This window comes from Myotis nattereri (genome assembly GCF_964212035.1).
Source record: "Myotis nattereri genome assembly, chromosome: 17".
Taxonomy (NCBI): Eukaryota; Metazoa; Chordata; class Mammalia; order Chiroptera; family Vespertilionidae; genus Myotis; species Myotis nattereri.
The window spans coordinates 6,978,950-7,260,315 of NC_138092.1; the positions used below are offsets into that span (position 1 = coordinate 6,978,950).

General features: G+C 39.0%; 5 protein-coding genes across 10 annotated transcripts; 4 read left to right on the forward strand and 1 right to left on the reverse strand.

The window, feature by feature from the left end:
• The first annotated feature begins 35,851 nt into the window (after positions 1-35,851).
• PPDPFL (pancreatic progenitor cell differentiation and proliferation factor like) lies at positions 35,852-39,441 on the forward strand. Its single transcript, XM_081111638.1, has 5 exons — positions 35,852-35,988; positions 36,303-36,403; positions 37,751-37,816; positions 38,147-38,246; positions 39,002-39,441. Exons 2-5 carry the CDS (start codon positions 36,349-36,351, stop codon positions 39,012-39,014), a joined length of 234 nt encoding a protein of 77 aa, XP_080967764.1. The 5' UTR covers positions 35,852-35,988; positions 36,303-36,348; the 3' UTR covers positions 39,015-39,441.
• Positions 39,442-51,191: 11,750 nt separating this feature from the next.
• PCMTD1 (protein-L-isoaspartate (D-aspartate) O-methyltransferase domain containing 1) lies at positions 51,192-98,370 on the forward strand. Of its 4 annotated transcripts, none has more exons than XM_081110876.1 (6): positions 51,192-51,492; positions 68,271-68,703; positions 76,268-76,370; positions 87,071-87,242; positions 90,251-90,374; positions 95,913-98,370. In XM_081110876.1, the coding sequence occupies exons 2-6, from the start codon at positions 68,397-68,399 to the stop codon at positions 96,275-96,277; spliced, it is 1,071 nt and encodes a 356-aa protein (XP_080967002.1). In that variant the 5' UTR covers positions 51,192-51,492; positions 68,271-68,396; the 3' UTR covers positions 96,278-98,370. The 4 variants fall into 4 exon arrangements, with proteins under 4 accessions (XP_080967002.1, XP_080967004.1, XP_080967005.1 ...); XM_081110878.1 differs by lacking the exon at positions 51,192-51,492 and adding an exon at positions 81,986-82,177 and having other exon boundaries at positions 68,322-68,703; XM_081110879.1 differs by lacking the exon at positions 51,192-51,492 and adding an exon at positions 81,986-82,177 and having other exon boundaries at positions 68,433-68,687.
• An 11,081-nt stretch (positions 98,371-109,451) lies between these two features.
• SNTG1 (syntrophin gamma 1) lies at positions 109,452-217,234 on the reverse strand. 2 transcript variants are annotated; one of them, XM_081110881.1, is made up of 22 exons: positions 217,032-217,133; positions 216,006-216,164; positions 214,825-215,597; positions 184,476-184,551; positions 177,742-177,852; positions 167,944-167,997; positions 164,096-164,230; positions 159,333-159,389; positions 158,791-158,848; positions 157,936-157,979; positions 157,804-157,845; positions 148,530-148,632; positions 144,041-144,123; positions 141,083-141,213; positions 135,785-135,914; positions 124,623-124,661; positions 120,831-120,947; positions 119,163-119,234; positions 116,516-116,668; positions 114,933-115,025; positions 113,056-113,166; positions 109,452-111,019 (listed from the first exon to the last, which is right to left on the reverse strand). In XM_081110881.1, the coding sequence occupies exons 6-22, from the start codon at positions 167,968-167,970 to the stop codon at positions 110,861-110,863; spliced, it is 1,554 nt and encodes a 517-aa protein (XP_080967007.1). In that variant the 5' UTR covers positions 167,971-167,997; positions 177,742-177,852; positions 184,476-184,551; positions 214,825-215,597; positions 216,006-216,164; positions 217,032-217,133; the 3' UTR covers positions 109,452-110,860. The 2 variants fall into 2 exon arrangements, with proteins under 2 accessions (XP_080967007.1, XP_080967006.1); XM_081110880.1 differs by lacking the exon at positions 177,742-177,852 and having other exon boundaries at positions 217,032-217,234.
• Positions 217,235-223,988: 6,754 nt separating this feature from the next.
• On the forward strand, positions 223,989-234,362 carry OTUD6B (OTU deubiquitinase 6B). 2 transcript variants are annotated; one of them, XM_081110886.1, is made up of 7 exons: positions 223,989-224,513; positions 225,117-225,268; positions 227,713-227,793; positions 229,479-229,791; positions 230,577-230,638; positions 232,448-232,554; positions 233,320-234,362. In XM_081110886.1, exons 1-7 carry the CDS (start codon positions 224,432-224,434, stop codon positions 233,402-233,404), a joined length of 882 nt encoding a protein of 293 aa, XP_080967012.1. In that variant the 5' UTR covers positions 223,989-224,431; the 3' UTR covers positions 233,405-234,362. The 2 variants fall into 2 exon arrangements, with proteins under 2 accessions (XP_080967012.1, XP_080967013.1); XM_081110887.1 differs by lacking the exon at positions 227,713-227,793 and having other exon boundaries at positions 224,413-224,513.
• A 5,745-nt stretch (positions 234,363-240,107) lies between these two features.
• Positions 240,108-268,993, forward strand: LRRC69 (leucine rich repeat containing 69; the record flags this gene model as incomplete). Its single annotated transcript, XM_081111089.1, has 8 exons — positions 240,108-240,329; positions 248,336-248,462; positions 251,084-251,156; positions 256,459-256,654; positions 259,881-259,952; positions 261,158-261,259; positions 265,906-266,085; positions 268,862-268,993. The coding sequence occupies 8 exons, from the start codon at positions 240,108-240,110 to the stop codon at positions 268,991-268,993; spliced, it is 1,104 nt and encodes a 367-aa protein (XP_080967215.1).
• Positions 268,994-281,366: the final 12,373 nt, after the last annotated feature.

Sequence of the window (281,366 nt, forward strand, 5' to 3'; positions counted from 1 at the left end):
GGAGCAGATGCATCCCCCAGTGAGACAAGGATGTGGTCGAGACAAGTGGACACTGTGTGAGGGTGATGCATCACACTGTCCCTTCGTCCTCAGGGGATTTTTGTCCTCCCTCAGCTCATTGCTAGAAAGATGTGTGATTACTCTTATGAATGTGTGTGCATGTGTGTATGTGCATGCACATGTGTGTAAGTGACTGTGTAAGTGCACAGTCACCCTGCCCTGGAGCTCGGCCAGAAGCCAAGGAGGTTGCGGACCTGAGTTGAGAAGAGGGACTGAGGATTTCAGAAGGAAGCATCTCAGACACATCCATCCCATTCTTCTCCCCTGTCCTCAAGCGACAACCCAGGCAAACACTTCAGGCAGGCTTTCCAAAGAAGACAAAGTTCTCCCTGTCCCGGAACCAGGAGCTTATGCCCTGAATAAAGACTCTGCTTCATGCAGCACCACCTTCACCCGCCTCCCTCCTGACACACAAATGCTGTTTGTTTGAAAGTCTATCTCAGCGGGACGTTCCAAGGAAGGGCCCCTGACATCGCCGCCTCCATAGATCCTGTGTTATGCTTCAGCTGTTTGGTGATGTTTGTCTGTTCGCACAGACGAAGTTATGAAGATCACAATCTAGGGAAAGACGATACTTTTCTGCGGTAATTATTGTTCTTGGAAACAGGGGAGCGCAGTCTGAGGGACTGTGAGGGAAGGAAGGGATGCGGGCGGCCATCCAACACGCCACCGCATTAACCCCTGAGGGAGAGGGACCAGACAGGTGGCAGGACTGGACCACATTACACAGCTCATCCACTCTGCAGAGATGTAGCTAAAGAAAACTTTTCTAGGAATGTTTCCTCATCACCTCATTATGCAATTAAGTCAAGATCTCCTTTGGATGGAACCCACCCCTTCTTTTCTACCCAAATATCAAGGTCATGTTTATTTACCATTTTTTGTAGGTGAGAGTTTGCAAATATAAGATTCCATGCAAGAATTTATAATATATAGAGGCCCAGTGCACAAAAATTTGTGCACTTGGGGGGGTTCCTCAGCCTGGCCTGTGCCCTCTCGCAGTCTAGGACCCCTCGGGGGATGACCACCTGCTGGCTTAGGCCCGCCCCCCAGGGGATTGGGCCTAAGCTGGCAGTCAGACATCCCTCTGGCAGCCAGGGAGCCTTTGGGGGATGTCCACTTGCCAGTGGGGAGCAGGCCTAAGCTGCAGTCGGACATCCTTAGCACTGCTGAGGAAGCAGGAGAGGCTCCCACCACCACCGCTGTACTGGCAGCCGTCAGCCTGGCTTGTGGCTGAGCAGAGCTCCCCCATGGGAGTGCACTGACCACCAGGGGGCAGCTCCTGCATTGAGCATCTGCCCCCTGGTGGTCAGTGTGAGTCATAGTGACCAGTCATTCCCATTCTGCTGTTAGGGTCAATTTGCATATTACCCTTGTATTATATAGGATAGAGGCCTGGTGCATGGGTGGGGGCCGGCTGGTTTGCCCTGAAGGGTGTCCTGAATCAGGGTGGAGGTCCCGCTGGGGTGCCTAGCCATCCTGGGTGAGGGACTGATGGCTGTTCGCAGGCTGGCCATGGCCCTCAGCCACCTGAGCTCCCAGTGGAGGCTGGCTGGAAGCAGGTATCTGGAATTTATTTATCTTCTATAATTGAAACTTTGTGGCCTTGAGTGGAGCCACAGACGGCCAGGGCAGGCGGGAAGCTTGGCTTCCTCCATTGTCAGGGCAACCAAGCCTCCTGCTTGCTCCAGCTCCGTGGCTGCTGGCCGCCATCTTGGTTGGGTTAATTTGCATATAGTCACTCTGATTGGCTGGTGGGTGTGGCTTGGGCGTAGCAGAGGTGCAGTCAATTTGCATGTTTCTCTTTTATTAGATTATATATATGTATACGTATATGTATGTATATATATATATATGTGTGTGTGTGTGTGTGTGTGTATATTTTCACCACCCCCAGATAAAATTTTCCCTGAAGACAAATTTCCCTAAACTCTCCTGTCCTTCCAGCTACTGTCCCCCACAGCCTCAAAATCAACATCTGGGAGAGTTTGAGACAAAGCAGGGGCTAACAGCACTGCTTTCCGCTTCCTTTGCCCAGCCCACAACTGCGCGTAGAGGCTGTCCTGTCATCTGCCACGAAGAATATGGTCTTACTCTCAAAAGAAAAATGTCTTTTTTTTTTTTTTAGCCCAGTCGGTGGCCGAGTATAAAAGGCAGCCTAATTCTGGGGGACACGCTTAGAAAGCTCACTGCCGCCTTTATATCCAGGATTCCCTCTGTTAGTGAGGAAGCTGGCATTTCGTTCTCCCTCCCTCAACCCCCGGGGTCTCCCTCTGATTCCGAGCGGTCAGGGAGAGGGGGCGTGCCAAGCGCCCTCCATCAGAGCAGGTCAATATGCCTTAGCAGGAGCCGATTCAAGGACTAGAGCAGCCTCCTCACGGCTTCTACAAATGTCACACGGATCCACAATTTCCTGGGAATTTCTTCGGATGAAAGCAGAGCAGGAAGTCTGAGTGATGAGCACTTAACTCGGCCATCAGAAGCAGCCACTCCAAAGAGAATAGTCTGAGTGATGAGCACACAACCTACAAGGGCCAGGGAATCTCCTGGGCTCCCCTGCCAGACACCCGATTGCCTCCTCTGTCCTCGCGTCTCACAGAACCTCTGAGTCAGGAAGGTAAGGCCCTCCAAGGTCATTTCATGCACACCACTCTGCAGACTCTGACATCCTGCTACGCTACCCCCAGGAAGCATTCACCCAGGCTCGGCGTCCCCACTGCCAGAGCACTGACATCGGTTCAAACCCAAGGTAGCCCACCCCATCTTTAACAAACCTACTCGTGGGGAAGTTCTCTTTTGGGGGGTTTTCTCACAGCATCCTGAGAGTGGCCTCCCCGAACTCCATGTAAAGTCTTCTCTTTATGGGCCAGGCCAGCATGGCTCAATGGTTGAGCGTTGACCTATGAACAAGGAGGTCACAGTTCGATTCCTGGTCAGGGCACATGCCTGGGTTGTGGGCTCGATCCCTAGTGTCGGACTTGTAGGAGCAGCCGATTAATGATTCTCTATCATCATGGATGTGTGTCTCTCTCTCCCCCTCTCCCTCCCTCTCTGAAATCAATAAAAATATATTTTAAAAAATAAAATAAATTCTCTTCATGGGATAATAGTGCCATTCTTCAGTCCTAAGATGCCTATTTATTAACATTTTCTCTCTGAACTTGGAGTCGGCCTTCACCCTTGGAGTTATCTTATAACTGTGCTTGCCCTGCCCTGGAGGTGACTTGTTGCTTGTGCAGGTGTGAGCGTGGCTGTCCCGGTGATGTGGTGTCAGAGGCCACCTCTCAACATGTCAGTCACCCAACCATTTAGGTGCCTTTGGAATAAGAAACATAACTTCTCCTGAGGACCTAAAAAGTCTGAACAGTGAGAACTTTCTGGAAATCCAAAAAACACCAGCATAAAAATGTTCAGAGGGCACCTCAGGGGGAAAAGGCCCTGGAGATAATAGTTTGGGCGCTATTGAACAAGGTTGTATTACTATGTTCTTATGAAGAGAATGAAATGGATGGCACACTGCAACTAATGTGCCTAATGCAACGCGTGCAGTAATTATTTAGGAAATGAACTATTCGTTGTTGATTTACGACATGCTAGGAACTTGGCTAAACCCTTCCCATATTTTATTCCACTTAATCCACCGAGAAACCTAATGAGGTAGTTAGCACAGCTACACCACCCCTGACCCAAAACTCTCGAGGCAAGATGCGTTTTGAAATTCATAACTATTTTTCTACTTTTAGAAAGGTAATATGGTATGTGTACTGTACTTAACCTGATACCATCAGCAGGGCTGCGACCATGTGGTTTAATCAAACACATGACTATTTTGTAGCAAATCATAGCGAATCGTATGCGCATTCACCCAGAGCTGGGTCAAGAGACCATAGCCAGCCTTGCACCAGCTCAGGTTGGGTTTAGCTGACAAACCAGTTTGCCACGGGCTCATGAAAATGGGTTCCCTTTTCAGATAGATTTGGATTTTAGCAATGCAGATGAGGCGCTTTGGGTGGGTGTTACCATTTCCACTTTGCAAATACAGAGAGGTGGGTTTTCTAAGTCCCTCCCTTGGGGTACCAGCTCAGAAGCAGGGAGCTGGGTGTGAGACTCAGGTCATCCTCACTCCCCAGCACACCAGCACCAGGACCAGAGCCATGGTGCTCAGCGGCCTCATGGGACATCCGTCCGTCAGGTGGTTGAGGGCCCAACCCCAGGCCCTGGTCTTCCCTTCTGCACACTAACCACCCACCTGTGTAGAACCGCTGTGGTGGCCACTGTCCTTTGACTGCACAGCAGGAACCTTCATCCCTGACCACAGCCTCACAACACACAGAGGGAGACGTGTCTGCACAGAGAGGGATGGAAAGGTGTGATGAGGAATTCCACTCCCAGCAACACCAGCCACCTGCTCAGTGGACTTTTTTTAAGAATCAGAAAGAATTCAATAGCAGATGAAGTGGCTCATAATTTCAGTAGAAGACAAAAGCAGAGCCATCCTGGGTTCCAAACTCAGCTGTGAGCAACTCCCATCCTAATTATACTGAAAGGACAAGTCTTCATATAAGCCCCCCAAGGAAGTCACAAATATCGAAGGAACTTTAATAACAATAAAGCACAGGCTCGGTAGCCTGCTCATCGGATTTGAATCACTTGCTGGCTGTGCGACCTTGAGAACATGCCTTAACCTCTCTGTGCCTCCGTTTTCCCATCTAACCAATGAGGGTCATGAGGATACAGAGCTTTGAGAGCTGGTGTGAGAATGAAATGATCTGACACCTATAAGTTCTAGAATGAGCATCTGGCCATAGTGGGGACTCAAGGAATGTAAATCTCTCATCATTACCATCATAAGCATCATCATTCCTGTGATGGGTATATTTTAACCTGGGAACCATGGTCTCGCAGAAAGGAAAAGTGGCCGAAGCCAACTGAGGCGCCAGACCGCTCCCTGCCTCTGAAGCTCAGGATCTTAAACATTAGTCCGGGAAGAAGGGGGAGGGACGGAATCAGCCAAGGACCTTGTATGCATATTTGCATAACCCATGGTTGCAGACAGTGGGGGGGGGGGCCTGGGGGGCGGCTAGATGGGGTCAATGGGGGGGGGGGAGGGGACATATGTAATACTTTCACCAATAAAGATTTAAAAATAAATAAACAAACATTAGTCTATCCTACTCCCCATGCCCAGGAGCTGTGATGGCTGGAAACCAAGCTACCCCTGAAATCCTAGGGCCCCTCAAAAGCCACACCAACAAGCAACTCTAGACTTTTCCCGTCTCAGAATTACGACTCCCGTGCAAAGCAAAACAAATACGCACAGCCATCCCCGCAGGGTCTCCCTGGTGGGTTACAGCGGCTCCCACCTGCCCCCACTCTCATTATTCGGCTCCACTGGGGGTAAGAATTAATGGGGTGCTTCCCAAGCAAAGGTGGTCCTAACAGTCCTTGTCTTCTCATCTCAGGAGAAGGTGCAACATATGTACAAATACATTAGAAAACAGTGCTACTCTACAGACAGACTCCTGCCTCTCTGTGCTTAATGTTCATTGACTGCACCTGAGTCTGGATTTGTGTGTTCAGAAGGAATGATGTTTATTTATTTTCTCCTCTGGATTCTTAGATCTTTAAAAGAAGGAGCCATGACTTGCTCGCTTTTTATATACAGGGTGTCCCCCAAAAAATGTATACACACTTTAACAGCTGATAACTGACTTAATTATGAAAATGAACTATAAGTTAATAAACACTGACTTCATAGCCATTCAACGTGTGTATACATTTTGGGGAGACACCCTGTACACATCCCCCCTTATCCCCCCCCCCTGCCACACACACACACAAATGCTAGGTAAGGAGCAAATGAATGAGTAAATAAATGACTTATGTGGTCTGCCAAGTCCCTACTGGGATACAAGTCATCTCCACCTCTTAGCCAGTTGCCCCCCTTATCAAAAGGGGATACGGTCCATGACCCCCAGTGGATGCCTGAACCCACAGATAGTGCACAACCCCATATACAGTTTTTCCCAATACATCCATACCTATGGTGATGTTTAATTTATAAATTAGGCACAATAAGAGATTAACAACAATAACTAAAGATAAAATAGTACAATTATGACAAGATACTGCTACAAACGTTGTGTGAATGTGGCCTCCTCTCTCAAAATACCTAATTGTACTGTACTCACTTTTCACCTCAGGGGAATCCTCTCCGGCATCTCTTCGACATGTCGAATTGCCAGCATCACTACGCTTGCGCTTTGGGGCCATTAGTAAGTAAACTAGGGTCCCTTGAACGCAGGACAGTCCGTGTTCTAAAGGAGCTGGCTGCTGGCTGAGGGCAGGAGCGTGGGCCGCGTGGAGACGCAGGGGCAGGTTTAAGGGCCAATTCACCTTCCAGTGGGTGCAGGTGAAACAGCCCGAGGCTGCATCACCAGGCTCAGCAAGGCGTGCTCATTGTAACACTAATGAGTTGTTTATCTCTGACACTTCCCTTTTACTCTTTCCACTTTGGTTGAGGGTGGGTGACTGAAAGCCCCAGAAGCGAAACCACGGACAAGTGGACTCCTGCACTGACCCCTGCTCCCTAAAGTGGCCTTGCGAGCCCACAGGGAGCAGAGTCCAGACTCTGGAACCCCCTCCTGCACCCCCATCCTTCCCAGGCCAATCTAAGACCTAGAGCAGTGGTTCTCAACCTTGGCTGCCCATTGGAATCACCTGGGAATCTTTTTAAAATCCTGATTTCTGGGCCTCATCCTCCAGAAATTCTGTTTCTCTGTTATGGGGTGGGGCCACGACATTAGTAACAAAGAAACAAAATTTCCGGAGGATGAGGCCCAGAAATCAGGACTTTAAAAAGATTCCCAGGTGATCCCAATGTGCAGCCAAGGTTGAGAACCACTGAAAGAAAACAAGGGTGTTTTTGACGTTAACTGCCTGGCCCAGGTGGGAATGGGAAGTTGGAATAAAAATAAGGTTCACAAACACACATTGTTGCACCGGGAGCTCAGGCAAGCCCTGGGGGCGAATATGTTTTGACAGCTGAATTTTTAAGGGATTCCCACTGAGCACCTTTGATTGATTGATTGATGTGAAAGTTTATTTTAATGATAGAAAGTGGGGCTTAAGCCAAACTCTTTTTCATTGAATTTATTGGGGTGACATTGGTTAATAGAAGTGTATGGGTTTCGAGTGTACCATCCTACCATCCATCATCTGTATACCGTATAGTGTGTGCACCAGCCCATCTCCTTCCGTCACCTTTCATCCCCCTTTACCTTCTCATCGAGCAACGTTTTAAATGTGTGTTCACATATCATCCCCTCTGAGAAGTACCTCTTAGCTATGTCATGCCTCACTCTAAATTGGCCCCTCCTCTGAACTCCCTGGTGGTTGAGTTAGAGCAGTGGCATCCAACCCAGGTTCAAATCCCTCCACTCCATGTACTCTCTGTGTGCACTTTTGCAATGCATACACCTCTTTCAGCCCCCTATTTCCACTGGAAATGAGAATAGCAATAACACCACCTCGTAGAGCTGTTTTGGAAATTAAGAGAGCCTGCAAGGAGAGCACTTGGCTTATTGTTTGACACGGTTGTCTTCAAAATATTTAACATCATTTATTATTATTTATTGCACTGATGCCATGCTGTATTTAATAATAGTTCCTCCTTGTGCTGTAATTTAAATTTGTAATGCATGTTTGTTCTGTCTTTTCGATGGCACTAGCTACATATTAAATTTTGGTTGTAGTCTCACAGTGATGAATATGTTTACAGCAAGATATGATGATTCTTGGCAAAATTGTGATGTAGGTGAAAGCAAACCACGCAGTTTTATGGCAAGAATGTGTCTTAAGCCTTGTGTGTCTTCTCTAAACAATTACCTGCCCAAGATACCTCCTGTCCGTCTCTGGGAAGAACCTTCTCCGAGGGCCGGGAACAAATTGAGTCCTGTGAGTCGGGTGTATTGTGTGGAACTGAGGTTGCAGATGAAGTAAAGGTTGCTAACCAGCTGTATTTATGACAGGGAGGTTCTCCTGGAACACCTGGCGGCCCAGTGGAATCACAGGGTCCTGAAGTGGGGAAGAGGGAGGCAGAAGCAGAGAAATGGCCCAGCCTGCATGGCTCAGTGGTTGAGAGTCAATCTAGGAACGAGGAGATCATGGTTCAATTCCCGGTCAGGGCACATGCCTGGGTTGCAGGCTTGACCCCAGCAGGAGGCAGCTGATCTATGACCCTCTCTCATCATTGATGATTGAATCTCTCTCTACCTCTCCCTTTTTCTCTGAAATCAATGATAGAGCGCAGCCTGCAGACTGAAGGGTCCCAAGTTCGATTCCAGTCAAGAGCACATGCCCGGGTTGCAGGCTCAATCCCCAGTGGGAGACATGCAAGAAGAAGCCAATCAATGATTCTCTCTCATCATTGATAATTCAATCTCTCCCTCTCCCTTCCTCTCTGAAATCAATAAAAATATTTTTTAAAAAGAAAAAGGGAGCCACGAGTCAAGGAGCACAGCCAGCCTCTAGAAGCTGGAAAAGGCGAGAAAACAGAATCTCCCCTCGAGCCTTCCGAAGCAACCCAGCCCTGTTGACACCTTGACTGGAGCCCAATGAGATCCACTTGGACTTCGGGTCTCCACACTGTAAGGTGATTAACTTGTGTTGGAAGCCACTGAGTTGGTGGCCATTGGTTCTAACGGCCGTAAGAAATAGATACACTGGCCCACCAGGTTATACAACGTGGGAGCTCCTGGGGACAATGTTGATTTGTAGTTTATTCAGATGACCCGGAGTCGTGCAGCCAGAAGGAGAATGTGACCTGACATGTCAAGGAGAAAGACGAGAAGAGCCTGAACAGTTGCCCTCGGCACTAAGATGAATGCCAGGATGAAGCCAACAGCAGGGTAAGGAGCTAGGAGGGGCAGAGGCAGGGTGAGATCCAATGTAAGGAGAGAGGATTCTGAGGGCCAGGAGGGGTGGGAGGGGGATATGCCTGGCTGCACAGGGACAAGGCAAGGAGATGCCTGATGTTTATAGTGCTGGCAGCTCTCTCATAGGAGACAATTCGCCATGCTCGGAGCCAGGGTTCCATGTTCACTGTGCATGTGTACCTCCTATGACAACCTCTATGCCCCCTGATACCACATCAGCTCTGAGGAGTATATGCTGACCCACAGTCCATCCAGAGAAGCCAACGACGGTAGTCAATGTGACCATCTCACCAGGAGACGTGGACTCTAGAGGAGAAGGCACACCTTTCTGTTCAGATTACCGTCATACCCCACTCCATGGGAAGAAGCCCAACGCCAGTCATAGTCTACGATAATGCATGTGTTCATAACGTTTTCACAAGCACAGAGAAACAGTAAGCTTTTCTTCTTTCCTTCCTCAGACTCTTCCCCCTCCCTCCCTCCTTCCTTCTCTCTTTCTTAAGGTTCGTAATAATATTCTCAAAGCTCTGGATGTGGCAGAGAATGCAAACTCCCTGCAAAGTGTGGGACCCAGGAAGATGGGAAGCATGAATGATCATGAGTGTATTTTAGAGTCCTCCATGATGCCAAGAGCTGTGGTAGAGTCTCTCTCTCTTTGTGTGTTTTTGTCTTCTTTTCTGTCTCTCCTTGATCTCACCTGGCTGGCTAGCACTTCTCAATGTTCAGTGTCCTTGGAGTAAATGACAGCCCTGGTCCCTGGGAACCAGGCCTAATTCTCCCCCCAGATGATTGGAGAAGGAAGGCAGCTCTCCAAGCCAGGGTCGTCATTGACGCCAACATTCCACCCTGCGATAGGTATTAGGGAGTTTATTTTTAAACTGCATGGCCTGAATAAACAAATAAACTAACACCTTCAGGAGCAGCTGGAATATGCAGATAGTGTTTCTCACGCTGGAGTATCATTTTACTTTATGGCAGGCACCTAAGGGCAACCAGGGCATATTATAAAAACCTGCAGGTTGCACTAATTTCACTGCCAGGAAAACACAGGGCTGGCAGTAGGCCAACTCTGGGCCCAAATCTCTTTCCAGCTGACTGTTTGTCCTTGGATAAGTCTCCTCCTCTCTCTGAAATAAGGACTTTCGACTCTATGGCATTCAAACTTCATTCCAGCTCTGAAAGTTCATGACCATATCGCTCTTGCTAAAGGTCACTGTCATTTTTCCAAGGTTGCCTTCACGGTCAGGAAATTTTAGGACCAAATACCAGTGGATCATGGTGGCGAAATGCTCTTGGCTACCTGCTGGAGTGGTCACTGACCACAGAGGAGCAGAAAGGGGCAAACAAGTTGCATCATGGACAGGGGTCTCAGTGGCAATGACCTGTGGCATTGACCGGCGCCCCAAGGCTACTGCTTAGAAGTCTCTTTTGCAAGATTCCAAGCGTCAAACCCCTCTTCCCCCAACTCTCTTCTTTAAAAAAAAAAAATGTCAACTTCAATGCGGGCATTGGAATGAGTCAGGCAGTGATGCAATCTTAGAACTGAAAGGAGGCCTGGAGATCATTTGCATCAGCCCATTGTTCCTTCCCCAGGCTCAGCACACCCATTTACATGTGAGGACACCCAAATTTGGCCCCCGGGTCCGCTCCCACTAAGTGGCAGAGCTGGAGCTGAATACAAGCGACTCCCCAAGCAGACGCCTGCTCTTGCTGTGATTGCAAAAGCCATCCTTTCACTGGAGTCCCTGTGTTTGGCTAGAACACAGCCCATCGAAGTCCCAGAAACCTTGCTTCTCCAAGGGCGGCCGGCCATCCTGCGGGATCCACTGGAAACTCATTAGAAATGCAGAAGCTCAGGCCCCTCCCCAGATCTACATAACTGGAATCTGCCTTGTGATAAGGAATCCCGCCCCCTCCCCCCCCCCCCGCCCCCGCAGGTGATTTATGTGCATATTAATGTCTGAGAAGCACCAGCATAAACAGTCCTTAATTTAGTACAAAGAGTCATGTTCCCCAACAGTCTTCCAGCTTAGCAGTCCCACACCGGAAATTATTGCAGGCCGCAGTGGCCCCAGTGGACCATAATGGTCACTTATAAATCAGCATTAGCAAGTGGTTCTTTAGTCCTCTATAAAGAAATCTGTGACCTCCGTGGAAAAGCCTTAATGATTTTCCATCTCCACTCAGGAATCAACATGAATCTGGGTATCTAGGAAAAAAGGAGATGTCTTTAAAAAAAAAAAAAAAAAAAAAAAGATCAGATGACTATGACTCTTTTATTAACTTCTGCTTACTTTGCTTTGGCATGGCTTCATGAAACCAGAACCTCCTATTTCCATGCGGTTTATATGAGGTTCATTGTTCTTTTGTGCCACAACGAGGCAGCCTGGGGAAGAGAAAGGAGCAAGGGGAGTGGGTCCAGAGGCCCCCCAGAGCTGGGTTCCATTACTGCCTCAACTCTTTACCAAGGCAGGGCAGGTCACCTCTCTGAACCTTATTTTAAACATTGGTTAAAAAAAAAAAAAAAAGTTATGCCAATAATAACTTACAAGAGTCAGGCGAGATTATACATATGAAAATTCCCAGCACCCAGCAGGTATTCAATAGAATCAGAGCTGAGTCACTCAGAAAGGGAGTAATTAGACTACCCAGCAAGCACTTCTTGAGTATCGACAAGGTGGGAACACAAGAGTAAATGAGACAGATATAGTGTCTGTTCCAATAGGACTACTGTCTGTTGAGAAAGGAAGACAAGGTAATGATCGCTAGCAATGACTGAGTGCTTGCTACATTCTGTTCTAAGGATTTTACGTGGATTCACTGATTTAATCATTACTGCTATCCAGTGAATACTAGGTACTATCATGAGCCCATTTTACAGATGAGGAAACTGAAGCATGCAGAGGTTAAGCAACCTGGCCGAGAGCTATACTGCTGGTAAATAGGAGAACCTAGGTGATGAACCCAGACAAGTTGGCTCTATAGTCCACTAACTTAAACTCCACGCTACCCTGCCTCACCAATTGCAGCAACTAAATATATATAAGTACATGTTCAAAAGGGAGTTATCCTGAAAGCTAGCAGAGTATACCAGGGAGCCTGACCTGGGCTGAGGAGGCAGAGAAGGCTCCGTGAGGAGGTGACGAGAAGGAGGTGATCAGATCCCAGATTAAGAAGAGGAAGAGTCTTTGCAGCCAGGCAAGGATAGGAGTGAAGACCTGGAATGAACTGAGAGCTTGGATAACTTAATGCTAAGTGACAGAATCATGCTTGATTCCCGAAGAAGATTGCAGCAAAAAAAAATAAACAAACCAATAAATACACTCACAAATAAAACCTCTGGGCTGCTACTTCTGTCATAGGCACATTCCCAATTTTTAGTCTTGGCCATTCTTAACACCTATCATTTTAGGGCTAACGATGAAGGACGGGTGAGCTGGCAATGAGGAGGAAAAGTGAGGGCTTCCGCATCAAGTCTGGCCACGGACCTACTGGTTTCTCCTTTTGGTGTGATCTTGAGAAGACATTTTAAACCTGTTTTCTAAACCTCCGTTTTCTTATCTGGAAAATGGGAATAATAATACTTCTTATAGTTGTGAAGATGAAATAAAGCTATGCATTCATGGTGCCTGGCCCATGGCCCTTCCCCTTCTAGTGATCAAAGTTAGAAGCTGGCATTTGTGTAGGAAAAGAGAACCAATATCCAAACACCCAGGTCCCTTCCATCTTTGAAGGCATTTGGTTTTTCTGATATCTTAACCGATATCAAGTAATCACAGGGCATCCATAAGACACTTTTTGAATGTGTTAGTTTGTTTCAGATTCATTAGAGGAAGCAAAACTCCAATTTGGATGAAGTCACTAAAATACCCTACTGATAATCTCTCTTATATACAAAAAAAAGAAAATGAGCAATAAAATCACAATATAAAAAGACAGCTACTCGAATTAATGGGATTTTTTTCACCTAGCAGTGTGCACTAAAGGAATATGTATGACCTCAATCCCTATCAAATGCCAGAGAAAGAGATTTGGAATCAACAATGTCAGATTTTTTCATGGCTACTTGGACTTCAGAACCAGAAAACATTTCAAAGACTATCTGGGCAAACCCAGCCATTTTTCAGCAAGTATGTATGATTATTTTTTTCAATACATTTTTATTGATTTCAGAGAGCAAGGGAGAGGAAGAGAGATATAAACATCCATGATGAGAGAGAATCATTGATCAGCTGCCTGCTGCACATACCACTCTGTGGATTGAGCCCAAAATCCATGCATGTGTCCTGCCTGGGAACTGAACCGTGACCTTCTGGTTCATAGGTGGACGCTCAACCACTGAGCCACACCGGCCAGCCTATGATTATTTTTAACACTCACATGGAATTATTGGCAGAATTAGGATTTGAACTTGGGACTTCTGGGACAATCGAGGGGCAGCATACACACTGATTGGCTAAGGAGATTTGCTGCTCAACACAAATAATGTCAGTTTTAACATTTAAGCAAAAAGCTGTGGATAAGTGGCTAAAATCCTTTTGTGGAGAGGGAAAATAGAGTTAAAACTGTGATAAGCCACCAAAGCCTCGATCCAACACATTTAAGAACATATTCTCTTTTCTGAGAGATGATCTAATCCCCATGCTTGTCACTTCTCATTGAGGCCTTTGTGGGAAGTTAGTAAAGTCTGCTGAGATTTGCATGTGATTTCCATACTGGTCCCCTACCCCGAACTCACGTCAATGAGGAATCACAGGATTGTTTCTGTTCTGGTCTTGGTCATTTAGCAAGAATGCTGAGGGCCTTGGCCTCTGTCAGGCAACGCCGTCACCCAAGGGAAGCAAGGCCGAGGGTAGGCAGCCCTCCTGAGTCCGATGCCCTTCAGATGCCTTTCAAAAAGCCACAGAGACGCCCAGTGCAGTGTTGCTGTGTATGGTCTGAGCAAATCAGCTATGAAAGAAATGTCTGGGGCAGTTGAGGACATCTGAGTTTGGACTGGGCATACACGGCACTAGAAAATCACAATTATTTTGGATGGGTAAGATAATTCTATTATTGTTATGTTAGATAATAGTCTCACTTTTTAGAGATGCATTCTGGAATATTTGGCAGTAAAATGTCAAGACATCTGTAATTTCCTGTAAAATATAAACTACCTTAAAATACTAAGCAAAAAAAAAAAAGTAAAGGATAAAACAAATACAGCAAACATGAATATTCATTATAATATTCTGTCTACTTTCAAGTATGTAAAAGTTACATACTAAACATTTTAAAAAGGAAATAAAGTTATTCTGTTAGAATTAGAGGAAGAGCTATGAAACATCATCTCTTGATACTCTGTTTGACCAGCCAAATCTCAACCAATATGGATAGACGCTATAATGAAGAAAACAGAACTTCCTTTTTTTTATGTAAAAAGTGCACACAGGTAACAAATACAGAAATGCTTTTTACTCATTGCAAGAAATTCCAACTATCAAAAAATGTGAGGAGTAAAAAGTGAACACCCCTCTCTGTGGATTGCCTTTTCCCTGTCAAATCCCCCAATAGCTCCTGCCCTCATTCGTCCCCCGTCATTAACAGCTTAGTGTGAGTGGGAGAATAGATTTGTGTTCTTGGGCCAAACTCAATGCTCAAATCACTCAGTAAAAAAATAATAAAAACAGACTAGGGGCGGGGGCGGGGGGGGAGGGGTAGAATGAGAGGAAAGCAGCTTTCTGAATTGCTGGAAAGGTGGTTGCAGGTATATTATTTTTGGAAAGACACCTAGATGTTCACTCTTATTCTCCCCATGAGGAGAATATGACCTTGACACTGAGTTCAGCTTATCATCCAGCAGAACCTAAAGTTTGCAAACGGACCCTTAAACCCCAACCCAGGTTGGTAAAGGTAGTCTTGCCCAGGAGTGTAATGTTGTATATACTTTCCCCCACAGCCCACATTCTGGAAACTGCTTCCTCAACATGGCAGGGCTCAACCTGGGGAGAGAATGCCGCCATCAGCTCTGAGCCCTGACGACTTCCCAGGGCTTCAGGGTGACAGCCATGGCAAGGCGAGCTGCATGGGGTCATGCTGCCTCCCTTTCATTGCATATCCTTAGTTATATGAAACAGGAGCTCATGATCAATGAGTAGGTGTCATCTCTTTTGACTATTCAGCAAGAATGGGCAGCGTGTTACACCAAATACAAGGTGGTTTTATAAAAATACACAATGTTGGTATGACTCATACCCTTTACTCCCTAAAACTTGATAGAAGCCAGCTGTGCAGTAATAGCCATGTACAACAGGGCGCACATATGGCAGCCTGGACCGGAAGGGGCCAAGCAGCCCCCATCTACTCAGAGTGTTATGAAGTCACGTTAAAGGATCGTCCTACCAAGGGTAAGACCTCACTCTACGTGCAAGGATGACATGTTCCCAAGGCACAGTCAACAGTGACCTTCCAGGCAGTGTGACACAGTGGGCTAACTTTGGACCTCAGAGCCTAACAGAGTTGGCATGTCAGCTCCAACAACTGTGCGTAGGAGCCCATAAGCTAATGCCTTTAACTACCTGAGCCTCAATACCCTCAATTACAAGAAGAATAAATTAAAACCATCTGCTTCAAATGGCCAAGATGACAACATGGTAGCCCGCAAATAACTGTCAACAACCACCTAGCCCTGTGTGTTCCCTGAGCAAAAGCCACTCAGTCCAACCATCTAAGGGTTAAGAAAGCCAGCTTGAGTGCAATCAGGGATGGAAATATTTTATTTCTCAACAAAGGTTCTGTCATTTCAGCCTCGCTATGCCTCCCCCCAGGTCCTCGCCCGGCCCAATCCCTGCAGCTGCCAGTGGGACTTGTAAGCAGGCCCAGGGCTCTGCAGTAATGCTCTTTGAAAAAGCATTGTGCTTTCATAAGTCACTTTTCTCTCCTCGGGCTAAGTTCACATGAATTAGATTGCAAGGCACTTTATGCAAAACGCCTGACCTTCACTGGCTCTGATTTGCATTGTCATCGTTTCTTTATTCTTCTAAAGTGCCTTCATTTTGCATAATGTTATTCAGACTCTGCAGTTAGCACTATCTCATTTCTCTAATTATAACCATTTTAGGCAAAGCTATAGATAACCTTCAGGAACCCGTGCCTGTGTGATATTTCATTCACAAGGAAGAAGCAATGGAACCGGACTTAAAGGAAATAAAACTTAAGAAGCTCATTTAGGGTGGAAATTTAAAACCCTAAGACTAGATTTTCTTTCCCTTTTTGGCAATTAAGAGAGTATTGTCTGTGTCCCCCATGAAAATTTCTGCATACAGGCAATGCTTACTGAAGCAGGGACACTCATCTAAGCAGGACACTGGACATCAACCCATGCCATTGATGTCTAATTTGAAGTCTCTCTTTCAACTGTCCCCAGGGGTCCCACCCCACTGCAGGAATGACATCCCAGGCCATGGCCTGGAATCATTTAAGGAATCAATGTCTACAAGAGACATGACATATGGCATCTTTATCTGCCATCTATTAGTCTAGATGAGATTCTGATCCTTCCTTCCATTTTAAAGTTGGTTGGAAAAGACCCAGAAAAAGATTCTGAGAGATGGGAGTGGAGACGGGAGCGAGGCGATGACCCCAAACCAAATGTCAGCCCTTTCACTCTTTTGCAAAGACCCCTGATTACCATGTGGATGTGCTAAACAGTAGAAAGGAACATGCATTTTTCATACTAATTAAATACCTACTATTCCCCAGACATCAAGTGACAGGCCCTCATTACCTCTCTGGGGTCCTGCCATCGGGATAAGGATATGGGCTCACCTCTCATCTTAATATCCTGGCATCCTAGATGCTTCCATACTTGGCCCCATAGCTCTTCCTCCATCCCCTGCTCTCCTACACATTCTCCACAGACCTGCTGAAGCCGCCGGCAGCTCATTCTCCTTGAACATGGGCCTCCCTGTCACTGTATGGCAGCTAACCTTTTTATTCTGTCTTGAATGAGCTTACTAAGTCACTCGACTTATTGCAACTTCCTATAATTGTCAAGGTCCGTTTTACTTTTTATTTTTTGCATTTTCTTTTTCAGTTACAGTTCACTTTCACGCCCCCATACTGGGGATCAAGCCCACAACCAGGGCATGTGCCCTGACCCGGATTGGAACTGTGACCTCCTGGTTCATAGGTTGATGCCCAACCACTGAGCCATGCCAGCCAGGCTACTTTCAATTATTTTGTGTTGGTTTTCAGCTGTATAGCATAGTGGTTAGACAGTCATACTATACTTTACAAAGGGTTCTCCTTGGTATTTCCAATCTCCACCTGCACCATACACAGTTATTACAATATTATTGACTATATTCCCTATGCTGTATTTTACATCCCCATGACTATGTTGTAACTACCAATTAGTACTTCTTAACCCCTTCGCCAAAGTTCCTTTCAGACACTACGTCTTTGTGAATCATTCTTAGTGGCTGTCTTTCCTGCAACCCGGTAACACCCCGTTTTCTCACCTATACAGCTCCTCCTCGAGCTGTGGGAATGGAGAAACTTTCTTTGACCCTCCAGTCCAGTTTAGGTTAGGCTTTCTTTGTGGGTTAGCCCACAGTTTTAGAGAAGAACCTTCATCTGTATCTGGCTCCGTCCTTCCTATGAAGACACCAGTGGGAAGGAAAGACAACTGGCTTCTCTCTCTCAGTTCCTCACTCATTTCATCTCCTGGAAGGAAGAGTGAGGTATGGGATTCCTGGGTTTGGGAGGGGGGGCTGAGGAAATGTGTCATGACGTCCTGGTTTGTTCTCTCCCTCCCTGTTCTTCTACCCCCGGAAGCTGGACAGTCGGCAGGATACTTGCATTCTGGCCTGTTCGCCACCAGGGGGTAAGAGCTTCTTTCTATGGGGGAAGCTTTGCTGTCCCATTACACCAATGTGGGTGGGTAAGTTCAGCTCTGGCCTGAAGTGTTCTTAGTGAGACCTCTGGGTGACACATCTGGTACCACATCCTTCAATCAGTTTTTTGTTGTTTTTTTTAAAATATATTTTTATTGATTTCAGAGATAGAAACATCAATGATGAGAGAGAATCATTGATCAGCTGCCTTCTGCACACCCCACACTGGGGATCTAGCCCACAACCCGGCATGTGTCCTGACTGGGAATGGAACTGTGACCTCCTGGTTCATAGGCTGACACTCAACCACTGAGCCAAGCCGGCTGGGCCCTTCAATACAGTTTTTATCACAAATAGCACCCACCTGTTGCTGTGTGTTTCTCCCCTGTGACTCTCAGCTGACTCAGAACTAGACAGAGCAAAAGGCCATGCTTCAAACCTCCTTCAATATGGTTTTCAGTATAGTCAGAACCAGTTTCTTGCTCTGTCTCTTCTCCTTCGCCTGTAAATTCCTAGAAGACAGGGACCATATTCTTTTCCATGTTTGTATCTTGAGTTTATCACGTTATCTGGTTCAATATCTTCTGTGAACAGATGGATGAATGGAAACTTTATACCACATTCATGGCTTGTAATATGTCTGAGAACAGAACTGCATGCGTAAATAGAGAATGATGCATTCGTGTATAACGAAGGATGCACACGTGTGTGCTCTCTGTAACTAACTCTGACTCAGTGTCACAGGTTGCCTGCCCATTTGCACAACCTGCACCTCACGATGGTGCTGCAGGCCCGCGGCTGAGGAGCACTTTCTTCGCTGCTTGGATTTGCCAACGCTGAGGACATTGCTAAGGGATTAGCATTTCCAGTGTTCTGGCCTGGGAGGTGCAGAGCTGTTCAACCCTATCACCCAGAGTTGAATCATCCACAAAGCACAGCATCAAAGCTAGGTGATAGCTTCACGCTCGCCCATGATCTTCTCTTTATGTGTTTCCACGCTGCCCTTTATAAACCAATTCTGGCCCTTGACGTACTTTAAACCATAACAGCATCTTCCTCAGCCTTCCTTATCGCAAACGAGCTGACACCGGCATCCAGGAAGCCTGGGATGGCTCTAGAGAAAGAAAACCAATTTTTTTTTAATAGTTTTTCCTCTGAATTCTTATGCTCCTTCCCAGAAATGTGGCTGTGTTATTTTTATTCTGAATTACCAGTAGGTGTGTCTCTTTCCAGGAGACTTCCTCTGAAAGCAGGGGGAAATACGTCAGAATGCATCCTAAATTTCGACACATTAAAAATCATTTTTATTTATTTATTTACTTATTTTAATCCTCGCCAAGGGTATGTGTTTGATTTTTAGAGAGAGAGGAAGGGAGAGAGAGAGAGAGTGACATCTACCAGTTGCCTCCTGTAACCACCCCAACTGAGGATTGAACCCACAACCTGGGTATGTGCTCTGACCAGGAATCGAACCTGTAACCTTTTTGGTGTAGGACTACATTTCAACCAGCTGAGCCATCCGGGCAGGACAAAAACATGTTATTTATTAATTAGCCATCTCTATAGTCTTCACAAAGGAAACAGACACTAATTTGAAGATGATCCCTTACTAGGGTGCTGTCCTCAGAAGCCTAGTGTCCACACGAGGGCACTCTTGAGACTCATCCCTTCCCAGGGTGCTGTTCTCAGAATGTCCACACGATGGCACTATTGCTGTTTCTGAGCAATAATGTGAGAGGAGCAAGAGAGATTCCAATGGCCTAAGTTCTTGGCACAAAATGATTTGTGAGCCATTATTGAGAAATGACCCTTGAGTTATATTTTTCATTGCACCTTTAAATTTTATACATGCTTGTATATTCACACACTCTTTGGCCATTTAAATAATTTGTAATATAAGGAGGGATGTGGTGCATAAACTTTCAACAAAAAGTTTTTACAGGGAGACGAGGACAACGTACAACAAAAGGCCATCATCATGATAGGTGTTCCTATCGGAGACATAAATTCAAACCTTCTTTTACAGGAAGACTGGCCTCACGCTTAAGCTTACAGGGTTTGGAGTTAAAAGACCTGGCTTGAAATAATAATAGCATCTACTTTATATGGTTGTTCTATGAATTAAATAAGAATATTTATTAACCCAGAAATTGACCCAAGCCATTATGCCCAATTAATATTTGACAAAGGAGGCAAGAGCATACAATGGAGTCAAGACAGTCTCTTCAATAAATGGTGTTGGGAAAATTGGACAGGTATATGCAAAAAAAAAAAAATGAAACTAGACCACCAACTTATACTACACACAAAAATAAACTCAAAATGGATAAAAGACTTAAAACGTAAGATGGAAAATCATAAAAATCTTAGAAGAATCCATAGGCAGCAAAATATCAGACGTATCTCATAGCAATATGTTTACGGATATGTCTCCTAGGACAGTGATGGTTAACCTATGACACGCGAACTCATTTTTTTGGTTGATTTTTCTTTGTTAAATGGCATTTAAATATATAAAATAAATATCAAAAATATAAATCTTTGTTTTACTATGGTTGCAAATATCAAAAAATTTCTATATGTGACACGGCACCAGAGTTAAGTTAGGGTTTTTAAAAATGCTGACACGCTGAGCTCAAAAGGTTCTCCATCACTGTCCTAGGACAATGGAAACTAAGGAGAAAATAAACAAATGGGACTACATCAAAATAAAAAGCTTCTGCACAGCAAAAGAAACCATCAACAAAACAACAAGAGAGCCCACTATATGGGAGAACATATTTGCCAATGTTACATCCCATAAGGGTTTAATCTCCAAAATTTATAGGGAACTCATACAATTTAACAAAAAGAAGATAAACAATCCAATCAAAAAATGGGCAAAGGACCTAAATATACTTTTTGAAGGTGGACATACAGAAGGACAAGAGACATATGAAAATGCTCAAAGTCACTAATTATCCAAGAGATGCAAATCAAAATGACAATGAGGTGCCATCTCACACCTGTCAGAATGGCTATCATCAACAAATCAACAAACAATAAGTGCTGGTGAGGATGTGGAGAAAAAAGAACCCCCGTACACTGCTAGTGGGAATGCAGACTGGTGCAGCCACTGTGGAAACCAGTATGGAGTTTCCTCAAAAAATTAAAAACAGAACTCCCATTTGACCCAGTAATCCCGCTTCTAGAAATGTGTCCCAAGAAGTCAGAAACCTCAATCAGAAGGAATATATGCACCCCTATGTTTATTGCAGCACAATTTACCATAGCTAAGATTTAAAAACAGCCTAAGTGCCCACCAGGAGATGAGTGGATTAGAAAACTGTGGTACATCTACACAATGGAATACTACATTGCTGTAAAAAGGAAGAACTCTTACCATTTGCAACAGCATGGATGGACCTGGAGAGCATTATGCTAGGAGAAATAAGCCAGCCGGAGAAAGATAAATATCACATGATCTCACTCATTTGTGGAATATAATGAACAACATAAACTGATGAACAAAAATAGATCCAAAGTCATAGAAGCATCAAAGGGACCATCAAACCTCACAGGGAAGGCAAGGGAGGGTAGGGGAGGCAGGGTAAGGAGGGGTGGGGAGACGGGGGTAAGTGATCAACCAAAGGACCTGGATGCATGCATATAAGCATAACCAATGGACACAGACAAAGCGGGGCAGGTGAGGGCCTGTGCTGGGGAACAGGAGCGGGTGAGGAGAGGTTAATGGGGAAAAATGAGACATATGCAATACTTTCAACAATAAGGAACTGTTTTTAAAAAAGAAGTTATTTATAGGCTAAGCACAGTGGTTGGTGGTCTATGAAGCCTATTTGTTGTAGTCATTGATGTTGTCGTTGACAATGATGTCATTTCCATCAGTGATTAAATTAGGTAGGGTGTACACAGTCAGAAGGAGAGTTTGGAAAACGATAAGCCAGTATTGCATTGATGGACCCGCTTAATGGGTTCTCCTTCTTCATGCCCTTATCCTGTAACTTGAAGCCCCTTCCCCATCTCTGACTTTGGACGAAGAGTGTATTTTGCTTTGGCCATTAGGATGTTAGCAAACATGCCACAAGTAGAGGCTTAAAAAGTCCGTGAGTATCTCTACTTATCTTGCATGATTGAGTTTTCTTGAACATGAAATCCTACCAGCTCCATGGAAGCAAGCCTGACTTAGCCTGCTGGAGGCTGAGAGATTGGGCAGAGCTGAGTTGTCACAGCCAAAGTCTTCTTGGACCAGGCCACACTCTAACATGTGATATCGAAGCTCACCCAAGATCAGCAGAGCTGTCACCTAACTCAGCTGACCACAAAAGCATAAGTGAGCCCAGTCACGATTCACCAAGCTCAGCCAGGATCAGCTAGAATTTAAAACTAAACTTAATCAAAGTTATAAGGACCCTGGGTTTTATTACCAAAAAGTTATAGGCCTCGGACAGTGACTACCTACCATGACCTGCCCAGTTAGAAATTTATGATCAGAACACCCTGTAGGTTTACTAAGATCAAATACCTGGAGATGATGGTTCTCCTTGTAACAGGGCACATTTGGAAACCTTGGCTATTACTATGGTTCAGACAGAAATGTGATATTTGAGAGAGAGACGCATAGACTCAGACAGCTTTAAGGGACTGATGGAAACCACCTGGTTTCCTGACCCCTGACCCCAGAGACACCCAAGAGTGCCATCTGAGATTCCTTACAAAAAGTTCCAGCAAAGCAGTCTTAAAAATAGTTTGCAGGGTCAAACACTATTCTCGCTACACTTATGTAAATAATCAGGCCAAGTTTAATGCAAACACATTAGTTTTACTGTGATTATCTTTGATACAATGTGGGGTAATTATAGAGAGGAAAATCATGTTTGAACCTTTTAATATAACAAATTCTAATCATGTTCATTCTCTTCGAGGTTTTAATGAATTTGAATGTGAACTATAGCCTCGATGCTAGTTTCCTCAAATACCTGACTTTAATTCTGCTAATGAACGTGTCCAATTTTCTCCCACTCTTCTGATTTGGAATCATTAGGAACAAAGAATGTCCTTGAATCTCCTTGGAAGGGACTCTCCAGGTCCTACTCAGTCCCCAGATGGCAGCCAAACCAGTAACCTGAACCTGGGATATACATCTCATGATGAAAAAAGGCTCCGTCTGCCATCTGGTTCTGTTCAAATTAAATGGAGTAGGAAGAAAGTCACCAGCACCAAGACAGACTGCTTCTTCCCGGGACGCCACGTCAAGACTTCACACTTGAACTTAACATGAATCCTTTTTCAAAAAATTTCTGTTACTCTTGGATTGGCCTGGAAATATAATACCACCAACCATATCTCCTAGGCCAGTGGTCGGCAAACTCATTAGTCAACAGAGCCAAATATCAAAATAGACTCGCCCAGGCCGAAAACGACTTCTGAGCATAGGCCACGAAGTTTCAATAGTACTGTATGTGTGCCCGCACGTGGTATTTTGTGGAAGAGCCACACTCAAGGGGCCAAAGAGCCACATGTGGCTCACGAGCCGAAGTTTGCCGACCACGGTCCTAGGCCATTGTTAAAGGGGGTAAACTCTAAAATTTAGAACAACTTATTTCAGGATAGGAGAAAATCTAACAGGCCCCTTTCTTGAGTGGGCAAATGCAGCAATCCCTGCAGATGAAAACATTAACAGTGCCGCCTTAGTGGAAGTGGTTTGTGACGGATAGGATTTATCTTTGTCTGTGGTGGTTACCATTTTCCTTGAATTTATAAATGCCTAGATGGCTAGGCTATCTAACTGAGCCACCAACTGTTCACAAACAAACGGGGATGCCTCATTGGTCAGCTGCCCTGAGTTTACATTGTTGAGGTAGAAAGTACCTACCAGGAGGCTTTCATGACTTAGGATTAATCCATTTTGTTGGGCAGGTTTCTATTCCCCTGGTTAGGAGTAAGTACAAATGCGGCTACAATCCAGAACATCTCCTTAATTCATTAAAATATTGCAGAATTTGACTTGTATGCATGCTTACAAGCATAACCAACGGGCACAGACAGTAGAGAGTTAAGAGCCTGTACTGGGGGGGGGGGGGGGGGGGCAGGTGGTGAGAGTGGGCTGGGAGAGATCAATGGGAGAAAAAGGAGACATATGTAATACTTTCAACAATAAAGAATTAAGAAAGAAATATTGCAGAATTTGATGTTAAAGCAATAACAGCTACACAACAAAAGTTCTTAGACAGGCTGCCCATAGTCTCAGCAGTTCTGGAAATGGTCTCAGTCCTACAGAAAATACAGCAGGCGAAAGGGGGCTGGCACTCAGGGACCGACCTGGCGGATGCTTTCTTCTCTATCTCAATCTCAGAAAAGAGCCGACCGACTGTAGTTTTCCTTCACATGGAAAGGATTCCCATTTAGGTTTACTGCTCGGCCAAAGGTTATCTGAACTCACTGGCCTATTGTCCTAATTTAGTCCAAAGGAATGTGGACACTGATGACATTATGGGGCCACTGGAAGCCTAAAAGCAGGCTGGCGCTGGTTGGAATGCAGTGGTAATGCGCACGACCACCTAGGCCTGTGTAGTAAATCCAGCGAAGATCCCAGGGCCTGCCAGTCAGGAAAGTTCTTAGGAAGAGCCTGGGCAGGCGCCACTCGGGATATCCCACCAGTGACCAAACTAAGCTGCTGTCATTACACACCCAGAGGACGAAGCCAGAGGCCAATGTTTGGTGGGTTATGTATCTGGATTTTGGAGAACACGAATTCCACCTTAGGGAACATTGCTAACTCCTACCCATAAGGCTACCTACACATCTAGATAGACATTTCAAAATTTTCCAAACTAGGACCTCCTAACACACAAGTTACCAAACTCATTTTGTTGTCAGTCTGGTCCATTTTAGTCAATGACGTTAGCAGCTGCTCAGATGGAAAGCCTTGCAGTCATGCTTGTTTTTTAAATCTTCTCCCAATGCTAATAAGCATATTTTATCAGTTCTTCCTTTTAAATATGAAATTTTTCACTATCCTTCTTTTCCAAGCTCCTATTGTCTTTCTCTAAGAGATTTGCCATTACCTCCTAACTTATCAACTTGCTTCTACTTTGCTAATTTTACTCTTTAGTGTATTGAACAGCTACAGACATTTTTCAAACATGAAAATCAGATATTTCATGCTTCCATTGAAAGTATAAATAGCCTATCTATAAATAAAATATCGATAAATAGGTCCTCATTATGCTCAAAATAAAACATCAAAGCTCTTACAAGACCTACAAGTGCACATATAAACTGACCTCCCCTCACGTCTCTGACTGTACTTCCCATCGCCCCTTCCCTTTCTCCATCTCATTCACCTGGCTGAGAGAATCCACAAATGGCTTTTTTTTTTTCTGTAGCCAAGCTTTGGCCTACCTCAGAGCATTCATACTTGCTGCTCTTGTCTGGAATTTTTCTCACACTGATCTGATGTAAGTTTGCTCCTTCATGCCAGACTCTGCCCAAATGGACCCTTCTCAGAGAAGCTGTTTTTATGACCGTATCTAATTTAGATTCCCAGCCCTAACCCTCTTTCTGCTTAGTTATCTTTATTCTATTTGTAGCGTGTTTCCCTACTGGAAATTACGTTATTAATGTATTTGCTCACTCGAGTCCACTAGATCAAGGATAATATAGGCCTGGGTATATAGTACACATTCAAAAAACCCTCTTTGTCTGAATAAATTGATTGAGGATCACTACTATCTGTGTGTGAGCAACCCAACTATTCAATAGAACTGAGAATTTAGAGATACAATATTGGTTTTCACCATACTTGTAGAACAACATCCATAAAAAACTAATACTCATGAATGATAAACAACATTTGAAAATGAACTTATGATTTCAATCCTTACCTTTCCATTCTATGTACATAGAGATAGTGCACTCAGTGAAACTTTAGTATTCTTCATTAGAGTCCACATGATTCTTGGTAATAAAAATAGCAGCATAGCACCTGAAACATAGTCACCACTCTATAAATAACTATTATGTCAATACATGTTGAAACATTTGTTTTCATCTAACGTAGTCTGTCAGCTGATGATGCATGGATCTTTGATTTTTAGATAATAAAATTAGTTCCCCAATATTGTTTCCGGATATGGTAATGATTAACTATAAACTTGATATTAGAAGTTTGTATTTTTCCCTCAACTTTTTAAAAAATATACTTTTATTGATTTCAGAGAGAAAGAGAGATAAAAACATAAATGATGACAGAGACTCATTGATCGGCTGCCTCCTGCATGCCGCCCTGGGGATCAAGTCTGCAATGCGGGCAGGTGCCCTTGATCAGAATCAAACCGGGGACCCTTCAGTCCGCAGGCCAATGCTCTATCCAATGAGCCAAACCAACAAGGGTGCCTTCAACTTTTTGAAGGATTTTTTCATATGTGTAAATTACCAGGAAATTAATACTGCTCCCCAAAATGACAGGTGATATTTAAAGTATTGTTGATTCTTTTTTTTTTTTTAAATATATTTTATTGAGTTTCCACAGAGAGGAAAAGAGAGAGACAGAGAGTTAGAAACATCGATGAGAGAGAAACATCGACCAGCTGCCTCCTGCACACTCCCCACTGGGGATGTGCCCGCAACCAAGGCACACGCCCCTGACCGGAATCAAACCCGGGACCCTTGAGTCCGCAGGCCGACGCTCCATCCACTGAGCCAAACCGGTTTCGGCAGTATTGTTGATTCTAAGTAAGCATTTGTAATATATGTTTTGAAGGAAAAAATACTAATGTTTACCAACATTTATACGTGGTTTTAATTCATGGACATTCTTTACGGTATGTAGCTCTAGAAAGAATTATAAAGTGTTTCATTTTATGATCTCAGTTTTTGATGAAATATTTATATTTCATGAATCTTAATGAAGGCTTTTGAATTTTGAACAATAAACTTTCATAAATATTCATTGAAATAAAATAAACACTTCATGTCTTGTATGGAAAATTTAATTAACTAAAAGTTAAAACAAACTCTTTAGAGTATTCTCATTAGATATGAAAGAGTGGATTCTGTTGTATTTACTTTAAACCCGCTACAGGCTATATCTCATAAAATAATATCAGTGAATTTATAGTCATAGCATGTGCTAATAGCATAAACACTGCTAATTTTGTTAGCAATTCTAAATAAAATCTGAAATCAAATATATCATAGTGTAGGACACTTCACAAAAGGTCTATATTTGCCAGAAAAAGCTGCTACAAAGGCGAACTATATTTTAATAATCAAGGGGAGTTAGTTTTAATGAAGTTCGCTGAAGAAAGCCCTTCAGATCCTCTGCTATTATTATATACTCCAGTAACCCAGCTCCAGTAGACTTATTCCCCTGGGGATCTGCTGAAAAGGTTGCAAATGGTTCATGATCTTACACAGATGCCTAATGTACAACAAGAGATTAATTTTAAAGTAAAAGGAAACCATTAATTGGATTACATTGGTAACAAGTGGTATGATGTGCCATGTTTTTCAAGTGCACACAAGAATGTAAAGATTCCTATATATAATATTTTGGAGAATGCTTACATTTTAAAGGCCCTGTTTGCATAATATAAAATTAAGACATCAAGGAGATACATGACATCTTACTTACCTCGGCACATTTAGACAAAATCCGGACCTAAATGGATGGCCCCTGAATGTTATTATCAACAGATGCAAGTGAAAAGTATGCATGTGGAAAATAAATACAAGGAAATCTGTAGCCCTAGCTGGTTTGGCTTAGTGGATAGAGCATCAGCCTGCGGACTGAAGGGTCCCAAGTTCGATTCTGGTCAAGGGCACATGGCTAGGTTGCAGGCTTGATCCCCAGCAGGGGGCATGCAGGAGGCAGCCAATCAATGATTCTCTCTCATCATTGATGTTTCTCTCTTTCCCTCTCCCTTCCTCTCTGAAATAAAAAAAAAGTTTAAAAAATTTAAAAAAAGAGAAATCTGTAGTGGTTTGTGTGATTAACTCAAACTCATGTATAACTTGGGACCTCTGATATCCAATTTTCAATTCAGAAATCTGGATTACATCTAGTTCTAATTCTGTGAAATAAAGTCTTATTAAAAAGACTGACAATTTATAATTAAATTACATAAGATATTAAAATTTGCGATTCTATGATCTATTGTTCAAATTCTGTGTTCAGACATTCTTTGGTTGCTTGGCATCCTCATCTGGAATATGTGAGAGATGAGGACAGTGAAAGATTCCCATGTTAATCAATGCCTATGTCATCTTGGAAAATAAAAGGTAAAAGATCAGCTTCTGAAGGTATTTCATCAATCTTACGGAGCATATTAAATGTGCATTTAAACAAAACTGTGTTTTAATTACTGCCTTAATGCATTCAGAATACCAAAGACAAAGATTGAAGAATTTTATCTCCCTTAGCTTCATTTTTTACACTTAGCACATTGCTTACAACGGGATATCTAAAAAAAAAATTACCTAACTTAGAAAGGTTTTTTCCTCTCTTCATAACAGAAGGGGCCAGAAAAGAAAGACAATGGGTTAATTTCTGTAACAGAGAGCCTTAAAGAAATCTTAACCTCACAAATCATCTTACTCCAGAACACTCGCCTGATCCGCTCCAGATCACCATCAATCACATTGTCAGGATAAACCATCTAGACGGCTGGGACAGATTTGACTCCAGAACTCTGGGACGCAAAACACTGATGGGACAGAACACTCCAGGAGCTCAGTTCCCAGGAGCCAGCCAAGGTGCAGAGATAAACATAGGCCTTCCTGAGAATGTGCCTTTCCCACACAAACACCCTCAAGTGTAAGAAGGGCATAATGATCACTGGCTCAAAAAAAATCAAGATGAAGATTCAGGTCAGTCCTTCGGATAAAGCACTGGGCCAGCAGTGGTGTGAGCCAAGGGTAAGGGAAAGAGAAGATGCACAGTCAAGGGTGGAGAGGATGGCTATCTGATGTGACTCAAGTCCAGCTGCAGTGGCAGGAATTACACTTCATCTCTGGTACCTTCTTCTTGTAAGTTTCCCATGGAAAGAAACTTACTTGAGTCTCCACAGAAGTTTCCCAAAACAGGATGGACTTACTATTCAAAGCATTTGATTTTAGTAATTGCAAGGGATGGGCTGTGGGGACCTGACTGTGCTGCCAAGATTCCCCTTTGGACAAAGGTGCTCATCCCTGACTATGAGGAATGTTCACTCTTAAAAGGTTGTAGCTGACGTCTAAGAACAAAGGTGCTCATCCCTGACTATGAGGAATGTTCACTCTTAAAAGGTTGTAGCTGACGTCTAAGAACAAAGGTGCTCATCCCTGACTATGAGGAATGTTCACTCTTAAAAGGTTGTAGCTGATGTCTAAGAAATCTGTCAGAAGGGGAAGTAGTTGATTTAAGTGACAATGGCCTGATCCCTTGCCTCCTTTCAGACAACTCAGAGGACCATTTTATTTTCAGAGCTCTTTATATAATCCGCGGAGGCAAGTTCATCGCAGTTCAATCTGTCTCAAATTCTTCCCTCACTCTTTTTCTATTTGCCCTTTCCCCCCCACCTCCAGAGAGAAACCTAACAACTATGAAAATGTATCTGTTTCCTAGATAACAGAGAGCCAAGACACCTGCAATCAGATGATCAGATACACTATGAATTTCAGATTAAGATCTTGAGGAATATCAAAATAAGCAACCATTTCATATTTAGACTGAGAATTTATGGGGAAATGGATCTGATTAGATTAAGGGAAAGAAAAATGTTTGGGAGTTTGACCTGACATTTAAAAGCAATCTGAAATTTTTAAAATGAAAATAATTCCATGAATTTTTCTTTGCTTTTATAGGTACTATGGAAGACACGAAGGACAAAATGCATCCATGTTTCCAAACGTTTTCACAGGTCTCCAAATGGTCACTGATCATTGTCAAAAGTAAGTATCTAACTCAGCAGGCGTAAGATTAACAGGCCAGAAAGACTATCGTTGATAATTATGAATACTTACCTATGTTTAAAATCATAAAACCAAGAGGAAATTTGTAGTGAAATCATTTTGGCTCTAGCATCTTTATTACTTTCAGTGCATTTGCTTACCTAAATATCTCAGCATTTAAGAAAGAAAATTTATTTGGTGAAATAATTGTTGGGGGTTCCTCACAAGCTCTCCAGACTCTGCCCTGCAGGACCTAGAAAATGTAGGATGTCAACTTCATGAGGCGTTCCGCCAGTTACGATGCTAATATAGATGCTTTGCCAAAAGTAGGAAAACATTAACAGTAACTTAAAAAATGGCAACTGAGAGACTCCTGAAAGGAGAACCTTCTGAGAAATGGTCTTTGCACAGGGAGGGAACCCGTCTTCTCCCCAGTCTATAAATTAGCATTGTTACTGTTCTTATAGATTTGGCTACCAAAGTTGTTACTCCCCTTCATGATGGCTTTCCAGATGGTGTGGAGGTGACCTGTGGGTAAAACTGCAAGAATCAAGACCAGTGCTTGCTACTAGTGATCAAACAATGTTTTATATTGTGATTAATGTTTGGAGAAACTGGTGAGGGAAGATGTGGGTCAGAGGAGAGAAGATAAAAACTGGGGCTGATTTTTATAATGTTTGACTATTTGCATAGTGGGCAGCTGTCTCATTTTTTTTTATTCAAGAGTAATACAGAAATGAGGAAGGCACTGAGCTTAGTTCTTTGCTTCAAAGGGATCAAGAAAGAGAGCAGAAGAGAAAGACGTGCAAGTCAGGTAAACAATATCAGTACGGGCACCTGGCGGTAGTGACTAAGGGCACGAGTTGAAGAAAATGGCTAGACTGTTCACTAAAGCAAAAGGTACATGTCAGAAATCAGGACGCTGGAACATGACGGTGGCATCAGCTTTTGCTCCTAGCAATCCAGCATCTGGTGATCCATTTTCTTTGGGGGATCCCACAATTTGCACCTCTCATTATGGAAGTCAGAGTGATTTTCATGGTCAGAGTGCAGGCTAGGCTGTGTAACCAGACTAGAACACAATGTCTCAAAAGGGAACTTTATTTCATTCTTATGTAAGAACAGCTGTCCCACCCATGAGCTTTGACCACTTACCTCTGGCAGGAAGTTCAGGCAAGTGGATTGGTCTTTAAATATACATGACCTTAAAGATGAACCACGTACTTCACACATTTCACTGGCCCTCACCAATCCCTAGCTAGAAGGGAGGCTGAGACATGTAGTCTCTGGTTGAATGGACTCTGCTCATCGAATTCAAAAGAAAAGGGAAGAATTGATCCTGAAGAACAATTAGCAATAGTTGCTACAGGAAGTGCCCTCTAACTATGTAGGTACATATAAGCTGACCGAGGGTTAGCCAAAGAGATCGGTTCCACTGGGTGCTTTGGACTGGAAGATCGGTCATAGCTAACAGCAGCATCTTCCTCATATTCTCCCTGGGTGTGTCCTGAGTAGGTGCCTACCTGCTCGAGTGTACTTGGTTCCTGCCATATTCTAACTCTGGTTCCTCTAGGGTAGCTCCCCAGAAGTGCAGCAGCTTTCAGGACGGCAAGCATAGTACTTCATAGTATCTGTTGAAACACAGGATTTATTGGGAAAGCTTATGAGCCAGAGTTCAACAAGAGAAGGCACTCTAAACCCCAGATTCCCATTATTCCCCCAGGAGGCACACAGGGCAGGCTTTTCTGGCAAATGTGCTGTAATACTTCATTCTTATGATTCTCCCTTCTTATAGGGAGATACAACTTTCAGAGTGGAGAACTAAACAGACTGCATGTTAGAAGGCAAAGTAGCCCTGGCTGGGGTGGCTCAGTTGGTTGAGCCTCACCGCATGCACCGAGTAGTCTGGTTCAATTCCTGGTCAGGGCACATGCCTGGGTTACAGGCTTAATCCCCGGTAGGGGGTGTGCAAGAAGCAGCACAGATGTTTCTTTCCCCCACCCCCAACCCGCCCCCCCACCTCTCTAAAATCAATAAGAAGCTGGGTTTTTTTTTAAAGGCAGACTATATTTGGGGTACCCACTTTTTAGAGGAATTGTCCCGGGAAGCCTGTAGCCCAGCTCGTGGAATGTGAGGTTGTGGCAATTTCAGCTCCTTGTGCCACAGGGAAGCTCAGTTTGACTGCACCTCCCCCCAATCACCACTCAAGTGACTGACCAGACAACTGCACATAGGCTCTTGGGGTCTCATTGGATGATTTTGCTTTTCAGATCAAGCTGTGTTTCCTATTGATTTTATGAATTGTCTGTCCACTCTTCTCTCTCTTTCTAGAGGGAATTGGTTTCTGTTGTATACAACCATGACAATTGACTAATAGAGTATTTGTAACCCAAAGAAATTTAAAACTTAAACAAGCAATTGAATTATATATTTTGGGACTGGACTGGATCCCAAATAAAGTAAGATATTATTATTTGCATGTTATATATTGGGTGTAGAGGCCCAGAGATATTCATTGGTAATTTTACCTAAAACAATTATTAAATGAAAGTGGTTTAATGCAGACTGCCATGCCTTTAAAAGCACCTGGTACACATGTTCATTTGCAGTGTTAGTTACTACAGGTGACCGATCGATACTTAACATGATACTTTTACTGGTCTGGATATTACTACATATTTCAAATACCTGACATCTTGTACTTATAACTACAGATTGAAATTAGATCTAGACAGTTTAAGCCTTCCAGGACAGTAAGAAATTCATCTTCTTATACTGCTCAATCGGCGAATTGTCTATGACAATACAAGGTCATGATGAATTATCTCGAGCTTAACCATTTTTCTTGCCATGAATTTCCATGCTCTACAAAACAGCAACCTGATATGTACTTACTATTTCATTCAATGTCAATAAAATTAAAAAGAGCAACAGTATCTTATATGTGATAAAGAGATCAGCTGCCATAAAAGTTGCAGTTGGTTTTACTTAGTACTCACTCCTTCAGTCTAATGTTCTCTCTTGAAGCTCCGTGCATACAGGTAATGAGGTGTCATTTGGGAGCATCTTGCAACTTGTCTGATGAGACCTGTGAATGGTAGCTCCATCTCCCATCATGGCTTGAAGTATGTCATCACAGCTGAGCATTCACTCTCTTCTTGTTATAATCAAACAGAAATGTTAGCATAACTCAAGTCTAGGACAAAAGACAATAAAGATGTGGTTGCAACCGATTCTAACAGTTAGATATTGAATAAAAAACATAAATCAGAAAACAATCAGGTAAACATTAACCTCTTCAACTAATCTGCAAATGTGTAAGCACATTCACGGTTTGTACCAACTGATATAAATGTGTGTTTGTAATGAATTAGTGTAGGAAAATCTAATTAATACTGTGTAAAAGCAACATTTGAAGGAAAAATAACTGAGAATTCTCCAAAGTGAAAAGGAAGATGAGCCTGTGGGTGAAATGTACATTCTGAGTATAATACAGGATTAATAAAGCAAATTCTATACTTAGGCAAATCCAGTACAACTGCAGAATAGACTTATTAAAAGACTTAAAGTTGAGTATCTATGGTAATAAAAATAAAAATACCCAAAGAATAAAAAAACTAAAAGAAGAAAATCCAATATATTATTTCTAGAAGGGAGGAGAAAGGTCTACATAAAAAGAAATGTGGTTACATTGAAACCACAAAATAAGATGATAGAAAAAATTCAAATATATGATTAATTCCAGTAAATGCTAATGGATTAAACCCATATTTTTAAAAAGTGTGTGTTTGCAAGTAACATTAGGAAATATAATACAGATAAGGTTACTTATAAGTAATTTCTAAAATGAAATAATACAGTGAATTATAAATAAAGAGATGCAAAATTGTATACCATGTCAGTGCTTTAAAAAAAAACTTGTGCACCAATATTAATATTAAATCTATTAGAATCTAGGGCAAAAGTGTTAATGCTGATAAAAACCTACAGAGAAGGTATTACAATCACATAGCTTCAAATATAAGATAAAAATTAATAGAATTAGATGATACAATCACACTAGAAACTGGTGGATTAAGCAGTAACATTATTTAACAAAATTAAGTAATAAGATCTAATGGACCCACATAATGATTGTATGTAATAAATAAAAGAGTATTTATTATTCTCAAACTAGAGGCCCAATGCATAAAATTCGTGGAAGAGTAGGCCTTCCTCCCCCTGGCTGCCTGCACCGGCTTCCCTCTGGCACCTGGGAACCGGGCTTCCCTCGCAGCCCCGGCTTCGTTCGGAAGGACGTCTGGAAGGACATCCAGTCTAATGAGCATATTATGCTTTTATTATAATAGAAGATAAACAGAAAGCCATCGAGGAGGATGTGACCATTGTCTGTCCCAGGAGCTGAACCCGAGACAGAATGAGGTTGCTTTCTGCAAACCCCTTTAGAGATTGTCTGATCATACTTAATGATCATCCTGACAGAAATCAAAACCACTCTTTCGCCTCCTGCTGTGTGCTGGTTCCTGGAATAGGTTATTGTCCTGACCTGGGCAAGCACGTAAAGTACTTTCCATACCTGATAGCATTCATGTACTCATACCCATGACTACCACCCCCAATGACCCTTTACACAGTATAATTCTCTGGTGCCTGCCAAGCGGTGTGGGATCCATTTCATCTTGTAGCTGCCCAAGACATGCCTCAGATGTAAGCTTTCCTTAATAAACCCTATTAATTGCCAGACTAGAGTGACCAGTCTCTTTCTTAAAGAGGTAGATGTTTAGTCTAGGGGCTTTTCCCTGGTTTAAGTGTACTAACATCCATTTAAAAAAACTATTTCAAAGAATGAATCACAATTAAATATTCTCTCTTAACAACACAGAACAATTAATTTGTTAATTATCAATGAAAAGATAGTTCAAACATTTATACATTTTGAAAAAGAAAAGCATGCCTAAATAATACAAATGTTTAAGAGATGTCATAATGGCAGTTACAGATTATTTTAAAACAAATAACAGTAAGAATAACTCTAAAGGAAGTAAAAGGAAGAATAAAATCAAGACAGAAAATAATGAAATATACAATCAAGAAACAAAAGAAAGGACTAACTAATTCTTAAAAAGAATTTAATGGGGGGGGGTGGAGGGGGAAACTCTTGCTAAACTAATTAAGAAAAAAAAGGGCAGAAGTAAATAACACTGGCAACATAAAGGAGTCATACCAGGTGGAGTAGATGTTTAATGGCATACTGAAAGAAATGTTTTGAATAAATTTGAACTAGCTGACATGGGTAATTTTATAGTAATGCTGCATTACCAGTATTAATTTAAGCTTGGTGAAACTGAGCCACCAAATAAACTGAAAGAACAATTGAGAATCCCCTCAATGTAAAGAGGAGCCACATTTGGTCCACAGGTAAACTAAGTCTATAAAATGGCAGAATAGTTTATATAAGGAAATTAGTAAAATTGGAACATTAGCTTTTGTATCAATAAGTAACATTGATATGTGATAAAGCCATGCAATTTCCCTATACCCATGATGGCCATTTCTTGTATCATCCCCACTAGAATTCTTAACTCATGGTCCGTCAAGTTCTACAGTACATGTCCCTTCCCACAAACACTTCCGTGTTTCATGTTCCTCACTGTTTTCGGTGATCCTGTGGCTCTGTCTTGCATCATGTGTTTGTGGGCATGCCCAATCCCCCAGGTGGCCTGCAGCCTGCCTGTGGTGCCCCACATGGAGCCCAGCAGAATGTGTGATTGTATCTAATGCTGAGAGGATATGTGGCTACTACCTCCTTCCCTATAGAAAGCAGCAATCATAGCTGTGACCTGACAGAGGGCAAGTGCAAAACAATGTCTGAGCCAAGTCTGTCCATGCTGCAGGCAGCCCCACTTGGCACATTGACATGATCAAGAGCAAACAGGACGAGAGCTTCCCCACGCTGCCTCTGGCTGGCTGTGTGCCCACCTTGCCTCTCTTCACCCACAGCTCAGGTTTCACCCTTCTAAATATAAGGTGTGCTCAGGGGTCCCAGACACTGCACAGTGCCCCAGGTCCTTCTGGGGCAACACAGTCTATCATGGATCACTACAAATTGTTTTAAATTATGCATTTTCTGAGAAAACATTAGAATCACATCTATTTTAAAAGGATAAATTGGATAAAAGAAATAGGTAAGTGACTATATCATGGCTGTGTTCGTATTTTTTCTTTTACCTTTAGGTTAGGTTTATTTCAGACAAAATTAGTTGTGGGCATTGCTTGTAGTTGGATGCAAACTTTTCTCTTACTTTTCCAAATAAATACCTGCATTGATTAAATTTTTTTATTACAGTATATTTGATTATAATTTTGTGTGAACTTTCCATTTTTTTAATCAGATATTTATTACATGGTATTAAGTTGTTTTGCAAAAAATATTCATGTGGAAAAAAGAAAAAAGAATGTTATTGATGTCAACCTCTCTTTCCCTGTCTCTGTTACTCAGACTGCTGCTCATACATAGTGTCTGGCGCTTGCTCACGGGGATAGCAATGGCATCGGTACCTTCAGTTGGTTGCCTTCTGGCCAAAAATCAGTATTATCGAAGTAAGTAGTATCATCACTAGAGGACCCCTAGAGAAAATGGTATGAAGTGATGTCTGAAGGGCATTAGTAACCTGGTCATTTTAAGGAGAAGGAAGACTGATGTGACAGTGAAGGACATAGGCACAGAATTCATTGGAGACTTCTCCAAATCAGTATTATCAAGGAAGGCTCATTTCTTTAACTATGTTATATGGTATCGATAAGGCCACTAACACATAAATAAGTGATCAGCTTATATTTCAAAATAATGTTTAATTTCAATACTTTAAAAACTGATAATTTTTTAAAAATAAAATATTCATTTTTTAGAAGAGAAGGGATATCATAACTATGCTTCGTGGATTTTCTAATTTCTACTTTGCTGCCATGGATAATAGGTTAGCATCTATCATGACAGTTTTATTTTTATCCATCTGCATTTATAGCTCAATAGAAAATTGTAGCTTCTTAAATTCAGAAATTTCATTAAATAAAATGATTACTTTAAAACCAACGTATCACCCTGGCTGGTTTGGCTCAATGGATAGAGCATCAGCCTGTGGACTGAGGGGTCCCAGGTTCGATTCCAGTCAAGGGCACATGCCTGGGTTGTGCGTTCGATCCCCAGCAGGGAGCGTGCAGGAGGCAGCCAATCAATGATTCTCTCTCATCACTGATGTTTCTCTCTCTCTCTCTCTCTCACTTTCCCTTCCTCTCTGAAATCAATAAAAATATATTTAATAAAAAACTTATCATTTATTGAAAAGATGCCAGCAACATGCAAAAAAACACACTCTTATTTCAAGATGCTTTTAACTCTGTTGGAAACATCTATTGATTTATCCTTTTTATAACAAGATTAAGCTATGCCCATTTACTTTTTGTTATTACAGCCACAGAAGTTATTTTTATATTCTGATATTTTAAAAGACTTATATGTTTCAAATGCAAATACTGTTTATTTTTTTAAAAAATAACTCCTTTGTTTCTAAATATGATAGCCTTTGTATGCTATTTAAATATATACACATGTAATATTTCTAATGCAATAAAATAACATTCATTCTTGATTTTATATTTCCTAAAATTTTAAATTTTATAGCACTTATAAAACATTTTAAATTTTATATTTATATCTGTGGAAAGAGAATGTTCACCACTGAAAGGAATATACCATATTAGTAAAAAATGTAATAAGCCTTATTATTCTGGAAGACTTTGTAATTGATTGATAATTTACTTAATTTTTAAATTCTTAAATGTATGAGCTAGAAGTAAATAATTTCAAACCATACTACTTGAGAGTTTAGAGATAAATATGTATTTGCTTGTTATGTATTTGTTCATTCATTATTGTTTCTTTTGTAGAGGCCAGTATTTCTTCAGTTAGCTCTGACTCTGTTAATTTCATAGATGAAGACAAACCCCTTCAAGGTACTTAGTTTATTCCTTATCAGCATCACTCTCATTATTTTTCTGTTTTTAATCTCTCAAAATTTTGATAAGGTCCTAGCCAGTTTGGCTCAATGGATATAGCGTTGGACTGAGGACTGAAGGGTCCTGGGTTCAATTCCCAACAAGGGTACACACCCGGGTTGTGGGCTCAATCCCCAGTAGGGGGTGTGCAGGAGGCAGCCCATCAATGACACTCTTATTGATATTTCTATCTCTCTCCCTCTCCTTTCCTCTATGTCTGAAATCAATAAAAAAAATAATATATAAAAATTTTGTTGATAAGGAAGTAATATGTATTTTATTTGATAGGGTTACCTGAAATGGCAGAATCCACCTGGTGGTTGAAATCCTTTTTTCATTCTGAACCTGTGCTTTCAAGCGAAATAAGAAAAGAACTGTCTGTTAGTGGGTAAGTTACAGCCTTTTGTGATAAGGGTATCTCTTACTAGCAGTGAATGAAACAATGCAGCTAGTAATTCTTAACCAATAAGATAAAATCGTTTCTTGAAGATAGTGTAGGTTTTGATATAAAGCATAATTATGGGATAGAGAGGGACAATTGCTCCCTATTCTAGTTAATTAACCATAAGTCAGATCATGAGCACTTTCTCTCATTCTATCACTAAAGTGTGATTGAAAAGTCATATGTCAATTTTTATTAATGTTTAGGAGGGATAGATTGGGAATCAGAGGCAAGGTTCTAAATGATTTTTTTATTAATACCTTGAGGAAACAGATCACAGTTATCTAGTTGCTGTCTTAAACAACCTAGGTTAGTCCCACTAGTTTTTTTAAAAGTATCTGTCTTTAGACAATGGCTGATACTAACACTGATGACCAGCCACTAAACTGAATAAAAATAAATAATGATGGCGTTCATAGATTCTGATATTAAAACTGAAGTTTTGATCAATTTTCTAATATGAGTTTAAAATAGAATCAAGTATTGATACTTTTTAAAATCAAAGGAAGACAATTTTCAAAAAGATGTATTCTTTACTCTCTTTATCAAGTACATTGATTTGAATGATCTAGGTGTTTTACTTATTTTCTACTGTATTTGGGCTATAAAGACAGCTTAACATATAGATAAGCATTTCTCAACTAACCATCTTCGTATTGTAATCTAATGACATAGTTGTAACAACTGTCTCTTTTATACAGCACTAACTGTTGATTCTGGCAATCAAAATGACTCCACCTGCTGAGGTGCTACAAATGTGAACAAGACCCGTCAGCTCTCAAGTTATTCTAGACAACGCTTCTCCATTGCAAAAAGACAACAACCGGCCAGAGATCTCATTTATTAGGCAAGATCACAGCAGCCACCCATACAAGTTCAGGCATTTTCTTCAATACTAAAATTACTGTTGTGAGTAGCATCAGCTTCTCAGAGAATATTAGAAAAGCATGGTTTAAAAAATATGTGCCCCTTTAAAGCAGTTAGTCTTTAACTGTAGCAGTCTTTTCATTATCCATATTATGTTTCCAAAAATTTAATTATTTTCAATTAAAAAAAATTTTAGACTCTCTTTATGTTTGTTGAATTATTCATTATACCTTAAAACAGAAGCATTGATACCTAATAAAATGGTTTAAAGATCACTGGATTCAAATGTGTAGAAGAGTTGCAAAAATTTTATTTTTAATCATGAACACTGAAAATAGCGAACACACCCATAAATACATTACCTGTTTGACACATTGCTATACATCTAACCAATTGTTCATTGTGTAGACTTTAAAATTTATAATTTTAGCAATATTTAACAACACAGAAAATTATGATACTATGTTAAGTGAAAACTGTAGAATAATCTATATATGGATGATTTTAGTTGTATTAAAAATATATATGGGCCGAACCAGTTTGGCTCAGTGGATAGAGCGTCGGCCTGCGGACTGAGGGGTCCCAGGTTCGATTCTGGTCAAGGGCATGTACCTTGGTTGCGGGCATGTCCCCACTGGGGGGCATGCAGGAGGCAGCTGATCGATCTCTCTCATCGATGTTTCTGACTCTCTATCCCTCTCCCTTCTTCTCTGTAAAAAATCAATAAAATATATTAAAAATATATATACATGGGTAAGATTGAAAGGCAACATAACAAAACTAGAGGCCCAGTGCAAGAAATTCATGCATGGGTAGGATCCATAGGCCTGGCTAGTGATCAGGGAAGATCAGGTTCCCTCGCCTCCCTGTGCGCCGCCACCATGCGGTTACCCCTCCCCCCCCCCGCCTCCCCGCCTCCTTCCCTTGCCACCCATGCACCACCACCTCGCGGTTCCTCCCACCTCCCTGCCTCCCCACTTCCCCACCTCCTCCTTCCCTCGCTCCCTCAGCTCCCTGCTGCCACTGCTGGTTGCCCACCGTGTTCTGCGCCACCCCTGGTGGTCAGCACATGTTATAGCGAGCAATCAAACTCCTGTTCTCCTTGTTGAACTCCTGAAGGGACACTTTGCATATTAGCCTTTTATATATATAGATAGTAACAGTGGCTATTTTTGGAGGTAGGATTATGGGTGGTTTTCATTTCCTTATTCATATATTTCTGTAACTCTAATTTTCTAATGCAACCAAATTTTGTGTATAATTAGAAAGCAATGAAATGTATTTTAAAAGGAGCACTGGAATGAATTTTCTGAATGTGAATATATCCTACATTAGTTTGAGTATTTCCTACTTTCCTCAATATTGGGTGGATAATACTTAATGAGTTTCAATTTAAAAGTTTCTGTATACTGTTTGCAAATATTTTTCAATGTAAGATGATAAATGCTTAGAAATTAGGGATGATGAACTCACTCAGAGGTAGATAATCACTATGGTGTTTCAGGGCTGATGTTGCATTAAACATCCTGTAGAGTATACATGATTGTTTATTGTCCAACTGTCTTCTTATCCCATCACATAACCATGATAAATATCAAGACTGTTTTCAGCAATGGGCACTCCTGACCACTTACTTCTCTTTCTTTTCTTTTTTTTTTTAAATATATATTTTATTGATTTTTTACAGAGAAGAAGGGAGAGGGATAGAGAGTTAGAAACATCGATGAGAGAGGTCGATCAGCTGCCTCCTGCACGCCCCCCACTGGGGATGTGCCCGCAACCAAGGTACATGCCCCTGACCGGAATCGAACCTGGGACCCTTCAGTCCGCAGGCCGACGCTCTATCCACTGAGCCAAACGGGTTCGGCAACTTCTCTTTCTTAATGGGAAATACATTAAGAAATACATTCCTTTAATTTTGTAACCATCTATCACTTTGCTGTCAATGAAGGAGACTCAAATATCATTTGGCCCAAGAGCATATCATTGTTTACACATCATTTTTTTGTTTTTGGTTGTTTGCATTTATAAATTTTATATATTTGTAGAGGTCAGTTAAAGTTTTGGACTATATATTTCACTTGGCTTTAGTCTAACATTAAATTATATTAATTGAAGATTGACTTTTTCTAAATTTAGAGAAAAATATGGTGAAGCAAAATGGTAAATTTTAGTATTATTTGTTTTTGCTTTAAGATTATAAACAAACTCATTTTTATTTAACAACTAGGGGCCCAGGGCACGAATTCGTGCACCTTGAAAGGAACTGTGGGCCGCGAAGCTGCGGTGGGCACAGGGGTGGGTCTTGGCCCATTCTCCACACCCCCACCAGGCCCTCCTCCTGCTGCGCCCCGAGTCCCCTCTCTGCCGGCAGCACCGCTCCCTGCCACCGCTCCCACACGCTGACAGTGCTGAGCGATTGGAACCGGTACCAGGAACTGGCAGCGGGTGCAAGCGGCGGTTTCGGCACCGGCTGTGGGTGCAAGCACGGCTGTTACTGGCAGCGGGTGCGAGAGGCAGCTGCCGGCCCCAATCACCCCTCAGGAGCAGGGCAAGGTAGAGAAGCTCTGAGGGGGCGATCGGGGCCAGCAGCTGCCTCTTGCACCCGCAGATGGCGCCAAGCAATCATGGCCTGTGCCGGGCACTGGCAGTGGGTATGAGCTGTGGCTTCAGTGCTAACAGCAGGTATGAGCCCCCGGTGGGACTGTGGTGCACGGGAGCAAAGAATTTGCAGTAACCACCAGAGACTCGCCCCGATGACAGCGACTGGAGCCCTGCCTTGGTCTGGCAACCCCGCCACAGCTGATGCCTGCCATGTTCTGTGCTCTGCTGCTTGCTGCCAACTCCTGCCAGGTTCCGCGCACGCCCCCCTGATAGTCAGCGCACGTCATAGCAACTGGTTGGTTGTTCTGCCGTTTGGTCTATTTGCATATTAGGATTTTATATATAGAGAAGATTTGGTGTATGTGGGAATAGGTTGCTTGTTTAGGTTATTTGATAAATTTCCCAAAAGTATCAAAATTGTTGCTTTTACCTTTTACAGTTTAGAATAGTGTTACTTTTGCTAAAAGTTACTGGGTAAAGCTGATGAATTTTACAAAGCCTTTGAATTAATATATTATCATGACCATATATAGTTATTAAGCATTTTATGGTGATTAATACATACACACATAGACATATGAGGATAGATCAATAGATGGGAATATAAGGAATCTTCCTGAAAAGTAATGTTAATGTGAACTCATACAATGCTTTAAAAATTGAAAGTATTCCTATGTGCTATACTAGAGTTTCTATAGAATGGAGATGATTTAAATAAAGAAAACAATATTTTCTAGGTAAAGTCTAGTTGATTGCTTCTAATGCGATTTTCCTATAGTCTTGACACTTTAGCACTGTCTTTAAAAAGTACCTCACACAGAGGTCTCACCGTAACTAAACATTGTAACTAAAATAACCTAACTGTGTTACTTTAGTTACAATGTCTCCTGAGGTATATTGCTATGACATCTATATAGCCTTTTTCTGTTGCCTTATTGGGTAGACAATAAACAGTGAAGGCCAAATATGTTAGAGGGATGTCATAACTCTGAATGACTTGAGATGACCATTCTAAACTGACTAGAGGCCTGGTGCACAAAATTCATGCACGGGTAGGGGCCCTAGGCCTGGCCAGTGATCAGGGCCAATCTGTGGGATGACCAGCAGGGCGATCAGGGGATCCCGGCTGGCACCCGCCTTGGCTGGCCTGGGATCTGTGGGCTGGGGGCAACTCCTGTGCTGAGCGTCTGCCCCCTGGTGGTCAGTGCACGTCATAGTGACTGGTCATTCTGCCTTTTGGTCGAGTTGCATATTAGGCTTTTATTATATAGGATATCATAGAATGTTATTTAACTTGGCCAGGATGTCCATATTAAATGTAAAAGGTTTTGACAATTTCTGCTTGGGTTATGTGAAACTACATATTGAGATTTCACCCATTTTTTGAGATATGGTTTTGATAGCAGGTTCTGAGTTACTGGCCCTATATCCTTTATCTATAAAACCAGCAACAGTCAATTCATTGATTTTCACTAGAGTAAAATTCCTCTAGCTAGAATTTAGGGCTACTTGTTGCTTCATACATAATGTATAAGTCAGGGTTATAGGAAACAAAACTGCAGAATTCTATTTTGGTATTAAAAATAAATGATGGAAAATAATTGTTCAGATTGAATGGAGTACAGATAAACTTCTAACTTATAGAAATTCAAGAAATATAAAGAGTCATAGTTTATACAACCTCCCAATGACATCTTTCAACTGAATATGTCAAAGACAAGCTCATCATCTACTACCTCACAATATCTCCTTGTAATTCCTCCTCTCTCAGAGAATGGCTACACCATTTATCAGCTCACAAAGTAGCCATTTCAACATGAAGTCCTTTCAATTTTAGTTTTTTATACTTCTTGGATCTGTATTTTCTTTCCCACCAGCCACCAGCACTACCTGAAACAAAACTTTCATATTTTCTCCTAAGGGATACTGCTATGGCATCTACATAGACTTTTTCTGAACTCCTTGTTTGAATGTCCTCTGCAGATTAGTCACGATCATCCCTACTAACCACAAATCTGATTACTCTCCTATGAACACACTCACAAACACACTCATACACCCATGTTATTCAATGATTTTATTTTGCTCAGCATAAAGTCATAACCCTCCAACCCTCACATATTCTAGCCCATGCAGATCTCAATAACTGTTCTTATATCTTGCTACCCCCAGATCCTGTGTTTCAGCGACACAGACTTCTTTCCGTCCCTCCTCTACATCATCTTCCCTCTTGCCACATGGTCTTTCTACAGAGCTGTTCTCTCAGCTTAGACTCTTCCCTTACTATCTACTCTAGTTTTAAATCTTAGCTCAAGTCTCTTCCTCAGAGGTTTCAATCTGCTTAACTAAATTAGATTTTTCATTACAAGCTCTCATCGCCCATGTTTCTCTCCTTTCTAGCATTTATCACAGTTGTAATTTTACATCTCTTTGTCTAACTAGTTGTTTTCCCCACTGCACCATAAAATACCTGAGGATAAGGGTCTTATCTGTTCTACCCAACAGTTAATACCCAGATTCAGACACATCAGCAGGTATTTGTCACATGAAGGACAATGGTTCTTTAGGAAGAGCTGGCTCCTCTCTTAAGAAGTAAAAAAGAGTAAATACTAAATTAATAAAGAAAATATGTTTCAAGTAGTGATAATGCTGTAAAGCAAACAAAAGGTATTCTGTTGAAGAGTGATTGTGATAGGACAGAGCTTGAGGGAAGGCTGCTTTACTTGGTGTAGTTAGGAAAGAAATCATTGAGAAGATGACAGGGGGACTGAGTCCTAAAGAAGGGCTAACAGCCAATTTTGTGAAAAGTACTGTAGGCAGATAAAATAGCCAGTGCAATTTACCATCACTGTTGTCAAGTGACAGCTGCTTTGAAAGAATTTGGCAGTCTGATCCGACTAAAGGCATTTTAGAGACAAAACAGGCAGGTTTTAGGGAATAAAGAGGGTCCAAGCTGCCAAAATGCTTAACATATTTTCACAGAAGATAGAGAAATGTCAACAGATACCTGGAAGAGGGAGACGTATTTTCACAGGAGATAGAGGAATGTTGCAAGATACGGGGGAGATAAAGAAGGGAGCACCGTGTGGGTTTTCGACTTTGAAACTGGCGTCCTGCAAAAGAGTGGCCAATCAGGAAAGCACAGGGTCATAAAATGGGGAAGGGGTCCAATTAGAAGGAAGCATAGATAGACAAAAAACTTCCAGCCTTTAAAACCTTAAAAAAGGGGGCTTAGTTGGTTACCCCCTTAGGAACCCCTCCCTACGCGGGAGTTAGTATTTGCTTCCAATAAATGTCCACCCTTTTACTAACAAGTCCTTTTAGTCTGAAAATTTTATTCTTCAAACTTTGTGAGGCAAGAACCTGCAAGGGGGGAGATCCGCTCCCCAAACCCCATGTTTCACAACTACTTACGCTTTTTGGACTGCCTCTATCATTTAGCCATGACCTTCAAATTAGGCAACAGGGAACACTTTTCCAGAGTGTTTGGCGTGAATCAGGCTCTGTAAATATCTCTTTGAAAAGACATAGAATTTAAATCACACTTATCCAGCATTTCTGCTAAAAGGAATTGTGTTGATTATTTAGGCCAAGGTTTTGTTTTAGGATTTTTCATTTAAAAGTCTCTGCCCTAATGGATTTGTTGTCAGAGTTTTTAATATTTTAATATTTTCAGCAAGCTATTCATGTTAGTGGGATTTTTAAAAACTCTCTATTTGAAAACCAGTTGGTTCTAGCCAATTTCTCATAATTACTGTGTTCAAGATTATCAACCTATTTAGAGCATGAAGAATCTATAAATACTATAGTTGTTACTTCAATGCCTGGTTACATCCACAATCGTGACTAGCATCTTCGAACAAGAACAATGACAGCAAGAAAACATCACTTTATAGATCAAAGGACTGAGAAAGGTTCATAGAGGAATAAATATCAAGGTAGGTTCATGAACAATGAGTATAATTTTTCTTGATTGGACATATTACAGAAATTGGAAATACCAGGAATGGAGTATTTTCTCCAAAAGAAGCCTATTTTCTACCCAATGTCGTATCTACAAATTACACGTATTTTGGGAAAAGAAATTATTTCGTGATTTAAACCAAACCTTAGCATTCATCAGAATTGCCCAGAGGACTTATTAATTTGGGGTGAGGCCTCACGAGTTTGCACTTCTAGTAAGTTTGATGCCTCTGGTCCCAGAAAATTTTTTTTAGAACAATTGGTTTAAACAGAGTCTTTTGTACTTTTCTCTAGAGCCGTGGTCGGCAAACTGCGGCTCGCGAGCCACATGCGGCCCCTTGGCCCCTTGAGTGTGGCTCTTCTTAAGCCTTAGGAGTACCCAAATTAAGTTAATAACAATGTACCTACCTATATAGTTTAAGTTTAAAAAATTTGGCTCTCAAAAGAAATTTCAGTCGTTGTACTGTTGATATTTGGCTCTGTTGACTGAGTTTGCCGACCACTGCTCTAGAGGATACTTTAATGTTATCATAGAGCTCTTGATCCTTAATTTTGACAATACTGTTTAATATGCAAAGTAATCATAAGTGGCAACGGAGGAACACAATACAAGGAGATATCTTGTAAAAAAAACAACTGCTAATGGCTTTGGACAAAGGTTGTAAGTTAGAAGGTTCCCTTTCATCTCTGTCATCTCTAAGACTGCTCTATATTTTCTCAATTTGTAAATTATATAGATATCACTTCTCTGGAATCTAGGGTCTTAAGCTTTCTCCTTCATTTTCAAATTCCAGTCCTATTCCAGAAAACATTTCCATATTCCTAACAAACTAAGTTTGTTTTTTAAAGTCAATAAGGAAATGCTGATGTGTTGTTTCTGTTTTTCAAACAGAGAAAAGTAAGTACAGTGAAACGAATTCACTTTGAGAAAGGAAGTATTTGTTTTTTTCATGGGGGAGGGCAGGAGGTGATGGTCTTATAGCTGTACTGACAATAGCATAAGGAAATAAAATTGCAGAACAAAACTGCTCCATATTGACTAGAATTTAGTTCTGAGTTTCCCCTAGACATTGCAGGTCAAATGAAAGATATAAAGAAATTCTCTCAGGCCTCACAGACCAGACCTGGCACTATAAACCATAATCAAGGCCTACTATGCAACACACTTGTTTTCAGATAACTAGATAATTTAAGATTAATCTGGGTAATACATGCAGACTTACAATTCTGAGGCTGAAGAAAACATGCAACAACTCTAGCCTGCTTCTGGGAAATGTGAACTCCAAGGACGGTGAGAGTAGTTTGTATGCTGAATTTGATTTACTTTCATCAGCATGTGTTGAATGTGTTATGTATTAAAATAATAGAACATTTCCACTTTACAAGGCTCCTGCCTACACAGTTTTCTATATTCACGAAGTATTCACTTTGGGTATTTTCTGATTAATATTAAAATTAAGGAAATTTGGTAATGAAGAAGTTATTATAGCAAGTTGTATTATTGCTGTTGCAAGGACCAGACTTGCTGCAACAAGTGACCAATAATTACAGGAATAAATTGTCTGTGGGCTATCTAAATTAATCAAAGTCTAAATAAATCTCTAAGTAATTCTCGGTTATGGAATAATTTCCATTCAACAAATGCAAAGTAACAACATTGTGGCAGACACTGTACTACGCACTGGAGAGCATCAGTGAACACAATGGGCACGGCCAGACTTTGTGGGTTACAAATTGGTAGGATATACACACTCACCAGAAGTAAATTATACATGAAAGATGCTAACTGGAAGCATAATCATAAATGGTCAGAAGGTGGAGATGGGGTGGCACCATGGGGGGTGTGGTCACTGGAAGATACATGGTCAATGGCTTTTTTGCTATTCAACTACTTCCACACAAGAACAGTACTTGGTCCTGTTTATTAACAAAGTATTTATTAAAAGTCTTATTAAAAATGATCTGTGGTCAACTTTAATGCTATAGAGGAAGAAGAAGAAAAAAAAGTCTTAGAACTCTGGAAAATTCCTATAGCAGAATGGGGAAATTAAATACATGAAGAAATGAAGAAAACTGGGACAAGGCTGTAGCAGTTCAGTTTAGCTATTTTCCCCATTCAACCATTTCTACTCATTGTGCTTATGGCAAGCTATTTTCATGTGCTAAAATTTCTGCTTGGAATAGCAGAAAGCTAATCCTATAAAATTGTTATATGACCCCATCAGTTAGGAGTGCCCTGGGACCAGGCCAAGGGACAAAGAATCCATGACCACCAGCTCTAATCCACAAGATTTTGCAGTTAGCAGCAACTCTGTCTTGTTTGCAAGTTATTCTGTGATTTCAGCTTTGATGTAGCTTGCATGTGCTTTTATGAATATACTAATTAAACACTTGCAAATAACCAACTATGGTGGGAAACAGTAACCTGGGCATCGAGGATGTGGTTACCAATTCTAATTTACCTGACATAACCTTTTAAGTGCAGCTAGCCTACAATCACTGCTAACACATCTGAAAATCAAAACCAAATACTATTCAAGTAATGCAACCCTACTAGTGGGCTGGAGAGGCACACACACAGGAAGACTAGTGAACAGGAGAGCCAGAATACTGGCCCCCAAGACATAGTACTTACGGGAAGACACGCTGCTTTTTATGCATACTACCACTCACTCTTAAAAGGATGAACAGCCTGTTTACCGAATAGGTCGGGGTGGGCAACCTTTTTGTGAGTGCGTGCCAAAACCAACAAAATCTCTGACTCAAAATTCTTCTGCGTGCCAACCCTAATTTTTTGAGAACATGTTACGCCTACTTGATATCTCTTAAGGTGTACGTATGTGAAGAACCTTGAAGAAATAATAAAATTCATTCGAGCGACAAAAACACAGTATATGATGATGAAAAATACATTTATTTTTTAATGTATACATGTACACTGATAGTCCGACAGAAAACTTTATGACTCCGTTTGATATTATCAATGGGACTTTTGCTGCTGCATCACTGATGACAGATATTTTATATCAGGTTTATATTTCGTGACCTTCAGAGATATGCACGAGCTACTACTTTCATCCATCAGGCTACTCCTATTACGAGACTTAACAAAATTCATCAATGAGAACAAAGATTCACAAGCGTGTGTGGATGAAACCAAAACACTGGTCGGATCTAGGAAGGCAGGGAGAGTTAAGGCAGAGGCATAGAAATTGCTCTTCCCCTCTCTCGTCAATCCATGTCTATGGTCTTTAAGATAACTTGTTATGTACAATAATTTATCTAAGATACACCAACACTGAATTTATCTGAAAAATAAAAAAGTCGATATTAAGAAAAAAATTGTAAATGGAAGATTATAAGAGAGGGTTTCGCGTGCCAGCTAAAGTTACTGGCGTGCCATGTTTGGCACACGTGCCAGGGGTTGCCCATCCGTGGACTAGGTTCATTGGCGCAGCATTTTCCCAGCTCTCCTGACCCCATGTCTCCATTCCTCTTCTCACCTTTCTATCCCTTTTCTTCAAAAATCTTTCCTTCTGGTCACGGTCTATGGGATGTTTAAGCAAGCCAAGAGAAACTCACTCGGTACACACCACCTTCATGGATCATAAGTACTCAATTAATTGAATGCAGAACACACATTAGCCCCGGACCAAAAGGGCCAAGTCCCAAGTCAGAACATGGGCTCGGTAGCTATTCAGAGAGGCTGTGAAGAAGCTGAGGCCATGCAGGAAGATATGCAGGCCCCACTGACAACAGGCGGCGGTGGGGACACTTGCTCAAGATAAAATTTTGAGAAAAATCCTTGGCTGTCCTCCTATATAATAACAGGGTAATATGCAAATTGACCCTAATGGCAGAGCAACCAGGAACAACCGGTCGCTATGATGCACACAGACCACCAGGGGCAGATGCTCAAAGCAGGAGCTGCCCCCTGGTGGTCAGTGCGCTCCCACAGGGGGAGCGCCGCTCAGCCACAAGCCCGGCTGATGGCTGACCAGTGCAGCGGCAGTGGCAGGAGCCTCTCCCGTCTCCACAGCAGCACTAAGGATGTCCAACTGCAGCTTAGGCCCGTTCCCCATCAGCTGGACATCCCCCAAGGACTCCTGGACTGCTACAGGGTGCAGGCCAGGCTAAGGGGGCCCCCCCTCCCCGCCCCCGAGTGCACAAATGTCGTGCACTGGGCCTCTAATCCTATCCTATATAATAAAAGGCTAATATGCAAATCAACCGAACGGCAGAAGGACCGGTCACTATGATGCACACTGACCACCAGGGGGCAGACGCTCAACGCAGGCGCTTCCCGCTGGTGGTCAATGCACTCCCACAGGGGGAGCACCGCTCAGCCAGAAGCCGGGCTCATGGCTGGTGAACGCAGTGGCAGCAGCGCTAAGGATGTGCAACTGCGGGCTCAGTGGGAGCGGGCCTAAGATGTCAGCTGGACATCACCCGAGGGCTCCTAGACTGTGAGAGGGCACAGGCTGGGCTGAGGGACCCCTCCAACCTCCAGGTGCATGAATGCCGTGTACCGGGCCTCTAGTATTTAGATAAACTGGTGAGCACTTTCCACAAAAGCCTTGTCAACCTGAGAAACATTCCAACGTATTTAAGAATTTTTGTGAGTTTCTTTGAGCCAAACTGTGGACAACTGCCAGGAAGCAAAATCTCAAGGGATTGGGATAATGCTCCAAACAATGTCGCACCTGATTTTACACATTAGCATCAAAAGGGATGACCCAAGCGGATTACATCAAACCCACCCGCGGGAGAAAGCAAAGCAGGAAAACCTCTGGGATTGCGTAAAAAGCAAAATAATAGAAACATGCACCTTCTACATAGGTGGGTACAGGATAGCTCACAGTCAACAATCAACAAGATAAAATAATGAAAGGATCGATGGTTGTGCCTGACGGGGTGTGGGAAAGGGGAGTCACTCAGACGTTCCTAAGGAATGTTATTGCAGATGCAAAAGACAGTGCGACAGGCTCAGCGAAGGTAAAGACTGACTTCGTCGGGGGAGATTCTAGCCTAGGACCTAACTACCCACAGTAAACTGCTTCCAGTTAAAAAGTTTTCACTTCACCATCCTCGGCGGGTCCTTTAGGTTTGCAAGGCCGCCAGGCACGCCTTCCCAGGGCCTGTCAGGTTCAGTATGTGGCTCCCTTTCATCTACAGCCTCCACAGAGCCCACCCGCCGACACCCAGAGGCCCCGTTCCACACCTGGGCGACGCTAAGACGCCCTGCCCACCGCGTCAGGGCGGCATCTTCCGTTCCCGCTCCGCCGCCATCGCCTGCCACCGCCTGCCATCTCCTGTCACCGCCAGCCACCCGCGGACCCCTTCGCCAGGGGCTCCAAACTTCCGGCACCGGCGAGGCTGGTCCTGATCTCGCGAGATCTGTCCTGACACCGCTGGCAGCCCCCGACCCCGAGCAAGGCCTCGCGTTGTTTGGGGTCTGGGGGGGCGGGGCGATCCCGGAGGAGGCGGGGCCGGGATGGGGCGTCCCCAGGCCTTGTTGACATCGGCGTCCTCACCAAGTGGCCCTCGGCGGCGCATGCCCAGGTCTCGGCCGACTCGGAGTCCTGGACGGTCTGGCTTCCTCCGCGGCAGGTCCGGGCGCCGCCCCTCCGCGCGGCGGCGTTGGCGGCCGTGCTTTGGCGGCGGCGGCGGCGGCGGTCGGCTGCCGCGGAGCTCGCGGAGTCCTGGTACCTGACCCTACGCGCCGCTGCGGGGGGCCGGACCGACCGCCTCGCCGCAGGTAACGCCGCCTCCCGTGGGCTCGGCCGCGCGGGTAGCCGTGTCCCGGGTGCTCCGGTGCCGTGCGCGGTGGCGGCGGACCCGGGTCGGGGGACGTGGGGAGTGCGGCGGCCGGGAGTTGCGGGGAGAGTGTCGGGGGAGATCGGGGTTCCCAAGGGGCTGGGAAGTGGGGACCCGGCGGCTGTGGGGTCGGCGGCTGTGGGGTCCGACCGGCTGCGGGACACTGAGCCCGCGACGCTGCGGTCCCCCCAACACCCGCGGGGCCTTTTCCGATCCACCCCGTGACCTGCTGTTGTTTTGATTTTGAAGGAGAGGATCCGGCCGCCGTCGGCGGGGGAAGCCTGGGGGTTGGGGCTGGACGGGCTTGGAGAGCTGGGGCCGGCACTAACGTTCTCTTACTTTCTGTTGTTTTTTTCTGTTTGTTCGTTGGAGCGTTTCCGACTGTTTTAAGTCTGGTGCCCGTCCTTCGGGCGTTTCAAACCCGGCGTAGAGAGAATCCGTGAGGCGAAGAACCAGAGGGAGCAATTTTGCAAATTCAAGATATTTTTAACTTGCAGTAGTATGTTTTGAAAATCGAGACATCATGCCCATCTTTAAATGACAGATTAGAATAATTTGGGTACAGAGAGGAAAGCATGGCTTGACCAATAGTTATCCCCCCCCCCCGAATTATTATTCGCATTTTTAAAGTTAGTTATTTCCCCCCAGTTATTATTAGTATTTTTTTTTAAGTTATAGAAGTACTACGTGCTTTTTAAGAAAAAAAAAAAACAAGTCAAGCAGCCAAACAATGAAGACATCGCTTCCCTCTCTCCCTGGCTTTATCCCCCTCTTACCCGGAGTAACCAGTCTTCAAGTGCATTGTTTAGCCATTCAGGATTTTTCTGTGCATATCATAAATATGTTTTAAAAATAAAATTGAGAACATATATAGTACGTGGTTTTTATTAGCCAACAATGCTCGCAGATATTCCTCCATTTTACTACATCATTTTTTTAAAAGTTGTATAGCTGTGTGTGTGTTTTTTAATGGGTGAGCATTGTCTCCAATTTTTTTCCCCCTAATCTTTAAGTTTTTATTTTAAAGAAGAAACTGTAAACCAATATTTTGAATCGTAGTTTGGCAAAACTTTCAGAATGTCTAAGGCCAGATGGAGGATATTTGCATATTAGGCAAGTTGAGTGGTAGGTTTCCACAGAGCTTAATGGTAGTTTACATGAGGCTTGGATGACTTCCTCAAGCAGGTTAGTGAAATAGTTTACTTTGTTGTTGTTTTGTAAGTATTTTTCAAAGTAAATGTAAGTTTCTCCTAGTCAGTTGAAAACAAATGTAATCCCTTAACCATGAACCGGATCAGGTGTGAAGAAGAGGTAAAGGGGAAGGCCAGTGGCTCAGAAGTCTGTATTTCAGGCAGGTTAAACCGAAACAGAAAACTCAGAAAACACCCAGGGGTTACATATTTTGATAGTAGGGAGTAAGCCGCAGGGGAGGATGATAACTACACTGCTTACTATTAAACAGGCAGAAAGCTAGGAACTCCCTATTACATTTTGTATTTCTACGTGCAAAAGAGCTGGAGACTTTCCTGACGTAATCACGGAGTTGTGTGTTTATTAAAAATGTACTGTGTTCATCTTGGTGCTAGCTTTCAGAGAGAACATAGAACTGAGGAAGATGATCGCAAAGAACAGTCTGGTTCTAGCCTGAACTCTTAGGCTCATTTGGGTAGCATTTGATTATTTGGGGAACTGTTTTTAAAAGAAACCAAAAATATCCATGACATTTTAGATACTGTTGCTGGTAATACCTTCTTCCTTTATAATTTTCCACAAAAACAGGTGGTATTCTCCACATTAGATAAATAAACAGGCTCAGAGATTAAACTGCTCAGGGTTCCATGCCGTTGCCTTTTCAGTAGTGGTGGCTGCATCGAAGAACCTATATTTTCCTTTCTGCCAGCTGCTTCCCATGAATGAAGAGTACCTTACAAAGTTTCCTTCTCCTTTATTTGGTCATAACTGTTTTTTACAAAAAAGACACATGAATATAATAATATTCATTGAAAAAATAATCCAAAGGATAGTGTGAAATTAAAATTATCTTTTTAGATGAGGTTTCTGGTGGTGTATTTTTTAAATATTAAATTCCTTGAGCTGATGTCATTAACCAAGATGAAGGCAGGTTGTGTTACTTTAGTCACTGCTTGATGCCCTGGCAAATTTGGATATGATGGCAAATTGTACCTTGTACAGGTGCTTTTGTTCCTGACTATTTGGGCGGGTAATCTCATTGCATTTAGCATTAATTTTATGGGCCCAATTGCACTCTTGGTAAAGTGTGAACTACTCCGATGAAAACAAAACAAAAAGGGCCCTACAAATATTAAAATGTACTTATTTTATTTTTGGTATTTTTAAAAATATTTTATTGATTTTTTTTTTTTTTTTTTACAGAGAGGAAGGGAGAGGGATAGAGAGTTAGAAACATCGGTGAGAGAGAAACATGGATCAGCTGCCTCCTGCACACTCACTCCCCACTGGGGATGTGCCCGCAACCAAGGTACATGCCCTTGACCGGAATCGAACCTGGGACCCTTCAGTCCACAGGCTGGTGCTCTATCCACTGAGCCAAATCGGTTAGGGCTATTTTTGGTATTTTAATGTCTCTTAAAAATGCATCATGACAAACATCAGAGTATGTGTCATAGTATTATGGTATATTGTTCCAGTTTTCCAGCTGGTGTGACAACTGTGTAGTTTAAAGATGGCAAATACCGCAGTTCAATAAAATATGATCGGTATAACATGTACTTGAGAAAAAAATGCACATACAGGAAAATATTTGAGCTTTTATTCTTGGCAATTATTAAGGATGGTAATTGGATTCACATCTAAATGGCGTATCTGCCATGCTTTGTCTCCTGGAAAGCTTACCACTGGATCTGAGTGGGTTTTGTATTTGTGGGACACAAAAATGTTTCAGATACCAGAGAGCTGTCTTTAGAATATTTCAAGATTTATTGACTTGGCTATTGGAGGGCGAGGAAACCAATGCTGTGTAAGTATATTTTCAGAAATTAATAAGAGATTTTAAGGATGACGGGAAGAAATAAAAAGTTTATTTTCCACTTTAGCCTCAAAATCCTTTTGGGGACATATAATCATGAGTAGCCAAAGAAGCATCAGGTCTGATCTAGAGTTTAAAATCCAAGTGCTGTTTAAACAGCTATTGTGATAGTTCACAAAGGACTTGTTTCTTGAATAGTTCTCTTTTTAGGGAGAAATTGGTTAAGGTGAAAGAGAAGCTGAAATACAGGGGAGAAAAATCAGAATTGGCTCTCAAAATACCCAAAAGAGAGGATGGTTCTTCAAAGAGTGGGTCATCAGTAAGAGTCAAATGTGTGCCCGAATGCCAAGGAATTTGAGAATTTAACATTATAGATCTTTGAACTTTGACATACTGAAAAATAAGCTAATTGTTGCTATGTTAGCTGAGTCCTGTTGGGGGTTAATAATTCAGTAACAATACTCTTACAAGCTCTGCTCTCACAGTTTCTTATGTGCTTATGTGGATATGAAAGAATAAAACTGTGCCTATACTGCAGTGTCATTTTATTCCTTTTTGCAATATCAGGAAGCTCCAACAGTATGGTCAGCTAAAGATTCATGTGGCTCAGCCGGTGTGGCTCAGTGGTTGAGCCTTGACCCATGAACCAAGAAGTTCCTGGTTCGATCGCTGGTCAGGGCGCATGCCCAGGTTGTGGGCTCAGTAGGGGTTATATACAAAGTAGCCAGTCCATGACCTTTATCTCTCATCCATGTTTCTATCTCTATCCCACTCCCTTCTTCCCTCTCTAAAATCAATAAAAACATTTAAAAAGAAAATCCATGTGAAATTTTGGACTTATTTGAATCTATCAGAGTTAATAGTTACCATACAGAGGCTACAATTATATATTTCTATTATATCTATTTTTGCATCCTATGTTCTATTATAGTTTACCACTTAATCCTTGCTTTATTAAATAAAAATATAATCCTCGCTGTTAGGAATTGGGAATGTTGCATATCTTGGTGATGTGATGGAGGAGACATTTTGGTGTTTTTTTTTGTTTTGTTTTTTTTTTGGAATGCTAACTGCATGATTATAATGGAAGATGCTAGAATCCTAGTTGGCAGTTGAAATTGGAAGAGTAGTTGGATGGCCCTGTGGTTGGTAGTATCTCATGTGACCTGTTGTCTGCTCTGAGCAAGGGTCAGACCTGCATGTGTTTAGAAGTTCTGTGCTTAGAAAGGATACTGGCTATCTGGGAACTGGTCCCTGGGACTGTGGCCCATATTAGTATATTTAACATAGGAAATCTGTTCAGGGGATGAACTAAGATCCTTATGTATCTAGACTGAAATGTTATGACCTATGATGTAATATATTTTCTGTGGTTAATTTTTGTAATATTGTATGTTCAAAGATATTATTAAAACTATGAAATAGCTCTGGCTGATGTGGCTCAGTTGGGTGGAGCATCCTCCCATACACCAAAAGGTGGTGGGTTTGATTCCTCCACAGGGCGAATCTCTCCCCCCAACCCCCTTCCTCTCTCTGCCTCTCTTCCACTCCTTCCCTTCCTCTCTCTAAAATCAATAAAAAATAATTTAAAAACAACAACAAATAAAGCTAAGCAATTTCTTCCTTCAGCAAACCTCCCCCATCCATATCTATCCCTCATAGGTTGCTTGGGTAGTGGTTTTTTAACTGTGGTGTGAATCCTTTCATACTTTTATACATGAACAAAATTAATAGACATTAAGGATGTTAAATGTCAGAATTCCATGGAATAAGGAAAAGGTGATGATGTGATACAGGGGTAGATAGGAATGCTCTCTGATTCCTTCAGACTAGGTGCTATGAATAAGAGTATTATTTCAAGTGTAGCAGCTACTTAGGTTCTGTACCTCGTCTATCAGGTTACTCCTAGCAAAGTCATTTCAGGTTTACCAAGTTGTGCTTTTTTAAGTAGTATATGATATCTTTCCTTAGTCATTTTTCAGTCAGTCTGTTCTATATGTGGGATTTGAGTGTTTTTTGATATTTGATAGATATGCCATTTCTTTTTATGCTGGTACCATATATGTTGCCTAGACCCACATAGTTTAGATATTTTTTACACTAGTTTACTTGCACTGACTCATTTCTGAGCACCTTTAATTCACTTTTGGTTGCTTATACAGACTTACTAATATTCTTTCTACAAATGATCCTTCTAAGAATAGCCAATGAATAAAGTAAAATTATATTTCTATTGATATAAATCCTATTGACTTCTGACCAAAATTTTACCTGGGTTGCAGGTTTAATCCCTAGCCTCAGTCAGATGAATGTGGGAGGCAACCAGTCAATGTATCTCTCTTACATTAATGTTTCTCTCTTTCCCTCCTCCTTCCCTTCCACTCTCTAAAAACCAATGGGAAAAATATCCTCCGGTGAGGATTAGCAACAATAAAAAAATAATGTACTCTTAGTAAATGTAATTTTACTTACACAGTTTGACTATAATTTGAAGAGCAATCTAGTTAACATGAAGTAATTCCTTATGTTATTAAAGACCTTTAGTTCTATGAATTCATTTTAACCAAATTCAAAGTAATTTTTAGACATTTGTCTGAAAATACACTAACCATTTAAGAGGCTAGTTTCCTTGAACAAAGACTATTTATGTGAACTGAAGCTGTCCATTGAAATTCTCTCCTCAATGTGCCTGTGTCCTGATCCTTGCCAGGCCTATCATGCAGAAGTTAAGTGCGGCCTGGAGGGTGGTGCTAAGCTATAATTTAAAAAGCTTTCACAGACATTTTGGTTATTGAATTTGGACTGTTTTCTCCAAATGATATTTATTGACTCAAGGAACCACTAGTGACAGATTAATCCTGTAAACTTAAGGTAAGCCTCCTAGCACTTTAGAGCTTGTACATTATTATGATGATCTTATGATAAAAGTTCATGTTTAAGGACTTCTTAAACTTTCTCTGGCTCATGAGTAAAAATAAGGATAATTATTTGTCCTCATAAACGAATGAAACTATAGTATCAATGTGTACGCAGTCATGCATTTCTCAGGTATCAGAATTACAATTCTAGTTCTTATGGTTTCTTATTTCTGATAATGTGAATATTAGTTATAGTGCATGACAGAAGATCTGTGAATAAGTTTACAATAGCTCTGTGTTATATGAGAAATCTAGAACAAGTAATTTACTCTTTCTCGGTCTTTTTTTTTCTCTTCATTTGTATGGGGCAGAAAATACCACCTGTCCTGTGTAAATACCAGGGTAATTATGAAATTATATGAGTTGATATTAAAATACTTTGAATAATTAAGACTGATAATTTAACTAGGTATTTTGTTTTATGCAGCTTATCTCTTTATTTTGTTTTTTAGATTCAATTATTGATAGATATGTATTTATTGCCATTTTACTGTTCATATTTTCTTAATATATTTGTATTGACTTCAGAGAGGAAGGGTGAGGGAGAGAGAGATGGAAACATCAATGATGAGAGAGGATCATTGATTGGCTGCCTCCCTCACACTCCTCTTGGGGATCAAGCCCAAAACTTGGGCCTGTACCCTGATCAGGAATTAAACCTTGACCTCCTGGTTCATAGGTTGACACTCCACCACTGAGCAATACCGGCCAGGCTACTCGTTTTCTATCTTTCTTCTTAAGACCCTGTAACATTTCCTGTAATACTGGTTTGGTGGTGATAAACTCCTTTAGCTCTTTATCTGACCCCCAATTCTAAGTGATAGCTTAGCTGGGTAGAGTAATCTTGGTTGTAGGTCCTTGCTTTTCATCACTTGGAATATTTTTGCCCCTCCCTTCTGGCCTGCAAAATTTCTGTTGAGAAATCAGCTGACAATCTTATGTGAGCTCCCTTGTAGGTAACTAACTGCTTTTCTCTTGTTGCTTTTAAGATTCTCTCTCTGTCTAACTTTTTGCATTTTATTTATGATGTATCTCTTTGGGTTCATTTTGTTTGGGACTCTCTGCACTTCCTAGACTTATATGTCTATTTCCTTCACCAAGTTGGGGAAGTTTTCTGTCATTTTCTCAAATAGGTTTTCAATTTCTTGCTCGCTCTCTCCTCCTTCCAGCACCTCCATGATGAGAATGTTGGCAAGTTTGAAGTTGTTCAGGTGCTCCTTACACTACCCTCATTTTTTTGGATTCCTGTTTCTTTTTACTGTCAGATTGGGTGGTTTTTGCTTCCTTACATTCCAAATCACTGATTTGAGTCTCAGCTTTATCTACTCTACTGTTTAGTCCCTGTACTGTAGTCTTCATTTCAGTTAGTGTATCCTTCATTTCTGACTGGTTCTCTTTTATGGTTTCCATGTCCTTTTTTATGCTGTTGAAGTTCTCACTAAGTTCATTTAACATTTTTGTAACCAGTATTTTGAACTTTGCTTCTAGGAGATTGCTTGTCTCTATTTTGTTTAGTTCTTTTTTTGGAGTTTTGTTCTGTTCTTTCATTTATGACATGTTTCTTTGTCTTCACATTCTGGCAGCCTCCCTGTGTTTGTTTCTCTGTACCAGGTAGAGCTGCTACATCTCGAAGGCTTGGTAGAGTGTCCTGATGTAGTAGCTCCTCCCCAATCTCCCAATCTGGGCGCTTGAGGCAAGGACATACATACTTCACCAGGACTCTGGTGCCCACTGAGTTCACCCTTCGAGGGTATCACTTGTGGGGGTGGTTGGGTGGTGGTTTGACATGGTTCGAAGTTGTTCACCGGGTATGCTGGCTCTGGGGTCTCCCAGGAGGGGCTGACTTTGTTCTTCCCTGGACCCCCTGGCATAAGCTACAGAGTGATCTGCAGATGCCTGCTGCTTGTGCTGGCTGGCTTGGAAGTGCCCAGGAGAGGCCACGCTGTGAACCAAGGCAGGCTGCCACTGGTGCCAGGCCTGGGGCCACTTAGTGAGAGGTGTGGGGCACACAGGCCAGATGCTCTGTGTTGGAGAGATTTTAGGAAAACCTGAAGCGTGAGCCAAGACACACCCTTTGTGGAAAACACACTGAAAACAGCTTGGGTAGGCCTGAAAGTTGGGTGCTGCAGGACAGATAGGATGAGTCAGGTTGATGGAGTCTCAGATATGGTACCCGCCTGCCAGCTCAGGGCGGGGGAAGGCTCATCAAAGGAGCAGTGGTCTCTGCCAACACTTCTGACTTGGGGAGGCTGCTCTCTAGCTCTCGCCCTGATGCTGGACAATTGAGTTTCTCCCCATATGTCTCTGATGCCTTTCAGGCTGCTGCCTGAGCACTAGAGTGAGTCTGAGTAAGTTCATGCAGGGACCCTTTACGACAAACTGCCTGGACTCCAGCAGCTCCTCTGCCTCCTTCATCCTCAGTCCCCACTTGTTACTACCGCCAGGAGTTATGGGACTTCTCTTCCTGACACTGGAACCCTGGTCTGGGGGCCTGGTGTGGGGCTGGACGTCTCCACAGCTGAGATAACCCTCTTGATTTTTTCCCCCCTAAAATACTCTCTTGATTTTCACAGAGAGGAAGGGAGAGGGACAGAGAGCCAGAAACATCGATGAGAGAGAAACACCGATCAGCCGCCTCCTGCACACCCCACACTGGGGATGTGCCCGCAACCAAGGCACATGCCCCCGACCGAATCGAACCCGGGACCCCTGAATCCGCAGGCCGACGCTCCATCCACTGAGCCAAACCGGCCATGGCAACCCTCTTGATTTTTATCCACCACATGGTGTTCGACCAGCCTGTTCAACATTTCTGTCCCTCCTACCATCTCCGTGCAGCTTCTGTTCATCCCTCGTTGTAGGACTTCTGTTCAACTCGATTTCCGGCAGCTCTGCATGAAGGTGGTTCTGCCGTTTAGCTGTAATTTTGATGTGTTGGGAGGATTCAGATATCCTTACCTATGCTGCCATCTTGACTGGAGGTCAGTCTTGGCAGCTGTTGGCATGTGAGTAGTGAACCTTAGCTTAGCCCATTCTTTCCTTTTCTTTCGTTACTCTATACAGATGACGCTTGAACAAAACAGGTTTGAAGTGAATGGTCCACTTATATGCAGTTGTGTGGTGTTTTTTTTTCCAGTAAATACAGTATTATCAATGTACTTTCTCTTCCTTATGATTTTTTAATAACACTTCTTTTCTCAGGCTTACTTTATTATAAGAGTACTATATATAATACACATAGCATACAACATATGTGTTGATTGTTACTGGTAAGGCGTCTGGTCAACAGTAAACTATCAGTAGTTAATTTGGGGGGAAGTCAAAGTTCTATGTGGATTTTTGACTGTGGAGCCAGTGGGGTGGGGGTCAGCCCCCTCACCCCTGGGTGGTTCACATGTCAACTGTATTTCTGTTTCATCAAATCTGTTTGTCGTCATTGAGGAAAATGTTCCCCTCAGTAGTTGCCTTTGCATCCATTGCAGCCTTGGTTCTCCCTGACTCCCATGACAAGGCCATTGAAGGATGAGGAAGAAAGCCCTGTGGCCATGCCCTCACATGGTGCGTTCTCCTGGGGGCCCTAGTCTCTCCCTCAACGCGGGGGAGCTTTGTCCTCACCTTTAAGGAGAAAGGAGCAGCAAGGAGCAGTGGGCTGCTTGCCACTGGTTGCTAGGAGGGAAGGAAAGTAAGTCGGCATTTATTCTGTTCTTCTACTCTGGGACATCTGTCTGCCATCTGTTGGCTTCCCACCTCCTTTGACTTGTCTTTAACCTCCTACAAAACCTCCTGAAGCTGCTGGAAAGAGAGTGTCAGATTGAACTGGCCCTTCAGTAATTCTTCCCTTAAAAGAATACTCTAAATCCACACATCTGATTTTCAGAGAGTAGCAAGCAGTTTTTGGAACACTTCACATCATTCCAAGTGAGCTTATGTGAATATGCCTTTTGTGTGTCATTCCATTCCAAACACATACAAGAGAGAAAATGCCAAGCCATGAAATTGTGTTCTATGAGTAAATATGACAACTTCCTTCTCAGACATAACTGCTTAAGCTTTTGTCCTTTATTCTATTCTGACCCTTTTTCTTGTTCTGGCTTTACCTTTTCTTGTTTTCCTCAGATTATTCATTTTGCTTTTATTGCTTAATGCAGGACTTAACACCCCTAACACTTTTTTCTTTTCTGTTAGAGAAAATGGCAGGAGTGTGGCAGAAAAAAATTTGGCAGAAGTAACAGAAATGCCAACAGGCTATTCCTAGATAACAAACTCAGCTGTATTCAAATGAGAGTGTGACTGATGCTGAAATAAGAGGGAAATCAGAGCTCTGAGGAACCCATGGAATCAGAATTTAGCCTCTTCATTTTCCAGGGTTGGAAATGACAGTCGGGAGAGTTGCCCAGGGCCATACAGCAAAGTTATCAGTGGAAGCAAAGCTAGACCTTGGTCTCTTGGCTTGTTTTTGGTACTTTTCTGTAACGGAGATAGCATTATCGCAGAATTCGCAAATGGCAAACACTTCCATGACCTAAATGCTGTGATGGTTTTTAAAATAATTGTTTGCTTTAGTTTCACAGAAAAATGAAATCATTTTCACAATTGTTGAATTGTCAAAATATTTACTCTAGATTTTAACTTGCAAACTCCTTGTGTACATTGATTATATATCAATTCAAACTCCCTGTGTACAGCATTAGGGGACCGGTTACACTATCCTGGTGTGCCTCTATGGTAGGATATCATACTTCTGGATTTTGGAAGAATTTTTGATGGCATGAAGGGATGCATATAAAGTGAAAGTCTGAAATAATATATATAGTACTAGAGGCCCGATGCACAAAATTCATGCAAGAGTAGGCCTTCTTTCCCCTGGCTGCCTGCACCGGCTTCCCTCTGGCACCCGGGACCTGGGTCCACCCTTCGGCACCCGGGATGCCGGCTTCCCTATGGCCGCCAGCAGGCACCCAGGACCCGGTCTTCCCTATGGCCACCAGGCAGGCACCTGGGACCCGGGCTGCCCTCCAGCCGCTGGCTCTGTCCGGAAGGACATCTAGTCTAATTAGCATATTATGCTTTTATTATTATAGATAATACCCATATTGTGGAAGAAAAAAAACAGGCACATACCAGTACATGCTTGGAAAGTTAACAGTGGCTTTGAATGCCAGGATTATGAATAATTTTTATTTATTTTACTTGGTTTTCAAATTTCCTGCACATGTACATACTACTTTAATAATCAAATTAGTGAATATTATGAATGTAATTAATTTATAATTTCCATGTAATTTTTAGGAATAACATGTATGGTAAAATGACATATCATTGAAGCTTCATAGTGTAAATTATCTCTTGTTTCTTGATTTTTCTACTATAGACTATTTTATTTGTTACTAAATGTATTTTTATTCCTTAGGAAATTATTCTTCATGTGTCTTTATTGTACTTCTTCTGGTGTTTATGTATGCAAATACACATACACGTACATATACATATACATATACATATGCATATTTTCCCTTTATTTTTACCCTTACTTGTATGTTTTGTCCAAATAATACATGTACACAGTTTAGAAAGTCAAGCCTTGAAGACAAAGTATAATAACATATAACAAAATATAGCTATTTCATAGAGAAGGTACCTCCACATTGCTAAGATGCTTCTACTGTGTTTCTTTATTCATTAATTTTAGATAACATTTACTTTCTGTTTTCATAGATGAGGTGTTAACTCCCGTTCCCTTTATTTACCTTTCCTCTATTTTATTTTTTATCCTCACCTGAGGATATGTTTGTAAAAACTGATTTTAGAGAGGGAGGGAGGGAAAGAGAGAGAAACATCCACATCAGTGAGAAGCATGGATCGTAGGTACCACGAGGAAGCTCCAACCAAAGGGGCCACCAGGCCAGGGCCGTCCTCTCTTTTCCTCCCAGTGTGGTTAAATGGCCATTCGGATGTAAAGCAATTGCTTTTTCAGGATTATGACTATGTAACCCCCCCCCAACCCCAGATTAAATAATGTCTTATAATTATATTCCCTTCATTTTTCAGTTTTGACTTTTGTTAACATCTTATTTTAAGATTAGTCATACATTGTGCCTCTCATTCTCTAAAAGCCTTCCCTGGCTCCTGTTTTCTGCAGGTTGAAGTCCAAGTTCAGTGTGTGTGAGGCTGTGAGCTTACCTGGCTCCTCCGCTTCAATCTTTCGGCCTCGCAACCACTGCTTTCGGTCTCTGCGCTTCAACTCTACAGTCCTATTTGTAGGGTCTTGAATGGGCATATTTCCTCTTGCCTCCATGCCTTTCTATGTCCTTGAACACTTCCTCTGTAATTACCAAGGCTTCGTTTTCTCTAGAAAAGTCTTTCAGTCCTTTCATTCCCACTCCCACCTCCCACCTCCCACATGTGTGGGTTTGGTACCCCTTAACAGCCTTGTACAATTCTACCACGGCTGTACTCATCCTATTTTGTAATTCTTCATGCTAACTGTTCTCCAGATGTGGCCTAGGGTCTCTGAGGCCTCCTAAAATAAAAGAGGTCAAGGACTGGGTTTTTTGACTGTAACATCTGAAAACAACGAATGTTTTGCAGAACTTTAGGGCTTGTGAGGAAAACTGCCTTGGGACTTATGCTCCAAACCTGTGCAAGTGTGTAACCAGTTTAGCAGCTAAAACAGTAGCAATCCTAATGAAACTTAGCACAGCTAATCTTCCCTGGGATTTGCACTCCTGCACAGCCTTAAACCCTAGGGCTCATCTTTCTCGTATGAGATTTAGGACCTGGAATAGTTTGCCTATGGGTATCATTTTTATCAAAATTTTAAAATCTGAAACTGGATATAGCCTTTATTAGTCTGTTTTAATTCAGGGACAATGTCTTAGCTTTTTTTTCCCGTCTGCATTTACAGCTTCTCCGATCACTGGTACTGTACCAGCATCTAATTGCCATATCTATCTTCTATCTACCTGTCTACCTATACATACATAATTTTTAGGCTAAGGTATCTCTTTAATAGTGGAAGCTTATACCTTCCTCTCACTTCCAACACATGAACATGTATTGTAAGCCACCACAACTTCCTCATTATCTCCACATCATTATCCTATATACTAAATACGTGAGCAAGTTTTTTTAAAAATATGTTTTATTGGTTTTTTACAGAGAGGAAGGGAGAGGGATAGAGAGTCAGAAACATCAATGAGAGAGAAACATCGATCAGCTACCTCCTGCACACCCCCTACTGGGGATGTGCCCACAACCAAGGTACATGCCCTTGACCAGAATCGAACCTGGACCCTTCAGTCCACAGGCCGACACTCTATCCACTGAGCCAAACCAGCCAGGGCATGAGCAAATTTGTTTTAAAGAAACATGCATTGTAGCTGATTGTACCTCCTGTTCCAGGAAGCCTTTCCTGATCGACCGCCTCCCTCCTGCATATCCTTACGGCTTTCTGTGCAGGTCTGTTTGTCTTTCCTACCGGGCTAGCGAGAAAGAAGTCCCGGAAAACTGGTTTCACCGTTTGGCACTGCTCTTCGTTGACAAGGTGATTTTCTTTTCCAGCCTTCTGAGTGCCTGGTCTCAGGTCTGTTGTAGTAGGTTTGAAACCCAGATGACACTGCGCTTTCTGCAATGGAAATGTAATTCCCTCCTTTATTAACATCTGACTGACCACGCTCTGTTGCCCATAGTAGATGCTCTTAAATTAGAGTAGACTCATGGATCTCTAAGAACTCAGGAGCGTTCTGAAAGTATATGCAAAACTTCTGATTTGCTTATCTTTTAATAGAGAGAGGGGATATAATATAATCAGACTCTAGAAAGGGTCCAGCCCCGTCCCCCAAAAAAAATACCACTTGCCCATAGGAGAAAGGTCTTAAGGTGCTGAATAGTACCCAAATGCTTATAATTTCTCAGAAATACCATCTGCTCTCTTGCTTTAAATACCAGTTGCTTCCTCAGCCCATCATTTTATTAATCCTTTAAAAGTATTACACGAATCATGCCTTGAAGGAAGCTTTCCTTGATTCCTGGATTCGGTTTCTGCTTTGGGTTTCTCTGGGCTCCTGTAGCAATGGTCACATGCGTTGTAGCGTAGCACTCCATACCTTTACAGATGGTTTCTCACTTGAAAATGGGCATGTGAGTTTCTTCCTTATAGGCTTAGTACAATATCTGTCAGCAAATGGTAGTAGTTCTTGTTTGCTTTATTCTTCCTCTTGCCTTTCTCACCAAGAGTGTGAGCCTCTGTATTGTAAAGTCAGTGTTTTTTGTTTTTCTGTGATAATTTTGGATAGATTAGCGTTCAGGAGTTCAGTAGAACCTGAGAAAGATCGGATCATTCTTTAGCCCTAGAACCAAACAAGGTGGATACTTTTCAAACTAGTAAATGATGGCCCTGGCCAGTGTGGCTCAATTGGTTGGAGCATCATCCCATGTCCCAAAGGGTCGAGGGTTCGATTCCCAAGGTCAGGGCACAAGCCCAGGTTGTGGGTTTGACCCTCAGTTGGGGTGTGTGCAGAAGCAGCCAATCGACGTTTTTCGCATCGATGTTTCTCTCTCTTCCTCCCTCCCTCGCCCTTCATCTCTTTCTAGAACAGCCGTGGGCAAACTATGGCCCGCGGGCCAGATCCGGCCGGTTTGAAATGAATAAAACTAAAAAAAAAAAAAAAAAAAAAAGACCATACCCTTTTATGTAATGATGTTTACTTTGAATTTATATTAGTTCACACAAGCACTCCATCCATGCTTTTGTTCCGGCCCTCCGGTCCAGTTTAAGAACCCATTGTGGCCCTCGAGTCAAAAAGTTTGCCCACCCCTGCTCTAGAATCATATCCCAGATCCTAGAGGGAGGATTAAAAAAAAAAAAAAAAAGAAAACTAGTAAAATTATGGCATTTCCAGTAGAGCCATTTGTTTAATGTTTGTGCGTAGTCAGAATTATAAAATCCTTATAAAATCTCAGGCACGTGCCACACTGGAGACGGACAGGAATCAATCTATTGTAGCCGCTTTTTCTTTCATCTTGGGAAGACATTCATTCTCTGAGTACCAGATGGAAAAGTTAATGCTTAGAGGCCCTGACGGTAAAAAAATCTTTAACTGCCAGAATGGCACTCAGTGACTTGATATGCTTGAGTTACAAAAGACCCCTTGAAGGAACAGCAGATTGGCGCCTCCCATTGCACTGTATGCCATGAAATAACGCTCATGGAGGAGAATGGGGCTGTAAGCCCTTGTACTTTTAAAATGATTTCTTTCTTTGATTTTTGGGGGCATTGAAGTCAGCCAAGTTTGTGTGAGTCAGAATAAGTTAAATAGGAACGTGATGCGAATTCACAGCATTTCCCCTACTCAGAAAGTTCAGGAGATCATAAAAGACAAGGGAGGCCACAGGCAGACATGGGCAGGCTCTGGTAAGGAGGCTCCCCAGGAGGCTTGGAGCGCCTGTACCAGGGGCTGAGGATCCTGACGAAGTTCGAGAACTGATTGCTTTTCTTCTCTCAAGCCGAGAGTCAGGGTTGGCTTTGCCACAGTTGGCTGACGTGACTCTTGTCTTTGGCCATGGGTATTTCATTTCTCACTCCCCTCTCTCCTGGTTTATTAGTTCAGAAATTGATACATGACTGTAGTTATCAACTATAGTTGAATGAAGCTTAAATTGTGTATTCAGTAATATGTATTGACAGTTTTAGTTTATCAAGATGCAGCTGTCTTTCACTCAAAGATACTGAGTTTTACTTATTAAACAAGTTCATTGTGTGTGTGTGTGTGTGTGTGTGCATATAAAATGTACTAGTGCTTAAACTATTAAGGTTGTTAATAAAATTTATTATCTTATTTATCATGACAACATTTACTAGACAAAACACTTTTTTATACACGTACATACACACTTTAAAAATGTGGATCAGCCGAAACCGGTTTGGCTCAGTGGATAGAGCATTGGCCTGTGGACTCAAGGGTTCCTGGTTCGATTCTGGTCAAGGGCATGTACCTTGGTTGCGGGCACATCCCCAGTAGGGGGTGTGCAGGAGGCAGCTGATCGATGTTTCTCATCGATATTTCTAACTCTCTATCCCTCTCCCTTCCTCTCTGTAAAAAAAAAAAAATCAATAAAATATATTTTTTTAAAAAATAAAAATGTGGATCATTTTTTGTTTATACAGTTTGTAAGTCGTGTTTGAGTACTATATTATCCTTTGTGTTATCATTATGAATTTATGTGGTATATTTGGGAATTGTTAGCAGATTTTTAAGTTTAGGATTTTAAATTAATCAAGTAGTCCATGCATATTAGACTAGTCCTCTAAAGGAGGCCGCATGGGCTGGTGAGTAAAAGCGTGGTTTCTGGAGTCTGAAAGACCTGGGACTGTGCCCAGCAGTGTCTCCATAAAGAGCAGCACTGTCTACTATGGCAGCTACTGGCCACATGTAGCTATTAAGCACTTCAAATGTGGTTCATATGACTGCCTGAATTTAAATTGCATTTAACTTTAATTAATTTAGGTCTAGGTAGCCACATGTGACTGGTGGCTAGCGTATTAGGTCTCATAGGATGAGGTGACTTAACTTTGCTGTGTTCCAAACTTCCCATCTGTTCAGATGAGGTCATACTTAAACTACCTTTTGTAGTTGTAAGAATAAGTACATGAATGTATTTAAGGAGCTTTACACTATACCTGGAATAGAATATGTCCTTGAGAAATGATAGTTATAATGATTACATATTTAATAAACTGGACTTACTTTCCTTTTGAGCATTAATTTAAATCTGTTTATTTTTATTCCCTTTCAGGATTAATTTATTTTTGGAAATCAAGTGCAATATTAAGAGGAAAACAAACTGTACTGCACATTATTGGAAGCCATTTCTGCTAATTTTATTACATTCTAAAATTTATGATTTGATTTGAATACTATCATGGGAGGAGCAGTGAGTGCTGGGGAAGATAACGATGACTTAATTGATAACTTAAAAGAAGCTCAGTATATCCGCACTGAAAGAGTGGAGCAAGCCTTCAGAGCAATTGATCGCGGAGATTACTATTTGGAAGGCTACAGAGACAATGCTTACAAAGACTTAGCCTGGAAGCACGGGAACATACACTTGTCAGCACCTTGCATTTATTCTGAAGTTATGGAAGCATTGAAACTTCAACCAGGATTGTCTTTTCTTAACCTGGGAAGTGGAACCGGATATTTAAGTACAATGGTGGGCTTAATTTTAGGTAATTTTATTTTTGTAAAGTTCTTTTTTAAAAAGTAAGCTAAGTTTGTATTACTGTTTATGATTTTCGGGGTTTGTAACTTTGTTTGTATACAGTATATGTTGGAATACTTCAAGTAGTTATCTTCCTTCAGTGGAAGCACAAAGTAATAGTCATCTTTTCGTAGTCTCAGCCTTGACTCTAAGAGTAGCTTCTGCATTTAGTCCTAGACTTCAAGAGCTCTTGGGATTGTTTTCCATCCCCCGGTCATTGTCTGTACTTAACACTGAACAGTTGGTAGGCAGGAGACTGAGGAGTATAATGTAATTTATTTCAGGTAAGGTGTTCTGACTGCGGGCATAGAGTTTGATAGTTATCAATGTCCCATTTTAAAGGGAATGGTGCCAGGTCTTTTTTTTAAAGATACAGGAGTATGTGGGTACAGAGGATGTGGCACTGGCGGGCAAAGCAAAGGATTGGAAATAAACCACAGAAGAGAGAAGTACATGCCGTTAAGGTTTCAGCATACCTTAAGTAATGGCCTGTTCTGCCAGGTGTTATTTCTGGTATGAGTATAGAGCAGTGATCAAAAGGGACAGATAGCTCTGTCTGGGAGAAGTTTATTGGGTGCTTACTACGAGGGTGAGGCATTGATTTCCATGTGTATAGGAGAGTTAAACTGAAGCACAGACGTTAAATATCTTGCCTAAAGTCGCTTAGCTAGGAAGTGACAGATGGAAAATATGGAATGTGGTGGAAAAGCGTGTCTAGAAGAAAATCTGTAAGGACATTATGATGTTGGATGGAGAATGAACCACCATGAATTTTGCTGAGCCACTTAGTATTTACTGAGTGCTGCTGGGTGGCAAGAATTAGGTGGAGCATGAAGGCCCATAACATAGCCTCTTGCCCTTGAATTCACAGACTGGTGGGGGTGGGGGGCGTTGGAGGGGCGGGGGAGGGACAAAACCAGCGCTTCTCATCCAATAGGATATGTGCTGTAGTTGAGGTATACTGTATGCCCAAGTAATAGGGATAAGACTGGTTTAAAATTTGCTCTAAAGTGATGGGGAATCATTGAAAGATTTTTAAATATAGAAGCTCTGATTATACTCTAGCAGGGGTAGGGAACACCTGGCCATGGGCCCTGTAAGGCCCTTGAAATCATTTGGTCTGGCCCTGCCAAGGCATCAGGGGTGAGTTAATTAAATGTTTGACAAAATATAGCAGGCTGATTTTTAAGTTGAAAATTTTGTATGGCCCATGAATAATGATATAAATAATCCAAATGGCCCTGCGCGGAAAAAAGTTTCCCACCCCTGCTAGGGTAACTAGGTCCCAGTATGCTGGGACAGTCCTTGTTCATCCCTGTGGTTCTAGCATCATCAATAATGTTCTTTTCTTTCCCAAAGTATCCCATTTTGAGCAATAAGTTGTGTGGTCACATATGACATTTAAGGCATTTTTAGTCCTGAAATTTTCCTTTCCTACACACTGGCTAGAGCCTTCGTTTCTTAATCATGGAACCTACAATCTATTTCATTAAAAAAAAAAAAATAGGGCATTTTCCTCCCACAATTGAGTTTTTGATAAATAATAATTCCTCAAAAATGTAGCAAATAATGAAGTTTTACCAAGACAGAAATTTAGCAGCTTACATGTGTATTTGGTTCTCCGGCTGCCCTGGGACAGGAGTTTCTCTGCAGGTTGGGAACCTCACACATCTATCACTTGTATCACTAGTGCCTCTTCGACAAAGGAATCTCTAGGCTTCGAGACAGTCTCCAAACCAAAGCAGGTTAGTGGGGAGTGCAGGTAGAGTTTCTTTTCAAAAGTTACCTTTGAGTTAGTGCATTTCTTGACTAGTTCTGGCAACTTTAGACTGGAGTCCAGGCCTCATACCATGTCTTGCCAGCCTCAGAGCACCTGTTATCCTGTCTTCCACTTCTCCAACCCTGTTGACTGGTTCCTGCTGAAGGTCAGTCTAGCCCAGCGGTTCTCAACCTGTGGGTCGTGACCCCTTTGGCAGTCGAATGACCCTTTCACAGGGGTCGCCTAAGACCATCCTGCATATCAGATATTTACATTATGATTCATAACAGTAGCAACATTACAGTGATGAAGTAGCAACGAAAATAATTTTATGGTTGGGGGTCACCACAACATAAGGAACTGTATTTAAAGGGCCAGAAGGTTGAGAACCACTGATCTAGCCAAAGGCCTGGCTGCGGGGAGAGGGTAGTATTTAGTAACCCTGCTAGCAGGGAGGTGGCCCTCTTAAACTCCATTTCTTAGTCCCAGTCTCCCAAGAGATTAGATACCTCTGTCCAGATGCATTTGTAGGGTAACCTCACACTTCATTGTATCTGAATGTCTTTTAACCCATACTAGAGACCAGTGTGGGGAAACAGGCCCTTGTGTAAATGAGCCACAATGCACTAGATGTTTTCCTCCTGTTACAAGTCTCCAGGGAGTCAAGAGTCTTTAGTTACATGTATGACTATAGTTACTAGAATCAGGGGTGGGCAAACTTTTTGACTCGAGGGCCACAATGGGTTCTTAAACTGGACCGGAGGGCCGGAACAAAAGCATGGATGGAATGTTTGTGTGAACTAATATAAATTCAAAGTAAACATCATTACATAAAAGGGTACGGTCTTCTTTTTTTTTTTTAGTTTTATTCATTTCAAACCGGCCGTAGTTTGCCCACGGCTGGCCTAGATAATCTAAGATTTACTGTGTGTGATCCTGCACAGTTAAGACCAAGATATAGTTCCTCTCTTTTTGATGGGAAATAATTTATTTTGCAAGAAAGATAAAATAAAAACATTTTAAAGAAGGAAAGGAAGAAAGAATAGAGTCTGTAAAACTATGATTACAGCTAATAAATATTAGATCTATCCAACTTTTGAGGAAGTTTTATTTTTTTTAAAACCGTCTCCCTTTTTTGGTTTGTATTTTGTGAGCATTTAAGTCAAGGAAGGGAGGATTCATCCATAAAAATCACTTAGAACTAGACCCAAAAAAGGATGTTGTATGCTTCCCGTAATTATCTGAGTATGGTGAATCAGCTGTGGCTCTCTTGCTTCACAGTGACCTTATTAACAGGAGTTCTCTCCTTATTAAGGAGCTGTAACACCATGGCTCTCAGCCATGTTTCTCTCCCAGTCACAAGATGCGGATGACAGGTGCTCACCATTGGAAGTGGTTCTTATCTGAGGGCTTACTCTGTAATCTAGAGGAATCCAGGCTGAGGAAGGGAGAGCAGGGCGTCTGTGCTTTGATCATACAGATAAGACGATATTCCTTGAGGAATTTCCATTAGCACTCCAGAAACACACCTGTAAAGGTTGGGTTATCATCTTGAGAGAGCTTTTGTTATTCAGTGTGGGAAACTTAGGTTTATCTTAAGGAAATTTCTTGTGATTAAAGTTCATTTAAAGCAGTTATTCATAAATTCATATTTGCCCCAGATCATCTCATTTTGACAGCTTGTTGAGTTTCAAATTGAAGATAAATTCTTCTTGTTTCCATTCTCTTCTCATGAAGAGTCTTCCTAGAACTAAGGAATTTCACAAAGATTCTTGTATTTAATTTATTCTCCCAGTATTATCTTATCATACTTAGGGAACCCCATTGCAAAATAGGGTACAAGAAAAGAAGCTTCCCAAATCCTCTGCTTCCCAGAGTTGAGTTAAATATCAGAACTGTGATGGCAAGTTAGTCTGATAATCTTTCTGATTCGGGCAGGTATGGTTCTTCTCTATACTGATCCTTTTTGCTTAGGGTTTCGCTATAATATCAAGGTTCATCAGCTTGGTAGTTGCTGAGTTAATAGGAATGAGTGTGGAGAGACTGAATCTTTCCAACACTGTGTATTTCACTGCCTTAGCTCTATGCTAGTTCCTAAAGGTGAAACACTTCATAAGCTTGTGTGCTTAACAGGAAACTTATTGCCAACATATGTAAATACCAACAACTGCTGTATTGTCCAAAACAGCTAATTAGTTAAGCTGTATGTTGCCATCATGGTTGGTCTCTATACTCTTTCTCTTAACCTCAGGGCAGAGACCTCAGATACTCATGTCTTTTCACTTTCCTTTTAGCCCCACTCAATTCAGTGAGCTTTAGTAAATTTGCAGAGTTGTGCAAGCATTACTATAATCAAATTTGAGAACACTTCCATTGCCCCAAAGAAGACCCCCAATTTCCAGTTGCATCTATTCCTATCCCTACCCCAGCCCCTGACAAACACTCATTCACCAAGTTTCTGTACATTTCTTATAAATGGTATCATACAATATATGGTCTTTCGTTGATATTTCAACATTTTTGTTTTATTTTTTGGTTAATCCTCACCCAAGGGTATTTTTTTCATTGATTTTTAGGGAGAGTGGAAGAGAGAGGGAAAGACAGAGAGAGAAACATCAATGTGAGAGAAACACATCGATTGGTTGCATCCTGCACGAGCCCTGACCAGGGCTCGGGTAGGGAGGATCTTGCAACCAAGGTATGTGCCCTTGACCGGAATTGGACCCAGGACCCTTTAGTCCATAGGCCCACGCTCTATCCACTGAGCCAAACTGGCTAGGACGATATTTCAATATTTTAGACATTTAGTTTACATAAGGGTTTGAGTCCATCTCTGACTCTTGAACACATTCAGATTTTGTGTAATCATTTCTAAGATTCAAGTGTAATAAAAATAGCACTTATATCTATATACTAGTATAAAAGCCTAAGCGACCGTTATGACCAAATGACCGGTCACTGGTTGCTATGATGCACACTGACCACCAGGGGGCAGACGCTCAACACAGGAGCTGCCCCCTGGTGGTCAGTGCACTCCCACAGCCAACCTCCCGTGGTCCCTTTTCCCCGGATGGCCAGCCCCCATCAGCCCCGATCCCCGGCCCCAATCGGGACTAGCCGATACAGTCCCTGATAGGCACTGATTGACAACCAGGGCAAGGCATCCCACCCGTGCACGAATTTGTGCACTGGCCTCTAGTTCTAATATGAAATCAGGGTTGAGAACCATATGTCAGTTATGGTTTTGCTTCCACAACTAACCAGTTCTGTATACAAGGAGAAGGGCACACATGTTAAGTCCTAACGATTTGTACCCATCTTGTACTGTATAGTATATGAAGCACTTTTACATAATTTACATGCTTTCTTAGGGGCCCATTTTATACTGTAGGAAAGACTTCAAATAGCAAGTGACTGATCTCAGATTATGCAACTGTTAAGAGGAGGAACCAAGGTTGGACACTAGACATCTGCCCTTAAATTCACTTTCTCACCACCCACAGTGTTTAGATTTGAGTCCTCAATTGAAATGGTGGACCTTGAATTAGTTCATCTTTAGAGCTCTGCTAGTTATGTATTATGAAGTACTTTTTGCTTATGGCCGTGTTCTGTAAATTAGCTTGACAATTCTGAAGGTACTGATGACTGCATTCAAATGTCAAACAGAGCTCTCAGATTTCTTTGGCCTTCCTCATGAAGATGTCTACCATGCACATCACACTCATACAGCCTTTTAGGGTACTTGGAGTAGGGGGAAACTGGGGCATTGTGTATTGTATGGGGTCAATATGTATGTAAATAAGAAATGTAGATGAACACTTCATACCTATACCTAATAATTATTGACCTTTATGTATAAGCTTTGATTATTGACTAACTGGTAGGTGATAAATGAGTTAGATTAGGTCCAACTACTATAAAAGAAAAACAGTCACTAGATTTTATTATATTGGTATTATACCATATTTGTTATTGCTCTTAATAAATGGTCTATTGCCAGCCTTAAAAATCATTTCCAACATATATGATACCTAGATTTTTCTAATAAGTATATTTGTCTTAGTAAGCTTTTACTTGTGTTATGTTTCTATTTTCTCTTTAATATTTAGCCATTAAAGATAGTGGTCAACTGTTACAAGTTTCATTTTGTAAAATGTGTATTACAGAAATTAAGCATCTATTATTTCATAGAAAAAAATCTCACATTAACAAATACAGAATAGCATTGAAATTTATTGACTACAAAGTCATGTTTACACTCCATCTCTTAGATAATATTAGAAAGTGTTAACACTTCTTTGGATACAGTTTCATTTTTTTCTATTGGCAGCTTGTACCTTTCTATTAGAATTATGTTGTTTATTTTTAAATCTTTTACTTTTTTCTTTGACTCTTTTAAAAAATATATTTTTTATTGATTTCAGAGAGTAAGGGAGAGGGGGAGGGAAAGAGAGCTAGAAATATCAATAATGAAAGAGAATCATTGATCAGCTGCCTCCTGCATACCCCCTACTGGGGATGGAGCCTGAAACCTGGCTATGCGCCCTGACCAGGACTTGAACCTGACCTGGTTCATGGGTTGATGCTCAACCAGTGAGCCACGCTGGCCAGGCAGATCTTTTTTTTTTAAATAATCAAATGCAATATGATAGAAATATTGTAGGTTAAAGCATTATCTTTATCTGATTTTGGTTTTAAGATAGCTTATGAACATTTTGGTTTAATTTTTATAGTTTAGGTAGTTTCTAGATCACAAATCATTTTTATGTGCCTTCTAAACATTCAAGCATGATAATTGGTGACTGATTTTTGTGGTTATTTTAAAATTCCAATATAGTATTTTTAATGACAGTCAGTAGGGTGCACATACAGTTAAGTAGTTCCTATGATAGATATAAGGTACAGTACATACGTCCAGATAAGATAGAAAAAATAAATAGCACATACACAAGCACAAGCACAAGCTATACACTTTCTCCTAGGAGTCCAATCTCTAAACTAAATAACAAATGTAGAGTAGAAAACCTGGTTGGCTCAATTTCAGAAATTTGAAAATAAATAGTATAACTGGATGGATTTGTGGTGTGGGGGTGGGGGGCAGGTAGCATGCGCAGTAACAGTAGCCTATGAAATGTGAATCCAGTTAAGTCACACTGTCAAGTAAGCAGGTAACCAGGGTGGGGAAAGGAGTCATCCCAGAATCTTCAGCGGCTGAGGAAGCTCTCCCATTGTCCTCATTCCTGGAATGTTACTCATCCTTGGCTTTCTGTAAAAAGATCTACCAAGTGAGAAGTATGAAGTGTGGAACAGGAGAGTAAAATCAGCTCTGTAAAAAGTTGACTGATGGCCATATTCGGCTAGAGACAATGGGAGCTCCAGAAGACATAGAATGTGGTCTTAGCCCTTGAAGTTAGCAGTCACTGGGTAGTGGTGGGATCCTGTGAGATATTTTCATAGTATCTAAAAGCCCATGGTTTTGAGATTTTAGAATTACTACATTTTTAACCAACGATAAAAGAACTTAAAACTTCATATGGTATGTGACTGTTTATTTGTCAGTATTGTCTTGACAAATAAGCATTATTTTTGTTTTTATTTTTTAATTAAAACAGTACAAATTCTGAGATTTCCATGTAGCTTTTTAAATCTGTGGCTAGCAGATATTGACATATTTCAAGCCCTCTTTAAAATGTTCCTGTGATAAATGAGCAAAAATTAAGCTCTGTAATAATGACTTATTATTTTTTAAATAAAAGTGCTGCTACGATTGCAGGTCCTTTTGGAATAAATCATGGGATTGAGCTTCATTCAGATGTGGTGGAATATGCCAAGGAAAAACTGGAGAGCTTCATCAAAAATAGTGATAGCTTTGATAAGTAAGTATTTATATATATAGTTTTGGTTTTATAGCACTTCTCAATAGATATGTGACATGTCTGTTCCTCAATAGTATTCATTGACCCTAAATTGTTCCAATTGAATGCAGCAAAAGTCAATGTGGTATAAAATGAGAAAATAAATTAACATAAAAATTATTCTGTGATATAAACTTTGATTCTTTGTAAATCTATAGTAAGTTATCTATAAATGAAAAAAACTTATTTTTTAATCTTATGCTTCTGTCACTTATCATTCATTAAACATAATGCAAGTCCCTTTTCTGAAAATACAGAGATGCTTGGTTAGAATGCTTTCCTGGAACTGGTTTTATACTTTGGGGATAGTAATTTAGTAGTTCTGCCCTCTTCAGCTGTCACACCAGGATGGTACCTGTTAGCATACAAGGGACTTTCTTAAAAATATTCAGTTACTTTGTAATATATCTAGACGAAATTATGATAGAAATACATTGATCTATTTTGTGATAGGATAGTGTTTGAGAAATTTGTTTATAAAACCATTGTTTTGAACTCGTACTTCCCCTTTGAAAAATTACTGCAGTCTTTTGTTCTTCAGCCGACAGGGAAGTCTGTTTGGTGCATAATATTTCTAACATTCAGTAATGATAACACCATGGACCAAGGGCTTCTTATGCTAAAGTATGAACTCTGAAATTACGTAAAATTTGGAGGGCATTTATTTTTCTCAACCAGTCATATTTTCAAAGAACATTTAAAAGGATAGAAATCACAAGCTTGCAACTTAGTCATTGTATACAACTAAGTTTTCATGCAAAACCGCTCAGAGTTCCAACTCGGCTTGTTGGGAGTAAGCCTTCCTCACTTCCCTCTAGGCCCTGACCATGACCCTGGAGGTGAGAAACTTGGAGGAGTCTGAATCAGAGCTGAGAGCTTTTTTCTAGGGTTTAGGCTGGGGAACGGTGCCAAAAAGGAAGCCAAGAAGGCCTGTGCATGTCTGCTGGAGTATACTTCTCTCTCTTGTCCTTTCTCTGCCTCTCCTCCCGCAGACGCTTGTCCTTGTCTTCCATTCCCCTTTGCCATTGCCACTTTTTATCTGTCCTCTGGCAAGAGGCACTTGATTGGTTGAAGAACAGGAAACTGATATTCTGCAGTAAAATAGGGGAGGTTTTGTGTCTACTTAGATGTGGTTGTAACTATTATTAAAGACCTCAGTCGGGCAAGCTTGGGAGAATTTGAAAGTGCTCAGAATTTATTTTGTTCTATAATTAGTTCAATGGCTTTGAGCAAGCCACTTGAAATTTCTGCATCAACTTGCTGAATGCCATCCTTTAGGTTATTTATGCTTCCCTTTATAAATGAACATGTAATTCATATTTTGAATTATTTTTCAAGTGCTTACCGTGTTGGTTCATATATTGTTTCCAAGAATAACATATTGGTAGAAACAAAATAGTTTTTAGCCCAAGTAATTTTATAAGAAATTGGTGTTCAATTTTAGCATCCTTTTGTATTTCTAGCTGTCTTATAAATAGATTAGTAGCATGTTAAATGCTTAAAATGTGGATATAAATATTTTATATCATTTATTGGAACTTATTTTAAACTTATTGAACTTTTATTGTTGTAAGACTTTGTTTTGATGCTAAAACTATGTATACGTTAGGACCTTTTGAATACATTTGAACTTAAAAAAATATAAAAGTAATGTTAGTAAAAGTAAAAGTTTAAGGCCTGTTGTAAGGTCTTTATATCTATGTGATAGTAATACATTTATTTTATGTGTCAATATATAATGACACAGACAATGCAGTTATTAAACAAGAGGAACAGACCTCAGGAAGCTTCTTGAATCACTGAAGCATCTCTGTACAAGTATTTTTGGAGCTCAGTTGCCAAGTGGGTGTGGTTTCAGGAAACAGTAAAATGCCATTATTTAAAGCATTTTTGTGTTGATGTAATTTAAATAGCAAATAATCTGTAACACAGATAAGTTTGATGATTATATATATTGAAGGGTCTCAATTTTTCTAAAACTGTATTCATCTATATATATATGAAAGGCTGATATGCACAGTGTCCCCTCGGGAGTTCGACCGAGAGACCTGGAGTTCGATCGCTCGCTATGTTGTGCACTGGCCACCTGGGGTGGTGTGGAACAAAGGAAGGTCCTGGCCGGCAGCTGGCAGCTGGGGAAGGCCAGGCCTAGGGACCCTACCTGTGCACAGATTTCGTGCACCAGGCCTGTAGTATAATTATAAAATGATCGAATTTCCTTGGCTGTATTTCATATTATTGCATTATGCAAATTTGTTATTCATAAAATGATGAATCATAAAATGTGATGTGGCTGATCTAAATGTCTCCTTTTAATTTCTAAATGTCTGGTCCTTTTCATTGAAATAACCAGTCAGATTTTATAATATAATTGTTTCTGAAGTGTTGCAACTAATTTTTAAAACTGATTCTTATATTAATTAACTGGTCTGAAAAATTAGACAGTTCTAGAAATATTACCTGTTCTGGTTTTAAAAGAGTATTCTGAAATATTAGTTACACATTTCAGATTATAAAATTATCTTGTCTATAAAGAGCAGTAGGTACTGGGAAAATATTTCATTTTGCATAAGGCAGTGAGTGGTTGGAAAGTAAATAATCAGAGTTGCTGAGTCATTCATTGGCTTTTCTTTTTATATCACTTCATTTTAGAGACAGAAATTATAAAGATAATATAGTTTTCTTTTAGTGTTTGATGATTTTCTTGTAATTTTTCTTGATGTTTACGGATAATAATTCTTATTTTAAATTTTTTAATTAAAAAAATGGTTATGCAAAGTGCTTTTAAAAATCTGATTTCCAATCAGTTTCATTATATTTAATTGTGTCATCAAAATACATATTTTAATTTTAAAAATACAAAGTAACTCAGGAAAATTGATTGCTATTTATGCATTCCTTAGTACACATTATCCTGGATTATGTGTAACATGGAGAATAGATAACTCAAACATAATAGTCTTCCAATCTTGTTTACCCTGTTGGTTTGGATCTTTTTTATCAGTTCCTTTTTTGAAAGTATTGTCATGTCACGATTTAAATTGAATCTTGAAAGTTTTCTTATATATGTCTTATGGACGCCACTGTAAACTTCCAAATATAGTAGGTGAGGGGAAAAAAAAATCGATGAACTGCTCAATGTTACAATATATAATGTCAGATGACCTTTTAAAAGATACAAATGTATGTTTTTGTGTGTGCTTTATAAAATAAGCTTGGTTCCTGAATCTTCACAGTAGTATTCCTTCTCTTAGAAACAATAGCATTATAATGCATGTACTTTCAAACTTTTTTCCTACACTTTAGACCTGTAGCAACAGATGAAATAACTCGGAGAAACTACTCTGGATTCACTGTACGTGGAGATGGGAGGAATGGGGGCGCTCTCTTGTATGGTTTATTCCTTTGCTCTACCTAAGTTATCCCCAGATTCACTGAAATACTGTTACAAAACTGACATTTGATGTCAGGGATCCTCTAAAACATTGGCAAAATTTTCCAGTAAAGGACCAGGTAGTCAATATTTTGGGGATTCCGGGGTTAAATGGTCTCTGTTGCAATTGATCAACTCTGCTATCATGGAGCAAAAGCAGGCAGACACTATGTAAACAGATGGACACAGGGCGTTCTCTATGTGCTATGTGCCCTTGAGTCGGCTCCAACCCCTGGTGACCTTCTGAATGAGTGCTGTCCACAATGTCCTGTGACAAACAGCCCTGCTCAGTTCTTATGGACGCACTCCTATGGCTGATTTTACAGTCAGTCCATTTCATAGTTGGTCTCGCTCTTTTCCTGCTGCCTGTTGTTTTTCCCCAGCATTATGGTCTTTTCCAAAGAAACTGCTTTCTCATGATGTGCAAGAAGTAGGACAGCTTCGGTTTTTGTCATTTTTGCCTCCATCAATGTTTCAGGCTTGATTTTCTCTGAGACCTTCCTGTTCATCTTTGTGGTGGTCCAGGGTATCCCGTGTAGACTTTATGTATAAAAACAAGCAGCAGGCAGGATTTGGACTGTTACCCACAGTTTGCTGATCCCCATTCTGCTCTTCACATAAACTTTCTAGAACATTTTATTTATCCCCTATGGTCTAGACAAGTCTGGCTTTCATGAGAGAAGAAGAAGGTTGGGAAAGGTCAAATTATATGAATCAGTTTTGTGCATGCACAGTAAGCAAAATAATCTCTCCAGGTGTGGTTAATTGGAAGAGTAAGGCAATTAAAGGAGCCTGAATAGTAACCCTATACCCTATAAATACTTTGCAAATCAGTTAGGAATTGGTATAGCATTTATTTATAGCTACATTTATATATTCATATAATATGTAAACGTGCATGTAGTTCACTGGCTTCCTAGAGTGCCTGTTTTGGAGCGTGCCATTTCCCTATAAGACAATAGATCCTATGCTGTGAATTACTGTTGGGGGCAGAGATGAGTGGAAGAGGCAATGCACTCCTCAAATTTAGTTGAGGTGTAAGTTTTAAATTAATTTCAGAGCTAGTATAGTATTTCACTATAGGAAATTTCATTGATATATGGCAATGTGTAAGTGTCACAATTTTATTTTCAATGATAGGTTTTTATTTTTCCTGTGCTCTGATATGCTTTGGAAAATTAATACATATATTTTGTCAACTTTGCCTAGTCTTTAAGAGAATTATAGCACACTTGAAGTGGTTTCACTATCTAGAAATATATATTAATAGTATTTAAAAATATTTCTCAGGTATTTGAAGATTTTTATGTGCCAATGTTCAGATAATAGTTTCATAATAATTATTACAAATTGTAAACAAAATTTTTAATCATGACAAACATTCATATGGTGAGACAGAGAAATTCTTAAAAGTAGTCCTTATGGCTCTCAGTGATATATTTTAACATAAGTTAAATGGCCTGGGGAAAAGTTTAATGGCTTCAAATACATTATTAGGAGAAAAAAATTATTGTTGAAATACATGAAGGTTCACTTTTGAGGTACCTGTCATATTTCTTATAAAAACTTTAGAGATCGGTGGTGTTTTTTTTATTTTCCTAAGGCTTCATTCAATGAAAAATGATTGTATTTGCTTTTAACACTTTGCTTTACATAATGCTTGAATTATTCTGAGATGATTTTGATGCATTTGGAAGGGAAACACTTGAAAAGGTAAAGTCATTGGTCTAAAAAATATTTTTTTAATTCAGTAGCTTCATTTTTTATTGTAAGAGGTTTTGAATGGTTTAACAGCATTTGGAGATCAAAAGATTAACATATCCCTGAGTTTTCTTCACAATGGAAAGTTCTGCAGTTTCATCTTATTGTAATGAAATGATCATAGCTCTTAAAACTCAAAATGTATACTTTGACAAAGTGTTTTACAAAAAAGAAGTTTCTGGGATTTGGCAGCTTGTTTTGGATGAGGTATGAGAACAAGGTAGGATTTTTTTCCTATGTCCTTGAAATCCTTTATTCCATTGAAAAATAGTCTAAAATTTCAATGACAGCATCCTGTGGCACATGATAAACTAGGTGTGCAAATTGTCAGCCCCCACTTCAACAGTGTATTGAAGGGGAATGTTGTTTTTTCTACTCTCAGTCAGCTCCTAGACCTAGACTATCCGTCTAAGAGGGAAGCTGCAGGGCAAGGCTAGGTCACCCTGATCTCCTAGCAGCTTATCAAAAGAATTATATGGGCAAGTTGGCAAGGTCCCTGCTGTGAACGAAATCATCTATCCGTCTCAAGATGAAGATATTCCAACATACACCTATAAAGAAAACCACTGCTAAGGTAAGTGATTAGCATCCTGGTGTTATTTTGAGCAATTATTCATGTTGTAAACCAACATATATGTGTTCTCTATTTTCTCACAAATGATTTTCCTTGTACATATTAGTAAGAATATTTTTTCCTCTCTGCATAAGAGAGTAAAAAGCAGTAATTAATATTTAAATCAATAAATAAGTCTAGAATAAGTGAATTTGTAGTTATTACATACAATTCAGAACTATTTTTTATACAGATAACATTTTTAGAGATATAATTTAGTGTAATTTAGGAATGTAAGTCATTTATATCTGGGAAATTGTTTTCGAAATGTTCTTCAAAGAATAAAAATGATTGCTGCTTTTCGTTCAAATAACATAAAATTTAAATGAAGTTTCCTAAATCAAACACAAAAACTAGGGAAAGAATGCATGAACCATACTTTTATGAGTAAAATTATAACCACATAGAAATATTTGGTAGACCTCTAGCCAGTTTTTCTTTTCTTTTTTTTTAGGTTTCATTTAGTGTGTAGTTAATGTGAAAAGGTTGAATTTGAGTTTTCTCTCACTATTTTTAGCTTAGATTTTATATGTAAATCTCTAGTATAGTACTGTTTTGTAATGAACTGAAAACTTCTGGTGAGTTTATTGCTACAGTCTTCCAGATTATACAGAAAATGTATTTGTGATTTAAAGAATGTCATTAGCCTGTAGAGGTCTATGGAAACTTAAGGTAAGATGTAGCTTTCAGAAGATAGTAAAAGCCTAAGGAGGAAAATCTTTTCTTTATTTTTCTTCTCTACATTGGAAGAATTAATAGGATTTGCAATTTACTCTGAAAACATGCCATCATCTATGTCTGAAAGTAATAATTTATTCTTTACATATATGATATGAATATATGCTATGGATATGAGCATATCTATAAACATTTGCCTGAAAACATTTCATCATAGAGTTTTAGAAAAAATATTATTAGTTCAATTGGTATGACTTCATTTACATGAAATGCTGTTATAAAAGTCATAATTTTAATATCAGAATACAAAGTGTCTTAAGTATTATCCTTAAGTACATACCTAGTCCGAAATATAAAGCTCATCTATAAGTTTTTTATTAGGAAAGATGATCAATAGCTTATTAATGTGTGAAAAAAATGTAAATATAGGCAATTTGAGAGTTGTTTTCTTTATTAATATGAAGGATTCTGGTATTATTTGGTGTAAAAGGTCATAATGGTAAGTATAATAAATAATCCCTAGATAGGATACTCTCTGGTAGACACTTTCTTTATAATTACTAAATTGATAGTTACAACCTTTTTGTAATGTGTTTGGTATATGAATACACTATTATGTTCTAGATATTTTAGTTTTCTCCCAGTTTTACTTTGTCCTTGAAGTTTTAGTATTTTGTATCTAGAAATAGTTCAATCCTTTTGAAATATTGGCTCCAGTTCAACTCAACTTTCAAATTGTTCTGGTAAAGGAAATTAATATAAATATGTCAAATAAAAGTATAAAGACCCCATATGCATATGTTAGAAGTATATGTTCCATTTGCACTAATGGAAATTATTTATAATTTTAGAGATCTGTTTTTTCTCTAATGATCCTTTGTAATACTTACCTACATTGAAGCAAATATACTTGTTCTCATCTGATTATAAGGGAAAGCATCAAATTGTTTCCTAGGATAAGGGTGGCTTATTTACGATCTTAAAAATATAGATCAGTTGATTTATTTATAAAAGGAAAGAGTTTATTTTTTATTTTTTTTGTTTTACTATTTGAGTTTTGCTTTTTAAAATTTGTTTTGGCATTTTTGGGAAAAACATACATGCGTTCTGTAGCATTAAGCTACAGTTATTTATAGTAACAAATTTAGTAAAAGAAGAACTATCGTGTTGACAGTGCCATAGGCACTTATTTTTTTCCTTTTTTTTTTTTAAGCAAGTTTCTCTTCTGTCTTGAGATTTTTGTGATTAGTATCTTCAGTTTGTCAACTTGGGGTTCATATTCAAAGTTGGTAGGTGGAAAAGTTGACAGAACATTTATGTTTGTTGTATGGTTTGCTTATTTAGTAAATGTTTGAGTACTGGAATAGGTGATGGAGATACAATTAATTCAGAAGAAATATTCAAAGACAGCAGAAAAACCAGGAGACTATTTCAAAGGGATGATTGTGTTAAGGAGAAAGTCTTTGACGCTTCTCTATTTGCACATGATAAGTAGAAGGACAGTTGCTGAAATGTATGTGGTTATTGAAATATATCTGTCATATATAAATACGCACATTAATATAAAGTACATATTGATATATTTTACTTTTTCTGTACTGAATCTTTAATTCAGGTTAATCTAAAATTCAGGTTAATTTTATTCTTACACCTCAGTATGGACTAGCCACACTTTAAGGGCTCACTATCCACATGGTGCTAGTGGCTACTCTCTTGGGTATTGTGTCTCTAGATTGTCTCATCTTTAAGATCATGGCTTCTCATTTCTCAGGGAATCTTTCTGTACTTCCCCAGGCCTGTTGGTTTTCTTTCACCCTCAGTTTTATAGAATCATATTTCTTTCCTTTAGAGCACTTACCACCGTTGTAAATTAATCTTTAGTCAGATAGTTTGATGCTGTCTCGTCCACAAATACAGGTGTGGATGTTTCCATTGTATTTCCAGTCTTTATACACAACTGGTGCTCAATAAGTAGAATTTGACATAATGAATTTTGCTGACTACTGTAAGGTAACTTTAACCAGAGTTACAAATTTAATTTTAGATCAGGCACTGAATTTTTGCAAATTAATTTTGCTGGGATGAGAATGTATAAAATATCACTAATATGAGAAGTAGTTTTAATTGTAAATTGTTCACTTGTAATGATGTTTTTCTAGGTGATAGCGTTTTAAGCTATCACATATTTTTAAATAGGAAGCTTTTAAAACAGACTTGATGGTGAAACGGTTTAATAATTCAAATTTTTATTTAAATTTTATGGTCATTCATGTTGAAAGTTATGACTGACTTAAATTATTATAAAAGTAAATATTTAAAATGAATGAAGATTTTAGATAAACTTCATTGAAAATAGTCTTTTTCTTTTTAAAGAGTGCTTACTGTGAGTTTGATAAAATGATTAACCCACCTGATCCACAGTATCTAATTACTTGAAAGCCAACATCATATAAATTATATTTTGGCCATATTTTAGATAATCATATGTTGTAACATAGTCTTGAATATAAAAGATAAATTAAACATGGCCCCTATTGTAGCTTAATTTACACTTTTATGTGTGCTATGCACGTGGGAAAGTGAGGTAACTCTTAAAGAGTTGGATAAGATTTCATTGCAAAGCTAATATTTGAACTGTATCTTGAAGAGTTTGTAGGCATTTATCAAAGGAACAGCACATCCACAGATACAGTGTTTCAAAAACACTTTGTAATAGTTCCTCTAAGGCAATTAGGAGCAAATAATTCAACATAGTTTGTGTTGGTAGGGGCAGAGCCAGGAAATGATTCTGGAAGGACAACTTGACAATGGCATCATACAGAGCCCACATGACTTTCTAAGGAGCTTGAACCTATCCTGCCTGCCCTGTAGGTAGCAAAATAATGGAAGAGGGACCTTAAAGTGTGAGCAGTGAGGAGGCAGTTACAGTAAAAGAAATAATGGGGCATACACTACCTTAGTTGTGGGATATGGAGAAGAGATTATAGGGTATACACTGTTCACTCACCCCCACCCCGACCCCCTCAACCCTTCCCATCCCACTCCCACCCTACTGCACCAAGAGGACAGGGTGTAATTCTGGCAAATTCTTTAACTGTCAAGGATCCTAATGTGTCTGTATTTTAATGAAAACTTACCGCGTAATAAGTCTGTTAATTACCAAAGGATAGGATATGCTTACCAAGTATAAATGATTGTGATTCAAGCAGTGTCATTTTCCACTGCATGCTGAAACTTTTAATGTAAATTACTTTTTCCTTAAATGATAGCCTGATTTTGCTGTGTGGTCATATTAATTTTAATTTACTTAAGAGTGAAAGGATATTTCATTAATTAACTTTAAAAATGATTACATGTTTTAGTGTATTGAGGTTGTAACTATGCTATATGTTAGAGACTATTTTCAGCTTTGTCAGAACTTAAGGAATAAAGTAGAATTCTAAATAGGAACGTTTGTAAAATCACAACTCTTTATGCCATGAACCAACACTGTAACCAGAACAGGTGGTCAGGATAAAATGCCTTTGCTCTGAAACCATTTCTCTTCTATGTGTTGCACAGGGAGACCATGGGGGCCAAAGCAGCAGTAAGGAAAATTCTTACTCATTCTGCTCTCTGTCCCAGTCCTGTAACATAGTTCTGCTAAAATTTATTAGGAAAATCTCCCTAATCTTAGTGGTTGCAAGATTATATGGTCACACTGGTATCTTCCTGACAAAGCTTTGCTGTTAATTGTAACAAAAATGTCACACACACATGAATACCGCACCAGCCCTTCCCATTCCCAGTGTCCCCTCAGTTTTTTGGTGTTTTTTTTTTTGAAAGGGCAGTGGAAAGTGAAGCCTTTTTCTCTCTCTCTTTTTCTTTATCATTTGTGTGATGTCACAAGATTGGTGTTGTGATGGGCTTTTCATTATATCCATTTTTTTAAGCCTTAAGTGAGCTTTCAGTGTGGCAAAAGTTTAGGTTAATGTTTTTAAAATATTTATATTACATTGATAATTACATATTTAATCAGTATTAAACTTCATTAAGTATGATATTTAAATCAAATTTCATGTTTTATCCTTGGAATTAATTTTGGCAACTTCACTACTTCAAAGAACTGGATTATGTTAAATTTTTTATCTAATATTTTGTTTAAATGAATTAAAATATATTTGTTTTTCCATGCAGATTTGAGTTCTGTGAACCTGCATTTGTGGTTGGCAATTGCCTCCAGATAGCATCTGACAGTCATCAGTATGATCGAATTTATTGTGGAGCTGGAGTCCAGAAAGACCATGAAAACTACATGAAAATATTACTGAAAGTTGGAGGCATTCTAGTCATGCCTATAGAAGATCAGGTAACTTCACCATCCTTTTGCTTAATGGCATAGAAAACAAACGCATTAGTTTAAGATGGGAAGTGTCTAATACCAGTAAAGGTACAATGTAATTTTTAAAGAAGAAATAATCTTCATAGATCTATATACATTAAAAAAATTGAAATGGACTCTTAATTATCTAACCGGAGGAGATATAGAAAAGTTCCCTCCACTACTATTAGAAGAGACTTGGTCTTTCACCCAAACTTAGCTACAGTCTGTGTTACAATAGTCCCCCCTTATCCTTGGTTTCACTGTCTGTTGTCTCAGGTACCTGTGGTCAATCATGGTCTGAAAATAGTAAATGGAAGTTTCCAGAAATAATTCACAAGTTTCAAATTGTGCCACATTCTGAGTAGCATGATGAAATCTTGAGCCTTCTCACTGTGTCCTGCCTGGGACATGACTCACCCCTTTGTCTATCATACCTACACTGGACACTGTCTGCCCTTTATCACTTAGCAGCATCTCAGTTACCACATCGACTGTTGAGGTGATACAGTACCTGAATTCAACTTATTTTTCTTAATAATGCCCCCAGAGTGCAAGGGCAGTGATGCTGTCAGTTTGTTTAGGTCAAAGAGAAGCCATAAAGTGCTTCCTTTAAGTGTAAAGGTGAAGGCTCTTGCCTTAATAAGGCATTGTATTATTGCACATTATCACAACACGAATGGTGAGTACAATACCATAAGGTATTTTGAAAGAAAGACCACATTTACATAACTTTCATTATAGTATGTTGTTGTAATTCTGTTGGTTGTTTTTTGGAGCGTTTGTTTATTGTACTGATTTCAGAGGGAGGAAGGGAGAGGGAGAAAGAAATAGAAAAATCAATGATGAGAGAGAATCACTGATAGGTTGCCTCCTGCACACCCCCTACCAGGGATCTTGCCCGAAACCCGGGCCTGTGTCCTGCTCGACCTGGAAACCTGGAATGGAACTGTGAACTCCTGGTTCATGGGTTGACGCTCAACCACTGAGCCACACCGGCTGGACTGATTCTGTTTTATTAGCTATTGTTAATCTGTTACTAAATTGAATTTATCATAGGTATGTATGTATAAGAAAAAAATAGTTTACACAGTGTTTAATGCTACCCATGGTTTCAAGTGTCCACTGGGAGTCTTGGAACATACCGCTATGGATAACAGGGTACCGCTGCACTTGCCAAGCTGCTCCCTTCTTCATTTTTCTGACCTAGAGGTGTTCAGTTGAATGTGATGCTCTCTGCTAGCTGTTCAATTTTCAACATTTTAAAATTCCTTTAACATCTAAAGAAAGAAATCCTATTTAGGGTTTGTTTGGACTGTTTAACTCCATTAAAGAAACAAGTGGCCCAGCCAGCGTGGCTCAGTGGCTGAGCGTCAGCTAATGACACAGGAGGTCACAGTTCGATTCCGGGTCAAGGGCGCATGCCTTGGTTGCAGGCTCGGTCCCCAGTGGGGGGCGTGCAGGAGGCAGCTGATCCATGATTCTCTCTCATCATGGATGTTTCTCTCTCTCTCTCCCTCTCCCTTCCTCTCTCTGAAATCAATAAAAATATATTTTAAAAAAGAAACAAGTAAATTTTTAAACCTTCATTTAGTACTTCATAGACTCATTTGAGAATATTTTTCAGCTATTTGCCTGCCTGTGGTTTGTAATTATTAGTTATAACAAATGTATGAAATACTACTGTATTCAGAAAATGTGTGGATCTTACAAAAGCAAATTACTTTAAAAATGTATAAAAATGCATTTCAAAAAGTATCTTTAATATTCATATTAACCGGAATCTGCAATGTTTAAAACACCATATGATTTGTATGGCAGAAGATAGAGTGTCTAAGATAACTGGGACCTGACATGATGTTCTGGAGTTTATATAACTTGAGAGTCCTTTAACATCACAAAATATTATTTGCATCTCTGTGGAGTTCACCATTATTATGCACTGTGCAAATTGTTTGTTGGTTACTAAAAAGACATAATACAAAAATATTAACACATTGTTTGCGGGTAGTTTTTATCGCACGCTAACAGGTGGCGAGGGCCATTTTTGCTAATTTTTTGCGTAAATGGCAACGTTCAGTAAAATTACGATAACTTTAGTTTACGTATTTATACGTTACCCGCATTCTACCGCTAGTCTATAAAAACCGTATTAATACGTGTCCCGCGCTCTACTACACTGGTAGAACGTATAAATACATAAAACATGTAAACACGTTTCCCGCATACAATGTGTTAATTGAAAAATGTTCTTGGAAAAATGCTACTTGAATGTTTCTAGAGTTGAGACCTCCAGATGAACAGTCTTTTTCTGTTTTCTTTTACAGTTTCAGATTCGGACATTTAAAATATGGCTTCCCACTGGTGTTTTGTTAGATATTTATTATATACTATTATACTGATGTAAAACATAATAATGATTTTTATCATATAAATTGGAGATATTAGCTTGATCAAGCTATGTCCTAGCTAATCTTTTTTTTCCCAAGGACTGATGATGGGTGTTTACTGAGTAGGTACAACTTCTAAACCCTTTATGAATAATTACACTTATTAGTGAAGTATCAAATTGAGATTAGAATTAGAATATATATTTTCTTACCATTATGGAAGATCATGAAGTTGACTCACTGGTATAGTAATCAAAACATGTTTCTTTTAAAATATAATGTTTTATTTAACCAAACAACCAAACCTATGTGAGACATATTTGAGAATCAATGGCAGGTACGGACTGAAATTATACCCCTAGAAGCCATCAGGCCACATTGGGATATTCCATTTATGTTGAAATGCCTGTCTTCAAAAGGCAACATTTATAATTCCTACTTTATTCTTTTATAGTTACTATTTAAGTAAAAGTAATTTGGTTGCATTCAAATATCGGTGATTATATAGCAATGATTGGCAATTATTTTGTTAAAACAAAATTTTGACTGTAAGGAAATCACTTTTCCAGAATTAAGCTATTCTATTTCTTTTCCCCTTCTAAATAGTTAACACAAATTATGCGAACTGGACAAAATACTTGGGAAAGTAAAAATATTCTTGCTGTTTCATTTGCTCCACTTGTGCAGCCAAGTAAGAATGATAATGGCAAACCAGATTCTGTGGGACTCCGTAAGTAACTGGTCCTTTGCAACTGAACTGTGACTTCAATTCCGAGGCTTGGGGTTTAATGCACTCTATAATTATGAAGAATTAAGTAGATATGCAGTAATATATTCATTGGATTTATTCACTTTTCTGTTTAATAAAGCCCTGTCTTACACCAGACACAGTTAGCTGCCTTCATGGAAACATGAAAAGAAGGGGCAAGTGAAACAAAAATGAATTTATTAATTATAGTTGTGAGATTATTAATTATAATTTATTAACTTGGTGGCATTTTCCATACAGAGGAACAGCAAACACAAAAGCCTTTATTTAGGCTGAAAAGAGCTTGGTAATTCCAAGACCAGAAATAAGTTTTAGGCTAGTTGAAGCTCACTGGCTATACTGTAGAGCAGCAGTTCTCAACCTGTGGGTTGCAACCCCTTTGGGGGTCAAACAACCCTTTCACAGGGGTTGCTTAAGACCATCGGAAAACACATATATAATTACATATTGTTTTTGTGACTAATCACTATGCTTTAATTATGTTCAATTTGTAACAATCAAAATTCATCCTTCATATCAGATATTTACATTATGATTCATAACAGTAGCAAAATTACAGTTATGAAGTAGCAACGAAAATAGTTTTATGGTTGTGGGTCACCACAACATGAGGAACTGTATGAAAGGGTCGCGGCATTAGGAAGGTTGAGAACCACTGCTGTAGAGGATAGATTATATAAGAGTTTACTTATACTCGAGGAGAGAGTCAGTGTTGATGTGGTTATAGGTGGTTGTTTGAAGGTAGAAAAATAGTGGACTGTATAGAAGATGGTGTTGGAGGAAAAAGAGCGATCTAAGTTTTACTTGAATAGCTAGCTAGGTGATGGTACCATTTATTGGTGTTTGGAAAACTGGGGGTGGAATGGTTTGGAAATAGGTGTAGGAAGATCAGATATTTTATTTTGGCCATGTTTGTGTTTTCTATTAGCATTATAGATGTTAGGTACTCAAGTAGTGTATACTTACTACAAGAGGGAGGTATAGATTGAGAATCCGGAACATGAAGATGGCATTGTGAGAATGGATGAGACGTTAGGGGAGAGTGGAGATACAGAGAAGAGGCGTTAGGAGGTAAAACAGGGTGGTGTATTGGCAAAGGAAGGGCCACTGGGGAACACAGTGAGCACAGTGTGTTGATAACCAAGAAGGAATAGCATTTCAGAAAGGAGGGGATGATCACCTTAGTGAAGGCTCCTGAGAACTTGGGAAAGAAGGCAGCACCATGAAGTAAAGTTCTTTACCATAAATGAACTTTACCATAATAGACTTAATTATTTTAATTTTATTTTTAAATGAATTTATTCCATAGGAACCTGGCTTTATAGAGAGATTTGATTTTCTTTTCAGTGTGTGTTTCCTAATAGAAAAGGGAAGGGAAAGGACGAGACCACACCTGGCCAGTTGCTTCTTACACACTCACCAGCTGTCCAAGCCACTCCTCCTGCCCTGGGAGGAATGAGGGTGGTGATAGAGAGAGACCCATGTCGCTCCGTGGTGCCACTCTCCCCGCGTGTCAGTCATGGGGCTCTCTTCCCGGACAGGGCTTACCGGCATCCTTCTCTAACAGGAGCTGCCGCCAGAGGAGATGCAGTGAACACTTTATGGAGTCACAGACTCATAAATTCTGCACAAGACTCTTATTTGATCTCATTTAGAAAGAAATTAGGTGCACTCAATTCTAAAAAATTTTCAACCTTTTCTAATTCAGAAAGCATTATCAACTATTTTCTTTAAATATACCCATTAACATATTCTACTTAGAAAAAGGATTTGAGTCAAACTATACAGCAAATTGCATTAAACTATTATAGAAGGAAAATTTTAAAATAAGCATGACTAAAAATAAACAAAAAAGGATTATCAAAAAGACTCTGTTTTAGAAATATGAAGTTACTCCACTGGGATGTTAAATTTAAACTTCCTTCCAGTCTGGTAAAAAAGAGATACGTTTTGAATTGTCTTTGGGGCCAAAAGGACCTGACTTCTTTTTAGCACCAGAATCAAGTATCACTTGTATTCACATGCGTTAAACAGTTATTTCACTGAGGTCTACCTTCCTTGTTGCCTATACACATGCTTCCACACATACACACATGTACCAGTACTTTATATATGTGTAAAGTATATAATATATATACTATAGTTTATAGTAGGCTACACTATAATTGTTGAATACTTAAACTCCTTGCTAAAAGTAACAATAATAACAAAGTAAAACTAAAGTTCCCTCATGTTTTTCAAGCATTAAGATTATAGCTTATTTATGACAGTTTTGTTTAACCTATAATAGCTGGTTGCAGTTTCATAAAGAAAAGTAATGAAAAAAATTCTCTGACACAATTCAGTTTTACAGTAGCCTAACCATAAGCATAATGTGCATCAGATATAACTCTACTTACAGAGTTCCCTGTAGATTCCTGCAACAGCTATTTAAGTTTTTCCTTTGTAACTGGCAGTATTATAACCCTCCGCATTTCTCTTTTTATCTGACAGTTTTTCTAGTTTAGTTTCCTTTTGAAGAGTTTTGGTTAAAAATGTGGCTTTATAGTAACATTTTATGAATAGCATGGATGGTGATATGCTTTAAATGAGCGATTTTTGTTCTCCCTCATTTTTAAGGATGTCAACACAAATAGATCTAGGTAGTTAATAAGACTGTCATTGGTTGGATTGATTGACATTTGTAATTGTGAATGTAAAGTAGGAATTTTATGGAAGAGGATAACATTGGGGAAGAGCCTAAATTTAAAAAAAATATTTATCATACTTCTGAAATATTTGTGGGTAAAATGAACTGTCTAAATTTTTTATCAAAATAATCTGGGTTGGGGATGGGAAGAAGAAATGGAAGTATTGATGAAGTAAGATTAGCTATAAGGGATAATTGTTGAAATTGATTATTGAATATATGGGGTTCATTATACTATTGCCTCTTTTATAATACTTGAAATTTTAAAATAAAGAGAAAGGTTCCGGCTGGTGTGGCTCAGTGGTTGAGCATTGACCTGTGAACCAGGAGGTCACGGTTTGATTCCAGATCATGGTTTGATGCCCGGGCTGCGGGTTGATCCCCAGTATGGGGCATGCAGGAGGCAGCTGATCAATGATACTCTCTCATCGATGTTTCTATCTTTCCTTCTTCCTTCCTCTCTGAATCAATAATTTGTATATTACATATATTTTATATATATATGTTTAAAAATAAATAGAAGGAAAAAGTCATCAGTTACCAAAAGCAGCTTACAAAAATGAGTCAGAAATTATCAGTTTCCAATAAAAATAAAAAAACTTTATATAGTAATGTTTGCAGAATAAAAAATTTGAAAATTGTTTGTCAAAGTTGACTAGGATGTATGGAGAAGAAGAACAAGTTTCGCTTTTTATTTAACTTTCTGTTGAGAGAACATTTCATTATTATAGGGAGTTAAATTATAAAAGAATGTTAGTACCAACAGAAAAACCTGAAAATATACACATGCAGATTCTTTGCCAAATGTATTTTATAGCTATGAACTTGCTTATAAGAACAGTTACTAAAGTGTAGTTATAACTGTTTCTCAGAATAATCCCTGATTTTTATTCAACTTAAAGTCATATTTCTTTTTTTGTTACAAGACATTCTAAAAGTATGGATACACTGCTTAAAGTTCAGGGCAGGCCATTAGAAGTAAAGTTAAAAATTGTACACCAACTAAAGGAAACCCTATTTTCTCTATTTAAACCCCCCCCCCCCAAAAAAAAAAACAACAACAAAAAACAACAACTTCTGTACTGCAGATGTGTGGAATTTTCCACAATGAGCAATTCTCCAATTCTTTGTGGACACCAACAGGGTGTCCGTATGCTCTAAATCTGTTCTGACACTAACCAGTGTTAGTACAGACCCCACCAGTTAAGAGATTTGTCGCACAACACTTTCCTCTTCCTACAGCTTCAGACAACCATTGCAAGTCCAAGTTGTCATCTATGTTTCTGACAACCTGGCTGTAAATTAGAGGTTCCCATGACCCCCTCCTGGAGTTTGGTAATTTGTTAGAGTGGCTTACAGAACCCAGGAAAGCAGTTTACTTACTAGACTACTGGTTTATTGTAAAAGGATCCAACGCAGGAACAGTCAGATGGAATCAATGCATAGGGTATTCGAGAATGACATAGAGCTTCATGCCTTCTTAGGGTATGTCATCCTCCCAGCACCTCCGGGTTCATAGGCCCAGAAGCTTTCTAATCACATGGTTGGATTCCCCTGGCAACCAGCCTGCCATGCTTAGGGGAAACCCAAAGGCACCTTATTAATGAAACTCAGGTAGGACTTATTATGAACACAGAAGATATTCCTTTCATCTTTATGATCTTATCATTTAGAAAATTCCACGTGTTTTAGGACCCCTGTGTCAGGAATGGGAAGCTAAATGTATATTTCTTATAAATTAAATATCACAAGGGACAAAAGAAACTTCATAAATCTTGGCACTGTACTACATTGAGCTATATGAAGTTGTTCTGTAGGTTAAAAATGGTTTAAAGTAGTTGGTTTGGGGGTTTGACCTAAATAAAATGCCTTTTTTCAATCTTTGTTAAATTAAAATGTAAGTGCTGAGTGCTAGGTTCTTATAAAATCTATATAGAGAATGTCTTTTGGGAAACAAGTAGAGTGTACATGTATCTATTAGAGATAATTAATTGTAATTATGGAGTGAAAGCTTCAATCTAAAGTAAGATTTTATAGAGTAAGGATTAGTATTGTTTGGTTCATTAAATCCTTATAACTGGAAGCATTAGAAACAAGGGAGTATCAAAGAATAGAAAATGTTGGGGATTTTTGAATGACTCGGGCTGAGAATTATTTCAGAGTTCATGTGTCATTCAGAAGATCTTTGGGATGAAGTTTATGTGAATGATATTTTAATACAGTCAAATCTCGGTTCAAATGTTGCCTTTGAGTTTTTAAAATAGATTTATTTCAATATCAAGAAGTATTAAAAAATATGTAGAGTAAAAATCTTTCTACTATTCTTGTCCCCCAACTAGTTAATTCTCATGTACTCTGTTTATAAGTTCTTATTTTTTCTTCCAAAGGATTTTTATGACTATATAGAGGGTCACACGTGTATCTACACATATCAACCTCTGCACTGTCCACTGTCCTCACCCAAGGATATGTTTTATTGAGTTTAAAGAGAGGAAGGGAGAGAAAGAGAGAAACATTGTTCAGTTGCTAGTTGCCTCCTGTACATGCCCTGACTAGGGGTCGAACCCGCAACCTTTTGGTGTATGGAACGACCCTCCAATCAACTGAGTCACCCGGCCAGGGCTGTTCTCAGTTCTTAGAATGGTGCCTGGCAGTTGGTAAACTTCTGGAAATCTATGTTAGTTGAAAGTCAGAGTTTTTATACTTACTGTTTTCTAACATTCACTAAGAAATGCATTTTTTTTCTGTGAAGAAATGAATACTATATAATGCTCTTCTTTTTATGTTTTGTGTGTGCTGTGTTTTTATAGCCCCCTGTGCGGTCAGGAATCTGCAGGACTTGGCTCGTATTTATATTCGACGCACACTTAGAAATTTCATAAATGACGAGATGCAGGCCAAGGGGATTCCTCAGAGGGCTCCACCCAAAAGGAAAAGAAAGAGAGTTAAACAGAGAATTAACACTTACGTCTTTGTGGGTAATCAGCTTATTCCTCAGCCTCTAGACAGTGAAGAGGATGAAAAAATGGAAGAAGATAAAGAAGAGGAAGAGAAAGATGACAGTGATGCCATGAAGCCAGAGGAGCCACCTCAGAATCTACTGAGAGAAAAAATCATGAAGCTCCCCCTCCCTGAGTCTTTAAAAGCTTACTTGACATATTTTAGAGAAAAATAATTTAAATCACGAAGAAAGAATGCCTACTGATAATTCCTTAAGTCTTGAAAATGTAGCATTTGTTAGAAGTTCAAGGAGAGAGAAATCTCTCTTACCAGCGAATTATAGTGGAGGGGGGGAGTACAACGTTTCTGTCTTACTAATGATGTATTCAGTGATTAAAAATAATCCCTTTTATAAAATATATTTTTCTTTAAATCTTGGAAAAATTGCTGTTTTAATTCAGTGACTTCAAAAGTGGAATACAGCAATAGTCAAGACTTTGTGTACTGTCAGTCTTTCTGATTCCCCACAGATCTGTAGTAGTGAGGGGTGGGCTTCCTTTTATATAAGGTTAAATAATTGTTAAGCATATACAACCTTATTTGAATTGCAGTTTGCCTTTCCTCTGTGGAAACTCAAATGCTTTGTAGACCCACTTACCTTCCTATTTTTTGCAATCACTGTTGCTGAGTTACTATAGATGCATTCCGGGCAATATATGAGTGCAATAACAATAAAACATTGAGGAATTTAGCTTTAAAAAAGCTTCATGGAATTCAACAGCACTGCTACTTTTGCTTTTGAATCTATTGCCAAAAGACACGGGGAAAATACCTGCTTCTCTCATAGAGATTTTAAGAGCATACATCAAGTGAACATTAAAGTAAAACGTATATGCTTAATACTCATAATTTGTATGGACCCTTTACATTTTCAGTATTTAAAAACGATGAGGTTATATTACTCTGGAGTTTTAGCAGATAGTATATTTAGGATTGTTTTTTCTATAGTTCACTGTGTAAAGTATTTGGTTTTAAAAAATCCATTTTCTGTATGACTGTTGATAGCACAGTGAGTGAATGAAAAGCAAGAGTGATGGCCACTTCTGGATCGTGCTCCGTGGCAGGGCCTGAGCAGAGTTGGTTATAGCAGGTGCACTTTAGCAAATGGAACTTCTAGTTCATCTGAGTACTTATCTTTGGCTGAGCTAGTCTACATTTGCTTTGAAATTCATTTTCGTAGTATAAGAAATATTCACAGAAATTGTATATAGATGCCTTTTGCTTTGAAAATCTAGTTCCAAGTCATAGTGTAATCTTTGGGACCCACATTGTGCTCATTTAATTTCTTCCCATGTCTCTTGTTTCTTTTGGTAAAATTATAATGATTTTCTTTTTTTTCTTTTTTTGCTGAATGTCACATAATTAAACTATCATTTGACTGTTAGTTATAGCTTTTCAGTGATAACACAAGTAGTAAATGCCATTTTTTAGTGTCTTTTCATCATACTAGGGCCTGAAATCAGTCGTTTTTGTTAAGAAGTTATGCGATATAGCCTAGTTAGTAATTAGTGTCACAAGGATTATGTATTATTTAAAATGAAAATCTGAGAGTATCACTTATTACCATCAGCATCACTGTTAAAATAGTTGATCAAATATGCTTCAGGAAACCCAATCAGTGTACAGTGAAAGGATTATCACCTCTGCAAATACTCAATTAGTAATACATAGATGCTTTAAAAAAAAATATCAGTTCTGGAAATGCCACATGTCTAAAAGCAAATGTTTAAAATGTTCTAAGCATAAACGATCCTAAATAAATGGGAACATTTCAGTCACATAAAAGATAATTTCATGGAAGGTGTTTGTTTTATACCAGTGACAGAGGCTAGGAGTTGGGTTGGAGTATCTCCACAAATTTTCTCAGATTATTACTAAACTGTTACTGTTAAACACCTCATGCCATTTCTATCAAGGAAGTAGTTTTATACAATTGTCATCTATTTTATTTTGAATTAAATTTTAGTTTTAGAAGTTTAATCTTGAGATCCTGGTACTCACGTTTTTTTACCCAGCACCCCTCCACACACATTGGTGGTTTTCGGAGCTGATCCGGATATGCAGACGTACATAGTGTTAATGGTGATTTCACTGTCAGGAGAGAGCTTTTATCTAGGCTGACTTTGAAGACTGGCTTTTCCATCACGTGTTTTAGTCTGTTGACCCTGGCAAAGTGTACAGCAGGTTTTCACGATGGCATGTTTTTGTCGTTGAAAGTATCCTTTTTTATTTTAAATGCATTCATTTTACAGCTGTGACTTTATTATTGACTTTAAAGAAAGAAATAGAAATAAAAACGGATAAGTCAACTGAAAGCCCTTTTATGTATTAATGGGAATATGTTAGAGTGATTAACAATATGTTGGGTTTGTGTTTATTTTTCAATGCATTCATGTTTACTTGAATATAGGTGATTATGCTTTATAAGTGGAGAAGTAGCAAATAAAAGATGAAGTAAAATTAATTGAAAATGATGAGCATATCATGTGATTGTTATAGCCAGATAAAACAATAGAAATAATCTAACTCAGTAAATTATTTTGCAAGAGAAAGTAGGCCTGGGGAGGTAGCATGATTTCCTAAATCAGACAGCTAGCTGGAGATGGCTCAAAATAGTGTCCAGCATCTGATAAATCCCAGGGAATTTGTCAATGGCACCATAACTACTAAGAAAATAATTTAAATCTGTACTGCTTATTGGTCTATATATTTGGTTCTAGTACCAATAAAGGAAAATGGCATTACAATGGCACATGTAGTGGTTAAAATAAAATATAAAAATAATGTGTTGGTTTCTAGCTGTCTGAGGGCATAAAAGTGAAGCAAAACTTGTTAAATTGTGGGAAGACTTGGAAAATTATTTTAAATAAACAATTGCATACAATGAAACCATTTTTCAGTGGCCTGGCTTTTTTTTTTAATGTAGGAAAACTCAGTACATCTATGGGTATGTGCTGCATTACAGTTACAGTGGTCTGTATTTGGACATCTAATATCCCTTTGGCTGTTGCCACCTATGAAGAGTGTAGGGTTCATAAAAAATTATTTCTGTAAAATATTTAGTAGTTATGAAGGATGTTTATAAAGTATGTGTGAAGCACAAGGAATAATTCAGTGTACATGTCAATACAGCAAATCCTCAATGTTATTGATAGGTTCTTGGAAACTGATCTTAAGCTAAACAATATAAAACGAAACGAATTTTATCATAGGCTAATTGATAAAAATTAAGTTTCTATCTTCTATTTTTGATCACAAAAACATCACCAAACTTCTAAATAGATCTCAAATCACACCTAATGTTAAACATTGAGATAAATGTGAGTTATACATCGATTTAAGAAAGATGAATAAAAATAAGACCACTATTTTTCAACCCGCTTATTCCTGTTCAAGGCTGTGGGTGGCCAGGAGCCTCCTGGCAGCTTGGTGCGCGCACACATACAGGGACAATTTAGACATGCCATACACCGCGTGTGCACATCTTTGGGATGTGGGGGGAAACCAGACTGCCCAGAGAAAACCCACACAGACAGGGAGAGAGGGAAAACTCCACACACGGTGGCCTCACCAGGAATCTTATTTTTCCTCATCAACGTAACGAAACGATGTTGAAGGAAAATACGTTATTCAAGTGTGTGTGTTCCTCCTGTTAGGCTGGCCTACTTGATTTACTATTATCTGTGTGCTCCTTCACAATCTCATCTTAATCCGTCCCTTTTCATGGGTAACCCTTTTGTGTTTATCATGAACTTGCTTTTGCTGTAGTCCTTTTATCACATGCACTTTTCCGTAAACTTTATATAAGTGGAATCATACTTTATGTATTCTTTTGCAATGCAATTTTCCACTCACATTTACCCTTCTGAGATTCAACTATGATGTATCTAGTTAGGTTACTTACATTCACATCTCACATTTTAATTCTGTTGATGGACATGTATTTCCCCCTCAAACAATTCAGTTGTGAACATTCTTCAGCGTGTTCGTGGCTATATGTGAGCAAGTCTTAGTGTGTATATAAAGAATTACTGGGTCATGGAACATGTTTATGTTCACCTTTAGTAAATGGTGCAAGTGTTTCCCAGTGTAATAATACATGTTCCTTCCAGCAACATTCAAATGTTCCATTTTTCCATTTCCTTACCTACATTGGGTTCTGATTTTTGCCTCTTTGGTAGGGGCTTTGTGAATTAATAAGGAGGGGTGTGTGTGTGTGTGTGTGTTTAGTCTCTTCAAGTGTTTCTTGATTTTAGGTTTTCTATAACGTTTCTCATAGCAATTGTAGGAGTGAGAGTGAAAAGGAAGAAATTGGCTTTTTTGCTTTATTGCTACTTAGACAAAAGACACATGAGCAATGTCCAGAATACTTAAAAGTTTAATTTATTTTAAAATAAATCATTCTTGTTCATGGAGATTAATTTTTTTCTTCTGATCTTCTTGTCTTAATCAAAAGCCCCACGTGTTTAAGTTTGAACATTCTGCCAAAAGAGGGCAGTATTCACCTACAGTAGAATGTAAAGGGACAAGAAAATTACTGGAGAGAAGGCCAATGAATTTATTTTTTCCCATAAGGTTGACAAAATTCGATAAGCTAGCTCTCCACTCACTAGATTTATCTCCCAGTCCAGTCATCCGGGATTGTCGCCTAAACTGGACCATCCATGTTTCAATTCGTTTTTCTATTACTTTCACAGTTTTTAAAGTGCTAGTTTAGGATGAAATTTGTTTGAAAATTTCAGTCTTTAAAGATAAAGCCAAAACCCTCCTTAGATAACTGCTTACAGAGTGACCAAAAAATACACGTTTAACTGCGAGGCATATTCGCCGAAGAAGGCTGCTCTTTTCACCAGTGTGTCCCCAAAGGGGGGCGGCCGCTCGCCTCAGTGCGACAGGGCCAGGGCCAGTTAAAACTGCTCACGAAAAACACAGTCCGGCCACTGGTGCTGAGGCCAGAGGTTGTTCAGAACCAGCCTGGTTCTGATAGGGGCAGAAATAGGATGGGGAACTAGCTAGAATTGTAAGAAATATTAATCATGCTCTATTAACCGTGATTGTTTTATTCTGATTAAACAAGGCACATTCTAACTTGGCTGGCAGCTGCACTCAGGACCTGGGAGCTCACCTAGGTCAGCCCTTCCTCCCCGTTTGGAGCTGCCTGTTATTTGGAAAGCACTAATTTAAGTTGAGAGTGTGGTTCCAATTTTCCAATTTATTATGTGCTGGAAACTGCATTTATTCTGTTCATTGTTGGGCTTTCTCCTGCATGTGCCTCCCACGTGGGTGATGGTCTCAGCCTCAAACCCATGAAACGCTATTGGTTTTCCAAAGCAGACCCTCCAAATCGTCCCGAAGAATACCGGGTACATAGAAGCCTTACTGAACAACAGGTAACTAATCCGCACCTAGGAGGCACTGTGGGATGGGAGAATAAACCAGAATTTAGGAACCAAATGGGTCTGGGTTCAAGTCCTACTTCCTTGAAAATGACATATATATGGTCCATCAGCTTCCTGGTAATTTAAGCATTTTATTTTTATGCTTGAAAATATCAAACGAAGTCTCACTCTAAAAACTAGCAAGACAGTGTCTGGAACATTTGACCAGATCTTTGCATTGTCAGAGCACAGCCCTAAAGGGGCCTTCATGCTAGGAAACACCCCTGCCAGTTCCTATCAGGTAATATCAAAGCCTTTAGTTAGAGATGGGATAGCCTGTCCAATCGAGTGCCATGGACTTACTAGTAAAATAAAATACTATGTAAGGTCCAATTGGGACTCAGATTTTGCTTTTTAGGTTTTTCAAAGAAAAAAATTAGCACTCCGACATTATTTTAAGAAGGTAATGAACAGACTGAAAGGACATTGTCAGTGGAAGTGCGGAGAGCGCCAGTCTGAGCCTCATGGCCTTACAGACAAAATGTGTGGTGTCCGGGGTGAGTTCTCAATTTCTTGGTGTATCAGTTGCCTCTCTGTAAAATTGGATGCTGATAGTGTTCGCCCTCCAGGGTTATTCCCGGATTAAATGAGTTAATGCATGTTAAGAACTTAGGAAGTGTCTATAGAAGTGTTCACTATTATTAATTACTAGAGGTCAGATGCATGAAATCGTGCAAGAGTAGGCCTTCCTTCACCCGGCTGCCGGCACCCGCTTCCCTCTGGCACCGGGACCCGGGCTTCTCTTGCGGCCCCGGCTTCGTCCAGAACAGTGGTTCTCAACCCTCCTAATGCCGCGACCCTTTAATACAGTTCCTCATGTTGTGGTGACCCCCCAATTTCATTGTTACACATTGAACATAATTAAAGCATAGGGATTAATCACAAAAACCATATGTAATTATGTGTTTTCCAATGGTCTGTGACCCTTGTGAAAGGGTTGTTCGACCCCCAATGGGGTCGCAACCACAGGTTGAGAACCGCTGGTCCAGAAGGACGGGAGGACATCTGGTCTAATTAGCATATTACGCTTTTATTATTATAGAGTATGTTTATAACTAAGGACAGGAGCTATAAACTCAAATACCTACAGGAAACTGGCTGGTAAGGACTTTGAGGAAATTAGGGTGAATGGAAGACATATTACTGTGTAGATGGGATGATGGACAACTGACCAGGGGCTTGGCAGCTGAGGGACCATGAGGAGAGGGAGGTGTGGCAGCCTGATGGGTCAGCCAGGTCCTCAGCTGATTGCTGTCCTGTGGAAATTTGGGCTTGCTAATAACTTGCCAAATTTTTCAATAAACGATGGATATAAAAAATAAAATTTTCTACCTTTTAAATACTAGTAGCTTATTAAACTTTTAAAAGTGAAAGGCCAGGGACTTTTAGTTTGTTACCTCTATTAGAGAGATGGCATAAAAGCTGAGAAATGTATATAAAGTCTAAAAATTGGTCCCCTATTTCTTATGGTTCAAAAACCCTTGAATAGGATTACATTTTCAGGTAAGCAATATCACGAAGGACCACAACTAAACACATTAAGATAAGACAAATAGAATGTGGCTATATTTCAGGAGAATCAGAGATTTTGTTAAACCATACTTAAATATACATGTATTATCACTATAACAGTGAAAACAAGGTCAATAACATATTTAACACTACAAATGGCCAAAAGTGATTAGTAAATATTAATGAGTAATATTGTTACAATTTTTTCTTGTTTTAAATTCAAATGTAGCGTGTGAAGTTTTAAATATGTGATTTAAAGGCATTTCCCTTATGTACAAGCCTTGCTTTGCCCTCTAAATAATACAAAACTAGAGCAAAAAGCTGGTGGCAGGAAATGGGAAAATGATTTAACCTCAGTCATGAAAAGAATGGATCCAGCTGATAAAAATTTCACCTTATTCAAGAAGAAAATAGGATTCTTTTCGCTCTCTCCAGTGTCAATTGCAGCCGGGTGTCTTTTTTCCTTTCACTTAACCCTCAGGGGTTACTTCTACCTTTGGAATAGAATTTTTCATAACTTTTTTATAACTGACATAACTTGTTGGCTTTGATCGCTGAACAATAGTGAAAGGGCTTGAACTCGGTAAACGTTTCCCCCATTTGGCCTGATTGAAGCAAAGCCGGAGGGGGCTCAGCTGAACTGACATACACACTCGCGCCTCCTTCAGTTGTTGATCTGTCACGGAGAGAAATGGGATTGGAATGCATTTCCTATGGACACCTGCTTCACAAGTCAGGGGGGACTATTTCAGCGATGTCCCCAGTCTTGGGGGCCGACCACCACACAGCCTCCCGGCCTCAGGACGCAGCCAGGGCGTTTCTATGAGGAGCTGGGGGAGGCTGTTGGGAAGGCCAGCTGAGTGTGCATGCAGCCCAAGTGCCAAGAGTGGGTGAGGGGACAGGGAGGAGAGGCCCCTCGAGGGGTACGGGGAGGTAAAAGCCTCTGGTGGTTGACACCCTTGTCCAGGGTGTGACCCGCACCTGATATTTGGGAGTCATCCTTCAATCAAACCAATGTCCAGGGACATTAGATTAGGAGATAATGAATGGCAGCCGGGTCATGTTCACGTGGGGTTCCCTGCGGGCCGCAGTTGAAGATGTCCAGCAGGCAGCTATAGGGGCCTAGAGCCCCGGATCTGTGATGCTGGGCGCTTCTGGGGCGTGTGTACCAGGGAGGGTGCAAGGCGAAAGGAGTGGGATCAGAACAGCATCTCCAGGAACACGCGACTGAAAATGGTCTGAGAAGGCCAAGCCAGGGAGGGGTGCGGCTCGGATGTTCCCTGGAGGGAGGTGCGGCCCAGGTGCGGCAGAGCCCAGCCTGGACAATGAAAGACAGCCTGGCAATCAGGATTGTGGATGGCTTAGCCAAAGCAGCTTCAGCGCGGGGCGGGGGGGGGGGGGGGGGGGGGGGCACAGAAGCCAGATGGTAAGTGTGAAGGAGGAATAGGCTTGCTTTTTCAGATTTCAGAACTTGGTTGTGTCGTGGCCTGTCTCAAGGACAGGGATTAGAATGGGTATTCCTCTTGGAAGAACATAGACTTTATGGAGAGAGCTTATCCCACAAGAGGGAGGGAGTAATCTCAAAGATATCATAGTGTTCATTTCCGTTTTGCAAATGGAAAGCTACGGGTACAGAAAACAGATGAAGAGTTGAAGGAATTCGAGATTAGAAGAGGCCTGTCTACAAGTGGCACCAATAACTTACTGGTGAACCTGAACTGACCATATTTTGATCCTGGTGGTACACAATCGTATACGCTTGTCAAAACTTGCAGAACTCTATGCTGAAGAGGCTGACTTTTAGTATCTAAAATTTAACTTAAAAATTAATAAAATAAATTTAACTTAATTATCTTAAAAATTAATAAAAGAATATTTTGAGCCCTAACTGGTTTGGCTCAGTGGATAGAGCATCGGCCTGTAGACCGAAGGGTCCCAGGTTTGATTCTAGTCAAGGGCATGTACCTTGGTTGCGGGCATATCCCCAGTAGGGGGTGTGCAGGAGGCAGCTGATCGATGTTTCTCTCTCATGGATGTTTCTAGCTCTCTATCCCTCTCCCTTCCTCTCTGTAAAAAATCAATAAAATATATATTTTTATTTATTTATTTATTTTTTATTTTTATTTTTTTAAAAATATATTTTATTGATTTTTTACAGAGAGGAAGGAAGAGAGATAGAGAGTTAGAAACATCGATGAGATAGAAGCATCGATCAGCTGCCTCCTGCACACCCCCTACTGGGGATGTGCCCGCAACCAAGGCACATGCCCTTGACCGGAATCGAACCTGGGACCTCTCAGTCCGCAGGCCGACGCTCTATCCACTGAGCCAAACCAGTTTCGGCAAAATATATATTTTTAAAAATGACAATTTCAAATTATTTTTTTTAAAAGAATATTTTGAGGTCATGATCCATTTAAAATATACACATAATTCCACTTTGTTAATACAGTTGACTTGAACAATATGGGTTTGAATCACACAGATCCACTTGATATACAGATTTTTTTTTTCAATAAATATACAGTTGGCCTTCTTATCCTCAGCTTTTGCATCCTCACATTCAACCAATCACAGGTGGAAAATAATATTTTTGATCTGAGATTGGGCATCTATGTATGCTGAGAGGTGACTCTATGCATTTTTTTCTATACCATCCTATATAATAAAAGCCTAATATGCTAAGTGTCCGACCATTCATTACACTGGTCAACCAGTCGATATGACACACACTGACCACCAGGGGGCAGATGCTCCAACTGGTAGGTTAGCTTGCCACTGGGGTCCAGCTGATCAGGACTGGGTGAGAAGGGCCATACACGCCCTGGAGCCCTCCCATGGCCCCTCCCTGACCTGATCATGCACTAGTGGGGTCCTCGACCTGGCCTATGCTCTTTTGCAATCTGGGACCCCCTGGGGGATGTCAGCCAATTTCAGCCTGATCCCCAAGGGATCTCACTGGTGCACAAATCTATGCACTGGGCCTCTAGTTTTATATACAGGACTTGAGCATCAGCAAATTTTGGTATCTACAGGGATCCTGGAACTAACCCTCCCCACAGATATCAAGGAATGGCTGTAATTATGATTTGGGGAAGTCAAAATTTACATGGAGATTTTCAACATGAGTCAATATTCCTGACCCTCACATTAGTCAAAGGCCAACTGTATATAGTTAACTTTTAAAAAACCCATATTTTGCTATTCTTATTCATATATACCCCTCTTCCCAAGCATAGTTATCTATTTATTTTATATTGTATTTTTGTGGGAATATATTTTCACAAGCATTTAAATCCATGTGCTTGTATACAAACTAATGTTTTACCTCTATATAAACACAGACATATGTGTAGAATGACATTTATCTAAAATGAATAGTGCACAATTTTGTGGTTAGGAGATTTAATATAATAGCTATTATTTTTTTGTTTTGTCTTGTATTCTTAAGTGCTTAAATTACCTCTGATTGGCATATACTCTTCAAATTTTTTTTCAGTAGAAAAACGTAAAAACTGAGAGGTGTTCCTTTGCTTACTGAAATAATATAGATGTCAGACTTGTTTTTAAATGATTTATGTGATCAATATTTGATAGAACTGTAATTAAAGACAGCTGTGGCCTTGTATGACATGACGTGATGAGCTCCTCTCAGTTACAGATGACCAGATCGTGATGCTGGGTCAGACCAGTCTTCTCAATATAGACTCAGCTTACCATGGACCATTGTGAAGATGTCAACGTTGTCGTGTTTTCCAAAGTTGTAACTCTGGTTGTTTCAGTAATTTGTCAAATAACAACTTTCAATCTCTAGCTTAGAGGTCAGATAGTTTATCTTCATAAATATTGATGAGCCAGAACAGGTCATGTCCCAAGAAGTCAGCCCCCAAGGCAGACCGCTCACATCTGCTCCTGTTCATTACAGCTCGGTCTCTCAGGATCCTGCTCTTCACATATGTCAATCATGCAAGTCTAGCCCAAGAAGTGAAAAGATACGTGTAGTAAATAGTATTTGCTTTTATTTTTTCGTATGTTCCATTAAAAAAGATACAGTTTTATTAGTATTACATTAATAAACTTAAAGAACAAGGTGACAAGTTATTGCCACAGATATTAATTTATATCTACAAACATCCACCAAAACAATAAAAAAATGAAATAAATATATTTACATTTTATATTTCTGGTATTTCCTTTTATTTTCATATGTATAAAATATATAACATTTACAATATTTTATTTATCTTCCAAAGGAACATCCAATGTGCAAAAAAATGAGTTATAATTTTAAAGTATGAAGGAATAAGAATAAATCATAAATAACAGTTCTAGAGTGACAAAGTGATTCTTTAAGGAGAGCTCATGAGTATAGAAGTGTTAAGAGTGGCAAACTATTTGTTTTTTAATATCAGAACATCTACACTTACCTTAAAAAAAAGTAAAGCACAAGATTGTCCTTGTGCTTATAAAGTTCTCCACACTGCTGATTTCTAGCAGTAATTCTAAATTTTTAAATCAGTACTTTTCACAATAACAAATTAAAATTTTCTCAAATCCAGCATTCAAAGTAGACAAAGTTGATAAGCAAGCCTTGTCATCAATGAGGGAAATGTCGATGTACAAATTAATGCTTTCTCTGCTTACATGGTTAATATGGACTTGACATTTATTTTCAAGTAATTACTTTTCTACTTGCTAGATGACAGTTCTGTGAGCAAAGGCTTTCAAACTATAAGTTGGTGTAAGCCTGGAAAATGGGAAATAAATTACTAGTTGATTATTCTCCCTTAAAAATAGTGTTGGGTGATGTATGTTAGGCTACACATGATACTTACATTATCTATGAAAGTAGTTTTAAATAAATATTTGTTCCAATATAACAAATATAAAATGCCCCTGCTTTCATTTACTTCAGCTTAAATTAATTGGTTTTTTTTAATCAGGCAAAGTAAATTATTATAGTAGTTAGCAAAATTGGAAATACTTGAACTCCCTAATCTGACCTTAGTATCTGTAATACAATATTCTCTTTGAGCTTGCACTATGTACAACTATAATGAACCCTTTAAAAGTGCGTATACATACACATGTATACATATAAACATATGCATATATGCATCATGTACACACACACATATACCAAGGCACTGGAGGGGTGAACACAAAATTAAACATTCTGCTGTCAAAATGTTCTCTAGTAGAAACTAGGTTTTAATGTGAATACTTCCAATGCTCCTAAAACTTAATTACATGAGAAGTTGAAATTTATCTTAGTATTTTTCATATCTAAGCTCTCTCATTCAGTAATCCAAGTTATGACAAATGATAGTGGCTAATATTTGCATTGTAAAAGAAAATGTTACATACTACCTGCTAACAAATGAAAAGTAGAATAGTATTTTTAATAGGCAGCTGCTCCACCAATTATATAATGTAGTAATTTAGACCTTTTTATCAATAGTATCAAAAATAAATGCGGTATTATCATAAATTTTAATTCAAGTTACCATTTACAATGCAAATTTAAAGATATTAAGTATATGTATTTGAAATATTCTTCATATAATCTGTGGTTAACATTTCATTATATATACATATGTATATACATATATATGTGTGTGTGTGTTTCTATCTTTGTGTGTGTTTGTGGCACGAGGAGATATATACCCATACATATCTCCTTTGTGCACCTTTTCCTTCATCATACACATAAGCATAGGCTAGAATAATTTTATGGTGTCACAAAAAAGGGACTTAAATAAACTGCCTTTTGTATATTTCAAATGGAGCTTTTAAAAATCTAGCATTCATTTTTCAATAATTACATTACCCTAACATAAAGTTTGACACGTTTCTCTTTTAGCTACCTTGCCCATTTCGTGTTTCCATGAGACTAGATTATCACACTGATGACACACGGATGTCACCCCACGGTAACATCTAGTTAGTAGCAAAGATTCTGTAATGAACTGGCGGCTCTCTGCAGCTTCACCTCCCTCTGAGGTCGATGCCTCCCTCTGTTTTTCTCCGTAAGGTCAACAGTAGCCCGGGAAAGCCTGTCGTTGGTGGGCTTCTTATTTTGAATGACTGTTGTGTCTGATCGATAAACAATGAGTAGTATTTCCACAGCATTACCTTCCTTATGGATATATATTTAGTTTTTTGCTCAGAATAAATTATATTAATTATTTGGTGAATTTTCCACAGTTCTTTTAATAATGTGTCCTAGGCCCAACTTAATACTTGCCCATGTATAATTATGAAACTTACCTTTTAAAAAAAATTTAATGTGATTCAGAATTGATCAGATGAAAAGTAAACTGAAAATCTATGATGACAGAAATAGTTGGATATTAAATTTTTAATTATGATGGTCGTGCCTTTTTACAAATTATTTTTCCCTCTTGAGTGATATTTTTCTCTTATTTAAAAAATAAATCAAACCACCTTATTAGATCCTTGGTCATTTTCATGTAGAAATAATCCAGTTTTGATTTAGTTGGGGACATTGGTGTGAATTTAAAAAAGCATATTTTCCTTTTTTAATGGTTAGCTGGTTGTTTACAGGCAGATCTCAGTACAGCTGTAGTGAAGGGTGGAAAATATTTTCCACATGATGCAAATCGTTATGTAAGATCTGGAATCTGAGTCATGTGTTACCCACCTCCTCCCCCCATGATTTCATATTTCCAGCCTCTTCACATCTACATTCCAAAGAAAATATACCTGAAAGAATTCGCATTGTTTAGAATTATATAATAACTTGTGATGACGTGGTAAGATAGAAGTTTAAATTTTTTAATTTTCAGATCTTACTTTATCATTAAATGTTTCTAAAAATTATTGAATGAACATGAGTAATAGCTTTGAGACTGCTTTCTAGAAACATTTTAGCTTACGATGAGCTAGGATTAGGATTACAAAGAATTGTTCCTTACACCACAGTTTTTTTTTCTAGAAAATTTTGGGGTCGCTGAAAGTTTAGGAAACTTTAATTGGAAAATAAATTCCATTAGGTAAAATGTAAATCTCCTTCAGTGAAAGACAGAAGAAGATGTTCAGGAATGTTGCCTTCACTCATAATTAAATTAACACATTTTGGCATATTTGATTGGCTCTGGCCGTGAATAACACTTTCAGTATAAGTGCCCCAAGGAGGAAACAGTTCATCTCACAATGCGTCTATCACAGGTCAATGTTACTAGCTTTTTGCAATTCTTAAAAAAACATTTTACAATAAGATGGAATCGGAGTGCCAGTGCCAAATCATGAAATGATAACGCAAGGAGAAATCTACATCAGCAAATTAAAGTGAGTGTTTTTTTCCTTTGATGACATACCCCCCCCCCCCCATGCTAGTATCCTTGCTGCCATAGGTTTTCTGCCTCCTTTCGGTCACTCATGATGTAATCATAGGGCATTAGTTCGTGATCTGAACCAACATGTATTCTGTACACAAAATATCCTAAAATACAGAAGTAACCCTTTAATCGGTATTTTTATTTTATTTATAGAGAATTTACAATTTTTACATTACTTACACAATTCACATCATTCCTTCTTTCCTCTCCACTTCTGATGAAAGCAGTCTGCTGGTGACCAGTCAGCCGAGTGAAAGAACAAGCTGTTCTGTTCATGTCGGACTATTCACCGCGGCCTCCAACAGAGAAATGCTTTGGCGATCCCTTTTTTTCCTGCTCAAGTTCCCGTTTGACTTGATGATGTTATTGCCTCTCCACGGTCTAAAATGACGAAGCTGTTCATCTATGTATACGGTCATGGTAAGTGGCAACACAAAGCTCAGGGTGTCAAGTCGTGTACTTTGCTTTGCTCATCGTAGCAGAACTGGCGGCAGCAGAGGCAGTAGCTGGCTGGCCTAAGAAGAGCGGGTCCAGACAAGCTACTTTGGCCGCAAAGAACGAGTGAATGCAGTGAAGAACGGCAAATAGATTCGAAAACTCCAGCTCCTGAAAGGAAAGAGACATGGGTCAGAGAACATAAAATAAAAAGTTTACTTAAGAAATGGATAATAAACCATACAAGTAGATAACAGACTTTCTTCAAGTGCAATAAACTTAACTATCACCAGTTATATTGAATGCATGGCAACTCTTCTGTTCAATTTCTGTTCAATATGTAACGTTAATATATATTGCAGGTTTACTATCATGGTGATCTAAGAACTTGAAGGAGTAAGCATACTATCATTCATAAAGTCATTTCAGTATTGATTAATGTGGCCTAAAAATATATTGGGCCTGACTAAAATTTTATTCTTGATAAAATGTAACTAAAGAGAACCACAGGAGTACTTTAAAAGTATTTTTATTTCTTTGTACATACGTCAAATGATAAATTTGGATTGGAATGATCTTAGAAAACAGTTTTTACTACTCTTTTAGAATAAGTTATTCATTGTCAAAGGACACTGAATATGAATTACTGAAAGAAAAGGGATATGAGTGGTCATGACATTAGGAGCCACATGGTTCTGCTTCAAAAAATAATGCATTTCATTCATTTAAAATTTACATAATTTTAATTGTTGTACTTGGTTGTTTAAAGTTATTCACTGCTCGTGGGAATGTAGACTGGTATAACCACTATGGAAAGCAGTCTGGCGAGTCTTCAAAAAATTAAGAGTAGAGCTACCATACGACCCAGCAATCCCACTCCTGGTATATATCTGAAAAACTCGAAATCACTTATACGCAAAGACATATGCACCCTTATGTTCATTGCAGCATTACTCACAGTGGCCAAAGCATGGAAACAACCAAAGTGCCCTGCGATAGAGGACTGGATAAAGAAGATGTGGTACATATACACTGAGTCTACTCAGCCATAAGAAAGGATGAAATAGTGTCATTTACAACAACACGGATGGACCTTGAGAACATTATGCGAAGTGAAATAAGGATAAAATTCACAATCATCTCAATATATGCATAAAAAGCTTTTGACAAAATTCAACATCCATTTATGACAAAAACTCTTTACAAAGTAGGTGTCAAGAGAATGCACCTCATCATACTGCAGTCACTGTATGGCAAGCCCACAGACAACAATTAAACCCTCACTTTGGTATTTATTATTTACCCATTCTTCCACAATGGAATACTACATTTATAATTCATTCCAACCCAAACATTGTTATTGTGAATTCCATAGTAAAATAATGGAAATAATTCAAAATTTGAATATTTAAAACACATGTATTCCTAAAAAATAAAGTAGTGAATCTTTTTGATGAGTTAAAACAACATAGTTAATATAGTTAAAAATACTAAAAATTTGCATGAAGAAAAGCAAAAATATCATTCATTCGTGCATTTTAATACATAACATGAGAAAATATGAGTTGATATAAAAATATTCTTTAAGGATTTTTATTCATATTCAAAAATAGAATAAATGATACAAGAGAGTCCGAAATTTTTAAGCATTTTAAATTATTATTTAGTGGCCCTAACTGGTTTGGCTCAGTGGATAGAGTGTCGGCCTGTGGACTGAGGGGTCCCAGGTTCGATTCCGGTCAAGGGCATGTACCTTGGTTGTGGGCACATCCCCAATAGGAGGTGTGCAGGGGGCAGCTGATAGATGTTTCTCTCTCATCGATGTTTCTAGCTCTCTATCTCTCTTCCTTCCTCTCTGTAAAAAAAATCAATAAAAAAATATATATTTTTAAAAATTATTATTTAGTGTATGAAACTACAAAATAGTGATTTTTTTTAGTTCCTAGAATGTTATTGTAGTGTGATACAAATAAAGCCCATAAGGAATTAAAAGTAAGAAATATAATTATTGAGTATAATTTATTTTAAGTTATGCTTTTCAGTGAAAATTAACCATTAATTTTTTTTTTCTTTTGGCCATAAGGTACAGTTCAAGGTAAACAGGGAATGTATGCTTTTGCCTTTTGGTTTTTCTAAATTTTCTCTCCTTTGCTTCTTAACAGTATTAATGTAGTTAGAGATGGTTTATATGATGAACTTGGGCTTACCTTTGCTTCAATCTGTTTAGTATCTGGATTCTGAAACAAAAATTTGATTTTGCTCTTGCCATCATCTGAAGAGCCTTTAAGATGAGAAAACTTATACCTCCAAAGTACAGCCTAAAGGGGAAAAAAGAAACAAAAGCAAGTCACCCAGCTCTCTTATGGCACAATTTGTATGGAATATATTTTTACATCTTTTTTTTCACAACCCATTTGTGTCTTTCTTTAGATATAAAGTCAGCCTCTTGTAGACAGCATTTGGTTGGATCCTGGCTGTTTTTGTTTTCCTGTTCTGCAGGGTTGAGGAAAATAGAAGTTATTGCTTAACGATTTAAAGTTTCCGTTTGGAGTGATGGAAAGTTTTGGAAACAGTACAAATTAATTAATGTCACTGAATGTACAATTAATGATGGCTAAAATGGGAAATTTTATATTAAAATGTATTACAACAATTTAAAAAATCTTAAAAATTCTGTAAGCATTGAATCCTCAGAATCCACTCAAAATAAATATTAATTTAAAAGTTCACACTTTAAAAAGAATAAAATAAAATAATCATAAGTCCCTACAAATGGCCTCTCTTGGCTCATGTTTTGAACTTCTCTAAAATTTATCAAACAAGCAGCATCTGGCCTCAGAGTGCCCCATACCCTTCACTCAGTGGCCCCAGGCCCAGCACTAGCTGCAGCCGGACTTAGTTAGCAGCGTGGCCTCCCCTGGGCACTTCCAAGGCAGCATAAATAGCAGCCATCTACAGATTAGTGTGCAGTTCATTCTGGTTGGCGGGGGCAGGGCACAGGTGGTGACTGACCTCGGCTTGAAAAATAATAAATGTTTAGTGAATAAATAGATAACAAGTGAATGGCATTTTGTATAAATTTGTTATACCTCATTATTCTATATCATATAAGCTCATTTTCTATAAGGTCATTGTGTCTCATTATTATATATTACATAAATTCATTTTATAAACTCATTATACCTCATTATGATATATTATTGATAATTTTCTTATCAGTAGAGGATTGCCATTAGCCCTTAAATGAGGGAGAAGGAATGTATCAGTTTATTTCTTAGACCATTCTTTGATATTGAAGAAAGTGGGGTGGATCTACGGAATGTATGTCCTTATGGAAGAAGAAGAATGGCTTATGTGGAGGCCAGAGCGCCAAGTCAGAAAGTGCAGCAGAGACACCAGTACTGGGAGGAGATTAGCGGTGGGGAGGGGCCAGTTTATCTTGAAGATATTTGAGATACGCCTGGCTCAGAAGGTGCCCTTCATCATTCAGTATGCATCCCTTCCAGAGACATAACCTTTGTGGAAAGGGCACACAACCAGACAGTACAAGACCTTTTTAAGTATTTACAAGGATTATACTCCTTGGCCAGAAACTTCATACTCAAATTCCTCCATTCTACTGGTATAATTCCAACATATTACCTATAAAGCTAAAAATATATTTTCCCCATTTTGATATTAGAGAGGTTGTTAAAGAAAAATAATCAAAGGAATATTTTGTTCAATAAATGTTTTTGAGGAGGAAAATTTTTCCTCAATATAAGGCCATAGCTTTAGTAAAAGAGAAAAAATGAATATATATATGTATGTATATATATATGCATATATATATATATATACATACATATATATTCAGTTTATATAGTTCTAGTGTTGTGTGCCAACACATTTGTTTCATTACAATTTTCAACTTTTGTTTTCTATAAACAGATTAAAGCATAATTTAACCTTTATTAGCAAAAAATTAGAATCTTATATTTGACATATGATAATTAAAATGCCGACAGGAGTTCAAAGTTATTTCAATCATTCTTAAATTAAAATGTCTGCAGAACAGTTCTCAGAGCTGACCCGAACTCATTACCTTTGTCGCAGCATCAAAGCAGATAAATCCTGTGCTAAAGTCGATCGTGAGTCCCATTAGATGACTTTCTAATACACATGCATATGTCTTGCACTAGACGGAACAGAGAACACTGTTACTTTTTATGTGATTGATCCAAGATCAGTATTAATAGCTAATAGTTATCCAACAATGTGTGAAAGCTTCTGTAATGCGTTCTTATATAACAGCTAATATTATCAGCAGTAATCGTGTAAGGAAGATAGTATTATCAAGATTCTAATGTTAATTAAAAAAAAATCCAAGTGATTTTTGACCTGCCAAGGGGTATGCAGGACCAAGTTTCCAGTCTTTTTTAAAAAGATTGTTTTTATCATGTACCACACTGACTTTTCTTACTATCTATATATTTGCAATAAAACTGGTACAAACATTTTTAGGTGTAGGCAAGATTAAGTTGTCATGTCCTCCAGCTAACTATCCCTGCATTTTCATTCAGCCAAAAGTGGATTATTAAAGATCAAGGTGCTACTTAAATTTCTTGGTATGTTAATTTTATAGACATTATTTAAAGAGAGTATTCAGGCACACAAACACAGATTCTGTAACCAGGGCAGACACAACAACGAACAAATATCTTGACCTTCACAGTCTCTATCAGTTCACCCATGTGACACAACCTATTTCCCAAAGATATTGACCACTCGCCTATTACTTGTATAAACAGAATGATTCTTCAGAAATTAACAATTGGTGACTTTTCAAATTGAGACAGGCCCAATGTTTCTTAGCCTGTTCCATTTCATGGTGCTATAAATTGGAGTGGCTGAAGATTCTATGAAGTTTGATCTAGATATAACTTCATGCTTAAGAAATAAAATTTAATAGGCATCTGTTAAATACTTGTGATGTACAACATGCACTGCACTTCGGTTGGTAGATGGATAAAAAATCCCAAGCAAACTAGAACTCAGTGTGAGCAATGTCAAGCACACTTCACTCCACTATGAGACTGTGAGCAGAGCTATGGAAATAATATTGGTGACAAAATCAAGTAATATTGAACAGAACTGTTGTGCAAGGAGTAGTGGTAGTCAGGGGGCAGGGGAGACTGGAAATTAGCAAAATCTTCACAGATGATATGACCTATGAAAAAAGTTTCAAAGCCTGGGTGTAGTTTTGGAGGGTAGATATGAAGGGAAGGCTTTCTAGCAAGAAAAAGCATTTTGAGTGAATGAAGCCATTCAGCGGGAAATTAGGTGGTCATGATTGCAGAACAGGAAACAGCCTTGGGAAGTATAATTAAAATCAGAGCGTGTTCATTTTAGATTTAAAGCGGGACTGATTCTAATGAAAATTTCCAATATATTTTTGAGGAGTGATAGGAAATAGCCCCGAGAGATCAAATTGTAGAGAAATTAAAATGTTTTTCAGAGCTGCATTACTATTCGTTCAATCACAATGGCTGATTATCGAATGTATTTGAGAAGGAGGTCAAGATTCCAAAAATGGTGGTGGTGTGCTAATTTGGATTTCTGTGAGAACTCGAAGCCAGTGGGCATGCCTCGCTATGCCCCAGATCCTCAAACGCCACAGACTCTCACCTGTATCCGCTCCACTTCCAGAAACGTTGCTGTTTGGAAGGCTCTTTCCCATTGGGCGAGGTCGCAGTCTAACTCCACCGAGAAGTAGAGGTCCTCCCCGGACTCGGACTGCACCGTGAAACAGTGTCTGCGCTGGTCCAGGAGGTCACTGTCCTGATGAAAACCTGGAGTTACACGGGCTGGCAAACATCAATTCAGATGGCTAACATGCTCATACCTTAAGTCGGTGTCGACTAATGTGCGGTTGGAGGTGCCCGTCGTAAAGATTAGATGCTACAATATCACTAAAGCTTCATAAAACAGGGTCGCTGCTCAGAAGGAGACTAAACTTGGGATGATGAGCATACAAGGAAATACGCAGAGGGTGGATTATCATATCGTACACTGGAAAGCCCCTGGCTTGCCCCTCCTCCACCCTCCCAATCCGATCTCACTCTGGAGCTAGAAGGGCAAACGCTTCACTCCTTATGCTTGAAATCCTTCAGTGGCTCTCCTTTGTTCCTTAAATAAGACTCCTGTTCCTTATTATGTTCTTTTATCTGCTTCCCACCACACAAACACCAACACAAACCTCATCCCAAAGTGGAGATACAAAGATGGCCACTAGACATATGGAAAAATGCCCATCGTTACTAGTCATCAGAGAGATGCCAATAAAAACTACAATGCGCCATCACCTCACAGCTGCTAAAAAGGCTACAAGCAAATCAACAAACAAGTGCTGGTGAGGATGTGGGGAAAAGAGAATCCAGAACACTGCTGGTGGGAATGCAGACTGCTGCAAGTCACTGTGGAAAACAGCATGGAGTTTCCTCAAAAAATTAAAAGCAGAACAACCTTTTGGCCCAGGATTCCAACTTCTGGGAATATATTCTAAGAACCCCAAAATGCCATCCAGAAAGAATATGCGCACCCCTATGTTCATAGCAGTATTATTTACAATGGCTAAGATACGGAAACAGCCTGAGTGCCCATCAGTAGATGAGTGGATAAAAAAGCTGCGGTACATCTACACCATGGAATACTATGCAGCTGTGGAAAAGGAGGATCTTCTACACTTTGCAACAACATAGATGGACCTGTTGAATGTTATGCTGAGTGAAATAAGCCAGTCAGAGAAAGACAAGTATCACATGATCTCACTTACATGTGGAATCTAATGATCATAATAAACTGATGAAAAAAACAGGTCCAGAGACATGGCTACATGGAACAGACTGACCTATCTTAGGGTGGGGGGAGATGAGAAGAGATTAATTAAATAACTTATATACATATATGTATAGCCAATGGTCAGAGACAATAGTGTGGTGAAGGCCTGGCCTGGGGTAGGGGCAGAGAGGAAGAGACTAAACGGAGCAGGGGAGTGGAGAGATTGGGGGACATCTGTAATACTATCAACAATTTAAAAAAATCCCCTCCCCCCGCCCAAAAAAGAGAGAAAGCAATCTTATTAGTCATTTTGGTAATTATTTTTATTAACTGAAATTGAGTATGATCTCTTTTTCTTCAGATACCAGTACATCTTTTAGAAGTTTCCAGAACTTTTTTTTATTAACAATAAATTCAAGCATATCAGAGTTGTTCTACCATTAATCCCACAATAAAACTAAAACCATGTACAGTGATGATCAAGCAATGATCTATAATAAGCACAAAAGCTTATTATAAATGTTAGCTTTCATTTAGAATTATTCAATAGGGAAAAATATTATGAATACTTTTGAGGTAATCATGTTTCTTTGTCTCTGCTTTCAGACACTTTTGATACATTTCATTGTGTTTTAAATGTTCCAGCATTTTCTAATCTACTGAGTCTTTAACTGGAAGAGAAATAATTGACATAAAGTACAGGGAACTCAGTTCTCCTTGATTACATAAACAAGGTCAACCTTAACAAGCCTAAAGACCCTAGAGCAGAAACTGAATACAGATTATTATTTAGCTTTTATAAAGTATTCCCATTTCCTTTATTTAAAATGGCTGCAGAAACCATTTGAAATTATAAAGAATTCTGGATGATTTGCTATCACAACAATTTTATGTATAGCACAGAAATTTAATTGATAAAAAATAATTGTATGTTGTTTTGCATACTCAGAGAGATAATCTAACCCTGATAATTAAAAAAACAAAAACCACACACAAATTAGCTTTCTTTGCATATGCCTTTATATTTTCTACATTTTCTAAAATATATCCAAATTTTTCTCTTTTATATTTTACTTAGCCAAAAACGATGGTAACAACAGATGTTTAAGTTCAGGCTATTTCCAATTGCACTTTCTACTTCTTCCTCAATGGATTTCTGCCAAGTTCCTCCTTGTTTTCTCCCCAGATTGAGAAACTGAAAAATCTGCTTAACAATTATTTAAGCCAATATGAGGGTGCCTCTGCATTCTATTATATATACATGTGTTAACCGCTGACAGCTCAATTTTGAAAATAAACTGTATTTCATAAACATTGCCTTTATTATTATTCAAAGTGTATGTATACATTTTTAGGACACCCTACATATAATTTATTTGCCTGTATCTTATATTTTCTTTTATAATCATGCATCATTGCTTTTCAGACTCTACTTATGAGCTGAACCACTGTTTGCTGAGGAAAAATGAAAATTTTTACCACCTATTGATCATACCTTGAGAATCTTGCACATGATCTCATAAACTGAAAATGTTTTCTCTGCTCGGGTCCAATCCCACGTTGTCACCTTTAAAAGATAAGAAAGTAATATGCCATTTTTTTTTTTTAGAAAAATAGCTCCTATTCCCTCGTTAAGTTTCTTATATACTATTGGGTCTAGGGGCACCTGTCACATATGTACTATAGAGTCTCTAGTTATAACTCTCATAGAAGTTCATGTAGAATGCTGTGGTTTCCTCTCTTCTAAGCTTTATTACTATTTTTTTCCTCTTTCAGCAAACATCTCATGTTACATGCAACAATCTCAATGTGCCCAATAGCTTTACATATTTTAAATATTGTGTATTCTTTACATATCTATATATATAAAAGCCCAGTGACCAGAATGGTGGAACAATCAGAATGACCAGTGGCTATGATGCGCACTGCAGCAGCCAACCAGACTGATCCAGGCCCCGATTGCCCCCCACCCCACCCCAGCCAGCACGGCCTCTGATCAGCCCCCAACACACCAATCAGGTGCGCGGCCGGCCAGCCAACCACCTGCAGCCCCATTCCCCCATCCCCCGTTGGCCCGGATAACACCCACCCATGCATGATTTTGTGCACTGGGCCTCTAGGCAATAATAAGTATTTATACTTCACACACCATTTTTTTTTCAAAGTTTACCACTCCTTACCTACAAAGAAGAATACCAGATAGTGACATTGAGTTGAATTTTTTTTTTTAAATATATTTTATTGATTTTTTACAGAGAGGAAGGGAGAGAGATAGAGAGTTAGAAACATTGATTAGCTGCCTCCTGCACATCCCCTACTGGGGATGTGCCTGCAACCCAGGTACATGCCCTTGACCGGAATCAAACCTGGGACCTTTCAGTCCACAGGCCGACGCTCTATCTACTGAGCCAAACCGGTTTTGGCAGAGTTGAATTTTTTAAAAAGAAGTAATTTATATTGGTAGTCATTCCAAGATATGAACACCTTAGAAAATTATGAAGGTACCAAACACGACAGTGAAATTGTTTCACTTACTGAAGTGTAAACCATACACCTATATTTCCAATCATATGAAATTATTCAGAGTAGTAATATAGTAAAATATATACATATTAATGGCTTTTTTACCTGCCTTCCTGATGTTGTGAACTTTGTATACACAGAGACATTCAAAATAGCAGTAAGTCAGACTTGATAATTCCAAGGCCCTATCCATTATTAGACCTGTAAGTGGTCTGACATTTGATATTTACATTCAATAAATGTTTATTGAGAATGACAATTATGGAAGGTATCTGCTTCAAAAGCAAGATATTAGGTGCAATAGATACCCATACATATTTAATAAAACGCCCAATGACTAGCATATAGGATATAAAAAATACTGTTGATTTGATGTAGACAGATTTGTGCCACATAAACATATCTTGCCTGTCATAAATGCCTAAATAGAAAAGATGTCTAGATTTCTCAAGGGTTATAAAGTAATGTTTAATGACAGAATATATATTCAGCAAAATATGCACAAAAACATTTGGACTATTTTCTATTTTTGTTCTGTAGCTGATTTTCAAAAATAATGGCCACATGCTATTTTTATTGTTAAGTCGATGTCACTCTGCTGTGACATATAGGAAAGTAAGTATTGGACAAAAACACTTACTGGAGGTGCCAGAAACTTGTAAAGACATGAGCCCCTCAGGGCTAGAAATATTGGAGAGTACACCGAGTCCTGAAGGGGGTCCTGCTCCCGGGCCTCACACCAACCCATGTAGACGATCTGCAAGGAAATGGAACGTCATTACTGCAGAAAAAGCCTCAGATTGGAGGTATTATGTGCATTTTTACCTCTAGGTAAGGCATCTTAATGCTCTAATAAAATTATCAAATTAATTGATGCAAAAGCTCATGAACCAGATTTTCCTTCAATAAGTATACATAAACCACTAACAAGGATTTGCAAGTGTTTATTTGTTTACATAATCCAACTTGGCATGCATTATATCTCTCACTTTCTACCATTCATACTATGAAAATATGTGTTTGTAACAGAATCCATTAACTTATGCCATCTGTTTACCAGTTAGTTCCATTTTACTATCTGGGAACACACACATAAGAGATTCAGATCTTGGAGATATCAACCAAACATTAAAACTACTACTTTACTCAATATATGTTCAAAATTTAGACGACTAGTCCATACATTATAGCAGGTAACTGGAAATTGTGAAATAATAAAACATATGTCTAGAAATGAAATTGCAATGCAATGTAAGGATTTGCCAGAAGTTTATATATAGCTGAAAGAGGAGCATGGAATTAAGTGAATTTAACAGTCACTGTATACAAAATCTGCATAAAAATCAATTGCAGTTCCATACTAAAACGACCATTTTTCTACCTCTTGATATACATGTGTGTGTGTGTACGCACACACGTGCGTGTTTATGGGCAGGCATGTGTTTGTATACACAGATAATTAGTAGAATTTTATATGTTACAACTAAAAGCATCTTGGAGTAACAGCTGTTTCTCAAGGCCACAGAAATCTAAAATGCCTACAAGAGGCAAGAGACTAAAATTATATATATATATATATATCTTACATAAAAGGCCCGTGGCCATCACGCCATAACACTATCGCGACCAAAGGAGCAGAGGCTCTCGCGGTGGGTGGGGTGGGTCGCAAGCTACTAGTGGTGGAGAGCTATGAGTGGGGGAGGGCGGGAAAGCGAGCTACGAGCGCATGATTTCGTGAGTGCTGGGCCTCTAGTGTGTGTGTGTGTGTGTGTGTGTGTGTGTGTGTGTGTGTGTATATATATATATATATATATATATATATATATATATATATATCTACCAAGGAGTTCTGGTTTAGTGGTACTGTCATCTCACAGCACTCCTCACCTTGCAGAATTTCAGAATTAATCTCAAGTCCCTAAATCAAGGGAGAGGAGATATGATATCCCCCAAATCACCATCATCTTTATGTTCCACCTGGCCTCTTATTCTTTTACACAGCGACCTCCACAGCATCTAACAAATCCATCTGTGTGCTTTTGATAAAGCTCCCAGAAGGTTTCTGACAAAACCATGCCTCTACACATCTCTCGGTGACGCCAGGTGGTTCCTGCTACCACAGGGTACCTCGCAGGAGTTTTCCCACAGCATCCGCGCCGTTACCTCCTGGAGTCTGAGAAGCCTTACTGTGGATCGGCTCACCCACTTTCTAACGTGAATGCATTCCTTTTTCTCCTTCCATTGTTCTTTGCATTCGGTCCACACCACTCCCACCAGGTGGGGCTATTCAGCTCAAGTAACAGGCCAGACTATGTCTCCTTGCAGCCTTCGACATTACTTGGCATCAAGTTCACCCTCCCTCTCAACCCAGGAGGCCAGCCTGCTTCCTTTTTCTGGGTAAAGCAATCAAAACTACTCCTTCAGTCCTTTTGGGGGAAATTTCTTCTCTGCCCGAACCCATGGTGCTGTAATGTCAGTCACCCACTATGTGATCAAATGTTTCATCAGGTGATTTTTTTTTTTTTGAGGGGAAGGCGGGTGGTTACAAGACTTTTGCTTTGTTAATACTTCTCTAAGAGAAATCATACTAAAGGGAATTTAAAGGAGAGCTAAACATGGAAGAGAAGTTACAAAGTGAGCTGAACGTACCCCGAGTGCTCTGAAACAAGCAGAAAGTGCTCTTCGCTGTTGGTAGAGGGCATATGGTGGTGATGCGTTGACAGCTGAGCCTATTGTCATTTGTGTTCAGCTGTAGAAAACCCTCTCCTTTCCCTGCTGCCAGCTGCTTCCCCGAAAACCACTGCTGAGCCAGCCACTGCAGCAGCACAAAGCCCTCCGCAGGGGGACCATGGCAATCACTCTGATTTGTCACCACCGAGGCTTGGCCCTATAGGCTTTCTCTCAAGACGCGGAAACGAAGCAGCTTGGGACTGTGCCAGGGAGTTCTGGAGACTGGCAATCAGGAGAGAAAGAAGAGGCACCACGGGCAGCGCATAAAAGCAGGTCGACTTGGCAGCTGGGGCCAAGTGTGTTCACAGGAAGTAGGATGGCTATTGTCCAGCAACATGGGTCGGTGCTATCTGGAAAACACTGCTCCTCTGAGATGCATTACTCTGACAAATAAAATGACCCTAGGCCATCCTGACTCACCATTAAAGAGTAACACGAAAGATTTCGGTTGTTGCTTGGCAAAGAGCGCTCTCAGATATAATGGCACCCCAGCTCTCTGCATATACAGGCGACATTTCCAGATGACTGGTAACCTGAACATTTTTCCTTCTCACATAGACAAGATGACATCGGGACTGCTATATCCCTAATGTTACACTCATTGGGGATATAGCCGTGAATTAAATACAACGCAATAATGTAATTTAGGCTCCACTTTGAGTGACTGTGCATTTCAAAAGAAAGAAGTAGAATATAGGCTATAAGAAAGAATAAGCGGTCCCAAGAAAACAGGTTGTTGTTTTTTAAAGAGCCCAGGGAAGGGGAGATACAGAGTATTGCAAAGGGTCTGATGTTCTAGATGAGATTGTGTAAGGTCTCACAGAGGGAACATTTGGGAACAGGCTTAACAGACTGAAAGTTCCCCATATCTCTATCTGGAGGAGGAGAATTAGGCAGAGGTGAGGAGACAGAAGGAAGCTAGGTAGTCAGGAACTGGGACCATGGTGGGAAGAGGGGGAGGAAGTAGAACCTGGAACCCAGTTACTAAGACAACACAACTTGGCAAGGAAGGAAGAGTGAACGCAGAAGACATGAGCTCAAACTTGATATACCAATGACATGTCAAAACACTGAGCTTTCACTTACTTTTCTTTCTTGAGTTGTTTTTAGTATGCTTAGGAAAGTAATACAAAGCTTAATTCTAGCATAATAAAATGGTACGGGGAATCTGTTATTATTTTCTATAATCAACTTATTTTGTCCTATAATCAATTATTAGTCTTATAAGTCAACTAAATTATTTGCTTGATTAATCAGACATTATTTTTATTCTATGCATTAATTTAGACTCATTTTAAATACAGTCAGCAAATTGTGAAAATCCTCTTTAACATTTAGATTATTTATGTAAAGTACTCCTAAATGTTGACACAGTAAAACTACTTCATGTAAATTGCTCTCCATGCTCTTTGACATTGTATTTAAATAATATAATTTGTATAAAAAATAGTGTTCACTTAGTTTACTTGAAAAGTTTTTTAATATACTTTTTATTGTCGATAGTATTACAGACTGCTTTTAATGTGATTAAATATAGCACATAACACGAAAGAAATCTAATAAACTATTTATTTCCCTGAATATAGTTAATAATAGTACACATTATTTCCACATAAAATTAAATTTAATCCAGATTATCTTCTATAATAAAAACAATGAAAGAAATATATAATTTGACTTTTAAAATACTTCTCCATCTTACCTGCTGGTTAACAGGAAAGTTTCTGTTGATTTTTTTAATCTGCAATGATAAATAAATAGTAAAAGTAAGAACAACAAAGGTGACACAAGATTGCCTAAATTTTCTGAGAATCAATATTTAGTGAGTAAATATACATTGACACAATTAAGTCATTGCATCTAAAACATCAGTTATGAAAGGAAAAGAATTTTTACTATCAAAATTTTTTCAAATTTCATATGAAAAATGTTAATGAATAGTATGATACCACTTGAGAGAACCAAACATCATTTGTGCAGTAAGTCATACAAAAAAGAAAAAGGAGGCTTTGTTGATTTTGAAAAAGCTTTCCATCTAATTTTTTGTTGTTGTTTATGAAAAACCAAATGCCTATGCTTCCACACACTGTTAAATAATTATCTACCAAGAACAAAAGAGTAATATTCTGTAGTTTATCTTTTCACTTTGAAATCATATAATTTCCAATTTGCTTTAACACTTGAGAACAGGGGAAATGGAGTATTTAAATACTAAAGGATAAAGAAAATGTGTCAAAATATTTTTAGTCAGAATCCCACATACAGCATAACATTGACTTTCAGACAATTTAGTAAGTGACATTTTATTAGAATTTAAAATAAATCCTCAAAACAAGAATTCCTTCTGTACTAAGTTATGTAAAATGCTCCAAAAACTGAATGAAAATGAATATGAGACTTAGATAAAGGACCTTAGGCTACACAGTCATTGTTCAGAATTTGTATTAGTTAAAACTAATGATAATTTTCCATTGCTTTTCTAAGAGAAACACAAAATGCTAATTCTGTATGGTATAATCTTATATCAGATTAATGGAGACTATTTTCATTTATAAGTTGTTTAATTGAATTATTTTATTTTTTTCCTTTTAAAGTTGTAGATCATGGGAAATTAATGAATACGGTGGACAAAGTTGGAGAATCATCAAATGGCCCATCATAAGACCAGACTTATTGGCAAGATATTTCTCTTTTAAAATATAAAAGAGCCGAAACCGGTTTGGCTCAGTGGATAGAGTGTCGGCCTGCGGACTGAAAGGTCCCAGGTTCGATTCCGGTCAAGGGCATGTACCTTGGTTGCGGGCACATCCCTAGTAGGAGATGTGCAGGAGGCAGCTGATCGATGTTTCTCTCTCATTGATGTTTCTAACTCTATCTCTCTCCCTTCCTCTCTGTAAAAAAAATCAATAAAATATATTTTAAAAAAAATATAAAAGAAAAAAATGAGAATATTTATGTGATTTCAGCAAGGGAAAAAACATATCTCTCTTACATTGCAATAATCACTTCAAAATTCTTTTGGTCTGGTGAGGAATCAGCTAAGGAAATAGCTAAAACTACAGGTGTCATCAGCTACAATGAGGAAAGTGTAGAGATGTAGACAGAAAGAGCAGGCCCCTAAAACATCTGTTACCAACCAAACAAAAAGTCTGTATTGAATACTTGGTGGAATTATGCTTTGTGCACAGTTTCTGTAGCTTTGAGACTGGGTAACATGAAGAACTGGCCAGAAAGGAAGAATGAGTTCTAATGGGAAGAGAGGGATGCATGAGGCAAGCAAAGCCCAATTGGATCAAGGGTGCATGTGAATTGTGTCCCGTAAAACTGCCTCAGTTAGCCCTAGCCAGGTTGGCTCAGTGGATAGAGCGTCGGTCGGCCTGCGGACCAAAGGGTCCCAGGTTCGACTTGAGTCAAAGGGCGCGTACTTCTGTTGCAGGCTCTTTGCCTGGGCCCTGGTCAGGGCGTGTGCAGGAGGCAACCAATCGATGTGTTTCTCTCACATCAATGTTTCTCCCTGTGTTTCCCTCTCTTCCACTCTCTGTAAAATCAATAGAAAAATATCCTTGGGTGAGGATTAAAAACCAACAAACAAATAAAAAGATTTAAAGGCTTATTATAACTAAAAAACTGCCTCATTTTATTTTGACTGCATCATTCAATTAATATCAAAGCAGATGTTTTAGGTTGTGCAAATGAAAACCAGCTAATATTTGCCAATATCAAGAAAATGTTCAAACATCATTTAACTTGCAGTGAGTAGTTTTCCAAGAGACAAAGTAGGTTAGTTATTTTGCTTAAATGCTCCCTGACGTAAACTGCCAAAAATAAACTCTAACTGTGCAAGTCACAAACCTATGATTGTCCAAATATGCATCTAATTCCCAAACATTCCCTTCCTTTTATCATGACGTAAGTTACAGACTGCAGCTGTTTGATTTCACTCCGTTACCCATTTTTAGTTGACAACCACATATCTCACATTCATATTTTTGTGTCTGAGGAAAAACAATGCAGAAATGAACAACATGCTCGCCTTAAAAAGCAGATATAAGGGCTCAGAAATGTCAGTAGCGATAAAAGAAAAAAAACCTACTGCAATGACACGCATGTCTGTCAGAAACACATTCTGCAACCTCTAACCACAGGCCTTCATTTATTTTCCATAAATCTCCTTTCTGCTAGGTATTATTTTTTCATGACTTTCAATTGAACTGCAAGATGTGTCAAGTCTTTTCAATGTGGCAGATATAATAGAAATTTTTTTCTTTAGTTTTTCACAACCAGCACGTCATGGAAAAAATAATCCATTTGTTCCACTTGCCAGTCTTTGCCATCTATTGTTTCAGATCTCCATGGATTAAATATTTTTCACTTCTGAAGATAAATGAGTAAAATATAGGAAGATAGATGAAATATTTGCTGACTAAACTCAAAGGACTGATTAAATGTGTGTTGTGTGTATGTGTGTAAATCCTGAGGGACTATGATGATCCCATAAAAATCACAGAGGGTATTATCTATGCATTTTCTTTAAGATTAATACATCTTTAGTATCAAGCCGTGTGGTTGACATTTTTGGTTATCTGAATAAAAAGCTATTTGCAACCTTCTTTTTTTTATTATATTCTGCTATAAATGCTACAGAAGGTAAAGACTAGCCTCTTTGCTGCCCTGGGTCCCCTCCTGCTGGGATTGTCACGGGACTGAGTTCAGAAGAATGAGACACTTCTCATTATTTAGTCCTTTATCTTAGCTTGATAAAAGGGAAGAGATGTAGGTGATGCTACTTATTCTTACTCGCTTTCTTTCTTGTTCTTAACACTGATGTGATGTTCAAAAGTGTTGTAGCCCCTGGGTGGCCATGAGGTAGCAAACATCAGGTGAAAGCCAACACTCTATGGGTAGTGGCGGGCAATAATGTGAACAGATACAAGATGGGTCCTTGGTGGCTTCATAGAACCACTGAAGGAAAGCCAGCAAATGCCGCCATCCAGAATACTTGTCGGTTGAGGACAAAACCAATTATTTCTCCAGTAGTCCTTAGGGTTTCTCTTATTTGTCATTGAAAACATTCTTAATTGATACACACATATGGGAAAGAGAGTCTATGCTCTTTCACATAATAAAATATGAATTATATATTTGGAGAATCTTACGTATGCAAATTACACATTCTCATTTCAGATAATGCCAATTTTCAATGAACCTTTAAGGATAGAAGCATTAAATATCTATCTATCTATCTATCTATCTATCTATCTATCTATCTATCTACCTACATACACATGCACACACAAGTAGCACATTTCAAGTAACATATATTCCACTCCAATAAAGAAAATGAATACATAGGATATATATGGAAGATTATGTTAGTGCTGTCGTAGTAAATAATGGTTGGAAAAGTGGGATTTATGAAACACTAGCTGAAATATAGCTTTGCATTTTATCTGCTTCCTCAGTCTCTTAAAGATGAGGGAACTGAGGTGCACTTCTCTGGCTTATCAACAATTCTATCTGCTGAATGATCTAATCACCATCAGACATTCTGTCCAGTATTACCAACACTCTATTCAAAAAACTCAAAATCTCAAGTGACAATTTGACAAAACAAAGACAAGCACCCTCACAATAAATAAATTGATCCTGCCATGTACTGATGGTTCACGGATTAAATCTTTTAATTTAGAATGAAACTGGAAAGAAAGGCCAAATGTTTTAGCATCATTGAAAGACCAAAATATTTAAAGTACTCCCTTCACAGTGACTGAAGTTAACTCAGTGTCTGTTTATGAAGAAGAATGTAAAGCTGAAGTCACATAACTGGTGAATAGAGAGAAGCTAGGACTCCATGTCAGCGCTGATACCACTTTCCAGCACTGCTAATTTACCTCTGCAAAAGCATCACTTTCAGTTGCCTTTGACTCATCAGACGAGAGAGTGTTTTGAAATTATACTCCGGTCTAGTTTCAGGTCTGGCACATTTGCAAATACCTTTTTACGAATCTTTACTTATATTCCCAACCCACCCATACAGATCTTAGTTTTTTTATATTACCTAAATCTTCAATAAATATTTATTTTTTTCTACCATATCTTGTGTGTGTGAATAGTTTTCTAACTTATTCCATTAATATCGCATATGTTTTGGAGTTACAGGAGATTTTTTTTTGGTTAATTCTCACCTGAAGATATTTTTTCCATTGATTTTTAAATTATTTTTTACAGAGAATGGAAGGGAGGGAGGAAGGGAAGGAGAAGAGGGGAAGAAAGAGAGAAACATTGATGTTAGAAAGACGCATTGATTGACTGCTTCCTGTACTGGGGATCAAACCTGCAACCCAGGTATGTGCTCTTGACCGAAATTTGAACTCGCAATAGATCCACTGAGCAATACCAGCCAGAGCTCAACCTGTTCTTAATGACTTTTATTCATCTAATTCCATCACCATTTCCATTCAGCACTGGTATTCAGTGATCAGGTGTTAATGATTTTATAGTTTCCATTTATTTTAGGAATATATCTAGATGCTCCCTATTTGGCAAGTCTCTAATTCAACAACTTGGAGACATATTTCCTGGAGCATTAAAAGTTTCAGTAGTTTGGCATAATGCCACAGGATCAACATTCTCTTATTTTATTAAAGATGGATATAAAATAAAACAGACTATCTATTATAATCATTATTTCATAAGAGAATGGGCATTGAAGGCCACAGATACAGGAGGAATATATACCATATTAATAATCTGATCTTAAAGAATAGAAATTTATATTTAAAAGCTTATTATTTATCTAAACATTTTTTCACCCACAATCAATGGCAACTTTAATATTAAATAAGATTCATTATTGTGATTAAGTCTGTTAATTTTTCTCTTGTAGAGATCCCTACTGCTACCTCTATATACATGTCTTCTCCCACCAATTAAACTGTTTTACTCATTGTTTATATATCAACTTGAGGAAACTGTCCTTACATTTCTGAGTTAGTACAGATATAGCCCCTCATAACACTTCTTTATGTTATATATAAAAGTTGTAATTTCACATTTACTTGTGTGATCATTTAATTAATGTCTCCCTTCCTCACTAGACTATTTGTTCCATGAGGGAAAAAAACTATCCACTTTTGCTTAAAATTATAGTGCTGACTCATACCAAATTGACACTGTAGGCCCTCAAAATTATTTATTGAATCAGTATATCAATAAATCAGGGAGCTGACAATGACCTCCAAATATGTCCATATCTGGCCCTAGCCGGGTTGGCTCAGTGTATAGAGTGTCAGCCTGCGATTCAAGGGTCCCAGGTTCGATTCTGGTCAAGGGCACATGCCTGGGTTGTGGGCTCGATCCCCAGTAGGGAGTGTGAAGGAGGCAGCCAATCAATGATTCTCTCTCATCATTGATGTTTCTATCTCTCTCTTCCTCTCCCTTCCTTTCTGAAATCAATAAAATTATATTTTTAAAAAATATGTCCATATCTGGCATTAATGTAACTATATATAAGGTAAATATATGTATACATATATTTAGATTACATACACATATATACACACTTATGTATATTTTAAATAAAGTTTTTATTTTAAAAATTTTAGTTTTACAGAAATTTTCCCAAAATAGCAATTTCCATATAACATATACCCAGTTTCTCCTATTATTAGCATCTTATACTTAAGTACCATGGAAGATTTGTTAAAATGAATGAACCAATAGCAAAGCACTGCATTTTTATTAACTAAATCCATGCTTTATTAAGATTTCTTTAGTTTTTAAATAATATCCTTTTCAGTTCCAGATTCTCATCCAGGATACCATGTTTCATTTAGTCACCATGTCTTCCTAGGCTACTCTTGGCTTTGAAAGTTTCTCAGACTTTCCTTGTTTTTCATGACATCAATTTTGAGACTTATTGGTCAGGTATTTTGTAGTATCTTCATCAATTGGAATTTTTTTGATGCTTTTCTCATAGCACAACAAAGGTTATGAAATGTAGGAGGAAGCCTACAGGGGTAAAGTAATATTTTTACTATATCATATTAAGATACTGTCAACATGACTAAATTTTGAGTTCAATTTTGATCATTTGGTTGGAGTTATGTTTTTTTAGGTGTCTTCATAATAATGTTATACCTCTTTCCTATTTTTACTCTGCACTCTGAAAGTCACTATATACATTAAGAAACAAGATTCAAAAAGAAAACATATCTTTAGTACCCTCATAATTTTTATTCAGTTACTAATATCCTAAATATTTTATTTGCATTTCCATTGTAGGGCATACTTCTCAAAAATGGGGATTATAAACTATGGTATTTAGCAGTTGCAGAAACATATTCTTTGAATCTTCTGGTTACCTAGTAAGAATATCAATCTTGGAAAAATTTAAGAACCTTTTAAACTTTTGCCCAACTGGCTTTAGTATGCGTTGCTTGCCTCACATTAAGTATTTTGTAATTGGTGTAATCAATACAAGAACTAGGATTTTGCCCTAACTGGTTTGGCTCAGTGGATAGAGCGCTGGCCTGTGGACTGAAGGGTCCCAGGTTCGATTCCGGTCAAGGGCATGTACCTTGGTTGCAGGCACATCCCCAGTAAGGGGTGTGCAGGAGGCAGTTGATCGATGTTTCTCTCTCATCAATGTTTCAAACTCTCTATCCCTCTCCCTTCCTCTCTGTAAAAAATCAATAAAATATATTTAAAAAAAAAGAACTAGGATTTCTAACTCATAAGTGTATTTAGATAAAAATACACATTTAAACTTTGAATGTTTTACTGCTAATAGTATATAATATTAATGAGAAATCATAGACTTTGATTAATCATCATAATAAATATAACATCAATGAGTGTTTTCCACATATAGATAGATAGTATGCAATCAGTAAATTCATGCCAAGGTAATAATGAATCTTTAAGGTACTCGAGATTGTGGTAATGTCAGTAACAAAGCTTAAAGGTGTAACTAATCCTCTACTTTTCTAAAGAGCTTCAACATCTAGAGATAGTGAGTGACCAGGATGAGAAAGACTGGGATGACATCCCAATGTGGACCAGGGGAAAAACAGTGATATAACTATAAAAAAAAAAAAGAATGGTGGCTTATGAGACTTGCCTTTATATATTTGAGGAATTGCCAAGTAAAGAAGGGAGTAAATTATGATTTTTTTCCCAAGGAAGAACTGGCACAAATGGATGAGAGATATAAGAGAGTTTTCTTCATTAGAAGCAGAATTCCTAATAATGTCAAATGTCCAGTTGCTGCAAAATGAAGCAGTGGTTTTCTTGACATTGAGAACCTCCCGGCAGGGAACCTCGCAGGAGATATTCCTCTCTTTGAGAGAATATGTTGGGGTTTTTTAAAAATACGTTTTTATTGATTTTAGAGAAAGAGAAAGGCAAAGGGAGAGAGAGAGAGAAAAAAACACCGATGTGAGAGACACATTGATTGGCTGCCTCCTGCACGCACCCCACATCCCAACCGGGGATAAAGACAGCAACCTGGGCATGTGGCCTGACGAGGAATCAAACCGGCGGCCTTTCAGTGCGTGGAACGATGCTCAAGCAAGTGAGTCATACCAGGCCAATATTTCTTAATTGGGTGGGAGGTGGGGCAAGATGATTTCCATGGTCCCTTCTTAAGAGTAAACACGTAAAAATGTTCTTAAGAAAGTCACGGTTGCCCTGCAATATGCACGTGTTCCAGTGTATTGCCTTGATTTGCAGTCTGACATATGCCTTCCAGTTTATTTACTCGTGGCCCTCTGGGACACTGTATTGTCCACCTGATGCCGACTAGAAAGCCACTCAGTGATTTAGATGAAGAAGCCTTATTTCAAAACCACACTTGTTTATCAGACACCTCATCATGGCAGGTAGAGGTGTATAAGGGACATGAGGAACTATGACCAGACAACAGTCCATCCACAGGAATCATCGGTGGCAGCCAGCGCTGCTGACACATCCCTTTACCGCGTGAAGACAAGTCCTGAAAACAGCCTTTTCTACCATTTACTAAGCGCACTGTAACTACTTTGGAGCCACTTGAATAATGGTAAAGTAAAATTAAAATGTGTTTGTCTGAGTATTTTAATCATCCACTGACATCTGAGAAATTGTTTTTAAATAGCAACTACAATTACATGAAATTTTCACGTAAAACAGGTTGAAAATCTCCCTATTTCACAGAATTATCACTGCTGGGATTGGTGAACAAAGACAATGAAAAATAGGCAGTGTGCCCTACCTGGTGTGGCTCAGTGGATGGAGCGTTGGCCTGTGGACCGAGGGGTCCAGGGTTCGATTCTGGTCGGGGGCGCATGCCTGGGTTGGGGCATGTAGGAGGCAGCCAATAAATGATTCTCTCTCATCATTGATGTTTCCATCTCTCTCTCTCTCTGAGGTCAATAAAAATATATATTTTTTAAAAAGTAGTGTATTGCTCCACTTATTCTAGTACTGGTTTGTTTATTGTTTGTTTTTTTATTTTCCTTTTTTTTAAAAAAAAGAAATAACTTTTAACTTCCTCCTCAGTCTATTCTTTAATTGGGCCACACATGAAAACATGATTCATTATTTTAAAATCCTATAAAGCTACGATTTTAATATTCCACTTTTTATTCTAATCATCACTTACGTATATGTAAGGACGTTTCAAGTACAACATTGCAAGCTCATGATTTTATTTTTAACTTATTTTATAATTATTTTGAATGAGAACTGATTACGAGATCAAAAGCACATGCAATCAGAGTGTAATCACAGGGAGGTTAGAGAACAAGTAAGTAACTTAGAAAAGAGCCACATTATCATAAGAGACATGTGGCTCTCTCAGCACCTAAAACAGTAAAGAGAGGAGAATTGTCTGCTTTCCTAAGTGTCAAGCTGAGCACTGATCACAAGGCTGAAAAACAGGCAGTAAAATGTGTCTTTTCCTTCTTCGTGCTTACAGAGGAGAGAGACACTTACATCTTCACTTTCTGTTTAAAATAAAGTACTGACTTTTCAAATGCCTGTTTTCTAGGTTATAGCATTCTAACTGAACACACATTCCCATGAAACAGTGTTTATGAGTACTCCTAGGTTTGGGGTGGTTAATGGAAATTTGGATCTAGGTAAAGAGAAAAAGTTTAACATTCTATTCTTCTTAAAATTTTTTCTAATAAATATAAGATCTTGGCTCATTTGGAGAATTAATTATAGCATGCAATAAAATACAGAGTCCGTACTCTCACAAGGTGTGTCTGTCTTTTCTTTAACCCTACAACATCCCTATAAAGGAATAAGGGTTGAGAATCAGAGGCGTAATCCTCAGAGATCTTCTTTCTGTCACTCTGATACCTCTTGTTAGCATGTGTAATTCCAATATGATGAAACCACCACATTCACAAAGATCGAGTGTTGCAGGGCCATTCTTGCCCAAGACAGACATGCCCAAGCCAGGCCTCCTTGTTGAGAGATATCCCAAGTAAGGCATCGTGAAAAAAATCACCTAACTTTATTATGAGACACAGGTTAAACATATCAAATAACCAAACATTTTAAAAAGGTAGCATAATACCAAGTATTTATATGACCTGTGAAAAAAGACCCGTCAGCCTTAAATTTCACAGTATCTTGGAAAACTTCGGCATTACCAGAAAATGCTGAATATGTACATACCCCGTGACTATTGATTTCATGCCCAGATAATCCCTAGGCAACCACACAGGAGATGTATGCATGATCATCTATGACACCCATCACTGCCCTTAATGGCTGACAGTCTTCCTATTTTTAAGAAATATTTGCCACAATCCTTTTCAGATTTCAAAGCAAAATCTGCGCAAATAAATTTGGATCTGGAGAGTCATTTACGTGAAAAGAGTTCTGGATGTTCATAAGTTGGTAAAAAAAAAAAAAAAAAGTTACACACTTTTGCTTGACTTTTGAATTTTTCTTAAGATTTCTTAAATCCTCCAGCATGACATAGAAGAGTTGTGGAAAGAGGAGAGTGTTTAAGACATGGTTAATATTTAATATATATTTTTAAAGAGTAATTAAGATCAAGTAAGTTAAATGCTATACACCAATACTCAATGAAGTGAGGTTTACAGTCTCAGATATTTTGTTAAACGATACTTCCCCAAAAAGTACGGGGAAGAAAGGATTGACAAGTTTATTAATCAACAGCGATAATCATAAGGAAGTAATAATAAAGAGACAGGAATAGGAAAAGAAAAAAAAAGTTTGAAGTAGAAAGACAGAGAAAAAGTAGAGAAGTCACTCCTGATAATATGGGTAAGACTCTAATGTGCGAATTACCATTTCCCACAGGAGCATCTCTGACTGCCCCTGTGCCAGTGTGGTCTGAGGTAAGATCTTCAGGCTATGGGCCAACTCTTTTCATCCTCCCTCTCACCACTTCAAAAATTTCTACCTGTGATTCTAAGGCCACTAAAGGAAAATCAACAATACTTGAAATTTAGTATTGTTTCATTCCAGAATACTTCTGTATACACACACACAAACACACACATGCATGCACGCACACACACACACATGCACGCACATATCTCTATATATTTTATATATAAAGTGACTACATGCTAAATCTATATTTTCAGTTTTTTAACTAATGCAGATGTTTAGCACGTTTCTGGATGGAAACCTATGTGTGAAAGTATTCTTGAACCGATACATTTGGCTACTTTCTGGTCAGTATTCCAGAAAACTTTCATGATGGATTTTCTTAGTTGAACATAAACTAGTTGGTATCAAGTTATATATACGTGTGTGTGTGCGTGTGTGTGTATTTTTAAAAGAAATTTACCAACGTGAGAAACTCTACGGCCAGGTAATACTTGAATCACTACTTACATTGTGCTTTGTGAGGTTTGAAATATTAGTTGCTATTGCTTGCAGCCAGTCGATGCAGTCGTCAGCAGAGAGGCACTGAATGATCCCACTGCAGACCCCGTCCACAGCAATGACTTGAAAAGCATTCTGCCTGCAGATATGTCAGCACAGATCAGATCAAAATGTCATCTCATGTATCTATTTGCAGCTTGAAATCAAACCTGTTGAAAAATTCTTCTCTCAAACTATATAAATACAGCTTCAAATTCAGACTTGTTTGCTACTCTTAATATCTGTTTTTAAATAGAAGACTAAAGATAAACTAAGATAACATGTAATTTTGAATTCTCAGAAAGCATCTTGAGATTCAGATACATTTGAAGACATTTTGAGTTATAAAATATATATTATGTAAATAGAAGTACATCTACGATGCTTTAGGACTCTTTCCCAGTTTACCAGAAAATGATACCTCCCACATAGCCCAAAACAGGTGAGGGGATTGAACCTGCAACCAAGGTATGTGCCCTTGACCTGGAATCAAACCCATGACCCTTCCGTCCAAGGGCTGATGCTCTAACCACTGAGCAAATTGGCCCGGGCTCCTCTTGACATTTTCAATGCATCTTCTTATTTATAATTGAAAGATCACATTAAAAAACACCAATATTAAACATCATGTAAAAAAATCCATCTGATCTAGTGAGTCATTTAGGATTGCTGTATCTTTGCGGATTGTTAAATCACTTGATATTATAAGCTGCAGCATTTTTGTTAATTGTTAAACCACTTTCAGCCCCAGTTTTCTTGTCTTTTCAAATTTGGTTTGGAAAAGAGGTTCTTACAGCTCCTCTTCAGGTCTAAATGCTCATACTCTAAATTATGTGAATGTTGTGCATTTCCATAACAATTAAACTTTTCCTTAAAATGTAATAACCAGTCTACGTAAATATGTCTATAAACTTTTGTTAATTTTATTGTTGTTGTGGAGAAAATTAAACAATGCCATTGTAAATTGTTTGCCAAGTGCTATAGAATTTAAAGCAACTCTGTACAACTCTAATATTTATTTTTTTCTGTATCAAGTTACTATGTTTAGATATAAGCTTGAAGAACAGAAATAGACAAAAATCCCCAAATAAACTGAAGGCACTCTAATGTCTCATGCTTGAGAATTATTCTTTTGTACAACACAACAAACTTTAGAAAATGGACACACTGCTTTGAAATCCTATTCAGAACTGTGCACTTGGTAAAAGTCTTTTGCCTCTAAAACGCTCTGCATCTAAATTATTAACATTTTTAGAGAAATTTGCTCTGATATTCTTGACCAAGCACTTTCAACTGATAACAAAGAAGTATTCAAATATACATGTTTGATTTACCTTAAAATGATATGAAAACCCTTTAAAAAGTACAACTATTGTTTGCGTAATCTTCTTCTGGATTTGTGACAAAAATATGCATGGCACAAAAAGAACGTAATGTTCCATGATTTTCTTAGGTTTAATTTTAGATTCAACAGAGAGTAAGACTGAAATATCTACACAGAAGCTCAGCCATCCTAGGCAAATGAGACCTAATTTGACTTTAGCAATATACATTTCTTTCCACTTTCTGATTGCCGTAACTATTGCTTCATGTACCATGAATTAAAGTGTGTCTTGGGCATATTTGTTCGTTCTGTTTTAAATGAATCACGGCAGTTTGATATTTTTAGCTGACTGGAGTTAATACACTCAGATCAAATCTGCAATTTATGTAATCATATATGTGACATAAGTCCTAGATAAAATTCTGAAGGACTTAACCTTTCATAAATCCAGGGCTGTATATTAACATATATCACTTTTGACATCTGTCTCTACTTTTCAGGTTGGCTTGATGGAAACCCTATCATAAATAGAAGTGAAGTATGTATTTAAAGAGCTTCTTTGTTTACATACGATCTCTTACTTGATTTGGTTATTTGGGAAGGTTTTTGAGTAAAATAGATTGATTAAAAAGATTACTGTTTTGGGGCATGATTTTGCCTCTACTATTGAATGAATTAGAGTATTGATTAATTGGTCAACAGGGCCCAAATTTTCCCTAAAGGAAACTGAGAATAATATAGACCAAAAGGTGGCAGGTTCTGGTCAGGACACATACTTAGGTTGTGGGTTTGATCTCCAATCAGGATACATGCAGAAGACAACCAATTGATCAATTGATGTCTCTCTCTCTCTCTCTCTCTCTCTCTCTCTCTCTCTCTCTCTCTCAAAAACTCAGTACTAATTTAAAAAAAGATCTTTGCAAGCCATGCTGCAACATTTCTATATAATCTTGAAAGCTGAAGCATTGCAATGAATGAAAGGATCTCATTTGTATTTTAGAACGATATCTCTGTGGTGGTTAAAAAAGGTAGAAAACTTAATAAGGTTAAGAGATATAAGAAGGATATTGAATTACTCAAAATGGCCCTCACTGGTTTTGCTCAGTGGTTAGAGCATCGGCTAATGGACTGAGCGTCCTGGGTTTGATTCCAGTCAAGGGCAGATACCTCGGTTGCAGGCTCAATCCCTGGCCCTGGTCAGGGTGCATGAGGGAGGCAACCAATCAAATGTGTCTCTCTCACATCGATGTTTCTCTCCCTCTGTCTCTCCCCTCCCTTCCCTCCCTTCCACTCTCTCTAAAAATCAATGGGGGAAAAATATCCTCTGGTGAGGATTAACAACAAATAATAAAATAAATAAAAAATAATAATAATAATAGTAAATTACTCAAGATGAACAAATGATAAGAATCAGTTTCTCGAGAGTGGTTCTGGGTATGTAGGAAGAAATATTTACTCAAAAGATACTGAAAATATGCCATTTATTTGATTTGGTTATTTGGGAAGGTGTTGAATAAAAAATAAAAAGAAGCACTCAGGCTTGTGATTTCAGTAATTTATTCTATTTCTCATTCAGTTCATGGACACAGACAACAGTGCGGTAGGTCTTGGATGGATGGGGTTGGTGCAGGGTGGAAGGGATCAGTGAGGGGGGAGGGGGGAGGAGACGTATGTAATACTTTTAACAAGAAGATAAATTTAAAAAAACAATTAATATAATATACAAACACTTTTGAACCATAAAGCATGCTAAGCACTAAAAGTAAAGAGATAAATACTTTTTCCAAACCTCAAATATACATTATGTGTATATTATATATACATAAACTATTATATTCATTATGCTCATTTTTCACATACACAAAATAAAGCTTGGAGATTAAAAGATCAGCCAAAGTTCACAAACCTCTATTTCTTCTTCTAATTCCCTGACAGTGCAACTTTCTTCAATATTTTGACATTTCAGAATTGAAAGTAGACATATGTTAGACCTTTTATGTATGTCTAAAATATATAAAATAATATGAAATATAATATGAAATTAGACATATATTAGACATACAGTATGAATGAATTACCATAGAAAATATATAACATCTCATCACTGATAAAAATGAGAAGTATTACCTCATTGAAGTTAAAATGATGGACCTTGGCAAAACCAACCAACAAATTGTTTCCTAGTTTTTGTGCTAAGCTAAATAATCTTCTATACTTGTCATCGTAGAACAATTATTTGTCCTTTCTTTTGGATCCTTACTATTTCCACTGCCTGTGAGCTTCTTTAGAGACGGAACCAAACACAACATCTCCCAGTCACAGACATGAAATAAACTTTTATTGAGTGAAGGAGTGAAAAATAAATGTGTTCTTGAATCTGAATTGCTGTGCTATCCACTCTGAATAGTGCTATGTTTACAACTGCTTATTACTGTATTATTTATTGAGTGTAATTCATTCAATCACTAAACGCTTGATGTATGTATAGGAAACTAAGATAATTTTACTTACAAATTAGGGAGGATAAATGGGCCTAAATGAAATTAATGTTTCTGTACTTCATTCAAAGTGATAAATTGTCAGTACCAGTAGTGTCAGAAGATATGCATGTATACTGAAGAACGAATGTAGAACGCTACCGAGAAAACTATGGGAAATGTTATATTCAAAAACACTATAAATAAACTAAGATGTAACCCTAAAACTGTGAGTATATCTGAAGCAAACTTTGATGGAAATGTCTAGTTCTGATTACATATATTAGGAAAATAATCTGAAAAATTAATGATCAAATGAAGGTTTGGCAAAACTGTGGCCTATGGGCTAAATCTAGCCTGTCGTCTGTTTTTATAAATAAAGTTTTATTGGAACAGAGCCATACCCATTCATTTATATATTATGTACGGCAGTTTTTACTGTAAAGGGCAGGATTGAATAGTTGCGACAGAGACATTAAGGCCTGCAAAGCCTAAAATATTTACTATACCACTCTAAACAGAAAACTTTCTAGGCCCCTAGAACTTCCATCTCAAGAAACTGCTAGAACAGAAAAGCAAGCCAAAGAATTGAAGGAATGGAAACAACACAAAAAAAGAAGCCGAAACTAATTATTTACAATATGTACACATAACGAATAGTTCGAACAAAGCCCCAAATTAGTCCTTTGAAAAAAATAAATTAATAAAATTTACAACCCTCTAGAAAAACGACCAAGATAAAAGAGAAGAAAACAAATTTCAAGAATGAAAAGTAAGACATCACTAGTGTTCTTACACTTATTTAAGAAACTAATACTATGAGAATATCATAAACTATATGAAAATAATTTTGCTATCAACTAAATTATACACTTTCCTTGAGGAAATACCTTATTAAAAAGAATACAAGGAGAAATAAAAAAAATTCCATAAAACTATATCTATTAAAGACACCAAATCCATTACAAAATTATTATTAGAGTCAGGGTTTTAAGTGCTGTTTTTTGTTTTTATTTTAATCAGATTAATAAATGTTTTACTGTGTTATACTATTCTTTCCTAATTCTTCTTAATACTACCAGAACTATCCTACATAATAAAAGCCTAATATGCGAAGTGTCCCACCATTCATTCGACCCTTTGACCAGTCACTATGATGCACACTGACCACCAGGGGGCAGACGCTCCGGCCAATAGGTTAGCTTGCTATTGGGGTCCGGCCAATTGGGACTGGGAAAAATGGGCCGGACATGCCCTGGAGTCCTCCCACAGTCCCTTCCCAGCCCCGATCGTGCACCAGTGGGGTCCCTCGGCCTGGCCTGCACCCTCTCGCAATCTGCAGGCCAGGCCGAAACTGTGGGCCTCTAGTATGAAAATAAGAACCAGAAGGCATCCTATATTAAGAGTTTGACTAAAGGTCCCTTTTTGAATTAAGAAAAAAATCAGAATTCAGTAACATGAACTCACCGACTCAAATCTGTCCCGGGCACATACTGAGAGAAGCGAGAATGAAGTAGAGGGAGCAGTCTCAGGTCACACCACCGCTTTTCCCATCTCAAGCCTGGAGAAGTTGGCCATGAAGAACATGATAATGTGTCCTGAAAAGAATTCCAACATTCACTAGTGTCTTTTTTTTCTTTCTGTGTTTTGAGTTTCTATTTCAAAAATCCTTTGGGGGGATATATTTTCCCCTAAATAATCAGAAGGTATTTACAGATTACCACAAGGAGAAGTCCATATTAATGAACAATGAAATTATATTTGTTAACTTCTTTATGAATGGAATTCTAACAGAAAATGCAGGAGTACATCACTGAGATTAAGGACGGTAGAAAAGCATGACAAAAATGGGGATGGAGATGGAAGAAAAAATAAATGTGTGACAAAACTGAATTCATCCACAAAAGGGAAAGACAGGGCAAAACTATAATGGCAATGAACTCATAAGTGACAAATAAAAATAAGTTGTACTTAATTCAATTAGCCAGTATTTTCTGAGTATCTGCTAAGCACAGAACACTTATAAGAGCCTGTGATTTATTAGTCACTGGCAAATATTTTTGCATATAATAAATTTTCTTATCAAACAACTTTTAAAAACTACCCAAAGAAATACTTGTCCATTATTTTAATTTCATGATTATAAAATGTTTGTATTTTCTTGTATTTAATGTCATGTTAATCAAATACTGCTGATATAAAATCACATGTATTTTATGTTTCATTAGAAGTTTGGATTTTTTTCTTATGTATAGAGGAGATGATTTGAATATAATGGAGCTTTCCATTTAATCTTGAATTATGCTTCTATCATTGTATGAGCTTCATTGTTAAATTTTCTTTGTGGCCGTAGCACATGGTGTAATGTTGACATTGAAGTTGTCATGGGTTGTAAGAGGCCAAGGCTTAATTTGATGAGGGGACTGTTGATACTGATTTCTCTATAATTTCTGAATGACAGTGTTAGAAAGAGGTTCTATTTTAGTCACCTTTTCTTTTGGATATTAATTTATTTAAAATTGCTTAGGAAATTGAAAAAAATGTCCACCACACCGTTATCATTATTCTTGGCATTATTATGTTAATGGACAGCAGTTGTGTACATACAAATCTACTACATCCTTAAAAGAGTGGAGAACACTCAGAAGGGTGAAGTGGCTAAGACCTCTCGGTGAGAGGCCCCCTTCAATTAGTGAACACTTCGGTGTAAGACCCCTGTCTTTTGATGCAAGACAGATGCTCTTAAAGCTTATCTGGCAACTACAAAAACACAAGCATGGGTTTCATATGAATCTTTCTCCTGGTCTTCATGTACGATATGGTAGATGGTCAGCATGGGGTCATTTGGGTGGCAGTACAACAGGGGGAAGAGGATTTAGGCTCCAAATCAGAATCAGACCACCTGGTTTCAAAATCCCAATTTCCTAACTGACTACTCCTTTAACCTACGGGCAAAGTATGTAAACTATCTGTATCTTATTGTACTTATTTCCAAAGATAAAGCTATCACAAGACTCCTCTTACAAAAAAAAAACAAACAAACAAAACTAAAGCTTTTCTAGAGGCATTAGAGCAGCGGTTCTCAACCTGTGGGTCGCGACCCCTTTGGGGTTCAAACAACCCTTTCACAGGGGTCGCCTAAGACAATCGGAAAACACATATATAATTACATATTGTTTTTGTGATTAATCACTATGCTTTAATTATATTCAATTTGTAACAATGAAATCGGGGGTCACCACAACATGAGGAACTGTATTAAAGGGTGGCGGCATTAGGAAGGTTGAGAACCACTGCATTAGAGCATTGCTTCCCTACCTTTCCAGCAGAAGCACCTATACGTCTTCTAGCTCAATATGTGGAATTCTGTATAATAAAAGGCTAATATGCAAATTGACTGAATGGTGAAATGACCAGTCGCTATGATGTGCATTGACCACCAGGGGGCAGATGGTCAATGCAGGAGCTGCCCCCTTGTGGTCAGTGTGCTCCCACAGGGGGAGCGCCACTCAGCCAGAAGCTGGGCTCACGGCTGGCGAGTGCAGTGGAGGTTGTGGGAGCTTCTCCCACCTCCAAGGCAGTGCTAAGGACCCCTTGGGGGATGTCCGCCAAGTGTTCCCAAACTTTGAGAGGGCACAGGCCGGGCTAAGGGACCGCCCCCCCCACCCCCACCCCAAGTGCACGAATGTCATGCACTGGGGCTCTAGTAAAAAAATAAAAGTCTCTTACTGTTAGCTCTGTTAGCCTTCATGTTTGTAAGCACAGAGGATAATTGTGAGTTTTACATATAACCAGAAAGGATTGTTTTGTATTTAGAATGCATAAATGTTTTAAAAGGTTTAAAAAATTATAAAATTCAAATAAAACCTGTTTATTCCAAAATATAAGTGAAAAATTTAAAAAAATTTCATTAAATATATAAAAAACTCACATGCTGATTTTATCAATCATTAAATGTATGTATAGCTTAACATTCATTATAGACTAACATAATGTATGGGTTAGATTTTTCTCATTTAACATTAATTCCCTGACATGCATGAAGATGGTTAAGAAAATCTAAAAAGTGGCAAATAAAATAGCTCCTTTTAGCTAAATAATTTCAGTAGAAAAATGATAAAAGCATGGCAAATCATTTAGAGCATGAAATTATATATAATATGCAATGTCATAAAATGATTATAAGATGTTATGCATGACCTCTTGCAGCTAAAAGTCTCTCTAGCTTTCAGACCTCAGAGGAGAAAAATAACTGACCTACTTATGTTTTCCTTCTTGGCTTATGATAATACTTAAATTATGACGCCACCAAGGATTTCAAACCAGATTCAATATCAGGTTCTGCAAACTATAAATATACATATGGGGGGGGGGCTTTGGGCGTTAGCCTCCTTATTAATATGAACCACGCTTCAGTCATCTTACTGTATTATTGGGATGATAGTTGAGATGTAAGCCACTGTCACACAGAGGAGAGGAGGTGCCACTACTCTGGTCGCTTGGTGCACCTACAGGGAACAAAAACACAACACCCCACAGGTCAGAATGCCGACGTGCTCTAGACCGGTGGTCGGCAAGCTCATTAGTCAACAGAGCCAAATACCAACAGTACAACGACTGAAATTTCTTTTGAGAGCCACATTTTTTAAACTTAAACTATATAGGTAGGTACATTGTTATTAACTTAATTAGGGTACTCCTAAGGCTTAGGAAGAGCCACACTCGAGGGGCCAAAGAGCCGCATGTGGCTCGCGAGCCGCGGTTTGCCAACCACTGCTCTAGACGAATGCATGCTACACTGTTATATTTTATTTTATTTTTTAAATATATTTTATTGATTTTTTTTTACAGAGAGGAAGGGAGAGGGATAGAGAGCTAGAAACATCGATGAGAGAGAAACATCGATCAGCTGCCTCCTGCACAACCTCCCCTGGGGATGTGCCCGCAACCAGGGTACATGCCCTTGACCGGAATCGAACCTGGGACCCTTAAGTCCACAGTCTGATGCTTTATCCGCTGTGACAAACCGGTCAGGGCTACACTGTTATATTTTATTATGCTCAATTATATCAATCAAATCAGGTAGTAAAATAAATTTCTATTTCACTTATATCAAAGTCAGAGTTTTCCAAGTTAACCCATTGACTGAAGTTATCGGGGTACTAAAAGAAATGTTGATCTTTGATTTCAGAAAAGGGAATACTTTATTAAGGAAAATAAACAACCTTATAAAAGCAGTATATAATTTTATTTTTTTCTTTCTTGATTAAGGTATTACATATGTGTCCTTATCCCCCCCATACCCTCCCCCCAGCCCCTTACCCCTACTCTCCAAAGTGAACTATATTTATTATACTTAATAGTGCAGGGTTTTGTTTGTCATCAAAGTTCTATATAATGTCCTGTTTCAGCCTCCTGGCAAATCCTGCCTTTAGATGCAAAAGAGGTTTTCTGTGTCGTTTTTATAAGATCTCTTAGTAAACACTATACTTAGAAGTACCCTTATTGCCACTATCTACTTTTGTAAAACTGCAACAAAAAACTGAGACCTATTAATATTTATTTTCTAAAGATGAGCTATTGGTGTTTTAAATATTTTTCATTTTTCAAGATTTCACAATTTGGTAATTTTTAAAATTAGGACTAGAAACATATTTCTTTTTTAAAAAATATATATATATATTTTATTGATTTTTCACAGAGAGGAAGGGAGAGAGAGAGTTAGAAACATCGATGGGAGAGAAACATCAATCAGCTGCCTCCTGCACATCTCCTACTGGGGATGTGCCCACAACCCAGGTACATGCCCTTGACCGGAATCGAACCTGGAACCCTTCAGTCCGCAGGCCGATGCTCTATCCACTGAGCAAAACCGGCTTTGGCTAGAAACATATTTCTTGATTTCTGTTTCATTTAAGCTTTTCTAAAGATCATATGCTTTTTGGAATGGCTAATGTTGACAAACATGAGATATTAATGTAATTGGCTCCCAATTTTCATTTGCAATATTATACTTAAATTTAAACATCAGGGTCAAAAGTAACACTCCTAATATATTAACTGATGTGTGAAAATGTAATGATTTTGTTCTACACTTTCATTACTCTAAAATTCTTAAGTTGTCTTGGCGCTCAGAAGGGAATCATACACTTTTTCCTATACTAGCCTGAATATGGTTTTTCCGCTCTTTAAATCTTAAAGACTTCATACTTTGTTTTAGCTACTTTTCCTGTTGATGTTTATCTGTATCTCTCCTATGAGACAATATTTGTAATGCACACACATATTACTTTCAAACTTTTATCCATTTTGAATGGAATAAAATGAAATCATATCAAATTCTGTGAATTGGCAACTTAGTTTAAATAGACAAAAACCATTGGGAAAAAAGTTTATCAAAACTTATAAAAGAAGAAACTTAACAATATATTAGCAAATTAAAACCAGTAATAATAATAATAAACAATACTTCATGGCCTTGTGGTGTTTCTCCATATTCAAAATCAATTTTTTTATGGTCACCACATCAATAGAATAAAATATATATATATATAATATCTCAAGGTATATAAAAAAAACAAAATAATTGAGACGGGGCGGGCTCTCCACCACCAACTCCTGTGGGGACCAAAGCAAGACAGAGACCACTGAGGGAGTCCGGAGACTATGGTGGGGCAGCAAGTCTAGCATCGGGGCCGCCCCCACCCCAGCCGCACCCCAGGCCCTGCAAGAAATGATGGCGGCGGAAGTGGCGGCCTTCCCTATGGACCACAGGTTCCTGAGGCTGGCCTTGCCCATCACCTATGTCCTGCACAGGGACAAGGCAGAATGGTGCTGCAGAACGATGGCCCCAAACAGTGGGGGGGAAACAGAAAAGTCCCAAAAAGGAAATCTGCCGTCTTCTCAACATGTACTCGAATCCCTTAGCATTAACGTCTCCCTGAATGGTATATGCATCACAATGTGCAGCACCAATGATTGCAGGTAACTTTTATGTAATGGATATAATGTAACTTGCATTTCAGCTCAGGAAGCGAGCAAGTGCTGTTAGAGAAATGGCACCGACAGACTTGTTCCACACAGGGTGACTATAAACCTTCAGTTTGTAAAAAATACAATATCTTCAAGGCTCACTAAAGTGAAGTGCGATAAAGTGAGTATGTCTGTATAATGCTACAGTAATCACCAGTGTGATTTTATTGCAAGAATAGACCTAAATTAATGAAAATAAGAAAGTGGTTCCTTGATTCTTGATTGCTATTTCAGACACAAAAAAGTAATTAATATAAGATGGACTATAAAATTCAATGCTATAAGGCTGCTAAGAAAATGTAGGTAAATATCTTTGTGGTCTCAGGTTTGGCCATTATTTTTCACAGAATATACAGAAAGGAATAAGCATATAAAACAAAAATGACCAAGAAAAAGAATGGTAAATTAGATTTTATCAAAATTTAAAACTGCAAACCTAAGACAACGTTAGATAAAAAATATAGTTATGCACAGATGGAGTTAAAATGTAACATATATAGCTGACAAAGGCTTATATACAGATTACCTGGTATATTTTTCAAACTCTGGCAGTGCAATCATAGAAAGACATAATAATAGAAAAATGGACAAAAGGCTTGAGTAGACACATTACAAAATAAGATATGCAAATGGACAATAAGATATGCAAATGGCACATGATAAGGAGCTAATCATCATTAGTCTTCTGAGAAGTGCAAATTAAAACTATAATAAGATACCACTACACATCAATATAATGGATAAAAATAATCTTTGACCATCAAATATTTGAATAATGTAGAGCCTCCAGAACTCTCTTACACTGCTGGAGTAGAAAGTGAGAGGTCTTCAAATATATGCTTATTTTAGAAATATGTTTGATAGTTTGTTAACAAGTTAATTATACTATTCTATAACTCAGCTCTTCCATGTCTATATACTTATAATTGCAACATAAAACTGTAAAACTTACCACACCTACACAAGAATGTTCATAGCAGTTCAATCTATAATAGCAAAATACTGGCAACAGCTCTGTTGTCTATAAACAGAATAATGCAATACCAAACTGTACTATATTTATATAATAGAATCTAATATTATGCAGCAATATAAATGAACAAACTACTGAAATATAAAACAATGATTGCACATAATGAAAGAAGCCAGACATAAAAGAGTAAATACAGTATGATTCTACTCTACCCAGTTTTAAAAGAAACAAGTATATGACGATAAATGTGAAATCAATGGTTGTTTCTGCCGATGTTATTTACTGGGAAGAGGCACGGAGGAGCCATTCTGTGATTTTACAGGATGTGGAGTAAGCAAATGTGTATTTGTTAGAACTGTTCATACTATTCATTTAACGTCTTTGCATTTCATTGCATGCAAATTATGCCTGAGTTAAAAATGTATTCTTCTTTGACAGTTTTAGCAAAAATATTAGAAAATAGACATTTCATAGTATGCAAATGATACAGACATTTTTAAGTAACTCTTATGAAAATTCATACGTTTCCACATTTTCATCCAGAAAGCATGTGTCAATGCTTGTTTAGCAAGTGCAGTAGTTAAATAAATGTCGATCATTCTCCAGTTAGAAAAATTATATTCATCTAAAATCATTAAGAATACTTACTAGAGATGCACAATGCATATATTTGATATGATACTTATTATTTAACTAAACAATGCTTCTCCAATTAAATATTGGAAAATAACTGTAAATGTAATGAGTACATTCTGAAATAAAAATAACAGTTGTTCTTTTTGCATAAGTATTCAAAGTATTCTGGCAGAAATCCACATCGGAAAAGAAATTACTATTACTAATCAGTGTCAGGAAATAATATTTATAAAGTAAATGTGATGATTGTACCTAGTCTTCATAAATGCTTACATGCACAATCTTCATTCAGTGGGAGTTTGAGGAAAGCAGGTGCTCTTTTTAAAAAAGACACTGTTAGGGTCACTTCTTCTCCAGCATTCCTAAGAACTTGAACCTACAATTTAAAAAAAAAAAAATTACAATATTACCAGTGTGTTCACAAAAGTTTTATGGTTCCAAAATCTTGAAATGATGTTTCTGCCTTTTCCACCTTTCACTATTCCCTGGTGGTCAGAAATATTTTATGAAAGACAGAGGGGAATAAATGATCTAACATTGCAGAAACACAGCCACCAATGTTCATCTTCTTTCTACCATTCTGTGGTCCCTTGTTCACTCACAGTATCATCATTGCCATTCATATTTACTGAGATTATCTTGAGCTTATGGTCTATATTAGACAAAAATGAACAATCACAAAATTTATAGTAAAATGTAGTGCTCAACCCACTATATTTATTAAGTTAAAAATATTTATTGAGCATATATGCAACATTTGGAGATCTACAAATAAATGACCCTGTAGATGTTGCCCAGGGTGCTAATTTCATGTCAATAAAATGGCTCCAATTCACTCAAACTCTTTGCAAAATAAAAATAGGTATTATTTTTCCCATTATACCATTGCACATTTTACTTTCTTTTCCCTGAATATTTAAAATAATAATAACACTATTATCATCAATAACTCAACATTTTCCAAATCAATCTACCAGTTAAAATAATGGCACTTTCTTAAAAATTATTCCAGGACAAGTGTAGGGAAATTAAAAGAAATACAAGAAGCAGAGGATTTACTTAAAGCAAACATACCTGGAAAAGATATAAATATATTTATAATTTTAAAAATCTTGTGTAAACTAAAAAAAGAAATAAGAATAATTAGTGAACAAAGAATGTATTGCATAACCGATGGACATAGGCAACATTGTGGTGATGGCTAGAGGGAAGGGGGGGCAAGAGCTGGGTGGAGGTGGGCAAAGGTTGGGGGGACGTGGGGACATCTATAATAATGTAAACAATAAAAATAAAGTTATAAAAAAAGAATAATTAGTGAAAAAGTGGTTACTAGACATAGGAACATAACATGTTATGAAACATGTAGAGACAATGCTCAACTTCAAGTTATTAAAGAATTGGCTATCAAAATAATTTACATTAATTTCTGGTCCCAAAAACATGCTTCTCCTTATTAAGTGCAACTATAAACATGAGAGAAAAATGCAAACGACAACCAAAATAGAACTCTAAAAGGTAGACTTAAAAAAAAGAATTGAGTAGGGACCCCAGGACTGGAGAAACAGGTCTGGGGAGGGGTGTTTTAAGTGTTTTTACCCAATAGAGGAATCATTGACGGCTAAGGTAAAGCATTCTTTTGTCCACCTAGAGCAGTGGTTCTCAACCTTCCTCATGCCGCGGCCCTTTAATACAGTTCCTCATGTCGTGGTGACCCCCAACCATAAAATTATTTTCGTTGCTACTTCCTAACTGTAATTTTGCTACTGTTATGAATCGTCATGTAAATATCTGATATGCAGGATGTATTTTTCATTGTTACAAATTGAACATAATGAAAGCATAGTGATTGATCACAAAAACAATATGTAATTACATATGTGTTTTCCGATGGTCTTAGGCAACCCCTGTGAAAGGGTCGTTCGACCCCCAAAGGGATCGCGACCCACAGGTTGAGAACCGCTGACCTAGGGGCACTAGGGAAAGGTCTTTTCACCTCCTCAAATAGAACTAGCAGGGAACAGGAGCCCTAAGGACACAAGGTAAGGGAATCATCAGAGTAGCAGCAAAGAGCCTGTAAGAATGACATTGGCAAAGGCACCACAGCCACAGAACTAGACCAGAATGGGTGTGCTGCAGCCTGGGAAAGAGCCATTCGCTTTAGTGAAGCAAAAATGTTGAAATACTGGATCGAATTTTATTAACATTTTCAAAGCTCAAACTAAAAATAATTCCATCACTTTCGAAGCCCCCATTAAAACAAGATTTTATGCAAAAAGCCCATGAAAAGTCACATCCTACATGAGTTGAACTTTAACTCAACAAGCAGAATGCTTTGTTCTTTAGTAGACCTAATAGAAATGCTTCCCACTATTTGTTTTAATCTCAAAATGGTTACCTTAATGAATCAAGCAATATTTGACCTTGTTTTATCTAATTCTTAAAGAAGAAATTATTCCAGCATAAAATTAATGATCTTTCCAATCCATATTATGAAATCAAACTAAAATAAATAAAAATTAATATAAAAGGGTTACATGAATAGCTTGAAGAAATAAGAGAATATCATTAATATGAATATGGATGAAATAATTCAAAATTCACTATTAGCATACAGAATCCAACAAATGACAAATTAAATTGTTCTATGAGCCTTTATTTCAACAGAGCAAATCTGGATAAAAATCAAGAATTTATCGCCAATATAATTAATTTCATCAACAAGTTAAATATACATACATTATCTATTATTGTGACATAGGTAGATGATAGATAGATAGATAGATAGATAGATAGATAGATTAGATAGATACAGGTAGATTTTTTTTCTTTTTCATTAGAAATTCTGAAAGGACGTTTTGTCAAATTAAGCTTCAATTCCTAATAAAAAAAGTTAAGAAAAATAAGAATATAAGAAGACTCATGATATTGCTTTAATATGACTCTTCCCTCTGTCTAGCATGGCCCTTTCCTACACATTTGCATGGCTAAATCTTTACCTCCTTCTACTCTTTGCTCCAAAAACATTCCAATGAGTCCTACCTTTATCAGCTGATTTAAAATTATAGCTCTCCACATCCTTTCTTTCCTTGTTTACCTGCTCTGCCCATCGTTTTTCATGCTCAATTGCACCTTGTAATCTACCAGATACTGTGCTAATATGTAGTCTGTCTCGGCTCCATGAAATTGTGTGCTACATAAGGGCAGCGAGCTATATCTTGTTCACAGATGAATTCAAATAGCTTAGCCTCAGCTGGCCCATAAATGTCATCATTACATACTTTTGAATGAATAACCTTAATAAGTTAATTTTACTAAGCAATAAAATTATCTTAAATGTTAAAACAATCAGACCATGTCGTTTAAAATCAGGCACTGCATAAAGATGCTGTCTCTCTTTATTATATTTCAAAAAAAATTTGTAAGTTTTTACAAATACAGTATAAGAAAATGAAATTACTTTCATAAGTATTAAAAAATAATGGAAGGTGGGAGAAAAAGACATATTTAACAGGCTGGACATATTTTAGTGTACTTTTTTAAAAAAAAATATTTTATTGATTTTTCACTGAGAGGAAGGGAGAGGAATGAGAGCTAGAAACATCGATCAGCTCCTCCTGCACACCCCTCACTGGGGATGTGCCTGCAACCAAGGCACATGCCCCTGACCGGAATCGAACCTGGGACCCTTCAGTCCACAGGCTGACGCTCTATCCACTGAGCCAAACCAGTCGGGGCTAGTGTACTTTTATATATAGTTATGATATATTTGAGGTAGGATAGTGAGGTACAAAACATCTCCATATTTATCTAGGAAAACACAGAGTTATTAAAAAAGCCTCATATGGATGAAAATATGTTGTATAATCACATTTGAGTGAAATAACTAATGCACATATTTATTCTAAATGTATGATATTAAAAACCATAGCTACATAAATGTCTAGGTTGTAAATAGTGCACAGAATTAAGTAGAATCTTGTAGGAAAAGAGGGAACTCTCTTCCTTATTTTTTTAGAATTCTGTATAAGATTATCTCATATAAAATGAATTGTCAAGAGCTGAAAAAACAAACACTATTACACCCACATTAGATTTGCAGCTGCAGCATACAATTACTAAATATCTGTTTGTGCATATTATCATGTTTGCAGAACACAGACCTAAGAAGTAAACATTTTAGAGTTGCTTGTGCTGTTTTCTGCCATATACTGTCATTTTAGTCTATTGTGTAAGTCAATTTACTTTTGTTATTCTGAATTTTAAATGCCCCTCCCCCCATGATACTCAATGAGTATAGTATCCTCTAATACCATTAGCATCATTGTGGGGTCACCAGATTAGGCTATGCGAGCATTTCCTTGGTTACTGAAGTTTGCACAGGGAGAAACACAGCTGAACTGCCAGGGGAAAACAGTAGTTTCTTTGGGAGTCTGATAATTTCAAATACTTAAAAATAGATGTGTATGTCTCAACTATAATAGTGTAAATGAATTTCCCAAATAGAATATATTAAAGGAATAGGGAGAAAATAGTTTGCCTTACATGTTGCTAAATACATGAAGAAACGTATCATACACAACAATACTGGAGAGATGACCACTGTATAAGCCATAAGATATTTATGGAATTATGCATAGTACGTACACTTTATGAGAGGCATTTACTCTATTTGGAAGCCATATATGTCCCTATCTTACCTGTATGGAATTACTAAAAATATATAAGGATGGACTGTTAGCAAAATTATAAACATATTGTCTATTTTGTCTTCTTGAACTTCTCTCTCATCTACTTTTCTACTTCTATTCCAACAAAGTCCCTAAGGATACTCCCTAAGGACACTCCCTAAGGACACTCCTGGTACCTGAATGACAAAAAACAAAAACAAAAGAACAAACAAACCAACAAAAAACACTCTTTAGGAAAACTTTCTGTTCGTGCACTCAGGGTTCATTAGCACCTTCATTTCTCTCCAAACTGCAGCATCATCTTAATCCAAAGGAACTGCCAGGAAAGGGGTAAACACATTAATGATAATATGTTAAAAATAGTTCTGTGCCAGTCTGTGTTTAGATGAGCCTCTACATTAAAACCACAGTTTGTCAGAGGACATCTCGAGTCTTGAGTATGTCTTGTGACTTCCTAGCAATGCTTTAGTAACAAGGGAAGTTAAGCTCTAGCCCTTTAAATGAATAGAAGCGAATGAATACCATCTATAGACTATTCACTTGAGACATAAAATAGAAATGGTTTCTATTCAGACAGAGGTTTTAGAAGAATGTTTTTGAGGGCATGTAAACTCGCAGAGAATACTTTCAAGCGAGACAGCCTTGGAGAGAAGGACTGATTGCAATTCCCACAAACATTTCCTTTGAAAAGCAGGTGAGAATAAGGGAAGCTGGACTCCCTGCCCAGATGGGAGTGTTAAAGACACTAGACTCACGTGTCTTTGAAATTCCCTTATTGTCACGCCACCTGCCTGGGTTATATTTGAAGCGCTGGGTACAACAAGGGAATGTGTGCCAGTAATCACAGGAGGAAACAAAGCTCTACTTCCGTCTCTATTATTGCTCCGTCTCCATGGCAACCTGGGGCAGCCATAACCCCAGGTGGTGCTGGTCCACAGCTACAACTTAAGGAGAGAAAGAATGGGAGGGTGGCGGTGACAGATTGATCGGGGCAACAACTTGTCAGATCGCTGGACTGGGAAATAGCTACAGCCCTGCTGCCGATGCTGCTCCTATCGGAGCTTCATAAACTGGAGGCGCAATAAAGATGTCTCAGACACACAGCATGGAGGTCTGAAGACCGGCCCAGCACTGTTCCTGTTCACTGCTGGAACTAACGAGCTCACTTCCCCTACAGGGCGGGAATCACACACCGAATTAACAGCAACCAATATTGCATTGTCAAGGACGTCAACCGCAGCAATAAAGTATGCCTTCCTTTGGATATTGCTTTGTGAAAGCAATGGAGAAGGAATTCTTAGACATTTTCCAAACTCATCAGCAAACTCAACAGGATGTAACTAGGAGATGTTTAACCTGATTCCAACTGTTGATAAGAAACAGTATCAGAGAAGTGTTGGTTCTAGTTCTGTGAAGTACGTCATAGATATTTTAATCAGAATTCCACTGAATCTATAGATTGCTTTGAGTAGCATATACACATTTTAATGATGGTAATTCTCCCAATCCATGAACAAGGTGTATGCTTCCGTTTGTTTGTATCATCCTCTAGTTCTTTCTTCAATTTCCTATTGTTTTCCAACTACACTCACACCTGCGCACACTCTCCCTCGCACACACTCACCCACTCACACTCTCACCCTCACTCTGGTCTTGCCCACCACCATGTTGGTTTTCCACCACGAATTACACAGCTTTTTAGAATTGATTTTAAAATCACAGATCCGAATTATAATATTTTTATTATTAAGACCATAAAATTTTAAAAAAGCAGATGAATCTCTTTTTTAGGGCCCATTAACCTCTAACCTGAAATCAGAAATGTTCTGTTAGAAGAAAATCTCTGGAATCATCTAGCCATTGTTCCTGCTTTGCCTTGTAATGACCTGTTCTATTTCAAAAGTCTTATGAGATAGAAATTTCAATTATATTAATAGATTTGTATTTATAACAATCTTGATTGTAGAGTCAGGATACAAACTCTTCCACCAGAAGTGCCAGTGTGTGAAGCAATAGTATTTGATGGCATAAAATAACGTATACTTTTTCTAAGTTCCCAGAGCTGTGCTGGCATTTTCATATACATTACATTAATCCAAACCTTAAACTTCAGTACAAAAGTAACAGCTATACTGTTGAAGGCTTCTTAAGAGTGAAGCTGGCCCTAGCCAGTTTGGCTTGATGGATAGAGCGTCAGCCTGCAGACTGAGGGGTGCCAGGTTCGATTCTGTTTAAGGGCACATGCCTGGGTTGTGGGCTCGATCCCAAGTGTGGGGCGTGCAGGAGGCAGCCGATCAATGATTCTCTCTCATCATTGATGTTTCCATCTTTCCCTCTCCCTTCCTCCCTTAAATCAATAAAAAATATATTAAAAAATTAAATTAAATTTTAAAAAAGAGTGAAGCTGATCATCATGGACATGAACAACAGTGTGGGTGGGGTGGGGGTGCAGGTGGAAGAGGGCGTAGAAGGGATCAATGGTGATGGAAAAAATAAAAATAAAGTAAAATAAAAAGAGTGAAGCTGATCCAAACTAAATGCAGAATTTCTAACAATGTGACTGAATAGTGTAGATTAATAAAAGTTACATGCACAAACAATATATAGTCATGGCTACAAAATCTGTTTCTGAATTTGAAACTTTATGTGAATTACTGACTTGGACTAAGGAAGTGGTAATATCAGCATGCTATTTTAAGACCATCTACATCCTCTGAGATGCTTGTACTTTTTCTGCCCATGTAAATCCATTCTTAAACATTTAATTAACATCTTAGTTCCACTGAGGTGTAGTAAGTCTATTTGTTCAGGTAATTAATAATGAGGACAAAAGCATCAAATCTCTGTTGGGAAGTAAAAGATTGAAATTAAATAAGAATGTCAGTACCTATATTTCAAAGCAGATAAGGTTAAGTATCTTAAAGATAAAAGTTTATTGTGAAGGACAACATATAATTTGTTTGTTTTTTGTATATATATATTTTATTTCAGAGAGGAAGAGAGAGGGAGAGACAGAAACATCAATGCTGAGAGAGAATAATTGATTGGCTGCCTCCTGCACACCCCCTACTGGGGATTGAGCCTGCAACTCAGGCATGTGCCCTTGACTGGAATCAAACCCGGGACCCTTCCGTCCACAGGCTGACACTCTATCCACTCAGCCAAACCAGCTAGGGCACCACACACATTTGTAATGCAATTCTAAATTCCCTTTCTTTGAAAGAGAATGGATGTCCTTAAGAAGTGGTATCATTAGTGTGTTCTAAACTTTCATGCCCCATTAACCTGTTTAATCAAAGGTCCATCACTATTTATCTTAAGCATGCTGCCTGCCTCTGAGGAGCAAAGTGCAAAAACGATTCCATCTAACAGCATGTGGTTGGAAAAGGAGAATGCACTTCATTTTGCTCCCAGTATAATGAGCTTAAAATCACTTTGTACTTTTGGGGGGAAAGACTAAAGTTAAAATATCTTTGCTTACATTACCATATTTAAAATTAACATGAGTCTGCACATAGAGTGCTCTTTGCTATGCAGAGTTCTTTCACTTGCCTAAAACACTACTTTCCTCTGTGCATACGTGCAGGAAGCTTGAGACTTGACAGATTCATATTTTACATAAAATCCACCACCCAGTGGCAATAGGGGTGGCCCCAGTAAGATTTTTAAGAAGACAAAGACAAGTGACGAATACTGATTAATTATTCTAAGTGCTCCTAATCAAGGACCCTCCCTAATAAATATTACTACTTGTAGAACTTCAGCTTTTCACAGACACTAGAGGTTGTCTCTTTGAGGGTTGAAATACGTAAATATATCAGAGGGTTTTCTAAATCCCTTTTAGCAGAGGAGCAATGTATTACACAACCAAATAAATTAGAGCTGTAGGAAGCAAAAGGCTTACAATACTTTATATTTTGCTTGACCCTTGAGTGTAAACAATTAACCATAATTTCTCCTCTATTCTTTCCCACATGAAATGACAGAAATACAACAAACGTTCTGTAAGTGTTATTTAATCAACCATGGCAAGCATTTTCCCAAGTCCCTGACATTTTCCTATTCCTTTCTGCATAATTGTTATGGCGTCTCAGCATCTCAAACAGAAGCTTCTGAACCTTCCATCTTCTCCCAAAGTATAGTTTAGAAGCCACATGCAATGGAACCACTTGAACTGATTTTTTAAAATCCTAATTCCTGGTCCAACCTAAACTGACTGGATTAGAATATCTGAGGCCAAGGTTTCAGATCGGCAGGTTTAACAAAATCCAACAAAATGCCACAATAGAAACTGAAGACCAATCTACCTAGTGTTAAACCTGTTTGTCTTGAAATTAAGCTCCGTTAAAATCTGTTTCTCTCTCTCTCTCTCTCTCTCTCTCTCTCTCTCTCTCTCTCTCTCTCTCTCTCTGACTTTATATGATCATCCAATTGACCTGCTACTGTGTGAGATTTTACAGGCATAAATTTAATTGCTTTTAAATATTTGCAAAAATTTTGAGATGTATTTCATGTAGATATATACTTAGTGGACGTTAATTGGTAGGCATTAATAAAAAAAAAAAAAACACAGGAAAAAACATAGCAAATGACCCTTCCTAAGTATATCTTTGAGTTACATTTCATCCTGGGCTGTCCTCCCTGATCTATTTCAAATATGAAAACAAACAAACAAACAAACAAACAAACAAAAAACACCACCAATTAAGAGATCAAGAGATCCTTTGTAAATCTGATAGCACATTGGTCCAATGTCATATCCTTCAAATCAATAACATGAATAGTTTTTAGCAATGTACTAAATCTTCATTTACACATGGGGAAAATCATGATTTAAAGAAAAAGTAAAGAAAACTCACCACTTCTTCATGTCTGCATTTTCTCACATTAATTCCATTTATCTGCAATGAAGGAGAAGTAGAGTTTCATATGGTATATCATGGTTGACTTCATGTTTTGGTCCCATAAAACAATACTGGCAAAATGCATACCTGTAGGATCGCATCCCCGATGAAGAGCAGCCCCGAAAGTTCTGCTGTGAATGCAAAGGGACAGCTGATTGTGCATGAACTACTTTCTTCACACAGATAAGATTTTTTTAAGTCAAACTGATAAAAGAAAAAATAAATGCTTACTATGGATATTATCTTAAAAGATGCACAATGGAAATACAAAAGTAATCACATGATTCAGCCCAAATACTGAAACACGAGCTATGATATTTCTCTTTAGTTCTACCATTTCAGATCGTACAGTTTTTAAAAAAGAATAGTCACTCTTCTGGGTGATGACTAAATTTTACCATGTATTGACCATTTTAAGGTAGCCATGAAAAAGTTTAGATCTAGACATTCAGTCCATCAGCCTTGAATCAGCTCCCACTTTCTTTTTAAACATTTGATTATTGTATACATTTCCATCGCTTTACATCTTCAGTGTCTTTCCTAGATAAAAGTTTATGTGGAGGGATAACTGAGTTAACTTGCACCTGAGAACTGTAAATAATAAATACATAAAATTGCTTATACTTCATGTGAGTTATTATCTCATTTCTTTGTATGTTTGTTTAATGAAAGAATTAAAATGCTATGCACCCCTCTCCCCGCCCATTCATATGCAGTCATGGCCTCTATTTTCTTTCCTTCTCACTCTCCCTAGAGAAGCCCTTCCCTGGAGTAACAAAGGGCATAGACTCAGGAATCAGACTCGGTCACTTACTGCCTGGTCTTGGGGAAGCTGGAGCTCTTCAATGACATACCAATTTATGATTCTTAACTACCATCTTATTCTTCAAAAACAATAGCTGACAAAGGAATGGCTACTGTATTATTCTCTTAACACTTTACCTCTTTGCTCCTTGGAGATTTTTGAAATGACAACTGGAATGTTATGTTCCGCTCCCCCCTGTAAAGATAAAATCATATATTGTGCTTTTTAATTTGAAAAATTAAAACTGCAGTGTTTTTTTTAGAAATTGGACAGGCTTATGAATAGAATTCAACCAACACTTAACTTACGATCTCATTAGCATAGAACCTGCTCTTGTTCCATTCACCGATAGGTCAGTATTTCCTACTCTGGTTGATTAAAGTATGATACGTACACTAAAACACCATCCATATTTGGTATTTTAGATGAAACCAGATATAAATGTTTATTAGTTATATTTAATGCCAGGTGAGAAAAAAGTTCCAAATACTTCTGCAAAATTTCTTAATCAAAAGGTGACCAAGGTGCTATGAGAATCTACTTAACTTACATTTCAATCCAAATATTGAGGAGTTTGCTATAGCCGTATATCTAATTACTAATCAGATAAAATTAAAATACACAAAAATGCAGCATTATAGTTCAACCTTTGTAAGGCTAGACTGGAAACACAGGTTACCTTTATGCTTAATCCAAATCCTCCTACAGTTTGTCTTCTAATGGTCACCGTTCTTTCCTGAAAGAAAGGATGTTAAAAATAGTTAGCTTTTAGAAAACTGCATTTACACAACATATCCCTACGCTAGGTTTTATTTTATGCGCGAGCGCGCGCGCACACACACACACACACACACACACACACACACACACAGTGTCCGCATAGAGACTCCCAAATCTTGCAATAAATGGAGTGTTTTGTAATTTTAAAATCAAACATTAAGAATTTATTTGTCAAGATAAAAGGTCTGTAGTGTTATTAAATAGCTAAATGTCTAAAAAATTCTTCTTTCTAATGATTTTTGGACATATTTTGGGATCAAATTTTAAATCTCTTCTCAATTTCACATTATGCATTCTTATTGTCTAAGGAATGACCATGTTTTAGTTACATCAAAGTAACTCAATGTCAATGGTAAATATTATCTTTGTCAACTAAGTTCTTATCTTTATCACTACAAGTCATATTGTTATGAAGATTTGAGAGCAGAGCTGGAAGGCTGCCATGTCCCAGCACATAAATGATTCATGTATATGTCTGGAATTGCAAGTGCAAATAAACCAGGTTCAAAGGGATTGTTTTTAAAAATAAGTATATATTTTTATTGATTTCAGAGAGGAAGGGAGACAGAGAGACAGATGGAAACATCAATGAGAGAGAACCATTGATTGGCTGCCCCCTGCATGCCCCACACTGGAATTGAGCCCACAACCTGGGTATGTGCCCTGATCAGGAATCGAACTGTGACCTCCTGGTTCATAGGTTGATGCTCAACCATTGAGCCATGCCAGCCGGGCAGTCTATAATCTTTAAGATAATCTAAGGCTCTTTTTACTTATGTCATATTAAGAATACTTTGATTTAAAGCACTAATAATGAAACTCTTGTATTTAAAAAGATTCACTCATTTCATTTGAGATGAGATGAGTCATTTTCTAATTTTATACAGAAAGACTATTTTTCCAGCTCAAATTGCTCATCCGGAATAAGCATTCAAAGTTGTACACAAAATAAATTGTAGAAAGGAACAAATATCCAGATTTGTAGTTCATTCATTATTTTTGGAAACAATTGTGACCTCAAATGAAGGTTGTGAAACTAAGACAAAAATATATAAATAGCACATAATCAGAAAATGAGAAAAAGGGAACAATCTTCATTGTTCACTGCTAGGAATCACCATGGTAATGCAATCTCATTTAATGCTGTCAAGTGAATTATGAAAATCAGGTATTCCATCTTTTTCACTCATGAGAAGCAATATTCAGAGGCGGTAATGAACTCACTTCCGATTACAAAGCTAGCAAATAGTGAGGCTGAGATTATAAGTCAAGTCTGTCTGATTTTAAAACCAGTAGTCTTTCTAGAGTTAAAAAACAACACACACAAACCTAACCTTGGGTCTGACACTCTTGAGTCAAATATACTGAAATCCCTTTCCAGGGGAGCACAATAAAATCATGAACAAAACAAAACAAACAAAAAATAATGTCAGGGATATAACAAAGAAGAAAAAACCCTAAGCTGTCAGAAACAATGTTGAAGTGGTATGAAGGTAAGAAGAGCCAGGAGGTAAGAAGGCTCATGTGACCTCTGCCTCCCCCCCCCCCCCCCCCCCCCCCCCCGCCGCCCCGCCATGGCCTCCCCGGGGAGCCCACAACTAGCAGGACAGGGGCAAGGTGAGAAGTGGCCCTGTTGAAGAGTGTAAGGATGAAAAATGATCCCAACCACCAAAAGAGTGATAGTAGAAGACTTGCCCATTTTGAACTTGGCTCTCAATATAAGAATTAAAAACCAATTCTTCTGAGAATCTATAAATGAGTTGGTCCACGGGTGGGTTTGAAATGAATTTTGTTCTACCTGGGTAGCCTCAAAAGCCTAATTGAGCATTAAGTTTAAAGGATATCTAAATTGCTAGCATCCGTAGGCACTTGTCTAAGGATGCAAATAGTCTTTGTAACACATTATAGAGTCAAACTCCAAAAACATTCCCCCACAGAATCAAACAACACGAGCTCACAGTGAGAAGTCACAGGAGGAAACAGAGCACAGTGAGTGAGTCAGCAAACAAACAAACAAGGGACAAATAACACACCAAGATCTACAAAGATGGCAGCTACTAGAATTCCAGATCCAATCACAGAAATAGGATTACCATGATTACTAGAACAAGAGATGTCAAATGAATGCCAGTAATATAATATATTATGATGGGACAGAATATTATTAAATGGGACAGAATGGAACTTTTAGAAGCAAACAATATAATTACCAGAGTCAGAATTTCCATATATAGTTCAAACAAAAGACTACATTTAACCAAAGAGAGTTTAGTGGACGGAAAGGAAGACTAAAGGGGTTACTTTAGCACTCCACAGAGAGACAAACAGGTATAAAATATGAGAAAAAGTACAGAATGAAGAATCAAAGGAGCTGTTTTAAAATACATGCAAAAAAATTTTACTAAACGGAAGAACAGAGGGAATGGGAAATAAGCAACATTTAAGAAGTTAATAACTGATCATTCTTTTGAATGGAAGAAATGCAGAAACCCTCATATTTAAGAAGTCATATGTCTTTCAAGCAAAGCAAATAGCAAACATCTTTAGATAAGATGCATCAGAGTGAACATGCAGGCCACTGTAGGCAGAGATTCTGAAATCTCCAAAGGAATCTGAACGAAGGGACAGATTTCCTATAAAGAAAAAATAATTGGATAGAAGGCAGAATTTCCAAGACTCCACATTCAACCTGGAGCTGGGTTGAGCAAATGGGATTTAACTTTTTCAATATTTATATCATTTCCCATCTGCAAGAATGAAGTTGGACTTTTATCTAACACCATATGTCTGAGTGTTCTAGCAAGTTCTATCTAATGCTAATTTAGTCTCAGAAAGAGCCATAAATTATCAATCACACTCATTGTTCTTCTAACTAGCACTGAAATACCGCTGTGGAAGATATCCTTAGGTGAAATTAGTTTCATTTAAGAAAAACAATTTTATTATAAAACAAGACAAGTTTTAGAACTTATCATTTGTTGTACAATAACATTAAAGACATCACCTTAACTTTGTTGCCATATGTGATCTGAGAAGAAAATTACAGTAAGTATCAAACAGTTGGCTTCTGGGATTCCCCAGACACTGTAGCTCTTTAGCTTGAAGACTTAATTTTCAGCTTATTAATAGACTTACCTTGGAGTGTCTTGTTGGTGGTGAATAATGCTGAACTTTCCACCTCACTCCTCACTAACATCCAATGGGAGTCACACCGGGTCCTAAATCAATGGGCCCTCGCTAAGTAAAGCTAATGGCCTTTTTGCAGACTGCTGACCATTCTTTTGTCGCAGACTATTTAAATCATCCTGAACCACGGGTCTTGCTGTCAAGTTAGATTAAATTGCTCCCATGGGATTACCCTCTCTTTTAGTTAAGGAAAAGCTAGTGCTGTATCTCTTCTTTCTTCCTCCCTCCATTCCTTCCTTCCTCCCTCCCTCCCTCCCTCCCTTCCTTCCTTCCTTCCTTCCTCCCTCCCTCCCTCCCTTCCTTCCTTCCTCCCTCCCTTCCTCCCTTCCTTCCTCCCTCCCTTCCTTCCTTCCTTCCTTCCTTCCTTCCTTCCTTCCTTCCTCCCTTCCTTCCTTCTTTTTTCCTTCCATCTTTCCTTCCTTCCTTCCTTCCTTCCTTCCTTCCTTCCTTCCTTCCTTCCTGCCTTCCTTCTTCCCTTCCTCCCTCCTTTCATTCTTTTTTTTTTAACTACAGAAATATGACTTATATAAATCTGGCATAAACATATTACACAGGACCTGGATCAATAAAATTTTATAATTTGTGAAATTCAGTATTTCAACACTGAAATATTGTTATTGGTTTTAAATGTGGCAGCTGAAATAACGAATATACACAGACCTACTCTCTCTTTTGAAAAAAGTTCGGGGGAGAATTTGCATAGAATTGAAGAGAAATATCCCATAATAATCTCAGCAAATGCAAAAAAATCACTTGATGAAGTTTGACACTCATTTATAAGAAGCACTTTCTGCAAAGTCTGAATGGGATGGGACTTCCTTAACCTGAGCATCTAATGACCACGTCTCTCCTCACTAGCATTATATTTCACAATAAGCATACTCTCGGAGTTTGAAAGCAAGTCAAGGATCATGACTTGCTTCATTTCTACTCAATGGTAGTACAGCAAATCAGGAAATAGAAATAAACAACATAACAATTGGAAAGAAAACGGTGAAATGGCTTTATGTTAGATGTCATGATAATGTACATAGAAAGCCCTCACAGATTTAACAATGAGATGCCACGCTGAAGACGGCATCTAAATGTGTGGCCGTGGAGCCAGTATGGGTACTTCTGCAAGGACCCTGCTCCCTTAATGATGTAAACAAAAATTTCACGCAGGATAATCGACTAGGGCCCAGTGGTTCTCAACCTTCCTAATGCCGCGCCCCTTTCATACAGTTCCTCATGTTGTGGTGACCCCCAACCATAAAATTATTTTCTTTGCTACTTCATAACTGTAATGTTGCTACTGTTATGAATCGTCATGTAAATATCTGATATGCAGGATGTATTTTCAGGGGTCGCGACCCACAGGTTGAGAACCGCTGGACTAGGCTCTACAATAAAAGGAAAACATACGAATAGTTTTCTGTGGATAAATATTTTCACGAACACAAACAAAAATCTTCAACGGAAGGAAGAGCTACTTACACCAGAATAGAAAGGCTCACCAGACACACATATCACATCCTGCTCCTGGATCATCAGAATGTCTTTGGCCAGGTGCAGCCGGACTTTGAAAGGCTCCTGATTGCCATCCTGCAGCAAACAAATCCCTGTCTTTGTCTTCAGACAAAAACAGAGAACATATTATGCTTAGCTTATACATTATGCTGGATGGTTTATTTCCTGTAAAACATGATGAATAACACGTCAGAGCTACAGAAAACACACTCTGATGAGTCTGAGACTAAACACCTAACGTAGGTGCAGAGAAAGGGATAACCATTTCACATCAAGTCCCCCCCGACCCCCGGTAATGGAGACAATGTCAGAAAATCGACACGAACATTTGGAGAGTGAAGAGTGTAGTTTTTATACTATGTTAGAAAATTAATGAACAGTTTGTTTAATACTTATTTAATTATAGAGTTTCTGTAACAGCTTTATTGAGTTACAATTTATATGCTATAGAATTCAACCCTTAAATTATATAATTCAATATGGGAACTTTTGTATATTAAGTTATAGAACTACCATTATAATCGATTTTCTCCAAAAAGAAACCTATTGCCACCATTTTTCCAGCCCCTTCCTCAGGCCTAGGCAACCATGTTAATCTACTTTCTGCCTCTATCATGGAATTTTAAATCTGAAAATGAACCCCCTAAACATCTTCTCTAACCTTTGCCATTTCATCATTTCTAGTCACCAACACACACACACACACACACACACACACTCACACACACACTCACACACACACACTCACACACACACTCACACACACACTCACACACACACACTCACACACACACACTCACACACACACTCACACACACACTCACACACACTCACACACACACTCACACTCACACACACACACACACACACACACACACTTTGTACAGATAAGGGGACAAGGATAAAGAGGCTGGGAAGAAATAAACCAAAAACCTATACGCATATATGCATAACCCAATGACAGATAATAGTGTGGTGAAGGCCTGGGTGGGGAGTGAAGAGGGTTAATGGTGGGGGGTGGGGGATGGGACATCTGTAAAACTTCCAACAATAAAGATAAATTTAAAAAGTAAAGAGGCAATGTTAACTGCCTAAATTAATACATTTAATCAAAAACAGAGCCTGGTTTGAGACCCAGATTCTTTTTTTTTTTTTCCTTGATTCACAATCCACTGTTTTGCTTCACACTGTTTTGGGAATTTGAAACAACCGGTGATGATTTCCAAACTTGTACCACGTAGCTTTAAACTTGTCACCCCCTGAAGCAGGTCAGAGTTATACTATGCACCCCAATAAATAAGCAGCTTCTCCCTAGCACCTGCCCTTAGACTTCCCATTGGTCAGAGATACAAAATGAAACCTTTTTTGAGACATCATATAGTCTCTGGCTGTTATTCTGCACCAAATCCATAGGAAGAGTGACCACTTTGGCAATTGCATTTTAATGATTATTGATTTAGTGCTCATTTAGAGAAGGGGATAAGCTTATAGAAAGCATTTATGTTCTTAGTATTTAATGAACACCCAATTCCATGCAAATAATACTAGGCTTTCTCTTGAAATAGAAATTTAATGTGAATTGCTAGAGGTGTGTTTCTTTAAAAGGATGTTTGATAATGTTGATAAGAATATGCTTAGATAAAGCAGCCTCCCAAGATAATTCTCTCTGTAAACTGCTTTATACCTTGCACTAATACATACCATTACACCCTCTATCCCATTTGATATGATATTACCCTGTAATTATTTCCTAAGGGTTATCATCTACTTCAAAGAAAATTAAGGTTTTGCAGATGTCCTTTCCTCCTCTGTGAGACAAATACACAGCGGGAACTCACTAAATTGTGTCCATTAATCTATTCTAAAGCATCACTCCAATGGATATGTCTGGAGGATGATATTTCAAGGAAAGCAAATTACATGTTTCCTCAGATAAAACATAATTTTCTGTTTTTCACATAGAAAAGTCTCTCATGCATATAATGTGCTCTCAACCAGAAGCCAGCATCCGGACAGAAGGGCGTAAATAATATCAAAGCCATGTGAACAGAGTTGAGCACATCTGTTGATTTTTTCTTTTAAACAGAACTTGGTTACACTAGTATTTAACACACAAATTTGATACAACCAAAGAGGAAGACACCAGAGTAAAATAATAACAAAAAACAAGGTATTTCATTTGCAATGCATGTGAAATGGTTAACATCTCTTTAGCCATAAACAAGCTCTTAAAAACCAGTAACAGAGACACTACCATGCGAGGAAACTGGAAAAAATAAAATTAAATCATACAAGTGATGCTTAAGCATTAGGCATATATGATAATTTCGCTGAGCAGTGGCAAAGGATAATTCCTCTGCAGTAACGCAGTGAGCAGAATAAAGACACGGGCACATGATGCTCTTCGGTTTTGAACAGTGTTACACCATTTGAACTCTCATTTGTTGATTTTTCAAGGCACGGTACAATCAGGCCTCCCCCCCCCCCTCCCCCCACCCACCCCCACCCAATGCAATGGAAGAAATAGCGTTCACAAATAATGCTCTGCTCCAGTTGGGGAGGGGAGAGGGGCCTTTCCCTGAGAGGCCTTACATACATTATTTTTACCCATCAACGAGACATAAAAGATCACCTTGGGAAAGTTCAAGGGACTAAAACAGTAAAAAGAAGCTTTTCTCATCACATTTCCAATGCAGTCAAAGTTTCATTCGTTCCACATGCAAATAATGTGCAAAATGTCCCCTCATTATTAGATAGTTGCCTGGAAAGCAAAATCCAGTCTTTGAGCTTAAGCTTTGGTCCTGAGAGAATGAGGCAGCTTTTGTTATAATAATATGTGTACGTTATAGTACTCAGTGCATTGAGAGGTTTGTAAATCAATAACTATAATGTAAGAAACATAAGCCTTAAAAATATAAAAGCAACTCATTTTCAGAATTCGGTTCTGAGCTATGAATAAACTGGGTCACTTTTTTAAAAGATATTTTTGCAAGAATGTTAACACATGACATTTCATTTTAAAAAAAATCTTCCTAAATGTTAATAACGGAAGCTTTTTGCTGGTTTGTTTTTAACTCGATCATAGGTAACCTAGTTAGGGTTGTTTTGTCTAAAAATTAAAAAAAAAATTTTAAACCTTCTAGGCAAATGTGTGAAATATTTTAACCTATGAATGTTAGCATTTTACCTGAAAAATGAGAAGACGATGCTTTGAATGCCCTTTGTTGGGTAAAAAAGATAGTATTTCTTCCGAAAATAGAATAGCTACAGTCCCTGGAGGCCCAAGTCCGGTTCTCCTGACTGCACACTTGCGTGCCCTTTACTATCCTTGGAAGAGCAATGTCACGACACTCACTCATACTGAGGAGGGATGACAGTTCTGGAGAGAATCTGAATGGCCATGGATTAATAATTAAATTATATTGAAATAGTTATAGAATACTGAAGTCATAAAATCCTAGAATTTTAGTGCCGAAAGGGACCTTCGATGACTTCTGAGTTATAACCATTAACGTGAAAGAATGACTTCCAACCTTGCCACCACTGGAATCCCGCAGCGCTAGTTTATGGAGCAGGGCGACGTCATAATAAGCCGAATATGCTCCCGTCTCCTTCTTAAAGGAAGAGTGAATATGCCTGCGCCTTCCCCAGGCGCCCTTTGGCTTTCTAGTCTTCAGAAACGGAGGCTACTCTGGACGTAAAATAAACCCATCCCTCATCCCTCCACCAAACACCGTGTCCGCTTATATAAAAAAGGCAGCCCAAGGGCTTCCCGTTTTGCCAAAAGTTGAAGAGCCCAAAGCCACGTAACCTACCTCCTCACAGGCAGTCCTGAAATCCATGTGCTATGGCACCGCAAAGGACTCCGTCTGCAAAGAGAGAAAGGGTTGGCCATTGAGCACAGCATCCGGTGTAAGAGGGGAGAATGCTACCGACGTGTAAGAAGATGAAGCCGATGCTGGGGGCAGATGATGTTTACCGTGCCCTGTGTGGACCAAGAGCTCCCAGGGTATAAGGAAGGGAGAAGGAAGGGTGGAACACGTCCGAGTCCCTGCTGTAACCAAGTATCAGCCCACCGCCATGGCTCAGTGTGGTGGGGAATGTCTCTTTCCTTGCCCCGCCCCCCTCAGCATTCAGACATGATCTGCATGTGAGAAACTCTTCTCTCAAGTGGCAGCTCATTCCCAACCTTCATTCTGGAACCTCCGTTAGCAACTGGGACCGAAGCTTCAAAAGGGGTAATTAAAAGTTGACTTTCATGTGGTTATCTCTTGAAAAAAGGTTGACTGATCTTTCTCTTCTTAATTAAAAAGTGACACGCATGAATGAGTCTCCCTGGAACTTAACATTTTAATCACAAACAGGATGATGTAAGGAAACAAGCTATTTATCAGAATGAATAATATTAAGATAATCGATGTATAAAATATGTCACACATATTCATTGTATGGTCACTAGAGTATCTAAATGGTGGACCTGCACTGAAATGTATAAAAATAACATGTAAAGTTTGTTTTTAAGTGCTATTAGAGAGTTTTAACGACGTAAGTTAATAAAAGTAAGTTATCGTAGAAAATTGACATTCTAACACTATGAAAATGCAGAGCCAAAATGAAATGGCATATGGAAAAAAGATTTCAAAGTAAAACATATGGTGAATTACAAAAGAGAAGACTTTATACTCTTGAAAACTCCTCCTCTGGTATTTACAACAGTACACTATTTTGTCCTTCTTTATAATTTTCTATTGCATGATATTAATGAATAAGTGTTTGTGGGTGAAACAGAGTAAGACATTCACTTATATTGTCATTGGATTATTACTATTGCCTCTGAAAGAAGAGATTGACCATTTATCAACAGTAACTAAATTGAATTACTGTTCCCATTCTTGTAATTTCATGCCCAGATATAACTTTTAAAAAGCATTTATACATTAATTTCTTAAAGAGTTTCTAAAGCCTATGATTTTATAAAGTCCAAAGGCAAGAAACTTTTGACAAGCCCCAGAATAAAGAATTTAGAGTTCAGATTCTTCCTAAACACACCCACCTGGGAGAAAAACACATTTTTCAAAATTCAAACTGGCTCTATTATATGAGAAGAGTACCACTTAATGGATAAAAGTAGTCAGTCTCTAGATCCACCTGAATAGATCCATAAGAATATCCATGTTTACAATGCAGTGGTTTGGAGATATGACTCCATGGTGTCATAATGCATTATAAAAGAATTGTGTCTGACAAAGGTGGCAAAGTACATTACATTTCTCCTCAAATCCTTTGGAGGTGATAGTTTTAAGAAACCAAGAGCCCAGAAAAAGTTACATGTAATATTTAGGAAAATCTAAGATAAACTACAACACAAAAATTAAAGGGTTCTTATAAAACTAAAAAGATATCTTATAGGTCAAGAATTCATTGTGTTTTTTCTTTCAGTAATAAAAAATGTCTGGGATGCAAATATGCATTTTGTATCTTTGGATATTACTTATGTTTGTAATGTAAATATATGCATAGTCATACTTAGGCATTGCTTGAAATTATATACATATATATGCATTTACACATAAAAAAATATCTCAGACATATATTTATGCAAATATATAGTGGTATAACTTTTTGGATAGTAACTTAATCTAATAACTTTAAAAAAATATTTTTATTGATTTTTTAGACAGAAAGGGAGAGGGAGAGAGAGATAGAAACATCAATGATGAGAGAGAATCATTGATCAGCTGCCTCCTGCATGCCCCCTACTGGGAATCAAGCACACAACCGTGGCATGTGCCCTTGACCAGAATTGAGCCTGGGACCCTTCAGTCCGCAGGCCAACGCTCTATCCACCGAGACAACTGGCTAGGCCTAATCTAGAAACTTTTGATGAAAATCATTAAAAGAAAATTCTGTTGGATTAAAGAGTTTGTTTGCCAACAAATATGCAATTATGCATTGTAATGATTAAATCTTAAATAAATCATCAACAAAGAGTAAAGGGGAGTTAGCCACGCTTTTGTTAATGGTTGTGATTTTCCCAAGCATTTTCACATTGTGCTATTGCATTCTCAAAGCAAATATGAGCAACAGGTGTCTTTAATATTTGTATAAAGCTGAGAGCAAAATTATCTGAAGAAAAACAGATGAGGTGCCAAATATTTTTTCAAAGTGTTCATTTTCAATTATAATTTATTGTAATTTTACTTGAAACATTTGAGAGCATTGCTTTGCTTTCCTGTTATTCCCCTATTAAATTTGGATACTAACTGTTTTTCTGAGGTGCATGAACAATCTTCTATAGTATGAAAAAATAGGGATAATTGTTTTCTGGGGGGTCATCTATTAAAGACAAGAAGACAATTATTCCCTATTTTTTCATACTATAGGTATTTTTTCCATGCAGAAATATAATGGATTTTTAAAATCTTTTTTGTGTGTGTGTTTTGATTTAGTTTGTTTGTTTTGTCTAGCAATTTATATATTTTTTCAATCAATATTTTAATGACATCTGACCTATGTGTTAAATTCAAATTACAAATTTGGCAAAAATTTACATGCTTATAAATAATTTTCTAATTATTTGTCGGAAGAAACTAAGCATGACATCTTCAAATATACATATTTTTAATTATTTTTTTTTGTTACTGATCCCTTGCAAACAACATGAGGCTAAGGTGAATAGATGTCATTCATTTTAAACAAAACTACAGTAGTGGGCAACAGAAATAGAACTCTTATGCAAACAATCCAATTTATATTAAAATATCTGTAATTCTAAATATTTTATAAATGGCTTCTTAATTATTAACAATGGCTAAGATAATTGTAAGATAATAATAATTAGTCAATGTCCTGGCTGTTGAAAGAGTCTGAGATTTTACAAACGAACAACTTATTTGCAAGCTAAATTTAGCCTGACCGACTGTCGAGGTTCTGACAGAACATGAGATTCCTGGTCAGAGATTAAGAATTTACTCCCAGCACAGCAAGTAGCATAAGCTCTCCCTGTCCCCATGTCCCACGGAGGTGACACAGATAGGTCCAGATGGGCAAGAACACATAGAGTGGGTTGCATTATAGTAAAGAAACCTTGGGCTCAGGGAATCCAAATATTTTATAGTAGGCGATAAACATCCTTCCTTCTGCTCTGCAGAAATACTGCATATTCTTTTTTAAAAATATATTTTATTAATTTTTTACAGAGAGGAAGGGAGAGGGATAGAGAGTTAGAAACATCGATGAGAGAGAAACATCAATCAGCTGCCTCCTGCACACTCCCTACTGGGGATGTGCCCGCAACCAAGGTACATGCCCCTAACTGGAATCGAACCTGGGACCCCTGAGTCCACAGGCTGACGCTCTATCCATTGAGCCAAACCGGTTAGGGCAAGGCATTCTTTCTTATGCTGGGCATTAAGCATGCTTGCCCTTTGCTCTGGAGGGAGGTGATATACTTTCTTCTGATGGCTATTTGGTATTCAAGCATCCTTGAAGAGGTATATGAGATAAAGCATAGGACGTGCACTTGGGATTCAATAAAAAGCAACATGCCATACTTTCTTAAACGTGTCGGAGGAAAAATTATAACCCAGCAAAGCTTTCCAGGAAACCACACAGCAACCACAGTAAACCTGGTAAGTGCCTTTCTTCAAGAGGAAAAACATGGGGAAAAAGAAAACCCATGACCTGCCAGATGTTGATAGAAAACTGACCTATCAGGTAGATGCTGAGCAACCCAGGTGTCTGGGAGATTCGTATGTAATATATAAAACCACATGTCAAACTGTGTAGTAAATATCTTGGAAACGGTGATGAGTTGCATAGTATATGTAAAACCTGCCAAGTCTGTGCCCAATTTAGTTTGATCAGAGGGAAAACTGAAATATCCATAGTAGTGATGATCTAGCTGCGTGGGTGTGTGTATAGTATATTCTGCATGAATAGTAGCACTGGCTAATAATAGTTGTTGGTTATGACATTCATTAAAAATTAGAATTGAGTCATTCACTAATGTATCCTACTAACTCTTCTACACAAAGGCTTACGTTTCTTAAAAAAAATCTTTTTTATTTTGTTGTTGTGGTTGTTTATTTGTTTTTTTTTAATCCTTATTGTTAAAAGTATTACATATGTCCCTGTCCCCCCTCCCCATTGACCTTCTTCTAGCCCACCCTGCCCCCACCCCAGGCCTTCACCACACTATTGTCTGTGTCCGTGGGTTATGCATATATGTATACAAGTTCTTTGGTTGATCTCTTCCCACTCACCCAACCACCCCCGCCTTCCCTCTGAGATTCAACAGTCTGTTGTTGTTATTAAACATAAACATTCAATAAATTAATTGGGTATCAATGTAGTCAGAAAAAATCTGTAATACAATCATATGAGAAGACAGAAGAAAGGCATCACAGTGCAAAAGTAGAAGAGAATGAAAGACTATAGGTTTAAATGTAAAATAAGGATTGAAAGAAGCCAACAGAATGGAGCAAAGTAACTAGAAAAATACCTTGAAATATTTTGAAATTCTTAATTTGGATGCTTTCTACCTTAACGTTTTTTCTCATCATGCTGACAGATATTTTAAAAAAGTGGTTAGGACAAGGAGAGTTGAGCTACATTTTTTCACACATTTAGTTTAGCACAGATTTGTTTTCATTTGCAAGACAGTGGCATCTTTTATTTAAGAGATTCACTTTGAGAGTGGAAAACATTACTGCTATCATTGATGCAAGACTAGCTCGAAGCAAGCTTTCTTGAAAAAGATGATCACATTGGGAACAATAAGGAAAAACAGAGATAAAAATTGGAGCTAAGCCAGGGTTATATGGCATTATAATATGCAAGGCGAAGTCCATTTAGGACCACTTAAATGCCACAGTTCACAATGTGCTGACCCAGAAAGCAAACTGCATCGAGCACTAGAACATTCAGCTCCAGTCCAGATGTCCAATGTGTGCTGGTGAATCAGCCGAGGGCAGAGCGCGGCCTGTGAACTGAAGAGTATGAAGCGTGTTACTGTCGGAGATCTAAAGGCCCTGTCGAGGGGGGAGTGCTTCATGGCCTAAGGCAGTGAACTCAGATTAAGACTGAGAAAAAAACGGAATAAAAGGTGTGACGAGTCTGAGTAATTTGGACGTCCGTATGCAAGGAAAGAACTAGCTGACAGCTTCAGTTATGAAAGCAAAGGCAAAAGGATAGACCTAGGACATTCTGTAATTGGAAGGCAAAAATTATTACTTTGACCGACATTGCAGTGCATTGTGGTGATGAATCTGTGGATAATCAGCGATGAGGAGGTCAGGAGGCCACTTTTGAGGTCACAGAATACTAATATTGCTCTTAAAATACTGAGAGGCAAAGAAATCTCCAACTATCTACAGATTCGCAGATACAATAATAAGAAATAAAAATGTCAGGCTGGAAAATGTTCTATTGTCACACCTGATGGTTTGAACTTGAATGATTAATCAAGGTTTAAAAAACATTGCCATATCTGTATAGAAGGTGGTCATTTTCCTTAGTACAATATGTTAATTTATTTATTGAATTTGAAATCGGTGAAAACTAGCAAAGCATTAAACTCAATGCTGATAAGAACGAATTATCTTTTTTATACTTACAGTAAAGCCATTTGGTAATTTACAGTGATTTAAATTATTCAAATAATCATAAGGAAATTTCTTTAAGAATTAAGTTATGATAGTTGAACATAGCATTATTTGGTCAAGGTTTTCTAGGGTCTTTATCATGGCAGACCTCATCAGGAATCTTGAAATGCAAATGCGGGTCCTGGATTAATTGTCTCTGGAATTATCCATCCTTAAACTTATTAGAATCTCTCTTTTAGTTCATCAAATGAAAACATGGAACTCTTTCTCTCATGCGGTCTTAGGGTATTTCCTGAAGAGATGTGAAGATAAGGGTCCTGACCTTTGCTTTCTCCTCTAGTAGTCAATTAACTTACACACACACACACACACACACACACACACACACACACCTCTAATGAACACTAAAGATACAAGAGTGTGAGAATTCTTCCAAACAAACTGAAAATGACCGGAAACACAAGTTACACAGCAATCCAATGTTTCTTTAACTGTCATTCCAATAAAATTCAAAGGGCTTTTGAAAATAGTTCTTGGGTCCCCTAAAGGAGGCTTGCTCCCCACTAACCAGCATAGGATCCCCAGCTCCTGCAACATGGTAGGCACACAATACATATTTTAAAGAGATATCACATTATGCTAAGGTGGCTACAAAAGGCTTTTATGAATAAAATGGGGTTGGATTCTAAAAGAGTAAGGAAGTACTAAAACACCATAAAAAGAGAAAACAAGAACAACGTTTAATTACAAAACACTCAGTGTGGATACAATCAAATGTCAGTCATCTGGGTTATTGAAAGGAAATGGTGATCATTGTAATCCAGCAATTATTTACAGTTGGCTTTGGAGTTCATCCTCTATACATTTTTTTCTTATTAACCCTATTCCATCATTTTTAAAAATGACAAGATAAAATTTCTATATAGTCTTTAAAATCACATCACTCAGTAGTTATTAATGTACTGGAAATAATCATAGGTGACAAGAGAAAATCATTCTAGAAATACAGATTAGTATGAATGTACTGTCAGTACAATCAAGCAACGATGGCATTAAAATGTGTTTCAGTATCAAGGCTGGTCAATTTCCTTTTAAGCCCAGGCTTACTGCACAGAGAATAATGTTGATATCATATAAAATATATCCATCTCGGTAATAAAATAACAGTGATAATTCCCCAATGCCAGGAACATTTATATTGATTTTGCAATGTCATTTTGAACTTACTTTAGAACAGGAATGTGTCCGATGCTTTAAAAATTCATATTGCTTCAAAGTCACAATAAAGCATGTCTCAGAGACAGTATGTACACTTAGTCTGCCATTGCGATTCAATTTAACTTAGCACTTATTGATTTACTTCTGCATGCCTGGATAGCAACCAATGCAGGAATGCAGAGAGGGAGAGGACTAAAGCCCTGCCCTCTGAGGGTTCTGGTGAAGGACACCAGAGAAAAACACAACCGCCCACGCCTTGTGGGCTGTGATGGTACAGGGCCCTGAGCCCTGTTGCTGAGGGGAGGGAGAGACTCGCTACTGGCAGAGTATGGTTGATAAGGGCAATGGGTACGAGGGAATCCTAAGGGAGAGTAGCTTCTCTGCAGCCTAGGACAGGAAGGCTGCCTAGAGAGAGAGGGATGTGCATGTGCCAAAGCCCAGGGTGTGGGTCTTGGATGCAACACAAGCAGGAAGCTCACACAGCAACGATTCACTCAGACTGGAAAATTCCACTGGATATAGAACTCTAGTTTGGTGTTTTCATTATTCTCAATAGTTAAGTATAAGGCATCCCAAAAATGTATACACTTTGAATAATTATAAAGGCAATGTTTATTAAAATACATTTCATTGTCAAAATTGAGCTGTCAGCTGTTAAAGTGTGTATACATTATTTTTTTGGACACCCTGTATTTACTCCACTGTCTTCTTGCTTACATATTTTCTGAAGAAAAGTCTGGTGTGATTCTTATTCTTGGTGTTTTTGGTTTTGTTTTTACCTATGGTTTCTTTCAAAAATTTTCTCTTCATCTTTGGTTTTATACAATTTGCAGGTGTTGGGTTTAGGGGTAGATTTTTTTTCTTAGTATTGATTCTGTTTGGTGTTCTCTGAACTTCCTGGATCTGTAGTTTCAGTCTGTCATTAATTGTGGAAAATACTCAGCCATTATTACTTCAATATTTCAGCTGTTCCTTCCTATGTTTCTTCTTCTTCTGGTACTCCTGTTATTTTTGTTGCATATCTTGAAATTGTCTCAGAGTTCTGGGATACTCTGTTCTATTTTTTTAATTGATTTTTCAATTTGAGATTTTCTAATGACATATTGTCAAGATTATTAGTTTTTTTTCTTTATCTCTTTTCAGTCTCTTATAAGCCCATCAAAGGCATTATTCAGGTCTGTCATAGTGTTCTGTTTTTTATCTCTAGCTTTTACTTTTGATTCTCTACTGTAATTTCCATGTTTCTGATTATAGTACTCATCTGATATTACATGATATCCACTCTTTTCCATTATATTCCTCCGCATATTATAATAATTTTAAACTCACATTCTGATAATTCCAAAATCTCTGTGCATCTGATTTGCATTGTTTTGCTTGTTCTTTATTGTCAAACACGCTTTTGTTTTGTCTTTTAGTATGCTTTGTGAATATTTGTTCAAAGCTGGACATGATATATAGGTAAAAAGAAACTTCAGTGTGACTGTTTATGTTTTTCTGATGTTTACTGTTTGCTGGAGCTATAGATGTCCAAGGTATCAATTTCCTCTACTTTCTTTATTTTCATTTCCTTAGCTACAGATGTCCAAGGTATCAATTTCCTCTACTTTCTTTATTTTTATTTCCTATCAGTTTGGGCTTTTCCTACAGATTTTTTTCTTAAATACAGTCTGTTTCTGGACATTCTCTCAGCTTGAATCCACTGTTATTTAACTGGAGCCTTGTGGATATGGTGCTAAATTCTGGAGGGGGTGGGGACATTCCATAATCCTCTGATTTAAGCTGCAGTCTCTTAGTGATCTTGTGCCACTGAGCTGTGACCTTCACACATACTCCTCAGCTTTTCTGCTCTTCCTGCCCTTAGATGAGACAGGAGAGCGTGAGGGGTCTGGAGGTTGGAATCTTCCTTTTCCTGTGTTTGTTAGTCTCTAAGTAGTTTTTCATGAGGGAAGACTTTTGTTAATTAAAAAAAATAAATGTTCCTGGTGTATTTCCAAATAGTTACTTTTCCCCTTGCACTGCAGGAAGTAAATGAGCATTTTTCTCTGTTCATTACTCTGAGAAACTGGTGGAGCTCCTGGAGATAAAACTCATGATCGCTCAGTGGCCTTCTGAAGGCCGAACCCCTAGGGGTATTAAACTCTCAAGCTAGTCTACAATGAACTTCCAATAATTTGTCAATTACAATTTCAATTTTCCTACCACTTTCTGCTTCCATTTGGGGGGATGGAAGTTTTCTCTGTGACTACAGTTTCCTAAGGGATAAGAAACACTGGCTTACAGTTTTCTCGGCTTTTTCCTTACTGTGAGAAAGGTTGTGGTGACCTCTAAACTCTACATATCAGAACAGAAACCAGAAGTATGGAATCTCACATTTCTGATCTGATGAAGCTGAAGAATAAAAAGAGGTCTAGTAAAAAGCGTTAATGTTCCCAAAGGAACATTTATAATGCCTGGCACATAATAAATACAAGAAGTTAACACAGTTATTTCCTTAGTTATGTCGATAGGGTAAGAGACATTCAATAGGGAAGAGTACAAACTCAGTCTCCACTTGGGTTTCAAGTGCATTTCTACCACTCCTTGGGTCATCACTATGCAGTTATTTAACTGTCCCAGGCCTTCGATTCCTATTGCAGGATACGTGTGCCTGGCAAATGATAAGGTCAGTATACACACAAACTCTGATGATTACAATACACGAATTTAATAAATGTCTCTGATATTTATTAGGACAATCATTTATACATCATTCCTTTACTTCAACAAACAAACGTAATGTAGGTTTACCATGTGCATGGAACTCTGCCGAGGCTGGGGGTGCACAGACATCCTCTCATCCGTGCTGAGGTGGCAGACTATAACTCGGGTTCATGTGATAAGTGGTACAGAACCAAATTACTGTACAAAGACAAGAAGAAAAATAGCCAATTGGTTCAGATCATCAAGGAGAACCTCACAAAGCCTCCACCAACGCCACAAAATGAGTGGCACTGACAAACGAGCGACATCTCTTCAAACGTACAAATGGAGGTAGAACACGAATACACAGAACCGCTGGGGACAAGACAGCAAGTTGAGAAGAAACCCCTGGATAAATCTCAGAGCAGAGGGAAACAATATCATTCCCATGTCTCAGGTCCCACAGCGATGAAGCCGTGAGGTCAGCATCTGAAGCCAGCAATCTGACTCTAGAGCTTAACCTGTTTCATGTCTTAAAATATTCCTGGAAGTGTGCAACACTAGCCATCATTTAAGATATGGCGCAGTGAGACAGCTAAATTAGGCACAGACTCACGAGGAAGGTGAGGTCAGCCTTTCTGTAAGTTATGGATTAGGAAAATAGTTGGAAGACTTCCAAAAGCATTAAAATGTTATGTTTTTACAAAGTTAGCAGTGTCTTTTCAAAAATAGTTTTCCTGCATTTAACTTTCCTTTTTATCGTTTTTGTTCTGATTATCATTGTTCATGTCTGTCATCTTCAGAGGTTTGTTACCAACACTTTAGTTTATTTTAGGGGCAATATTTTTATATCTGAGGCAACTTCAAGCTGTCAGTTGACAGCAAACGGAATAGATCTTATGTATTTGTGTTAGGCTACACATTGATATACATTTACAACCTGAGCACATAGAAGAAATGGACCTGTTAAAATGATCACATTGGTTCTGAGGAAAAAAAGTAATTGTACTTCAGAGGAAAACAGCTGCTCCAACTGTGCTATTCTGTATCCGAGCTCTTTCCTGACAGTACTGTCATCATTTAGCAATAAATGCCTCAAATGTCCTGACATAAAAGGAGCAACTGCACACTGGGTGCAGTTTGAGGATTGCAGATGGCAAGATTTCATTCTTTTTGGGTGAGTAACACTATCTATATCTATATCTAATCTATATCTATATCTATATCTCCTCTTCTTCCTTCATTCACACATCAGTGGACACTTAGATTTCTTCCATATCCTGGCCATTGCAAAAAATGCTGCAATAAACATGAATGCGTATGTCTTTTCAAATTAGAGAAATACCCAGAAGTGTAATTGTTGAGTTCTTCTTAGCTTCTTGTTATAGGCTTTGTTTTAAAGTCTATTTTGTCTCATGTAAGTATACGCCGACTTTTTTTTGTTTGTTTCTTTGTTTCCATTTGCATGAAATATAGTTTCCCTTCCCTTTGATCCGATGTAGGTCTCTTCAAGGCAGTGTAAGTATGGGTCGTGTTTCCTTATCTATTCAGCCACTCTATGTCTTTTGTTTGGGGCATTTAATCCATTTACATTTAAAGTATTTATTGATAGGAATGTAGTTTTGGGCATTTTATTATTCATGTTGTCGATATTTTCTTTCTTTTTGTTTTTTATAACTTGTTAAAGAAATCCATTTAAAATTCTTGAATGTTGATTTGGTGGTGATGAACTACCTTAGCTTTTTCTTGTCTGGGAAGTTCTTTATCTGTCCTTCAATTCTAAATGATAGCTTTGCTGACTAGTGTAATTTTGGTTGCAGGTCCATGGTTGTCATTACTAAGAAATTATTGTGTCAATCCCTCTGGCCTATAAAATTCAGCTGACAGCCTTATGGAAGTTCCCTTGTAGGTAACTAACTGCTTTTCTGTTGCTGCTTTTAGGATTCTCTCTTTGCCTTTAAGTTTGACATTTAAATTATGATGTGTCTTGGTGTGAGGCTCTTTGAGTTAATCTTGTTTGGAACTCTGTGTTTCCTGAACATGTATGTCTACTTCCTTCACCAGGTTTGGGAAATTTTTGGCATTATTTCTTCAAATAGGGTTTTAATTCCTTGCTCTTTCTCTCCTCCGTCTGGTACCCCTATGCTGTAAATGTTAGTATGCTTGAAATCCCAGAAGTTCTTTAAATTATCTTCATTTTTGGATTATTTTTTCCTTTTTGCTGGTCTAATTGGAGGTTCTGCTACTTTATCTTCCAAAATGCTGATTTGTTCCTCTGCTTCATCTATTCTTTAATGCAGTTTTCATTTTAGTTATTCTAATCTTTATTTCTGACTAGTTCTTTTTTATGTTTTTTATCTCCACTTTTATGTTTCCTATCTCTCGATTGTAGTTCTCACTGAGACCAACAATTCTTCCCCTAAGTTAATTGACCATCCTTACAACCAGTGTTTTGAAATCTGCATCTGATAGAATGCTTGTCTCCATTTCATTTAGTCTTTTTCTGATGTATTGTTCTGTTCTTTTATTTGAGATATGTTTTTCTGTCTCTTCAGTTTGGCAACCTCCCTGTATATTTCAATGTATTAGATAGAGCTCCTACATCTCTGGGGTTTGGTAGAGTTGCCCAAGCTAGTAGATATCCTGTAGGGTCCAGTAGCACAGCCTCTCTGTTCACCAGAGGCAGACACTCTAGGTACACTCTCCCATGTGGGCTGTGTATGCCCTCCTGTTGTAGTTGAGCCTTGAGTTCTGGTGGTATTCCAGTGGGAGGGAATGACCCTCATGCTGATTGGCTAGAAGGACTGGCCATGACTACAATAGAGAAGTGTTGTGTAAGGTCTGATTCTACTGAACAAGATTCACTGAAGCATGGCTCTTGGGCCTGCTGAATCTGCTCTTTGGGTGTGTTATATGTGGAACTGATGGGAGTATCTAGTAGGGTCTGGCCACTGGGTATGTTGATTCTTGATCCTTTTGAGAGGGTCTCTAGGTGGACCAAGATCAGCCATTACTTGGGCCCATCTTGGTATGAGCTACAAAGTGACCTACAGATAGTTGCCACTTATGCTGGGCCAAACTCCAAACTGACTGGCTGCCACTGGTCTTAGGCTTGGGGCTACTTAGAAAAATGTATCAAGCATACTGAGACATACCCTCCTTACATGGGGTTTGTGAAACTTTGAGAGATTTTAGAAAAGTCTGCAGCACAAACCAAGACGTGATGTTTGTATGGAAAAACCACTGGAAGCATCATGGGTTGGGCTCACAAATTGGGTGAGGCGGGGTGAACAGTGTTAGCTAAGTCCATGGAGATTCAGATATGGTGCCTGCCTGCTCCTTCAGGCTGGGGGTGGGACGAGAACTCAACAAAGGAACCATTACTTCTGCCTGCAATTCTGTCTAGGAGAAAGTTACCTCCCCCCAGCCCTCACCCTGAAGTCCTACAATTCAGTTCCTCTTCTGCATGTTCCTGTGTGCTTTTTGAGCTGCTGCTCCAGAGCAAGCTAGTCTATCAGCAAGTAAGTCTGTCTGTGGTCCCTTTAAGAGGAACTGCCTGGGGGTCCAGCAGCCCTCTATCTCACTCAGCCAAAATCCCCACTGGTTTTCACAGCCAAACGTTATGCTGACTTCTCTTTCCAGCATTGAAGCCCTGAGGTAGGGAACATGGTGTGGGGCTAACTCCCCTGTCTCCTCAGAGGGACCTCTGCAGCCAAGATATCCCTCAGAATTTTTAATTTTTGGTGTGGGACCAGCTTGTTCCATGTCTGCATCCCTCCTAACAGTCTCGACATGGCTTCTCTTATACATCCTTAGTTATAGTACTCTGTTCAGTAAGATTGCAGGCAGTTCTCAATGATGGTTATTGTGTAGTTTAGCTGTAATTTTGATGTCTATGATCTGGGGAGGAGGCAAGCACAGTTTTTATCTACTACACACTCTTGACACACTGTTTTACCAATGCAGCCAGTGGCTCTACCATCTCAAACATGCCTGAAAATACTGAGAATTTGATTAACAATTTTGAAGGCAAATGGGCCAACAGAAGCTGCATCCTGTGGATAGGTGCAATGTGTAACACAAAGAGGGGACAGACCATGAAAAGACTCATCAAAGTGCAAGGTCAGATGCCTCAAACATCCTCAAAGCACAGAAAAGCAGCAACAGCATTAAGTTTACCTGTTCAATTATCAAGTATTTATATTACAGTGATTTTGTTCTGGCAATAAAAAGATGTCCAGGAAGACAGAGCTGTCCTCTAGCCAAGCATGGAGGTCAGCAAGCACAAAGCAGTGGTAAGCACTCCAGCTAGGACATCTGCTCACACAATAGACCCAGTTTGCTCTTGCTCCTGGGAAATTTTCCATTAAAGTGTGAAGCCAACCTAGCTTTAAATGTAGTCAAATGTGATCATGAATAAACCATGGGGGAGGCATAAGTAAAATTCTACAGATCAGGGAAGAGACTATAAAAACCCACTAACAGTGCATGCTGAGGCGTATTGTTTCAAAATAGTTCTTATTTCAAAGAATCAGAAAAGAGTAGGCTATGTGTTTTAAGACCGTTTACTATTCCTCCTCTTCATCTTCTCTCAAAAGAATATCAATTCAAATTTCTTGCTTCTCCATAAAGGAATTCTTTAAAAAAAAAACACATGGGAGGAAATGATATATACCTGTATCATTTGTTTGAAATGCATCCAGATATAGTTCAATAAAAAATATTTATTCTTTGTGATTGTAGGAGAAGGTGCTTTGAGGATGACAACAGGAACGCTCAGATGAATTGTCATTACTCTCCTTACAACTGTATTTCTCTCTTTCTTCACTTATACGTCACCTTTCTTGGAACTCTGTCAGGGTTTACAGTATAGGATACTTAGCACAATGATGAAGGGAAAGCAAATAGAATAGCATGTGATACTGGGAAAGTCTAAGTAGGTAATAAATGGCCATCTCTTGCAGAGCAATAACGTTGCCACTTATGGCTAGCACAGCATAATCTGGGTAGTTTCCACCTACATAGCTTGCTCTCTGTCTCTGTTTAGTTCATTCCTTCTTATGGGCTTCAACATGAAAGGCTGAGAAACCAAGGAACCACAGGGTTTCAGGAAACAGAAATATCCATCAATTTCGAATGGTTGTTGGGAATGAGGAATAGATGCAGAGGCAAGGAAAGTCAATGGTAGAGAGAATAGGTCATTCTTGAGCACTCACCCCTGTTTCAATCTTAAAAATAGGTTATTTTCTTCTCTCTATTATCTATCAAGCTTCTCTATGGCATTTTAATGGAAGGAAAGCTATAGCTATATAAAGGCCTCGTTATGAAAAATTATTCTAAAACATTGGCCATAACCCAGTATTTTTTGGTGTACTAGAATGTGTTCTTGCTGCTTCCTAGAAAACTATGCATTAGAATTTTCTGTTTATGCAAATAATGAGAAAACAGTGTTTAATTTAATGATGAGGGAAAATGTACCTGGATTCAGGTGGGTAGGGATCACAATTTGTTGAGGAAAGAACAATAAATTTATTAGCAACCCATCACTATCTGGGTGTGATTATGACACATATAACACCATATGGCTTCCATAGCCTAATAATATCTAGTAATAAGAACAAATGTAGACCTAAGTGTTTGTAATCTTAAGTGTCATCATCTTTGTCATAATCTTTGAGAAGCCAGTCAAGGAAATCCAATCACAAACTTTCTGCAAGGACGCATCGAGCCTTACAATTCTATGATTTTTACAACACACAGATAAACATTCTGAAGAATTCTCGTCATTTTGTATTACATTGAAATATGATTTAATAAAACAATAGATACATAATACACTTTTAAGTATTAGCATTCATTTAAACATAATAGATGGTAATGAGTTTTATGATTCTCACTAAAACCACTTTGGGTATCTCTGTTCTGCCAGAAAATAAAAACTGAGAAATACTGCAACAATTTATTAGAAAAGCAGATATAGTGATTTTAAGCCAAAACGTTGGCAGCCAGGTTCTGGTCTGTAGAGCAAATACAGTTTGAATCCTTCCAAAAGGCACACTCATCTTAGCACCAATGTCACAGACGGTGTTCATCTCCTAACTGATTTGACTACACTGACTCATGCTCATTTTCTGCAGTAATATTGAATTTCTTTTATAATTTCACACTTTCATCCTTTGTTCTGAATAAACAAAAGAGGATGTGATAGTCCCCTAGGCTCTACTGTTGTAAGGCATTTTAAGAAACACTTTGCCATCCTAGCTGGTTTGGCTCAGAAGATAGAGCCTCGGGCTGTGGACTGAAGGGTCCCGGGATCCCCAGTAGGGAGCATACAGGAAGCAGCCAATCAATGATTCTCTTTCATCATTGATGTTTCTCTCTCTCCCTCCCCCTTCCTCTCTGAAATCAATAAAAACGTATTTTTTTAAAAAAGAAACACTTTGCCAAGGCCCCCCTTTCCGTTATTACCTATCTGCCCTTTCTCCAGTAGTTCAGCACTCACTCATGGAACCCTTATCATAAAGTCAGCTTTTGAAAATTGATTAATTTTCATTCCTCTGAGTGATGCTCATTAAAGTACAAAAAATTTAATACAGTTGTTTAAATAAATATGGTAGAAAGATATACCTAAATACAGTCTAAATAATAAACATTGGCATGCATTTGATATGTTGCTACCCTCCCCACACCAGGAGAATTTTTTTTGTTTCATATTGTTCTAGAAGAGATAAGGAGGCTTCATAAAGCTTACTATTGAAGAAAATTACTTGCTTATTAAAATGTGGAGAAAGAGGTATTTTTTCATTAATTTACAAAGGCATATTGCAAAATAATGATCTTACTTGAGTGTAGGTAGAGCAGTATTTTTCTTTTATCAGAAGTCACTCCTCTGGCAATCACAACATTCTGGAGAATTGTCTAGATACAGAAAGCAAAAATAAAAAGTCTTGCAAACATTCTAAATAGATGCAATGCAATCTATACACTGAAATGCACCCATTTCATCCATAAGGAGGCACGCATCCCGTTTACACTTATAGCGCATACAATTTTACCACATTTCTTGTCAATTTCTAGGAGTAACTCAAAACCTTGTGGATCATCAAGAGGATGAAATAATATAATAAGTATTCCTTAAATGGCTAATGTCATAAAACTAATTTCTGCAGAACACAGTTTGGGAAAATTGGCTTTAAAAAAAAAAGTACAAAAGGATATTAGATAATTTGCCCAAAATTGTGTGTGCCAGTAGTTGCATTCAGGTCTAAAATGCCAATACTTCAGCCTTTAGAATAATGCCAAGTTTAAATTATCAATAATATTTAAAAGCCTGCCTTGTGAGGAATCACCTCATGTTTGAGGCCAAAAAGTGATTACTATTTTTAATGAGACATAGCTATTAACTCAGTTTTATGCTGCGGGAGCAGGGTTGACCTCTATAAATCAAGGTTTGAGCAACACATTGCTATTTCCAAAGGTTAGAGTAATGTTTCTGCCTTTGCCACTTAATGTTTAATGATCACATTTCTATAATCTGTGTTATAAACTCAATTGCAGTCTTGAAACTACTCTAATACTGTAATAAAATAATAACCAAGTGAGAGATCATATGTAAGAGAACAGTGGTTACCCAGCGAATTTGCAGAGGTACACAGCGGGCTGCAGAGGAGGGAGGTGCCTGTGTAACTCAACAGAGACTCGTTTCTGACTCTGATTCAGATTTATTCAGAGGCCTATCAATATGGCCTTTTAATAAGCTCCCCAGAGAAATGAGAACCTTAGCCAAGTTGGGAACCCTAAACTAGACCACCAGCTTCTGGGTGGTGGTAAAATAATTCAGGAATGGCTCTGACATTCCTGGCCCCTGGTGGACACTCTCTATTATCCCCTTCAGTGACTGTGGGCTGAGCTTGTCTATAAAATAAAGTGTTAGAGCAATTGGACATCCATAGGCAAAAGTATGAACCAGTAACTGAACCTTACCCCATATACAAAAAAATAATTCAGACTGAATTATAGATTAAAATTTAAAAATATAAATATATGTTTTAAAATAAAACTTAAGAGGAAAAACTAGGGCTGTGAGGGAACTACAACTCGGTAAAGAGCCTTAGACATAAAACCAAAAGCACGCACATAAAAGAAAAAAATGTGATAAACTGGAATTCATTAATTTTTAAAAATTTTGTTCTACAAAAGATCATGTTTAAGGATCAAAATACAAGCTATAGACATAGAGAAAATATTTTCAAGTCACACATTTGTGAAAACAATTGTATGTATCACCTATAAAGATCTTAAACTTTTAAAAATCCAATTAGAAAATGGGCAAATGACGTGAATTAGTCATTTCACTAAAGAGACTAGATAGATCAAAAATAAGCAGATGAAAATATATTCAACACCTCTAGCAATTAAGGAAGTAAATGGAAATTAAGAGCATGATGAGATATCATGACACATTTAGTTATTGCAATATAGCTAAAGTTTAAAAACAATAATAATTTTAAACATATATGTAAAATTCTGACATGAACTTTGAGAAACTGAATTTCTCAAAAATTGCTGGTGAGACTTTAAAATGGTACAGTCACTATGAAAATATTTTGCCAATTTCTTAAAAATCCTATATAATAAAATCCTAATATGCAAATTGACTGAATGGCGGAATGACTGGTCACTATGACATGCACTGACCACCAGGGGGCAGACGCTCAATGCAGGGGGCTGCCCCCAGCCCACAGGCCCCAGGCCAGCCAAGGTGGGTGCCAGCGGGGGGCCCCCTGATTGCCCTGCCAGTCGTCCCACAGGTCGGCCCTGATTGCCAGCCAGGCCTAGGGACCCTACCCATGCATGAATTTTGTGCACCGGGCCTCTAGTATATAAATAAATAAATGTGCAACTGCCATATGACCCAGAAATTGCACAGGTGGGCATTTATGCCAGGGAAATGAAACTTTATGCTCACCCAAATATATGTACACAGATGTTCATAATAGTTTTATTTGTAATAGCCAAAAACTAGAAATAACCCAATGCCTCTCAAAAGCTAAATGGTTAGCACCCTGTGGTACATCTATACCATGGACTCTTACTCAACAATAAAAATGAATCAACTATTGATAACCATACAAACTGTGATGGATCTCAAGGTCATTGTGCTGAATGTAGAAAGCTAACCTCTAATGTCACATATGGTAGGTTTCCATGCATATAACATTCTTAAAATGACAGAATTATACAGATAGAGAATAGGTTGCTGTTGGAGTTACAGGAAGAGTATAACTACACATATATAAAATTTTAAAATAAATGAAAAGTATATATTGTTGGTGATTTATATATTTAAATATAAAATTGGTAGTGATGGAATAGTACTGTGTCTTGATTGTGGTGGTGGTAATAGGCATCTATACATATAATAAAATGACATAGAGCTATAAACAGACAATGTGCCAGTGTCAGTTTTCTACTTTCAATATTGTATCTTATTACGTACAAAATAACCATGGGGAAATACTGGGTGAAGGGTTAACTAGATGTCTCTGTACTATCGCTGCAACTTTCAGTAAACGTACATTTATTTCAAAATGAAAAGTTATCAAAAATTATTCATCAATTTAGAGAATTGGTGAATTCAGAGACAAGGATCTAGGGACAAAAATCAAAATTATTCTCCACTCTGAGCACCTGCTGTATACAATGTATTGTGTTGCATGGCATTATAGTTTATTTAGGCTGCTGTAACTTTCAGTCTCAATAACTATGAGAAAATAACTTTCTACTTTTTTAAACCATCCAGTTTCCATACAACCTTGCACCCCCCACCCCCAGGCCTACTGCACTATTGTCTGTATCCATGGGTTTTGAATGAAGATGTTAATCACCTTCTTTTGGGATTTCTTAATTTGGACCATTTTTCTTTCTTTCTTTCTTTTTTTAAAATATATTTTATTGATTTTTTACAGAGAGAAAGGGAGAGGGATAGAGAGTTAGAAACATCGATGAGAGAGAAACATCGATCAGCTGCCTCCTGCACACCACCTACTGGGGATGTGCCCACAACCAAGGTACATGCCCTTGACCAGAATCGAACCTGGGACCTTTCAGTCCGCAGGCCGACGCTCTATCCACTGAGCCAAACCGGTTAGGGCTGGACCATTTTTCTATTTGTGTTTTTTGTGTTCCTGTTGAACCATCCTTAATCTCACAAGTGTCACTTCTGTGCAACTCTTTGCACTTGTGATGTGGTGGTCTCCAGCACAAGAATGTGGGCACTGGGTTCTCTTCCTTATGAAGGTAATTGGTCGACAGCTACTTCAAATCTTAACCTTTATCTCATTATCCATTCCCTTGAACCAGATTAAATAGCTGGCTATCCAGACAAGTGCATTACAATTAAAGCAGGAAAAATTAATTAGGTTATTATGCACATACACATGCCAAGTAGACCAAGAAGATGTAGAATTCAGATAGCAAAGCTTTTCTAGAACGAGAGGCCTAAAACTCTACACATGCTCAAAGACATTTTTTTTTTCAATATATTTTTATTGATTTCAGAGAGGAAGGGAGAGGGACAGAGAGATAGAAATATCAGTGATGAGAGAGAATCATTGATTGGTTGCCTTCTTTATGCCCCCACTAGGGATCAAACCCGCAACCCAGGCATGTGCCCTTGACCAGAATCAAACCTGGGACCCTTCAGTCCACAGGCCAATGCTCTATCCACTGAGCAAAACCAGCTAGGGCTCAAAGACATTTTTAATCCTACAAATAAAACAAAATTATTATGGCATATATATATACTAGAGACCTGGTGCACAAAAATTTGTGCACTGGGGAAGAGGGGGGACGGGTTCCCTCAGCCTGACCTGCCCCCTCTCACAATCCTGGAGCCCTCAGGGGATTTCCTACTGAAGGCTAAGCCGCAGTCTGGTCTCCCTCTGAGGGAGGTGACCAGGCTGATCAGGGAAAGGCGCCGCCCCCATCACCCTGCTGCTGCTGCCACTGAGCCCCGGGCCTTGCATCTGCCTGAGCCCAAGGCTGCCGTGTGCCCCAGGTTTCACAGCCGCTGTGGCTTTGTCCTGATGGACATCCGGATGGACGTCTGGAAGACATCTGCCTTAATTAGCATACTACAATTTTATTTATATATATACTGAAAAAATAATCTAACACCTGGACTTGTTAACAATATAATACCACTTTTATACTGTATCAGAGGCAGAATGCATGTTTATAAAAAACAGTAGACAAGCGATCAAAGAAAGATTTTACAAATAAACATTTGAACTTTTTTTTTGCAATAGGGAACAATTTTAGATAATTTATGCTCTTCTGCAACTCATTTGTATTCTAGTCTAAATATACATCAGCCTCAATGGTTGACAAAATCTGGGCCAGAAACCTAAATACAGAACTCCGGGGAGGACTGCTGGCTGGGTGCAAGCTCATTTATGTAACCACCGGTCCAATATTTTATCAAGGTGGGGAAGAGTATAATGTGCTTCCCTGTAGCCCGCGGGATGCACTCTGTACACCAACATGCAAGAGAGAAAGAAAAAACAATAGCAGTGTAGCAATCAGGAAGTGTGGTGTGCTTTTTAAGGCCAGGTGAAGGCATAGTTTTAGAGTGGTTCTGACGTTTTTAGGATGCTGACATTCCCACAATTTGTCCCTTTACACAGGCTCCTCCCTGATGGATAGCAAACAAGTTCAATTCTTTCCCGGCTTAAATAAAACGTTCACTTTACTATTCTTCTACTTATAATCATGTTGATTTTTCCATTAATGGCCAAATTTCTTAGACTGCTGCTGAGATAGTTTTCTTACCATCTATTTACCGAAAACATGAACTAATTCAAGATTTTTTTTTTCATTGCTGTCAGTCAAATCACATTGATTACGCACTTACCTCCCATTAGAAAAATTCTAAATATTCCCTTAATCTAGAGATCATGGAGTTCCATCTTTTGCTTCTCGCTAGCATGTGTACTGTGCGAGAATGAATAAAAGATCAAGACCTACCCACCCTTAACCCTTCACTTCACCAGGAAGTACAAGTTGTAAATGGTTTCCAGTGGGAACATGGGTGATAGGGACTCCATTCCTGAACTCTATATATGCTCTGGCACCATAACTCTTCCTGAAAACACAGACCATAAACAGTAAATAGTCCTGAACAGGTTAAAAGAAAATTTTAATGAAAACAACAACAAATCACTCTTCCAGGCAGGCTAGCGGTAATCTATTACTCTATTGCACTTAATTAAATCCAGTTTCAGACAATTTAATTCAATATGTTTAAGGTATTGACCAAGGTGCAGGCCTCCTTGGAGGAGACCCATCAGTGCTGGAAGGGACATGCAGCTCTCATGGATTTGTTTAATTATCTGTCTTGTTTTAGCGTCTCTGGCTTCCCAGAGCTTGACAACAATTGCCATTGCCCTACACTACCAGGCTGAGTGCGTGCTTCCTATGGCAGAACTGGACTTGGACCCAGCTGCCTAGGCAAAGCCTGCCCTGGACCCTTCTCCACCCATCTTGACACATAATTGGGTGTTTTACTCACTGGAACCACAAGCATTTTTGTACAAATTCCAGAATAAATGTCTACTGGAACTTAGCATGTCCCAATTTTTATGAAGTGACGTGGCCTGTAGATACTAGTAAAATCCATGGGGCAGAAGAGAGGCTAGATTTAAGCAGTTGTATTATCTCTATTAAAACTACTTATTATGCTAAAGCTTTGTATACAATGTTACATTTAACCCTTATAAAAATCACTAATGATAGATGCATATTACTGTAATGTGAGATAAAAAATAAGAGATTTAATAATGTCCCAAGGATCACATGATCTCAATATATATGCTGCTAATCACTACCATAATATATATGTACCCTTTTGCAAATTTTGAAAATCAAAGAGGAATAAAAATCCCAACATAATTTTGGCTCCTTGGCAAAGTCTTTTAAATGGAGCAATAACTCTAGGCCACCCATAATGAAATTAACCTCACCAAATTACCTGGAGGAGGACCAAACTCTGGGGAACAGGATGGAGACTCGTGGAAGCAATGACTTAATTCTAACTGAAAATGCCAAGGGAGCAAGCAATTTAATTTGGGTGTTTTCCAGAAGGAAAATGACCAAGTCATTTTTATTCCTCCTGGAGGCATTAGCACAAGTTTCTAATATATACAAGGACAGCTCTTCCTGTGGGAAATAAAAGTAAAATATCAAGAAATTCCAGCAATAAAAACAGCCATCTTCTAAATAGAATTTTCTTTCAAGAGGAAAAAGTAGATTTCACACAATAATCCTTCATTTTAATTAAAACAAGAAAAATAAACATTTTCATGACAATATTTTGAAATTTATTGTTTTATTATTGAATCTAAATTTTACTTTTAAATTGAATCAAATAGAATTATTTTTAGTTCAGGTACTTAATGAAAACATGGAAATTGTTGCTAGATTCCATGAAGATTTTCCTAAAGCATATGTTTTTTCTATAAAACCACTGCAATTGTTTGGGGGTGGGGGAGAATTAATACTAATTAACATTTAGACCTTAAGTAATACAAAGGAATAATATTTTGCCCTAGATTTTAAGTAAATATAAAATGCCATTGCCTTTTTTACATAAAGCTTTATTGATATACTAGAGGCCTGGTGCATGAAATTCATGCACAGGTAGAGTCCCTAGGCCTGGCCAGCGAGCAGAGCCAATTGAGGCCTTCTGGCTGCTGGCCAGGGACTTCCTTCCAGCTGCCAGCCTGGGCCTTCCTTCGTTCTGTGCCACCCCCTGGTGGTCACAGCGAGTGATCGAACTCCCACTGTCCTGGTCGAATTTCCGAGGTGACACTTTGCATATTAGACTTTTATATATAGATAGATAGATAATTCATATACCATTAAATTCACCTTTTTAAATTGTATTAATTCAGTAGCTTTTAATATAGTCACAGATTTGTACAATCATTGCCACAATTTAAATTTAGAACATTCTCATCAGTCCCCCATCATCATCATCACCTATTTAATCCCTTGCTATCTGTAACTAGATCTGTTACAATCAGCAGTAGGAAACTAGCCATCTATGTGTAGCCTATCAAAACTTTCTTAGTGCAAGTCCATCACTCTCATAGGTGTAAAAAAATATTCAAGGAAAAGTCTGCTAATGATAGAAAACCCATGCCATTTTAATACATGAGGGAGAGCAGCCAAAACCTTAAATAAAGAATTCCATTAGCAATGATGAGGTATTCTTTACCTCAGGTTTTTAATGTATCACTATTACAGTTACAAACCAGATATTCAACAACCACCACAACAAAACAGTGTGTGGCCCTATACATTTCATTAAAAGACGACTGATTTAGTGTTTCCTGTTTTAACTAAAAATAAAAGTCAGAAATGCCATGTCCTATCCTCCTTTATTTGCAATTAACTTCAACTCGTGTCAGTGAATAATGTACATGTAAACTCTAATTTATATAAATGTTTGCGCTAATGTGTCTGGCTAATACTTTACATATCATTGATGACTATAATATGTATAAAATAAATGTCTAAAACTTCAAGATTATACTGGGCATAATTCCATTATCATGAAGATTCCTAAGATAATTTTAAAAACTTGATTACCTCAAAGACATCACTAATGAATACTTATTGCTAATGGAACTGGATAAATAAAGAAATGCTGGTCAAAAGGGGGGGAAATAAAAATACTAGTATAATAATAATTTTTAAAAGAAGAAGCCTAATTTGTTTTGACAAACATAATTGTACATCTTCCTTATGCCACGGTTGTGCAAGGATTGAAAATTGAAAATGTGAGTAGGACACGCCTGTACCAGAGTTTTGTCACCTCGAGAGAAAGACAAAAGGACCAAACGCCATTGTAACTAAGTATACTAGTCAAGGTTCTCCAGAGAAACAGAACCAATAGAATGTGGAGAGAGGGAGAGGGAGAGAGAGAGAGAGAGAGAGAGAGAGAGAGAGAGGGAGAGAGAGAGAGAGAGAGAGAGAGAGAGAACAGAGAGAGGGAGAGAGAGATTGTGGAGTCTGGCAAGTCTAAAGTCCACAGGAGAGGCCAAAAAGTCAGAGACCCAGGGAAAGGCAGGTGCTGTAGTCGGAGTCTAAAGTTAGTTGGCTGGCAGATTTCCCTCTTGCTCAAGTGAGGTTGGTCTTTTTCTATGAAGGCCTTCAAATAATTGGATGGATGCACCTACATTACAGAGGGCAATCTGCTTTACTCAAAGTCTACTGATTTAAATGTTAATCTCATCTACAAATACCTTTATGGAAACATCCAGAACAATATTTGCCCAATTATCTGGGGACGTTGGTCCTGAAACACAAAATGAACAATCACATGGAAGACCTACTATGAAAAAAACAGGGTGAAATTTGTGAAGTACAGGTTCAAGGAAACTTGTGTTAAGTTGAAAATAAATTGTGGGAATTTAACAGATTTGATTCAAACCATTTTTCTCATTCTGAGTTTTAGAAATGAGTTTTAAAAATAAGACATTAGTGGGGCGACCAAGCAAAATTCTTTCCAATTGGAAAGATTTACAAAGACATGTTTTGTCATATCATCTATGGAAAAACAGAGGATAAAATGAAGTCTCTACAAGATCCAATTTTTAACAGGTTTTAGAACTCACTGAAATAAATTGGGACCTATTTATAGCATTGCATCATAGATTCCAGCTCAAATAGCCATTCAAAGGTCCAATACAAAAACCAGTAATATAGAGTATATAAAACCCAACTTATAGGCACTAGACCTGAATTCTGCCTGGCTTACAGAACTGAAAGAGACAAAGTATAGAGGCAATGTTTGCTTGGTTAGGAATGTTCCCCACAAGGTAAAGAAGGAAGGCAAATGGCCCTTAATTTTTTTGGAAAATATAGTAAATATTTAAAAAGAAACTCCATTGCATTGGAATAGCAACATAAATCAAGTCCTTACGAACTATAACTCAAAAAGATAATAAAATTGTGAAAGTAGTATGCAAATGAATACTGAAAACCCAAGATATGAACCAAATAAAAACAGGCCTGCCAAGATAAAAATTGGGCAATGTGCCAAAAACACTTTCAAACAATAGTCGCTAATCTATTATGTTTTATTCCTGGAAGAGTGTTTGCAGAGAAATGCTCAAATAGCAAGTGCTGCGGGCACATGTCTTCAGCCTCTTTGCATCCTGAGACAGGCAACGCTAAGGAGGTAAAAATGGTTAGGAATGGACAGGGCTTGCGAATTTGGGGTTGGATAAGTTATTCATCCATTTAGATTTTATTCACTCATCCTCTCGTATAATCTTTTAATTAATCTGTTTCATTTTTACCTATGACAACTATGGTAGGTGCTGCAATAAAAGCATGAAAAATCAGCAGCTCCATATGTGATGCCATCTTCTGGCCCAAGCACTACCTACCCAGGGTTCTTGGGACCCCAGGTGTACCTCTCCTCCTATCAGACCATTCCTCTTCCCGCCAGGACACTGCCTGCCTCATCACGACACGTAGCCCGAGAATCCTGTCCTGAGAACCTCACCCAGCTACTTGAGAGCCCCAGGACTAGCCTCACCAGCATTTAATTCTTGTTGAAGTCATGTCCCTTCTACCGTACCCATCTACCAAGGTATCGCTTCATGTCTGATCATTAAGGCTGGCTCTGCACGTCCTGTACCTCTGACCTCAACAACACCGCCAAAGAGGCTCCCATTTGCTTCTGCGTAACCCCTTTACAAGAACTGGCTACACAGAGCCTCTGAGAGGGCCAGACAAATAGAGGGGAAGCAGGTGTCTGACCAGCTGCCACTGGTGTCCTTTGCCTGCAATCCTCACATTCCCTCAAATCCCATTTCAAATTATTTTGTCAAATGAGCAGAAACAATGTCATTTTTCCCTACAAGTTGATAGAAAAAAAAAATCAAGAATTGAGCTGGGTACTAATTAAATGTGAGATTCCAACAAGCGATTGGCTTCTCCTTAGCCTCCGCATTTTCTTCCATCAGAAGATGATAGGAGTTCCAGGCTCATGAGATAAATGTGAGTGAGCCAACTGACCCACAGCAGAAAGCACTGCAACAGGGAGATGACTCAGCATCAGAGTCCAATCCATGTGAGCCATGATTGTGGCTTTCTTTTACATAGAAATTGTATTATAGTAACTTATGACAGAATGTCTTACTCCAAGAAAGCCCACTAAAAGAATGGCACTAGAAGTGAGGTAGGTATTCTTTATCTCGGATTTTTCATTTACCAGGATAACAGTTACAAACACAGACCTTCAGCAAAAGAAAAGGACAACATGGAAAATTCCATTTCAGGAAGAAAGTGGGTCAGGATGCAGGACTGACAAGTGGCACTAAAGGGATCCATGTGTCTACCCAGTGGAAAGGACCAGCCACATTGGTTCCCGCAGCCAGAAGTTTTCTACCCATTGGAAACTGAGCCTATGAAAGACAGTGGGGTATGGGCTTCTTCGTAGACGAAAGATCTTCCTTTTCTGCTGTTGATAACGCTGGTAAATCTTAAGTACAATATTTAATGTTCATGTTGCTGAAAACTGCTGTTGCCTTGCAGACAACAGAGGATAGAAGTTTCTTTTAAAAGGGATATCGCTCTGAAAGTGGGAGAAAAAAGGCCAGCTGTGTGTCTAAAGTAGAAACTGCAGAAAATGGGAACCTTACAACCCCATATAGCTAACCCCGTATAATGGTAGGTCAGCTTCCTACTTCTGCAGTTAATTTCTACTTGAGCAAGCCATCAGCTAACATTATGGAAAATGACAGTCCTGATAACATAGAGAAACAGTTTCCAAGATGATCTTTTTTAAACATTTTTAAAATATATACCATTTGCTACAGCATGGATGGACATGGAGAGCATTATGCTAAGCGAAATAAGCCAGTCGGAGAAAGATAAATATCACGTGACGTGACGTGAACTCACTCATTTGTGGAATATAATGAACAACATAAACTGATGAACAAAAATAGAACCAGAGACATAGTAGAAGCATCGAACAGTCTGTCAAACTTCAGAGGGAAGGCAGGGGAGGATGAGGGGCAGGGGGAGGGGGAGGGGAGGAGATCAACCAAAGGACTTGTATCCATGCATATCAGCATAACCAATGGACATAGACAGTAAGAAGGTGAGGGCATGTGCTGGGGGTTGGGGGTGGCCATGGAGAGGTCAATGGGGGGAAAAGGAGACATATGTAATACTATACGTAATACTTTAAACAATAAAGAATTTAAAATAAAATAAAATATGAATTTCTGAGATTAAAAATATGTTTTTATTTATTTGAGAGAGAGAGAGAAAGGGAGAGAGAGAGACAGAAACATCCATGAGAGAGAAACATCAACATGGATGGGTGGCCTCCTGCATGACCCCTGCTGGGGATGGAGCCCACAACTTGGGCATGTGCCCTGACCTGGAATCAAACCACAGCCTCCAGGTTCATGGGTGGACACTCCATCACTGAGCCACAATGGCCAGGCCCCAAGATGATCTTTTAATAAAAGTATATTTTCCTATACATGCAACCCTTTCCCTTTTACATAGCACTGTTTCTGTTAAAGCTCCCAGCCAAATTCAGCTGACAGCTCCTCCACATTTCCTTAATTGAAAGTCTTCCTCTTTCTATCCAGAAATGGAAGAGCCATTTTCTTATTGCATCCCTTAAAGGGTGAGGGAGAGCATTTAAACTCTGGTTGAAACAATACTTTCACTTTTATGAAGGCCGCTTTGCAGACCCAAATGGAAAAATATTTCTCTAATAAGAAACATCATCTTTCTCCTCCATGACCAGCAAGAGTTCACCTGTGATTGCATGCTTCCTGTTTCGCCTAAGAACGATCTTAGTTAGGTTTCACAGTAGTAAATTCTTGGAGTGGAAAGAAAACATGAACAGGCATGTCACCACTGGGTTGCTTGTTTCTGAGATGCCCATCTCTCTACCAACAGACATCATCTCTCTCTCTCCCATCCTGTCGGAGCCACGGGCCTCTGGACGGACAGACTGCCTTTTGTTTGGTCCCACAGTGGATTCTGCTCAAAGTCCTAACTTATGCTTTTATTACTATGCATGTAAGAATACGTAGAATTCCTGATTGCAAGATATAAAAATTTTAAATCTCTATGTTCTTTGTATCAATGACTCTTCTTAAGTAAACAGCAACTGATATATGATTTCACAGATGAGAAAAATCTCTCCAGCTGGAAAGAAGAAAAAGTTGGCATTGAAAAGAAGCATACGTCAATCAAAAGGAAGCAGAAGAAAAAAGACATTGAAAACGAGATGACATATATGGGTCCTTGAATTGTTTCGCCAAGGGCTTTGAAATCAAGGCCTAAGGCCTCTCAGAGCTTACCAGCCCGAGAAAAGCTCATAAATGGCATATATCTCAATAATAAAATAATGAAAAATTTGGAGCTTTCAACATGTAGGAACTCTGCTCAGCTTTCAACATGTGGGAAACTGCTCATCAGTGGCCACAGTGATTTTGCAGTACTTCAAGATTATGTCACACAAAGCAATATGTAGATGACATAGCACAGAATTAATTGTACACTTGAAACCTATACGATTTTATCACCCCGATAAATTTATTAAAAATACTTATCTCCAATCAAAAATCTTACAAAAAATGTATCTGTCTTACTCTTTTACAGAAGAGAGTGATTCCAATGGGAATTCCCAACATTTTAAAGCAGAAAGTCTGCTCCCAGCAAAGAAATACTCCTGAGTATAAGAATAAATCATGTGAATCCATTTCCCACTAAAGATAAGTAAGTGAGGAAAAGCTTCTGGGTGTGTTTTGCCTGTTGATTTGTAATTGTAAGAGCCATACTTCTGGCGTGTGCACTTGAACTTGTGAAAGCCCTGGGACTCACTCACTTCACCTCATCCATCAAGACAACAGACACACTAAGCTCAACATTAAACATGCCTGCCACTGAACCACGCTCCAAAGAGTGTGGGGACGCGCTAAAAGGGAATATCACTTTATGAATATATTTTAGCAATCAATTTAAGTTTAAAAATTAAACTAGCTAGAAAAAACCACTTATTTGTCTAATCAGGACATACAACAGGTTTCTGAAATAACAATATGCATTGAACTATATTATACAAAGTCTTTGGTCTTAAAGCAAAATGAACTATACCAAATATTCTAGCTGAGAGTAGTTTCACTAATGTCATATGTAGATGATAGATCTTTAAGAAATAGGATACCTGATATTGCAATGATGCCAGGCACAATTATTCTTTTGATGCTCATGGAAATGTTTTAAGTTTGTTCACATTTTGGAGTTATGAATGACATTGCCAAATATAGAGATGCCAGTTTATAAATACTTCTGCTAAACAGAATGCTGGGTACATAAGGATTTACAATATATGGATCTTGAATAACTAAAAATATTGTGGTTTTCTGATTTCTTTAAAGTAAACAGTGAATAACAAATATATTATTTAAAGGAATATTGCATACTAATAAGTCAGTAGGCTTTTGTCTGTGTTTAGGGAAGCAGAAAAAACATTCATGGTAACACATTGGTCTTATTTCTGAGAACTACTCTGAACTTGTAATAACAAAAATAAGCTTTGTCATTTGTTCTCCGGCTAGATATTTCATGAGGGGGAGGTTTACTGGTTTAATGAAGGGGTGTATCAAGTAAAATTTCAAGAAAATGTCAGATTTTATTAAAACCATAAATTAAAGACAAAAAGAAAAGAGAGAAAACATGCATTCTAATTATTTCAAGTTTTGCTTTTGGCTCTATTTTTCTCTGTGAAAATTTAAAATAAAATTATGGAAATATACACTGGATCACCTTTCTCCCTCTAAATAGCACCACTTACAAATTAGCTTTATGATACTTACTGGACATTATAGTCTCAAATAATTTCTGATAAGGAGAGCTGTTAGCAATTTTTATGTTTGACCCATAGTTACTAATCAAAGGTATGAACCATCTAGCTATTTTACATCTGTCCGAATGTGGTCTGTGCTAATTTAAGTACTACATTGTAAGACGATAGACATTATTTAAATTTTACTTTCTGGTCATGTGGGATTCTCTCTCTGCTTTGGTTTCCTCTACAAATTACCCAGCTAGTTACCAATTATTAGGGAAATGAAGATAACATGAAAACAGATGTTAAATTATTACAATTACGTCTATGCAAACCACTCTCATTACATGTATAATCATATCTTCTTCATCTACATTTTGATTGTAACAGAAAACATAACAGATAATTTCAAGTCTCAACTTGCTTCACTAAAGAAATATGGTGAAGTACATTCTGATACTTGCAGTTCTATCTGTTTATTTTTAATCACAGGGAATTTTTATTACAAATAGAAGAGACATAACTGTAAATAAGGAATGAGGAGGAAAAAAAGCAGCAGGTTAGAGTTGCTACATAAAATAATTTCATACTTTTCTTACACATCGTTGTAATATTCATTTTTATAGGATTCTGGCTTTCTAGGAAATGAACTGAGCCTCCACAAAATTGTATTTGTTTTTCTGACCAAAGCCATGTATTTCTTCACTCTATGGGAGACCTGACATCAGCGATAACAATACTAATGACTATATAAGGCTTCAAATTTTTCAAGGTGATTTCCAATTTCTAAAGTAATTTAATTCTCATCAGACCCTGGGGAGATAATAAAACAGATATCTTCTCTATTTCCGTTGTATTTATATGCCATTATAAATAAGTAAAAAGAGCAGGAGCTCCAAATTCTAGATTTTTTAAAACACGTTGCTCTCTGTGCTAGGCATCTTCTGATCACGCCTGCAGACCACTCCCCATCTCTATCCATGTTGTCACTCTGACCTAATGTAGTTACACCAGCAGCCTCTCAGGCTCTCTAGCTTCTGAGTTGATTTAGAAAGTAGGCAGTAGGAATGGGCGATAGGAGGAAGGGAGGCCCAAGAACAAGGACAGGGCATTTATCCCCTGGTTGCCTCCCAGAGGTCTCCTCGGACTGACTGAATCCCTACAGGGTAAGCTGCATTCCCCGTTAGCAGGCCTGTTGTTCCCATGGATGAGGACTGGTGTGACATATTGGTGATTAGTCCTTTTAAGTGTAAATCCTCCTAATTTGGCATGCCATTGTTTCCTGTTGGAACCCTGACAGAGAGTCTCCTCTCTATCTTCCTTCTACATGTTGGAGTTTTTCAAGCTCTTTCCTAGCCTTTCTTCTCATTGGCTCTCTTGGTTTCATTCATTCTCGTGACTCTAACTCTCATCTATAACCTTCTAAACGTACACATCCAATTCAGACTGCTCTAAGCTCCAGATTTTGATAGCCACTTACTTATTGGCAGCTCTATCTGGCAGGTAACAATTTCATCAACATGAACATGCTTGATACTGAACACTTGATTTCCACCTAGCCCACCGTCCAAAACTTATTTCTAACCAAATTACCTCCATTTCAGTAAATTGGACCCGCCCACCTAGTTGGCCAAGTAAAGAACCTAGGAGCATCTCCTTGATTCATTCTTTATTATCACCCATCAAATAAAATCTATCAGTAAGTCCTATAACTTCAACTCGGTAACACATTCCAAATCTGTCTAAACGTAAGTTTTATGATCCTCATTCAAGCCACATAGTGTGTGACCTAGACCACTACACTGGCATCAAACTGTGCCTCGTTCTTTCACGTATCCCTTGATATTCATTACTTAACATAACAACAATAACAACAAAGGGCATATCATGCCACTCACCTGCCTAACTCTCCACCTTATTCTGAACTATGGTACCTCATTCTTAAGCTCCAGCCTACTCTAATTTGTTGAACAGGCCAAGATCTTTTCTCATTTGCACAATAAGGTGTGAATACTTTCTCCTGGGTGGAATGCCTCTCCCACTGTTTTGTATTGAACTGATTCCTTCTCTTCCATTTTCATCCCAAAGGAGGTTTTCTCACATTCTCATCAGACATTTGCATTATTGGAAATAATAGTACCAAAATGTTTATCTTATAGAATTTCTCATGATCTGGTTACTGTTTTTCTTCAGATGCCCTGTGAAAAGAGGGGCTATGTCTGTTCTTTACATATTTTTTCATTCATATATATATATATATATATATACTGGTGACTAAACTTGCCACTCCCTATGTTCACAGAATGTCTCTCAAATAATTAAATGGGTATTAAAAAGATTTACACTTTCTAATAATAGTGTTGCCACTTCCTGATCATGTGACCATGGCCATGGTATACTCTCTCTGTGCTTCAGTAGTATCAAAGTAAAATGGGGTTCCGAGGACTCATTTAGATTTGTTATTTAAAACCTGGGTATAGCCCTAACCGGTTTGGTTCAGTGGATAGAGCAACGGCCTGCAGACTGAAGGGTCCCAGGTTCGATTCCGGTCAAGGGCATGTACCCTGGTTGCGGGCACATCCCCAGTAGAGGGTGTGCAGGAGGCAGCTGATCGATGTTTCTCATCGATGTTTCTAACTCTCTATCTCTCTCCCTTCCTCTCTGTAAAAAAATCAATAAAATATATTAAAAAACAAAACAACACCTGGGTATAGTAAGCATTCAGTTAATGACACAGTTTTTTATTTCTAAGCTCACTGGTTATATTTGCTTTCACTGGTAAAACTTCACTGCTTTCGTCTTTGAAGTATTTGCTGTGCCATAATAGTATGATGAATTAGATGTCAGGAAACCTAATTTTCATTCTCACTTTGACCACTAATTACTGTGTAAAATTAGGACAAAGACATATCTTTCTTGGTCCAAATGTCACTGTCCCCAAAAATGAAAGTGCTGGAATAAAGTCAATATTACCTGCCAACGCTAAGATGATAAGGGTTTTATGAATAACTAAAGAAAAATAGCTTTGGTATTGTCTAGAGAGCAGATTTATATCATTTTAAACTGGGGAAAAAGTGTGATATGTGCACCTTGTAAGGGAAGAAATGTAGTTTTAAAACAGTGACACTACTTTTTGCAATTCTGGGAGAAATTCACATCTCAGAGCTTTGAGAAATGAAGGAAACCTAGGGAGCATTTAGTATAGCCTACATTTGGCAGATGGTGAAGGTGAAACGTGGCAGTTTTCTACATGCCAATCAAAACCAACTGCCCAGACACTTACTTCATGACTAAATTTATCATTTTGAGAAAGAAAAGTATATCCTTTTCATGAAACAAAATACTGAGATATTAATAAGTTGTCTTTTACTTGATTGCAAAAAAATAGTAATAATAAAATAAAAATAGCATTGCCCCTGAATTCCTGACTTCATTTGAAAAAGAAAAAAGTGAATAGCCTAAATTTTAGTGCCAGTAGAAATTGAAAGAGGAATAGTATATTCAATGCAAACAGCACTTGTCAGAGCCTTTACAATTATGATTTAAACTGGAAATAAGTTGTTTATTTTACCCATTATATATATGGGACATTTCAGATGGTCAGTAATATGTTTAACTTTAGCTTTAATAGAAGTGAAGCAGCTAACACTTAAGATTTACTTAGAGCCCTAGCCAGTTTGGCTCAGTGGATAGAGCGTCGGCCTGTGGACTGAAGGGTCCCAGGTTCGGTTCCAGCCAAGGGCACATGCCAGGTTTGCTGGCTCGATCCCCAATAGGGGGCATGCAGGAGGCAGCGGATCAATGATTCTCTTTCATCACTGATGTTTCTATCTTTCTCTCCCTCCTTCTCTGAAATCAATAAAAATATATTAAAAAAAAAAAGATTTACTTAGAGAGGAACAGTCATAAATATTCAATGAAACTAGTTGTCCTCTGAACTTTCATTCAAGGTCACATGTTCCCATAGTAACTGAAACATGCTTGAGAGTTAATGATTACATCAGTGATAATTATACCCATAAAAACATTAGTAGAATAAGATAGCTCAATTAACCCAAAAGGGCACATTAACAAGTACACCCTCAAGCTTTTGGAACTATGGCATTCTTAGACTATACAAGTTACCTATGAGTATATGCAATTTAGATCTCCTTGTCACAACTGAAAAACACAAAAATCATAGACATCCAATAAGTCCATCTGTTACATGTAATGCTCATTTTTTTAAAAAAACTGAATGTTTGTCCCAACTGATACCACATGGATTCATACAATAACTAAATAACAATTAAGATCTCATGAGGTGAGCTTCATGCCCATAAGAAAAGAAAAAGGCAGTGGTCTTCTCTTAACAAGACCAGGGAATTACAGATTAGGCATAAAGGCTGAGTTACATTTAATCCAACACACAGGATTGAGTTTCTTTTGGTTTTTTTAAGGATTGAGTATTCATTATTAACTTGCAATTAAGCTGTAAATCACCCTTGTTGTGTGTGGAAATAGTTTCACAGTACCTTCCTTCCCCTCCCCCACAGCATGATGACATTGATTCTTTTTTTTTTTTGTATAAATCCACTTTTTAAAAAATATATATTTTATTGATTTTTTTTACAGAGAGGAAGGGAGAGGGATAGAGAGTTAGAAACATCCATGAGAGAGAAACATCGATCAGCTGCCTCCTGCACACTTCCCACTGGGGATGTGCCCGCAACCAAGGTACATGCCCTTGACCAGAATTGAACCTGGGACCCTTCCGTCTGCAGGCCAACACTCTATCCACTGAGTCAAACTGGTTAGGGCGAATTTTTTTTAAAATACATTTTTATTTATTTCAGAGAGGAAGGGAGAGGGAGAGAGAGAAACATCGATGAGAGAGAATCATTGATTGGCTGCCTCTTGCATGCCCCCTACTGGGGAACGAGCCCGCAACCCAGGCATGTGCCCCTGAACAGAATCGAACCTGGGACCCTTCAGTCGACAGGCCGACGCTCTATCCACTGAGCCAAACCAGCTAGGGCAATGATGACATTGATTCTTGATCTATTTTCATATAAATGTGTCCTACCATTTCAAAGGACTCATTAGCAACTCCGGTGAACAGCATGCCAACTGGCTTCCTCACCAGCCACAAACCAACCCCCAGCCCTGTCCTAGGAAGAGCAGCTTCTAAAAGCATCAGACCTAGAGACTGTGGCTTTAAACGTTAATGACGTCTGGGATAAGGACAAGCGCGGGATTTTTTTCTACCTGGTCTGGGAAAGCTTTGGGACCAGAGAGTGAAAAGCCAAGGAGTGAGAATCAGTCCACTTATAATGTGGAGAGTATGGTTCTCAGAGGCACTGGAACTTCTTTTTTTCAGCTTTACATATATTTTTATTTCAGAGAGGAAGAGAGAGGGAGAGAGGGAAACATCAATAATGAGAGAGAATCACTGCATGCCCCCTACTGGGGATCGAGCCTGCCACCTGGGCATGTGCCCTTGACTGGAATCGAACCTGGGACCCTAAGTCTGCAGGCCTATGCTCTATCCACTGAGCCAAACCGGCTAGGGGAGGCTCTGGGACTTTTAATGAAACAGTCTCCTCTACCCCCTGAGCCTGGGAGTACTTAAGAATTTGTAGTTAAGGCAACTGTGTAGACAATGTCTTCTTTAATGTTTCAACAAAAGACTGACAACCTTCTGGCCTAGAGGAGCTCCATCATTTTTATTGGTTTTGCTTAACAGGCAGAACTGAGCTTTAAGAGCCTATCATGAATAGCAGAATCCAATAAAAATCTAGAGGGAGGAAAATTTTTAACAAAATGGGGTTTTACCAAATTACAGCTGTTAGAGGAGATGGAGGGCATTCGAACCAAAAAATATAAGGAGTACTTAAGGAGATTCAAGTACAACACTCAAACCAAACTATTCAGTAGATAATTGAGGAATAAGAAAGTAATTGTTGAGGAGCTTGAGAGTTAAGGTTTAAGAAATATCTCAAAAATCTCATGTGCCCTGATTATGAAGTCCGTGGGGTGGCTAAATTCCTCTCTGGGGACACACAAGTCCTGGCAGGCAGCTCTCTGTATAAAATCACCATCTCTGGGACAAGGTGAGTGCTCCCATCTACAACCTGCCCCTTCAGATGCCTTCCAGTGGGAAACTACAAGTTCTTGCTGTTTTTCCATATCTCACCCAGACTTTGTATATAAGATTTTTTCTTAAACTTTCTTCAAATTACCTATTTCAGTGATCTGGTTTCCTGTCGGGATACTGACTGGTAGGAAGTAGTATCATGAATTAATTTCCTGTCATGAAGTCCAAGAGCGTAACAGAAGGAAGGGAGAACGAGAGGGAGGAATTCCATTAAATGTTAGGGACTGGCAGATTAGCACAGCAGTTCATGTGAATCCTGACTATGTAGCCAAGATTTTCATCTTGAGTATCCAATTTAATAAACACGTGTCATGTTTCTCCATGTATAAAATGGAGATTATAATTACCTACCTTTCAGGATTCTCGTACAGATGAAATTAGATATGACATGCAAAGTGCTTAGCACATGCTGAGTTGATATTGTTGCTTTGGAACATATCATGGAGAATGATTATACATAAGATTGTAGAGCCAGACGGGCTCAGCTTGCAAACAGCGTGGCACAGGATGCCAAGGAGTTAGCCTGTCGGTTATGAACAGCCAACCAAGGTTAGTCGTTAAGGGCATGTAAAGACTGGGATTTGTGTTTTGGAAGATAAACCTAAGAATGTCATGGATAGAAAAGAAGTCGGGGGACCAATTAGGAGGCTGCTAGCATCGCCATGGAGGGGAGAAGGCAAAGGCCAAGGTAAACTCAAGGCAGAATTTCAGACTTTACCGATAGAGTATGACACAGGAGGCCAAGAAACAAAGCCAATGGCTCTACCCTAATTACAGGCTCCTGGGCCTGACTGGAGTAATGTTTCATAGAGGAAACTAAAATGAGAGAGGGAGGTACTAAAAGAGGGTGGGCGGGAGAGAGAGAACACAGTGTCTTCAAGAGAGCTAAACAAAGAGAACTGTAAAATCAAAGAAAGTCACATGTTGCACTGGGTTGCTATTTTTCTTATGTGCCTTGATAATTATAGTTTCTCTTGCCATATGCTTCTGGAAAAAGCCTAGTCATTGTCCTAAACGCTCCCCATTCTGAATACAGATGATCGAATCCTAGTTGTGCTAACTTATTTCTGTCCTCCATGTTTCCTGAAAAATGGCAGTTAGGTCTAGATCAGGATTTTCAAATAGAAATGTAATACGAGCCACATAGGTTATTTTAAATACTCTGGTAGTCTCATCTCTAAAAAGTACAGAGAAGCAAATGGAATTAATTTTTATAACAGCTCTAGTGAAGCTAATTGATATATAACACAGTGCACCTATTTAAAGGGTACAGTTTAAAACTCTCACCAAAATCAAGATACTGAACACTTGGCCCTGGCCAGTTTGGCTCAGGGGAAAGATTACTGGCCAGCAACGGAAGGGTCCTGGGTTCAATTCTGGTCAAGGGCACGTACCAGGGTTGCAGGCTCCTTTCTAGCCCTGGTTGGGACGCTTGTGTGGAAGGCAACCAATTGATGTGTCTCTCTTACATCCATCATGGATGCTTCTCTCTCTCTTCCTCCCTTCCACTCTCTCTTCCTCCCTTCCACTCTCTCCCCCTGCCTTCCACTCTCTCTACAAATCAATGGAAAAATATCCTTGGGTGCGGATTAACAAGACAAAAGATATGAACACTTGAACCAATTTTGCATTTTATATTTTAATTACCAAACCTGTGAATGATTGAAATCTACAATTCTCTAAAACTGCAAGTTGCATAATAGTTCTTAAAAGATTATTCAGTTCACTATAAAATCGACTCATAGTAAAAACACAGACATTGTAGCAAAAGTGACTTTGTTAGTTTTAGCACACTGAATTTTCAAGGCAAATAATAGGAAGGTATCATATATTAAAATAAAAGAAAACATTCCTTTTAGGTAAATCAATTTTCAAATTTATTTTTAAATTTGGACCAGCTCTGTTAATGGTCCCCATACTTTCCCATTTCAAAATGCAGTGATAAAACTGTTTAGTAATGGGATGAGAACAGACATCTAGATCAATGAATAAAATGGACAGCATCAAAACAAATCCTTACATCTATGGCCAATGATTTTAAACAACGTGCCAAGATGATTAAATGACAAAAGAATATTTTCTTCAAGGAATGGTGCTGGGACAACTAGTTATCTACATGAGGAAGAATGACAGTGGCCCGTACAACACAGCATATACAGAAATTTTCTCAAAATAGATCAAATACCTAAATGTAAGAACGAAAACTGTACAACTAATGGAGCGAAACATAGATAGGAATCTTGTTATCTTGGGTTAGGCAGTGGTCTCTTATTTATGGCACCAACATCACATGCAACAACAACAAAAAAACATACAATAGATAAATTGGACTTTATTCAAAATTTTTTGTGCTTCAGAGGACATTATCAACAACAAAATGAAGAAAACACACACACAAAATAAACAACCCATATAACGGAAGAAGATATTTTCAAATCATGTATCTGATAAAGTTCTAGTACACAAAATTTATTGAGAACTCTTACAACTCATTAACAAAAAGACAAACATCCTACTTAAAAATGCCCCCCCCAAAAAATTTATAGACATTTATCTGAAGAAGCCAATAACCATCAAAAGGTGCTCAATAGCCCAGCCGGTGTGGCTCAGTGGTTAAGCGTTGACCTATGAACCAGGAGGTCACGGTTCAATTCCCGGCCAGAGCATTAACTAAAATGTCTTCTTAGAAAAATCAATAATTGTGTGGGAGCTTTATTGAATTGTTTAAACTTTTGCCTTAATTCTTAGAAAAGTTTTGTTGTGTGCCTAGTGCTCTTAGAGCACAAGTAAATGGTATAAAACAATCTTCATTAATGGAATGCCAGAGTTTAAAACGATTATTACTTGTCCAAAATCCTTTGTTTTATTGCCCTTTGCTATTCAGTGTTCAGGTGCATTTATAGGAAAATGTTCTGCTTATCTAGTACCTCATAACAAACTACCTAGATGTGAATGTTCAAAACGCCATTACTCATAGTAGCCCCAAACTGGAAACAACCCAAATGTCCTTCAATTTTGTTAGATAAGCCCACAAAACAGTACAGGCACATCATGCAATACTGTTTCTGTTTAACAATGAAAATAACCTTCTGGCACATGCAACAATGTTGATGTGTCTCAAAGGCCTTGTGTTGTATGGAAAAACAAAAGACAATCTCAAAAGATTATATACTGTATGAATCTGTTTAAAGAACAATCTCAAAATAACAGAACTCTAGAGATGGAGAATAGATTTGTGTTTTCCAGGAAATTGGGGAGTAGACCACACTATTAAAAGTCAGAACAAGGAAGTCTAGTGTGGTGATAAAATTATTCTCTATCTTAATTGTGGTGGCAAATGTATACATGGCATGAAGTACATAAAATGCCATACACATATAACTTCAGATAAAAACTGAAGAACTCTGCCCTAACCGGTTTGGCTCAGTGGATAGAGCGTCGGTCTGCAGACTGAAAGGTCCCAGGTTCGATTTCAGTCAAGGCATGTACCTTGGTTGCGGGCACACCCTCAGTAGGAAGTGTGCAGGAGGCAGCTGATCGATGTTTCTAACTCTCTCTCTATCCCTCTCCCTTCCTCTCTGCAAAATATCAATAAAATATATTTTTAAAAAAACTGAAGAACTCTTAGTAAGATTTATAATCTATTTGACAATGTGCCAATAGAAATTCCTGGTTATATTGCTGTACGATAATTATGTAAGATGTTACCATTGGGAGGTTGAGTGAAGGCTTCATGTTAGTGCAGTCGGCCTGGCCGGGGGGGGGGGCGGGGGGGGGGAGTGAGAGGGAGGGAGGAGGTCAATGCGGGGAGGGGAAATGGAGACATCTGTAGTACTATCGACAAATAAACATAAATTTTTTTTAAAAAATAAAGAATCTCTGCAACTTCTTTTGAGTCCATATTTAAAAACAAATACAAAGTTAAAAAACAACAACAACCTTGTTATCCCTAGCTGCATCTATGATGGACATTCAATCTCATTTGCTTGAAATTCTGGAAGACTTAGCACTCACCACTTCTCTACCTTCTCCACATCCTAGGTTACTAGTTTACCCTGAACTATGGATCCGTAAAGAGATATTCATTGAACAGTATTCAGTTGTCCTTTACTGTTCTTGGAGTATCATCACTGATTAAACCATAATTTACAGCTCTATTTCAACTCAGTCATAAACTAAATTTGAATCTTTTAACAAATTCCAGAAATTTTCTCAGAGTCAATTTCCTAACCTGATAATCTGTGACTACATTTCCAACTCTACCTTGCGATTCTAAATATCCTTGCTTTGTCTTAATAGACGCCAACCTTCTTGAGATCAGAGACCAAGCTTAGTCTTTAAAAGTAATTTATACTGGAGGGAGGGGGGAAAGTAATCTAAATTGTATCATTCTGCATGCTGAGGTAGCCTACTTATACGAACAGACAGGGTGAGTTATGAGTTGTGTTTGCTTCTGTTCATCAGTATTCGGACCACTTGATTTGAAATTTAGTTTATGACTGAGTTCTGGCAATGCCAGAAAAGCAAGTATTGAACTCAGATTATTTCTAACAAACTATTTTTTTCTACAAAGTAAAATTCACTTTTATTTATGAAAGACTTAAGAATTTAAAATGGTTGAAGTGTATCTTCATATGTTAATACATGAATCTTGTTTTATAATTCTATATACTGTATAAATTTAAAGAGCTTTCAGCTTCTTTATTACTTAAATAAATAAAATTTTATTGGTTTCCCGGAGCTAGTAGATACACTAATCCCATTCATTAAAATTTAACCTGCCTTGAACTTCCTTTCAAAATACCCTCGAAAATTTCAAAGCCCCTGGTATTATAGAAACATATATATTGCTTTAACAATTTAACATGTAGATGTAATGATGTTCTGTAATGTGTTTAATTAGCATCATCTGTTAAACATTCATTGCTAACTCACTTTATAAGGTGCTTTATTAAAAGTCATTAAAACCTGCAGCTGCATCCCGTAATCATTTTCTAAATATAAAGACTGCATTTATAAATGATCTCCTTGTTCAAAATACTGCCACACACTCACAAACTCTTTGTTAGAAGCCAGAAAGCTTTTATTCTTTACAAAAAGAAATGCGAAGTAATTCATCAGATGCCAAATATTTTTTTTTGGCCACATGTCAGCCTTGTTCCCAGTGTTCAGCCTTTGTGCTCATTAAGAATAGTTATAGTTTTAGATTGATGCTCAGAACTTCTATCTATGTGAGTGCCATCTTGCTCCTAGGGCTCAATCTCTTAATAAGTATCCTTGATAAACCTGTAAAAGCACAACGATTTGGCTCAGCTAAGCACACTGAATTAAAGTTCTTATGAAAATATTCCGGAACTACACAATGAGAGAAGAAACTGCATTCATTTTGAGATTTGTTAATTCTGTTCAGGAGGAAAAAAAAAAATAGCCTATTGGGGGTTTTCAATGCTTGTGTAAATAATGTAAATGATTTCTAGGCTTCACTCAATTGTTTATTCTATGATTATACTTCTTTTATGCATGTGCAAGAAAACAAGTTTAGAAAAATAAAATTTGGAAAAAATTTCAAGAAATTTAATTTTCACACAAATAATTAAAGTGTGTGTAATAGAGTTGCTTATTGCTCACAACAATTTCTTTTAAAATCTTTAGCAGTTGTCAGTATTTTTGACAGTATTCCCCAAAATAATGTAACTGGTGGGAAGAGAAGAAGGGAGAAGGAGAGAGCGAGCGAATCATTGATTGGCTGCCTTCTGCAAGCCCCCTACTGGGGATTAAGCCTGCAACCCAGGCATATGCCCTTACGGGAAATCAAACCGTGGCCTCCTGGTTCATAGGTTGACGATCAACCACTGACCCACACCGGCAGGGCAATAATAAATATTCTTAAACCAGCTTCTACCTGCATTAAAATATGTAATCCATTAAGAGATACAAGAAAATTGATGCTGAATTAGCACAGAAAACATATTGTCGATACTGAGAGTTCTTAAATAGAAGAGGCATGCCCACATATTGTAATCAGTAGGGAGGTTTTTGATGAGGGAATAAATGAATGCTACTAAAGATTACTTATAATCTAGTAATCTAGATCTAGCACTTCCGTTTCCAAAACACTCTCAAAAGCATTCTATTGGGGCTCTCCAATATTTCACACAGTCGGCATTCACTCATTCATCCCACAAAGATTTAGATGTCATATTAGAATTGCACCTTAATCTGTACCCCTGTTACAGAAGAAAAGTTAAGTTTATTGGGTCCAGTGACTTGCCTAAGATATAATGACAAGCATTCAAGAATCCTAATGTTTGGACTGTCAAACAGCACTCGTTCTGCTACATCATGATAGGTAACATATTTTACCCCGCAGCATGTCGTCTCTTTGAGCACACTCCCTGTATAACTCATTCACCTTCACTAAACAAGAAGAAAATAGTAAATAAGAATAGCATTTGAGTGCTACTCTATGACTCATTGTACAGGGTTCTGGGGAGCTGAGACGACTATAAAAATCATTTCCAGGTTACAACACGCTCTTCTTCACTAGTAGCTTTTACCTTGCTCATTAGAATTGGGTGAGTAATTTACATCTTTAAAATGACATAAAAATAAACGTCAGTTACTGAGGGCCTTCTTCAATTCTAGTAATTATCATCTCATACTTTTATATTTTTTGATAGACACATACCTTGATTCAAATCACCCCAAAATTTCTAAGGCAAACTCTGGACATTGAAGTCCAATATGATCTGTCGGTCTCAGTAATGACATTAGAAATATCCAGTTAATATTCAGATGATCTACACAAAACGTTAAACAAGAGGTTGTTTTTATAATATTTTATAATTTAAAGATTCAGGCCAGAACGCCCTGTCCCACTTGCCACACACCATTTCTTGTAAAAAAATAAAAAAATAAATAAAAGCAATTGGACGGATCCCAGGGCTCCTTTCTGATCATCCTCTGGTCCTATATACACTTTACATTCCTGTTTATGCAATCCTATGCCACCTTTCTCCTTTGCGTCTCAAATGTAAGCAAAGGTCAACAACCTTTTACCAACAAAGCAGTGTCAGCACCACCTCTGCCCTCACCCGGGGAGGGGATGCTGAATTACTGTGTCTAGTTCTCTGCAGACCTCCATGGTCCGTTTTCCCTAATGGGCCAAAATAACTACCAAGCAGTTTCTGGGATCTGAATATCCTGGACTAAAGCACTGATTTAACATTAAACACAAGTGATTGTGTGCAAAAAACGGTTTGCTAACATTAACACCCACTCTTCTTGGGGAGGAAGCACTTAGAGATTAGCATCTAGGTGGGCATTAAATTGATTTACCAAACTCTATCTCGACGGGAATGACATTTCTGCAAAGATAATGATTGTTATGAGCTTCCGTGCACTTTGCCTGAGCTTGGAAGGGTGAATTCGAGTTATGAATTTCTGTGACTAACTCTTCAAAGGATTTAGGCAAAGATAACTTTTACTTTGTGCCAGTTCACGCACACATAGGGGAAGCCTGCCCCCTGCACTACTAGAGGGTCACCGTGGCCACATACGCACAGGATGCTTCCTAGAATTCATTTTCTGCTTTCATTTTTATGAGGTGCCAGCCACGAGAGTCCATGTTAATTGACGACCAAAATATCGGTCTAACAATATACGATACGTCCCTTAAAGCATCATTAATTATTTCATGAGGCAGTTTCATTTTCACATCTCTCAGGTTAGAAAAAAAAAAATCATGTTGTATTAGGAGCACATCATAGGTCTCCTAGGAAGGAATCCAAATTCTCAGATGATGGTCATTTCTCTTTTATTTTTATTTATTTCAGAGAGGAAGGAAGAAGGAGAGAAAGAGAGAAACATTAATGACGAGAGAGAATCATTGATCAGCTGCCTCCCTCACGGCCCCTCCCTGGGGATGGAGCCTGCAACCTGGGCATGTGTCCTTGACTGGAATCGAACCTGGGACCCTTCAGTCTGCAGGCCGATGCTCTTTCCACTGAGCCAGACTGGCTAGGGCGATGGTCATTTCTGACCTATAAACAGCAATACAGTCCCCAAACAGCTCAATGACACAGACGTCCCGGCTCCCTTTCTGCTAAACAAGCAGGACTCGTGGTCAATGGTAAGTGCCAGTGAAGAAGGATTTTCTTCCCTCCGAGTGTAATTGCTACTCTTAGCCAATTCAAAACAAGGGCCCATCAACCTACCAACAAATACCATCTTTCCTGGCTTGGGATTTTTGTGCTGAAACTGAGAAGGAAGGTATGTATGTATGGGTATGTATTAGGAGTACTTCATTATCGCTTAGCTGTGACCTACAAATTAAAAGAAAAAAATAAGGAACTGTAGTTTTTCACAGGGGCAAACTCTTTCCACAGTGTTGGTTATGCATATAGCATCATATATGCTTCCATGATTGAAAAAGTCCAGCCTTGCAAGTCAGCACTCTCCACAGAACTGAATGTGTGCACTAGAATTGATGGAGCCCTTAGTGAAGTGTCAGGCAAAGGCTACAAATCTGTGTAACTTCTTTTACCTAAATGAGCCCTTTTTATTAAAGCCGAATGCTTATCAAGGTCACTATGAAAGATGGCAGTTTTAAAGCTCTAGGGGAAGACTCCAGAAATCAGAATCAACAGAAACAGATTTAATGAACACTTTAAAGTTTATGGTCTGTCAAGAACCTATTTTCCTCTATCACGTTTCTGGGTTTTAGTGACAGGTTTATTTTATAGAACTAAGTCAGAAAGCTATAAAAACCCAGCTCTCCAAAAAGGCACACTAAAGCCCTAGCTGGTCTGGCTCCGTGGATAAAGTGTCAGCCTGCAGACTGAAGGGTCCTGGGTTTGATTCTGGAAAAGGGCACATGCCCGAGTTGCTGGCTTGAACCCCAGTAGGGGGCGTGCTGGAGGCAGCCCATCAATGATTCTCTCTCATCATTGAGTTTTCTATCTCTCACTCCCTTTCCCTTTCTCTCTGAAATATATATATATATATATATCCTATATAATAAAAGGATAATATGCAAATTGACCCTAATGGCAGAGCAACCAGGTACAACCGATGGCTATGACGCGCACTGACTACCAAGGGGCAGATGCTCAATGCAGGAGCTGCCCCCTGGTGGTCAGTGTGCTCCCACGGGGGAGCACCGCTCAGCCACAAACTGGGCTGATGGTTGCAAGCGCACCAGTGGTGGCAGGAGCCTCTCCTGCCTCCGCAGCAGGCAGTGCTAAGGATGTCCAACTGCAGCTTAAGCTGTCAGTCAGACAACCCCAGAGGGGTTCTGGACTTCAAGAGGGTGCAGGTGGGCTGAGTGACCCCCCCCCCCCACTCCCATCTCAAGTGCACGAATTTTCATGCACCGGGCCTCTAGTGTGTATATGTATGTGTGTGTGTGTGTGTGTGTGTGTGTGTGTATATATATATGTAAAATATATATATATATATATTTTTAAAAGGCACATTAAAGCTTCTCACTTTCTGCTTTCTGGCAAATGCATTTGAGCAAGCGGTCTTAAGCTTTAAAAGGCAGGAAAGACCACACTAAGTAAAAATGTGTGTATTTTTTAGTTAAGATTCTACAGGTGTAGGTATACTAGTACTTGGGTGTTCAGGTGGAAAGAGGAATCAGGTGTGTATACATACATGCGTTTGTTCCTGTGCATTGTTTGGCAAATTATAATCATCTAAAATATAATAGATGGAGTGGTTAAACAATCTCCACTTGATACTTTTTGAATTTTTCAGACTATGTAACACAGACAAGATTAAAAAAAAACAAAACCCTCTTAATGAAAGTCCAGATTTTGGAAAACCAAGACATACATAAATTTAAAAGTATGTTAGGCCAGGAATATAAAAAATACACAAGAAAGACTTTACTGTAATTATATAACCCAACATAAATTCTTTAATAGTTTTGTCATATAAGGGACTTCAGAGAAATAAAATATTCAACAATAAAAATATTCAACTAGGTTATTAGGCAAGAGATTTTCAAAGACCATGATGCAGGAACAATTATTTAAAAATCAAATTGTTTATCTACTTCATCCACAAGGAAAAATAATACTGTATATATCTTTCTGTGAAATTCTTGAAAAAGTAGGGTTGTAAATAAGCAGGAAAAAAAAGTCTTATCACTTACCTGCCCACTGAAAGAATTAGATGCCTGTTCGTTTCTCTAACGTAGGATTCTGAATAGTTCTGGAACCTCCTCTCACAAAGCTACCAGTATATCCAAAAGCAGGGGCCTTCTCTCGTGAGCATTGTTTATTCCAAAAAGTGGGGGCCTTTGAGCACCTCGATCCTCACTGCAGAGCCCATGACTTCCCAGAGCCTCAAAGAACTTGGACTTCACTCCTCTGTTTGCATGTCTCCCAGGCCCCCACGGAAAATGATGTTTGAAGTTGCTGCCGAGAGTTGAATGTGTGCAACAAGAGCACTCCTCCGAGCCCCGTATGGTCGCTGTAGCAGGTGGGTAGGAAGCGTTGTTGTTTTCCCTCTACTTAGATGGAGAGGGGGGACGAGGGGTTACGGGGAGGCGCCGCCTTTCAGATGCGAGGAGCAGGCAGCCCCGCTGCCGGCGGAGGCAAGGACAGCAGCAGGGGCCGCGGCGGCGCAGTTCGGTCCGGGTGCCTGCAGCCCAGGCTGGAGACGCTGTCCATCCCCTCCGGTACTGAAGCTCGGGGGCTGGGGCCCCACCTGCAGCCGCTCCCCAGATGGCTCTCCTCCAAAGGGCTTCCTTGCCTTCCGGCCTCACCTTTCCCCGGGCGCCTTGTATTTGGGGAGGGGTTAACTGCTTCTCCACAATAATATCCTCATACTTGTTTGGTGGCGGTGTTTCCCGATATTATTTGACGTTGCAAGTAGGAATCCGTGGAAAATCCGATTTCAACCTTTCCTGACTTTTCAGTGGCCCTGGACGAGTTTCCCAATGATACAAATGAAGGAGAGAGGGAGAGGAGGAGAGGGGGAGAGGGGGAGAGAAGGAGAGAGGGGGAGAGCGAGAGAGCGAGCGAAAGAGACAGAGAGAGAGGAGAGAGGGAATGAATACAGATTATGCATCACAGAAAAGCCCGAGCTTCTTTGGGTCTCTCATTACATAAAACGGAAAGGGTCTATGTTGGAAGATCTGCCACCTTGATTACCAACTCGGTGAACCACACTTAAATTCTGAGAAACCCCACTTGAAATTCCTAGATTAAACACAGTAACGAGGTCGTGGATTCTTCTCTGACCCTCCAAGCCAAAACGACAGCTTATTGCACAATAATAATAATAATAATAATAATACGAACGAAAGAAAAGGCATCTCGGCGCTGCTACCTTTTCAAACGCGGCTGAATTGGCTCCGAATCCGTGCAGAGCAGCTAAGCGAATCCAGCTGTGTCAGGGCTCCGGCGCCGGGAGGACACAGCTGGGCGAGCCGGAGCCTCCGAGGCTGCATCCCAGGGAGCGCTCCCCAGCCGCCCACAGTCCAGGATCCTGTAAGGAGCGGGGAGGCGGGGGGGGGGGCAGATGGGGGAGGGGGAGAGAAGGGAGTTTGCGTTCACAAAGGATCAAATAAGGAATACATAGAGTCACCCCGCCCTTTTAAAGCCAGAGCTACCCCCATCGCCGCCGGCTCTCCGCCTGGGGTTCAGCCCTTTCCCCCGGACTCTGTTCCCACACCGCCCCCCAGGCTCCCAGGTCCGGAGTCTGCGCTCTTCTCCCCTGCTCTTGCCGGCTCGAGGCTCCAGCTCTGCGCAGACCCCCACTCCCGCCCGCTGCACCTGCTGCGAACAGCCGAGCAGAAGGAAGTGCGTGGGTGGTCCCGAGGGCAGGCACCCGGGGCCCCGCCACCCACACTTGGCAAAGGGTGCAGGCGCCGGCGGGGTGGGATTTTAGAACAGAGATACACAACGCTGAAACTGTGGGGAAACTGATCAGAACCATGTCTACCAGGACTAAGGTAGACTGGTGAGGAAATTCGGGAAGGAATGACTAGGGGTTCCGGGGGGAAGAGGGTGGAGAGAAACACGGATTTGTCCAGGGAGGCTGTCTCTGGCCTCCCTTCCCTGCGAATTGCACCGATTCCTCTTCCTCCGATTCCGACCTCAGAGAGGAGGAGGCAGAGGCAGCGCGATCCCCCCAAGGCTGGCGCCCGCGGGTCGCGGGAGGGGGACCCGGCCTTAGCGGGGAGCTGCCCGCGCCCCCGGGGGGTCGCTGTTCTCCCGGGTCCCCGCTGAGCTGAGCCGAGGCGCGGCGAGCTAGGCCCGCGGGGGCGGCGGCAGCCACGGCGCTGCCAGGCGAAACGTCACCAAACAGGGATCGTTTGGGAATGAAAATCAAGCAGGCAGGTTATTTACTCACAGGAAAAGTCCATGTGGTCATTGGACGGGGCCCGGCCGCTGCCGCACGGATGCCCTCGCATCCCCAGTGGGCCAGCAGCCCGCACCGCCCGCCTCCCGGCTCGGGCTGGAAGCGGCCCGCGCAGCGCGCTGGACCCACTGGAGCCGCGAACGCCGCGTGGGGCTGCCACGCAGCCGTGCCCGCCGTGGGAAGCAGCCCTGTCCACGTCCTCTCGCAGGCCTTTGGAACAGAAGCACCGTGGGAAGGTGTGAGGGAGACTCCCCAACCATGTCTGATTAAGCCATCTGACCTCGGCGGGATGCACAAACCTAGAATCTGTGACTTGAGGCTCATTTGGAAGGCTTGTGTTTTGCTCTGCGAAAATAGACGGACTGCTCTGGATCGTGGCAAAGGAAGTTTCCCTTTTCCCTTGGAGAAATGTAGACACACGCATGCTTCTTGTAGCTGCATAGACAAGGGCTTGTCATCTGTACAGACAAGTTTCCGAGAGTGCAGGGTGTCTGTGGGAGGACTGAACCCACCCCTTTGTGTGGGGGCTCCTCTGGTGCCACCCTCCCTGGACTGGAGTATAGAGGCTTTCTCCCCCAGGATTTCATGCTTTGCTTACTCCAGTTGACTGAATTGATTGTTTAAATTATTTTCTCCTGCAATGTAGAAGCAAGTGAAACGTGGGGCTCAGGGTGCAGACTTTTCTTCTCGTGGGTTCTTGTCCAACAAAGATGAAGCATAAATTCGTGGAGTACTGGTAAAGGCTTCTTTAATAAAACATGTAGAAGTTTATTGGAAGCATATACAAACTCCATCTGGGCAGGGGGAAAGCCTGCTCTCTCTCTCTCTCTCTCTCTCTCTCTCTCTCTCTCTCTAATGGGAAAAAAATCTAAAATCTAAAAATCTGCCTCATGTCCCTTTGTCTCCAGTTTCTATAGCTCTTTGTCTGACCCTGACGCTTTCTAATTGGACCCTTCCTCAATTTAGGACCCCCATGCTTTCCTCACTGGTCATTCTGCTTCAAAGCTCAAAGCCCACGTGGTGCCTCACCCCTTATCCTCTCCCCCTTATCTTGCAACATTCCCCTATCCCCTGTGAAAATGCTTCCTTCTTCCCCATATCCTGTGACTTTTTTTTTTTTTAATCTTCCATGAATGTATGTCTTCCCCCTTATCCTGTGGCATTTCTCTAGCCTTCACATATCCATCTTCTCTGTTCAGGTTGGAGTTGCTTTTGATTTCCCCCCTTATGGCTCTCTCTCAGTTGTCCTGGCTGGAGATGTTTTATTTCCCCTTATGGCTCTCCAAGCTTCTCAGGCCAGGACTGCTTTTGATCTACCTTATAGTTGCTTTAATTGCTTGGGCCAGAGGTACCGCTGTCCTTCACATATGCATTCCTCTCCCATGGGCCCTCTTTATTCCCTAAGCCTGCCTGTTTTGTCTCTAAAATTCCTTTCACAAGGATAATGGCAGAAATGTAACACACCAAATAAGAGAATAGAAATGAGGCACAGAGTACCAAGATGTTGCTAATTAAAACGCATAGGCACTTGATTTTTCAGAGCTTGAGGAACACACCCTCTCTTCCTGAGCACTGGCTGACTTCAGCTGTCTCTCTCTCTCAATCTTTCCCCCCATTCATTCATTCATTCTCCCTCTCCCTCTCCCTCTCCCTCTCTCTCCCTGCCAGTAAGGGAGGAAAAAAAAAGAGTTGATTAATTTGAACTGTCATTCCCAGGAAGATAATCTAGTTTGATGTCTTTTTTTTTTTTTTTTGAAAAAGCAAAATGCACTCCTTATTTTCCTCATCTTAGTTATGAGAACTAAGATGGTGAAAATTAAAGGCAACTTAACAACTGATACTACAAAAGAATATAAACAAAGTACCTCAAAACTAGGGAGCAGATAAACTGAGATGAATTAAAGAAATATTTGAAGAAATATCACTCTTAGAGAAGAGTTTTTGAAGTTCATTAATGAGAATAAAAATTTAAATGTAAATTTTCATTTTCATGTTAAATTACTATTGTTTTAAAAATGTAAACATAGTAAAATGGGAATGTAAAACATCAACACAATTATATTCACAAGAAAATTTAGTACCGTTGGGTGGCTACTGGGAATCCTAAAGCAGGTCATTCAATCTCTTGTGAAACATTTTGAGCACAAATTTAACTCCTTAGAAGGAGAGAATTTGAAATGCAAAGCAAAACCTCTATACAATATGATCTAGAGTCATGATATTGCATATGAAACTGACACTGGCTGTATAACTTACACAAGACTCAACTATTTTGAAGCATTTTGACACCATATATAAAATGGTAACATAATTTCTGCTAACCTCATTGAATCCTCATACACACACATACAACAATGTACATAAAAACTTGTATAATTCTATAAAAATATGTAACATAGCCTGGCTGATGTGGCTCAGTGGTTGAGCGTCGACCCATGAACCAGGTCAGGACACATGCCCAGGTTGCAGGCTCAATCCCCAGTAGGGGGCATGCAGGAGGCAGCCGATCAATGATTCTCTCTTGTCACTGATGTTTCTATTTCCCTCTCCCTTCCTCTCTCTTTAAAATCAATTTTTATATAACCCCAGAACATATAATATATATATATATATATATATATATATATATATATATATCCTATGGATTATTCCTTGGTATAAGAGCTCCATTCCTGGGAGCACCACGCTGTTCTCTGATAGTCCTAAAATATCAGGGACAGGGACTAGAGGGGAAGGACATAGCCTTTATTACTTACACATGGGAAGACCCCATGGAAGCCAGGTGGGTAAGTTTCCGCCACACATGCTGCCACTAGTGAAGTTGAACTGCTAAGTCCCATCCGGCCTGCTGACTGGCCACACAGAGGGCGCTGGCCAGTGCCATTGTTTTGCCACCACCCATACTTCCCCAACACATGATGCTGGGGTCCAACCCCAGCAGGTCCAGGGGTCCCCAAAGGTTTGGACGGAGTCAGCGAAGAAGGAATGACACAGAGACAGCATTCAGTTGATCAGCAGCCTAGCCAGGATCTCTAGCCAAGTTCTGGTCAGGATCTCCAGCCAGCTTCTGTAGCCATGTTCCCTCGCTAGGTTCTCCAGCCAGGTTCTGTCCAGGTTCTCCAGCCAGGTTCAGTCACCAGGTTCTAGTCAGGTTCTCTTGCCATGTTCTATCCAGGTTCTGTAGCCAGGTTCTCTCGCTAGGTTCTGTCTCTAGGTTCTGTTGCCAGTTTCTGTCCAGGATCTTTTGCCATGTTCTGTCTGTAGGTTCTGTCTCTAGGTTCTGTGGCCAGTTTCTGTCCAGGATCTTTTGCCATGTTCTCTCGCTAGGTTCTGTCTCTAGGTTCTGTGTAGGTTCTGTGTCTAGGTTCTGTATCTAGTTGTCTTGTTACATCTGTATTTATACCAGTTGATTCCAATCCTATCAATCTCTATTCCAAAGGTTAGGGCGTTTCTTATCTCCATTCCAGGGAGTAAAGATTATGTAGCTTAAGCATGATTGTTCGTAGTTAAAGTGATTAATTACCCGCCTGGCACTTAGTTAAGGGGTTTTATTCCCTCCCTAACTTCAGGGGAAAATCCCTACCTGGGGAAACAACCTTTCTCAGAGAGGTGACCTTGGTTAAAACACAGAGTGCCAAGAAGGTGAGCAAACATATTAAGAACAGTATGCCATATATGCCAGGTCCCTTGAAACAGCAAGGATGGACGGGCTCCCGGCAACAAGATTTTATAGAGTACAGAAAACAGAGAAAAACGGGTCGTACAAGGGAAGGGGGATGTGCTTTCAAGCAAGCTATGTAAGATCAAAACTGCTGGCTGTTTTCTTGACTTGGGAGCTGACTAGATTCCCAAGGTCGCACAGTGTAACTGATGGCCTTCATTATATTTCCCACGGGTGGGAGGGAGAGTTGGAGCATGGGAATGGGCCCGTGTTCCCATTTACTAAACACTTGGTCACTACACCTACACCTCAATTTCAAGACTGGATAGGTAGGTAAATTGGTGTTCTTTAAAATATATTTTTATTGATTTCAGAGAGGAAGGGAGAGGGAGAGAGAAATAGAAACATCAATGATGAGAGAGAATCATTGACTGGCTGCCTCCTGCTTGCCCCCTACTGGGAATTGAGCCTGAAACTTGAGCTTATGCCCTGACAGGGAATAGAACCATGACTTCCTGGTGCATAACTTACACAAGACTCAACTATTTTGAGGCATTTTGACACCATATATAAAATGGTAACATAATTTCTGCTAACCTCATTGAATCCTCATACACACACACACACACACACACAAAATGTGCATAAAAACTTGTATAATTCTATAAAAATATGTAACATAGCCTGGCTGATGTGGCTCAGTGGTTGAGCGTCGACCCATGAACCACATAGTGCATAGGCTGACACTCAACTACTGAACCACACCAGCTAGGTGGGGTTTTCATTTTTTATTAACATATTTTTCTAATTGTTTCTGGGCACTTCACGTTTCCTGTTAGAGATAAGGCTAGAATCTCAGGGGTGGGCAAACTTTCTGACTCGAGGGCCACAATGGGTTCTTAAACTGGACCAGAGGGCCGGAACAAAAGCATGGATGGAGTGTTTGTGTGAACTAATATAAATTCAAAGTAAACATCATTACATAAAAGGGTACGGTCTTTTTTTTTTTAGTTTTATTCATTTCAAATGGGCCGGATCTCCGGCCCGCTGGCCGTAGTTTGCCCACGGCTGGGCTAGATGAATCCAATACCCACATCTGAACCATTTCAATATAATCTCTTAGCATTATTTTGAGCTAATTTTTCATTGCGTTTAAGTACAACTAGATATTATGTATTAACCATTATTTCTTAATTGAAACCAAGACCCTATTTTAAAATCTACTTCTCTGGGTTTGCTAATAAACTGTTTTTCTGTGGTACACTGTTTTGTTCCTTTTATGTTCATACCCTTCATAGCAAAATTTTTTTTATAATCTATTCACCTCTGACCTTGTCTTTCATTTACTTAAACAATTTTACGAATTTATTTTTATAAGCAGGAAAAACTTTATTTCTATCCAATTAAAAAGTATGAATAACCTTCAAGCAAAATAAACAAAAAAAAAATCAATCATACAATTAACAGTTAGAAGAGCATTTACAGATTAGGTTTAGATACTTTGAATTAAGCCCACAGACCCAAATCAGGAAGGCCAATGACAGTCACACTGAGGGAAAGCACTGAATCATCTTATAAAGAATATATAAAAATCAGTAGTATAAATTATCATAAAACTAGAAAAGCCCTCTAAACCTTGGAACTTTTAAATTTAAAATAATGTCAATTAAAAAACAACTTTCTCTCTCAGGTGTGAAATCATGTATACCAGAGTACATATTTTACCTTGGAAAATGATGATTAATACATTTATTATTTAATATGGATAAGCCCCAAAGATGGTAAGTTAAGCCTCCCTGTAACAAAGGCAACCATGTGACTTAACATAATTCTAAATGTATGCTTAGGAAAACATCTCATCCTCCTAAATATAAGTAACCAGTCATTTGTGATGATGCCTTAAAATGGCATTTTGCCCTATTACTCAGCTAAGGAAACCAAAGAGAAAGGTATTATCATCCTAATCTGTTGATTGCATTTTCAGTTTATAGCTAGTCTGGATTCATGTGTTTCCATTCCTCGGCAGAGCAGTAGGCTCATAAAATTCTGGTAAATTTGCAACTTGTTTACTGCTTCTTCCAAATAGATGACTCTCATTTCTCTCAGATATTACCCTGAAAAGGCTCTGGGCCGGCTGCCTGCTTGACTGCTGAGAAGCACCCTCCGGGAGGCTGTTTCTGTCTTTGTACCTCTCCACAATTTCCATTTAATCTCTTCTGTAAGAGACGGTTAAAAGTACAAAAAGCGGATAAAAAAAAAAATTCTATTAAAGCATCCTAGAAATGGCTTCATTGAGAAGCCATGAGACTTAAGTGAGGAATTCTGAGCCGAATGGAGAATCCGACCTTCTCAACAAGGAACTGGGGAATCCTACTTTCTCCACAACACTAAAACCAATTTTGGTGTAATTATTTTCACTTCCCTTTTAACATAAAACTCCCATCTCTGTTCTGCTCAATATGGCCCCCAGGCAATGAAGGATGCTGGTTTGTGGGGGCAAAAACAACACAGGAGCCCCAGGTACCATTGACATCAGGCAACTAACGAATCGACTTCTTCTTAGATACAGAAGCTACATATCCAGTGCTAAATACAAAACTAACCAAGGAAAGTTCTGCTAAGGTATGGGTTATTGGAGAGATCGATCGGCTGCCTCATGCCCACCCCTCAACAAGGGACGGGCCCTGCCACCTGATCAGAAATTGAACCCATGAACCCTTGGTGCACAAGATGAGGCTCCAACCACTGAGCCACAGGGGCCAGGGCAAAGCTCTATTTTTAAAAATTTGAGCCCATTTGGCCGCCAGGTGCCTTTCTAGTGGTTATCTTTATTGTCAGGGCCCACAGGCAACAAAGGCTGGGGTATTTATGAGGAAAGGAAGGGAAGCAATTACATGAACAGGAGTTTCTGTAGATGCAGATTAGCTAACACAGTGATGCTAATTCACGTGTTTAATTTTTAGCCTGGTTTTATTGTCATCTTTGCAAACTATTGTTTGGATGCAATGGTGTTTTAGGCCGAGTCCAAAGGCCATTTTAACAAATTCCAAAGGTTTGAGGAGTAAGATCTGCGAGGCCCGTTGCCCTGGGGATGGCAGCTCAAACTCCATTTTAAAGTGCCTCTGTTGCTATTATTTTAAACACTTTTAAAACAATAAACAACTTACTACCCACTGTTTGATTGATCCAAGGGAGGGATTCCTATTGATAGTTATCAACGGTTTTACTGACGTTTGATTTTTCTTTCTTACCTTTTCTTTTTCCTTTTTTTCTTACCTTTTCAATAGGCCTTCTTAGCCATGGAACCAAAAGTGAGATTTAAAAAAGCAATGGAACAAAAAACCCACAAATTTCCAAAATGGTTCTCCCTATGTCATCTCTGCGCGCCTCACATCAGGGCCCAGAGCCCAGAGCGCAGCTTTCTGGCCCAAGGGGCTCCAGGCAGCGAGCTCACCCCTGCTCCCGCCGCGCCCTCCATCCGCAAAGCCCGCCCCGCGCCCCCCGGCTCCCGCTCCCCTCCTGGGTGGGCGTATCCCACTGCAGTGCGCATGTGCGAGCCTTCCGTTTTCCCCGCCTCCTCCTGCCAGAGATCCGGCCTATCCGGTTCCGCCTTGAAGGCGGGGTTAGCGCCAGCCTAGCCAATGGCGCGCGGGGTGAGGGGTGAAGGGTGGGAGGTGCCCGCCAGCCGGCGGCGCCGGCTGGTTCCTCCGAGTGCGGGCGCCGGGTGGACATGGAGGAAGGCTTGGCAGACGAGCTTGACGAAGAGGAGCAGCTGGTGAGAAAGCAACGCAAAGAGAAGAAGGAGTTGCAAGGTGAGGGGGGTCGTGGCTTCGAATCCGCCTTGTCCCAGACTTCGCCAGAGTGGCCGGTGTGCGACTCCCTTTCGCCTCGCCTGCCCCGGAGTCTTTGAATCCTCTCATCCCCAGGGGCACCCCCTTCTCGGCCCCGCGGTCCCCTGCCCCGCGCCCCTCGCGTGCCTCTCGCGTGCCGGGGTCTGAGACCCTCCACGCCGCCCGGGAGAACGAGCCCCGCCTCCCTCCCGGTCTCCCTGCCCCGTCACCTGCCCTTGGCCCACGTGGGTGCGTTTGGAAGCACCTCACACCTCAATTTGGGGGACTCAGAAGGGGTGCTGGAAAAGATGGAGACACTTCCGTCATTTTTATTTTTCTTTTGTCGCCCGCCACAGCCAACTCACAGGGTCGTCAGTGAGTCGGTCTGGAGGGCGGGGGCAACTCGGCTTCTGCCTCTGGCGTCTCTCGGTCCTGGTCGGGTTGCTCTGCACTCCCTCTTGTTGCCATAGTGACGTTTTCTCTACCCTCTCCCTTCACCATCCCCTTCTTTCTCATTAACTCTAACCCCTCTATTTTGGACTTAAAAGTTTTTGTTTGTTTTGTTTTTTTTGGGTGGATTTCCAGCCAAAATTCAAGGTATGAAGAATGCCGTTCCCAAGAATGACAAGAAGAGGAGGAAGCAGCTCACGGAAGACGTTGCTAAGCTGGAGGCAGAAATGGAGCGGCGGCACCGAGAGGAGCTGGAGCAGCTGAAGCTGGCTTCCCAGGAGGGTCAGGTCGGTCTCCCCCCGCCCCGCCCACGGTGCTGGACAGCCCTTGTCCACATCCACCGCACAAAAGCGTCCGTTTGGAGGGAGATGGAGCCGCCCAGTCCTGCGCAGGCGTTGTTGCCTTCATTCTTTCTGCGGTCGAGTGTGTGTTTTTGTAAGGGGGGTCAGCAAAAGAAGGGGCACTTTTAACTCGTCCTGGCCCAGAAGACGGACAGATGGGTAACGTGGTCTAGAGGAGGCTTCACCCAATGAAAGTTGGAAGGACAGATGTGTGGTCCCCAAACTGCCATTAAGTATGGTTGTCACGTGGGTACAGTTAAACTTTTCCTGGGCATACCCTGGCCGGTTTGGCTCAGTGGATAGAGCGTCGGCCTGCGGACTGAAGGGTCCCAGGATCGATTCCGGCCAAGGGCATGTACCTTGGTGGCGGTCACATCCCCAGTGTGGGGGTGTGCAGGAGGCAGCTGATCGATGTTTCTCTCTCATCGATGTTTCTAGCTCTCTATTCCTCTCCCTTCCTCTCTGTAAAAAAATCAATAAAATATATATTTTAAAAAAACAAAACAAAAAACCTTTTCCTGGGCATAAATTTCTCCAGATATCCTCATACTCTGCTGTTTGAGTAAAGGTTCTGTATGCATCAAGTGGGACGGTGAGTGTGAAATCACTTTTAAGGTGTAAAAGTGCTTTAGGGACAGGTCGTGATGAAGGAAAATGTACTGGCTTCTTGGGTAAATTGGGGCATGCTGTCACCATTTTATTATTATAGCTAATAGGTGCTGTGTGCCACGCACTGTGTTGGACGCATTGCATGCAATAACACACGGAGGTATTACTTATGACGTAAGCACAGGTAACCAACCCCATTTTCAAGTGGGAAACAGACTCCCCGAGATTAAGAACATTGTCCTGAATTCATAGCATCTGCTAAGTGCCAAAGCCAGATGTGAACGTTGAGTTCTGTTATAATTTTTATCATGGGGTAGTTTATTGCTTGCTTGGGTTTTGGATATCAAAGTTCAGAGCCCATAACCTCACTCCATTTCGGTAGCCAGGAAGTTCTTTATGTCTATGCAGAATTCTCCTGCCATAATTACATTTTATTTTGTTTGGTTCCTTTTTGGTCTGCTGTTGCCAGGGAAAACAGCTTGTATGTATGTACTGACCTACAGCGGTTGTTATGTTAAACGTAGTCTCATTTTCCTTAACTTTATTAGCCAGTCATCAAGATCCGGGCCTTCTGTGCCCTTAGATATTTTATTGGGCGGTCACAAGTTTGGTGCTCCGGGTGTTTGATTGTGTTCTCACAATCATGGTGTTCCTGTTTGTCTCCCCAGCATTTTAGTGAGATAGTTTTGTTTGTTCTCTCAGGGCTTTCCGTTTTGAAATTTCTTTCCTGGGTTTCTAGGGACAAAAATCTTTGATTCTTAAGCTACATATTACCCAACTGTTCAAATACAACCTGCCATTTTATTTTGGACTACTAACTTTTTCATTAAGTTAAGCTTGTTTCTTTTCCGCAAGCTGCCTGAATTTTGTCATTACTTTCTCTTTTTTTTTTTTTTTTTTCCCAGATGCTTCTCTGTATCTTGCCTATTGTCAGTATGGCAATTTATACATTTTAACAGATTCCTCTGAAAAATATAAGAATACTAATTTCACTAAAGGTGATAACCACTCTTTGAAATCTTAATCTGATTTTGATATTTTGGTCATTTGGACTATAGCCTTGGAAAGTTATTAGAGGCACTGAATGTTGTGTGTGTATGTGTCATACTAAAAACTAACTTCACTTATTTGCAGTAATAAAATACTAGCTACTAATCCTGATAGTTAAAAGGCTAACATCTTTTTTCTCCAGCAAGTACATAATCCCCATTTAATGTTTAAAATTCATTGTAATGTCTTGATGATCTTTATAAGTTAAATTCTACCTATAGTAGATGGGAAAGGATAGTAAAAACTCAACTTGTTCCCAGAGTCAAGAAGCAATGCTCATTAGGTTCTGGTTAATTATGTTTATGCCACATTTGAGGTTAAGAAGGTAGTAATGCACTGAGCCAACACGGGACCTTGTCTATCCTGTGAGTACTAACATTTAGAGAAGGAAAGGGTAGAGTGCTGAATGTGTTGGCCTTTAAAAGCATTATTTAGATTAATGGGTGGGCATGCTAAGAAGGAAGAAAAGCATGCAGGGATGAGCATTGTCTTGGAAGGCTAAAAGGAAACTTCTTGTGGATCTTGCAAATTTTCTCTTATAAAGAGAGAAAGGAGACAGAACTATGCTATCTAATACTGACCTACTGCTCTTACTCAAATTTCAATTATGGGATTACACATATTTGTGATTTTCAATAATTGCTCTGATACTTTGAATACTAATTTAAAAGTATGTTTTATTAACTAGTTAATGCTTTCTCTGTTTCTTTTCTTTCTTTTTTCTTTTTTAGAGAGATTTTGATGCTGTTAACATTTCAAACTTGGTTCTTGAGAATCAGCCGCCTCGGATATCAAGAGCACAAAAGAGACGGGTATGGAAGTCTTTTCACCCAGTATTTAAGTCAGTGCTGTGTGCTCAGTACTGTCTTACGTGTTATATAAGAAGAGAGTAGGGAAAAAATGATGGAGTTCTTTGTCAAAGGACCTGAACTAACATTCATGAAATTTAACACACTTAACCTACTGAGTTTCAACTTCGCCTAACCTACCGTAGATGTTCTCAGAACACTTACATTTATCTACAGTTGGGCAAAATCATCTAACAATGACTGCACTGTGGCGTATGGTTGTTTATCCTCATGGTCACTTGCCGCTGTCCATCATCGTGAAAAAGTATCTTACCACATATTGCTAGCCTGAGAAAAGATCAAATTCAAAATTTGAAGTAAGGTTTCCACTGAATGTGCATGCTTTCATACTATCGTAAAGTCAAACAAATTTAAGTCAAAGCTTCGTTAAGTCAGGACCGTTTGTAACTATCTTTTTTTCTCCAACCTCAGCTCTTGACATTTTTCTCTGGTATTCTAGCTATATGCGCTCTGTTCATCTGTGTGACATATATTGCTTCTGGTTTTTCATCCTTCCTAGTCCAACTGTTAAGAATGTTTTCTCTTTTTCTCCAGCCTTCTCATTCTACCTCCTATCCATCCTTCATATCACAAATCTCTCATTGACACCCCCCCCCCCTTCTTTGCCTATGCTTTATGGGAAGATTTCTTATGACATTTGAATAAGGAAAGCAAGGTACAGGATGTAATGTATACCATTTTTACTAAAAAAAAGTTTTGGTTTTTTACACATTTTCTATGAGTACATCTATATTTATTAAAATGCAAAGGAGGCCCTGGCCGGGTAGCTCAATTGGTTGGAGCATTCTCCCGATACGCCAAGGTTTAAGGTTCAATCCCCAGTTAGGGCACTACAGGAAACAACCAAGAATGTATAAGCAAGCAGAACAGCAAGTCGATGTTTCTCTCTGTCTCTCTCCCTCTCCCCCTTTCCTCTCTCTCTAAAATCAACCAATAATTAATAAATAAATAAAATGTATAGGAAAAAATCTAGAAGGATATACAACAGACCGCTAGAGCAGGCACTGGGATTGGCAGTGGTCCTTAAGGGGAACTTTAATCTTATCTATAATATTTTAATTTTTTATCTAGAAGAATAGATCTGTTATGTGAATAAAATATTTGTGTCTGTTTTCACACACACATTTTCTTCAAAGCTAGATACATATAAGTAGAATTTCTGTTCCCTTCTAAAGGCTTTATCATGTTAATGCACCACTGGTGTAGTGGTAAGTTACAAAGCTTGGTATGAGCCTGGACTTAAATTTGATAAGGTATGTGTTAAGAACTAGGATAAGCCAGTTTTAAGACAGGACATTGAAGTCAGTAAGTAAAGTTTTTAGAATCTTGGCATGTAGGCATATAGTTTTTAAAAGTTTTACATTTTTCAAGGAAAAAATTGAGGGCTTTTGTTCCAGTACAGAGCTAGGTTCTGAGTATTCACAGGTCAGAAAGGTAGTTTGTCCTAAAAAAGGAGTTCTCAGTATAGAAGATTCTACAAGTGATGATATCAGCAATAGGATAGTGCTTGTGGGAGAAGGAAGAAAAATGGCAAAATGTTTTAAGAATGATATCTTTCTATCTCCTTAATAAATGTAAATTAGTCCTCATTTGTATGAGTTAACTTTCCTACGTTGTCCTCTTCTTAGGATAAAAAAGCTGCATTGGAAAAGGAGCAGAAAGAAAGGATAGCTGAAGCTGAAATTGAGAACTTACATGGAGCTAGACATGTAGAAAGTGAAAAACTTGCTCAAATATTGGCAGCTAGACAGTTGGAAATTAAACAGATTCCCTCGGATGGCCACTGTATGTATAGAGCCATTGAAGATCAGCTGAAAGAGCGGGAATGCCCTCTGACTGTAGCTGCCTTAAGAAGCCAAACTGCTAACTATATGCAAAGCCACATGGAAGACTTTCTGCCATTTTTAACAAACCCCAATACAGGAGACATGTATACTCCAGGTAATTTATTTCTCTTTATTATGTCTTGGTGTTGCAGTTGTGGTGGTTATTGTTAAATCAAGTGCCTCCTGAGGCTCAGAATAAGAAAAAATGGTATAATCCTTGTGGGGAAAAGATCTCAAAATTTAGGTAGCATTATTTTCTATAATTTTAATACATAGTAGTACAAGTTGCTTTACTAGGTAGTTAATTTTTTGCATATTTAATTATTCTGCAGTTAAAATATATTATTTTATATACGATGCTGATACAAATAAGGTAAATGTTTCCAAAATAAAAGTGGAGGCCCTATTGGATACTACCTTTGAGAAAGGAGTTTCAACACATTTGTGCTTTTACTCTGATTCTCTTCGCTCATTTCTTAAGATCTTACGGTGGAGCTGATTTTATAGAGGCTACATTTTTATTCTTTTGGCGTATTCTTTCAGGTGCAACTTTAGGCTTTAACGTACATGTCAAGGTAGTGAATAAGTTGACGATTTTGGGGAGTCATTGCTTGGGATAAGGAGAGGGAAGTAGGCTTGTTATACAGTTAAGGCCCTTCCTTGGGTCTCAGACTGAGGGAGGGAAGCAGAAATGCTTTGCTCTTGGATGAAAGGTAGTGGAAAATTGTAGTGAATTAAGTTTGGATCTGTAAGTGGACTAAATTCTGGAGAGTACAGGTAAAGAAGAAGGAAGTTCACATCTTGAGTAGTTTTATTAGGAATTGTAGAAACTATAAAGAGGGATTTTATAACAAGAGTTATGACAATTATTAAGTGCTATATTCTGTTTATTCTCTACAGAAGAGTTTGGAAAGTACTGTGATGATATTATAAACACAGCTGCATGGGGAGGCCAGCTGGAGGTAAGTTTAAATTGTTCATAGTGGTTGTGGATTGGTAAATTATTTCTAAATCCCAGACATTTTTCAGATGATCTCAGTTTTTCTTTGAAGATTCCTTTTCTTTACTTACTTGTTGTCTCCCTACTGACAAAGCATTGACTTGTAGGAAGGTAACGTTTCTAGGCTTGTCAGTATGTACCTTCAGGAAGGGAATTACAGTTTCATTTTAAATAGCCCAGCGTTTGAGCTGTGGTTGGTGAGGCTAGTGTTGTGTCTGCCTTAGTGATTCCATTTGTGATGCTGCTACTGACAAAGTATTTTATTTTTTTTTGACTCAGGAAAGTTAAGAGTTTACTCAGGTACAGTAATATTTACCCTAGTGGCTCAACTGATGAAAGTCAGTATTGGAAAAGTAACATATCAGTTACAACAGAAATAGAAAACAGTATTTTTATTGAAATTACAGGTCAAGCCCTACCACACAAATCTATTACAAATGTGTCCTGAATTCCTAATTGGTAATGACCGACTGGCTTCTAAGTGTAAGAAAATATACCTTTAGACACTTGTAGGGATTTAAACGGGATCATTTGTTTTAGTTCCAGTTATTTATCTTACTTTGTTAACTTGGTTTTATTAAAATAAAATAAAACACCTAAGTGGTCCAAGATGATGAGACAGCCTGCGTTATTAGAAAGTCAGGAGATGAGAGGGAAAGCTTTGGGTCCTGGCTTCTCCTCCCTCTTCTCAGCTTTGTGACTTTGCAGGAGTTAGTCAACCTGCTGTGCTCGAGTTTCCTAATTGCATGGGGATAATAAAAACCCTGTGCATACTGGGTAGGTCATTTGTACCTTGTAGGAACATTTTATGATAGAGTATGAAAACATAGAACCTTTTTCAGATTCCTGAAGTAATTTCTTATTTTTGTTTAAAACTTTCTAAAAGGACTACATTTTAGACAGATTAATGGGGCCAATACATAGATCAAGGCCCTACATTAAAGATTTTCAAATTTGTTTATGAACTTCCTCAGTTTGCAAGTCATTTTATTTCCTTGTTCATGACTTTAGGCAGGCCTCTTAACCATTCTCTGCATCAAATTCTAGGTCTTTAAAGTAAGTATAATAAAAAAATAAGTATAACAGTATTGTTCCATAAGGTTATGTGAAGATTGATGGTATTACTAACTGTTATTCATCCACTTTAAGTTCTAATTTTATATTCTGTGGTATAAAATTACTTAAACTTGTGTACTAATTAGATGGAAGTTCCATGAAACAGTAGTGCAGTTCAGATACATATCTCATTCTATTTGCACCTTGAAAATTACAGAGCAGAGGCTGTCAACCCTAGTTGTACATTACAATCATCTGAAAAGCTTTAAGAAAAATAAACCTCCTATTCTGCGCCGTTCCCTCTTTTTCCCCCCGTTCCCTCCAAAATTGTAATTGATTTGGCCTGGTGCTCTAACAATGATTTTTTTTTAAACTTTTTATTATGGAAATTTTCAAAAGTAAAGAGTCTATATAATGAGCCCAATCTACCCATTCCTTCACTTTATTTACTATGACATTGATCTTTCTAAGAAGCTATCATGTAGCCAGGGCTTGAAGCTTTAGAATTCGATTTAATAAATATTATATTTGTCTATTAATTTAACACATATGTATTAAGTGCCTACTGTGTGCCAGGTTCTTAGTGTATAGTGATAAACAGAGAGAATCCCTGCTCTGAATGATTGCCCTGCTCATGAATACCTCAGTAGTTTATGATTTCAATAAGATTTATACTTTTATTTATTTTTATTCTAATACATTTTCTTTCCTATAGCTAAGAGCCCTGTCTCATATTTTACAAACACCAATAGAGATAATACAGGCAGATTCTCCTCCTATTGTAGTTGGCGAAGAATATCCAAACAAACCGTTAATACTTGTGTAAGTATCTAGAAATGTCTACTGTTTTATTTTTCATAATTAAGACAAAAAGGATTATTAAAATATTTTAGGTTGTTAATTTAAAAAACACCTATGCTCAGCAGAATTAAATAAGCTTATTTATGTTAAAGGCAATTGTAGAATTAAAAAGCATTGCCAAAATGTGAGATTTAGATAATCATTTAAATCTATAGTGATTTATTTTTGCATGTGAGTTAATAATAAAATCATTTCTAAAGGTTAGAAAGTTTTAGGATTAGTTTGAATATTGTTCTGAGTTGACATTAATAATGCTAAAAGTTTTAACAAGTGAAAAAACAAATATATTCATGTTGCCTGATTGTTTATTCTTTAGATATCTTTTTCTTCATATTGTAAAAGTATTTTTACATGACTCAGAAGTCTCCTGAAACACAGCATGGAGAGTTTGCTATCGGCTTTAGTGTTTGTTAGATAAACCTACTAAGGTGGTCATTAATGGTTTGGATTAGGTAAAAATTTTAAGCTTACTGAGTACTCAGAATTTCAATCCCCCTCCGCCAATGATTGTGTTTTATTGGACTTAAACTCAGCAGGCGTGGTTAAAGATCTTATGCTTTTCACATGCTGTTGAACTTTTTAAGTAATATGCTTATGCAGTTTATTGAATGATACATCTGTGGAGTGATTCATTCAGAGGGCTTGGTGTTATATGCATAATAAACGTTTATATACAAAGAATTACCTTCATCAAAACCAGTCATTTTCTTTTTCTTTTTCTTTCAGATATATGAGACACGCATATGGCTTAGGAGAACATTACAATTCTGTCACGTGGTTGGTGAACAGAGTTACTGAAAACTGCAGCTAGTTTACAGAGTGTTGCACAATTATGTTTTTGTACAGTGTGCCGATATGAGTATTTATACCAAGTGCTGGATTGTTTTAAACGTTACAGAAAAAACTACTTTAAATCAGTTTTATGGCATAGCTGCTAATAGGTTTTTAAAAAATAGTCAGAGATAAACTTTAACCAGTATCCCCTTACTGGTATTTTAAACACTTGTACGTCCATTGTGGAGAGCATCATTCATAAGCCAAGATGCAACCCTATTTGCTTATATTTTTTATTAATATGGGATCCTCAACATTCTGTTGAAATAAATCTTAATGTTTTATTAAAAGCTTTCAGTAACCATTTCAGTGTAATTTCTCTTGAAGATTGCAATACTGTGGGGATGGTGATAGCAAATTTAATTTATCCTTATAAAGAAATTTGATTGCAGTAACCTTGGTATTAGTGAAATTAATACTGTGAAGCTTTTTTATTTCCCCATCCAAGTGCAGCCAAGAAGCTTGTTTTAATGATTAAGAATTTTAAAATGTTTTTTCTCAGATGGGAATCAGTTGTTAAAACTGAGACAGATTCAAAATATATAGGTGTTCCCTATCAGATTTAAACCTGTAAAGAATTATAGATTAGCCTTTTATTTTTGTGTCATTTTAAAGGTCCCAACATACTAATGTCTGATTAATTTGTTACTACTTGCTGTTTCTTAAACTTCTTATTTTCAGAACTACAAATGTTTGTACTCTTTGTGGTGTTTTCTCCTTCACTGCTCAGCTGCTTTGCTTTCCTTGCACTTTTTTCCACTGAGAAACGATTTGTGACCTCTCTTACCCATGAACTGCTACAAGTTGAAGCAGCACTGTCAAAAGTGTCCAAGGCCAAATATACTTCAAATCCTTCCTCTTTCCCAATTTTTTTTACAAAACCTTTCTCTTTTTGCTTCCTTCTCTAGGATTAAAAGAAAGCCTTTTTTACTGTTATTTTGTTAGCCTTTTAATGTCCCCTTTCCGTAACCTGAAGTATTTGAGAATGTTTGTATCACATGTATGGATCAAGCTGAAAGCCACTCTTTAGGAGCCAGACTGTGTAGTACAAATCAATATATAATACCTTTTGGTGTGAATGATTTATCTAGCTCAGATTTCAAATTACACGTAACAGTATTCCTTCTAAGAAGATAGTACTCATATATACAAATGTGTCTGGTAACTTGATAAAAAAGTATTATGAAAATTACACTTTTTAAATTAGATTTGTCTTTCCCCAATTAGAAAAAGCTAGTAACATTTAGCATGAAGTTTATAATATTTGAATTTTTGCTTTATGAATGCAACTAATTTTTGCAGTTAAATATCAGGTATATATATTAAAAATGGGTGTCAGTCTCATTGATGATGTGGGAAACTGGTCAACTAGAGCAAGTAAGTACTACATGAAGGTATTCCCTTTCAAGAGATTAAAAGCCATTCTGCTGCCAAGCAGAATACATTCTGAAGGCTGCCTGTTTTGAGATCTGAGTTTTCTTGGGGCTCTGAAATTTATAAAATAATGAAATTATAAAATACTAATCATATTGCCTTTATTTTGAAGTAACCTGTTGCTTTAAAATTAAAAGATAAGCATTAAGAAGTAATAAAATAAGGTATCATGAAACCAGTTATTATAAATTTCATCTACATTTAAAGCATTGGAAAATACCTTATTGGTAACTTTTTTTTTTCTAACAAGATGAGTGGCATTTTCTTGATTATAGGTTTATTTTTAATTTGTATAATTTTTTAAAATTTATCTTTATTATTGAATGTATTACAGATGTCCTCCCTTGCCCCCCATTGTCTCCCTCCAACCTGTTCATGCCCCCTCCCCAGGCCTTCCCCATGCTATTGTCTATGTCCATGGGCTATGCATATGTGCATATAACTTCATTGGTTAATCTCCTACCCACCACCGCCCCTCTGAAATATGTCATCTTTAAATTGTTGATATGGTTATGAACAGCATTTGTATGGTTAGCTCTGTTTTTTTTTCTTCCATAAAACTTTTCAGCGGTTCTCAACCTGTGGGTCGCGACCCCTTTGGCGGTTGAATGACCCTTTCACAGGGGTCGCCTAAGACCATCCTGCATATCAGGTATTTACGATTCAAAACAGTAGCAACATTACAGTTATGAAGTGGCAATGAAAATAATTTTATGGTTGGGTCACAACATGAGGAACTGTATTTAAAGGGCCAGAAGGTTGAGAACCACTGCTTTAGATAAAAATCATTTTAGCTCTAACCTAAAACTGAAGTATTTAAAAAATGGTAGATGTTAATTTAAAAGCAGATATACTAATTTCGTTTGCTGTGTAATGATAATACAGTGGAAGTTTCATAAGCTTTCTTTTGCTTTAACTCAAAAAGTATGTCAGAATTCTGGAATGTGCTAAGTCAAGAATTTTATCGACTTAAATATGTTTACAACTTGTATAAAGCAAGAAAGAGTGTGTATAACTATAGCGAGCAGTATAGTTTTGTTCATATAATCTGTTTGCCAAAAGAAGAATAAAAGATGAATTCAGTAAACATTTGTTTAAATTGTTATTCGTTAACACCTTTATATTATAGAAATAGAGAAAACTCAGTTTGTTTTAGAATTATATCTAGCCTATCTAGTATATTGTCCTCACATATAATTGAAAATAATACAATAACATATTCTTGCATTTAAAAGATTTGGAATAAATATATTATGCCCCAAACAGAATGAGGGAAGTAGTGAAATAATAGCCATTTAAGGCATGGCTCTTGGAAATCAGGTTGGAATTTTGGAAATTTTAAAATAAAGAAGGTTTATTTAGGCCTTTGGGCAAGTGACTTGAATATTCTCAGACTGGTGGTTGTTGAAGAAAAGACAAATGAATAATTAGTGTGCAAGAATGTGAAGCAGTAAGAAGGAAGTTTGTGCAAATTAATGCTGGCACAGATTTGTTTATATATTGTCTTGGTACAAGTTGTCATGAACTAGGTAAAGGAGCCGATCAACTGTTTTTTTCTGAGAATTTAATTAGCAATTTTATACTGTTTTTGCTTATTGAACAAATGAGAGTGTTTTTTCTTCCTGTCAATTATGTTTTAATAGTTGATTCTTCTACTTTGCCTTGTTTAAAATAGTCTCTTTGCATCTTGTAGAAATAATAGAACTCGTGGGGTTTCTAATACTTTTTTCAAGGTAAGATTTAGGAAGCAAACAAAGTTCTTGTCCTTTCCCCCATTGTTTTTCCCTTCTACTTGAAGGCCTTTGAGCTGCCATTCAAAGTTGAATATTTCACCCAACCTGCTTCATCTAGCTTACTGTCCTCCTGTCTTCAGCTTAAATAGCACCTACCTTGGCAAGCTACCCAGAATCCCGCCACCCAGGTGGGTAGGAACCCCACTTAATGCATATTTCTAATGACTACTCACTTGAAATTAGCTATTGTATTTAGTTTGTTATTGTTGCTTATTATTGCTATTATCTTCTCCTACTCTTTAAATGCTTAGAAATAACTTGCTCACTATTATAATATTCAGCACATTGCCTGGCCTACATATTAAGTGCTTAATAAGTGTTGACAGTCTTAAGATCAGTTGAAAGAATAGTATATGACTAAGGAATTGTCATTGGGTTAATGGACTATTAGGAGAAGTGAGAGATACTGACATAATAGTGTTTCTTCATAAAAGGGCTGCTTTCTAATTTACCTTGCCTTTGGGTGAATTCTTAAAACTTTTGGTCTTTTGTGGAATGGAAGTCAAGAGAGCTTTCTTTTTTCTTAACTTCTGATAGTGTGTTACGGTTAATTTATACCTTCATATGTCAGTTAGGACAATTTGATTTTAATGAATCTGTTAAATATAAAGGTCCTTCAAAATAAGTGTACATACTAAAAATATATTAAAAAGGTTGTTAATATACTTACCATGAAGTTTATCGTTGTCTTATTTCATTATAATGGGTATGACTGTATGTCTTATTGAAACTCACTGCCTTTCTACAAGATTGCTGAATATATCAATTCTTTAAACAGGGATGACTTATAATCCTCCTGATTTTTCTTCTATCACTCTTGTCTTGATAAAAGGAAACACCTATTAATGTTTGTAATCTTAACAAATACAGTATCAACATGGGGATTAATGAGAGCCTGAATGCATGAGTTTGATGAGCAAAAATAACGATCTTGTCTTAACTTACTGTTTTTAAAACAGGCTTTTCTCCCCCCATGAAATCAGAAAGGCTTTACACACCTACCTCAGTGTTTCTCCACAGTGACACTGTTGGCTTTGTGAGCTGGGCAATTCCTTGTTGTGGAGGCTGTCTGCGTATTATAAGATGGCCAACAGCATTTCTGGTCTGTACCAGCTCAGTGCCAGCAGCAGATGTGCGGGGGGGGGGGGGGGGGGGGGGGGGGGGGGATAGCTCCACACATTGCTATTCATTTAACCCTGTTGTTTTGAACTATTTATCTTCTTCAACCAGCATCTGTGTTTTAGCCTCCACTACTCCAATGAATCTGCTTCTAAAACTAGTACCAGTGACCACTTACCTGTCCTGATCTTATTTCTGCTGCGTTTCACAGTGACTGCTCCTTGGAATTCTCTGACTTTTCATAACACGCCTTACTGGTTCCTCCTCCTTAGTCTTGGTCTTTGTTCTGGGCTGTGCCTCTTCCTCTGACTTTCTTTCAGGTTGTTACCCTTGATCGCCTTTTCCTCACTCTACACCAGAGCTTCCCAATGAGAGGACTGAGTGTGTCCCAGAGGTGTATTTTACTTGGACCATTAAGTGATTTAAAGAAAAAAAGGTCGGTCAGTTGGTAGTGTTTAAGAACTGGAAGATTTCACTTAAAAGCCATATTTCTGGTTTTTTTAAAAAAAATTAGAATGGTCAGCACCACAGGGCCAGGACTTGGTCTTGTCACCATTCACCACTGCAGGCTTTAGACAGGGCGTGCACATTTTCTGTTCATCCCCCACCATTCCTACCTGGCCTGCTAACTTCCATTCCATGCCTCGGGCAAGAATGCCCATTTCCCGAGCCAAAGTATTGCTTGGCATCTTCTTCTACCACTCCCCTTTCTGTTTCTCTTTTGCTTTCATTCTGTCCTTCATTAGACTTTGTAGATGATTAGTTATCTTATTGGACCTGGCTTTACCTCACTGTTCTATTTTTTCACTGTTTATTCCTACTTTTAATTTAATTCTGTTTTCTTGTTTACTTTTTGCAGAAGCTTCAAAAAACGATGTGTGATGTATATGCATCTGTGCATGTGTAAGTAGAATCTCAGAGGTTAATCCAACCTAGTAGTAATCAAATATTGGTCTGTAAGTTGAAACCATTGGCAAAATAAGAAAATTTAAGTGCTTTTACTTGCCAAAAGTAAGAGTTGGTAGCTGTATTTTTCATAGATTGCTTCCTGTTTTAAAGTCTGTGAACCCCTAAAGTATTTCTAATCTCACGACCAACTGAGAATTCTTTGTAGAACGTCTCTGACAAATGTCACCTAGCCCCTCATACTGAGAGTGCACTCAGGTATCTAAGCAGATGAAGTAGTGGTTAATAACAAGATAGAGAATGCAGGTGGCTGTAGGGAGACAAGGCTTTGGCACAGAAGGCATATGTCAGCACCTTGTATTAGTCCCGAGAATAGAGTTATGCTTTCATGCTTGAGATTTGTTAACAAAACAGCAATCTGAATTTAAATGTCTATGTGAGGTTGTACAAAAGAAAACATAATTACTGTTATGTAATGAGCATTTACTGGCTAAGCAGTGTGCTAAATGCTTTACATAAGCAAGCTTATTCCTCACAGAAGGCAGAGGTTGGTATAGTCATTCCTGTTTTATAGCTAATGGGAATGAGACTCAAAGAGTTTGAGAATGAATAACTTACTAAGCCATAGGGTTATTAAGTGGTGAAGCTGCCCCTAGAAGGTGGGTCTTTGAGGATCCAAAGCACTTTAAATCAAAACTTCCATTTCCAAATATAAAAAGAAAACCAAGAAAAACACAATATTCTTCTTTATTACAGGAGGGAATTTCTACAGATTTCTACTACATGAAGTAACTGCTCATGTTTGAAAACGTTTATCACAAGTCAGAGCAAATTTAATCACAAAATAAGCTTGCCAAATAAAAGTCTAAAGGTGAAGCCAAGGGCTTGAATAGAAAACCCTTTGTTAAATTCTGGATATATGGGAACAGATAACTTGTCTTTTTAGTTCATAGGCCTTCAGATCAAGATACCTGGTAAATGCTGCATTTTTTCCTTGATCAATTTTCAGACTTACGAATTGGTTCCCTAGAGAGCCCCACTGTAATCAGTGAGTTTCTTTTCTTTTAAAATTACCATTATGAATCCTTACATGTTCATGGACCAGGCCACTGTCGATTATTTTTTCTGATCCTCAAATTTTCTGATTGTAGACCAGTGATGTTCCTTATAAGTTGGTGCTAATGTTCTTGGATCTGCCTAGTCTTCAATTACTTCCATGTCACTGGCATAAGATATTCTCTGCTCATCTTGTACATTTTCTACCCCAAGCCTGGAATCAGCTATTTCCCCTCCCTACCTCTTACTCAGGAAACTGCCTGATGCCTCCCACCTACTGCATGGTAGATCTCAGAATGTTTTTTGTTTCCATGACACAGCCATTCTGCAATTAGAGATTGTAAAGGTACCAAATAAGGAACTTAACCCCTAATGTGTACATTATCCTGTTTCTATCTCTCCTCCAACTTCATGGAAGAAAGGTTGTTCCTTAGAGCAGTAAAGGGTGGTAAAAACACTAAGATCATTACCTTGAATGGGAAGAAGATGACAAAGATACCCTCTACAATAGGAAACCTGCCTGGCCTGAAGGTTCTAAACCTTCAGAAAAACCTAGTCTCCAAGGTGTGCCCAGAGTTAAGCACCTTGACCCAGGTGAGGAAGAATTCATCTTTTTGGATTAAGGATCAAAGAGGTGAGAGAACAATTGGCTTTGATATGTAGAGATTTGGTTTCTTGAACACTTCCTGTGGATCCTTGTTAGAGAGGTGCCTGGACGTGTTCTCCCTTAGGAATTCTATGTGGTAGGGGAAGAAGTAGTTTCATTTTGTTCATGTTCTCTTTGGAGCACATCTGAACTCAGGATTAGGTCTCTGCCATACTCATCTTTCTGGAGGGTGTCTTCTGGAAAGGCTTGGGAGTCTAGATCTAATTGTCTACCTTGGGGGCTCCATCTGGAAGTGCACTTGAGGATCCCTGAAATGCTGTGCATCCTGGGGACTCTCGTGGCTTTTGCCTACAGAATGAAGAGACATTTGGGGTATAGGAAGGAGGTTCCTTTTTAGTTTCTTACAGCAGGCTGAAATTTTTTATAAAGTATTTGTATTGATTTTAGAGAGGAAGAGAGAAGGGGAGATAGAAATATCAGTGATGAGAGAATCATTCATTGGCTGCCTCCCACACCCCACCCTGGGAATCAAGCCTGAAACCTAGGCATATGCCCTGACCAGGAATTGAACCGGGGACCTCTGGGTTCATGGTTTGATGTTCAACCATTGAACCACACCGACTGACTACAGCAGGCTGAACTTTGAAATGGAGTGTTGTCAGGGAATGGGAAGGAGGGACATTCATTTCTTTTGAAGTAGTTTCAAATCAGTTATATTCATTTTTAAAAGTAAAATATTTCTTATTTAAGGGCTGAGCTGAGCCAGCTCTCTACTTAAGGCAATGACATTGTTCAGCTGTTCATGAACTCATAATTTTTCTTATATGTTGTCTCTAAGGTTGTGGAATTTTAAAAAAAAATTCTTGTATAATGGGAGTTCTAGAACCATCCTATATAATAAAGAGCTAGTATGCTAATTAGACTGGATGGCAGAATGACCTTCCAGAATGACCTTCCAGAAGACCAGTGGGTGGGGGACAGGGCTGCAAGGCAGCTGGGGCCACGAGGGCCTACTCTTGCATGGGTTTCGTGCATCGAGATCCAGTCTTGAATAAAAACTGCTGGAAACACTCGAAAGATGAATATAGATTACTAGTATTTACACAGTTGAGAAATACTGCTCAGTCATTTTCACATTTGCTAATCAAAGAGCAGATGAGGGGTTAAGAAGAAAGTTACACCCTAGCTGGTTTGGCTCAGTGGGTAGAGTGTTGGCCCATGAACAGAAGGGTCCCAGGTTCGATTCTGGTCGAGGGCACATACTTCGGTTGCAGGCTCAATCCTCCTATGTTAGGCAACCAATCAATGTGTCTCTCACGTTGGTGTTTCTCTCTCTCTGTGTCTCTCCCCTTCCCTTCCACTCTCTCTAAAAATCAGTGGACAAAATATCCTCGGGTGAGTTAACCAAAAAATAAAAAATAAAATAAAGTAGTACGTTGTGGTTTAAAAGAAAGAAAGTTTAGAAAGCTGCAAAGAGCCCTGAATGTGAATTTGGAGTCTTGGGCACCTTAACCGGGTTAGCCACTTATAGGTAAATATAAGACACTTAATCTTTTTCTGCCTTTCTGCCTCAATTCTGCCTTCATTTAATGAATCCAAACATAAGATTGAGCACCATTTGTGTCTCAGGCACTAGGAACTAGTAACTCATCAACAAACAGAACATGAAAATCCCTGCCTTCGTGGAGCTTAAGTCCTTAAGTTCTAATCAGATGATATATAAGAAACAAATAAACAAAACAAATAGGATATGAGAAAGTGATTAGTCCTAAAGAGAAAAATAAAGCAGAGAAAGTGGGCAGGGCATGTTGTGGCATTTGGCCGAAATACTGATGAATGACCTCTGTTGCACAGTGTCCTTGTAGTCTTTGTAACTTGGTGATTTGTATGTCATAGTTCAAAGATATAAGAATTCTTATTCTAACAGTCCTGTATAATAAAAGGTTCATATGCAAATCGACTGAACAGCAGAATGACGGGTCGGTATGATGTGCACTAACCAACAGGGGGCAGACACTTAATGCAGGAGTTGTCCCCTGGTGGTCAGTGCGCTCCCACAGGGGGGAGCACTGCTCAGCCAGAAGCCCTGAGTCTTTCCTGCCTCTGCAGCAATGCTAAGGATGTCTGACTGCCACTTAGGCCCGCTTCACTTGGGGGACTAGGGGGCGGGGATCTGGCCTAAGCCGTCAGTCGGACATCCCCTGAGGGCTCCTGGACTGCAAGAGGGTGCAGGCCAGGCTGAAAGACCCCTCTCCCCCCCCCCCCCCCCCCAGAGCACGAATTTTGTGCATCGGGCCTCTAGTTTCCTATAAAATCCCTAAATGGATTCTTGAAATGTTAGTTTGAACTCTTGCCTGTGTTGCTACAGGCCATACTCTGTTAATAATGATATTTTGCTACCACTTTTTATATATATACTATGCTTGCCTTTTGGACTAATATTTCTTTTGTCATTGAAGGAAGTCCAGTTGGCCCCAATATACTGATCTTGGCCATATTTTGCATAGAATGCACCATTCATAGTGTCTTGATATTTTTAAGTTCCTAAAACAAAAATGATACTTTTATATTTCTGCACTCACAAAGTGGTATACAATAGAATAACATCATCAACCATTTAGTGAGAGCTGGCACAATGCTAAGAACTCCGTTCATTTTTAAGGAAGTTATCACCCTCATATTGTTAGTAAAACTTATGGCTCAGGAGTAGATTAAGCCACTTGTCAAGGTCACTCAATCAGGGCCTACATCTATAACATGAGGTTACGTTCAGCTCTATTATTTTATTCTATACACTTAGTGTGCGATTTACAAGGGTGTGTTTTTCAATTTATAGTACCTAAAAACAAAACTGTGTTGCCTAAAGATGGCAGGTTTGAACACTACATGAATTATCCCCACCTTTTATTTGTTTACATAGCCATTCTTTTAACAAATTAATCTTTTTGTGTCTATGCTGATTCTGAGGATACAGGTGTGAAAAAAAACAACTGTCTTCATATTTGAGGATTTAATTAAATGTTAATATATATAAAGCTCAATGCCTGGCACATAGAAACTTTTCAGTAAATTATTGTTGCTATTATGATTAGTGTATGAATGTATTATGTGTATGTATGTGCTTATTTATGATCATTCTTTTTTTATTGATTAGAGAGAGAGAGAGAAACATTAATGTGAGAGAGAAATTTTAATTGATTGCCTCTCGCATGTGCCCTACCCAGGGATTGAATCCTCAACTGGGTATATGCCCTGATGAGGAATCAAACCCACCATTTTTTGGTATACAGGTTGATGCTCTGGCCAAGTGAGCCACACAGGCTAGCAGTGGTCGGCAAACTGCGGCTCACGAGCCACATGCGGCTCTTTGGCCCCTTGAGTGTGGCTCTTCCACAAAATACCGACTTCTGTGCATGGGCCATGAAGTTTAAATCGCACTGTACGTGCACGCCCGCACGTGGTATTTTGTGCTGCAGTTTGCCGACCACTGGGCTAGGGTAATATGATGGTTCTGAGCAATAGAAAATTCTTTTCAAAAATATACAGCACATTGCTGTAGAGTGTGTAGTGTAGAAGTTAGGAGTATAGGCCATAGTGTGAAGGTATGTTATTTCACCATATATGGTAGCCTGGACCCCAGAACCATTTCTGTAAAATCAAGGGTATTGAGATCCACATGAGACAGTGTATAAGGCTGCTTTGTCCACATTAAATACTATTTAAATGTTAGTGTTGTCATTAGTAAACCAATCAATACATCTTCTTCCCAAACTTGTCCTCTTCTCTCGTACTTATAGAAAGATTGCTACACATTAAACCTAGATTTCTTTTCTTTTTCTTTTTCTTTTTTGTTTAATGCTGAAAGCGGCTTTTTAATGTATAATAAAAGATCTAAGTACAGAAGTCAGATTTCTCTTTCTATGAGAAAAACATTAAAATACAAAACAGCATCCCAGAGGCAATAAATGTTACTGCGCTAAACATACAAATTAAGGCTTTACCTTAGTACATAACTAAACCTAGATTTCATTATCCAAAGGCATCAGTGGACACTGAGATGCTTATCTCACATCCAGGATGTAAGAGAACACACATATTTATTTCAAGGCAGGCCACAAATAGATTATAACTTAGAGGTATGAGTGGGCCAATGCAGTCAGGTAAATCAAATTTAGGAAGAGTTGGGATAGACACTACTTAAGGCAAGTATACAAAGATGTCAAAAAGGCTACAGAGAGGTTGAAAATATTTAAGGAAATATTGGGTAAAGAAAATCCTCGTCAGCTGATTATCTAGGCAGCTGTTTATATGTAATCCAACAGGACTGAACAAAGGGAATTTAAATGATAGCACATCCCATTTTATTGCATTCTTCAGCTATGTAATACTATAATTAGGCAGTGATGACTACTACTATGAGAGTGATTGCAATGAGATATAGCTGAAAAGTTGCATCTAAAAGGAATTTTGAGAATAGAATTTGTTGACTGATTGAATGTAGGTGGAGAAAAAGAAGTCTTAGGTGATTTCAAAGTGGGGCTACCATAGGATTACAAGAATGATGGGTGCGTTAACCAAAGTGCAGATGGGCAAAACAGAGCTGGGGTGTCCAGTTTTAGACTTTGAATTTAAAGTGACATCATCACATTCACTTGAGATGTCTTTTGAGCCCAAACCATCACGATGCAGTTTCTGCAGGGATAACTGCGTTTAACTTAAGAAAATAACTTAACTGTGTAAGTCTTGGATGTGAGTGATCTCCTTGACTGTTAACTTAGCAGGTTTTGTTGTCACAGACAAAATTAATTATGTACCAACAATGTGCTCTGCTGATCAAAGAGTGGATGCCAGGTTAGGCGGCATTAATATAAGTATAGTCATCTGCCTGAGGGAGATTCTGTGGTCTCACCAGCATCTATACTGAGACCACATTCCCTTGTCTCAGCCAAGGCACCATGTTTTCTTACAAAAATTAGAGAGTGACCAGGATGGTGAGGGGTATGCAAATTATGTCCTGAGGAAATTGGTTAAGGAAGAATGGAACACATTTAGGGGAAATATAATAGCAATCTTTAACATTTTGAAAGACTGCTATATTTTTATTATTGCTGTGGGGAAAATTGGGTAGAAGTTTCAGAGAGCCTAAATATAGAAAAATAAATAAAAATTTCTAGCAAAATAAAAAAGCTACCCATTATTGTGTCATGAGGAAGATATATAATTGCCCATTTGCATTTTCTATGATACACTAGATGACTTTTAAAAGTTCATTGTTCTCTGCATTATGGGTCCATTGCTATTTAGTAGCAATGGTGTATTTCAATTTATAGCAATATGCCACATTCAAGGAATAGAAGAGTTACATTCTGAAAACACCGGCAGAACTTCATTCTATACAATTATTGAAGTAATGTAAGTTTTAAATTTACCCCAGTAGTTGTCTCTTATATGACTAAAGTCTTCCCTTGGGGACTGCCCATAACCATAGAGAGTGTTACTAATGCAATACTATCATGCTCGTTCTGGATGCTTGCTATTTCTGAAAGCCTTGTGAGTAAAACATCATTTAGAGTAGCCTTGCCAAGGCATCCCCCTGCCTTCCTGCAAACATCACCTCCTCAGAGAAGTCTTCCCTAATGACAGCCTGAGTTACTTTCCATGCCATTATCCTATTTTCTTTCCCTTTTATGTAGCACTTAGCAGTAACAGAAATTATTTGTGTTGTCTGTCTTATTTCCCAATGTATAAGCACTATGAGAGAGGGAATCTTATGTGTCTTTTTTACTGTAGTATAGAGAATAGTACAAGGTACATAGTACACATATAACAAATACGATTAAAGTAATGGAACATTTAGATTGGGTCTTGAGGTATTTCTCAAAGGCAACTCATTTTTTTGCTAAAGTGTCTTTGGACCTTTCTGTATAGTTTATGTAATCTATGCTGGAGCTCTGACTTATTTGCCATGGTGACAGAGGATAACCACCTGGTCTTTAGGACTTTGAAGGTCATCAATGAATCTTTTTTTTTAGTGATCTTATTCCATCAAGAATCATCCCAGTTCCATGGACTTCATCTTAGTTTTAACTTTGAAATCCTTTAAATGTTGAGGTTATCAGTTGAACCCTGTTCATCATCTAATATCATATTCTTGGTGGTGGTGCTCAGAATTTCACATGGTAGCCTTTTCTAGCCAAAGCCATATAGTTAACTAGAGGCCTAGTGCATGAAATTTGTGCACTCGGGGTGGGGAGGGGAGGGGTCCCTCAGCCCGGCCTGCACCCTCTCGCAGTCAGTCTGGGAGCCCTCAGGGGATGTCCGACTGTCAGCTTAGGCCCGCTTCCTGTGGGGAGCAGGCCTAAGTCAGCAGTCGGACATCCTTAGCGCTATTGAGAAGGCGGGAGAGGCTCCCACAATCGCCACTGCTCTCGCCAGCCGTGAGCCCAGCTTCTGGCTGAGCAGTGCTCCCTCTATGGGAGCGCACTGACCACCAGGGGGCAGATGCTGCATTGAGTGTCTTTCCCCTAGTGGTCAGTGTGTGTCATAACAACTGGTTGTTTCATCATTCAGTTGATTTGCATATTAGCCTTTTTTTATATAGGATGTGTCATCCAGATAAGTGCCTTTTCTTGGGTTATCTATTACTTTATATAATCTTGAGAGCTAACTGTTGACTGTCAGCTATCCTAGTATATTCCCCAAGATTGATCTTCAAAATTACATTTCATCTAACTTCTTACATCTCCTCCTCTCAGCGGACTTTGGTCCACATTTCATTGAAGAACAGACACTATCAGTCAGGAGCTCCCTTATCTTTCCATCACCAAATCGATCCAGTGTTCTGATCTGCACACACCTTTTCTCTACCTTCCTTCTTAACTCCCTGGATGAAAAGGTCCTACTTGCAACTTGGATCCTATCCTCTTAAAATCTAAAGGATTTTGATTTCTGCAATTATCCCTCTCTTTGTATTAGTAGTTACTCATTCTCTACAGGTTTATGTCCATCAGCATATAATAAACTGAAATGTATGTTATTTTAGGGAAAAACAAACCTTCCAGCTGCCTCCTAATTTTCCACTGTCCTTTTATAGCAAAAGTTCTTCAAATAATTGTCTTTGCTTTCTCACATTTTCTTGACAGCACACCTCAAGCAGAGTTTCCTTTCCAGCACTTCTCTCCTGTTGTCAAGGTCACTATTGCTGTTCACATTGCTAATTCCAATGGTTATTTCTTTGTTTTTATTTTACTTAACTTTTCTCTAGGATTTGATCCACAGTTACCTTCTTAAAATAGCTGCCTTTTCTTTTCTCTTGGCTTCTGTGACACTATATATCTCTGAGAGCCTGAGTCATAGATTTTTATAATTAATTGAGGCTACACTATCAGGAGAAACCATAAGGGGGCGAAGGAAGCAGAGTAGAGCAGAGCAGGAAAAGGATCTAGGGCTAGGCAAAGATGTCGCCCAAGCCATCCTCATCTCCCGCCTGGCCCACTGCAGTCATGCCTGTTATCCTTGTACTCGCCTCTTGCTCCATCTGAATTTAATGCTTCATTTGGGAGTTGTATGACAGGAGAACCTCAGATCTTTGGCAATATTTCTGACTTCAGGAAATTAGCTCCTTTGTTGATTTCTTTTAATGGGTTTGAGTCTATAGGTCACAATGCTAGGGTATTCTCGAGCTGTTCAAGTGAGTTATAAATGAGCCATTAACTGCATTTTTAAATACCCTTGGAATGGTTTGCAATACAATTTTATTAAAGTGCTTTAATTGAAAATTACAGTGTGCTTTAATTAGCATAAAGTGTTTGAACACGAACTAAAATGAATTTTATTTATAAAAATCATTTTAGATATGTGTAAAAGGATTATTTGTGATCATGCTGAAGTTTTCATAGGTAATGTCCATCTCAGCAAAGGGACTTAATTATTTCTTTTTTCTCATTTGAAGGTAGGTAATGTCTGAGTCCATTAAATCTCTATATGTTTGCAGTTGACAGTACTAAATCTGGGAAACAACCTTTTAGAAGAAGTTCCAGAAGAGGTGAAATACCTCACATCCCTGAAGAATCTCCATTTATTTGGAAATAGAATTAATAGATTTGCTTCTGGAGCATGTGGTAAGTTAGTCAACAAAAAGCAGTATTATAGTCTCAAAATTAATCCCCTTATATTTAGAACTGAATTCCCTTATATTTAACAATTTAGATGAAAAAGGAACTTTACCTGTTTTGCTTTTGGGGGGAGATATTTACATGCTACTCTTGAAATTATGAAATTCTGGGGACTTTTTTTTCAGCTATTGTAGTATATTCCTTTAGATGTAGACCTAAGAAAATAAGCAAGCATTAGTGTAGTGAATTTTCATGTCTGTTTGTACTCTTGAATCTATGGGCCCTTTCTTTGTGCCAGAGTGAAAACTAGTGGAAAATCAAATCAAGGAAAGCTTTCCACAGCTCTCCTTTTCCTTTATACTTTTTATTTTGTCTCAGATACTAAGTCACAGTCTTTGATCAAGATAATAGGTTTAGCCCTGGCAGGTGTGGCTCAGGGGTTAGAGTGTTGGCCTGTGCACCTGCCGGAAACCAATTCCAGCATGTTCAGCAGGGCTGAATCTGGGAATGGCTGATGTCATTCCCCAAACCTGAATAGGATACATTAAATTGATTGCTTGCTGCCAGACAGCAAAGGGCATCTTAATCTACATGTTATTGCCTCCTACTGGCCAAACACCTGAACAGCCATAGGCTAATTCTTCCAATCTGACAATGTCTCTGTACACGAAACCCTGACCCTTTGAAATGTATATCTCTGCCTCGCCTCAGGACAAATTGTGTTAAAAAAAAAAAAACGGGTTCTGAGACAAGGAGATCTGAGATCTTAGTTTCCTTTAAATTAGGCTCCTCTGACCCCCAAATGCCTTTCAAAATTATTTTTCGTCTCTGGACTCCTATTTAATCTACGCACAGCCTTCTCCAGATTGCTGAACCCTTCTAAGTGCTGCAACAAGAACCCCAGCATGCATCCATGGGTGTCAGGTTCAATTCCTAATCAAAGGCATGTACCTGGGTTGCAGGTTCAATCCCCAGCCTCTGTTACAGCACGTAAGGGAGGCAACTGATCTAATCTATGTGTCTCTCTCACATCGATGTTTCTCTTTCCATCTCTCTCTCTCTCTAAAATCAATAAAAACATATCCTCAGGTGAAGGTTAAAAAAACTATGACAAATACTTATCAATGTTTATGCACTTTATATATACAACACCACATATTCAGCATTCTATTAACAGTTTACTTAGGAAGAAAACAGTTTACATAAGAAAAAATTCAGGGAATGGAAACAAGTAGACAACATTTTATTAACTATACTGAGGGAATAAATTTAAGTAAAATCTGATATATATAATATTAAACAATTTAATGCTAATGTAGATTTCTGTAAGGAAATTTTTCTTCTCATGTTGCCTTTAAATGATGTTTGTAAAATATATGTAATCTGTGTACACTGCCCCTAAATGTCTTTAGTTCCTGTATGTCTTAATTTTGGGGCTGTTGAACTTTGAAAATCCTATGTGATTGACATAAATTATGGTCTATATCAGATCATGATTATCCAACTGCATTGTTCAGCATGTATTACATGACCCTGTCCCCTGACCAGAGCAGACTGAACCAGGGTTACATGTGTGTCCTAAGCTGGGTCAGTCATACACTCTGTGCTGGGGATTGTGATAAAATCTAAAACAATTTAATTGGCTTAAGTAATCATAAGATAGTGGTTGTAAATGGTGGCTCATGAGCTGAATCTGGGTCACAAATAGGTTGGTTCTGTTTTGTCTGTGTTTTTCTTCTTTCTCTCTCTCTCTGTACTCCAATGCATTTACTTGTTTAAATTTAGCTTTATTGTTGAAAGTGTTACATATAAGTTTGAATTTAGTGCCAAGATTTGCAGATCAAGAGAATTCACATAAAGGCTAGATTTCTGGACCTTTCTGTCTGTTTTGAAAAAGAAAGATTAGGCAAGACTGGAATCACCTTGCCACATGGCAGCAATTGCTAGGAGCTGGCTGAATGGGAGTCCAACCTGCTCAGCTCTCAAGAAACTCATCATGGACAATCTCACAGAGGCACTGTGTAAATCTGAGTATGTGAATTCCAAAATCTTCGCAGCTGTACCATGTTATGATTTCATAGTTTTGTAAGTGGGGCACAGGGCACAGAACCATGGGCAGGAGAGGTGAGCCCCCCAAAGGAGCAGGTGTGCACAGTGCCGAGAGATGGTGTTGTGTGCTTGGGTGGGCACACTTGCTGGGCCTGTCAGAGCTGAGTGCGGGATTCACAGATGCAGGGGGCATGGAGTGTTAGACTGATTTCCCACGGGGTGTTTTGCTGGGTAGATGAATGTCATCTGTAAAGAAGGATCCTTGGACTTCATTCATTCCCTCCACAAATATTTATGTGTTCCAGTGCCTTTTGTAGAGCCTTTCTGGTTTGAGTTCAGTTAACTAGGCTATAACTTCTGTCCTCAGGCACCATGATTTAGCATAGTGAAATTTTGTGATGAATTCACCTTTTTTGTTTTTGAAGCGAGTTTAAGAAGTTATCTGTTATCAGCAACCCAAGAGCCATGGGCAAGACAAGAAATCAGAAGGAAAATCAAGTTATACAGAAAAATGGCTAAAAATTATAGCTAACATATATATATATATAACTAAAGTGTCTAAAATTATTTTCTAACAGATGGCTTGAAAAATTTGATCCTACTTAATCTGAACAACAATCAGCTCACATATATTCCTAAAGAAGTCAGCAGGTAATTTTGTTGATAGCAACATTTAGTTAACTCCCTACCCCATTACCGCCCACCCCCCCCCCCCCCCCCAACCCACCAGGGCCCTCTGAAAACCTTATGCTGAGCTTCAAGCCCACGTGGGATTTGTACATAGCAAAGGGGCATCTGAAGGACGAGACAAGCCACCATTTGTAAGCAGATGATTCCTTAAACACCGCAGAAAAATGAAACAGCATGGCTTGGCAGTCTAAGTGTAAGAGTGGGGGTTCGAAACATACATTTCTAAGTGTTACTAACCTCCCAACTCCAGTTCTTAGAGGTTGCTCCACTACAGAACTGGTGATGGTAAATTTTATTTCATGTGAGTATTGTAAATCATTTTCAGATTGATAGAAAAGGTATCATAAAAGTCTCTTCTAATTCACTTGCCAATACTTCTAGCAAATGTATTGTTTCCCAGGTAAATTTTTTTTTGCAGAGAAAGTAAGGTTTTAAGTCAGAGCAACTAGAAAAAAATTTTTGAAGCAATTTAATTTTTTAAGAATAGGAATATCTATAGCAATGAAAATGTCAGTATTTGTCTGCTTGCTTCTTCACTTATTCAATTGATTGATGTATTGATTGAATGAAAAAAGGACACTTGGAAGATCTGGTGAACTAGGTTCAGGTTCATATATTTGTACAACCAGCTTGATGACTTGAGGCATGTACTTTAACTGTCTTACATCTTAGCTTTCTCATCTCTAAAGTAAAAAATCTGAGTACGTGAATTCCAAAATCTTTGCAGCTGTAACATGTTATGATTTCACAATTTTGTAAGCTCTGTTTAAAGTACAAAAAAAAATATTAAAAGGAACTGTATAAACCTATGGTGATATGTCAGAAAAGTGAAAGCAAGTAGAATTGGAAAATGGATAGGTCTACACAGTTTTACAGATGACTGTGGATTGTCAGTATTCTAGTTGTGCCTTAGATATAAGCTGAAGAGTTATAAGGCATGGTTCCAGGCAGAGTGAAAGTTCTTCACCTTCCTATACTTTTGTGTCTTCATCTGCAAAAGGAGGACAATAATAGTGCCTATTTCACATGGTTGGGGATTTTAAATATATTTTTTATTATTGATAATATTACAGATGTCTCCCATTTCTGTTCCTTTCCCCCCTTCCTCCCTGGCCCGACCCACTGCCCAGGTCTTCACTACCCTATTGCCTGTGTCCATGGGTTATACATATAAGTATATTAGAGGCCCAGTGCATGAATTCATGCATGGGTGGAGTCCAGCCGGCCTGCCCTGATTGGGGCCGATAGGGCCGGCCCTGCCCTGGATCGGGGTGGGGAGCCAATCAGGGGCAGGGCTGGCTGGGGGGAGGGTCCATAGGTGGTTGGCTGATTGGCCCCATCTCCTGGTCGAACTGGTTGATGGGATAATTTGCATATTAGCCTTTTACTATATAGGATAAGTTCCATGATTTATCTCTTGTCCCCCCAAGTCCACATCAAGGTATGTCAATTTGTTCCATGCTCACAGGACAGGATTGTTTTGATGGTTAAATAAGCTAATCCATCAAAGACATTTAGGGTTGAACCTGTGATATAATAAGTACTTAATGGATGTTAGCTTTAATTTAATTGGTTATTATTTTTGTTCTTTCTGTTTCTCTCATTCATTTCTTTTTCGACACAAAAGATTGACTTAGTAGTGATTTTGGGAAAGGCTCTTTCATTTGGGGCCTGTTTCTTTGTTTCCCCGTTTGGGCTATCTCTGTGTTTGTTTCTGTGTATGACATAGAACGCCGTTACTCCTCATCTTTGTGTGGCGGCCTTCCACATAGGAGGTGTCTGAATGTTGCAATCTCCTTGATCTCCTGTGCAGGGCGCTCTAGGACTGTTTCTTGTTTGAGTTGTTTAGGCTCTCCTGTTGTAATTGGGTCCTGATTACTATGGCCCTTTTGTGGGTGGTATTGACTTCAGGCTAGCTGACTAGGAGCCTGGCATGCAAACTGCTCTCTCGAGATGGTTTGATGGGCTCAGTGGCACAATCATAGCCCTTCAGGCTAGGTGTCTATAAAGGTAAACCACTATCACTGGGTAGGAAATGCTGTGCAGGGGCTGCTCCCTGAGGTGGGGTTGTTCGCAGTAGGGACTGGAACCTGATCTACCTTTGAGTGTGGTGTTTGTGTGTCTGTTTGGGTTGAGTTCTTGTGTGTTCTGAAACCCACTACTGGTTGTGTTGATTCTGGGTCCCTTTAGGTAGGTTTCAGATGTGGTTGCTGTCAAAAATTGTATGTAACTGGCCTTGATCTACCCAGGTGTAGTTACCACTCTTTTCTCTCTTTATGTCAGTGTCTACTAGACCTGTATATGTGTGGGAGGGGCCAATCTGTGTAAATGGGTCTGCTTTGTTTAGCTTAGAAATGGGGGCAGATCTGTGGTTGGACCAAGGCTCCCGGAGGTCTGCTTCTATCTGTCAGCTACAGTGCCTCCCCCACCTGAGGTTTCCTGGACTTCCTCCAGGTGGGAGGGAGCTGTGCTGCTTCCGTTGGAGGTGTGCCCACCACCTCATCTCGAGGCCTGTGCTTGGCCACAGAGGCTGCGGGCCGGCCCCCCTGGCCCTTGTCCATGTCCACTCCAGGCCTCACCTGCAACCTCCTCCTGTGGTCATGACCCATTACAGCGTCCCGGCCTAATTTGCATATTCTCTCTCTCTTTCTGATGGAATCTGATAGTTATTATAGAGTTTTCACTTTTTTTTTTTACTCTCAAATTTCTCTTCCATCTGACTCATTTCTAGATGTCTATCTTTGATATTACAAATTCTTCCCTCCACTTAGTCTGCTTTATTTTCTAAGCTCGCTAGTTCATTCTCCATCTCTTTTATTGAGTTCTTCAGCTACAGTATTTGTTTGGCTCTTTCTCTATAGTTGTTACCTCTTCCGTAAAATAGTCCTTTTTGTTCACTGATTTTATTTCTGAGTTTGTGAATTGCCTGAGTTTTCTTGTATCTTGTTGAGCTTTTCAGAACTGCCATCTTGAATATTCTGACATTTAAACCACATATTTCCATGACTTTAAGTTCTTTTCTAGAGGTTTTAAGATTTTCTTTTGGATTTCCTTTGTTATTTTGGTTATTCATTGTGTTTAATGGGTTAATTCTCTGCTCTGGCATTTGCATAATTGTAAACTGCTTTTAAAAAGAATTAAACCTAGAGGTATTTGTTCTCCAGTAGGTGGCGTTGAAGCAGTAGTTCTTATTTCTCTTACCTCTATTGCAGGGGTTGCCTGGATCTCTTGGGGCAGTGCCCCTAAACTGTGCAGACCTCTCCTCGTTCCCCAGTAGCTGGGCATCCCCTCCACTACCCTGTCATCTCAGACTCAGGGAACCCCTCCCATGGATCCGCAGGAGAGGCTATGGATATTCTGTGTGCTCCGTGTGCCACTCCCTGTAGTCAGAGTGACTCCAGGTTGACTTAGCTGCTTCCACTAGGATGTACCACAGGGGACTGGAATGGTTGGGTGGGGGTAGCTAGTACCTGAATTCCAGTTCTGCTCCACGTTATGGGCTTAGCAGCAACAATTACAAACTACTTAGACTGGATTTTTTTTTCTTTCCCAGTTTCAGTGCTTTTACCTTCAGCTTGCTGCCCTGTGAGCCGCAGGGGGATGGAGTGGGCCAATTTCCCATCTGTAGAATCTCGTTCAATTCTAGCAGGCTTTAGAGCACTGATACTTTTTTGTACCATTTCTCTGCCCCTGCCCCTGGGCCCAGTTCTCAGTGTTGCCAGCCACCCAGGACAGATTGCTGTTTCTTCCTCTCCCGTCTAGTCTGTTCCGTGGAGCTGCACCCCAGCTCTTTACTGCTGAGGTGTCCTCTGGGCCTGCAGGGAAGGCTGGGCTGCAGGAGGTTCCTATCTCTGTCCTCCCTCCCAGCCCCGCCTCTGCTGTTCGCCCAGATGTGCCCCTTCTGATGTCTGTCCAACTTGGGCCTTCCATGGGAGAGACTCGGAGGTCCTATGATGCCACCAGGCTGCCGCGGTCCTTGACCACCTCTTTAATTTTGAAATATTCTTTTACCTATAGAGATGGAATGAAACTCACATGCTAATCTTCTCTATAGAGTTCAGTTTTACCATATGTACTGTCAAAGCAAGCCCTACATATTTTTATTATTAGCTTTGCTAGTAAATGCGTCTGCATTTGAATCTTGAAACTGTTATCTACTGGATGGGAAATTGGGGCAAGGTATTTACTACCTCTGATCCTTTATTTTTCTTACTTCTGATTTTAAGTGAATAATTCCAGCCTTAGAGTGTACTGATGATTAGATTAAATGCACATGCAGGTAATTGGTGCTAAGGTAGTGCTAATTTTTTTTGTTGTTGTTTCTTTATTCAAAATGATATTTTCTTAGCTTACAGTGTCCTCCTGTTGCCCTAATTTTACAAGTTTTATTATTCAATGCCAAGTTCAAATGTCAGTTTTTCAAAAATGCTTATGATATACCTCAGGTATCATGTCTGTAATCATAGACTCAAATTTTCATAATATTTTTCTCCCAGTCCAATGGCATTTTCTATCCTCATTTTATGGCTCTAGGTAGTATTTTCTTCTAGGCCATGATATATAAATAAAGAGTCTGTGTTTGACCCATCTTTGCATCTTCCACAGGAACTAAGTGGTTCTCACAAATTTTTGGCATAAGATCTATAATCTGTAACTATACCTCTACCGATACCTATATCCATGTAGGTGTTTATATGTATATGTATATTTCTGCATGTATATGTCCTCCTTTGTTTTTGGCTTTCTCTTTAATATAATGAATGTGTATGTACACAGAATGAAAATAGAATTTTCTTTCTTTAAAATCTAGGTTTTTCCCTGATTGGTTTGGCTCAGTGGATAGTGCATCGGTCCACAGACTGAAGGGTCCCAGGTTCGATTCCAGTTGCAGGGTTGTTCCCCAATAGGGGTCGTTCAGGGGGGCAGTTGATCAGTGTTTCTCTCTGATCGATGTTCCTAACTCTCTATCACTCCCCCTTCCTCTCTGTAAAAATCAATAAAAATACATTTTTAAAAAATTTAGGATTTGATTACATAAACTACTTTTAATGTAAGCTATCTGAATATAAATTATTTTCAAAAGTTTGATTACAACCAAGATTTTTTATGCTCTGATTATTCACAGTAGTTGTGAACATTTGACTGAAATAAAGCTCAGATGAGCTACAAGAAGATTAATTGACACATGGCTTTTGACAAGCAGTGTCTGTGCAATAGACTTTCCTTTTCTGTGTTTCATTCATATACTTTGTTTAATTTTCAGATTAGAAAGCCTTGTATATTTGACTATAAATCATAACCAGCTAACCAGTATTCCTAGAGAACTTTGTTTTCTTAAGAATCTTTCTGAACTTCAACTTAACTACAATCAGCTCATTTGCATACCTGAAGAGATTAAGTTCTTGAAGAGGCTCCAGAAACTTTTTCTGGCCAGAAACAACATTGAAGTTTTGCCAGAGGTAAGCAAAGCATGGGACAAAATTTTCTTTGGTTGGGGAAGAAGTCTCCTTACAACACGATTCAGGGGGATTGTAGAATGGACATGGGTAGCTGAGTGCACACCATCATTTGCTTTCCTTGTGATTAGATGGAGTCAGCTCCCAAATTCCTGTGACAAAGGATGGTTGTAACTTGTTTTATTTCACATAGTTAAGGATGCCAGGTTAGTAAATACAAATATACGATACTAACTTAAATTTGAATTTCAGATAAGCAATGAATAATTTTTAGTGTATGTTCCAAATACTGCATGGGACATAACTATATGAAAAAAATTCATTGTTTGTTTCAAATTTAAGTGAAGCTTCTATGTTTTATCTGGCAACCGTATATGCTGCACAGAATATAAGTACATGTGGTTTTTGAATATGTGCTAGATAACTTTCATTTTTTTCTTCATATCCACACTTTATCCTTTTTCAACCTACTCTGCATCTGGGAGAATCACCAGTATCAGCTCCTACATCCTCTGGCTTCCTCTTGGACATGGCCAATTAGAGGCACTAGCAGGAGGCGAAAGGATAGGAGAATGAATATCAGATGGTGTTCCCCTGGTACCCTGTCTGATGGTGTGCTATGAGTTTCCTGCACACCTTTTTGGAAAACTATAGCTAATGTCGTGTGATTCTCATATGGGCCATTACCATCTCCCCTTGGCTTTTTAGGCCTATGGTGGTAAAATAACTTCCTGCTGTTTCCCAGCTTTTGGGAACTTTGAGGTTTTAGAGAACTACATTTTGTAGTTTAGGTTTTTCTAAATCCTGTCAAACTTTTATAAATAGTGACTTTACTCAACTCACCTCAGACTTCTCACTTTGAGAGTGCTGTTTCATGCTAGGAACCTGTCAATGGGTTTACCTTTCCTTCTTATGCAAATTAGAATTAACTTGGTAGGAGGGAATGCATGTCATGCAGTAAATTGAGAGATAACAAAAGCAGGTCAAATCCTGCCTTCATTTTTCTTTCAAGGGAATATTCTCTTTAAAAATTCTGTGCACAGTATAATGTAATATGTGAAAACATACCAAGTTATAGGCTACAAATAAGAATATTTAAAAAAAATTCTATTCTTAAATTCTTTAAAAATCCTAATTTCTATAAACAAGTAAAAATATGTTTAAATTACAAAATAAATCTATTAAAAGTATAACTCATTTTTTTGAGGGAAAAGCTTTAACAGCAATATAATCTTTATGCTGAAGCATTATATTATTTAGTGTTTATAACACTTTATGGTGTAGCTCTTTTTATTATATCCAATTTAGAATAAGGAAAAGAGATTATGTGACTTGAACACAACTTGCAAAGATCAGAGAAGAAACTCAAATCCATGTCTCTCTAACTTAAAAGTCCTCTTTCTATCCTATATAATAAAAAGGGTAATATGCAAATTGACCCTAACAGCAGAACCTCTGGGAATGACTGGTTACTATGACACACACTGACCACCAGGGGGCAGATGCTCAATGCAGGAGCTTCCCCCTGGTGGTCAGTGCGCTCCCACAGGGGGAGCTCTGCTCAGCCACAAGCCAGGCTGATGGCTGCCAGCACAGCGGTGGTGGCAGGAGCCTCTCCTGCCTCCTCAGCAGTGCTAAGGATGTCCGACAGCAACTTAGGCCTGCTCCTCGCTGGCAAGTGGATATCCCCCGAGGGCTCCTGGGCTGCCAGAGGGATGTCTGACTGCCAGCTTAGGCCTGATCCCCTGGGGAGCGGGCCTAAGCCAGCAGGTGGACATCCCCCAAGGAGTCCCAGACTGCTAGAGGGCACAGGCTGGGCGGAGGGACCTCCCCGAGTGCACAAATTTTTGTGTACCCAGCCTCTAGTAATTTTATAAATCCCAAGGAGTTTAGATTTTAAAGAATTGAAATGCTAGGAAGCCCTATCCTGAATTATTATATAAAGAATGCCTATGATCATTTATGTCCTTGTACATTTAATATGATTCAGTCTATCATTATTTTGTAAATATAAGTGTTAGGTCGCCGAAGGAGGAATGCACGAGGCCAGAGTGGTGAGAGATTACGAATGATCATCCACACACCAGGTGGCTGAGCCTGGATGGCTCCAGCACCCAGTGACGGGAGTCAGTGGCTTTTAAAGGACTTTTGGAGGACTTTCTTCTGGGCGGAGACTTCTTTATGCAAACCCGGAGGGGGAGATAATGGAATGTGGTGACCACAAATGAAATGTGGTCTCAGCAAAGGGACTGTCCATAGTGAAATGACTGAAAAGCCAGCTAGCTTGATCAAACCTAACAATAAATATTTACAAAAAATACTTGTTTTGTTTATGAAAAAATTAGGAATCATTTTCTGGTACATTATAAATTGTGTGTATATCTTCACATGTGTATGAATGTATATGTCCATCCAGTCACATTAGGCATGTAGATAGAGACCCTAACAGATTTTACTTTACAGTATAAGGAAAGTTTTCATTTAGCACAGTGCTAAGCAAAAGGGAGATAAGAAATATATGCCAGTGGTAGAATTGTCAATTAGAGACAACTTTCTAAGATTACATCTGTTTTCCGTTTCTCAAAGATTCTTTCCATTGTAATGATAGTAATGTCTACCTACTGCTCACTATGTACTACGCCCTTTTAAAAACATATTTTTATTTATTTCAGAGAAGGAGTGGGAGAGAGATAGAAATTATGAGAGATAATCATCAATTGGCCCCTCCCACACACCCAAAACTGGGGATTTAGCCTGCAACCGGGCATGTGCCCCGACATGGTTCATAGGTTGATGCTTAGCCACTGAGCCACATGTGTATGTTGTATTGGGTCCTTTAGTAAGCACTTAGTAATTTATTTAATCCATGCAATAATCACTGAAGTAGGGGCTGCCATTAGCAATTCCATTTTACAAATGGAGAAATTCAAGTACAAAGAGATTAAGAAATTTACCCATAGTAAGTGTCAGAAGTGAGATTTGAACCTACAAATAGCCTAACTCTTGGCCACCATGTTATATTGCCCTGGAGTGGTCAGAGGAAATGGAAAATTCAGAGAATCTGACAATCCAGGATACAGCGATTTTCTTTGGGGAGGATATAAAAAAGAATTGATCAGGTAATTAGGAAAGATGATCAATACCATCAAGTTCGAACTTAGAAGAAATATTTATGATTCTATGTATCGTACAGATTCTTAAAAAATCTCTCTGTTGTTTTTTTAAACAGGTATTGTGTCATCTTACAAACCTAAGAATCCTAGACATAGCTGGAAATGTCATTCAGATATTTCCAACGGGAGTAAGTAGAGTCGAGTTCTATTATAATGGAAAGGCATTTTTGTTTATGCTACTGAGATTAGAACAAAATGAACAACCAGTAGAACCTGTAGTAATTGGAACCTTGAGTTATACAAATGACTCAAATACCTTTTTTTGTTCTAGAATTTCAAAACCTATTGTGGTCCTATTGTCCTTTTGTCCTTCCTTTGTGTTCTGTGCCAGCTGAAGTTGTTAGAACTAAGTGAACTATGATTGCTATCATAAATATTTTAATGTATTTGTATGGTTAGTGTTTTTTGTTAGTATATACTATCTTAGGCCACTTCATACTTTCTGAACATATTCTTTTCAAGAGCATACATTTTTTTAAAATATAGTTTTATTGATTTTTAGAGGAGGGGCGAGGGATATAGAGATAGAGACATTGATTGGCTCAGTTGGGGCTTTCTTCCATGCACCAAAAGGCTGCCAGTTCGATTCCTGGTCAGGGCACATGCCCGGGCTTATGGGCGGGATTCCTGTGTAGGAGGAAGCTGATGGATGTTTTACTATCACATCCATGTTTCTCTCTCTCCCTCTCACTTTCTCTCTCTCTAAAAGTCAATAAAAATCTTTAAAAAAAAAAGAAAAAAGAAAAAAAAAGCACTGTCATAACTACAGTTAGATGTGTTAGAAATGTATTAGTTCTTTTATTACCATACTAGAGGCCCGGCGCATGAAATTTATGCATGGGTACAGTCCCTAGGCCTGGCCTGCCATCAGGGCCATCTTCCCCAGTTGCCAGCAGCTGGCCCCACCTCCCACCGCCACCCACCCCTGGTTCCCCATTCGCCATCGGGCGATCAGAGCCTGCTGGCCAGGGGGAGGGACCGAGAGGTCGGCTGTTCCCATCTGCTCGCCAAACCCGCCCCTGCCACGAGTTGCCCTCTATGTGTGGGGCGATTGGTGGGGCGGGGGCCTTGGCCTGGTGCCGCCCTCATCCCCTGCCACCCACCCCTGGTTCCCTGTTCACCATCGGACGATGGGAGCCTGCCAGCCAGGGGAAGGGACCCAGAGGTGGTCAGTGCACCTCATAGTGACTGGATTATGTCCTGCTGTTAAAATACTAATGTGGACTATAAGTCCTAAATAAAGCATTTTAAATCTAATTTTCTTGAAGATGTAGCCTCAGGAGTAAAATTTGTTACTTTGTTGTGAAATGAAGTTTTTATTTTGTTTTGAAAGTTTCAGCATCTGAAGCTGAAGGAATTCTACTGTGAGGGAAACCCGCTGTTCCTGAAGGAGCCTGTTAGTGCTGTCAAGCAGCTGGACGTCCTGAGCCTACAGGTGACGCCTGAGTCATTCACACAGGCCTCCAAATAAAGCCCTGATTTAAGTTGTAAAGAGCTTTCTTTTAAAGCATTCTAGCCAAATCAGCAAGATTAATGTCACCTAGTCTATTGGCAGTGTGAATCCTAGACATAATCTCTTTGTCTTGCTTATAGAATTTAATGTCATCCTATCTGATTTCCAGAGTGACTAAATTCAGAAAAATGGAAATCTTTTCCCCTCCCTTTCTGCATTTTCTCATAAGAGAGGTTTTTTAACCATTTTCTCTGTGTACTTGCTGGGGAAGATAATGGTTTGTTAGTTACAAGTTGGCTGCAAACTGCCCACACTGTTTGGTCTTGTTTTAACTTCCCTGTCTCAAGTTTCCCTATTCCTCCTGCCCTGGAATCCTGTAACACATGTACCTGTAAGAGGTGTCCTAAAAGGTACTATTGTCATAGCCAGTATATATACTTTATATATTCTCACATTTCCAGGTAACTTTATATTTTGATGCTATATCTTCCAAAGTAATACATTAGCAGCAAGTAGGAGAAGAATATAAGTAATGGGTAATGTTAAGAGTTGTCAAGAGACACACCAGATGCAACACACATGTTTAGTTCCAGAAATCTTAAATGGAAAAAGTGTACTATGTGAACTGTGACCTATTTATAGGTCCCATGTATTTCAGCAAATTCTTCTACCATCTGATATTTTGGGGGGTGAATCTTGTATTAGTTTTCTGAAGCTTCATAGTGAGACTTAGACTTTAATTCTTGTAGCTAAAACTTACCTCTAAAATCAACATTTTATTCAGAATCACAAGTTATGCTCTGTGTAAAGAGGTAAAGAAAGGGTGGTAATAGACATGTAATTTATCAGTCCTGGTATTTATAGTATGAAAGGGTACTTTTTTTTTTTTTTCAGGAAGGATGACCTCAGTTATGTAACCACCCAGGAGAATGAGCTTAAGTGGGTAGGAGGTTATGCTGCTGAAGGATCAGGCATTTAAGGAACCCAAGCTGTGTAAAGGCAGCTTTCCCAGAGGCCTGTGAAGTGGAAGGGATAGCGTCATAAGGAACAGGGAGACAGCAATCTATAACATTTTGTTGTTATTTTAAAAATACTTTAATTTTGGTGAATGAATGACAGATTATATCTGTATCTATATATCTACATCTACATCTATGTAGGTATTCCCAAAGATTCATTCAGAGCCTAATATGGACTACTTTAATACTACTGAAAAATCTTTCACTTTGGCCAGAAAAAAAAAAGTTTCACAAACTAATTCAAATCCATGCAGTGTTTATGTAACATTTATATAGGACTTCCAGGCTACTGGCATAGACACTGGGGAGGTGGGGACACTTAATGGAGTAAATCAAATATATTTTTTGTTATTGCTTGGCCAGTAAGGATTTAATTTTAAGTATTACATATATATATATTTTTTATTTTTTTGCTTTAAGATGATGTTGATTGTCATGATGAAAATCAGCCTCTATATATTTCCTCCCCACCCCTTTTATTATTTAACTAGAGGCCCGGTGCATGGATTCATGGACATTGAAAGGAAATTAATTAGAAGGTGGCTGGCGGGCAGGACTGGGTGAGATGGGCTGGACATGCCTCCTGTGGTCCCTCCCTGGCTGGCCGCACCTGGGGTGGTGCTGGGGCTCGAAGGGCATCTGCGGAGTGAGCGGGGTCCTTCTGGCAGGTGGGGTCCCTCAGCCTAGCCTGAGGAGATTGGGCCGAAACTGGCAGTCTGACATCCCCCGAGGGGTCCTGGATTGCGAGAGGGCACTCTTCAAAGTTGCTGTCTCTCAGCAGCTCCTGCCCCCTGGTAGTCAGTGCATGTCATAGCGACCGGTTGACTGGTCATTCAGTCATTGGATCGCTTAGGCTTTTATATATATATGTATAGATATTCTAATAATATTACTATAAATGAAGTTTCCGAACATACCTGTGTGGATAGGTTTAATACAGAGTGAATTCAGAGATTTGGTTAATAGAAATAAGTATTCTTTACCAATATGGCTCTACCTAGGTACTCAATGCAGTAGGTAACTTAAACTAATGCTTCTCAAACTCTAACATACAAAGAGATTATCTCAGGAAACTTGTTAATTGCAGATTCTGATTCAGTAAGTCTGGAGTGCACCTGAGAGTGAATTTTCAATATGCTTCCAGATGATGCAAATTCTATTGGTTCATGATCCACAATTTTAGTGGTAAGAATTTAGACACTAGTAAATAGGATAGACTCAGTTTTCAAATCAGTCTGGATATTTGTACAGTCCTTGTTTACTGTAAATAAGAGGTACACAATTTAAACTGAACTTTAATAATGTAAGTTTATTATAACTTGGATTTCTGTATATAAAAAATATGGAAATTTTAAAATAGGAGTAAGTTGCTTTTCCTATATTGAAAACTAAACTTATTTATAATGCCAATTATTTTTATTTATTTATTTATTTTTTCTTAATTAAATCTTTATTGTTCAGATTATTACATTTGTTCCTCTTTTTCCCCCCATAACTCCCCTCCTCCCAGTTCCCGCCCCACCATCCTCCCTCACTCCCCACCCACTGTCCTCATCCATAGGTGCACGATTTTTGTCCAGTCTCTTGCCGCATCTCCCACACCCCTTTCCCCCCCAAGAATAGTCAGTCCATTCCCTTTCTATGTCCCTGATTCTATTATGATCACCAGATTATTTATTCACTTGATTCTTAGATTCACTTGTTGATAGATGCATGTTTGTTGTTCATAATTTGTATCTTTACCTTTTTCTTCTTCTTCCTCTTCTTAAAGGATACCTTTCAGCATTTCATATAATCCTGATTTGGTGGTGATGAACTCCTTTAGCTTTTCCTTATCTGTGAAGCTCTTTCTCTGACCTTCAATTCTGAATGATAGCTTTGCTGGATAAAGTAATCTTGGTTGTAGGTTCTTGGTATTCATCACTTTGAATATTTCTTGCCATTCCCTTCTGGCCTGCAAAGTTTCTGTTGAGAAATCAGCTGACAGTCATATGGGTATTCCCTTGTAGGTAACTATGTTTCTTTCTCTTGCTGCTTTTAAGATTCTCTCTTTATCTTTTGCTCTTGGCATTTTAATTATGATGTGTCTTGGTATGGTCCTCTTTGGATTCCTTTTGTTTGGGGTTCTCCGCGCTTCTTGGGCCTGTAAGTCCATTTCTTTCACCAGGTGAGGGAAGTTTTCTGTCATTATTTCTTCAAATAGGTTTTCAATATCTTGCTCTCTCTCATCTTCTGGCACCCCTATAATTCTGATGTTGGTATGCTTGAAGCTGTCCCAGAGGCTCCTTACACTATCTTCATATTTTTGGATTCTTTTTTCATTTTGCTTTTCTGGTTGGGTGTTTTTTGCTTCTTCGCATTTCAAATCTTTGACTTGATTCTTGCGCTCCTCTGGTCTGCTGTTGGGAATCTGTATAGTATTCATTATTTCAGTCCGTGTATGCTTAATTTCTAGTTGGTTCTTTGTCATAACATCGAGGGTCTCATTAGATTTCTTGAGGATCTCACTACATTTATCGGCGGCTTCTAGACAGTTCTTAAGAGACCTTAAAAGTGTGGTTCTGAACTCAATATCCTCCATTGACAGTTTTGTCCTGTTTCTTTGTCTCCGCATTTTTTATGCTTTCTTCGTGCACCCCCTAGTGGTCTTTGTGCGCAGTCTTGTTGTAGTTAAGCCTTGATTGTTGTCAGCAATACCGGGGATGATTTGACCTCCAGGCTAACTGGCTATGAGAGTCCACTGTGTCTGCAGTGGGAGAGCTTCTGTGCTGGATCTCTAGGGCGGTGCTAATCTAGCGTTTGCCTGAGGCTATCCGGCAAATGGCTCTGCACAGGGCTTGGGCGGGGCGGGTCCCCGGGGATCTACAGGGCGGGCCGGAGCGAGCAGTTATGGCTGCTCTCAGTTCCGTCCCTAGGGGCTCTGCCTCAGAGTCCCAGCAACCGCTGCAAACCTCGGAGAGAAAGCTGCCTTCAAGTTCTGACCGAAGCCAGACAGTCCCGCTTCTCCCGTTTGAGTCTGGGTCCCTAGAGACTCGCCAGGATCTGGAGCTCAGAGTCTGAAACTCCCTCCCGGTTGAAAACAACAACCGCGCCCTCCACCTCCAGCCTGCTCCGCGCGCACTCCGCACCTGAGTATTTCACTTCAGCACTGCGCCTCCTCTGAGTCTGGGTATGATATTCTCTTTCCTCCTAGTTGTAGAATTTCCACTCAGCCAGCCTTCCTGTGGTTCTGGATGATGTCCATTCCGTCTTTTAGTTGTTTTTTTGAAGTGGTTGTTCGAGGCAGCAATCTCCAGCGTTAACCTATGCCGCCATCTTGGTTTTTTTTGACAAATTTTTTTTTTTTAGATTCCACATGTATAAGTGATACCATGCAGTATTTATCTTTGGCTCCCCAAATCTGGAGGAGGCGGGGGGCGAGGAAGGAAGGAGTCGGGTTGAAGAGCGCTCATGCGGGAGGGCTACTGTGCGGGGAGAGGGCTATAATGCCAATTATTGACAATATACTTTTTATATACACCTTGAAAAATTAATTTAACAGACACTGTGAGGAATAATAAAGAATGGTTATTTTGAAAATTGTTTTGAATCATATTTTTTTTAATCTAGGAAATAACATCAAGATTTGTAATGAATGAGCTGACAGAAAGGAATCCTTTCCTAATGGAAGCCATAGAATGGTACCCAGAGGTTTGGGACATAATCTCTAAGGGAAGAAAATGTGCAGTATGTGGAAAGTCATTTTTAGGCATATGGATAGAATGTGTTGAATTTGTTTCTCCATCAAAGGTAAATGGTACTTTTTTGTGTGAATATGAGCATGAGTCCTCTTATTCTTTGTTCATATCTAAATCATCCAATACTAACTAGATTTGTATATAAGAATTTATTTCTATGATAGTATAATGTTTTTTCCTATCTTTATTGAGATGTAATTGATATATAACATTATGTTCAAGTGTACAAGATGTGATTAAATACATTGCAAAAAATTGCAAAATCATTGTCACCATAGTATTTGCTACCACCTCCATTCCATCACATAGTTAGATTATTTCATTTTTTATGGTAAGAACACTTAAGGTCTACTATCTTAAGAACATTAAAATATATGGTGATAATCAGAGGGAAAGGGGACTGGGGGGAGGTAGGAGAGGGTAGAGGGAGGTAAATGATGATGGAAGGAGATTTGACTTGGGGTGGTGAAGACACAATACAATATACAGATGATGTGTTATAGAATTGTACACCTGAAACCTATATAATTTTAACCTATGTCACCCCAAAAGATTCCTTATAAATTTTTAAAACAAAAACAAATATATAATGCATTATTGTTAGTTATAATCATCATACTGTACATTAGATGCCCAAACTTATGTATCTTATAACTGGAAGTTTGTGCATTTTGAACATTTCCCTACCCCAATGCTTAATGAACATCACTTTACTGTTTCTCTGAATTTATCTATTTTCGATTCTGCATATAAGTGATATCACATAGCATTTGTCTTTCTGTATCTGACTTATTTCAGTTTGTGTAATGCCCTCAGGTTATAGTGAATGGGAGGTTTTCCTTATTTCTCGTGGCTGAATAATAATATTGTCACCTTTTCGTTATCCATTCCTTTGTTGACAGTTTGTTTTCATATCTTGCCGATTGTAAGTAATGCCACAACGAACATGAGAGTGCAGATATTTCTACAAGATCCTGATTTCAATTTCTTTAGATATGTACTCAGAAGTGGGATTGCTGGATCATATTTTTAGTTTTAGCTTTTTGAGGAAGCTGCATGCTGTTTTTCATCGTGTTGTATTGATTCGCATTCCACTGCACCAGGGTTCCCTTTTCTCCACGTCCTTTCCAGCACTTATCTGTTGTCTTTTTTATGATAGCCATCTAACTGATGTGAGGTGATATCACATTGTGGTTTTAATTGCATGTCCCTGATGATTAGTGATGTTGCGCACTTTTTCATGTACCTGTTGTCCATGGAAAAATTTATATTCACTTCCTCTGCCCATTTTTAAATTAGATTGTTACGTTTTTTTTGGCTATCGAGTTAAATGAATTCTTTATATATTTTGGATATAGACCCTTATCAGATATATAATTTGTAACTATTTTCTCATACTCTGTAGATTGCCCTTTCATTTTGTTGAGTTTCTTGTGTTCTGCAGAGTTTTTTAGTTTGATGTAGTCCCCTTTATTTATGTGCTTTAATTGCTTGTGCTTTTGCAGTCATATCCAGGAAATCACCACTGAGACCAATGTCAAAAATTTCCCCCCTATGTTTTCTTCTAGGAGTTTTAAGATCTCAGTTCTTAAGTTTAAGTCTTTAATATATTTTGGGGTGTGTGTGTCTCAGTGGTATAGGATAGAGATGCAATTTTATTCTTCTGCATGTACCTATTCAGTTATATTTACATCATTTATTGAAGAGACTATCTTTTCCCCCATAGAGTATTCTTGGCTCCCTTGTCAAATACTAGTTGACAGTATACATGGGAGTTTATTTCTGGGCTTTTGATTTTGTTCCATTGGTCCATGTGTCTATTTTTATGCCAGTACCATATTGACCTGTAGTTTCTTTTGAGAAATCAGCTGATAATCTTATGCGAGCTCCCTTGTAGGTAACTAACTGTTCTTCTCTTGCTGCTTTTAGGATTCTCTGTTTTCTTTAAACTTTTGCATTTTAATTATGATGTGTCTTAGTGTGGGCCTCTTTGGGTCATCTTGTTTGGGACTCTGAGCTTCTTGGACTTATATGTCTGTTTCCTTCACCAAACTGGGGAAGTTTTTTGTCATTATTTTTCAAATAGGTTTTCAATTTCTTGCTCTTTCTCTTCTCCTTTCAGCACCCACCTGATGCAAATGTTGGTATGCCTGAAGTTGTCCCAGAGGCTCCTTACACTATCCTTATATTTTGTTATTCTTTTTTCTTTTTGCTGTTTTTATTGGGTGTTTTATTTTATTTTATTTTTGCTTTGTTACATTCCAAATCGATAATTTGATTCTTGGTTTCTTCTACCCTACTGTTGATTCTTTGTAAATGATTTTTTATTTCGCTTAGTGTATCCTTCATTTCTTACTGTGTTATTTTTTATGCTGTTGAGGTCCTGGCTAAGTTTCTTGATATCCTTATAACCAGTGATTTGAACTCTGCATCTAGGAGATTGCTTGTCTCCACCTTGTTTAGTTCTTTTTCTGGAGTGTTACTCTTTTCTTTCATTTGGACCATGTTGCTTTGTCTCCCCGTTTTGGCCACCTCCCTGTGTTTTTTTCAATGTGTTTCATCCCGAACACATTATAGCTGGACAATATAGTATGTTTGATAAAAGCATAGATAATTGTTTATCATTTGAATTTTGTTTAATACTGAGTTTGCCTTTATTAGCTAGTAAAGTTTATTTGTGTGAGAGAAATAGCAGATTAAGTATAAATAGGAGAGTGTGTCCTTTAGAAATCAATGTTATGAAATCTCTGGAAAAAGCTAATATTTATTTTATTCAAAACTATTTGTTGAGCAATGCCTTAATTTTATTTCCAATCTTTACTTTTTAGAACTGGAAGATAAGCAGAAATCTAACGCTGGTACCTCTTCGAACATTAATTTGTTCTTACCAATGTTTTAATCTACGTGGCCCTAACCAGTTTGGAATTGCTCGAGTGCAGAGCAGTGAGAAGCTCATTTAGAGCCTCAGGGGAGTCGCCCTGTCAGCTCTGCACACAGAGTCAGATTGTACCCTAATTATGATGTCATGCTGTGTCTCTTTGTCAATACATTAAGCCAGAGGAAGAAAAACAATTCCTTTTAAACATCCCAATATAAGCATTACAGCCTGCCTACGTTATTTAGATTCTAGATGTGCTGTTTCTTCTTTGACTTAAAAACAAAATAATAAATGGAATAACTATGATCTGTGTGGGAAATGAGACTTATTTTTTTCCCTGTCATCTTATGACCACCATTTTCCTTTTCTAGTATTAAGAGACTTCAATGGAGACAAATTTTGTAATTGAAAGAGAATCACTTTTTAGTGTTAGACAGTTGTATCACCTTTGTATAATTCAGGTAAGCTCTTATTTGTTAAGAGGCACTAATACCTTATTGACTAAGATAAAACCTTCATTCCACTAAAAATGAGTAAAAGGCTAGAAATCCAGGGTTGGTTATTCCTAGCATCACTTTGTTCATTTTTTGTTTTGTTTTGTTTTCCTCACAAACGGAACTGACAGAAGCCAGAGCAAAAGAGCTGAAATGTGAATTTGGCTCTTTTTCTGTGAAGGACAACAGAAAACTATGGGGAAAAGTTATTAAAAATATATGGCATGGATTGCATAGACCAGTGGGCTTTGTAAGTGTATCCAGCAGCATCCAGATCACTTGAGAAATTGTTAGAAATGCAAAACATCTGGCCCTACCCCAGACTACTGGATCAGAAATGAGGCAGTGTGTGGCCCAGAAATCTGTTTTAAGAAACCCTCTAGGCCAGTGGTTCTCAACCTTGGCTGTACATTAGAATCACCTGAGAATCTTTTTAAAATCCTGATTTCTGGGCCTCATTCCGGAGAACCACTGCTCTAGGCAATGCTGATACCCTCTGCTGTGTGTTCAGAAAAGCAAGAAATTTAATCATAATTTTACATTTAAAACCTCACTAGAAATATACTTATTCATACACTATTGTGTGGCTCTTCTGGTGGAAAGCTGAGTGGATTCTCATAGCCCATAGATGATCATGTTACCTTCCTAACTAGGCCTTTCGTTAGTTTATTTTAGGACTTACTCCTTTATGCATCAGCGTTCCCTTGGGCATACCTTGGGAGGCTAAGTCACTGGAGCACAGCAGAGAGGCCCTCATCCTAAAGAACACAAGAGTCAGTTCCTACTGAGGCAGAGATGAGGGCCTCAAGGCAGCTCTCTAAAAGCTCCCTTAACTAAGAATGCATTTTAAACTAAAACACAAAGCAAAAGTAAAAATGAAAGCCATAGGAACTCATTAAAAAGGAGTTACAAAAATAAACTGCTGAGGCAAAGACTGCTCAGTAAGTTGATTTTGATTAGGGAACTATTTTTACACTACCTGTGCAATGGAAAAGAATGTGTTGTTCACCATTTGAACCCCAGGACCTCAGCCAAAATGTATGTGCCATCTTAACTGCGGAGAGAAAATTGTATCCATTTATTCATCTATGGCTTATTTACTTAACCAATATTTCAGGTATTCTTGGAGCTCAGGTGACACAAAAAGAATCCTAGCTCTACACCTTTTCACCCTGCTCTCTTTTTCATATGTCAAGGTATTGAGACTTGGTTTCTGCTCTACTACTCTACAACTGGTTTCTCAGAGGGGATCCATGAGTGCCTACCAACCCACCTGCTCTTCATCTGGCTGGTCTTCCCTGTAATTTTGGGTTCAATTGAGCATCTTTTGCTTTGGATTCATTTCTTAGTCTTTGACAGCCTATTCCCCATAACTTGAATTCTCTCTTATACTCCGCCCCACGCCCCAAAATCAAGGGTCCTTAGGCGACACCAGTGGGTCGCGACCCCTTTGGCGGTCAAAAGACCCTTTCACAGGGGTCGCCTAAGACCATCCTGCATATTAGATATTTACATTACAATTCATAACAGTAGCAACATTGCAGTTATGAAGTAGCAACGAAAATAATTTTAGGGTTGGGTCACAACATGAAGAACTGTATTTAAAGGGCCAGAAGGTTGAGAACCACTGCTCTGTGCAGTCCCATTTTCTTCTTTCTTAGCACTTTCTCTTTACCTGAAGGAACTCATCTACTCCCACAGTTTTGTTTAGCTTCATTTTTCACACCTGAGTGGGTAAATCCTAACTCTCCATTTTTAACCCATGTTTCCAAGCTTCTCAACTTCAGCATGTCTGAAATAACACTGTTTCACATCTTCACAAAATGTTGTTTTCCCATTTATTCATGTATTAAATATTTATTGAGGGACTACTATGTATTGGCCACTGTTTTCTGTTCTTGGGATATATAGCACTGAACAAAACTGAGAGGGCCCTGGCTCTTCAAAAATGTACAATCTAATGGGGGAGGCAAACAATCAAAAGTAGACAAATTATATGGTGATACATACTTCGAAGAGAAAGAAAATAGAATTGGAGAGAGAGGGAATGATTGGAATACTTTTGTATAAGGCAATCTGGGTCTGAGAAGGTAATACTTGATCAGAAATCCAAAGCATGTGAGGAGGGAATGAGTTCTCTGGACATGAGTAGAAACCACTTCCGTGTTTGAAAGGCTGAACACCCAGAATGAACGGAATGGAATGTGTACTAAAAAAACATCATGACTCTGACACCAAGAAATTTAGTGTTGCTAAAAAAAAGAATCTCTTACCCTCTGAGGCAGCATGGAGGGACTGGAGAGTGTCATGCTAAGTGAAACAAGTCAGTCAGAGAAAGATAAGTATCACGTGATCTCACTCATATGTGGAATCCACGGAACAAAGTAAACAGGTGAACGGAGTAGATCCAGAGACAGGAAGCATGGAACAGAGTGCAGAAACCCCGAGGGAAGTGGGCGGGGGTCGGGGAGCAGGTGGATGGGTGGGAGTAATCAACCAAAGACCTTGTATGCATATGTGCATAACCCATGGACACAGACAATGGGGTGGTGAAGACCTGGGGCAGGCTGGAGGGGGTCAATGGGGGGAAAAGGGAGACATACGTAATACTTTGAACAATAAAGAATTTTATGTATATATATGGAATTTAGTGTTGCTAGATGCATGGCTATGCAAGAAGTGACACCATGGGAACTAGACTGGGGAAGGATGGATCTATTTGTGCCCTGTGGGGCCATTCCATGTTCTGAAGCCTTGGTTAACTAAATAAAAACTTTCATCTTATTCTGATAGGGGAAGGATAGCAATAAGAATAGAATCACAGTTGACTAATAGCTAAACACTGCACTAACTGTAGAGAAGAGATTTTTTTTTTTTTTTTACAGACTCTAGGAAAACTGTGGAGGACATGTTGTAAGAAAAATATAGATAAGCAGCCTTGAAGATAGTCCAATCACTCTGAGAGAAATGCATTTTGAAAGAAAATCACGGACAAGACCTGCCTGAACGGAGAGAGACGTCTGGGGGCGAATCTTTACAAGGACCAGGACAGAAAACAGATCCTGGGAACTCACGTTAAGTTTTAGATTCTTTGCCACCCTCTAACCCTGTATAATGGCCGGCTTGAAATGAGATGGGAGGGTGGCTTTTGCGGGTTGGTGTTATACCTGCTGCCTTACATGGGCAGCATCTGAATAGAAGCACCTCAGAGATTCAACTTTGCTTCTATTTATTACCCTGGGAGCCACCGACAGCTGAACTTCCAGTTCCCGTTTCAAATTACTGGACAGCAGTGGGACTCTCAGGTACGGGGCTGGTAAGGGCGGGAGTCCCAATGGTTCCCTGGACTGGGGGTCCCAGGGTATGATTGGGGTTCTTTCCTGCAGCGCTGCCAGGACTTTTTCCTGTAGGAATCTGCTCCTGGTCATGGGTCTCCCCATCGCCACCTAAGGCATTGAGTTGGTTCATTAAGGGTTGTGTGTGTTTGTTTTTTCTCTGAATCTGAAAGTCCAGGCTGAGCCTAATCAGCTCCAGATCAAAAACACTTCTCTGGTTGCAGAGGTGTGAGGCGCCTCTACCTCTGTAGATTAGACAAGAGGCAACCAAGCCAGGGATCCTGTCTCTGCAAGAGCCAGATCCTTCTGGAAGCGACATTGTACCATTGCCTATAGACATACGCCATAGTGCTATGTTCTTGCTGTCTGTTTTGTTGGTTACTAAGGGAAATGAGTAAGAGGGGGGCATGCCCCACTTAGCTAGGGTCCCAGATGCTTGTAGCAGACTCACCCCCCATGGCAGGGATGGCAGGGACTTCCCAGCACCTGCCAGGAGTCCTTTATCTGCAGGACTCTCCCTCTCTCCCTCTCTAGGTGTTAGTTGTCTGAGATGCTTAGCTGGTGAAGGAAACAGGTCTCTGAGGAGTGGGGGGACTGACTCCCAAGTCTGACCGGGCAAGTCAAACCGGTGTGCACGCCAGGAATCCTCTATCACTGGCCTCTGGGCTTTTCAGCCCTCTGGGGCTTGGCCTGGAGGCAGCCCAGTACCCGCTTGGCAAGGGAGTAAGACTGTGACTAATCCCAGAGCCCCCGTGGGAGGGAGTGCGTTTCTGCCTGAGAGCTCTCCTCTGTGTGAAAGAACACTTTGGTTACAATTGTTCTTTGCTTGTTTTCTTCTCTTTTGGGGACATCCTTTGACCATTGCTGTTTTGTAACTAATTTGTTTTAACCTTACATTTTTGTTTCTGTTTCTGTTGTGACACAAGCAGCTGGTCTTCCGTTCCATCAGGGCCCACGAGGTTGTATTTTAGCTAACTGGCACATTTAAGTCAATGACTAATTAGAATTGTTTTGCCACAGGTGACTTATGTGCAACCTTTCATGTTGTTATATCATAAGGATTCTACTTAGATAGGACCTAAAGGAATAGTTCAGAGGAAAAGCACTCGGAAACCTCCCCATACAGTCAGTAAATCTCAGGAAGAAAAATATGGGGAAATCTTATTTTTTTATTAAAATTTTTTAATGTTGACATAATTTTGGGTGTCCCCCTTTTCCCTGCCCTTTGCCCACCTCCACTCACTCCACTTCACCCTCCCTTGGCCTTTGCTAAACTATTGTCTGTGTCCTATATAATAAAGAGCTAATATGCTAATTAGACCAACACCAGAATGACCGTCCGGACAACCATCCTGACGACTGTCCGGAAAACCTTCTGGATGAAGCCAGGGCTGCGAGGGCTGAGCCCTTTGCACGAATTTAGTATATATATATATATATATATATATATATATATATATATATACATATATTATATATATATATATATATATATATAATATATATATATTTAAATTGATTGGGGTGACATTGACTAATAGGACCATGTAGGTTTCAGGTGTGCATTTCTATGTTACAAGATCTGTATATGGCACCGTGTGCCCACCACCCAAAGTCAAATCATCTTCTGTCACCTTATATTATATCTCCTTCATCCCCCACCTTCCTACCCCCTTCCTCTGGCAGCCCCACACTGCTGTGTGTGTCCTCTAGTTTCAGTTTTATATCCCACTGATGTGTGAAATCACGTGGTTCTTAGCTTTTTCTGCCTGACTTATTTCACTTAGCATGATATTCTCGAGGTCCATCCATGTTGTCACAGAACTAACTACAGGTAAGAGATTTATCTTATGGGCCCTGGGAAACTAGGGAGGATGTGTTGTAAGAAGAAAACCAAAGTTGGAAGGATAATGTATCTTCAGAAAGAACATACTAGTACATTTTGAAAGCAAATCAAGGACAGGACCTTCCTAAAGGGAGACAAATGCCTGGGGTCTAATATTTACAAGGACTCTAGATACCAGCTGGCTTGAGACAAGATGGGAGAGCATTTTTGGGGGGTGCGGGGGGCAGGTATTATACCTGCCACTCTTTCTTGGATCACTGGCCTCTGAATAAAAGCACCTCAAAGATTCAACCTTGTCTCTAGTTTTTGACTCTGGTAGCAACAGGCAGTTCAACTCTTGATTCTGGTTTCCATTCCATGTGTATGTAGGTGTGTATGGTCCTGTAAGTGGGTGGTCTCCTCTTATCAATCTGCAATTCATCTGATATGCTACTTTTGGACTCTAAAACACTAAAATATTTTTTTTATTTCCTAACAATTAGAGCTGACTTTTATTTTTTCAGGGGAAGTGGAAGCAACTGGAGTATTAACTTTTTTTGAATTATTTAGATTCAATTTTTCTTCATTATTGTCTCTTCTGTGAGTGATCTCTGGAATTTATTTGTTCACTCACATTTGCTTCAGGACATAGAATGAAAAAGAGAAACTCAAGTCTTTTTTACTGTTTGTTATAAGCTATTATCTGTTTTGGGGAAGTAGTTTCAAACAGAATAAAATGCACTATTTTAGAATTATTTAATGAATTCATTTTTCCCTGTTACTAATTTGTTCCCAGTCATCTATAATAATAAAAGCGTAATATGCAAATCAACTGAACGGCCGAACAGCAGAACGATTGTCCGGACGACTACGCTATGACACCCACTGGTGACAGGCCAGCTAAGGCGGGTGCAATGGGATTGCTCGGGGGGCTCTGCCATTGCCCCACGATCACCCCACAAAGGGAGGCCCAGGCCACCGGCTGGGGGTGGGGGTGATCGATGAGGGAAAGGAGCTCTGCAATCGCCCCAAAGAGGGAGGCCCAGGTCACCCTCTGCAGGGTGATTGATCGAGGATTCCGGGGAACCAGAGGGTGTGGTGGTGGTCGTAAGCATCACTAGGCCAAGGCCGGTGCAGGCAGGGGTGAGGCCATGAGGCAGCTGGGGCTGCGAAGACCTACCCTTGCATGAATTTCATGCATCAGGCCTCTAGTGTATTATATTAATGAATTTCTATATGTCCCTAGTTACTATGAATAATTCAAGCATAATCTCTGGTTACTTATACTTGTGTATTTCTTTTACACAATTCAAGATGGATTTTCACTATTTACTCAATATTTCTAATACTCTTTAGAATGGTGTTAGTTGATCCAGTGGGTGAAGAATCAATAAAGTTGGCTTAAAGTACTGCTATTATTTTCTATAATTAAAGGAATACTAGTAAGTCATTAAGGATATTTGCTTTCTTTTGACCTTTATTTATTTTTACTTAATGTTTGGTTTTAGAGAAAGCACAAGAGAGAAACATTGATTTGTTGTTCTACTTATTTGTGTATTCACTGGTTGGTTCTTGTATGTGCCCTGACTGGGGAATCGAACCCATAACCTTGGCCTACTGGGACCATGCCCTAGTTCACTGAGCTACCCCATCAGGGCAAAACTTGTTTTCTTTATATTAACATTTATTAATGGAGATTACTGATAATGTTTTAAATGAAGGTAGATGTATTTTTTTTTCACCTCATAAAGCTTTTAAAAACTCCAAAATAACACCTGGGGCTCTCATTGCCATTTCTTCAAAAACATCTCTTTTGTCTAGATTATTTTCCCACTGTCCCTGTGAGAAATCAATGGCTGGAAGTCACTAGCACTTGCTAAATTTATTTTGCTTCTTGGTGCAGAGAAAATCCCTAGGTAGCTTCACATGCTAACCTGCTGCTTCTCTGGGAGCCTCCTGCAGGTTGCAGGACTCCAAATGGCACGGAGGCTTCTGACCTGAAGTTCAGAAGAGACACTGAGATGCATAGACAAGCCACAGCACACCAGGATTAGGGCAACACTCTACGTAAATGGCGTGGGAGGTCAATGGTAGGTGAGTGAGCTGCAAAAGTTAAAAAAGCAAGACTACTTTAGATGGTGGGATGGGGAAGACAAAGGATCTATAATCACTTCGAGTCAAATTGTCCAAGGGCAGCTGAGAGATCCGGCACATTTTAGGACAAGTGCCTAGATCTTAAGAGAAAGGCAGGGCTAGTCATCATCGCTGCAGACTATAGGTGAGGGAGCTGGTCATAATTAATCTTAGATCGTGGTTAGCAGACCAATAGCATGGCACAAGGACTGCATGGGGCAGGGTCTTCCCAAGAGCCATCTTATGGGAAGTCTTTACCTTTTATTCTATTAAGTAAGTTGATAAAAATTTGGAGAGAGAAAAAAAAGGCAGGTGTATTGAAGGATGGGGCAGCTGGATGCAAGGAGGAGGAGGAGGATCGTAAATAACCATCACTGTCCTAGTAAAATTGGAAAAAAATAGTCAATTGAATTATAACCAAGGCCTTTGATTTCTTTCTGGTATAATTCAGGGGTTACATGCGATTTATTATTTTATCTTTTCAAAGAGAAAGGGCATTTAAAATGTTTAAGACCATTTAAAATGGCCCAGTCAAGTAATATTGGCTTGAAATAAAAAAGTACTTAAAAGAATAAAATATACATTTTCCACTGAAAGAGTTATTTCATGTTTATAAGTGCTTATCCAACAAATATTTTTTGATATCTGCAAAAGGGAAGACATTTTCTAAATTTAAGAATGGACAAGACCTCAGAGAGCTTCTATCTCTTCCTATCACAATAAGCAGAGAGAAATTCCTTTAAAAGAAATCATATCAAGCCCTCCTCTCACCAATCTCACTCTCACTGCCCAGCCCCCATCTGCACCCCCTATTCCCCCCTTTCTCAGGTATGATTGCTCTTCTCACAGATCTGCCTGTCGTTCATTGCCCCACAACCTGAAGGAAGTTCCTCCCTGGCCAGGATATTTAACCCTGTAGTTCCACCCCCAGCACACTAAACTCTTTCCCTTTGGTTTCTCCCATCCCTTCTTACTTTCTATTTCATTTTATAATTTACCTACTAATGTTATTTATTGTCTGTCTCCCTCCACTCTAATGTAAATTCCATGAAGCAGGGCAGGGAATTTTCCCCCTAAGATTTTATTATGACAATTCTCAAGCATACAGAAATGTTGGAAGAATTTTACAATGAATTTAGATTTTACAGTTAATATTGTACTGTATTTGCTTTATTACATACTATTCATCCCTCTATTCAGCCATTATCCCATCTTATTTTTTATACTAGAGGCCTGGTGCACGAAATTCGTGCATGGATAGGGTTCCTAGGCCTGGCCAGCAATCAGGGCCAATCGGAGTCTTCGGGCTGCAAGTCAGGGCCTCCCTTCCCCAGCTGCCAGCTGCCAGCTGGGGCCTTTCTTCATTCCACACTGCCCACTGGTGGTCAGCGCACATCATAGTGAGCGATCCGTCTCCTGGTCAAACTCCTGTGGGGACAATTTGCATATTAGGCTTTTATATAAAGAGATATTTTAAAGTTGCAGGCATCAATGTATTTCCCTTTAGTATGTCAGCATGTGTATCACTAACCAAAGTTAAATACTTGTTTCTCTTTTTTTCTCTGAGGTAAAATTTACATGGCTTTGACTAATGTATTCATAAATCTTTATGAAGATAAAGGTTTACCACGACCAAGAAAGTTCTCTTAATGTTTCTTTCTTACACGGTTGCCAAATACAGAATGCTAAGTTAAATTGAATTTTAGTAAAACAATTAATATATTTTTAGCATAATGTCTCATATATTACATAGGACAGTGATGGCGAACCTTTTGAGCTCGGCGTGTCAGCATTTTGAAAAACCCTAACTTAACTCTGGGGCCGTGTCACATATAGAAATTTTTTGATATTTGCAACCATAGTAAAACAAAGACTTACATTTTTGGTATTTATTTTATCTATTTAAATGCCATTTAACAAAGAAAAATCAACCCCAAAAATGAGTTCGCGTGTCACCTCTGACACGCGTGTCAGAGGTTCGCCATCACTGACATAGGATATAGTTATACTAAAAAAACCTCTGTTCATCTGAAATTCAAACTCAACTGGAAATCCTGTATTTGATCTGGCAACCCTACTTTCCAGGAATTTCTTGCCCAACTCCACAGAGGCAACCATTGTTCAATTTATTTTCCCATCAGAAATTTTTCGTGTTTTAGGACTTCATAATGTATATTTTCTTCTGTGTGGCTTTTTTTTTTTCACTCAGCATAATACCTTTGAAATTCACATATCATTGCCTATATCATGAGTTTGTGCCTTTTTACCGTGGGGTAGCATTCCATAATATAGGTGTAGTACTGTTTGTTCATTTATTCTCCACCTTGGGCTTTTTCCAGTTTCTGTCGATTATGAATGAGCTGTTACACACCAAAGCATTCTTAGAAACGTGCGGTGGCTGCCATTGACACTAGTTCTAAGTAGAAGCTCCTTAAAATACCTCACAGGCACTATATAACTTAGCTTTCCTTACCTCTTCCTTGGTCTCACCTCTTGCCACTCTAATTTTCTTGCTCTTACTATTCTCCAGCCTTATTCCTTCCAGTACCCTGAAGCTTCCATGCCACGCCCCTGTTAGCCTTTTGCGTGCAATCCCTGCAGTTGGAGCACTGTTTCTTTCTACTGGTTGCCTGGCACGTTTTGCTCATGTTCCTCTATTTATTACAGTGTTTCTCTAGGCATGGTTCTTAATATCTCTGGGCCTGTACTTATAACCCCTTTATGGCAACAGTGAACAATAGTTCCTTTTTTTCACGGGGTTATTATGACAAATAAATAAATGAACATTTTAAAAGCACGTACCATGGCACCACCATAAGTGCTCAGTCAACGTTTGAATTGGAAGCTTATGCTGTATGTATATTGCATGCTAAAGAACAGGGAATGATTGAAGGTAACAGCAGCAGAGGGGGAGATGAATGAAGCGGGCCAAGCAAGCCAGAGGGGAAAGACCAGATCAGAGTTTATCTGCATAGTCCACAAAGTACACTCAGTGGGAGCTGAGTTAATGGCAGTAAGGATTCAGAAGATCTAGAGACAGAACTGACGAAGTGAATGTCAATGAAAAGGAAAAGATGGTGACGTAGATGTCTCTGAGATTTCTGTCTCAGGTGTCTCTAAGAATGTTGGTGCCAAGTAGTGAGGTTAAGGAATTTAGGAAGAGGTGATGGATTTGGTGAAAAATAAGTTTGATTTAAGACATGGTAAATTAAGGATGCTAACTGGACATTGCTAGAAATGTCCAGCAGGCCATCGAAAAGGAAACTATAATCAAAGGTATGGGTATTTTGGGTGATATTTGTACTTATTTTATTTATTGTTGACAATTTTACAGATGCCCCCCACCCCTTTTGCACTCCTCCTCCCAGCCCCTGCCCCACACCTGGAAGGCATGGATTTTGATTGATCAGGAATGAATTATTATATCTTTCTTCCTTTTCTACCTCCTCCTCCTCCTCCTCCTCCTGCTCCTCCTCCTCCTCCTCCTCTTCCTCTCTCTCTCTCTCTCTCTCTCTCTCTCTCTCTCTCCCTCCCTCCCTCCCTCCCTCCCTCCCTCCCTCCCTCCCTCCTTAACCATGTCCTTTAAAATGCCTTCCATCATGGTAAGAGAAGCATTTGAATGTACAATTCTTTTCCCTACGCTTTCTTATTTTTTTTGCTTCACTACAGCCATCTCTGTTGGTCCCTATTATGAGTCAAAATAAGTCACAGAATATAGAATAACGCTGGAAAGAAAACAAACATGGTAAAGAAGCAGACTGGAAAGGGCTCTGTAATCTAAAGAAAGCAAAGCAGGTCAAAGCACTGGGAGCACAGGGCTTGGCTCCCTCTGCTCAGCAGCTGGCCTGTCGGGAGTAGAGCATGAGCTGCACCGTTCAGGACGTAACTGGCCTGCCTCGGCGCGTTCCCATGGAAAGGTCGCGGTGTTTCTGAACAGCATCGAGCAGATTTGGGCTCAATTATTGGGAAACATGTTCTAATAATTAGAATGTCTGGATATCAGAATGGGCTCTTTTGCTAAGCCTGTTAATTTTAGTCAATGGAAGAGGTTCCATTCAGGACGGTGCCAACCTATGTAAAATTGGAAAAGGTACCGATTAAGAAAAGGTACTCTATCTAGTGGGTGACTTGCTAAAATGTTTCCTCCCTGTGGGTGTACCCCCATGCCAGGTCCGTGGCTTCTGAGCAGAACGTGGCCCTTGTGGCCTCGGCTGTCCTCCTCAGATGGGAACCTTGTGCAGTGTCCTCTTGTTAGAAATGCTGTCTGTCCACCAGCTTCCTGAAGTAAGCATGGACTGGGAGTTGATGCCCTCCAAGGTTCCTGAGTCTGTATTTCCAAATGCAACCTGTAGATGAATCAGCATTTTAGGTGTCCCAGTCTCGACACAGATCATATTCCAAGAAGCATAATGACACATTCAAAAGTAATGTGAGAAGGTAGAAAAGGGTAAAGGGGTCACCTGTATGGCAACAGAAGATGACTTGACTTTGGGTGTTGGCCACGCAAGGCACTCTCCAGATCATGTCTCATGGAAATGTACACTTGAAGCCTATATAGTCTTATTAACCAATCTCGCCTCAATAAATTTAATAAAAAGTAATGTGATAAGAATATCAATCTTCACTGGTGTCTCTCAAAAACCATTAAATGTGATCCAATTTATAAAC

Bases quoted from the DNA above. Each gene is read 5' to 3' on its own strand.
- PPDPFL (XM_081111638.1), top strand. From the start codon at position 36,349: ATGGCATCGGTACCTTCAGTTGGTTGCCTTCTGGCCAAAAATCAGTAT. The intron at 36,404-37,750 runs GTAAGTAGTATC...TTTCTTTTGTAG, and splicing joins CAAAAATCAGTATTATCGAA to AGGCCAGTATTTCTTCAGTT. The intron at 37,817-38,146 runs GTACTTAGTTTA...TTTATTTGATAG, and splicing joins TGAAGACAAACCCCTTCAAG to GGTTACCTGAAATGGCAGAA.
- SNTG1 (XM_081110880.1), bottom strand. From the start codon at position 167,970: ATGGATTTCAGGACTGCCTGTGAGGAG. The intron at 157,980-158,790 runs GTAAAGTGTTAA...TTGCATTCACAG, and splicing joins AATCTCCAAGGAGCAAAGAG to CAGAACTTTCGGGGCTGCTC. The intron at 148,633-157,803 runs GTGAGTTTTCTT...TTTAAATTGTAG, and splicing joins AATGCAGACATGAAGAAGTG to GTTCAAGTTCTTAGGAATGC.
- PCMTD1 (XM_081110876.1), top strand. From the start codon at position 68,397: ATGGGAGGAGCAGTGAGTGCTGGGGAAGATAACGATGACTTAATTGAT. The intron at 68,704-76,267 runs GTAATTTTATTT...CTACGATTGCAG, and splicing joins AATGGTGGGCTTAATTTTAG to GTCCTTTTGGAATAAATCAT. The intron at 76,371-87,070 runs GTAAGTATTTAT...TTTTCCATGCAG, and splicing joins AATAGTGATAGCTTTGATAA to ATTTGAGTTCTGTGAACCTG.
- OTUD6B (XM_081110886.1), top strand. From the start codon at position 224,432: ATGGAGGAAGGCTTGGCAGACGAGCTTGACGAAGAGGAGCAGCTGGTG. The intron at 224,514-225,116 runs GTGAGGGGGGTC...GTGGATTTCCAG, and splicing joins AGAGAAGAAGGAGTTGCAAG to CCAAAATTCAAGGTATGAAG. The intron at 225,269-227,712 runs GTCGGTCTCCCC...TTTCTTTTTTAG, and splicing joins TGGCTTCCCAGGAGGGTCAG to AGAGATTTTGATGCTGTTAA.